At 38.7% G+C, this 220,580-nt stretch overlaps 8 protein-coding genes and 1 long non-coding RNA gene across 20 annotated transcripts; 5 read left to right on the forward strand and 4 right to left on the reverse strand.

The window, feature by feature from the left end:
* The first annotated feature begins 43,641 nt into the window (after window positions 1–43,641).
* Window positions 43,642–139,363, forward strand: Sox102F (transcription factor Sox102F). 4 transcript variants are annotated; one of them, XM_066396309.1, is made up of 8 exons: window positions 43,642–43,887; window positions 49,966–50,067; window positions 108,452–109,069; window positions 110,554–110,704; window positions 135,262–135,522; window positions 135,917–136,484; window positions 136,845–137,148; window positions 137,238–139,363. In XM_066396309.1, exons 3-8 carry the CDS (start codon window positions 108,456–108,458, stop codon window positions 137,581–137,583), a joined length of 2,244 nt encoding a protein of 747 aa, XP_066252406.1. In that variant the 5' UTR covers window positions 43,642–43,887; window positions 49,966–50,067; window positions 108,452–108,455; the 3' UTR covers window positions 137,584–139,363. The 4 variants fall into 4 exon arrangements, with proteins under 4 accessions (XP_066252406.1, XP_066252408.1, XP_066252405.1 ...); XM_066396311.1 differs by lacking the exons at window positions 43,642–43,887; window positions 49,966–50,067 and adding an exon at window positions 60,842–60,988 and having other exon boundaries at window positions 137,238–137,324; window positions 137,376–139,363; XM_066396308.1 differs by lacking the exons at window positions 43,642–43,887; window positions 49,966–50,067 and adding an exon at window positions 60,843–60,988.
* Window positions 139,364–141,637: 2,274 nt separating this feature from the next.
* On the forward strand, window positions 141,638–154,474 carry LOC136412826 (alpha-N-acetylgalactosaminidase). 3 transcript variants are annotated; one of them, XM_066395996.1, is made up of 9 exons: window positions 141,638–141,807; window positions 142,612–142,793; window positions 147,754–147,928; window positions 148,015–148,276; window positions 148,435–148,604; window positions 153,560–153,757; window positions 153,809–153,973; window positions 154,025–154,097; window positions 154,273–154,474. In XM_066395996.1, the coding sequence occupies exons 2-9, from the start codon at window positions 142,630–142,632 to the stop codon at window positions 154,392–154,394; spliced, it is 1,329 nt and encodes a 442-aa protein (XP_066252093.1). In that variant the 5' UTR covers window positions 141,638–141,807; window positions 142,612–142,629; the 3' UTR covers window positions 154,395–154,474. The 3 variants fall into 3 exon arrangements, with proteins under 3 accessions (XP_066252093.1, XP_066252092.1, XP_066252094.1); XM_066395995.1 differs by lacking the exon at window positions 141,638–141,807 and having other exon boundaries at window positions 142,519–142,793; XM_066395997.1 differs by lacking the exons at window positions 141,638–141,807; window positions 142,612–142,793 and adding an exon at window positions 147,482–147,574 and having other exon boundaries at window positions 147,758–147,928.
* Window positions 154,470–156,691, reverse strand: Art3 (arginine methyltransferase 3). Its single transcript, XM_066395994.1, has 8 exons — window positions 156,525–156,691; window positions 156,136–156,474; window positions 155,965–156,083; window positions 155,718–155,906; window positions 155,476–155,663; window positions 155,190–155,416; window positions 154,707–155,066; window positions 154,470–154,643 (listed from the first exon to the last, which is right to left on the reverse strand). Exons 1-8 carry the CDS (start codon window positions 156,532–156,534, stop codon window positions 154,534–154,536), a joined length of 1,542 nt encoding a protein of 513 aa, XP_066252091.1. The 5' UTR covers window positions 156,535–156,691; the 3' UTR covers window positions 154,470–154,533.
* A 469-nt stretch (window positions 156,692–157,160) lies between these two features.
* Window positions 157,161–159,640, forward strand: Surf4 (Surfeit locus protein 4). The gene is made up of 5 exons (XM_066396321.1): window positions 157,161–157,315; window positions 158,152–158,415; window positions 158,472–158,702; window positions 158,760–158,939; window positions 158,993–159,640. The coding sequence occupies exons 1-5, from the start codon at window positions 157,265–157,267 to the stop codon at window positions 159,077–159,079; spliced, it is 813 nt and encodes a 270-aa protein (XP_066252418.1). The 5' UTR covers window positions 157,161–157,264; the 3' UTR covers window positions 159,080–159,640.
* Window positions 159,641–159,671: 31 nt separating this feature from the next.
* Window positions 159,672–161,836, reverse strand: Nubpl (NUBP iron-sulfur cluster assembly factor, mitochondrial). Its single transcript, XM_066396320.1, has 4 exons — window positions 161,532–161,836; window positions 161,314–161,479; window positions 160,093–160,277; window positions 159,672–160,039 (listed from the first exon to the last, which is right to left on the reverse strand). The coding sequence occupies exons 1-4, from the start codon at window positions 161,737–161,739 to the stop codon at window positions 159,672–159,674; spliced, it is 927 nt and encodes a 308-aa protein (XP_066252417.1). The 5' UTR covers window positions 161,740–161,836.
* Window positions 161,837–162,086: 250 nt separating this feature from the next.
* On the forward strand, window positions 162,087–163,114 carry LOC136413008 (E3 ubiquitin-protein ligase RNF181-like). Its single transcript, XM_066396322.1, has 3 exons — window positions 162,087–162,318; window positions 162,389–162,498; window positions 162,588–163,114. The coding sequence occupies exons 1-3, from the start codon at window positions 162,120–162,122 to the stop codon at window positions 162,720–162,722; spliced, it is 444 nt and encodes a 147-aa protein (XP_066252419.1). The 5' UTR covers window positions 162,087–162,119; the 3' UTR covers window positions 162,723–163,114.
* A 12,082-nt stretch (window positions 163,115–175,196) lies between these two features.
* On the forward strand, window positions 175,197–175,770 carry LOC136413009 (uncharacterized). The gene is made up of 2 exons (XR_010752447.1): window positions 175,197–175,369; window positions 175,432–175,770. It is a non-coding gene; the product is annotated as an uncharacterized lncRNA (long non-coding RNA).
* Window positions 175,771–177,994: 2,224 nt separating this feature from the next.
* On the reverse strand, window positions 177,995–184,972 carry LOC136413005 (protein bric-a-brac 1-like). 6 transcript variants are annotated; one of them, XM_066396314.1, is made up of 6 exons: window positions 182,922–183,400; window positions 182,718–182,860; window positions 181,153–181,303; window positions 180,134–180,535; window positions 179,927–180,064; window positions 177,996–179,248 (listed from the first exon to the last, which is right to left on the reverse strand). In XM_066396314.1, exons 3-6 carry the CDS (start codon window positions 181,279–181,281, stop codon window positions 178,541–178,543), a joined length of 1,377 nt encoding a protein of 458 aa, XP_066252411.1. In that variant the 5' UTR covers window positions 181,282–181,303; window positions 182,718–182,860; window positions 182,922–183,400; the 3' UTR covers window positions 177,996–178,540. The 6 variants fall into 6 exon arrangements, with proteins under 6 accessions (XP_066252412.1, XP_066252414.1, XP_066252413.1 ...); XM_066396315.1 differs by lacking the exons at window positions 182,718–182,860; window positions 182,922–183,400 and adding an exon at window positions 184,453–184,972 and having other exon boundaries at window positions 177,995–179,248; XM_066396317.1 differs by lacking the exon at window positions 182,718–182,860 and having other exon boundaries at window positions 177,995–179,248; window positions 182,954–183,400.
* A 6,274-nt stretch (window positions 184,973–191,246) lies between these two features.
* LOC136413149 (uncharacterized) lies at window positions 191,247–209,669 on the reverse strand. Of its 2 annotated transcripts, none has more exons than XM_066396542.1 (10): window positions 209,436–209,669; window positions 196,417–196,609; window positions 195,707–196,015; window positions 195,426–195,653; window positions 195,112–195,263; window positions 194,910–195,055; window positions 194,440–194,856; window positions 194,052–194,297; window positions 193,062–193,276; window positions 191,247–193,010 (listed from the first exon to the last, which is right to left on the reverse strand). In XM_066396542.1, exons 1-10 carry the CDS (start codon window positions 209,479–209,481, stop codon window positions 192,773–192,775), a joined length of 2,190 nt encoding a protein of 729 aa, XP_066252639.1. In that variant the 5' UTR covers window positions 209,482–209,669; the 3' UTR covers window positions 191,247–192,772. The 2 variants fall into 2 exon arrangements, with proteins under 2 accessions (XP_066252639.1, XP_066252640.1); XM_066396543.1 differs by having other exon boundaries at window positions 191,248–193,010; window positions 194,052–194,267; window positions 209,436–209,667.
* Between the last annotated feature and the right edge of the window lie 10,911 nt (window positions 209,670–220,580).

Below are 220,580 nucleotides of genomic sequence, written 5' to 3' on the forward strand. Positions count from 1 at the left end.
CAAATTCCACGTCTTCCTTTTGTTCTTCCAGTCGTACGTAACCCAAGTGTGAGAAACGAATCAACTCGCACGAATATTTACATAAACCCAACTGACTTACGAGCGGAATCGTCCGTTAACAAAATCTCAAACAGCAGGGCTTCCGCCAATTAATTTTTATTTATTGACTACAAATTGTATTCTTTCACTGTCAAGCCCATATTATTATAACCTGATTATAGATAATGAACAGAAGTAGTGAGCTAATCTCGCGGCTAGTTTAATTATTGTTATTATCGCTATGAATTAAGCCACGGGGTACATTAAAAATCGTATAATGAAGTCGGGTTTCTGATTTACAATTGCACCCATATAGTTCCTATCGGCATGGTTAACTGAGTTCGCCACAGCTTTTGGGTTAATTCAAGTTAAATCACGAACTTAACCGATCTCCTCCTGGAAGGGCGCACCAACCTAAGCACCCTCCCTCGGGTCGCGGAGGCAGACAGACGAAAGGCCAGGAGAATAATTATCCGAAAGTAGCAAACTCGAGGGGTAGACAAGGGCCAGTGGACCAAGTGATTGACCCCTGACCTTGACCCATGAATTTCGTGTAAACATAAGCGCCTGAACTACTATCTAATTTAAGCGCTCAGCGAACACTGTAGCTATAAAAGCTACACCCACACAATAGGGAACGCAGGCCCAGATTGTGAGGACTGTGGAGTTGTCGATACCGCAGAACACTGAATTTTCCAATTGCCCGTTATCCGAAGAGCAGCGAAAAAATGGCGTCGACAATTTAACTTCAACAACTGATCAATGGGACATTGAAATGCAAAACAAAGTGGGATCACTGTAGCAATTTTAATTCTGCGATGGTTAAGGAAAAGGAGTCCGAGGAGGTTGCCCCTTGAGGGGGACAATGACCGCTGGCCTGAAAGCAACTGAAAGCCGAATCCCCAGGCCCTTCGACAGTGCCGTTTTATTGCCCAGGGACAGTTCAGGGTTGTTACAGGCTGTAGGGAAAGCAAATCCGAGATTTTTAGTGGGTAGGTGTTCTGGGGAATCCCACATTATCCTGTTGCCAGAACACCAGACCGGGTGTCTTTAGAAGATTTTCCTCGAAAAAGATCACGAAGATCTTAGAAAAGTCTTTGAAGATCTTGAGAAATCTGAATCAGGATAGGAGGCTCAGGGGCAAGCAAATGGAAGTTACAACGTACGGGGTTGGTCCGTATATTTAAACAGTGCCTGTTACTTTTTTTTATAAAAAAAAAGAAAAACTTTAAATACAAAAGTTGTAGGGCTTGCCTTAAATCGCCAGAAAATTTTATATAACACAACAGATGAATATTGCAAAGTTAATAAGCACATTCAGCACTTGTAAATTTTGAATTTTAGTAAATTATTTATTTAAAAAAAAATGTATCTTGGTGCCATGGAATTAAAATGTAATTTGTTTATGCTAGTTTTAAATTAATTAATTATTTCCAAGATGAACATAATAAATTAATAAATGATAATTACTAATAACGCTCGGCCTATTCGTTCATTCATGGCAACTGCGATTTGGAAAAACAATGCAATCCCGATTTTTAAATACAAATATCGCGAAAACGGCTAAACCAATTGACAACATGTTATACATTTTTGAAATTAGCAAATAAAGGCCTATTAAATTTTTATACAATATACAGAGTACTCCCAACCCTACAACTTTTGAATTTAAAGTTTTTCTTTTTTTATGATGTAAAAGTACTAGGCGTTGTCTAAATATACAGACCAACCCTGTGCAGTGGTTCTTTTCACTGTATTGTATGCGTGGCATCCATATGGAGAGAAGTCCTAGTATTGAAGAAATACGTACAACTTCTGAACGCAGAATTGAAGAAACCATCTCTGATAACTTATAGCTTCTATCGCAAAGCTGTATCTAGGTTATCGCCGGAATACCTCCGATGTCCCTGCAAATAAAAAGACATATAAAATTTACAAAGAAGGTCCAGAGAAGAAAAAGGAAAGTGGTGTTCGAGAAATGGCAGAAGATGTGGAATCTATATGAGCAAAAATGTCCATGGAGGATGTGGAGGATGGCACGACAGGGAGAGGGAGAGGTAAACCGTTTGGTCACGTAGACGATGACCGGTCATGGGGATTTCATGACGTACCTACACGAGATTGGAAAGACAAATACCGTGCGTTTAAAAAAAATCGGCTCAAGTAGGCTTTGAAATTATTTGACACCGAACCCGCATGTCTTTGATGACGTAGTCTCGAACAAAAGCAAATAAACCTAACCTCATTTAAATATGACTTCTTTTACCTTCATTATTTGTTGGATTTTATTAAAACTAGTCTTTTTCAAGGTCCCATGGACTTGTGCCTTGTTTAGTTAAAATTTTCTAAATGCTAAAAATGATTTTTACATTCAGACAAAAAGCCGTTATGGTCGAATCGCATTTTCGAAATGGACAGTTTATAAACGGAAAACGGGCCGTTGAAATTCAACCCTTTCTTCAAGCGTGTCGTGAAAAATTTCCCCAAATCGCAGTGCTGGAATCGAAATTTCGCCACACTTTGCATTATGTTGTGAAATTGTTTCGTAAAACGGGCAGTGTTGAAAAGAAATCGGGAGTGCGGGACCCACTGAACGAACACCAGAACTTGCTCGAAATGTGAAGCGGGTAGTAGATGACATTTCCAGCACATCTTTAAGAACACTTTCTTAAAAAGTAGATGTATCGCCTAGCAGTTGCCGCTTAATTCTTAAACAAAGCTGAAAATGGGGTAAATAAATAAATATTAATTAGATTTATTTATATTTCATTTTTCCTGGGCTGCTAGTAAAGGTTAAAATTAAAAGTGAGGTTAGGTTTGTTTATTTATGTTCGAGATCACGTAGAACATTAAAGACCTATGGGTTCGGGGTCAAATGATTCCGAAGTCTACTTGAGCGGATTTTTTTTAACGCGCGGTACTAGCGAGTACTGGTATTGTGGGTCGGAACGCTCCGTATTCCTTTGTGAGAGATTTAAGGGAGTTAGAGACAAGGCAGCTCTAAAATGCACTTCGCGCCAAAAATGTATCATTAACACAGTGATATGAATACTCGAACAAATAATGATGGAAAACATAAAAGTGTGGCGGTTTTTCTTGGGGGCAGGGGGGCGGCGATGAAAAATTTCGCCCAGGGCGCCAGACTTGCTAAGGCCGACCCTGGCCACGCATGAGAGTAAAAAATCCCTGACTAAAGTAAGCTGGACGCTAAGCTGGCCTCACTGTGGTTCCCTAAAATGGCAAACTTTGAACGGTCGTTCGCTCACATTTTGCTCGAACTGGGTGCTGATTACGTTAATTATTAAACTTCCAGGTAGTTGCTCTCTCACTGATTGCCCCATCGGAGCTTCCCGGTCAAAAATCCACATAATCGCAATCGCATCAATATCTCTGGCGCTTCTGATGGAATATTTGAAATAAATCTCAGTGCTAGCACTCTTCCTAGAACGCTTTTTCTCTCCTAATTATTCCTTATAAAATTGTAATGGCATCTAACCGAATAGATTATCTTTTTCAAATAATTAATGCACAGGTACAAACCACATAAATCTCACAATTATCCGAGAAACGGCGTTCTTCTGAATTGACAAAAACTTGTTCCCAAACCAGAAACTTCGTATCCTTAATGTTTTTTTTTTAATAAACAACATCAATAATTATTGTTGTTCTTGGTCGTTTCTTCAACCTGTTCGTCAGAGGAAACTGCCTCACAATGTAGTGGAAAATCTGGTTTCATTGAAAAATGCCCGGCCATTATTGTTGTATGTAGATAGCATAGGCTTCGATAATTACGGCTGTGGAGCGTTTTATTAATAATAAGCTTTTCATAACTGGTTAGAGGAAAAACAACAGCTCTGAAAATTATTTACGGATCGCAGTCTATTAGTAAAGTGACATCGGATAAAAAGCCAAGATTCTAATTGATTTTGTTTCCTGTGCGTCGGACGCCTCGTCCAAGCGTGAGAACGCTTTGTTAGTAGTTAATGGTATTCGAATAACATCCTTCATTCGAAAATTATTTATTTCTCTAATGCAAACGGCCTGTTGGCTCATTTGTGTGTTGATACAAAACGAACTTTTCTGAAATTGCCATTAACATGCTTCAACCTCTTCAGAGTTATTCGGAGCGTGTTGCATAATCCGATACACATAAGCGGTGCATTCCATTCGCCAATGCTACTTACTGTATTATGTAGTGCGTTCTATAATATGCCATTCAATATATGCGCTAAAACTGAATTCTTCTTGCCTGACAAGATAAACTACCTTCCACTTAACTTGGAAAATGCTATATTTTAGCATTTATGTATGTATCCGAAGATACCGGGGACATGGCTTTGAGTCTGAAGTTGCCTCCTCGCCAAACAGAAAAGTCGCAGAAATTTCACCTTGTGATCTGTTCGGAATCATCACGAGGACCCTCACTGATTCGGCTGATGAGACAATATTGAGGGAAAAAGGCGTGGATCCATTTTCGACTGCGAAAGAGCTCAGACTTTTTGTTTGGGCGTCTCTCAAAATGCCAAGCGCAATTGCGTTCTGAAGCTGTGAGCTCTTCGAAAGTTGGAGCGAGGACAAAAACGTTCAAAGATCCAGTTTTATAGAATGGGACTAAACGCTGCGACTCCGGTGTGACTTTAATTAGGTTTCCTCGCTGGCTTGGCCCCATAGCCCCAGGGTTCATTAAAACCCTAGAAGACCCGTCTAAGCATTTGCGAATTTAATCTGCCCATTTTCTACGGCAATCAATTTGTCACACAGAGAGGTCATATAAGATATAGGATCAAGGTTTATAATATTATCACGTTAACACCCCGTATACAGAGTAACCTCTAATGTTTCAAAAGCACACTGAGGAAGAGGAACTTGAAATGAGCTCTGTCCAGGAAATCGAAATCAGACGGCTATTAATATTTAATTAATGATTGAATGGGCGCGCTGGAAACAGACACTGCAGGAGACCTGAAATCAAGGGGATAAATAATTAGGCAAATGCGGAGAATACCACCGACCAGAAGAACAGATGGAAGAATCTCCGTCTTTCCACACCTCGAGACAGTCAGCCTTCTTTGACTCTGTTTGTTTTCGTTTTTGCCTCAGAATGTCTCGTATTGCCTCAACAATGGTGGGCGTTAAGCAGTGTCTACTTTAATGCCGTTTTAGCTTTTTTTGATCGTAACAGGTGAGGTGTTAGTCCGGACCTGAAACAATAATACCCGAGGTGCGGCCAGCAGCGGCTTCATCGAGTCGTTGCATCTTCCGAGGAAAGCATGAAAAATGAAAACACGTTTGTTACTCGAAGAATGCGGGATGTAAATCAAAACTCGACGCAATTTATCTACTGTATATGGAGAATACAACATTAGAGCGAACTGGCGCCTGTAGTCAGTGCAGCCACGGTCGAAGTACCCCGCCACTTACGGGACACTTCTACTTAACATATTCCTCTCTCATTGATATGCTTTGACGAATGTCGTCTCTTTTCCATTATCCATTTTCAGAGGCTGTCTTATCTGGGCGAATTAAGTCATATTGGGAACTCAAGCACATACCACCGAAAAAAGGTTCATTGTAAGTTCGACAATAGGAGTGTTTTCAGAGGCCCTTTTAGCCATCCATTGTGTCGTGAAGTTTATTTTGTTAAACCGCACCCCCGCGAGTACAGTTCGGAATTTTTATGGGGAAAAAATAGCAGAAGCGGTCGATCTGCTAATACGCTTTATAGGATTAGTCCGATTCATTGATTGAAGGAAAGGTTGATCTACAGTGCCGCCGGACAGGGGACGACGTCTTCGTGCTGCGTGTGTGTTTGTGTGCTCCCCACTGGACAGAGAAGTCAATAAACCCGGTGCACCTGTTGGCCTCGGGTCACCTATGTACTCATAGCTGTAGCCTCCAGCATCTTAAAGAGGTACAGGCAATTTGCACGGATAAAACAAAATTCGAAACTCATTGCAAAATTGGGATGAGAGTTCTTCTCGACTGAAGAAGGTCTTTTACCAGGGTACCTTGTCCAAATTTGTGTTGTGGATGATTAAACGTAAAAGGGAATTATTTAAACGCCAGACGCACCCACATAAAATAATTAAAAATAACATTTAACCTCAACAGAAATATAAAGCTAAAATTCATTTTTAAATGTCTAGAGACGCCCCTCGTTTTTAATAGGTCATCGACATTAAGGTGGCTGAAACACATAAGTCAATAGCACAAATGACTTTTTTTACTTTAAATTTTACTCATAAATTCATCCTTCTCTAGAGCCCAAACTCTAAAATGCGCATGCAAAAATTCCTCGATCCCAAACAACAATCGTCCAAGTAAATCTATCATCTCTCGTCAACACCTCCTATGAGAATATTAACATTGGGCCACTTTCATCCAAGCAGCATTGACATTTCTTGCACTGAGTGACAAGACCAAGTTTTTTTTTTTCAATTTTTACTTAACCGTATATGATAAATAAGGATGGCTATGTGATCTTAAGCAGGTGACGTTGCAATCCGCCGTAGGTGACTAGTGCACAGTGATGGTAATTATAAATTTCAAAGGTACAGTGGGGGTAATTACAAATATTGACAGACAAACTCACTTTGAAGTTCCTGGTTGATTTAGTAGCTTTCAAAGAGGATTGTTGTCCATTCTGGCGGTTTATTCAGTTTCATGTAGTTGGTGTGAACCCCAAACAGAGTAACCAAATAACGTGTAAACAGGTTGAGAGGAGTTCGAAATCTCCCGAATGAACCGATTAATATTAATTTTATTTACAGTTTATCAAATTTGTTTAAAACTGGTCCTGTTAATGAGCATGCATAAACAATAGGTTTCTCGCTATGGGAACTGAAATTAAGCCACAGCTCTTGAGATTATCAATAATAATATGATCGCATTATCTGCATCAAGGCGTCGTTAATACAGTTCTAATTGGACAGCATAAGCAGCAAAGTTGATGAATATTCACCACATATTAACCGTCAAACCTTCGAAAACACGTAAAAAGTTGTTTGAAGGGACGAAACCCTCAGAAAACTGGAATTAGGCCGCAAACAAAATCCCCTCAAATGACATCCCTCAAAGGAGGCAATATAAAAATTGAGACATTGTTTCGCTCCTATAATATATAAGTCAGACGATGAGTGTTCTTGACACTCTAATTACTGTCGGGGCGAATTTTTATTTACCCCCCAACGGTGTCACAATACACGCAATTTGGTCCGAAGGAATAATAGACAGAACCGACTTGGCCTTTAACATAACTCGTAATAAGTAGCTGGGAAGTGTGGATCAGTTTGCAAGAATGTAAATTTCAAATATTTTCTTTGCATGAAACCTTCCAGCAGCGGGAAAAAGGGGACCAGGCACTAAAATCAATGAAAAGTAAATCATTGTCGAGGAGCTTAAATGAGAATAAAAATAAGTCCGGCCCTGTCTCATTTGTGCCCCAGCACAAGGGACAGCTTCATTATCTAGACGAACGTTGTCATAAAGGGATACACGCAAGAAAAATTCAAAAGGCAAATTTATTTCCGGGGCAAATAAGAAAGAAATTAGTACTGAAGAGGGAGATAATAGCCTTAGAAGACCTTTAAGGATCTTATAATAATTATTGAAGGCGAAGCGATATTTTGGGGATAGCTATCTTGTGGTATCTACCTGATAAAAGTAACTGTGCCTGGCAAAAACAATGCTTAAAAACTGGCTTGAGTTAAGTATACCTTGCAAGAGCATTTTAATGTTAATACTCCAATTAAGTAACTTCTTAATTAAGTGCTTTAACAGGTTGTCACACCGGAATAAATTCTTGTACAGAGCCGAGAAAAACAACCTTAAAATTTTGATTGCCTTAAAAGGACACATGCACCGTTAAACCATTGTGTAGGTAGTCTTAATCATTATTACTGAAAACTCTCTTCTTGAATTCTTCTCGAAAATTATTATTTCTTAAATGAAGATTCTGTCCATTCTTCTTATCGCTGAAACGGTTCGAGGCTCCATGGCCTTGAAGGAGATAACATCTTTAATTATCTTTTGTTACAATTTATTACGAGACGCTCTGTAATTACTGCCGAAATCAGAAGGATGGTTTGAGCGTAGCTTAGTTTCGCAAAAGTGTTATTTATGTCTTCATTTTTGAATTTCCGAAATTGCCACTCGGCTTGGATGTCACGGGGAAACCACTTCAAAGAGGCTTCAGCCAAATAAATTATCATCAACATTATTACTACAAAAACGCAGACAATTGTATAAATTGTGTCTCAGCAAGGACAATCATGATCTCATTACTGATGTTTTGCTTAAGCCTGCATTAAACATCTTCACGGCTCGAAGTTTCGAAGTTCTCCTGTCCTAATGTTACATATTGTTAGCGAAACTTGTCCCCGTATAGCGCTGGAACTGCCCATAATTGAGACGTATTTCTAGACATTCTATTGATCTGAATTTGGATTTGGTCTGATAAATCAAATGACAGTAACTTAAATTAACATGAATTCCTATAAGTTTTTCTAGAAAATGACCATCATAATTTTTATGTTTCGGCCACACCTGTGTTGGACCTTACCATCGGTGATTACCATTATCCATAGGGCTAAGGCAAAGGACCAAGTGACCTTCCATGCTTTTCGGTGATGAGTGATGCGGCCATGACTGGATCGTGTATCGTATTTATACTTCGGGGATGCGCGAGATTATGCGCGTGCGATTGTGCGCCTTTAACGATTTTCCAGTAATATGATTAAGACCGAATTCGGGTTATTTGGGGGTAGTATGGTTCAACTGAAATTTAGCTAATTTTGCCCACTGCAGGTCCTCTGTGTTGACCGAAATTTTATTATTTTTTTGGAGACTTTGCGTAAAGCTAAATAGATGAAATCATAAGAAACTCTTTCACAAATACACCTTGATGATAATTGAGATTGTGGACAATATGTTGATAGAGTCGACAAAGTTGCTTCATAAAACAGTAAGGAAACGGCTGGCTTTCATGCCATGTTCCGCTGTAAAATGCGCTTTTACTGAGCTCCAGCAGAGCAATTTCATTAAAGGTGGACAAACAAAGAGGTTCCAGCTTTAAGGCGTAATTGCTTTCGTAAAAAGACAGAACGAAATAAAATGTTTAATAAATTCCTCTGGCCTAACAATAACAAGATTGGATCAAATAAAATCGATAAAATACATTGTCCGGTGAAGTTATGGTGCGGGTCCAATAATGGCAATGGCTCGTTTAAGGGAAATACGAGCGACGTGCACGTAACAATGCTCATTGTTGGAACGAGGACTTGGGAAAATGTAAATGGAGTGTCAGTCAACGGAGAGCTTAAAAATCGCAGAAATTGAGTTACGTAACACGGGAAATTTGCCGAAGACGGAGCTGTAATTGCCCAGAAAGAATCGAATCAATAGCTGTACTACAATCGTAAAGACAAAAGAAGTTAAAACCAGTCCATCAGCATGTGTATAAGGCGGTCTTTATTGGAACGCATTGTCCATACGGAGCTATTTACCTATTCTTACCTATTCCAATTAAAGATTGATGAATGGTTATTGTTCGGAAAACAATCCAACTTTCACCCGTCCGTTGTCGGCTAATGGACCATTGACCGGACAATAAAATTTTTATGTCGATCGTAAAGAAATATTTACATATGTCGGCTAGATCCGAGTTTATAACTAAAACAGTTATTATTTTCCGCTTAATGATCGCGCACCACCATTGTGGCTTAATCGACAACGAGATGGGGCAATTTAAGAATGTTTAAGCCGCTCTCTAGAAGCATGAAAATTAAATTTTCTTCCGCGGAAGATTTAATTACAAAGGGGGTGTGTTTTCGCATGCGTGGAGTAGCATTAGAAGTTTTCAAAAAGCCTGACAACGGTTCGCATGGATCATTGACTCCTCTCTCTGCGGGTTAATTATAACCCACGAATATGTAATTACACGAACACAATCAGTGGATGCGCGCGAGACGCTTATCCACGGACATTCCGCATTATTAATACACTCTGCAGCCAGTGGTCAAAGCTGTCATCCCACAATCCCATCACATAATCCATCGTAATATTCCTATGGAAAATTGCCAAATGTTGCTTGAAGGTTTGTGAGCACTGCACCAAAACTGGTGATTTTTCTTCTAGAGAAAATCACACAGATAATGCTTTGAACAGGCTTTGGCCCGAAATATTCAGGTCTGTGTCCCGCTGGGCAGTACCCGTAGCTTAGCTAGCTCCTCGATCTGACCCCGGTATTAATAAACACTCTTATAGCGATTCCATATTCGCGGTCCATTGTTTTACCTGCCGCTTTTGACTCATGCTTTTATGACTTTCAGTGGATTCTCGATTAATTTTTCACACAGACCCGCATGGGAAAATTTCAGGAAATCATTCCTTATTCGGTCTTTCGTTCCACGCTGTTCGCAACAATATTCCCTATGGTGGGTCGAAGGTAAGATCGAACGAGTATTTAATAATTCTATGAGATTGTTTATAATTCTGAGTGTCAAATTTTCGGCAGATATCAAATTTGGGGTTCCGTTTTATCTGAAAACCGCAATCATTTAACCGAAAATATCTGAAAAACGTGCAAGAAATCCCATCTAGGGGTTTCACCTAGAATAAAAATTTGAATCTTATAACAATTTTTTGAGCAACTCTGAAGATGTAGAATTATGTTCAGCTAATATCTCTATCTCCATCTTACCCCTTTTGTATTTAAACCGTTTCTCAATTTGCATCAACAACAGGTTTCGAACTACCTGTTGTTTCTTAAAATTTAGGTCACCCTATATCTTACTAAGATTACTAAGATTACTAAGATACCTCAAACAGTTTTTTAAATCCAGGAACACGAATTTATGACATTCTGTGTAAGATAAAGAATCTTGTTTTTGCAGTTAACATTTTCATTTGTCACCACTGTGGTAATATTGCCGAATCAAATTCAGTGTTTCTACTCCGCATTATATAGTCGTCTTTGTTTATTGTTTGAGCTTGGACGAAGACGAAAGCGATGACATTGATCCTACTACCCTAAGTGGTAAAGTAGGATCTGGATACAATTGACTCATACGTTATCTCCAAGAGGGTATAACATGGTTGTATGCCATGCAGTCGGCAATATTCTGGTTGAGTCATAGGTCGATACGAATAGTGAGTTGTTTTTTAGTCGAGTTGAAATCGACAAAATTGTTCCAATAAAATTAATGTTCGTTCTTCATTCCTGGGGCAATTTAGCTAATGTTTTCACTATGCAATTATTAAAAATTCTATGATTACAACTTCGATTCTGAAATAAATGTTCATATTGGAAAAGAAAATTTTACTGACGACACAGAGACTGCCTTAATCTAATATTTAAATGTGAATAGAAGTTAAGTGCCAAAAAACTTTCGTAGCATACTGAAGAAAATGATTGGGAATTTGGTTCTAATACAGATACAGATAATACGAAGAAAAATGGAATACAGGATTTATCGAGAGTATATTTCAAAATCGCACTTTTCTTCGTCTCAGACCAGAACCATAATCAATTACCTCATACCATCATTATAACCTTCCACCATATTCTCCTTTTTTAGATGAAACTCAACCGAGTTCTTGCCATTATCTTCGTTCGAATCTCAAGAGACTTCCTGCGTCGGCGATTCGAAACAACGGCAACAGGCAGATGGGTTTTTCAGTTTTTCCTATTGTGTTGAAGCTCGTTACATCTTCCGATTAACTGTAGCAGTACCTCAAAAGGGAGCTGAATCCCGGCCGGTTCATTGACTAGTTCCAGTTCTTGCAACAAATACGTGAATAGCAGTAATTTATATAGAAGACGGAATACGAGGGAGCGACACTGAGTGCAATCACTTTTTGTCTGTATCAAAGCATTTTGTGGTGGTGATGAGAACTATTATTGGATTGAGACTGGTATAAGCAGAATGCATCTCTACACAATATCTTGTCACCGCAGCCTACACCAGCGGCCTGCGGTGTCATCGACTTGTCGCCATATTAATATCGCGTGTCGAAGGATATATAGTCTCTTCATTCTTAATGAAAAGCTGTTTTAATGGCTCTACTTATATAGAAGAGGGCTTTAATTAAAAGAAAATAAATAATCGACAATAAAAAGGTCCACCGATATGGACATTCTTCTAATAGAAATTTCAAGAGCGCGATTGATTTTTATAAATAATGGAAATGACGCTTCGTAATAATTATTGGCCTGTTTTGAACGAGCAGATTTTAATATTAAATTCTAACCGGGTCCCTCGTGTAATTTGTGCCATCAATTTGTTCCATTTAAGGGAATTGCACGCATCGGCCAGTTAGGACTGCCATAGATTTTTTCCGTTCCGGTTTTAATGAGGCTGACAGCAGCTGTCAGGTATCTAAATCAAAAATACTGGTTTTATACATTGTCCGCGGAAAATATATTGGGTATACGGTGGCTGTCACTGGTGTAGCTAAACATGTGAATTTAAGTCTGCATTGTTGGATAGTTTGTAAGCATAAGCTGGAAACATGTCATGTTTGTCGGGGATCTACAAAAAATCAGCGATGCTCATTTTCAGCTAATTTTTTTGCCAGAATGAGGGTAATGACGTACCTGCCGTTCAGTTCGAGAAAATGCGAACTTAAACATTTTGAAAAATACGCCCCTCGACATGGTACTCATTTTCAGCTAACTTTTTCCAGAAAAGAGAATGGCGGAGCCATTTTTGACGTATCTGTCACTCAGTTCGAGAAAATTATAACTTAGACGTTTTGAAGAATACGCCCCTCGACATGGTACTCATTTTCAACTAACTTTTTCTAGAAAAGAGATTGGCATAGTCAATGTTGATGTATCGGTCAGTCAGTCCGAGAAAACTGAACTTGGCAGATGGAAATCGATTGATTTAGATTATTATTAATTAGAAGATAATCTCAAGGAATTCGCAACGAAATTGAGCTTCTATTTGTATTTGTATGCAATATGTTTGTGTCATGATTATCGTATATTCCAAGATCGGAATCAATTAACTCGCGATTAGTCAATACATTTTCGAAATAAATGGCGCCAACCTTTTCCAACAAGTGCAATGCAGTGATACGCGTGTCAGCCGCTAATGAATGCGATCGAAAATCTGTGGCGATTATTTCTTGCGTGTCCTGTTGTTTTCCACTCGACTGGAGGTATAATGCAATACCGATATAAAAAATTGCACACCAGAGCGGTACCACTTCTCAAGCGGTGTCCCACATTTTTCCCTGCGTTGGGTATCAATTTGGGCTGTCATCTTTTCGGAGTTTGGAGCGTCTTCACAATGGAAATAATGACGCAATTTATTAAAAGAGTACTCTCGAACGAATAAAAAAGGCATCGAAAACACGCACCGCATCCCACGGACGATCAGATATTCCGTGATAAGTAGAATCCCCAGGACATTTGTTGCAATCGGCATTATTGTTCGGTCGTCAAGGCGGCTTCTAATGGAGCCGAACAAAGCGTGGCTGTCGACCTGTTGCATTGTGAACTAACTAGATGTCTTCTAATTGACAATTGTTTACAGCAGTTATCATTCATGTACTGCAAATTCCTTGTAGAGAACCGCTAGATGCAGATAAACGTTCTGCGCTTTCGAATGGCCTCGTGATGCTTTCGTCTAATGAACGCCATAAAGTGTTCGATCAAATTACCCTCCAATGTCGAATTCGAGCGCTCGTATTCGACGTTGTCGAACAGGCACCCTGGCATTGATCACAGAAAAACTCTAACAACACGATTGATTTTCTCACGACTAATTAAACACCTGAATGAACATAATCCAAGCTCTCGTTATTTAATTCTCGATTGAAGATTCGCATCCGCTTCATTTAAATTCGGTTTAGACACGCCTATGCACCGCAAAAGTAAGCACATAACCATCTCGATTATGACCAATTATACGGGAGTTAAAAACGTCACGCAACGGCGATTCTTCCTTGGAGCAATTTTCAAGATCTAGTCGTGAAGCCACCAATTATTTACCTTCGACTGACGTTTGCTTTCAAAACGACTGCGACGTGTCCTTTACTGCACAGGAAATTGTTTAATTGAGCTATTTTCTTGCTTTAATGGGTATTGTTTCTTCCCTTTTGCAAGTGTACAGCCCACGACAGAGCATCGTTTAAAGCAGGCGTTCAACAAATTAAGCGAACTAACAACACAGACGCATAACTTGGACACGCAAGAGGGAATTCAAAGGGAAAGTTTTGGGAATGTCACTGAACCTCAATACGCTCGCTAGAGCTCCATTCAAGAGTCGGAAGTTCCTCCCGGAGGGGTGAGGCATCTCTGCAATTCTTATGCCCAAAAGGGGCCCGCTAATTACCCACTCCAAGAAAATAGCTCCCGTTGGGTCCCTGACTATTGCACACTTCTTCGGGCCAAATTCTAACTATGATGGTAACTGTAATATCAAGCTGGTTTCCATAGAAGCAAAAAATGGGCCAATACCTAGGGTTTATTTCAACGTTTTTGTGGAGAAAAATGGGAGAAAAAACTAATTTGGTTAGTAATTAGCTTATCACAATAAGAGTTGAAGATTTCAAAATGAGGGTAGAAAGGCCTTTAAAAGTGAGATATCACTTAGTCGTTTTGACAGAGGTTTGAGGAGGACCGGTTTCAGTTCCGATTGACGAATTACCTCTTGCGCCTTTCCCTCTCCCAGCTCCTTTCTTTTCATTATTTGCCACCTGCAGTCACGTTCCACGACTTCTTCCTCTGTTGGCATAATCCGCTATGTTTTCTTTCGTCACCTCTCTTCCACCAAGCTTCTCCTGTGCGTTATGTGTGTATGTTCTGTGTGGGCAAAAAGGGCATGCCTCGGTGAGGCTCAAAGATCACAATACCAGCAGTTACCATTTATTTGCTTCCTGGTGCTTCTCAGGGAGCTGCCGAAAACTTCGTGACATTTTTTTAAAATGTTACTTATTTATTATTTATAAGCTTGCGCAGAAAAATGCGTAAGTATGCCCGAATACTTAGTATCTCTAACGGTTTTCGAGATTCCAATGGTGTGTAGGAAATTTGAACAATTCTATACATTCCAATGGTCAAATTTATAGCGTCAATACCCCACGGCGCGCCAATTTGACCCATCTCACCAGCTGGGAGGGACAAAAATAATAAATCTGAAGAATTGGATATTATTTTTATCTTTTGTTAATGTTGCAAGTGGGTGAAGAAACATACGATATTTCTCAAATGTTTTTGCAAAAGTTAATTAGGTCAGTGCTGAAGTCTAATTGAACATTTGCATGGGGAATTTTTCTAACTTGTCTCGGGCCATCAATCAGGGTTGTAGCTTAAGCATTACAATGCACATTCGGCGTTGATGGGCGATGTAATTCGAAAAGAGGAAACGAAACAGAAAAAGAAAGTGGTTTCGTTAAAAGGGACGGGACACAAAAGCGTTAGTAGCTCATAAAGTAACCGGCCCCGGTAGCTGGCTACTCAAAAGAATCGCTAACAAAGCAGATGGATGCACATTAATGCCTACAATCTGACGTGTCATTAATAACCAGGTAATCGCCATATTCTGTAACACTATATCACCTCGCTTAACAATACTACAAAATATTCTATTGTGAGCGCTCGCGGTTGCATTTATTAAAAATTTAAATCTGTTGGTAATGTGCTGCTGCGAGAGCGGGATGACATGAGGATTTGTATGATTTATTTCTGGGTAACGGCCCATTATGGTAGGATTCTTAAACATCTACCGGTTGATTTTCTATGGCCTAGCAGACTACAGAAAAACCCGAAATGTAGAATAGGATTTGAAGCAAAATGCGAAGGAAAACGGTAAAGTCGAACCTAAAGCGTTTCATGTGAGATGGCATTTCAATCACAAACGGGAGCGTTTAGATGACAAGACACAATTTATAATTGTCAGTCGTCGCGAAGGCTTGGCCGCATATCGGTAACATGGGTGATTCTCGAGGAAAGACCAAGTTACAGCAAAGAGAAACAAGAACAATCTAATAAATCTAGAAATCTAAAAAAAAATAAAAAAAACTGGATAAAAGATTCTGAAATGAAAATTTGTGCTGGGGCGACACCAGAGATCCAGGAGACACAATACTCTAGAAGGCGCATCAATGATAATCTTTGATGGATCATCCATGGCAATTTTAGGAGGATGGGCAAAGCAAAAAGGCGAAAATGCATTCTGGTTGAAGAAGCTATTTTATATGAAGATTTTCTGACATAATTTAATCCTCATTAAAAGACTGATTAATTTGTCCTATTTGCTACTTGTCCACGCTGAATGAGTGCAGAAAAGCGCTGAGAGCTGAAGCCATCCAGCTTGGAGGTCCTGGAAAACTGAAGTCTGAAGGCACCAGTCGAAGTAGGAGGAAAAATGTTTTTCCGGTGAGCCTGAAGTGCACAAAAGAGGGCAATTTTCATCTCTAGATTGGTTCTTCTTAGAGCTTTTATTTGTCCTTATTGTCTGCCTTATTGAATTTTCTTGTCTGAGAAGAAAGCTAATTGGAAGTACGAGGGAGAATCAAATGAAAACCTTAAAAACGATATTAAACTTAACTTATTGAAACAAAGTCAAACACAAATATGTCACTTTTCAGAGTAATCTCCATTACGTTCAATACACCACCTTTATCGTTTTGGAAGTGCTTGAATACCTTGAGAAAAAAAAAACCTTTTGGTAGTGTGCATAAGCATTGATGCACCGCCTGAATCTCTTCATCATTAGTTTGAAATTTCTTCCCACTTAAAGCCTCTTTAAGGCGACCAAATACATAATAATCGCTGAGGGCGAGGTCAGGCGAATGTGGAGGATGTGGTAGGCATGCAAACTTCAAATCTTGGATGACTGCCGCCGTTGTGCGGGCAGTATGTGGTCGCACATTATCGTGTGGCTGAAGGACGCCATTACTCAGAGATCATCACCTTTTGGTTTTGATATTAGGCATGGGACGGTTCTTCAGAACTTCTGAGTATGTAGCACTAGTAACTGTACCTCCATAAGGCATGTAGTCTTCTAAAATTACCACTTTAGCATCCCAAAACAGAGTCAACATAACCTTTCCTGCCGAGAACTGGGTGCGAACTTTCTTCGGCTTTAGTGAAGAAGCAAGACGCCATTCGTTGTTTGTTCGTTAGCTTTAAGGTTGATGATAGTGCACCCAGGACTCATATTCAGTGAAAGTTCTTGCCAGAAAGGCATCTCCTTCTCTTTCATACCGACGCAAGAGCTCCTCACAAGCATCAACACGTCGTTGTTTCAATTCTTGAGTCAATTGACATCTTACTGACACTTTATGGAACTGGAGAATGTCTTGCATAATGCGGTGTATAGAACGATGGCTCAAGTTTAAAATTTCAGCGATTTCGTTAAGAATAATACGACGATTTTCTTTCACTAACACCTCTACTACTGAAATCAACTTAGGTGTGACAGCACGATTTGCTTTACCAGATCGGGGAGAATCAGCTATGGAAGTCACCGCGTTTTCGAATTTGTTGCTCTATTCATACTCTTGCTGGGGCGACATACATGAATTTCCACGCTGTGACTTCATTCTACTGTGAATATCGATGGGTTTCACACCTTCACTTCGCAAAAAATGAATAACAGAACGCTGTCCCTCCCTAGAGCAATGCCTTAGTAAAGTTGCCATTTTGGCAACATACTAAGTCTTCTACGACTCAAAAATAATATTTCTATCAATTTAATGCGTGTAATTTCCCGCGTAATTTTTTGGACGCTTTTGCGTTTTTCATTTGACTCTGCCTCGTACTTTTTGGAGAACGCTCCAATAGGGTTATGAATATTTCCTTCCCAGAGTTGTAATCGGTGAGCTTAATACCCGAAAAAAACAAATAAAAGTTCGCTTGTCAGGGGGTAATTTTATTCCGGGGGTGATAAATTGTTCGATATAATTGAATTCCTGCCGATGATGATTTGACACGGCCGTTTCAGGAACGATTGATTACCGAGGATTTCGAAGAAATGCAAATCCGGGCATTATTCCTCACGGCGACACAAATGTAGTAAGTTAAATGGGAAAATCTCCCCGAACCACAACAAATTCCCGGCGTTTACATTATTTTTCCCTCCGCAAACAAGCAGCCACCGATTCAATCTAAAACAAAGTTCGTCTGTATAAATTATTCTTGGTGATTAAGTATATTGGTTTCGGGCAAGTTTGCGACTTGTTTTCCCAACTCGCAAGAAACAAAATAGAATCAGTGTCCTCCTTCCTACCCATTTAAGTTTCGTACTCAGAAGCGAGTAATAAGACCGACTAAGATTCGCTTTGATGTCCCCTCGCACTAATTAACAAACGACAAAATTGTGTTTAAACAATGGAATAAGAGCTTACTTTGAGACATTAGGTTGATATGAATGCTGGGATATTCTCCTCAAAGCATTAAGTTTACAAGTTACTTCCACTAAGCCAGATTATGCAAACGAACGTGCACTTTAATAGCAAATGAATTATGTAAAGGGCGGTGGTATTGCATTGATGTTTCCGACAACATGGAAAGTCCGATTTCATCATTGAAACCAAGCAATAATTGAGTTATTTTTTATTCATTGCATAACTGGCCAGAGTATGACACACAATTTGTTATAATGATTCTTTGTGTGCATACGCAATTACGAAACACCTAATGACTTCAAGGAGGCAAATTTTTTGATGAGTTAACCTCATTTTAGTCTCAGGGATTAAAAAATTGAGGAACAGTGCAATAAAAGACGATTTGATAAACACAGAAAGCACGAATCTCAATAACGCAAAGAAAAAAATTGATGCCACGACATCTTGGATAAATAATCAAGGAAAATACGAGCATTATTCTTAGAAGACACTGGTAGTGTTTTTTCGTATCCAGAATGCGGGAGGAACCTGGATCTATTTGGAATGTACTCTTGCAAGAATCCTTTAGACTAGTCTTAAATCCATGATTCCATGATTTTTTTACGACCTATAGATAAACGAACGTGTAGAAGCCCTTATTTTAGTTAAAAGAATAGTCATGAATTTTTGATTACTGACTATAAAATTTTGAACCTACAGAGGCACGTTGAGAGGATACCCTGGCCACCACAAGGGAACTTATCGAACCTCGAGTTTCCTTAGGATTCAGAAGGTATTATTTTTGAGAGGATTTTTTTGAAATTTCCAGAACTATGAGAATCCAACACATGTGTAGACACTGAACGATTGATCATACAGCAAAGAATGAGATATTGAGCCGCACATTTCCAGGGACACGGGATGTAATAAATAGCACTTAAGACGGCAGATTGCCCCAGACAATCTCAATACAACTGGGTCACTCTGTACTGACTACGTTCATCTGAAGCTAACTATTTAATTGAGAAATAATTCCCGGGATTAGGTCACAAGATACGACAAGGTTCGAGCTTCGCACAATGGGCCCCATTGTGCCAACTAACCCCTCGCTGGGTATTTGTTGTACCATCCCATTATAATTGTTTATTGTCTGTACCTGTCTTGACAATGGTGGCCGGCTTTTGCGTAGCCCCTGTTATGCTAAAGGTATTGTATTTCTATTGCGATTTCGGCAATAAGGAACACCTGTACCGTGTATACGCAGAGATCTCACCCAGTAAGTAAAACCAGTTGCGGAGGATTGTTCACCGAGCTAGATAGCGAAAAAAAGGTAAGAATAAGAACAACCTAATTAATCATTGAGTGACGTGCGTATTGTCCGTGTTTTCTTATCTTTTTGCGCTCATCAAAACTCGTTGCGAACCAGCTCCTATTGTTGCATCTCCCAGATAGCTCCCCTTTGCGAAATTGCTTGTGATGCAGAATATTTAATGATCCGATCCATTGTCCGAGGCTTGACACTGAATCGTCTCCTTTGCATTTCGCTATTGTTTACTCCAAAGGACGGAGATAAGTATTGTCCGAATGGCAAGACCGCTTTTTAAACGGCTTTTGAGAATAATCCAATTTTAAACGGCTGAATTTGGCTATCTCGACGCATTCGGCCTGAAACTTTGCAGGACTTATTATTTTGTTTTGGCGTCCTCGGGCGAACGCCCGACTACAAAAGACCCAACAATAAGGGTAATGAAAACTCAGGAAATCACCGGGTATTGTGCAGGATCTGGCAGGATAATCGTGTAATTGCAGGGCCGGGTCCGTCCGGGGCAACTGTCGAGTTTACCCGATCAATCTTTGTCGCTGTCGGTAATTAGAGGGACAAAGTATCAGTAAAGAGTCCGGCCATTGTCAAAATGAGGGGGAAAGGCCATTCTTGTGCCTTCCTATGATCGATGTCTCCATTTACTTCGTCACTCGTAAGATTATGTGATGCGATATGGTATGTTTTTTCCCAGCACATAAAGAGTGTTAATTAACTTGTAGACGAACTTTCAGAAGTGGATTTTGAGGAATTTTAAGATAAAAAGTTAATAGTAACACAAGCCAATTCAAACACTTACTTAGTGCGTTTGTGACCTATTTTGTGTCATTTTTTAATTTTTAAAAAATTTTTGCTCTAATTTTCATCGAGAAAAAGCGCTCTTTATATTACGCTAAAAGCAATTGTTCTGGAAAACACCGGTTTGAACTTCTAGGAAAACACATGGGGGGTTTGAAATTGTCAAACTGCCAGTTCCCAAATACAACACATGTCTCAGAGGGGACTGCCACAGACCAAACACTTGAAATTAAAGAACGTCTAACAAATAAAATCAAAAATGATCCTCAAATTAGAAGAAAATTCGCAAATGAACTGAATATTATACGGGTAATTGTGCGGTAAATTTTAAAAGCTCAACAACTTTATCTTTATCATATGCAATGTGTGCATGCTTTATTACTTAGTGACTTTCCTTTCAGAGTAAATCTTTGCCCTTGGTTACGTACTCAATTAGCAGCATCCGCATGGTCTCATCGAAAATCATCATCAAGTACAATCTTCTCTCATCATTTGGACTGGGATTATCGGTGATTATCTTATTGGACCTTGCATTCTTCCACAAAGACTTAATGGCGAATAGCACCGAAGGTTTTTGGAGTACGATCTTTCTGAACATTCAGAAGATGTTGATTTAAGGACCGGACAAAACATGCGATTCGTACACAACAGTGCACCACAACATGTTAGTTTAGTTGCGCGTTAATTTCTGGACAACTCCCTAAGCCTTGTATAGGAAGAGCAGAACCGCATGCGTGGCCTTCCAGATCACCCGATATGGATCCCTTAGACTTTTTCTTGTGAGATCATTTGAAGTCGCTAGTTTATAAAGCGGTAATTTCAAGAAGAAGGAAATTTACTAAATGGGATATTTGAGTCGTGTGCCAGTATTAAAATCCTTCACGCGTTCGCCCCGCAAAGTTTATCTACATAGATCTTTGATTAACGCCTTGTCGCCCAATCTTCAGAGGATTTTTTATTATTTATATTATTTTTTAATTATATTTTGTGTAATTAATTTTATGTTAGTCTCACTTTTAAGGTATTTGCATTCGTATACTGATCTGTATAAAACATCGTGGGTTAAGCATCTTCTGCTCTTGTCAATCAATATCTCGGTAATCAGTTCAGACATTCGCCGTTATAACTAAACGTGAGAAATCTTGGAGCAAATTTTTTCGGACTCCTAATGTATTGTAATATCCGCAAAAGCACGGTTTGAATAAGGTAATCAACAACATCGGCGGCTGTTTAGCCTGTGCAACCATAATTAAATGTTCTATGCTTAAAGCTCGACTAGACGTTCAGATAATGTCCGCGATTGTAGGTACATTAAATCATTTGAGTGCAAATAGAAATAAAATGTCCATAAGATGAGCAACGGTGGGAAAAAGTTGCACGTTGTATTCTCAGTATGGTGCTACTCTCCTATGCAGGTACCGGCGATATTTCTTCCTGCTAAATTGCTTATAGCAATGTTTTCGACAAGGGCTTTAACGCCCTAACAATGCGCCCTACAAACGAGCACCCGTTTATGTGACAGATTTAGGCAAGGGTTGACTTTATTGTTACACTTGCTCGGGCCTAAATTGTGCATTGTTTCGAAAATCGCTTTTTAAATCCCTCCGACACTGCTTTGTTAGACGGCCCATTGTTCGTCCAGAAGTGCGAACTTTCGGGCTCCCACATTGTGCGTATTGGAGCGCAAAAGAGAAAGTTAATGCCGGAGGAGTAGTGTGGTATTTAAGACAAGTGCATTTACTCGTTCTTATAGCTTATTGACATCGAATTCAGACAATAATAAACGGAAATGTATTCAGGCCTCCGGGCTTGCAGTCGGTTGCAAATTACGATCCAGATACAGTAGCACTTGCCTGCCCGACGCGTAGAGGCGGCACCTTAATTACCCATTTTATATACGTCATTCTATTTGTTAATAGATTATGCAGTCGAGAAACCAGTGCAGTACCGGTAGGTGCAGGAATTTGTAAAGTCAGATCAGTTTAACTATTCCAGCATCTCTTGGTGTGTATTTTGATTTTCTACTGCGTGCAACAGAACGATGGGTTAAAGTGCGCTAAATCTGACAAAAGTTTAAGTATAGGAAACAAGTCTTTTTATGATTCTACTACGATGAGAATGAAGATTTTTGAATATACGAAGTTCTCCGAGGAAGAAAATGGTAGTTCGAGGATCACAAAATCACGCACTCGTGGCTACAACGCTGAAAACAATTTTGATTTCCGAACAAATCGAAAATAAACATGTCAAAAGTAAGAGGACTGACTAGCAAGCGATGCGATGCAGAGATGCTGTAGCGTGGTGATGTCACACGGCGCATCCGTTTAATTGCAACCATAGAATGCCCAAAACACGCAAACACGCTCAAAACTCAAATAAAGAATACAAAATTATTTTTGGTTTTTCAGTTGTTTCGACAAATTCGAAATTTGCGAATTTATTTTTCTCAAGTTATGGCGAGATAGAGCCCCAAAGAAAAAACTCTGATGGGGTTATGCCCGGCGAACAGGTTAACCAAGGATGTTAAATTTTGTGCAGCGATATTTTGAGATTTTCAGGAACCCACATCATTACGTTCTTTTCTTTTGCGCTTCTTTTCCTTCGTTACGGAATTTGTTGCGGTTTGTTACCGGTTTTTTAAATGATCCACATTCCTTAAGATTTCTTATGAATGATCCAAAAACTTTACGATTTAACTGGATTCTTTTGGGTAAATACCCTCATTCATACTTTTTGCTTCAACTGTATTTTTTTAAAAGAAACTATAACACTTTACCATATGAAATTTTTATTCAGATGGCAAGTTTAGTACCATACAAGAAGCCGTAAAATAAACAATCGAACATCAAATGATCTCTCAAGATAAAAAAAATCCTCCCATGTTTCTTCTCCTAATTCTAACCCAAATTCTCATTAGTACCATTTTTCTTCACCCTGTATGTACTCCAAACCCAAATATTTGCACTTAGTCAATCAAGAGAGCTCCAGATCTCACTGAAACTGGCCACTGAAGTCTTGTGATAAAACTTCAGTTATGATACAATTCTCCAAATTGTCTGACTACTTAAAAGCTTCAGACAGCCTTTACTGAAGAGTTCCATGATGACACTCCCAGAATATCCAGGTTTCCTCATCTACCATCCCCCGATAACCGGTACTATTTTCTAACAGATCAGCTCAGATACTCCTTCAACATCTAGGCAAGCACGAATCTCTTGCAATTACTATTCTTCAACCTTTCTTGTTTGCTCTTTAATCCAACTCATCATAATAGCATTCTGAACCAGAAACGACAGCCCAGGATCAATCATAGCCGTCCGTCAAGTAACTGGACCTTGTGGAGGGCATTTCCGAGGCGCCACGGGTATGCGTGTGTGTTTGTTATTCTTCGTTCCTCTTCTTCTTCAACTTCGCATGCGGGCTCGCTCAGTGCGAATTAATTTCAGCTGGGATCCGTGTCGGACCTGTGCAGTCATTGTCTTGAGAATTTGCAGGGCCGTACTGCTGCCCTTAAGGCCCATGTAGATCTATACTCAAATATACAAGTGAAAATGGTGCGGAAAAATGTTGGTTGTAGACCCTTTTAGGGAGCGGATGTAAGGATCAGTTGGGTGGGTGATGGGCCGAGCTCGGTTCTGTTAAAATAAATAGCCACGTTTGGGTGTGATTTATTTTAGTTAGAGTGCAGGGGTGGACTGAAAGGAGCGTGTCGAAGGGACGAAGGGGTGATGAGCTAGATTCGGTCCTGTGGGTGGTTATTGTGGATTTTAATATATAGCCCAGTCTAAGGAATTAATAGTCGGGAGATTCCGTAAGCGTTTACTGCCGGGGCGCATCAGATTAGAGACATTAACGGTCCAGGCCCAAACATTAATTTCGCTGTTTATGGAGAACAGAAGAAACTTGTTACCGCTGGCGACAAAGTCTGCGAAATGAAGAAGGGTCGTTTACGGCCTTCGAGGAATGATCGGGATCTGGTGTTTGATATAAAGACTCATCAAAACGTGAGGCCCTAATTCCGAGCAAAAGTTAATAGAGGCCCTTAAGGGCGTTCCATCGATTACCGAGAACATCTCAAACACAACGCCGAAATCTAAATTATTATCCTCAGAGCCTGTTTGCTTTGCAGGTTTGCTTTTTATTTAGAAGGCGAACTAAGGAAAATACGTGCGTTTTTATCAAGATAAATTTTCAGGAAAGCGTAATGGGCTTACCGGAGGAGGAATGTTTGCGAAAGGAAATTTCCAAAGTTATTTTTAAAAGATTAAAAACTTGATGGTATTTCGTTTAAAATCCCTTTTCGTAAGCCCAGGGAAATAATGCCAAATAAAATATACTTCCTCTTTTATTTTCTCCGTATACGAAATAAATTAAAATGTCTGATGGAGGACTGTACGTGGATGGCATAATGAGGTTATTTGAGCCAAGTAGATTATCACCCGAAGACATAGGAAATTAATTGATCTCGGTAAACAACCGCGCTTATTAAAACTTAGTTTCAAAATGCTGGCTGCAGGTTCGAAAACAGTCAGCCTTAAGCTACAACAGAGTATCAATTTACTAGACTTCAAGCTACCAGTTTTGCTATTGCAATGGAGGCTTTGTGTAGGCCAACCAGTGGCGTCCTTGCACTTTCCACCTGTACAAAAAATTCTGGCCCTAGATTAACTTATCAATGGAGCCTATGTGGTACTTTTAGACTAAGAGACTAAGACTAAGAGATCGTTTAACGTTGGTTTGTCACAGTTTCGGTTGTGAAACACTTGCATGTCAATCTATTTCAAAACAATCTCTCAAATGCTGTTTTCGGAGTTATAAGCCAAACTTCGGCTTGAAGGTTAGTTCAGGTTAGGTTCTGGTTTTCCTGAACTAACGCTTTGCGGCGGTTTCCGGGGGGATCTGGGAACGAGAGAGGGAAGGAATTTAGTCACCAACCTGACATTATGTGGGCAATTAAGACTGCTTTCTGTGTCAAGCCCACATGTCTGGAAGTAAATTCTCTATAAAAAAAAAAGGTTAGGTTCAGGTTCCATAGCTGTCTGGTGTGTGTGTGGGGGGGGGTAGTCGTTGGGTGATATCCAGACGAGAACGTCAACCCAATGCCAAAAGGGCATATAAGAGCGCGTTAGATCGAGCCCTCAAAGTTAGTTAAGCACACTCCCCTCACTCTCGAAAAAAAAACAGATTACTCCAGGTTAGTTCAGGTTAGTCTAGTTTCCACACTAGGACCGAAAATATACCGAGCGATACGTTATTTGGGGAATTATCCCAGGCTACATTTCTCGCAATTGCATTTTTATGGGTAGTTTTGTGAGTTTTATGGAGGTGGAACGAGATGAGCAATTGCCATTATGGCAATTTTTGAGGGAATTGAACTTTTTCACGAAAGTCACTGAGTGTTTGTTGTTACCCATATTGTTGATGGAAATTCAAACTTTAATATGTCTCAGCTAAATTCCTGAAACATCGGAAGTGCAGTTTCAGCAATAATGATGAATTCAGTGGAGAGAAAATATAGGTAATAAAGTAAATTTCCTAGATTAAAGTTATTTCACAGTGTAAAAGGATATTATAACCAGGTTAATACAGGCTTGTAACGCTTAATGATACGATTAATTTCGTTTAATATTGAAGGAAATTGCTCTACGGGTTTTCGAGATATCGGCACTTGAAATTCTTGAGGTACTTACTTTGAGCCTCAATAATTTCTTGGGCCCTAAATGCAGTTTCAGGCACTTCCATTTTAGAGCACTTTCAAAACCCCAAAATCACTTCGATTTCAAAGTGATCTCGTATCTCATAAACCAAAAGAGATGTTGAAATTTCTTCTCTGTAGGGTCATGGAGCTCATCAAGACGATTAATGTGAACTATTCTATAAGGCATTTCCTAGATAAACTTAGATATTGATGCTGAGAATTTTAAACATACCACAATCCCCTCCTCTTCTTCCTTGAAAGGTGCTGTTCTCCCATGCTAATCGACTGATGTGGTAGCTATATGGATGTCTGAATACCTCAGCAAAGATCCCGGAATCTAAAATGCAGAGTGAGGCACTTCCTGGAAATAAGTGCTTATATCTCAAGAAGTAAGAGATACTATAATGTGGTTAACAAAGCGCATTGAGGATTCAGGGTATTTTTTTAAGCAATTGCTCCACCAATTCCTGAGATATTAGCACTCAATTTGTGGAAGGTGGCCAAAAATAGTAGAAAACCGACCGATTTAAAATCCTATCGACCGTGTAAAGCTACATATACGCATTATTTGGGCGAATGAACAATTTTATCGAATTGAGACGTGAATCTTCCTGAATTCGTTGGAGAGTTTCTTCAGCGCGATGACGCAGTTTTTCATCAGGGCTGCCCAGCTGAAACTGCTCAATTGACCCTTCAAGGCAGTGATTAATCTCTTTGAGAGAGCATTGCAATCACACCCCAAGACAAGGACATTTTTGCTCAACCTGCGACGCACAGCAGAATAAATATGGCGCCATTAAATTCGAAATTTTGCATCGCCAGTATCATCTTTATAAGCAGAATACGGGTGATATTTGACTCTCTTCGTACTTACGGTTTTTTAGATAAAATAGTAATGAATTTCAATCTTTACGATGCTGACGTACTTTGGATCTGTTCCATCTTCAGCGACAAGAGCGGTAACGGTTTCTATTTTATGTCCATCTTAAATTCTCGCTTATCTGTAGCACGGAATTAATAAGGTTTTTATGTTCTAACAGGAAATTCTAAAACAAGAGATGTTCAGAATGCTGCTTTAACATTAGTCGAACATATGCTCTTCCTGCTTCAATCATGCCGCGCTAATTCAATTTGCAAGACCCCTCTCGAAGTTAAGTTGAACAAAGGGTTATTCGCCGAGCGAAAGGGGAGAAAGGAAGAATCATTCGTTTTTATTAGTTACGGAGTCAGATGGGTTTGTACCATTTTACGTAGGTACGTGGTGTGGATTAAGTAGGCGGATGGAAACAAAAAATCTTGACCTACATTTTTAGCGGTTTAATCTTTCTCGATCGATTGGCGGCGAATAAAAGAAAAGGTGCACAATGATTTATGGAGTTCCTAAGTGAGAATCAGCGTATTGAGCAAGCGAGCAGCCTGTACTTTGCTAAACGCGTTTATAAATTATAACGAGACCTGGTCATTCTCTAATCCGCACGAAGTGGCCACGAGGAAAAAAATCTGGTCTTGGTGAATCCGAGCACAAATCATCATTGATCAGCCATATTTCTTGGTCGCGCATTTTTATTTACATATGCGTGAGCTTTTCCTATGGAAGAGATGCTGGTTTTTAGCTGCAATTGCTCTGAAACACGGTATGAAATTCCAATCAATTTATATTATACACGGCAGACAAGGTAATAATATAATTTATGGCGGCATTATTCCGGCTCGGAGCCGTGCTACATACCTTTTGTTGAACGGCGAGCGGTCATTTTTACCTCCGCTCACCTAAATAATATACTCCTCTTCCATTTTGATTAAACGATGCTTAGGTCAACTGATTTGTGCGCACAGCGTGCTGTCATTAGCGACTTAAAAATCTCAAGGGGAACGGGGAAGAACAACAAACCGCGTGATTTAAAATTAGGCGAGATGATTACTTCCAAAATTCCTGCTGTCTGGGCGGACACTAAACACAAAGCTAGTTCAAACAAATACTCGGATCTATTGTTTGGAAAACACTAAAACATGATTTACAATAGTATTGATGTGAAGAACAAAACGCGCTCTCAATGAAACGCAGATGTTTATTTGAAAGTCAATCCGAAAGGGTCACTCAACACTCCGAAGTTAACATTTCCAACTGTTCACACGATTTTATCAGAAGTTTTGTTTTCTTTTGAACGCGACTCGTGACTCTGGAGATAATTCCACTGCTTTTTAGTCATTCATTTTGGTGCTTCGAGTTCTCCTTCATGAGTGTTCAGTTCCTTTTTATATACCCGAGATTACTCGAGCAGAGGCAACACGTATCTAGAGAACGGTTTGAGGCGAAAAGCCTGAAAATTTCAATGCAATTGATGCTGCTAAAAATTAGCTGCAGCGCCTTAGATCATGCGAACATTAGAATTCATATTTTTTACCACTGAAGCCACATTGCTTTATGCAGCAACTCCGCTCCTGAAAAGCAACATGTTTTAATTTTTCTAGCCTTGAAAGAACAATTTGAGCCACAAATTTCGAAAATTTCATTTCATTTTCATTTGCTAAAGGTAGTGGCAGCGCCCTAAAGTGTGCCAATATTTGGTTTTAAATTTTCCCTCAAGGAGTTCATATTCCTTTTCATCCAGAAAATCAAAATTTTTCATTTTTTTTCAGTTTCCGAAGAACGATTAGGAGCACAAATCCTGAAAATTTGAATGCGGTAGAAACTATGAAAAGATGCAATTATCGTTTCATGTAATTCTGTGATTGTTATCAAATGCTTATGTTGGGGTAACATTAGGAACGTTCTTCATAGTTAACAATTTGATATTTATTAAAAGCAAAAAATAGAAAGACAAATTAACGAATTCACTACTACTCAACCGCTCCTCTGACCTTCAGCCTCCTAACTGCCTGTTTTTTGTTTCTTTGTCTTAACTTTTCCCAGTTCTCGTGAGTCCTAGACCCAACGTAAAGTACCTGCTAGTCCTTGTTTCCCAAGGGCCATTCCCACACATGGCCACTTAAATGCGTCGGCAGTAGTAACCTCGTTTGACAGTGCTTTATCTCAAGATTGCTCTGTCAGCCTACCCCTCATCTTATCAACTCTAATGCTATAATTCTAAACTTAACGACTAATAAGTCTCTGACACATACATACTAAATTGTCAATTTTTAATGTCGCTTAGGTGTTCTTTAATTCCTTTTTTTGAAAGTTTAAAGTTTTCTCCAATATAAAACGTTTCACTTTCGCGAGGATTATAATGATTGATACATAGGATACATGAAGAGATCCAAATTCGCAAATGAAAAATCTCAAAAACTGACCACATTTAAGCACTCGCAACATCTTAGGCCAAGATAATTGCAAGTTTCATAGCTCTCATTCCTTTTATTAACCAATAAGGACTTATTTGGCAATTCGCGAGCATTCGCGCCTGGGTAGCTGCGAGGGCTCCGCCTGAGCTACGAACGTCCCCCCGGCAGTAAAATAGCAAATTTCTCGCCTCGTAGAACAACACAACAGGAACAAAAAGTAACTATTCCAACAGCCTTCATCCCTTCAGAGACTGTTACCCGATATCCAAATGAGACAAATCAAAGCTGGTTCCTCCGCCCCTCTTCTGATGATTTAAAAATTACACGAGGCACAATTGGCAGGGCCCCGAAAGGATTAAATTTACATCAAGATTTTATTAATTGGGCATGTAATCGAGGCATGGCGACATTTGCGGCCGAGGCACATTCATCAAAAAATAAATGCGGCTTCAATATATGGGCAACATGCGGGCGATACATAATTGCAGGAACTATTAGGATTCCCGCTACCAAAGGATTCGTGCTTTTAATTATAACTGGATTAGAATGACGAATTTTTGTCAGCAATCGTGTTATTAAACGCCACTAGTCCTTGTGCTGTAATGAGGCAGTTGGATGTTTCCTGCTGCGGCAGGAGAGTTCGTAAGTCTCCGAGAGCACAGCCAAAGTAGGTTGATTAAAATTTAATGCACATCCATGGTTTACACAAAGCAACTTTTACGATAATGGCCATTTAGTGTACACAATCGAATTTAATGGTAAATGGCGAGGAAAAATAAGCGGCCCATCGCCATAAAGCCGACTGTGTTTATTTGGTTTGCCGACGTTGAATCTTAGCAACTGACGTATAATAGTCCGAAGTTCCAAGTAAATTTCTAATTAATTATATCGGCCCCGAATAACAGAACGAACTTTGTGTATTCTGTTTACTTTGTACTTGCGGCGCAAGTTTCTAAACGAGGGGAGGCGGCAGATATCAAGCGAAAGCTCTTTATATAAGTTTCTGTTTGTTTCTGTAAAGCCAAGCTCCTCTATGCTTCTGATTTTCTATTGCCAGCTTCATTTACCGAAATGTGTACCTACTATCTTTTGATGGTAAGGAGGTTTAGCACTCCCCGCAGCCCGAACCCGGCACCAATAAAAAATACTGCAAAATCGCCTGAGGATACTTACACGACTAATCCTGCCTTAATATTAACAACGACTTATAGAGGAGCTCACAAACTCCTCTGAGATTCATAGAGTTGCTGCTAAGCCTGCCTAACATCGGCTCAATACTGTATAAACCGTCTCATTACTTTCTTGCGATTGGTTCGAAGCATATTATTCTCTTATCTGGATCTTATTTACATACCGGCAACTTTTGATCAAAGGATGCTTTTGAACTTTTTTACTTCTGGCTTCTGCATCTCAAAATCCTTTTTCATTAGCCATCAAGGTTTATTTGTGCTTCCAGAGCGAGATGGAAATTACCTAGCTCTGAACGTAAAAAACAGTCAACTTTGTTGGCCCCTTCATTGTATGGGCAATAATTCAGTTACCCGGGCCTGTAATTAGATCCTTCAGGAATCGGACACCCTCAGTCTGGAAGGGAATACGGCAAACGTCTTTCTGGAACAATGGAGCAATCAATATAATAGGACACTGGATTGAATTATTGGTGCGGTCACCTTCGGAAGCTCTGTAATGGATGTGGCAAGCCCTCCTCGACTCTCGTCTTTACCTTTCGTCCACATTGTGTAAAGTGCTTTAGCAGCACTTAAGCTTGGTCACTAAGACCGGCGAAATTGTTGTCAAATTAGCTAGAGGGCTTAAAAATAGTCATATGTACAGGGTGGCCAAATTCGAGACGTTTCCTTGGGATCTCGGAAACTATAAGAGAACGAAGTCCTTTAAATTGGGGCAAAGTTACACAATTTAGCGCCCAAGAAAATGTCACTTCGAACTCAGAAAAATTCAGAATACTTCCGGAGATGTCAAGAAAAAATCGAAGGTTTGCTATATCATTTTTTTTTTTCAGACTTCATTTGGACAGATATTTCAAAACAAATGTCGCTTCATAATTACCATTTTTTTTGAGACCCCTTAGCAAATTAATTTGCATTTATTTACCAAAAATGGAAACTTTTGAATTATTATCATTTCGTTTTAAGTAATTTAATTAGAACCGTAAATTAAATCATTTTTAGTACCACTTTTAAAGTTTTTTTATTCTTGCAAATAGCGCTCTGAAGATAATTGACCATTTCTATTGCAAGCGTAATAGATTTTTATCAAATGACGCTTTTCAAGCAATGAGAACATTTTATTTTACTTTAATAATAATTAATATCAGCTTTATAATTTACTGAATAGATTTGGTATAACGACAATTTAACTATTCAACAATTTGGCAATTGTTTATTTACTTAAAAAAAAAGTAGAATGAACTCAATCCATAGTCATCTGTTTGTCCAGATATGAATTTTTTTAATACTCATAAATTCTATCTATTTGTTATACTTTATAAAAAAATGATTTATGTTATTTACTTCGTGTATTAAAATTGTTTCAAAACATTTATTACGCGAGCAGAAAAAAACTGCATGATAAAAACGATAGGTAGGAGAGTGTATAGTAGATATATGCACTTTTTAAGAGGGCATTGTTATCACATCTCCTACTTTTTTTGATGATTACTATACGTCATTATTCTTAGAAGAGCAAAAGGCAATAAAAGACAAGATAAAGAAATCCAGGTTCTCATTTACTAAAATAAATTGATGATGGTGGCTCAAAGATGAAACGTCTGATTTGAAATTTCGCAACGTCATCTTGTAGGCGCGAAAAAGTGGTAATAATGAAGTGACATTTATTTTGAAATATCTCTTCAAAAAAAGTCAGGAAAAAATTTAAATGATATAGCAAAATTTCGGTTTTTTCTGGATATCTCCGGAAGTATTCGGAATTTGTCCGAATTCCAAATGGCATTGGGCACTAAATTGTGCAAATTCGCCCTAATTTAAGCAACCTCGTATCTCTTATGATTTCCAAGATTCCAATAAAACACTTCGAATTTGGACCTTCCTGTACATGCAAGGTGTCCGTTTCTGGAGCTCAGCTATGGGGGTTTCGTTAATCATATGAGATACGAGGTCGGTTAAAAAAAATTCTCTTGCCGATGGCAATTGCTGTTATGTATGTTTTCTATGGAGAAGGGACACATTTAACTTGTGTTTTACTGGGGGCATAATTTGCGTTTGTGTTAAGTCAGCGTCACAGGTCATAGCCATATGACCTGATCCCAAGTTCGTTGGTCAAGCTACATTGTTTATCTTATTTGTGAGATTCCTTGTATGAAGTAGCACGCCCGGTGTTGAGTCTGATAGTAAGAGAAAAAATACACGAGGGCAGATTCAAAGGTTAACTAACACACCATTACCAAGGCGTTTCGGCTTCATTAAACCTCAGATAGGTTCGCTAAGTAAATGATAAGTAATTAAGAATTATTCCTGTGTCTGCATTATATGTATTTAAATGAACTTATAGGTAACCCCTCGTATCACTAAAGAAAAGCGCCATCTAGAAATTATCATATGTCACACAGTGGGGGAAATATTGATTCGCAACGTCACTAAGCTATTAAATTGCGGTTCCATCACTCTTGTGAGGAGGTAGTTTCAGAAAGTGATCATTCTGGATTTTATCCCACTGTATTTAAGTCTCAGTTTTCGTATTAGAGGAGTTTTTGCATGTGCTATCAATATTATACGTTGCGCGGCAAAATATGCATTAAAAATCAAGTTCGGGCAGGTGTTGTATCATTCAATTAAATCTTTTCCAGCAGAAATTCTATAGTGTATGTTGCTTATTAAAGTCCGAATGCTCTAAAAATCTGTTTAACTGTACTGTGTCGTTCCTATTAGGGAAGTCCCCAATCATGATTGCGTACTTGCAGAGACATGCCTTGGTCAAGAAAACACAGATTCAGTCGTCTAGTTAAGAGACAGTTAAATGAAGACAGTCATTCAAGGGATTACTCAGGGACGGGGGAAAAAATTACCATTAACAGACCGTGATGATGTGTAACAAGCTAGATAAGCCCCCACTGACAATGGTGGGTCCCTGTTTTATAAAGTGATCCCATTATCAAATGCTTATTTAAACGATTTCGGATTTCGGACGAGTCATCCGATGTTGCAGGAATTCATTGAGGAAAGCGCGAGAAAAAACACCGCCGATAACCAGAAGCGACGTCGAGATTACTCTTCGAATGATGAGCAAGTCATGCCATTTAACATCGGTTTCAGGTCACAAACGAGCCGGATTAGTGCGATAGATACGAGGGACGAATTATCTGATTTTTTTAATTGCATGAAGGTTTTGAGCGTGCAAACGCTTTAGGTACTGAAAAGATAAACGCAAGTGTCCATTTATGCAAATATCCGCAGTATTCCTAGTGGCGGAGCGTATAAATCAAAAGCACAAAATGTGTCTGAGATAATAAATAAGAGAAAAAATATTAACGCACAACAGTGTTTCATAACCACGGACGCCGAGACAGTGACAATAAATTTTAAATAATTTATTAGGATAAGTAGTTGCTAAAGGTAGCGTTCAAAAGTCCCAGATATTTTTCTGTTCGAGCCTTAATTTATTCTTAAAGAATCGTAAACGACACACAATTGTTACCAACTTTTACCACACCATTAGGCATTAGAAAGTCACAAACAGCGTGAAATTTGGTCAAAAGATCGGTAGAAGAAGAAACATTTCATGGGTTCTCTCGTCGCAAAGCATTAGCGGCAGGCTTCTTGAGCATGGAAAATGGGTCATTCGAAAAATTTAGGTTCTGGAAATATTTGGTAAGATTTTAACATTCTCATGTCCGGTATTCAAGGTGTGAGTATGAAGAGAAGATATTTTAGGAGATAATTATATAGCTCATTTCCAACAAAAAATTGTTTTAAAAATCAGGAGTAGATTTTCAAATGGTTTAAGAAGTTTTAATTTTTTTCTTAATTTTTAATCCCACAGTTACTAAATGCACTTGTGCGTGTTTACTCAAATTGCGACTCTTCAATTCCACCTAGTAGAAATTTAACTTTATCGTGCGAAAGAGCTTAAAGTTTACGATCAGGCAGTACTTGAACTGTGCTTTGATAGTGCTTAACAACTAAATTAGAAGTGTTGAAAATCACGAATAGTTAATTCTTGTAGTTTGTTGCTCATATTTCTCTTGGATGTATGTTAATCCGTTTCAAATGAACAACTTAGCAAAATATAAGAAAAATACCTCCAAAGTACAGCCTTTTAGGGTAAAAAAGGTCGCGCAATAACTTCTTTAAAGTGAAGGAAATTACGATTTAATTTTATAGATACATGAAGTACAAAAAAAGTGAATTAATTGTCTTGTTTGTTCAGTAATTTCGAGAAAAAAATCTCATTAGCTTATGTAGTGCTCATTGTATTTTAATGACGTTTAATAGGCATTCTCTGAAAAAAGTGTTTAACAATGTTTACCAACGAAGGGTATGCTGATACGGCCTTTATTTACGGCTTTGCTAACGGTAGTACGTTAAAGGACATGAACGTTGTTTCCCAGAACAGTCCATTCCAAACAACAGAACATTAGCGAGAGTTTTCCTCGCCAAGAAGTTCGTGCTCGATATCTTATCGAAAGTGAAAATATTAAGGAAAACATCATCGAAATTTTCCAAGATCTTGTAAATAGCACGTAGGATATTAAAGAGCATTCTTTACACCATGATACATAGAACACTCCGGCATTCCAGTCCGGTTTCGAAAGGTGGGAACCGGACTTAATACCTCTGGATTTTTACCTTTGGGGTCATTGAAAGGCTAAAGAGTATTCTCTATCTATCACCTCTAAAGAGAAATTGATAATGAAAATACAACAAGCTTGTCAACCCATGCGAGAAATTCCACAAGAGATTGCGCGTGCTGTGAAGTCTCTGTGCCGTCGAAGTGGTTTCTTGAAGACACAAGAAGAAGGGGGACATTTTGAATAGTTTATGTGATACTAATATTGAATAGTGATATTATCTACCAATTTATGCTGGATTTTTTATTGTTGTTTTGAATTATTGTTGTTTGTTTAGCTATACTTTGGAGACGTTTTTACTGAATTATTGGCTTGAAACTTACTAACATACATCTAAGAGAAGCATGAGCAACAAACTATAAAGAAGAGCTATTCATGACTTTAAACACTTCTAATTTAGTTGTCAGGCAATAACAAAGCACAGCGTGAGTACTGCCTGATAGTAAATTTTATGGTCTTTCACACGGCGTATCTAAATTTTTACTATGTGTAATTGGAGAGTCGCAATTTAAGTAAACATATAACAGTGCCATTAAAAATCAACAAAAAAGTAAAAACTAAACAAAATCGAACCGTTATTTATACGGCTTTTTAATTGGAAATGAGCTGTATAATCATTTTCTGAAGCATCTTAATAAACACATTTTCCAAGTCTTAAATCAAAATCTTGTCGCGCTTCGAAAAAGGTTTCGTTAATGTTTCTGATTGCATTTTCACCATTTTGAATAAAATTCCATAGCACCTTTCTCCTGTTAGGTACGAACTTGTACAATAATGATTTCAAAAAACTCCTCAAAAAGAAATCTAATGGGTTTAAGTCGGAATTTTGTGTTGGCCATGTCAATTCACCGATGTGAAAAACGCGTATTTAAGAACTTCCTTATATAGTTAGAGAAATGAGCAGGAGTATCACCTTGCAGAAACCAACAAGATTATCTTAAGGCTAAAGCAACTTTCTTCAAAAATAAGTAAGTCGCTTTTCAAGAAGCTCAAGTATCTCTCCTCATTAAGTTTTGCCCGGAGCTCAACTGATCCCAAAATCTTATCTCCGAAAATGTCACACATTTAATCTAATTGAAAATTCGTGGTGAAAGTGATGTTCTCTGATTAAATGGGGATTTTCTGTATTGTAGGAATGCTTGGTTCTCTAAATAAAAAAAGCGATTGAAATGGTTCGATTTTGACGACTGTCTTTGAATTTTGTTTGAATTTTTAGCAGCCCTTTAGTTGTTCTTTTCATGTCTGTGGGATAGGCCTAATTTTACGTTTTTCCTCAATATCCTAAAAACTAAAAAAAATTTGACAACGCTATACAGGGTGTTAGGGAAATAACTTTCGTAAATTTAACCAATGACTAAGAACATCATTTTAAACAAAAAAGTTCCTCACAACTGGAGTAGAAAATCTAATAACTTTTTCCAAAAAAAAATCAAAATTAATAACTAATAATATCAGGTAAACTTAAGCGGCAACGTCGCAGCCAACGTGGCCGAGAAAAAGGAGTCTATTTTTGTTACGATTATTTTTTGCAATTCCTTAATACCCGATAGCTGATAAAACCTGACCTTTTATTAGTACGTTAATTTATTCTGATTTAGTTACAGTACCTACATAAAAATGTATTTTTTACGCGAATATCGTGACGTGGTTCGAATTTATGGAGAGGCGTTACAAAAGTCCAAACAAGCTAGGCGCAATTACGGTAATCGTTATCCAGAAAGAAAACTTCCAGCTCGACAAACATTTGTGCAAGTTTTCCAAAGGCTTCTGGATACAGGTCGACGGCGAGAAATCAGTCCTGTAGCCGAAGGACACATTTCAAACCTTGTTGAAGAGGATTTAACAAGAAGTACCGGGAGCAGAACCATGCATGCACTCAAATGGTGGATATTTTGAACGTTTAATGTAGCAAATTCAATAACAAATTTGTGTTTTGATTGTGATGTGAGTGGTGTAAAATGCTATGCCAACTGGAGATGACAACAATAATTTAAAGGTAAATGGCTTTTTAAAATAATAAAATAAGAATCACATGTTTAAATTTTATAAATTTAATAAATTTTCTTAATTATGTGCTATAAAACCTATCAGACTCAAAAAAACATGTAAGAATGCGTACCTAGTTTTTACAGCTATATATGTGGGTACTCAAGTATGTATTGAAACAGGACGCGGTGTTGCAAATTCTTAAAAGATGTTTTTTTTTATTTTCTGGGAAAATGGTTATATTGTACAATCCCTGTTGTAAGGAACACTCTTGTTCCAAATGATGTTCTTCATCATTAGTTAAATTTACGAAAGTTATTTCCCTAACAGCCTATATACAGGGTGGTCCCTAAAGGCGTTCCGAAATTTTAGGAGCTGATTCTCTGGATTATTCTAAGAGGAAAATGTTATATAAACGTATGTCCTAAAATGAGTCGTGTCTGAGGTACTAAGTGTTAAATATTAAAAAAAATATATGTGTGTATATACATATATTTTTCTTCGTATTTTTTGAAAATGGCGTAAGATTTTTATTGAAGCTCGGTATACCCATGTAGTAGTTCAAACAGTACATTTCCCTTCTATTTAAAGAAAAATGTTGCAGCCACAGATGTGCGTAAGGGTTAGCATGTTAATTCTTATAGGAGATGCAGGGGGTATACCACTGGTATTTTCCAAATTAGATACATTTTTTTAAATAACCGATTCAAAGTACATCAAAAATATTTGTTGTATTTTTTTGATATGATAAATCGTTTTTGAAAAAAAATATGCCCCGTTAAGAATCTATGGTGAAAATAACAGTAATAGGTATTTTTGAACGTGTTAGAGAGTCCATGTGAAAAAGAATGGACGCATGCATTATGAGAAATGGTTATTTTCAATAACTGCTATAATCTATCCAATTTAGAAAATATCAGAGGTGTACCCCCCATTTCCCTATAAGAATTAACATGGTAATCCCTACGCACGTCTATGGTTCCAGCATTTTTCTTTAAATTAAAGGGAAATGTACTGTTAGAACTACTGCATAAGTATACCGAGTTTCAATAAAATATCTTGCGCCATTTTGAAAATACGAAGAAAAATATTCTATTTTTCTAAATGTTTAACACCCTGTACCTCGGAAACGACTAATTTAAAAAAATACGTTTATACAGAGAGTCCGGAAAGGTCACGTCATAAATTCTAGGGGTTATAGAAAAGGGTAAAATAATGATAGTACTTCATAGAAAAAAAAATCCTAGCGGCCTTCATTGCCAAGTTAATTGATCTCAAAGTAAGAAGTTAGAACAAGTATTTTTGCAGTAAAAAATTATCATGGTAACAATGAAAGTTGAACGAGTTAAATAACTCGTAGTCGTGCATATGTAGACAGATGTTTCATATGTCTTCTTTATACAAGGGAAATAAAAATTTCTCATTTAAACTCATAATTTCTTTATTGAGTCGACGAAATCAGTATCTTTTTCACCGCTTAATTTTTCATAAATATCCTACAAAAAAAGGTATATCTACATGCTATTTTTTATAATAAACTTCTATTTCATTTGATTTTAAATTGTTGGCATGTATAGTGCATGTTTATAATAAAATGCGATTTTCTCAAAAACGGTACAAAATATCGATTAAAATTAAGTGTACCTTTTTTGTAGGAAAATTATAAGAAAAATGTTGATTTCGTCAACTCACTAAAAAAATTTATGAGTTTAAATGAGAAATCTTGACTTCTCCTGTATAAGGAAGACATATGAACCATTTGTTTACAAATGAAAGTAAGCATGACTATGAGTTATTTGAACCGCCTAACTTTCATTGTTACCATGAAAATTGTTTGAAAGTTACAGCAAAAATACTTTTTTTAACTTTCTACTTTGACGGGAATAACTTGGTAACAAAGGTCGCTAGGAATTTTTTTTATATGAAATACTATCATTATTCTAGTTTTCTCTATAACCCCTAGAATGTATAATATATATATTTAAGATCTTTCCGGGCACCCTGTATAACATTTCCGTCTTAGAACAATCCAGAGACTCAGCTCCTTAAACATCGGAATACCCGGCATGGCAAATTAAAGGGCCCCAAAAACGGCAGCTTTTTCATAGTTCCACCCTTGTTTAACTCAACTTCGAATCTCTTACTGTTTTGAAGACACACTCAGGGCATCCGCAGGATCCAAACGACTCAACACAGGACAATAGCTGGCATTGGCAAGTAATTGAATCTCTGCAGTGTCCTCGTATCGCGCAGGTGAACCAATGACGTAGCAGCGTCCTGGTGATATAGAACCTCGTAATCGGACAGGCGGTCGCAGGAACACGACCCGGGTGACAATTGACAAACCTGAGCTGGTACTCCGCGTGTTCTTGCGTCCCGCTGAGCTATGCGTTACGTACTGCGAACAGCATACCTTCCCCTTACATCTTGTTAGATATTTGTCTCTCTCCCATCCGCGGCGTTTTTTCCATGTAAAAGACCATGTCGGAATTCTTTAGATAATGGAAAAGGTGTGTGAAGCAAACAATGCCCGTTCGCCATACGCACGGTCTTCTTTTTGCGCGGGTTCAGCTCTCTCTCTTATATGGAAGAAATCGTAAGGATTCTTCGCGAATAGCATTCCGTCGTATCATATTCTGTAATTTGTGGTTGTGTTTGTTTAATATTCTCTCTTTGGGTTTTTCTTTGATAATGCTGCCACATAAATAATACATACACGTCTTGCCTTTCAGAAATAGTCAGAATAGTTTATCCCTAGTTTATATAAAACGGATATGGGATTCGGATTGTCCCGTTTTTGTATGCGCATTTTCAATCATCCTAACGGTTGAATATTGATACAAATATAGGCGTAATTATGTTACGCTTGTGCTGCCTGCCCTTTTTTGTACCGACGAACGTTAAAGTCTAGTTTCTCTCCGATGTAAAATGCTGAAATAAATCGCTAGTTTCGGAGAATGGAAAACTCCAGAACAGCCTCAATGAATCTCGAGTGTTTACAAAGCTCACCCTAATGGGAATCACAATACATTACCCCCGGTGCCGTGTCTATTGACTCGCTTGACAAATGCCCACTATTCGAGTCCACAAAGCCGATGTTTTTTACGATTTTCATCGACAGAAAAGAATTTCCACGTTTTCGCCCCGCTTTTCCAAAGTGCATTCAATCGTTAATCATGAGAATAAGCCCGTTTCTTGCACGTCTTTAAGGGAGAATAATGGTCTGTGGTTTTTTCCGGCGCAGCTGATTGATTTTGAACTTCCATCCAACTTTGGCAATCAACTAATACGCAGCAGTCGTAACTTTGATTATTCCACATTCAGCAGCGTTCCATCTGCAGCAACTACCCGCAAACAACGTCCTTTATCCAGAAAATCAAATTGTTCGAGCGGAGAAATTCTCGAAATCAAATTACATGCCGGCTTAATACGTATACGTAGTCGAGGATTCGAGGTTGTATTATTCCGACAGGTCGTATGGCAAATTCTGTTGGCATTATTACTCTGGAAATCAAAGTCATTGTTCCTGGCAAGCTGCTCTTGAAGCCTCACTCCCACTCTCCGGCTCTAATTTCTATCGCAGACCTCGTAATTAAGTTTCTTCATATACTCCTATATTCAAGATGGGGTCACACGTCGAACGTATGTGGATGTTGGGAATTTTAAGCAGAACTGGGTCACGTCGTTTCGAGATTGTCGCTCAACGTTTGCCTGGATTTTTCACCCGAACGGCACTTCCAAAGACAATCGTTCCTTCAGGAATTCTTTGCAGGAAATCAAAATTAGGTTGCGACGGTTCTGAACCTCGCGTAAAGTTTACTGGAGTGCACTGTATCGGGTTTCCAGACCAACCCTGGCCATAGAAGATCAACATGGGAAATCGGTTTTTATTTTTTTGCGCCTGCACGAATTATTCAATTGTAAAAATTTTTACGTGGAGGTCATAGTGCTCAAGACCGGCCATCGTTCCGCAATTTTTTCAATTTTCCAATTAGAGCCGTTTTGGCTCAAAACGCCTCCAAATAAAAAAATTTGAATGTCCCGCGCAACCGTTCGAGGCCACGATTGGTCAGAGTCAAGGTCAGAATTTAACAAACACAAGGTTGCCAACAACGTAAGCGTAAAAAGCAGATCATAAGATATCCTTTAGAGATATCCTTAAGGTTAATCTCTGGATTTCCATCGATTTTTCACTGAATTAACCTGTAAACAAGTTAAAAACTGCTTAGAAATTAGCAAAAAGAAAAAATTTATTTGACGTGAAGTTTTTATGCTTGTGTTGTTGGCAACTTTGTGTTTGTTAAATTCTGACCTTGACCCTGATCAATCGTGGCCTCGAACGGTTGCGCCGGATATTTAAATTTTTGAAATTTAGAGGTGTTTTGAGCCAAGGCGGCTCTAATTAGAAGATTAAAAAATTGCGAAATGATGGCCGGTCTTAGACCGTGTAAAAGTTTTTTAATTGGATAATTCGTGCAGGCGCAAAAAAAATAAAAACCGATTTCTCGTGTTAATCTCCTATGTTCAGGGGGCACCCGGTAGAATCCTTTCTTATCCCACTTATGTTAATAAATTTACTAATTTTTAATCTATCAGGGGAAGTGTAGAGAATTAGCGCTCCCTTAATTGCTTTGGCATCCGCGTGACTCACTAAAAGGGCTCCCTTTCATCAGAAGGGAAAGACCACGATATTGTTACCTTCAGACCAATTTCATTGCTGACTTTTCTCCCTAAAACCAATTGAGAGATGACAATGTCTTATTTCCCAGGCATCCTGTTCTCCGCCCTTCTGCTATTCGTGAAGGGATAAAGTCGTTTTTTCCTTCTTACAAGCTCTGCTTAATTGGACTTCACATTGTAATTCTATTTTTGTGATACTGCAAAGGCTTTCGACTATGTCAGCTTGAATGAGGTTAAAATCATGGCCTGTGAGTTGAAATTGAGTAAAGGGATAGGAGGCTGAGAGCTCTCCTACACCCTTTTACAATTGTTATTTATTCCCCACAGGTTGTAATTCAAATTCTTATCGTCTTATCTATTCAGCGCTTCTATTCCTTTTTCGAGGATCTGCGTTATATTTGCTAGCTCTTTTAAGGGTTTTAAACCATTAATTTGCATTCGTGAACTATTTCTCACGTGTCCAGTCTCGCAAGGTAAAACTTTGCGATGACCTTTTCGCATTTTATTAATTACGAACACGATCTGGCCACGCCCGAAAGCCATCTCGCGCCGGTAAATCGGACACATCTAAAACAGTTACCTCCAAAGCATCCCGCTTTTACCACAGTAAATCCTGTATGATGCATTCCACGCCATACGTTGTTACTGATTTATCGTAATGAAACGTAAAACTTGATAAAGACGGCCATAAAGCATGGCGGGTATTCCGCTGCTTTATTCTCTTTATATTGTTTATTGCCTGCTGCCTGAAACGATCGTCCTGAAAAAAACCATTGTGATGATTTAGGGAATTCTCCGGTTTTAAACGTTGCCGGTTGCATGTTTCCAACCTATATAGAGGCCTCTATCGATAATGAAGAAGAATTATTATATTGTATAAAAAGAAAACGGTTCAAGAGTACCACCCCAGATAAGTTGAAGTCTACTTTCAGGCGAGTGACCAGGGTGAGCAATATTTTTCCAGAAACGTATCACTTTATATTTTAGGTAATAATGCACTCGTGCGTTTATATAATTTGAAAACATAATTTTCAAGCCTTAAAAACCTGAGCGTGCAAGTCACACTCTAGACAATCCGAAAAACGAAGTAGATACCCTGCTGACTTTCCCTCTTCTCAATACTAATTCTGTAAAAAACATCACGGTTACTGTCCCTGATGAAGAATCAATTTCTGTAAAAAGAAAACTCTTACGGCGCACCACCCTCGGATATCTTCAACTGCTCTCGCAGGGGTGTTACCAGAGCACATAATATTTTTCCTGTAATCTAATGATGCTGATGAGATTTATCTGAATCATTGTTTTATTCAGAGCAAGAAAAATCAGTCGGCTTCCTTTGTGGCTGTAGAACCCATTCTTCCGTGGCTCGCTCGGAAATCTAAATACGAATAAGGACATTCTTTAGTCCGTAGATAAGTGGCCATGTCAGCCGATTCCTTTGGATGTAAATTTGTTCCGAGACACTTGTGCGTAAAGCAGGAGAAACGCAATTTTTAATAACGGACATGCGGTTACGTCACAGTTGCCTGCCCTGGGTGGGCACGCGGATTCATCCCTTTCTAATAAGCCTCCTTAAGAAAGAATAAATAGATGCCGGACCCGCTTGACCACCTTAACAGATCTCATGTGTCCCCCACCGGTCCATTCTCACCATCATGTGTGTATGATCAGTGCACGGAGCGAAGTCTTCGGCTTAACACGCGAGATACTCTTAAATGCTCATGAATGGACTGTTGTTGGAGTTTACGGATCGATCTATGTGATGCCTCTCGCTATTCTTAGACCGGTGATATTTATGATTTTCCTCGATAGTGTCGATAATCATTTGGTGGCAGATAAACATATTCCTAAGGGAAGAGTTGTGTGGTGAGGGGTCTGATTAATGCCGGGTATCTTGCGAGGATTTTAACCTTTGAGGTGAGTCTGGGAAGTAGACGTAAATACCGCTCGGTTTGTGCATGTGAGACAGGCCCAAGATCCTACATTCCAGAATTCACTAGAACGTTTGACGTTGTAATCTCAAAGTTTGACCAATTGTGTGCCTTTATCCGTAAAAATGACTTTGGAATTTGGGTTCTTCACGTAGTATGATAATCCTGTAGCCGCAAGATGACAACATCGGTGCAGTTGCAGACCCCTAATTTCTTGACAAATTGCCCTTTAAAGCAGGTTCTTAGTAGTCATGGATTACTCCTAATCCCGTTTTTATATGCTCCTCATAATTGGTGACAACCTTCAAACTTGAACAGCCTTGAAATGCCCCTTCATACCCCATCACTTCACCTTTAGGATGAAGCGCACATGTCGACCACATTGGCGGTCATGTCCAGGCATATTATGTTTGGGTAACATTTGTATCCCATGATGGGAATGGTTATGTGTTATGGGTCACTTCTAAAGGAACATAGTATTTTTTCCCGCTTTTCGATTTAAACCAAATTATTTTGTGTAAAAATCTATAGAAAGTCAGATAATCTTTCCTATGGAAAGTATTTGGGTTTCCAATAGAAACCGTTAGTTTGGAATACCCTAATCACTGAATTTGTACTATTAGCACTAAGGAAGTACCAACAGTACAGGTACCATGAATGACCACAAAGTGAGCTAAAAGCTCTTGCATATCAGATCTATACTTCTGCCCACCAAAGACCCGCAAGAGAATACTGATTTGATCCTTTTAAATCTTCCTTTACCATGAACTTTGGCTATTATGAATGAATTTAGTAGATTTATTTTTTACGTGAAATGGTTTGGATTTTTTCGCACTTACGCAGAGGTAGATGCGATGAATACGAAGTAAAAAAATTAAAAAAGGGAAATTTACAAGGAAATCTGCTTTGCGATTATTTCACTCGTTGATCGAATGGAACCATCACCAAATCGAGCATAAATAGCCACAAAATAAAACAAGTAATTGCAGAAATTAAGCAAAAAAAAATTAATTGTGGTTTTGGAATGTGAGTCAAGGTCAACATATGGAATTAATGGACAAAAACGTACCCATTTTTGGACAGGGTAACTGTAAAGCCACTTTCTACAGACGCTCAAGTGCGCCTGTTTCGAAGCAAGCACAGGTTTCAACAGTTTCTTTTCGAGGAATTTCGCCTCAAAAAAAATTGAGACTAATATGCATTCTATATACTGATCGTGGATTGGAGCTCTAGAGTCTCGGAAATTCAGCATCTTTATTTCAGAGAGACTGTCGAAGTCGCGGAAATCTGTTAAATTCATTGCTCTACTGTTTCTCAAAGTGAAATTCAGCATTGAAACTTGATACATCAACCGAGGTCCGGGAGACCTGGAAATGGAGTTTGTAGCATCTCTACTTTTGAAGCACTTCCGTATCAACGTAGTATCTCAGAAACTAGAAGAGATATTACAAGATGGTTTGGGCGACCTCATTAACACGATGTAATCTAGAGCAGCTTACTTTGAGGTAATTTTTTAAGGACAACTGCTCCAAGGGTTTCTTAGATATCGGCGCTTAACATTTGAAAAGTGGCAAAAATTAGACGTCTCAGTACGAATTTCTCAAAGCAAGAACTTTCAATTTGTATATTTTTCATGTTTCTCACACACAAATTCTTCAAATTTGAAGCGATTTTCCCGAGCTAACCTCAAGTCTCTGTTTCTCTCATTTCTCGAATTCACTCTTGTTGCCGTTAACCAGAACTAACCTGACAAGTTCCTCTTCCTGCGTTCTTTCTAAAACGTTCCAAAAGCGAATTGATTTCATTAAATAATTAATTAATCTTAGCTAATCTGAGGTATTCTACCTGATAGTTGGTTTCTCAAACAGACCATCGACAGATCTAAATAAACAGGAACTTCATAAGTTTTTGTCACTTATTTACTTCTCACCATGAGTTGAATTCTTGGGATGTGATTGTCCGGATTGTGTGTGTCTTGTTTTCCGTTTTTTGTCTCCAATGAATGGCAATTTCAAGCGATATGTCGAATGAACCTTTTTTGCTTGTTTCTCAGTCAAAAAATTCTTCATTATCAAGAGGTTTTTCTACATTAATCGTTTCTCAAATAAAATTTGCCCAACCTGAATTAACCTGAGTTATCTAAGCATTCTCCATTTTTCCAAGAGCCGTTTCTTCAACGTTCGGCTAAATCTGAGTGTGAAATAACTTACAGTCAAATATAACCATTGGTCACGGGGACCTTACTTCTGACTTTGGTTAACTTCATCAGCCAGTTAGTTCGGGTCAATTAACAACGAATCTTAATTGATAACTGTCGCTCCCTAACTGCACGCTAAAGAACCAGTTTTAAGGACCGGTTCTTCAGTGTCCTGCTAAACTGCAAGTGAAGTAACTCACAGTCAGGGGTAACCATCAGTTAAAATATCTTTACTCACTGCGGAGATAGTGCAAATAGTTGTTCTTGTTAAGTCTTATCTTTGGTTTGAAGAAGATCATGACTGCCAGTTAGTTGTTAGCTGTGGCTCCCTAACTGGACATTGATGAACCGGTTCAAAGTCCAAGTATGCTCATTGGGAAACCTTTTGATTCTCTGTATTCGAAGCACCACTACTGTTTCTGCTAAGAAAGGATCATGGTTTCTATGCCAATCTTATTAGCTGTTCAGTAAGAACTTCTCAAAGCAAGATTCCATTCCGTTTTTTTCTAGCCTGAACTAACCGACACGCTATTTTGTTCCCTGACGTGACTTTCTGGACTTAAACCAATTTAAGCGGATTGAAATGAAATCGATCCCAGATTTATTTTTCTTTTATTGACTTGTCCTCATTCGCAATTTCCCACAAATCCTTTGAAAAAAATTGATGAAATCCGCCCAATTACAGGCAGAGTTTAAGCCTAAAAGAAAGCCCAATCTTTCTTCGAAGACGTGCCACAATCGAATGTCTTCGAAGCGAAAACACGTCGATAAAACTCCACAAGGGGATCGATCAAGTCGAGCAATTATCGAGCAACACACTCGCAATGCCTCAATAAATGATGACCGCTACAAAATAATCTTTAAAAATCTGTTGTTCAAATGATGGATTATTACCACATACCTGCGTCTTGTGTGTAGCTAAACAATGGATTATTAAAAAACCAAAGGCCCTAACACCGCGGCCCGTTTATCGTGAAAGAAATCCCGCAGTAGAGATGTGGGCCTAGTTTGATTTCGGTTTTCTCCGTTAAAGATACAGATCAAGATCCTCCGGAAAAGGCTGTCAGAGTGACGTCATGCAGGTCAAGTCGGCCGGTGGAATCGATTGTATGAGGTAACGGTCCTTTGCGGTGTACAAGGCACGAGGTAGGGCCATCAATTGCGAGATGAGTTTTGCCAGTCAATTTTTGCTTTTATTGAGGTCAAAAGAGTCTCACAATCCTCTTTGTGAGACGGCGATAACATCTTAAGTGAGAACTGTGAAATCGTTCATTAATATGGAGACGGCAATCAAACGGTAGTAACAGATTTAATGTCGCCCATAAATATATCACGAATATCTCATTTTGCCTTATAAAATATGAAATGTAGGCTCTAAATTAAAATTTGAATTTCGACCATCTGCCGCTGATGAGACTAGATCCATGCAAATTGTCCATCCCACTTCCTGTCCTGTCAAACAGTCCACTTAATTTCGAACGGTAAATGTAAAACTATTGTGAACACTGAGGGAAGACGTGCCAAAGAGAAAATAAATCATTTTGACAGATCAGAACTTTCGTTGCCGAAAATTCAATTACCGTACTTGCCAGCCCAAAGAAACGAGAAACTTTTAACTAATAAGTGGGTTGTAACAAAGTTGATGAATTGCTATTTTAAGTACGTATTTGTTTAAAATAACTTTTACGGGTTAAAGATGATTTAGAGGTTCTGTGAGAAAGGCTTTGACGAGAGCGAGCGGACTCTCGTTAATAGCCTAATGGGCTTTTAAAAGGCGGCTTAAAAGTAGGGCTGGATTAATTGAAACGGACCTAACGGTTATACGAACTTTTCGTTTTTCTGCCGGACAATGTGATTTGTAATGCAAATAATCCAGCGATTGATATCGATGTCGTAATAAAGAGCCTGTAATCATCAAAATGCAAAAAAAGCTAACGAGAGCCTATTAAAATTTTCCCATTTAGGTAAGTGCATCAATTTTCTTATCATATCAACTCCGCCTAACCGTACATTAATTCTGTTTTAATTTACGGCAAGAAAATCGAAAACCAGTTGCTGTAGCTGGCAAAAATGCGCGCATCCGCTTGCAATTCTTTCGATCCCCCTAGTTCAGCAAAATAAAAACAATACTAAATCTTCTTGATATCTTCCTGCTACATGTGTTTTCAGCTTTTTTCAACGTAAAAAACGTCAATTAATCTCGGCGAGAAGATTAACCACTTAATCAGAATAAGACCAAAGGGTCCTACACGCAAGTTAATGAAATCTTAAGTAGCAATTCAATAATCCGACGACTGTTAGCTCAAGGAAGCCATTCCAGCCTATTGCGGCTCGATCTTCGTGCTTAATTATGCGATTATCAAGTTCTCTGTTTAAGAACACCTTTGCCGCTTTGTCGGCCCTCCGAGTCCTACCCGGCGAACTCACGGCAGGAAAGAGAGGAGTACTGTCTCTCAAACGGCACCAGACACGTATTCCAAACGCTGGAAAAGCGCAGAATCCAGTAGGCATCAGAAATGTCCTCGCCCTCACATCGTTCCGAGGTGAGAGTGGCTAGATAGAACGAGTGTTAAGTCAAGGAGGGGGTCTGCCAGGGTGGTCCAGAATAAACGTGCGATGGCACAGGAAGTCAAGCAGAAGAGAAGCTGGTATTATCTGTCATGTTGTTGAAACTTGAAGGGCAGCCGCAGAGGAACCGCGAGATGCCTTCAAGTCGTTCCAGAATGAACATGTGAAGTGAGAGAAGCGGTTCCTCATAATCCTCCCCATTCGGTTTTAGATTGCGCGAAGACTTAAAAGTATGTTAAGAAAGCGTTGACGGCAAATGCGCAAAATTAGAAAGGATCGAGGATGTTGGGAGATCGCGTTTCTACTTATTGGTTTCTCCAGGAATATGCGTGCGTGCGTACGTGTATCAGCTCTGCCCTTTGGCCCAAATTTCTTATCCGAGATTTTGATGGTAACTTTGCTATGGATATTTACTGTACGTGATTAACCAGTCGTGAGAAATTCCCAAAAAGGAAACGGTGCATGGTAGAAAAGTAGCGAGGGCAAAAGTTCGTGCGTTCAAGAAAGAGGGCTCCTCCCTCTCAGTGGTCAAGTGGTCAGGAAAGAGAATTCCTCCCCCTCAGCTTTCGTTCATGACAACAAGATAGGCATATGGGACACATCAGTTCTAGCAAAGGAATAGGTCATCATATGAGGATCGAGACAATCATGGAAGTTTCTTGTCCACAAAATAAACAAGATTTTTTGGCTTCATCTCAGCAGGTTTATTAAGAACGTTTCAAATGAAGAGTCTTTTACCGACCATAATTAGAAATTATAAATAACAAAAACTGAATCAGACATAGGAAATATTGATGCAGATCAAGTACAAGTTGATACCCCCAACCCATTGCAAATACATGAGTGATCAACAACAGCATCAAACTTTCCACGAAATCTAAACACCCCGACTCTGATAAATAAAATATTTCTATCTGCCGCGTTACACGGAAGCGTCTAAGAATCTCAAAAATGGACATAAGACGATCCCGAAACCTCCTGAAAACAGACATACTGATATAAATAAAGAATCCCATGCAAAAGCCATGGAAGAAATACCATTAAAGTTTAAAATTCATAAATAACGATAAAATTAGGAAACTACGTGACTAGGAATTTGTAGGAAGAGAAGGAGCAGCTCTTATGTAAATCTAATGAAAACTACAGCGGTGTTACGGTTAGCGACTTCACATTCTACTAGACTGTCCATGGCTTTCCATTATTCCTTGCTGATTCTTAATACATCCTCTGTGCTCTATTTATTAATTTTTATTGTGAAAGTAAGTTAAATTTGTCAACTGCTTTTATTTTTGCTTGCAGGTTGTGTGCGATTCTGAAATCCGGAGATCCAAACGCGGCTTCAATGATTTTACGCCTTGATGTGGAAACATAAGCTCAGTGGCGGGTTTTCTCCCTTAACAGGTAAGTGGTGCTTCATACGGAAAAATTTCGAAAAATCTGCGAAGAATTTCTTACTACGAACAACACTCTCTTATTAATCAAAATAAACCCTCGCGTATTCGTATGTGCCGCATATGAGCCAGTGGTTTTATCGTGTCCATAATCTTTCTGACGCAAGACGTTTCGCTGCGAAATTTATGTTTGGCTGTCCAACAAAGCGAAATTGCGACCACAAAGAACAAATTAGCGCCTTAAAAGCTTCCAAGAATGCGTTCCGCCGTCCCGTGTCCACGCCGAAGACGACCCGCAGCGTGAGATATGTCCTTTTGTTGGACGATGCTGATGCGGTCCTAAGCAGATAAAATTCCGTGTTGTAAAAAAAAATTACGCTCTTCTAGAATCAAAACCATTCAAGACCTCCTCGACTACCTCGCGTAATTTGTCTGCCTTTTCAGCTGGTCATTACTAATGATGCCCACAAAGTGCTTGACTCGCCACTACCATAACCGTAAAATATGACGAGGTATTGTACTCTAACTCCTCGCGTGTTTCGCGGTGGGCTTTGAGCCAGAGGGGAACCGGGCAAGGGTACATGGTACCACCGCTTGTAAACAAACTCTCAACACGGCTTATAAATAGGCCAGCTAATGCCGACAAATAATGGGTATTGTTAGGAAGGCTTTTGGATTGATGGGCATCATTGAAAATGATTTTCCTTCATGAGAATTGAGCAACAACAGTTTTGCGCTATCCATCAGAGAGAAGATCAATCAAAGCAATTCAAGAAAGAAGGTCCATCTTCCATTATTATTTTGTCAATGGGAGTTCCTGACAGGAGCGGCTAATAATTCAAGTTGCCAACCAATGACCAAGAAGTAGCAAACAATTGCCGGGATTCCATTAAAATTGTCTCGTTTTTTGCAACTGCAATCAGTGTGCGAAAAAGTGTCACTTTCCGCACATGTTCTCAGCTCATAGCTCGTTCATTTTGACAGCTAAATCGGTTGACTGTTTTGACATTGACGCGTGGATGCGCATAAAATGGACATTGACGGCGATGAATATGTAAATAATGACCATTGTTGGGAAGTTTTTTGGGCTGCTGGATCTCGTTAAAGAGGATTTTGTTAGTGCCTCACATTCGATGATTTGAGATTCGATTCGACTCAAACACACATCTTTTGGCATAGATATAAGAACAGTTGATTGATGATTTACAGCTAAAGCCTTGTGGCCCCTTCCCCATCGTCGCTTTAAAGTTGCATTGTTCGTGAAATTAACCGATAGAACAAAACCCCATTATATTTGGAATTTTTGTGAATGCCTCAGCCTCACTGGCATCAATCAACACTATTGTGGCCGGCGAATTTCACCTCTGGCGAATTAAAGATGAAAGTTTCAATCACCATTATGGCATCAACTTGTGTGAATTGTATATACGTCGTCGCCCGGGGGCAAAAATTATCCTTTGATGTAGTGAAGGAGCAAATGCTCCAAAATGTTAACTCGAAAACGCCTTGCCGATGTTTCCCGTGGCTCCAATGGGGAGCAAAAAAGTGGAGGCAGCATCTTCCGCATGCAAGCAACAAAAGCTGAAAGGTATCAAAGTCCTATCTAGCTCAGTATGGACATAACATAGGCCGGAGAACTAAAAACTGTTATAAGAAGAATACGGAATGGCTTCCAAGCCGTAGATTCCGAAAGATAATTGTTTGTTTGTTACGCAATTGAGCAGACAGGTACTTTGTTCGGCCGTTCTCGCATTCACTTCTGATTAATAGATCTTAATGTTAAAGTAATGTGCTTTTTTAGCGTGCGCAGAGTCAAAGAACCCGTAGGTTTTAATTATACCATTGTTCAGCTTTCAATGACTTATGTGGTCAGTAGCTGACGATCGAGGGAGCAGGTTCCGAAGCGATAAAGGCATTTTCGTGCCATCTGCTTCTACAGCCATTGTCCAAGAAGATAATTTCAGATATAAAAAGGTTTTTGTCTACCCCACTTATTTGGCACGTAATAAAGGTCGAGATTGCTCAATTACAGCGCGCCTAAAGTGGTCGACATCTGCTTGAAAAAATTCTGAGGGTCGGTAAAGCGAAGATCCTGGATATATCTTCTTCCAGTGAGGATTCGCGATTGCGTTGTTGTCCCAACGATAGGCAGCTCCGGAAAGTGCGAAAGTTATTTGGAAATTCTTCGATATGCAAGAATGAGGAGGGTGAGTGCTTTCTTCTCATCCACCAAGGTATCAGACATATACAGAGTGAAAAAGTTCGAGGTTCATCAATCTCTCTAATCTGAAGAAAATGACGCAAAACATGACGAAAACCATTTTTTTTCTCTATAAACATCTCAATATCTCGAACAGCCATAGAAATCATGATAAAAGCATGTGCAGGAAGGACTCTTGAATAAAATAATCTAAGATCTCAAAAGTATCTTGGATGCTCCTTTAGAAATACCTCAATTTTAGATTTGTGAACACTGAAAAATTTACATCAGCAAAAAATAATGAGTGTTAAAACCCCATATACCTCTTAATGTCGCGAAAAGCGGTAGAGATGATCCGTGTAGATGGAAATTAATCCTCTTGAATAGAGATACGGGTACAAAATTGGTGTACAGGGTGCTCCCTTAGAAATACTCTCGTTTTACATTTTGGAATAGCAAAAGGTGAAGTTCGCCAAATAAATAGCGGCTGCGCGCTCCTCAACATCTCGAAAAGTGATAGATCGTCGTATGACCTCTGCTGTCGCAGTTCACTAGAGTGCGAAACAGGAGCACTAGTTGTGATTTAATTACCAATAAATTGAATTTTTTTAATCAGGCTAAAAAATACCGGGTGTTCCATTATAGATAAATCGAGTTTTGGAGAGGAGGACGCGAAAATAATTCAAAATGAAATTTTCCATTAAATTTCTCGGAAAGTTTTGAATTGGATATTGGAGCTTTATAAGTAAAATGCTCATCTATTGGAGAGAGCAATTCTGGCAAAATGCCGAGTGATCCATTTGAAAAACTAGAATTCCGAAGAGGAGAGCGCAAGATGCTTCTTAAAATGCAACGATTTCACCATTCAACCTCATAGTAGGTATTTTCAAATACAGTAGTCCAATTCCCGTGAAGAAAATGAGCCTCATTGGCAATAAGACCTCCCATTTAACCTCGGCAAGGGTTGCAGATCACAATATCCGGTCAAGTAATCACATCGGCTTCGTTCGGAAAATTTCCTTCAATTTTATATGATCTCTTGCACGTGGTCTGCATGGCTCAATTTTTGGCCAATAGCCCGAAACCGTCGGTCGATCATTGGGCCTTTCGCTATACAGGAACCTTATAATGCATTTTACTTATTCATTGCACACAATCGCATTAAAAATTAATGAACGAGGGGTCAGACTGGCCTTTTAAAAAGACCCTACTTTATTGACTTCTCCCGGCAAACTGCTTGTTTTTGTTCGATAACTTTGTTTGATGGTTTTTTTACAGCGTAGGAGTGACATAAATTTAAAATTATGTCCTTTGATACGAAAACCCACTTTCCCATATTAATCCCATATTGAATCAATAGCTGAGACAGGGAATATTGACAATTTACATAAGCAGGAGCGATTGGCGATGTGCATAAATTATGACTTCCCTGAATATCTGTATCGTTTTAAATCGGCAGAGACGTTGCAGGGTTTCGTAGTGGGCAGTAATTGTGTTGTAGCCTACAGCAGACCATTTGTCAAACCCATTCCGACGATTTATAAACTGTGTCGACGGTAATGTTGCAGGTTCATGAGAAGTTTCAGCGAAATGGTACCCAGGTGATGCAGCAACTTCCTTTTACTTTCAGCGAAATGGTACCAGGATGATGCAGCAACTTCCTTTTACTTTCTAAATTAACCCCTCAGGATTGACGATCGCGCGACTTCCGAATTGGAAGTTTGTCGAAGTCGGTTGTCTGTGCAAAGCCCTTATCGGCTTCTTCAAATGTCAGTTTTCCCAAAAAGAAGACTCCGCATACTATATTGTGTCCTCAGATTGCTCTAAAGGGGCAAACCCCCATTTCACTATCGCGTATCGTTGTCGGAGGGGTTCCGCGACAACACAGGGTGTTGCAAAATATTGAGAATTCTAGGACAAACGTTCAAAAACACAAAGCAAATTTTCTGTAAACATTTGTCCGGAAAGGCTTTTTGCCCTTCCCCTGTGTTCCCCTTTCGCTGACTCACTGGAATACAGGGTGTTAAATTTGAAAATGTTACCTTTCCCCACAGCTCCATAGAGTGTATGTGATATTTAGGTAACATTTGAGGTGGGCACTACTCCTAAGGACATGTTGGATATGCCTCAGTCGAATAGCTCAGCTCTTGTCGCTCAAGCACACCCTCTCCCTTGCATATACACTGAACTAAAGTTTTTGCGCTTAGTTAATCTGGGAAGGTGGAATGGTCACTTATTGATTGCGTTGTTTCAGGGACACCCTGTGTATAACCAGTATTCCTCAGCAGCTACATAACAATAATAAACCTACGGGTATGTGATTTTCTAGGGTCACAACAATAAGGCAGATAATAATTGCATAAAATGTATGACACAAATTAACTATAAAACTTAACAGCCTCGTGAGCTTCTAACCATACAGTTATATTATTTTCGTTTACGAGCGAATAAAATTAGGATTTTATTGTTCTTCGAGCTTGTGCCATGGAGCGATTACTAACTAGGCATAGCAGGTCTAAAGGATATTGATTTGTTGGGTTATGACGTTGCGCACCCATCGAAGAAACAAAGCGAGTACCATCTTTTATGGCAAATAGTTGCATCACCAATGGCTTAAACCCAGATCGGAACACTTATAAAACACCTGATGCTGATCAGAGTTTTTTGTCAGACAAATTTATTGCACATAATATTTAACGATTACTACATAATATAACAAATAAAGGAAATACTTTCATTTCTTGAGCCGATGTGTAAACTTTTACTAACGCCGGCCTATTAATGGTACGACCAGACGGTCTATGCCTGGAAGGCGATGTCGAAATGCCATTAAAACTTGTAACACAATAAAAGATGAATTTACGAAGGCAAGTCAATTGTGGCCTTAAACCTTAATCAACGAGGTATGAGGAAAAGGCCCATCAAGAGGCTCTTCCGTGATCTGCATGTCTCATTTGTGGCTGTGAGAATTGTGAAACCTAACACGATGATGATGAGCTGAGCGGACCTGCGATCATCAGGCAACGTCATGAATAATTATTGCTGCAGTTTCGTGCAAATAACGGTCAAGATGAGGCAAAAAGGGCCATAGGCCTAGAAAATGGAGTATTCCCATCACGTGGCATCGATTCTATTACACCGCAATCGAATAACCTCACTGTTCCGGTTTGGATTCAATGCGACTCTTCTTTAGCAGACGCACGTTATACTAAATGCATAATGGATGATGGGAGATGGACTTTAGCACAATCGGTAACGTGGCCAATTTCTTCGCGGTTTATCTTGCTTTATGGCCTGCTTCATGTTGAATACGACTCAGAGGAACATACGAAAAAAGTGCGTAGTTTTAGAGGATCGCAATTGGCAAAATTGTGTAAAGTTTTTAAAATTTCTTTGAACTCGAGAAAATTAAATATCTTGTTAGAAGCATACGCTCCAACCACGGTACTAGTACTACTCCTGTGCGCCTCTAGTACTGATTTTGTTCCGTTTTCGAGCGCGTGAGTCCCGCTTCTTTTTGTAAAAATCAACATGAACTTAACATTTTTCAAAACTAATAACATCCTAATCTTAAATTAATCATCCACCAATATACCGTATGATTCTAGATAAAAGGGACAAGCGAATATTTTGAAATCGAAAAGACCTAAAAAAAAATGTTCAAATAAAATCTTTTTTATTTTCGAGGGCTCAACTTTTTATGCTGTGAATTTTTCCTGCAAGGTCGCCTTCACCTGTCTTTTGGGGTCAACTTCGTCTTTTCAAATGGAACATCCAATTTTTTTTTGGAGACTCGAATTCTTTGTTGACAGTAAAACTGTTTTTACTTGAAACATATTTTGCTAAAAGTGATAAAATCCTATGAGGACTGAACTTTTTGGACATGGTCTTCAACCACTAAAGCTTCCACTGCATTCCTGGCTTCATCAACTTGTAAAGTTACCGTTACCTTAATTAATAGTTCAGCTATTGTTATACCCTCGTATGACTATTTCATGTGGTACCCAGTTTAGGCCCAACTTTTGAGCGATTCTATGTTGAATTCAGATTCTAGAGACATTCTGTCCGTTCATTTCGCAAATGACCATCTAAATACCATTGCAAACATTTTGCAAGGGACACTAATGCAGAATTCTGCAGAATTTACCCTCGACTGATACATGTCCTGATCGTTTGCAAATCGAAAAGAACTTTTGTGGTTTCACAATTTATCCGGTAGATGATCAACCTCATTACAATAAAACACAACTTATTGGATTTCAAAGAACTTTCCTTTGAATATGGATGATATCTTTGGCTAGATTGTCTGTTCATTGTCGCATTACGACGACCGAGTCACTCGATGATTGGTTTGTTAAATGGAGTTCCTTCAGGGTATTTGGTATTTATCTATAGCTGGTAATGAACTAAAATTCTTCAGGAGTTTCGTATCGTCCGGCTTTAGCCCTAGTTTGAATACTGATGTCGTTTATTCCATCGATAATACAGCGTTTCGATCGCTAATACCACAAGCTTCAATAAGGCCAATTTGGTGAAAATAATAACTATGCCAATTTTCCTCTCGCCTTTTCTTTCCATTCAGCGTTGTTCTAAGAAGTGATGCAAAATTTTTAACATCAGACAATGTTCTCATAAGTAGGGTCTTCCATTCATTCCAAGAATATTCGTATGTAGTCAAACGGTCAGACCAAATACGGGCAGTGCCTGCCAATCTAGTTTGCATCTAGTGAATCATCTTTCTTTCACTCTAATTATCCATTTCAGCCAGCTGATTGATCTTATGTAACCCTTTACTAGTACCAGCCTTGTTATCTCCTGGATCAAATGTGGAATGCAACCAGCTTTCATGTTAGAAACGGTAGCAGTCGGAAAAGATTGGGTCTCGTGTTTCTCAACATATTTCAACAATAAGTTTTCTAAGTTCGAAATCTTTCTCATAGCAGTTTCTAACGTTAATCCCTCTTTGGAATTCGTGTTATGTGAAATCGGCGACGCCGTTCGTTGCCCGTCACATACAGAATCAGATAATCTAACTTTTTCACCTTCACCAGTTTGCTTCCGCTTACGTAAAGTTGAAGTCAAACGTCGAAGATGATCCAGCCCCACGTTAGTTAACTGTTCCTTTCTTGTGGCACCGCTTTGCTCTTCTTTATGTGAGGGTGACATAAACATTTGTGTTTCACTCCTACCTTTATTTGCTGGATACACCACTTTCACGGAATCTACTAGATCTTCTATCACTTTCACTTTCACTCGAAGAAACATTGCTATTAGCCGTGGTTTCAGTCAAGGACGACCCCCCCCCCCGCTCCTCCCGCGCTGCTATTTAAAGTTTTTAAAATGTCTTTGAATTTGGGAAAATAAAATATCTCGTCACAAGCACACGCTTTACTCTTTAACCACGGTACTACTGCTACTCCTGTGTGTACCTCTCGTACTGATTTCCGTTTTCGAACGAGTGAATCACGTCTCACACACTCCTTTTTGTAAACATCCACGTGAACGTAACATTCTTCAAAACTATTAACACCTTAATCTTAATCAAATCATCCGTCAATATATACAGGGTGATCTTAAGTTGATACTTTTTTTAACTGTGTGCAGAAATCAATTTAAAAAATTCAAAAAACTAAAAAATAAGAGAGTTACATCAATTTACCTACCACAAAATGCATTATTCACTAATTTAAAAATAATCCAACGATGTAAAACAAAATTTTTAAATACGAGTTTTTTACCTTTTTCGTGCTTTTAACTTTTTTGCGTCTTGTTATTGCCAGTTTTTTCGAATGTTTTGTTTGCTTTTAGACTCCTGTGTGGTTTTATGAGAAGTTTAGTTTAGGAGACGCCTGTAAACACACGAGAAGAATTAATTGTTCGCACAGAGCAGGCAACAGCAACAATCAGAGGAAAATCGGTTTCCTCATTACGCGTCATTAAGGAACAGTGGTTGCATCGAGCTGAGTGTTGTGTTGGAGTTAATGGCGACAACTTTGAACACGTTCTTTAAGTTAGATAGAATTGTAAATTCATTTTCTGATAAATTGATGTAACTTTCTTATTTTTAAGTTTTTTGAATTTTTTTTATTGACTTCTGCACACAGTTAAAAAAAGTATCAACTTAGGAATCGCCCTGTATACAAAGCAATCTTCCCCCACAACCGACAACAATTTTCAACAATATTAATAATAATTTCTAACAAGTGCTATTATCTTGTATCGTTGGTGACGCAACAGGGGGGTATCGTCATTAACGTAATAACACACGATGACGTGTATGGGAGAAAGGAAGAGCTAGAGTGACTCACCAAAATTCTAAAAACCCGGTATTTCCATAAGTGGCCACCGCAAACTTTCCGTCCACCTGACCTATAGCTCTCTCTCCATACAGTTTATTAAGACTGATAATTGACAGGCCCATGGTCCATCCTCAACAACCTGTCATCACTTAGATTATCGACGTTGCCAAACTTTCATAAATATACTGATTTTTTGTGCAGAAAGTTGTCAATCAAATGACTCTTTTGCGGAAATTTGTCTTTGGAGTGATATGCCACTGACGATCGGTTCAAAACAAAGCGTACTTTCTCATCACCCTGTGCAAACACTTAGCCTCCTTTCTGAAGCGTCAAACTCAGTTTGTGCCAAAAAAAATTTCGGCGAAAACGATATTTCATGAAAATGCAGGGTTTTCCCACATGCCGTTATCTCAAAAACTGGTAATGAGGTACGTAGCTACTAATCTCTCTCATAAATAAAGTATTCCCGACACTGACAAGATTACGATTTTGTGTCGGCAATTTTTCCAAATCCAGAAAGGTTAAAATTCCTGCTCTTTTCCGCGGAGGCACGCCCCAATTGTCTCTTAAGGCGCTTGTTACTGACCCCTCAGGTGTACTTGGTCAAACGCTTGTAAAACCTCGTCGTAAGCGACAAAAACCTGCACATAACTGTTCGGACGGTTCTTGTTCTGAATTCCAATTTACGTAAAGTTCTTGTGAGAGAAAAGCGGTCTGATCTGACGTAGGTGCAAATGTTAATGGAAAAATTGGGGAAACCTGTATAAAGTGAAACGTTGCAGCGTAACTAATCGGCCACACGAACATGATTAATATTCTTTTAAGTACGGGAACTCATCGGATCCCAATGACGCGGCCTGACCTGGCACCTGCTGGGTCCCCCGTGGGGCCTTTCTCTCTGTTAACTCAGCGAATGCGTATTTGTACTTACGTACGCCCGTCACCCAGACAGTTTACGCTGATCATAGAACATATTTCAGCAGGTTTCGTATTGTGCCGATTACCAGAGGCGTAGTAATTGCGAGAAAAACGCAAATTTTCGAGGAAAAGTCGATTTTTATTAGGAAACCGAGGGCGTTTATGGCGGTTTGGCGGCGTCACTTCATCTCCTGACCAGTAGCCGAGGTGACACGATTAGCTGATCATGTCGCAGTTCATTATGACGGTGAAACAAAGACGGTTGCAAGATTGCCATTTCCACAAGTCAGATATGAGAAAATTGTGGACTAATTCGGTGCATCAAAAAATGAATTTTTCTGTCGCTTTTTGCTCTCTGACCCCGGATCATTTTCCCAGCATATTTTACAAGGGCTCAACACTCAAAACCAAAAATCTTTTTCCGATTTCGAATCTTCAAATATCTCCAGCTAATAATGCGAAATTCCCATTAGGGTCGCTCTACCAACATTTCCAGAGAGAAGACACCAGCTCTCGCATTGTCGACAACGCTCCCCCATGTGAAAACTCATTTCCGCCGGAGAAAAGCCGATTTAATTTTCTGTTATCGACAAACAATATTGTGAAAGGGTGCAAACGCGACTCAATATTCTTTCAATCAACACAAAAACATGTCTCTTCGCCCATTGCAGTCGGAAAAATGAGTGGAAATTGCTAGGAAAAATTCGCAGGGGTGCGGAAATGTGCAGGAAAACAACAATCTAAACTCCACGTCTTTTAGAAAACAGAACAAAAATTCGATTGGGTTTTTTGGAACGTCATCGGTCAGACATGAAGGATGATGAGGGTTTCATCGTTAATTCATTTAAAATGACAATCAGGGGCTGCGTTATCAACTCGGAACTATGCGTGGAGAATATTTTGGATGTTGCCCCACATTTTGAACCATCCATGCAATCAGCCGTTTCCATCAGTCATTTAAAAAAACAATTGAAAGTTGCAATGTTGCCATTTTCAGGTTGCCCGTGAAAACAGTGTTCTTGAGGCAACAGTTTCCCATTTTCTCTTGTATTGCCATGCAGGTGTATTCTTTTCAAAGAATTCTATGACATCACACGCATAATCCCCACCAAATTGCCATTATTCACTTTCAGGGTCGCAACGATTCGAAACATATTTGTAAAGTGTACTTTTCTGGACTAATGCAAACATCCAGGCATAGATAGCGAATATAATGCTCGCATACCAGAGATTAGAGACCCATTGCCTTTGTGCCCCTAGGGAATAACAAACAGAATTTAGGTTTTATCTCTTCTTCGCGAATAAAATACAATATTTGCACTTTGATAATGTACTTTCTGCTTTTTTCGGCGACCGGGCAAGTTGTCAAGTAAGTTTTGTTCGATTTTAGTCATCGATGGTACTATTGGTACTCAATGCAAGTGCCGGCTATTATAGTACACGTGACTATTCTTGGTTCATTTAGTGGTTGTGCATAGAGACAATATGGCAGAAGCTCTGGATTATAGCATGAGGTATGTGTTTGCAATGGTACGAGGTATCATCGATGGGGTGCTTGTGAGGTTATGGGCTGTTGCCGGGTTTCTAAGTTTCAATGCTTGCTGAAGAAGTTTAGCTAACAGGGAGCATCAGAATTAGGTCGAGAATATGAGCTAAGCTACAAACAAATATTGCTTTTGAACGTTTTTTATGCCACGCCGGATTACGTAACCAGGCCTGTTTATCAGTTACACAATTGGCAACAATGACTAATTATTATTGACATTAAGCTGTATTGCTATTTTGAGCGGGAAAATTGACTGTTGCTTGAACCTAGAATTATGTTGGTGCCCGTTGCGGTTCCATATGTAAAATTTCCAAAATCGAAGTATGTACCGCAATGGTTCCAAGTCTCCTACAGGGTACTTCTATAAGAGTTCAGGTTTGGGGTTTGGGTACTGCGCGAGCCCATCAGGCTCGTCGAAGTTTCAATTCTAGCTACGAAATCCAGATTTCTGGACGAGCACAAACTTCGATTCGAAGATGTGCCGATGCGAGTGAGTCAAAGATGTCTAGCAGCTGCTGCAAAAATAGGACTTTATGTCACTAGGAGTGAAATTGGGTCTTTATGGGCCAAACCCAGAGATTGAAGGCCAAAGCGAAGCTGAGGCCATCAAAACAAAACTGGGAATTAATCCCAATTTACAGAAACGAAAAAAATTATTTGACACCCTGTAGGATAAGACGAGCAACTTTTGAATCAGGCAAGTCTAGTCGATTGCTCTATTTATTGGGACACCCTGTTTAGAAGGAAAATGAAGGTTGAAAGGCTGCCGGGATTCGTTTAATATATGGACAGCGAATAACTTAGTATCTCAGAAATCGAAAGAGATACTACCGCCCGGATTATGCCATAATATAGATCTCGAGCTATTCCAGACGGTTAGAATTATTATTTAAGGCGATTGCTCCACAGGTTCCAGAGATATCGCCGCTCAGAGGTTGAGAAGGGGCGGAAAGTAGATAAACGGGGTGGAGGACGCTTTTCCCCTCATTCCTTTGAAGATCTTTCTTCCCCGCCCAATGAATCAAAAAACGCGTGAAACTATTCCTCGCAATAACGTAAATCCTTCCCCTCTGTGTTAAAACTGAATGGCTCTCCACTTTAATTTCGCTAAAATAATGAAGTTGTCGATTTAAATACACAAATTATCAGCCCGGGCAGTTGAGTGGGAATAATCTTAACGAATATCTTAATGAGTACCACCCCAGAAAACCACAATGGGCAAGATCGAGTCTGTGGCGCTCCAGCGGTGACTTTGAGAATTCTCTCGGTACTGGCAATCGGGACCATGTTTCTTAAGTGATGGTATCTCCCTGTATTTATTCGGTAGTTGCACAACCAGCCTGTATCTCTATCAGGGCTGCGAGCTACGCGCTATCTCTATTACTGCCCACCTGATTATTTTACATTTACACGCATTTCTCTCTCGGGCCAGACTTGCTGTTCTTGTTTCCTCGTCGTCGTCGTTTTGCACTGACTCCGATGGAATAATTATGGCCATTACTTCTGAACAAAAGTAGATTAGATCATCGATAATAATTGGCTACCGTAATATATTTTGCCGGATTACCAGGGGTTTCGTTAATGAAACGCACGAGAAAGTGCATTCCATGGCGTCTCTAATAACAGGACAATTCCTTCACAGACTCTGCTACCTATAATTTCTCGAGACGTCTTTTTGCCTGTTATGCATAAACAATCGCTCGTTATTGGTACTTAACGCATTTTTGTTCCTCTTGAGTGGCCTAAGGCCAGACCGTTGACTGCAGTCGCTTATTATTATGCGTTATTACGCTGCATCGATACATTTTCAGAAATGTTGGAAATAGTTCGTTAATCCATAACAAATCACTAAAGACACAAGAAGCGGGCAATACTACTAGAAAGTTCACTTGCCACTCCGATTCTAAATCTGTCGTCCTCGCACCAGAACACGGGCCTATAATGAGGCTCAACTTGTATAGTCCTCTCATTAACCTTTGGAGTGTAAACTCTGGTTTCAGTTAACAATGATTTAACGACTTACTTGTTTCTTGTCGGTATCAGGTTTGTTTTCTATAATTAGGAAGACTTTCCGAGGTAAGAAGGGTGCATAATGGGTTCTGAAATAGGCTCGATGATTGATGCCATTTTTCAGTCCGAGATTTTGTCATACTTGGCACTATAAATAAGGACCTAAAAATACAGGAAAACAAACCGTCAGATCATGAGATGAGCGGTCCATTTGTGATGCTATAGGGCCCCTCCACTCGCAAGAGGTCCAATACGTTTTTCTGGTAAAAGAATTTTTTCCCGTTCGAACCACATATCCGGTTTACGGCTTTTTTCGGAGGTCCGGATGCTGAAGTGTATGACGACCTTTAACTTCGGCAGTTCTTCGATAAATCTTTAAAGAAACCGCATTAATCAAATTGATCAGTCAATGAACGCCATGGCTCGGTTGGTTGCGAGCGTGTTTTAACACTCAGCCATAAAAATCTCAAAAATACATCTCTACATATACAGGGTATCATATCATCACGGAGATATTTTAGGGCGCGATAGTACTTTGCAAAATAATAAAAAATGCTAATAGACCAATAGTCAAAAACGCGTCATTTTCGACATACAGGGCGGCACATTTTCAATAGTTTTTACAATTTTGTTTTCGTTTAAATTTATTTTTATTAGAAATTTGATTAAACTTTACAAAGTGCTTCGGATGGTTGATAACTGAGCCCGATGATTTTTTCCTTAGTTCCTTCAGATTCTTAATTTGCATCGATAGATATTTTTGCAAACCCTACGAAAATACTACAAGAGGCCAAAAAGCTAAAGAGTCGAAGGAGGAATTTAAATTTGATACCAGAATTCATACAGGGTGTTCCAAAAAACTATGCAAACCATAAGATAGTGCATGGCCTAAAAAAACATAACACCCTGTATATGGCTGCCGCCGATTTTGCCATTTTGTGCTAGAGAGTCTGAAAGAAAACAGGTGTATGATATTTCAAAAATGTAACTTGAGGCACCCGTGAGAAAGATGCAAAATATCAGAAAACTTGTGAAACTTTGCTACTCTCTGTGTCGAAAATGGTGCATGTTTTGACTATATATCTATTAACATTTTCTTATTATTTTGCAGAGTACTATCGCCCCCTGAAACGTCTCCATAATGATATGTTACACCCTGTATAATCTGACTAATAGGTGCCTGAAGTTGCAAGTTAAAGAACTTTCTCCACCTTTTGTCAAGAGACTTTCAAAATATTTGAGCAGTATGTATTTCCTAACGATGCCTCTGTTGGCGTCCCTCAATTCCTGACTACCCCTAGATGGTTCGATTGAGGTCTCTCAAATCCTCGAAATACAATGAGAAGCTTCTTCACTTTAGATGCACTTAAAATTACAAAAAAAGTCCTTAAATCGATATCCAGGAGACTGAAGGATAAAATGCCAAATCCGTAGCTCGCCATTGAGCAACCTTTGAGCTCTTTGATGGACGAACGTCCAGCATGAACTGGTTTAAGGCCGGTAGATAATTTAATACCAACCGCGAAAGATGGTCGTTTGAGACGAGAAAAATACGGCGACCAGGCCTCGACATCTTAAATTACCGCACAATTGCATGAGATTTGAGAATACATCTGCATAATTTAACATCCGATCGGCTGACGATATCATTGTCACGTTTCCACTCTTTTTGTTCGGGAATCCGAATCGTGGGTCTGATTTTTTTTGTCTTTAGCCCCGAAGAAGTGGCTCCACATACAGGGTGTCCGTTTCTGGAGCTCGGGCATCTCGCCAGGCGTGAAAGATTCGAGATCGGCCGAATTGAGTTGCACAATTCGGGGGGGTCGGGGTCTTAACGGTTGAGCCCCAGAAAGGGCCACCCTGTAGACTCATCAGGCCTGCTGACGCAGCTAAATGACGCTTACAACAGTTGCACATTATCAAATCATCAGCTACATCATTTATTCGCACAAAGCCCCTACACTGAGGTTTAATTTTAAGTGTTCATGTAACATCATTTCGAGGCTATAAATAATGTTTGATAAATGCGCATCAAACTGGCAATAAAAATATATTGAAGATGTGTGTTTATCTGTCCTGGACGAATTCACGTTTTGGCATCATTAACAATTTGACACGCAAACTCCTCCCCGTGTAAGAGGAAAATACCGCCTCGGAGAGTCCATTATACCGGACGATCCTCTTTGTAATCCATCGAAGCCCCAGAAAGTAATCGTTATCATTCAACATTGAGTTACGGCCTGTCAAAAGCCGGCCGGAATTTCAATTTTCAATAAAAGTGAGTGCTCTTAAAGCTAACTTTACATGTTCCCGATACGAAAGTTATGCCCCGGATTGTTAGAAACAAAACGATGTAAAACAAGAAGGAATTGGCCCCCGGGGGCTCGTCCAGGGGCCCCGTTCGGCGCAGTTCTCCACAAAATACGACTGTTTCGGGAATGCGCGCAACCGAAAGAAATGATGCACTCAGGGACGTCAATTTTTAAATAATTGACTGGCGTCCGGTTGAAAATGAATTACAGTTTCCGACTACGTATAATGTAGGTGATGTTAGGATGCAGGGGATGCCCTGATGGGAGCCCCTCAAATTCCCGCTGCTTTATGCAGCATGCATTATGCACGGCCCATATTGCGGCTTACTTACTGCACACAACCCGCGTTTTACTTAAACCGGGAAAACGGAAATTTAGTGGAAGTTCCGAACTTTTTCTGTGTCTTCTTAATACTCGAAACAAATTGCTTTCGGTCTTGAGCGCGCCCGGCTGTCAGCAGAGATAATAGATGAACTGCGAAAGTTCGACGTCTAATTATAAGAACGCCGATGAGGGATCTAAGAAAACTAATTAATAATTGAAAAAGACAATTATGAGACACACGGTGTCGCTGTTTATTGAACTAATGTCTCACGCCTAATAAATGGTGGTATCTCTACTTTGGATGTGCCTTAAGATCTGTTTAGTTGCTTTGGCGAACTTCATCTCCGCTAGTTCCTTTGTCTACTTGGTTTATTATAGGAAGATATTCTGCTTTCAGTAACACGTTGATAGGCACTTCGGCTTATACAATAATATACCGAACACACAAGATGCTTCGCAACGTAATGGGCACAGAACAGATGCGTGCAGTCGATCTCAAAACAAGTCAATTTTTCATATTATTTTTTTTCTTCTTTATTCAATAACTGAATATCATTTTTTATAATGGTGCATTCGTTATTGATGCGCTTCTATAAATCTTCCTCAATTTCAACAGGCGTCGAGCGTGCAAATCCTTTTAAAGCCCTCAAAGAAAAAGTCACATTTATATAAATCTGGTGGTCGCGGCGGTCATTGTAGGCTCATCACCAATTTATTTTCTTACAAGCGTCAGAATCGTGAGCACAAGTACCTGGGGGTTTATCATCAAAGTTCTGAGGTCAATTGAAACTTCTTTGATAAATGTGTGTTCGGTGGTATCGCTTAACTATAAAGAGATTTTTCCCTCAAGGTCAAAAAATCACGTGTTTTTAACCACATGATTTATAATGAGGGGAGGGGACACCAGTACGCGTAAACTGCTATTACAGTAAGGAGGGCACCACTAGTGTACCTGATATAATGTGGCCTGTTTGGGTGCGTTCTGCGCAGAATACTCCGGTTACTTTTGTCGCATTTTATTTTTTATGTTGCTGGGTATTATTTTTCGAAAAATTTGAGTCCTAAAGACGACGAATCGGTATGGCAACTTCACGATGAAGTCTTGACCCAAAGAGGAGCGAGGGTACGAGGGCTCTGGTGAGACCTGTTTTTCAGTTCAACAGGGTTATATAGCTGCTACATTGACCCTGGATACCCCCGTTGCGGTCCTGGACCCTTGAAAAAGAATTTTCTATAGCCTATAGCACGTTAAAAATCGGTACCGATTCATGCCTGTTCCGCGTTAACGGAAGTTAATTTGGTTTAGAGCCTATTCCAGTGGTACTATCTTGCGCAGTTTGATGAGATTTTGAAATCAGCCATTGAAAACCTACGCAAACCATAAAACCCACATCAAGCTAGGCCGCTTTTGGTGCGTACTCATTGAGGCCACAATCAGTCTGGCTTTTAGCGGTTTTCAGGGTCTTCGCTTCTCAATTCTTTATTCTACGAGTTCCTGAACCGAAGACAACATAGGTAATCTTTGGATTCTCCCACGTAGCTTCGAGAAATAACCCACTTTTAAGTTTCTTAACAAGATCCGCCCTCGCCCCCGTTCGTGTCATCGTCGAGCCAATTTAGATATCAACCTCGCACACAAAACGGGTCCGGCATAACGTTACACTCACTGTCTGCAGATGGGATGAGTCCGGTAAAAAAAAGACAAACTCTCACCATGCACCAGAGTCCGCCCTTTGATCTTGTCCGTCATAAAGAGATATAACCATTAGGTTTTCATCAGTGTATGCGGCCATCGCGGCCGCCCCGGTTTCGTTTGTGCTCTCAGGGATTAAGGAAATATAAGTGGCAAACTAGGAGACTACTCGGTCATTATGAATTAATGGACGACCTTTTACATCAAACGGGCATGTTCATTTCTGCAATGGATTGCGTTTTTAATTCGCCTACTGCAGTCACTATACGGAATTGCTTTGGATTCAATAGAGTTCTTTCCGCGCATTCTTTCAAGGAGGGCCCTCGGCGAGAGATAAAAATTAACCTTGATTTTTTTTCTTTTTTATGAGGCATCGTCTTAAGGCCTCTTATGCCGTCGCATGTCAGATATTAACGTCACAATAAAATAATCCTCCTAAGCGCGACTTCCTTGCATAATTAAGAGCATAAAACGACATCTCCTGTCTGATTTCGTCCGTTTCGGGCCGACAGAAAAGCACTGGAAGAACAACAAGATCCAACGGCTGCTGCTGTGATTATTTTTACCGGGATTTTTATTTTTATTTGAGAAGCTGTCAGCTGTTAAGACACACGCACTAAGTGGATACAGAGGTCATAAATACTAAATATGAGTCGCGGGCGAGTGGGGTAATGAGGTATATGTACGAGGCACGGTCGTTAATGAGGTTTTCGCACCGCGGACAAATCACGGGTTCGCGCCCAGAGAAGTCCATCCTCCAATTTCAATCAAAATTAGGGCTCTTGACCCGATTTTTACATGCACGTCGAGCTTCGGTCAGCTCTGTGTCAGCCCCTCAATTGGCAAACACCTCAATTTTCGAACAAACCACTTAGGAGACTTAAACCGATTGGAATGCTGATAAAAGCGTAGAAGCAAAAAAACATTCGACAATTGTCTTCAAAATGGGCAAAAACTTATCAGGGCCGTATCAAAAAAATTATAATCATTCTATCTTGGACACCCTATGTACAGGATGAGTCATAACGAAACCGACACGGAGCAAGAGCGATTTGTTGAATTTTTTTTCTACGGTTAATAGTTGAGGAGATATTGACCTATGAATTTGTCTTGTAAATTTGTAAAAAAACGATATACTTCAGTAATGCGTCGTTACAACGCAACCAAATTTGGAACATGTTTCATTCTTATCGATATCTTTAACTGGTAGAAATGTGAAATCGATAGGTGCTCAATAAGGGTGAAGGTAACGTAAGGTCTAAAAGAGTTGGGATTTCTTATATGTAAAGTAACTAACAAACGGACGATGCTATTTAATAGCAAATTTAATACAACAAATCGTCATATTTTAAGGTCCCTGACACTCACATGTTCTGTGTCGTTTCCTTTAGGACTTGCCCATAACAATGCATTTTATCTACAAAAATCCCTATGCCCATTGGTTTTTTAAACAATATAAGAACCCATAAGAGCAGGATTCCAATCACTTAAAGGAATCTCTTAAATGATTTATGCACCTATTCCTCCCCATGCTGGACATCTTTCTCGCGGACACTGCGTTTGGCAGCTCAGCAGCAGCCCAATTTTCCCCATACGACCCTGGAATCTTCATTGATCACCTCAAAGGTTGCCTCACTGGACTAACCGACTGTTCCTATGTGGTACCTATGAATTTTTCCCCGTGCAGAATCTTTATGTCGGAACTAGAATAAATCAACACTTGCCGTACTGCTTCGCCCAGATGCGGCTTAGCGCATAGCTGACCGCAAAAATCCTCATATTTATAGCCTGCACCTTTCTGCATGTTTCTTGTGCAGAAAAAGGTGCCTTTCATTCATATTTTCGAGTTGAGCCGGTGCCAGAACACAAGCGAGACTCGGAAAAGAGACTAAATTTGAATGGCGAAAGCAACAAAACTGCTACTCTTAAATCATCGCTCCTGATTTGATATCTGCAAATAGAGCGTCATCTAAATGCTCTAATTTATGGGGCTCAAGTGCAAAGGGGCCTTTTTTAAGTTTAGCTTTTTTGAAGACGGTGAACATCTGCATTCTCTGTTATGTATGAGCCTATAAATACGGGAGGCAGTTAAACCCTTTTCCGGAGCGGGCTCTATTTTTAGGTTTTTGGGCTAATTCAGAGAAAGGAGGATTTTGCTATGTTTCACTTCAAAGCTCATCGCAATAGATCGGTATTTATTCGTTCTATCGTAAATATGTTAAATGTTATTGTAATAAAATCTTCGCCGGCGTGAAACGTTTCTCAACGTTTTACGAGACCCATATCTACAAATCTGTCTTTAGCTGTACGGTGCGTATTCCATAAACATAAAAATTTATTAACGCGATTTGAAGATGTTTCAGCTTCAAAGCGTATTTCGGAATTTTTATTATTCCCCCAGATAATGGCAAAGCATAATCGTATAATTCTACTTAACGAGACGAGTTTTTGAGGAGCTTTCTTCAATTAAAAACGTTGCGATAAAATCGCCCTTCTGCGCTGACAATTCTCACTGCCATAAATCCCCTAACACGTCCAGGAATAAGTCTTTTAATGTACTTATTTATAAATAAAAGCAACTATGACAAATAAGCATTTTAACTCCCTCGGGAATATTAATGTCCATATTAAATTCCAAAGCTCGGCTCGTCGGAGACGAATTTATAAAGATGTCTTCAAAGCAATTGAAAGTCGGCCTAAATCTAATGTATTGCCAAAACACGAAAACACAGAGAGTAACAGTGGTGTGTGTTTATAAGAAAAAAATCGGTATGAGTTATGCGTCCCGCATTGTGTCTTTATGGGGTATTTTTAGTTCTCTGCATTCCATACGAGGAGGGCTCAAATACATCTCAAGCAGCGACAATAACTCAGTCCTCCTCTTCTTCCGGAAAAGCACAACCTCCCGTCGTCAGACCAACGCGCGACCAGATTAGAAGAGCACAGACTCTGCAAGAAGTGTGACGTTGAGCGAGGACCTCCTCGTGAAGAGAATCTTTCGAAGAACTTTCTTTGTCACGAAGAAAATCTTCTTGGTGTTCTGGCGGCCGGGCGGTGTGGGATTTCCCCGAAGTGCCGCTCCTACCTCCTTCGACTCCGGAACTGCGCCCAAGGGATCTGTCAAAGTTGGAGAACTCTGCGAGTTTCTCCCACCTCTGTCGCTGCACTAGGCGACTCTATAGATATTTGCGCAGACGCACTATGGTTACGCACAAGAGAATTTCGACCACGATGAGGAGTTTCGGGAACACCATACAGAGTCACGCGAAAAGCAGGCCTTGGTTGAAAGTAATCAGGGTAGTCCCACTAGAGGGAGTGTCACGCTTATGTCACAATTCCACGCATTCAAATACGCGATATGAGTGTGAACGCTTGTGTAATGGAACTCGCGAAACAAAACTCGGGAACACTTTGGTAGATTTTTATTCCACTCGTTATGACACACACAACCCTTAATCGTTTACAAAACTAAAGATCTCGGGATTAAACTGACATTTCAATAGAGAGAGCCAAGAGTTAATGAGGGAAGTGACAAAATTCCGGGAGCGTCGAGTTATATTATTATAATCGTAATGGTCAAAATAGTTATGGTCCTTTTACAACCTTCGGGGTATCTTAAGTACCAAATCTGGGGGTCAGTACCCATAGGCGTACTCCGGTTTTAGGCAATTAACAAGACAATCCACAGATGGTAACTTTCTAAATCCTTAACCCGTAACGTCAAGATAATGGTAAGAAAAGATTATTTACGGGGGTGTTGTAGCTATAGTGAGATTTTAGCAAAATGTGGATATTTTAGACTTTTGTCTTGACGAGGAAAAGAAGTGAAAGTTTTATGAAGGGTAACCCTTATTGGAAAATAATGGGTTCCCAACATATGGCCATCCTGGACATACCACCAAAGTAATGAAAATTCATAGGCGTAGCCTAAGGGTACATTACACTTGACCCCTGGTATGAATCGGGCTTTGGCCCTTCTGTATCAAAAAGTTTTTGTCACGAGGAAAGTCATGAAAACGATCTCCGGCCTGGTGTTCGGGTGTAATGTGGGATCCTCAGAAGCTCCTCTCCTACCTTTTTCGCCTCCGAAGCAATCTCTGAAGGATACAGTCTCAGGATCGGAAAGCTCAGGTGCGAGTTGCTCCTATCTTAGTCAACTCGTCTTTCGCTAGTTGTTTCGCTGCAGCTGTGCTTGAAAGTTCCCTCTATCTGATTGCTACTATTGCGTTTCTGAGCTGAATCCGGCTGCTTTGCCGCTGAAAACTTGCCTGAGTTTGCGGCCTTTGCCGCTCTTCACACTGCTCAGCATGCACTCTTCACGATGTTCGCTCCTTCAAGTTAAGAATGTAACGCCTCTCTTCCTCTTTCTAGGTAAGAATACAACACCTCTTCCTCTTTCCAGTCAAAGCTGAATGAGTACAATCGGTTTGACCTCTTTGGTTTTGCTCGGAGACTCGGGGAAGGAGGCATCCAGGAGCCACCGCGTGGAGGTGCGGATAGGTTTCTGGCCTCATATTTTAAAAGTGGTTAACGACCAAGTTGATCGGGTCACAGGTTGATGGTTCATCTGGCCTGATCAATGAATTCTGGGGTTCACAACTCTAGTAGATCCTAATGGTAGTAGACCTCCCTTTCTCGCGCCCTCCACGCGTTGCGAAAATTTAAAAAAACATTCATTTGCAAAAAATTAAAATTTCCTTTTAGCCCTGGGACTTCAGATAAATTTTAATAAAGGGCGCCACTGGTATATGCGACAAGGATTACCAAAGTGTATGCTTATCCCTCAGCTATTGATGGCTACACAATTACATCCAGGCGGCGTAATATCGGTAATCCCCGTCTCTGAATGGCACCTTATTCATTATTCTCGGATATTGAGCCGAGTCCTGAAATGTCACCCCTTAATCGCCATTGCAAACTCTTCTTCGACATTCTTGGCAAAGAGTATCAATCACCAGTAAAAAAATAATCGATTGTCGATAACAGCGAAATCTTAAGCTTCAGTGGCCGCAACGACAAATAAGACACCGCCATGAATTATTCAAACAATTACACGATAAGAGACAAATTATACAGTCAGACTTGAAATACTGCGTGTTCGTGAGAGAGCGTGCCTTACCTGTTCTACTATATTGTATAAAGTCTTTTGCGGGCGGCAAGATCGTTATTCAAACACAACGCGAGGTGGACTTGTAGGTAGGCACCCTTGGGAAACGATTTTAAGGCCGGAACATCTCTAGTTGGCCATTTCTTCAGCGGCTTTCCGTGAAAAGTGCTGCCCTCAACCCGATTGAGTCTAAATTCCAAGAGGATCAAAGTGGAGGTTGCAGCAAGTTTGGAAACCCCTGAAATGCGAGAATTGCAGGGAAATTTTCCGGCTGCCTTTGAAAGCAACAAATGTTGCGACTTTTTCACTAACGAATCGCTGACGATGGAGGAGTTTTTGGGCCTGGCGGCGATTGACTTATGGCGAATTCGGGCAGCCGCACGCGTCTTCGTCAGTCTGACTGCTTCATCTCCGTTGATTGTACCAATGATATTTGCCAATATAATTCCCTTTTGTCTTGTTCGCTTTCTTGGCGCACTTCCCACCATTGGTCCTGCCGATAATGGTCTATCAACGCCTTTATATTTCTCTTGAGGTTGTTAAGCGGTCTTTCTACCTTGCCCGGGTGCGCGCAGGCTCTATGCAGTTCCCTTCGGCCTTTGGTCAATCTCAATGTGAATCTGGGCAAGGTATGGTGTTGGTGATAGGCCCTCTTATCTGAGATTAATGGGTTCGCTCGTTAAGCACCCTTTAAAAATCACAAGAATGGGAAGCTGATCTGCAATTGCTCTTCATTCCCTCCCGGATTTGCAGGTGAAAAATCCTGAAAATACAACGAACTCCTGCATACAATGCGTAGGTACATGTCGACTCAACGGCAGCTTAGGGCTTTGGTTCTACTGCACTGTGTTCGAGGGCCTCAAGGGCCTTTTGTATGTAACACTTCCCCGTAAGTACACATTATTACGTTCCCGGTTATTACGTGGGGCTTTGCTCGAGATTAATTTCCCGAAACTATTGTTCCTTTTACCTTATTTTCCTGAAAGCAATAACGCGACACTTTTATGTTTTCCGACCGGATTATTTCCTTTCAGCGGCGGAAAATTATTGGGAAAACGAAACAACGCCGGTTTTTGATTCGGGCCGAGGACGCTCTTTTTAAAGAGTATATTTTTAGATGACGTAAGGAGAATAATTACCAGGGAATCACCGAATTAGAACAACATCAAAGCGATACTCTTTGTAATTGGGGTGATTAATGTGGAATTTGATAGATACATAAAACTGAGCTCTTCTTGAGCGCCAGGGCGGGTTTCTCGTTAGAGGAAATCACCAGGGACCGGTGCATTTTCTCTCCGGGAGCTTAACGAAGAAAGTTTTATATTCTTCCATCATAATTCTTATATCCTTGCAGCGTCGTAAGGCCGTCGGTGTTATCCTTCCATTAAGTTTTATGCCGGCAACTTTCCGACGACGTCCAGCCGGCTTATCACATGTGAACCGATTACGGATGATGGGTAATTTAAACCCGACTTTCTCTCCCACAAAAGCCATCCCGAGTCAAAGTGGGACGTGCGGGTTTATCCTGGAAATAACACACCAGCGAACTTCTGTGGGGAAAATTCACAAAGAGGCAGCAAAAATCGAATCGACGTCTCACACAAAGGTGTCCTTTTATACTATGCATGTCATTATATCCCTCGACGTATCCCTTTTGTAAGTTTCCTTTTGTGCCCCGGTCGAGAAGCTCGGCCTTGCATATCAATGAGATTGTCGGGCCAGCTTCGAGCTCCGATTTTAATGTTTTTATAATCATGACCACGAGACTGCGCCCTATTTACAGGAACGAACTCGGAAAAAAAACCCTCTTTTGGCCATGTAATTTGGCACCCTCGTCGAAGAACTCGGCAGTCGCAAATCAGAAAAATCTACAATGCGGATGGGGTATTTCAAATTTTTGGCCCAAACGGGACGTGGGTGATGTGCCGAATACGACCCTGATTCTCCGTTAACATGACACTCTTGCTGCCTTAAAAGGGTTGCGACTTTTTCCTTTTTTATGTAAATAACGTGCCATTATTAACTCAAAGTTTATCTTTGGGGAGCTTGTTAAAAGCTTCTGGGCTTTTTGTGTTAAGATTAATTATTATTTAATGGGATCAGACCGTTGCGATTTGCATCAGTCGGATATTCGCAGCCAAACACCTTGAGGGCTACACTAGTCTGCGTATGTATACAGTGTGGCCCCAACTGGGCCTACACGAGCTATAAAAAAATAGTTAGGCGAGCAAACTTGAAGGGAGTTCAATAGCCAGCTCGATGGCGTTTGAACAACGATTTTAAATTTTTTTTCAGTTTTTAGTCATCTTCCAAAAAGTTTCGTAAAATTCGTATAATTCGTGAAAACACCACTCAAAGCAAAAGCTCTTCGGAAATCTCCAGTAGGGAAAATATCGAATTCCCAAAAATTTATCCGAATTTCCGTAAAATCAGTTCAAAAGCCCTGACAAACTTGATACTATTGGTAATGGATTTCCTACTCGCGTGCGAAAAAGTGCACTTTACCGCATTGGTTAGATGTGAGAAGGAATATTTGACCATACTTATCTAAAGTAGGAGAAGGTGTTTCTTTACTCTTCTGGTCTCATTTAAAAAAACAAAAAGTACATAAATAATACGTGTCATTTTCTCTACGCCTGACCCTTAACGGGATCCTCTGCTAGAAGCGACTTTCATTTAGTAACAGGTGTGTGGATACCCGATTTGTTCTTCTAAGGCACTAAGTTGTATTTTCCTGATTTGCATAGAAAATGAAAAGAATTGAATCATTCTGAGCAAAAACTGATGGAATAAATTTTTAGAAACAATACATTTTCTATCGACATTAATTAGTAAATTAAACGAGCATGATGGGAATTATCAGCCTGAACAAATATCTCAGAATTCACAAGTCCACGTTTTGACACCTTTAATTACCTTAAAGGCAGTTAAACAGCGCGATTAGGATGATGAGCGTTAATTAATACTAATGATCCAACATCAGGCAATATTTGCTTGATGAAATCTATACGAGCTACTTTGTATATACTGCAATGTGTTATCGCCAATACCGGTTTAGATAGAAATGTTTTTCAAAATTCGTTAATAATGTTAATTCGTGGGTTTTTTCAGGTCTAGGCCCTACAAGAAGCTATAGCATTAATGGTATTATAAGTCAGATGTCAATGAATTCGACAGACGTCAAAATCTTTTTAGAGGTTATTCTTTTTAGATAAAAATGTCACATCTGCAAGAAATTGACAAACGTCAAAGCTTCGACAGGTCCAACTTGAATAGATATTTAGAATGGCTTTGAAGAGCGAAGGCAAATTTTACTAAAGCTTTCACCGAGCCATACTTACAATAAAAATCCGTTAAAAGCGAGTGCTGAAATCAAATTCATTTTTCAACTGCGGTAAAATAGTCCCTCTCACCCCCAAATCAATGAGGTAAAATGCTCTTTTCTGCACCCATGTAACGATTGGGATGTTGCGGGACGAGCGAAAGGGGGAGCGTCTGAGATTTGTTTGGATTGCCAAATTAAAAATATTTTTTAATATCTCATTATGTAGTATTCCTAAAAAGTATTGGAATTTCGATAATCGTAAAACAACGCATGGGGTGCTAAGCGATGTTTGACTATTGATTTGACATGTCTATGTCGAGTCCGTGGTGGCTGAAAGAAAAACTTTTTCCCAATAATTTTTAATTTCCCTAAAGGAGAATCTGTTCGTCCATTAGGACAGGCATTTTCCAGAAATCTCGAGGAGATTTTAGTCGTAGCTGGTGTGTTTTTGTAAGAAAGTTACAACCGAACGCACATAGTTTATTCGAAATATGTAAAGCGCGACTTCATGGATAAATAAATTAATGAAAACTCATACTTCTTGACCACTCTTGGCAGCGTTGCATTAATTTTTGACACCAGCTCGCATTACGTCACTCCTATCGAACAGCTACAGCCCTGATGACAAATGAACTATGCTGCGTTGCCAATTTTCGATTTTGCCTGAATTACTCGAGAGAATGCCGTTTTCTCCTTGTCAGGTTTTTGTTCCGTTTGAGGTCATTGTCCCGTTGGAAATGAACAAATACCATTTTGCTGGGTTTATAAACCCTTAATTACTGTTCTCAATATTAATAAAGCTATTATTATAAACAACACAGAAAATGGTCGTTGCCTTTAAGAGCGAAATGTGAAAGTGCGGAAAGAAGAATTGTGCGCTTAGCTTCGATCTTCGATCGTCTGTCGAACAGGTTTCTCAACAATTACATTTTTCAATATTTATTATTAATGCAAATGAACCGGTTTCCTAATCCAAACAGGAAGCTGCGCAGCCCAATTCAAAGGTTTTGATCGACACTTCTTCTCATTTTAGGTAAGGGGACTCTTCTTCAAAGATGGACGCAGCTTTGGTTTCTCGAGAATGGTAATTATTACTTTTAAAAGACATAAATTTGCTCAAGCATTTATTGTATCCGCATAAACGGTTTCTCTCCTGACATTCGTAAGATATTGTGTATGGTTCACGAGACGTGAAACGCCTCATTCTCGGCGATTTGAAGAAATTAATAAAACAACCTGTTACATATTTTACCATAACTAATGGGAAAAGATTATTTACAAACGACTTATCGGAATTATAATGAATGCAAGAGAGAACCTCGTAATTCAGTGCTCGATTAACACCCGTTTTGTTATGTATTAACAATAATTAATAGTCGGTTTTGAAATATTTTGCCTAATAGCGTTAAACCGGCCGAGAAAAATCTCACGAATTTAAATTGTTTAATAAATTAGTGATTTATAGTGGTGATGCTCGAGAAACCTCCTAAAACCTGAAATTAATCCCCTCCATCTCGAAATTGCTCCCGAAAGGTGCACAATTACGTTCATGAGCTTTATTACGAGCGTCTCTATTATGCTACTTCGGTAATTTTGAAAGCTGGAAGCCGGCATGAATCGGGCGCTAAATCTATCCGTCAGAAAACAGCCCCATTATGTGACCTGCTGTAGTGTATTTCCAGTGCTCCGGGACCTTTATTCCTTTATCTCGCCTTTCAGCGTTTTCAGAAACTTTCGCGTTTGTTCAGGTTATTCATTAACGAACTTGTGTTCTGCCTCGGCCCTTTATCAATCCTGAAAAGTTTAATAAAAGCGGCGGATAGACGGACTTTTGTTCGTGTACCAGAGGCGTAGACTCCGGGTCAAACGTCGCTTTTTATGTACTGCGAATCAAAAAGAGCGCACTAATGGCCGCTTTGAGTCATCTGCGTCATTCTGACACATCACGAACTGTCATAACATCATTAGATCTATAAACAGTTTTGTCCACGGTAATACATACGGCATCATACATTAGTTTCGTTCACGTAATCATTCACTCTAGCCGAAAAACTGCTGTACAACGAGAATAGTACGAAAATATATCTGCGTCATTCTGACACATCATGAACTATCATAACATCATTAGACATGCGAATAATTTTGTCCGCGACTGTATAATGCGGTCGTCAGCTATCATACATCAGTTGCACCCACACTATCATTCACGCTAGATGAAAAAAATACTATGCAACGGGAATAATAATACGGAAATTAATCTCCCTCCAAGATTCACCTAATCAAATTTCCTGCTTCCTATTGTAGAAACGATAATCGAAGCGAAACACGTGACCTGCTCGAGTCGCACAGCTGACTGCGACGTTGCAACATGTACATGAAATATTTCGAATTCAAGGAAATGTGACTAACCTCACTTTTAATTGCACACTTTTCTTTTTGCTATGAGACATGAAAAAGTTGTCTTCACGGCATTTAAAAGCTAAATTCAATTTATGGGGTGCCCTTAACAATCTATCGCAGAAAGGGAAACATTACAGTAGTTGCATAAACGGCCTACGTTCCTGCTACTTATACAGCAGAAGAGATAGAAAAATTAGGATTTTAAATCCAGGGAGATATACAGGATGGCCCAATTGTCATGGTTCACCCTTGCTACCTCTTGAAAAAAATCGCCCATCTGAACTGACCTGAGTTAATCTGATTTAATGTATGAACTCCTAATGAAACCAACGACGAAGTGCCCGAGGCTCTAGTTTAATCTGAACATCTGTAGAACTTAATTTACACTCACCGGAAGTCTTTCTAGGTTTTTATTTTATTTATTTATTTATTTATTCATTTATTTATTTATTTCAAGCCTGCTACATTCTTTAACTGTAAAACAGCAATTTTCGATCCTTGAGTGAATTGAGGCATAATGTTTGTTTTCCTTCTTGCTTTCCAGCTTGACTGTCCGCTTTTTCCGCATTTTAAAGGTTAGAGCCAGCAATGATTTGCTCTCGAATGTACTTCTGACGTTTAACTAAAACTTTTTAAGCACGAAACCTGCAACGCCTCTGGCCATATCTCGTTGGGTCCATACAAATTTGTGGATTGTTGGTCGAACATAAAAGCTCCCGTCACAGAGAAAGATTTATTAATATTGTTTTTTGTTGCCTCATATAAAAGATTGTGTTTCGTCCTAAAAAGCGGCCTGAAAACAATGCTGCTAATGAACTAAAAGCAGGCGAACCTCCCCAAGAAAAGTACTTTGGTCGCAAGACTTTCAAGCTGCAACTACGCCATTAACAGAGTTTTTGCTCGGAAAAGAACTAGCCATTATTCTTTCATTTCTTCTGGGCAATGGTCAATTAGTGTGACACACATTCATCAAGTCTTAATAATAATTTAATTAGTAATTTAGCCACTTGGAACAAAAAAGGGCAACAAACAGGTGGTTCATTGTATCACGGTTATGAATAATGTATTTGAACCGAATTTAAATTCTTCGGGTGCGAGCCGGACAAAAACCAGTTCCTCTACTTTCGTGAAAGAGCGTGTGTAATTTCATAAGTGTACATGGCCAGGGGGGGCCCGCGATCGATTGAGACAAAGTTCTGATTTAATTATGCTTACGCGAGTGAGAGTTCGCTTCTTTATGGGCAAAATATCGACCATAAATCATTTTTCCTTCGACGAACAAAAGATAAACCGGACGATTCTTAGAAGATCGAGGTCGATACAGGCAATTTTTCATAATTTCCTCACGTATGAACAATCAAAACGTGGAGACGAACGCGATGGGGATGCCCCTCAGGCCAGAAAGGAAATTCGTATGACGTAAATAGAATCCCTAGAGGCGGCTCCAGAACACTGCCTGGGGAACAATGTACTGAACTGATAAATTATTCGGTTTGATCAGCTTCCCCTGGGGCCACGAAGGGATTGTCGCCACCGTAATAAAAACGTCGAATCCGATCTAGCAAATCGGCGAAACCGACTTAATGCGATCGTTCCTTTAGCTGTTCATTTAAAATTACAAAGAATTTTAATTAATAAAAAGGAAAATGTTAAAGCGATTTTGGCAACGTTGCGCTGCTCTGCTGTTTTCAAAACAACCTACTCCATTGGTCAGAGCTTGACAGCAGCTCTCAGGTTACAGGTGACGTTGCCAAATTGCAAGTTCATGGGGTCAGTTCGAGACACTATCAATTTTCCCGCCCATCATTAGGCTGGAAAGAATACCGCAGCGGAAAAGTAATAATGAAACTCGCTATAGATTTTGTCACGTAGTTTTCATTTAATATATTTTAGGATTGGCCTTCTTAGTAATAATAACAGTCTAAATGTCCTTTTAACTGAACACGAGCGATTCCATTGATTTCTACAGCGTCGCAACGGTCAAATGGGCATTTTCCACCAATGAAATTGGTGAAAATTGACGTTTGCAGAGCCGTGCTAGATACACAAGAAGAAAATTCAAACAGACTTAATTGTGTTTTTCAACTAATCCGATTAATGCCGCCTTGAGATCTTGATAGTTTAATCACCTTGAAGTTCCCCCATTTACAAATGTTCAAAATTTATACAATCCAGAATTCCTCAGTGGCGGATTAAGAAGTCTAGCGAGCCATCCAGATTTTTCTTTTAACTGAATAATTTCGAAGGGAATGCTACATGGACGGCAAAAATATTTGAAGAGAGGAAAATGACTGAAGGGGTTGATATACCTGGAAACCTCACTTTTGGATGGAAGAATGAAAATAATACACAACACTCTACAGATCCGACTCCACCTCAACTGACGCTGAATAGACACTGGAATTACACAGTCATGTACTGAAAGATCCGAATTTAGATTAAGCCTCATCCCTCTGGCACATTATAAACCGATTTGAAGTTGCCCTTTTGTCGTCGGCAGCAAATGCGTGAACTCTTGAAAGGAAATTCCTATTCTTCGAGCAACACAAAAAACATAGGCAGCTTAACGGCATAATGGTCTTTGTGATTTCAATGGGGATTTGAAACTGGGACCCGTGTACCAGCAACCGGTAACGGTGATTATCTCTTTTAAACAACAAAAATTGTCAATTTTGTTCAAGCGCGAATCTCACGTCGGAGGCAAGAACTAAGGGCTCTGTAAGGAGCAGTTTCAATTACCAGCGCCTTTGGAAAAGAGACTTAACAGGGGCATGTAGCCCAAGGGCATTATGGAATCTGAAATCCTGCGATTGTTCGCAGAGGCGCATTCAATTTCCAGCCGTTGTAACTGTCAATGCGGCGGTATTAATGGCTTTCCCTCTCAATTCAGTCAATTCCAAATTCCATTTGGGATCATCTTGTATATATATATATATATATATATATATATATATATGTATATGTATATGTTTTTTTGATTCTTGGGTAGAAGTTAAATTTAAGAGCGATTCATTTAATTTTAATATTCCCTGATCCCGCATTTTATTTTCGCTTCTCCGCGCTGGGTACCGAAGAGGGCAAGCAACCTGCCGAAACGGTGGCAAGGGACTTCTCCCTTAGGAGAGGGCGAGCGCTGTTCTCAGCTACTTTTAACCGGGAGTAACATGCACTCCTCCTCCTGGGATTACTCCTGAAAATCAAAAAAAGCTCGAGCGGCCCGGCTCGGACTTGTAGGACGCATTTGCGATCACACATGCACCCATGCGCGCGATATTTCTTCCCATGAGGCAAAAGTATTCAGGACAATCGCTTAATTATTCTTCGAGAGAGTAGACGGAGCCCGCAAAGTGATTGGCAGTGATTGTTGTAATAGAGCAATAAATTATCAGTTGAAAAAGTGGAAAAGCGCATTTCAAGCGAGACGTGCGTGCATAGCCTATAAACGTCCGGCCATGATGTTTTATTGTGCCCGGATTGAAAAACAATTAGCAAAATCTTGGTATGGCTGATGGGGCATTATCTAAGAATATACATAATCATCTACCACTAAAGTGTCAGGAGCGGGAACTTATATGGGCATGGGCAGCCATCTATTATTCCACAAACAGTCCGACCGCATAAATGAAAACAATAATTTCTTGACGTTAATAATGAAAAATGGTCTCGGCTAAGGCGTAAGGCGTGGGCTCCTCAGGTAATAAAACACTTACTTAACTTAAAACAGATGCAGGGGTAATTCCAACGCGAGGCGCTCCGGTAATTAAAGCTCAGACGATTGTCTTTCTGCGGCTATGTAGATTTCGATTGTGGGGTCGAAATGCGAGCACAACGGCCCAATATCCGATCGGGAATCGCAGTGACAATGCAACCTGCCAAAGCCTAATGCAAAACGTCATTAATCACCGAAGAAACGGGCTGACACCTCGACGAGGAGGCCCAAGATAGTGCAGAGGTCGGAGCATCTGTCTCTGTATCGATAATCGCTTTCGTTCCTATTTCACAGAGGCGCAGCCCTATTTTTTTCTGCACCCCACGCTTTTACCACCGCCACCATAAAGCTCGAGGAAATTCCTCAAATTCCTCTACAAGCCTGAAATATTTATGACGGCTGGGTCGGCATCAATGCCCCTACATAATTCTTATTGGTATTTAAGAGAATTGAAAATACGGGCCTACGGCTCTGGTTTCGCTATAATCACTTTTCGGTTATCGGGAGCGATTCCCCATCAAAGCGTTGACAAGCCGCCGTAAAAAGACGCAAACCCCATTTCGACTGAGCTAACGACCTCAGCAAAAACGTGTGTGTTTTATCGTAAAACACACTTAATATTTGAAAAACTGAAAGTCATATTTTACTTAATGATTTGGTTCAACTTTGTTTTAGCCCACCAGACTCAACGTCTTCGCATGATCCAGTTGCTTACCTCTGAGGTGCAGATTTCCCCATAGAATTACGTCAAAATCTGCCTCACCAAACAGCTCCTGCATGTACAAGGCTAACGAGCAACGTCATTCTGACGTCATTCGCGGGGGGTATCGTCCTCCCCGAATTGATGAACCTAATCCCTGGATGGACTAATTTTGGGTTGTTTTGTTTTTGTTCGTGGATTACATTTTCATGGCCAGAATAGAAAAAGCGCTTTCCGTGGCCTAAAAAAAGGGTATACAGGGTATATACGGGGGGTGTAGTCAGGGTCCTGGACAGGGATGTATAAACAGTGTAGTCCTCATCTTATGAGACAAACCTCACCCACAGATACTAGGGAGATCGCAAACAGAAAAACATAGTTTCCGTGAGCTTAAAAAAGCATATACAGAGGGTCCACAAGGGTATGCACAGGTAAGTATGTATAGGAGGTACCCCTTAAGTTAACGGTTCACCGTCTCCTGCCAAATTTTTGAGTAAAGTAAAATGAGTAGGAAAGAGGGGGGATTGAAGCCCTTTTCGCTCCTTAGCTCACCCTTCTTCAGGCTACATGGGTCTCCCTTAGCACAACGACTCGTCCCCTTTATGAAGAAGAGTATCGTATCTTGTTCAAAAGTCGAGAGTCGAAGGAGTGGACGGACACATAAGAGGACGATGCGCAGGAAAATAAAAAATTTCCGGTTCCATTCGCGCAACAGCCTAACAGAAAAAAAAACCAGACCAGTACGACCTAACTCTTAACCTTCTATTTAGAATCTTGGCCTTAGTAGATGTTGATCTAGCAGAAAGATCGCTGCAAAATCATCCTCAAAATCTCGGGGCAGGACATAAGCAAAATGGTTCGTCCAGAGTGATCTTTCGCTAGAAGTCATAGTCACTATCAGAACCCCGGGGACGAACGTAAGGAAATTGGGTGATCCAGACTGATTCTTCGCAAAAAGATTTTTTACGGGAAAATTACGTTCAATGACGCGCTACACGGTATTCGTTTAGAATGACTCAGAAGTATCAGAAACACCGGATACTTCAGTAACATCATCGCGCTTAACGAGAAGAACCAAGTCAATTTTACCCATTATAAGTAAGAAATTGTGGTACAGTCTCTATCTAAAATCATCTTTAAACTTGTTGGTTTTAGAGACTCTTTAATCTCTAGACCAGTTGGTGGCTCTAGCAGGGCTCTTTAGCCCAGCCACAGCAACCAACCAATCAAGTTAATTTAATTGCGTTCAACAAGTCACCTGGTCGAAAATATTTGCGAAAATCCTCAGCTTCTTTTCCATCTCCGTGCGGCAACATGATTAACATTAAATTCGTGTTCATTGAGCACTTTGCTACCGCATGCTCATTATCAAACGCTGCCATTTTTCCAACAACAACCCACTTCGGAAGTCAAGATTCGAGTGTTTCGGGCTCGGTGGTTTTTGGGGGCGTTTGCCTTTATACGCGAATAATAAGTTGGGCCCCATTGTGGACAAGGAAGTGTTTACTAGCGCTCCGGAGCCACATTGTCGGAAATAAAAGTAAACAGGGCCCACCGGCAGGCGTCGATACTCCAATTTGCCCGCTTGTTCCCGATTCTACTAATTGGAATAATTGACAATTAACGGCAGACTTTGCAGGCCCGTTGGCTCGATTATCTCGATAATTAGCTAAAGAATGATTATTTAGAAAAGCGTTTTCTTCGTAGTTTCACATGACAAAATCCGCACCTCGTTACAGCCATTAGTCATAATAACGAAGTTTCTATAAAATTTTACGATCAATATAAATTTGTGTAGACGATAACGGTCGATTATAAATTCAAGTAGTCGCTAATTGCGGATTAACCATTTTTGCATATTCATGGGGCAATAAGTTTATTTTGATAATACCGCTTTATACGCCAAGGCTGAAATTGAGTTGTCCGTGTTAATTTAAGTGCAAAATGTTACACACAGCATCTGTATCTCTCTCGAACTGCACATATACGATGGCCGCTCCCGAACATAAATATAAACGCATGAACACCGTCCTTTCAGGTCTAAATATGTCCTCAGGATGTTCATTCATAACAGTCCAAGTCGCTCTTCTTTGCACCCGGAAACATACCTTGCCAAAGTTCATTCACAGATTCTGGATTTACTAAAGTTACATTCGACCGAATTCTTCGGATTACTCCCAGGCATTTCGGTACACCAGCTGTCAGGACCGGACTACAAAAAGCAAATTGCGAACATTTCGTAACTTTGGAAATATAAGACGCATCAACTAACAGTAACATTAGTTGATGCATCTGAAGGCTTGGCAGGGCGTAAATGTGTTTTAGAATGTTGGATTTTCTCACTCAGGAGCTCTTATCTGTTGAAACAAATGGGAAATGTTGCGAACTGTTTTAGTAGTCATTTAGACAGAAGTGAGTTTTTGGGAGTTTTCGAAGTCTTATTGGCTGAAAAACTTGTGCTTCCTTGAGGTTATGAAGAGTGTGGAGAGGGCACAGGTTGTCCTAGGAAAGTCACTGACTATTGCAAGGAGGTGAACAGAGTAGCTCAAGTTGTCCCAGGAACGATGGTACGGATGGGTGTTGGCAGCAGAGGGCGAAACAGAACGATTCAGCTGAACTTGCTTTAGGCGAATGCTGCTAATTTCCATTCTATAGGGTGTCCAAGTAATTTTTTCAATTCTGTAAATTGGGAACGAATCCCGAAAGGTTTTAACAATTTAACAGACTTGAGATTGCTCACAGGGAGGTTAGCAGCAGTTTCGAGACCGTAAACCGCAGGATTTACTCCCGGTTTACAGGAAAAAAATGTTTGGACGCCTTGTACAATGAAAACACGCATGAGGCAAATTAAGGTGGATCGCTCTATTTCCTCGCCCTCTAGCGCCCAGCAATCATTAGCATCATCGTTGCTGGGACGCCCCGTATGTGCGATTGATTTCCCGAAAAACGCCGACGAGATGAAAAGCCGCAATCAATTAATGCGATACTTTCGGGACTTCCCCGGCAATAAACCCACAACTTATTTACAGCGATGCTCGTAACGTTTCCCAAAAATTCACGAAACGCATTGAATCTTCGAAAACCCACTGTCCATCACCACCCGACACTCAGATGGTCCACTTTGTTTACATGCTCCACAAAATCTTATTAAGTGGCTTAAGCCTGACATCTCCAAGCACATCCGGTCTTAAATTTAGCCTGATCCTAAGGAAGCCGTTATTGCATAGATCTGTCCTACTGGATCATTCAACTGCGCTTAGAAATTCCTCGTAAATTTATTTGTTGCGTTTAAAAGTAGCGATAAGTGGTATTATTGTTTTGCTTGATGCAGTGCCGGCAAACTCGACTGGAAATTATCTTGATATAAAATGCTGATCGCAAAAACTGCACCGTTACAAAACGTCTTCGTAAGGTGTTGTTGCCTTTAAAACAATGCGCGGTGAGCTTTGATGTGCAACTTTGATATCGACTTGAAAAATCAGTTCAGGAAGCTGTGCGATAAGCTCGGACCCAATCAAAACACATATTAATTATATTGAAGACAAAGGAAAGCCGCGACAAACGTACTGGATTTAGACGTCAGGACTAAAAGCGCTTATAGTTTGTTGCTCGACTATATCATTCGTCGCTTTGTTAATCCCATTGAGAGACCCAATTGTTTGCTTTTAATCCACACCCGGCTATTTCGGGACATGCACATGGGATTTGCATTGAGTGCTAGGCCCGAGGAAGGAAATGGGAAAAATTATCGATAACGCATCAGGAGCCTGCGAACCTTCGAAACGGCCTGCCGCAATCAAGTGACACATGGCTTTGATTTGATCGCAGGAATAGAGCTAATAAGATCTACAGTTTGGAAACTTGGCAACGCTGAGAAGTCTGACGGCTTCCCCATTCCGTCACTGTCATTTTCGGAAACAGAAGAGCAGAGCCAGGTTGCCAGCAGTTGCAGATGATGCGCAGCCCGGTCGAGGAAAGAACCTGAAATGTTCGAAGAAACCTCGGATCAAATGAAGGAATAACGATGGAGCACAAAGGTCTCCGAAAAACACCTTGCGCTTTCGTTACAGAAGACTCAAGATCACGAAAAAGGTTGCAGACAGAGCGAAATTCCAATTTTTTAAAAATTCCTAAATGATTCAGTGGGTTCTTAAAGGACCTAAAAGTGTCTCTAATAGCAAAAACTACGTTAAAAGATACAAATTCGTCATAGCCGTCCATATTTCAAGTGGATCTTCATTGAACTTATAACAGAGTTGCGGAAATCTGTTTCAGTCCTTCAGAATTTTCTCAGAATGGGCAAGATGCCCCCTGAATTGATTCGTCTTGACTTTGAAACCTAATTAGCCCCTGGATTCTTCGTTATTGTAGAAATATATTTTAAAAAAGCTGACATAAATTTCGACAGAAAATGTCACACGGCCCCAAAACCTCATAGAAATTTCTCTCTCTCTCTTTTACATTTTAAAACCTCAGAATTCATAAAAGTAATACTAACAATAGCAAAGAAGGAAGGGGCGCAGCCCCGCGATTAGGCACTTCACGTCCCTTTTTGCTCCCCACTCAGTCACATTTCACTCTGTGTGTGCCCCCTATCTCTCCGCAAAACGGTCCATCCTCTTTACGAATGAGAATATCCTATACCATTCAAGAATCGGAAGTTTCTCTCGATAGAGAAAAGTGATTCCTAAAATCTTTTTGCTAAAACGTACTCACTATTGCACATTTCCAGGAAGTGATATGAGGAACCTCACACACTGCAGTATTCGCAGAGAGGGTTTTCTCTATTCCCATACCTCCATCAAGGGTAAAGCTCTTCGTGAGTGTGTATCAGTCATTCATAACCAGACCTGATTGTTGTCCGATCATGACTAAGTAAGTTCTATCTTAAATTCCTTTCTTTTTAGAATGTTCGCTCCAAATGAGTGTTGCAGCTTAGTCGATTATTTCGGCTCTCCTCCCCCTCCGGCAATATGATTGGAACGTCCCTTTAAAAGGGCCTAGCAATCCTCGAATTGCCGGTCTAGTGGTTGCCTTCATTGCCTCTCGGCCTCGGCTCTTCTATGGGATGCCATAGCATCCTTCTTGATCAACATTGGAAGCTCCGGCAACTTCACAGCAAAGGACAATCCAAAAACGGCTATAGTGGACTTTAATGTCATCACAAATATTTGGATTTCTGAAAATCAGTTCTAAAAATTGTTTTGACGTAATTGGGCGGAATCAAGGATTTCTGTGGGCGGTCGAGCGCTGCAGCGCTAGCAGGTTCGATTTGCTAACTGCTTTTTGCCTGGCACAAGAGGTTGAGTTCGAATAACAATTAGGATATCTTAATGAAGGCAGTAGCTAAGCTCCTCCTATGTGTTTTCAAAGCAGCAAAAACATGTTAGTCTGGAAAGTATTCAGCGAATCGTCAAAAACACCTAAGTGGTGATTCGGCCGGTGTGGAAGTAGCAGCGTAAGCTGAATAGGTTCATTGTCGGACATCCGATCTGATGACACCGGATTCGATTCCCAGTCAGGGATTTTTCTCTTATGTCTATGTGTGGGTGTGTGTTATGTGCGTTTTCGGTCGTGGGAAGCAAACGTACATAACTCGCTACGAAGTTTCTTGGTACCCTCGAGTGATCGACGCTCTCGCCGGGGGCTCGTGCGCAATATTTTACGCTCATCTGTTAAGAGTAACTTTTTTCCTGTCTTGCAATATATTATCGCCTAACAAATGAGGAGAGCAGTCCTTTGCCGCACGCTCATTGCAGTTGATCGAATTACGCATTGCTGAGATCCGAAAGGAATCGAGTGAAGGAAGAGACTTTCGCACGTGTTTTTATGTAAATCGGAATTTCTATTAATTCGATTTGGCGAGCGGCTGCTAGTTTAACCTTGAGAAAATTCAAAATTCCAGCCTCCCAGCGTAATGCAACCGCTCCAACAGAGTGCTGTAACACAGCGCTTCTGCTACCCGAAGTCGCCCATTAACTCCCGATAGAGTGCCACAAGAGCTTGTTTGGCCACACAATCTCCCGAGATTTTACAGTTTTGGGCAAATTTCGGCAAGCAGCAGAACATGGAAACTCCCGGGGCCAGACTCTTGTCGAACCTGCAACGCCGATCTGACACATTGGCAGGGGGCGTTCCATCACCATTCCACTTCTTCCGTTCGTTAATTAGCGTGAGCGGTTGAACGGGACGTAAATGTCACTTCGATCAATCGCCTCCTAAAGAGAAGAATCGAGCTGCTGAAGGTTTGCTCCTGGAGGGGTGTCACGCTTGATGAAGTCAGCCCTCGGCAGATTTACGGGAGAAGGCTCCTCTCCTTGGTGAGTGTTGTCTTTAATATGGGAAAAGAGCAAATTCCAATTAATACAGGGCACACCCAAACATCATCATCCCTTTGAGCTTCAGCCCCGCGTTTAACTTCCTCATTTCGAGCTTGTTTCAGCTTAAGTTGTATATAGAATTTTTTAACGAGATAAAAGTCCTCTTCCGCCGGCAGTGGCGCATTTAATACACTTTACAAAGCTTTCAGGGCTCGGTTATGTCCTTTTTGCAGTGCTGCAAACACAAAAACTGAAACTCTGAACGACTTTTCGGTTGGCGGCACCCGTTGCCGTTCCGTTTACAAAGATTCCCTCTTAACTTCAGCCCGAGCCCCGTGATAATCCATGCGCGAGTTTATTATAAACGCATTTTTTCAGATGCTCTTTTTATATCTAATTTGTCTGTTTGTATCTCCTAATGAGAACGCGCTTTATTAAGAAATTGCTTTGATTAAATTTCAGTGCGCCGAGGAAGAAAGAACCCGCTCGGTGCTCAGTTTAGGCAAGCCCCACTTTAGTCCTCGGCATTAGAGCAAACTTTTCTGGTGCCCATTAAGTATTAACCCGAAAACAGAGTACATTATATGAGAGCTTTGAAGGGCTGAGGGACTAAACAGGGTTAACCGCATTATCTGGGAATTCGCATGACATCCGCTCGTTGCAATGTATATTTTATGAACATCGGTGAAGTTATAATGATGTTCTGTTTGAAGCTCTTTGGTAGCAAACAAACGCCCAATGTCGCGCAAAGATGTCGGCAAATTAGTGTGTAAGTGGCTCAAAGGACCGGAAAATTTCGTAATCGCGTAATTTTGCGTTGTCGCGCTTCGTTAATGTTTACCGTCATTTCAATTAAGTCGTTTACGATTACCATTCGCACTATGTCGGATACTTAATAGGGTCGTGGTGATAAACGGACCTTCCATCATCAAGCCCCACGTCCGTAACTAGCCTCGCCTTAATTTTCCTACCACTTGTCCACTTTTTCGACGCTTTAAATATTAATGAAGCAATCTGCATATTTGCATCTTACTAGAGGTCGAATTTTCATATTGATTGGAAATTCAAACAAGTTCCCCGCGTTTGGCATCTTTGTGATAATGGCGAATTGCTTTTACTATAGAAGGTATGACGACAATAAATTCGATTTACGCCTATTGGAAATTTTCATACCAGCTTGAGATGCCACTTTTAATATGATAATGCAGGTGTAGGTATCTGGTTGATGCATTTAGTGTTAATGTTTCCTTCTTTCGTGTAACAGTTTAAGCAACCTCTATACGGGCTGTTCAAGGGCAGTGCGTATAGTTTTATACATGATCCAAACACTTATGAGGGTATAAATCACGAGGTAAATCCCAGACGGTGTGGGGATATAAAAGGACCGTGGCTCGACAGTGCACTAAGTTGAATTTGAAGTAAAAAAAATCCTCATTCAGATACGTGATTTCCCTCGATTTTTCCGGCTTTCCGTCCACGCAAGAGCCCACGGAAAACGAAAAAATCTTCAAAGATTCAGAATTCGTTCAAACTTACTGCAGCTTTTTTCTCAGAATTTTCAGAATGGTCTCGCATATAGAGAATCCTTCAGTTCCTTGACGAATCGCCGCGATCTAAAAAAATTCATGCAGCTTCTCCGAAATTTCAGAGTAAGAGCAATAACTTTGGAACGTTATCCGAACTCAAAAAGGTATTTGCCGATCTCCAAAAGTTTCCGATAAACCAGTTTCTTCCTCAAACCTGATTCAACCAAACGTTCGCAATAAAGCGCCTTCAATTCCACAGATGCTCGATTAATAGTTTAATGAACCCCCTTCAATCCCCGATGGGACTAAAAGTGCTGATTTATTATTTTTTTATTTATCAAGAATTTCGATTAAACTCATTAAGTCCCTGTGAGATTGTGTGATGTAACATCTCACAGGATTTTTCTGAATCATAATTTAGAATTTGTAGAATATCGCTTAGTTCGCCTGACTCGAAGTCGTAGTATTGGCTGGGAGTAAGTTCAGTCAATGTTTCCCTTAAAGAAACTCAGAATAAAGCTCCTTCAGTCCCTTCGGGGCACATGTTCGACTGGTTTCTCTGTCTCTCTCACTCTCTTTCCCAGTTGGATTGAGCCTCCTCCATTCTTTTATCTCGAAGCTCCTAGAAAAGCCAGTCCTTTAAACGCCCCAATAACTTCGGGTAATACCATTTAATTCCTTTGAAACTTACGTAGGCTAATTTTTAAAGTTTCGACAATGTTTTCGAGTTTCCGAGCTGTGCGTAAAATCGGAAAAAAGCCAAGTTCAAATGTGCCATCCTAGAACCATAGAACAACGCCAAAGGGCCCAATTTACCCCATTTATCCTTATCTGTCTAATCTTCCTCGCACATGGGGGCGTTAACGTCCATACCTTCTCCCCTTTTTGATCTCGACAAAACCGGTCAAATTCACGGGTGCCCCCATGTTTCATAAAACCACATACTCCTCTAATATATTAAGTTTGGTGTTTTATTGTGAGCCATCTTTTCTTCGGACAGCTGAGCTCCTTTTACGGTTGTCATATTCTTTATATCCGTTTTAGTATCCTCTTTTATACGCGGTCTCCGAGGCCATCTCACCGATCGACAATAAAGAAAAGAGAAGAGAGAACTTTGTCGCGTAAATATAAAATGTATGGAATAATTTATTTTCATTTTGTCGTTCTTGTAGTCCGTCTGTTTAGGACAGAAAAACAATTCGAACCATTAATCTAATTCAGGACGAGTCGCGGAAGCGTTGGCAGAGAAGAACAAGGGGCCAAATACCGTTTGTCGACGACACCGTCGCTGGTTAACAGATTTGTCAAGTTGTTTGTTTTTTGGGTGCATTCCCGATTGATTGATTGATGAGAGACCAGATGCCAAAAACCCAAAGGTTGAGTCAAAAATTAGATGCCGGGAATATCTCCGCATCTGTTGACTGCGTGCGTTTTTTCGTTGATTTGTACTTTTTGGCACCAACAACGGAGGGGATGGTAATTTCCAAAGGCGGGGCGAATAAATGGACCCCAGCGACCCCAACAACGCTTCTTTATTGTTTTTAATGGCAATTAAGCGGTAATCTGACACACAAAGGGAGCGGTGCCGCTGCCGTTGACAAGGATTCGCTTAAATATTTTAAAGGTATAAATGGATTTGTTTTGGTTAAGAGCTTAAGCAGGATTTGTATGACGGGAAAAATGCCCTTTTTGTATAGAAAAAGTCATTTTATCGGACGTCTAAGGTCGACGAAAAGACGCGAGAGTAGCGTCTACAGGGTGTCCGTTTTTGGAACTCAGCCACGGGGATCTCGGTAACCATGAAAGATGCGAGGTCGGTGAAACTAGGACAAAGTTGCGCAATTCGGAGATCGAGAATTTGCGGGTTCAATATTTGAATAATTCCAATTACTTCCGGAGGAGTTGGGAAAAACTAAAATTTTGATTTTTTTCCTCAGCGCATTTGGTGCGGTAACAAGAAATGATCGACTCCTCATCACTGCAATTTTCCTGCTTCTACAACGTGGCGGTGTCATATTTGAAATCCGACGTTTCGGTTTTTGGCGACCATCATCAGCTTTGTTTTTTCACAGGCGCCATTTTGCATTTTCATACTTTTATGTTCATTTTTTTACTGGTTACGACGATAGTAAAATGGCGATAAAAAATTCAGAACATCTCAAATTCTAGACAAAACAACACATGTCATGTTTTCGTGTGAGTAATCGGAAAGTCCAAAAATCCTAAAATTCGAACCAATATTGCAAATTTTGTGGATTAATTCCGAGTTTAAAAATAAAAAAAACACCCAGTCCGTGCTAGAAAAAACAAAACTTTCAAAACTGTCGTTACTGAGAGAGAAAACTGTTTCAATTTCAATAAATCATTCATAGGAGAAGAAAGAAAATGCATTTGCAATGCAGATATGCTGAAAAATAAATAATTATTTAGTAAAAGTGAAATTTTAGCTTACAGTCTTGGATTAAAGTGTTTTGTTGGGGTGGGCCGATGTCGAACGAACTGTTTTCTTAGTTCTACACAGAAGTTTCCTTTATTCTCGCCTGTTGATGTCTCTTAGATTTAAATGAACGAATGATGAATTTAGACAAATCCAGGATGATGGATTGGACGCCAAGGTCCTATAAGATAGCTTTCACGCAATCCAAGGTCCGACCAGAAGATCCTGGCCGCACAGGCCCTTCCAGGGAACCCCGGTCCTCCGGGTCGTAGCGGGGTACCCCGGCTAAATTCTCTCTGCGTACGCTCATATAATATACAATATGTCCTCGAATAGGTTTGCCAAGAGGAGAAATTTTACGAGAAAAATGCGTTCTTCATCAAAGTTTTTGCTTGTTCGAAAACTGTCGAATTAGGGCTCACCGTTTCTATTTTCCTTTTTTGTTCTGAGTCCCAAAAATTAACTCTCGTTTTCATGGCAACCCTAATCAGGACTTTTGCTTGTTAAGTTTTTATTACAATAATTCAACAAAAGAAAAGGAAATTACAAATAGAAATTTGATTCGATCCAATCACCACCTTCTTGAAAGCATAGCTCAAGTCCTCGATGCAGTTCACTATAACTCGTTCGGATCTGTTCGAGCGATAAAGACGCCACAACATCTCTGATCCTCTTGTTCAAATGTTCTGCAATCGGAGGAAGATCATTCGCATAAACTATTTGTTTTGAACGGCCCCAAAGGTAAAAATCTCTATAGTCAAATCAGAGCTCCTCGACGACCTATCGTCGATAGACTATTTTTACTACACTAAAAAACTAATTTACAATGATCAGAATTGCAGCATAACTGCTTACAGAAAGTTAGGAGGAAGAATGATAGTTTCAATGGTTAAGGGCGGTTTTATGTACTCCTTCCTTCTAGGGCCCTAATAGGCGTCACTTGTCCATAGTGCCGTCCTTGCACATAATAATCAAAGTGACAAGACAAAAGGTGAGATAAAAAGTAAATGATTATAAGATAGCGCAAATAAAAAAAAGGAACGAAAGAATTAGTTACGTAACTCATGAAAACGATCATTGATTTTTGAACTCTGGGAACATTTTCAATTAAATGGACCTATTTTTCGATATTTATCTCTAACGAAAAGGGAAATTGAAACGCTGACTAATTCAACCATTTTGGAACAAGCAAAAACTTTTATAAAAATTTTTGTCGTAAAATGAAAAATAAGAAACTTTCTCCTCTTAGCAACACCATCCAAAGACATACTGTGTATAATAGTGATATATTTAATTTATCTTGATTTTCTATTGTTTTCCCCTAAAGCATCTTCCTCTCGCCACAAACCACCCTGTATAGAAGTTTCAATTCTACTCAAATATAGCAGAAGCGTCTTTCCCACTCGCCTGTTGATTTCTTTCAGATATTTTGGTGTGTGTTAAAAGGAGAGGGGAACAATGGCCTCAAAAACCCAAATTTTAGCGAATATGAATTATAGTTTCTGTATATGGAAGTTTGTCTCTTGATGGTAAAAAATCAAACGAAAAAGTACTAGAAATTATCTAGTATTTTAGAGTACAGAGAGGGCTGCGCACGTAGATGAAGTAGAAAAGTCAGGAAAGAGGATTTCTGGGATACTTTTAAAATTGATGGTTTTTAGGATACTCGTATTTACTGTGCGCAACTTACAATTTAACAATGGGAAATAACAATTTAAAGGATGTTTTCACCCGACCTGAAACTAAACAGATTGGCACATTACCCCCTCGCTCCTTGCCATTCTGGGAAACGGGAAATGCGCCCCTCAGTATTTTGCCACATCAAGAAAAAACAATCACAGGTTAGTAAAAACGATTGTAAAAAGATTACGCAAGAAAGCGTACCATCATCAGTGTCTTGTGGGTGTCTCGCGGGACGCCCCGCCCTCACAACAATGCCAGGTTTGCGAACCTCTTTAAGGCTCATCTACACGGCCACGGAAACGTGAACAATTCGCAAAGTGGGCGGTCTGCACACGTGGTCTCCGAGGGAGGGTCGAGGGCGGTCCCCACTGGAAAAGGGGGGAAAGATGCAACGGGGCCGCCGAAGCGAGCGAGCAGAGACATCCTGGCACGCAGTGTACACGCACACGATCCGTCAAGTCCGTTCTACGCGGTATAAATCTGGCCTGTGGTGCGGCCGCCTCGAGGTGTCTGACAATAGCCAGCGGCGAGGACGTTTCAGGTGACAGGTGCACAAATCGTCGGACATTCAGTGTTGGACCAATAGAGCTCGGGGTAAACAATAGATGTGAGGGGTTGCGCAGGGGGGTTGCCAAGGGTGCGCACACCCCATTCTCGGCTCGTCGGGACTCTTCTTTTATGCAGTGCGGACAGTTCGGTTAACGGACACAGTGGCTGCCGCACATCTTCAAGAGGTTCGCTCACCGGCGAATCTACAGCCATGTATTGACTCTTCTCTCCTCAGACGCATCGGGTGAGTTCTATTGCTGTAGCTGCATGACCTTAAACAGACTCACCAGTGTAGGCGTTATCTGGCTCATCAATCTCCACAGGAGAAATTCCTAAAAAAAGAATTTACCTTACATCAAGAGAGATGCTTATCAGTGTGTTCGTTCATTAAAAGAATCTCCGGTTCGGTTTAGAAAGCGGATGTGACTGGTCCAGAGCATTGTTAGAGCCGCACATTTGTTGGCCTAATGGAAAACATGTGTGTTATGTTCCTGCTATACCTTTCTCTTTCGGGAGACAGGAAAAAATTGGACGGAATCATATTTCACTACGTGGTTATACATATTTGCATTTGGGGGGGCCATTTCCTGTATTCGAATTTTCTTGTGCTTCCTACGCTCTTCACGTACAAGAGGGGGTTTGCAGGTTGTCGTGAAAATTTGAAAGAATGCGGATAAGTACCCGGGTAGCAGGCGCAAAAGTTCAATTCTTCGGGGTTTTAAGGCGAAAAGCTATTTTTAGTTATTTGAGTCCTATATTGAACTCTTGACGGTCTCGATGGTACCTGAAGGTTCGTCAGAAATCGGATATTATAAGGATGATTGAGGTAGATGTAACAGTACTTTGGATAGGGCTGGGGACAAGGTCCCTCAAATACTATTTATAGAATTGCTTAGCTAGAACGTGCGTATGTGCTTAGAAGAACCAATGTTAAGCCAAAGGGTCAATATACATTAGAGCTACATGTAGGCTCATTCAGAGACGCGGCGCCCCCTCCCTCATCTTTAGATCGTAAACATATGGAGATAGAGACATAAAAAGGGTTCATATAAAAGTGTTGCGGTTATAAACAAATTATTTTTTGTTGGTACTTTAAAGTATACAGGGAGGCTCGAAATTTAATTGTGCAGGAGGTCGAACTCATTTTTTCTGAAGGCCAAATTATTAATGTGCTGTTGGCTTTAACAGCATGGTAATTTTCCATAGAAAGCATTAGATTCGTTGACGTTAAAGTTAATAGAATATGAATAATTTGGTCCTAAATGGACTGGCCTACTTTTTCTTTCAGTATCATGTTCTGCTTTGAATTCTAAATATTTTTGGTGCACCATAACGTGTGAATAAATTTAGTAGTTTTGCATAACAACCTTTGAATGTAGAAAAAATCAAAAGTATTAACGCTTACAACGTGCCATACAGTATCCAGATCGTTCGCAATTAAACCTGATTGGCCAGGATAGTTCATTCTACACTAAAAAAATTTGGCATGCCACCCTTTTTTGTTACACTCTGTATATTTTAAGCCAGATGCGTTTAAACATTCACATAAAACATTTTTCCGAAGTCGAAAATGAATGCCCCATGAAATCGAATGCATAGAATGCCCCATAGTACGGCGTCAAGCCTGGCTGATCCCTTTAAGTCTTCATATCATAAAGAGGGCCACCTTGTCGGGCTGAAGCGCACTAGCCCCTGAAAAGCTCACACTTAAGAGTTGGTATGATTATTATCGTTTTAATTAAGACATTTCAGTGTTCTGCAATGACCAGTTTGTGATTCTAGCACTTAGCGCAGCGAAGCAATGAAGGAACTTAGTGTTAGATTCAATAGAATCCTTCACTATGATCTTCCATTTGCTAGCCGAATTGGTTCAAAGCTATAAGGGCAGGATTTCTTATTTGTCCAAATTTAGCACAATAGTTTGTCAGTTCGTCCTTGGGAACATAAGAGCTTCATCATTAGTAATTTAATATATTTTCTGGATTTTGTCTAATTTTCCAAAAAAAGATTTTTTTAAGGATTTTAATATCTAAATGACCAGATGAAGCAGGAAATGGTTCATCGCTAATGTGACCGTCTTCTTTGTTTTGCTTCATAGGCATGTGATGTGGACATCATGATCAAGACATAGTTCGTCCGCCTCTAAGTCTTCGTTCTTCCTTTCTTTACGAATTATGAATTTTTGTCAAGATAGACACTCTCTTACTATTCCATAGGAGTTTGTTACAACTCCGCATCGCAAAGGGAGATTTTTGTCTTCGTTTCGGCCCTTATGACTAACGGTTCAAGTCAATAGATTTTGGCAAGGCAAAAGCAAGGCGCACAACTCTCCTCTAAGTGGAACAATCGTTTGGGGCGAGATGTTAAGAATGAAATCTTTGTTCTATAATATAAAACGAACATCTGTTTTTACTCAAGATTAGGCACTCGACTGGCGACTAATGGCAAAACTACAGCACACCAGTCACATGTGGTTGTGTGGGTGAATTCGATCGACCTGGTTTTTCGACTTAGGCATGGGCCTCGAAATCCACCTTCAAGATCAAAGGAACTAGTACATTCGATAATAGAGCAGAGCACATCCCTAGATTCTCTAAACATGTGCGTATAATGCGTTCTCATGTTGCAGAGCTAATATTTAAATCATTGTGTTTCCCTTTCGGATCAGGTTTCACCATACTGACCCAACTCAACATCATCCCATACATCACGTTTCAGAGTGGTTGCAAATGTGGATGCAACCCCTCGAATGGGGGAAAGGGAAATGAGTGCGTTCGATTTTTTTGCTTTTCAGAACAGGATTCAATGACAAATTACCAGGGTTACTTTTGCCTAATTTTTTTTTTCTTTTTGCGTCCCTTGGCAGAACGGCCATTGCTGGCCTCCTATTCTTCGGCAAGTCCCACCCTCAGTATCCCTCTCTGAAAATGTTTCAAATTGAAAACTTTTCTAAATAAATTTACGTCACCATATGCCGACTTTTGCTTAGGGGTGTATCCCTCAAAAATGTTATTTAATTATACTTTCTACGTCTTATCGAACTTGTATAGTCGAAAATAGTTTTTGGATAATTATTTCCGCTACCCTGCAATTTTTATATTTAATGTTTTGCTGTAGCTAATATGAAATGAGATGTGTTACTAAGGCACTTAAGGGTTCATCCTGTATATCACTATTACTCAGCTAAAAAACAAATTTCTAAATTTTTCCGTTTAGAACCGAGTAACCTCTGTAAGCGAACCTGCCATGGTTACGGTGAATAATCGAAGAATTAGCATTAATTTGATAAGTTTTCAAAAAGAATGGCAATGCGCTCGGTTATTATCTCGGAAACTAGTCGAGCAACTTGACTTTTCCCATTCATCAAATCCCTCATTCTTAATTTTTTAGCGAATTATTTGATTTTTTCTTAAAATTGTTTAATTTTTTGTCCTTCCACTTAACAATTTTAACTGAACCCAGTCTCAGCAGTTGAATTTTATAGAAAATTCTTAAAGGTGGTTGCAGATTCAATGAAATTCAACGGGGTGGATTTGTGAGACAGTAACTTTTTACAAGTTCTTTTTCATGCCTTCTTGCAAGTCTAGCATCATGTGGATAATTCATCGAGCTTTCAGATTCTAAAAAACACAGTGGCGCGTTTGGTTTGTTGCAAATACCACTGATTTTTTCCATTTTTAAAAACCCTTTTTCACCTCCCTTATAGAGCCGCCTAGAGATCTTCCAATTCAGTCTCAAATCTTTAATTTTGTAGATACTTTTTCGAGCTTCTACAGAATTCCCCATATTAGATCAAGCATTTTAAAAGGCAAATAAAAAGTTCCTAATCAAAGTAAAGAAATATTTTATTGAATTAATATATAGCTAATTTGACGGGATTTATTATTAATTTAGATAACTATTCAATTTTTTAAAATCATGTCTTCTAAATGTCTTCCATCAACTTCAACGCAATTTTGAATCTAAGTTCAAAATTTTGCATTACCCCGCGGTGCAAAGCTCTATTAATTTTTGTATGTTCAATGAAAATTCATTCTCATATATGATAAAAATTTCCAAAATCTTGAATTAAAAACAGCGATTTTTACCAGAATTTTCACATCCCCAGTTCTATAGCTCATCCATTCAGGTCGTTTGCAAAGTACGTCCGGTCTCTTTGGATAGATCAAGTCAAGGAATTTATTTTTCAAGTACCTGACTTGACGAACCCCTAAAACAAACGAACAATTTATTTCCTAAAATTGACTGTTGCGAACACAAACGTTAAATTGCCAAACAATGCGAACCACAAACGGGTTTGAGTCCTGAGGCATTTGTCTCATAACCTCCCCCTGAAGGCTGTTCAAGTATTCATTTGCTTTTGCCTTTGGGATTTGCTCGTGAAAAGCCTCTTGTTCTGACAAAAACCCCCAGTCATTAATTTTTTATCGCTTTTTCTTAGCATTGTATTTTGCGAATCAAGAATGCACCCCCGATAGAGAGACGACAAAGATCCAGGGACTAATGTGTTCAGCAATTATGGTACATGAGAGTTTGATCTTAAGTTGCTTATAAATGCCCTCTAAGCTTGATTTAGGTTGACCTGCGTGATATTGGACATTTAGCATACTTAAAAAATTGCTTAATTCCGTCTAAGGAACCTGCAGTGAGCGTAAAATGAGCTAATTGAAGTTGGAAATTTTGACTCTGTTGATGGCCCCTGGAAGTCTTTTGAGGCACGTGAGTGCGGGGATAGAAGGGCAGTGCGTCTAAAGGGGAAGACGGTTGAAGAGACGATCATGAGGGCCGGCTTTCGCCAGTCTGGCTCCCTGGGCGAAATTTTCAACCACCGTCTCCCTACCCCCAAGAAACACCGCCCACCAGGAGAGTCCACCGCCCTTCCTGGTCCGTCGCCCAACTTCGCCTTCCCCCCTTAAAGCTGGTAGATCGGTGAGAGTGAAGAAGGGATGCGGGACAAATACACATTAGAAAAAAACACTCGAGGTGAAGCTCAGCCAGAAGTGTGGGTTAGAGATCTAGGTGAATCAGTCCTGCTGGTCGACTGAAGAAACTGGAGAGGGAAGAAAGATTCTCCCTGCATCAATAGAAGATTTCAATAAATTCAGTAGAAATGATAAGCGCCGTAACAGTGCAGATATGCTGAGAACCACTTAAATTTGGTATCTAACACACCGTTGTTATCCATGCACGCTTTGGGTAAACAAACTCTTTAGTATGCATTTAAGCGTCCTACGTACCAACACCATTGGTACACATATTTGGTCTCAATTACAGGTCGAATCTAAGTTATGAAGACACTCATCGAAGAATAAGATTACGAGATACTTCTAACGGTACCCTGTCCGATAATCTCAAATTAGCTGACCTGCTGCTGGAATAATAATTGTTAATTTGTTTTCGTTAACTTGTGCAAATTAGACACGATCTTCTTCAATTATGCCCGACTTCCTGGTAAGAGAGAGAAATTGTTGTTTCGATAAATAATAATTCTAGGGTATGTCCCGAGGCTGCGCCTGCACGTATAATGAATCGACTTCTGTTATATGGAGTGCCACAGGTAGTCGCACTTGTCCTTATTCCGTTACACGCAATGGAAAGATTACACGTCTTCGTCTCGGGTATTTTATTAAGGCCGATTAAGAGCCTTTACAATAAACCGAAAGCCATAATCTGTATGATAATACAGATTACATAATGCAACTAAAAATAAACGTTTGCATATCATTAAAGGAGAAGCTTTGATTATTTCCCAGCGTATCGCTATTTTATAAAGTGAACAACCTTTTCAAAATCCCAAACCGGTTCGGCGATTACCATAACAATTGTCCCCTTGGAAGAAACTCGCATCTCCACAAAACAACCTGTTAATTGTGTAATTATTTCAAAGATCGCCGGATCGGACTGTCTGCACCACCCAAATTTCCTCGCTTTTTCATAAATAAATCGGCGACAAGTTTTCGCGAACGTGCAAAGAAATTGCTTACAGTTCGCGACACATGTCACCACTCATTTATAGCCGAACGAAATAATACAGATGCATTTTGGAGCATTGTCAAAATTTCAAAAAATTCGCCCATGTTTATTGTCCACTCGCGTTCTGCGTCCAAGCTCCATGGCCGGCGGATTTTTACGCGTCTCGCCTGCCTCGACGCGAACCCGAGTGCCGGTGCAGTTTGGCTCGCTCCGAGTGGGGCAAGCTTATAAAAGTCGAAAAGAGTGGAATTTTCGATCTTAAGATAAAAGCTATTATTTTTTCTCTCATCTGTTCCAATTAAAAGGCCTGCCCGAATATCATCTGCAAATTTAGCTCCGAAGACAACGGTTCGCGTAATAAAAATAAAGAGGCCTGATGAGGCCGCTTTATTGGCCCGCTAAGTAGGAATATAACTTTTTTTCTCTTGTGATAAAGAGCACTCAAGAATCCGTTTATTCCTGGGAATGGCTCCAATCAAGGATTGGGAAAGGAATTTAGAAAGGAAAATATTCAGATTAGTTCAGATTTTATTGCTCTGGATGGCCGTTTCGAAGTTCCCGTGGAAATCGAAAGAAATCAGGGGCCGAGGCACAGCACATATTTCGGGGTTTCGCAGAACTAGTTGCAACATTGCAACATAGTTAATGCTGCCCAATTAAGCTCGAAACATTTTTACGTACGTTAGGAACTTCTTAACCTCAGTTAAGCTTCCTGCAAAGACAATGGCGGGAGGAACGATGTTATTGGTGATGAGGAATCCCATAAGAGCATCTATGATGACATAAGGAGCGTGCTAAGAACATTCATCAAAGGGGGCCCCTACAACTGCTTTCAACGTTCCTGAGGTGCAAAAAAAAACAACAAAAAGAAGCTGCAATTGTCGAACTTTTAAAGTTGCATTTGTAGGACCTTTCAGGGGTACTGCTTTTTTGCAACTTCAAATCCAAAGCGTGTGCCGAGAGCCTTTAGCTGGAAAGGATGTGAGGCTTACAGCAGACCTTCTCCGGGGTTCTTGTAAGTAAAACTGAGTAAGGATTTCTGGTGATGAGGCACAATTTTGAGAAATATGAAGTTGAAACTCAGAGAACGGGAAGAAAATACAGAGGAGAAATTCGGTAAAACAGGGCCCCAATGAGAGCTGTCGGCTAAAAAAGTGCTCCTTCAAGTCAATGACGAAGAAAAACGAAAAGTAAAGTTACAGAATGTTATGAAAATGGTGAGGAAGATATGATGGAAAAGTTGACGAATCAAAAATAAAACGGAGCATCAATAAAGGTTCACTAAAACAAATCGAAAGCTGAAGTTGAACAAAAATTTAAGAAAAGAGTGGTGCGAACGGTATAATAAAGCCTCGATCAGAGCCGGCTTTAGCAAGCCTGCCCGACTTCGCCTCCCTCATAAGGCCGGTACTGCTTACAAGCAAGTACTCATACAAGAGTATGCACATAAACTGGCGTAAATTGGGGGTTAAGGGAAAAATGGATGTACTTTATGGCAGTACTTACCAAGGAGCTGAAACTTCACGTGGAAATTGGTTTTTCTAATATTCGTTTATTTTGGATAATAAATGAGTATTTATTTTAATTGCGTAAATTTGGAATTGCCCCTTGAGGGAGACTTTCGGTAGTTGAGAGATTCCCAAGAAGCTTATTTTTGTGAGTTAATGAGCTGCTAAAGTTTTTGTGATATACTCGAGCCAGAAATATCATTTTTGCATGGCTTCCACATTCCACATAAGATTCCTCTAGATTATTACACTCAAGGCCATTACATTGCTGAACCCTAGCAACTTTCCCTTGCTGTAAGCATGTTGACCTTTGCTAACGGGCTGTCGCCCCAGTGTTTCCTCTGTTGAGTGAAAGTAACTAAATTACGCCATTAAATCTCTACCCTCCGACCTCTAAAAGGGGTGTTTTGGACTGATTCAGCTTCTCTAACCTATGGAGTTTAACCCAAATTCTGTGAAACCTGATGAGGTTACCTGTAGGTCAATTTTGAGCAAACTTGGATTTTCCCGGCACTGTGCAGGGACCTGAAAATGGGTCTTTGGAACCTCGGCGCGTCGGATTTGGCCTAAATTGGTTTGAGTCTGTTAACGGCGTTTAGCAGCGCCGTTTCTATGGATTTTTAAAGAGCTGGAGGGGCGATGGATTATTTATTACGGAATTCTGTTTGTGCTTGTTATTAATGCTGAGAAGTGAGAATTGTGATCGCCGCAGCACGATTTCTAACGTTAATATCTGGGCAGAAATTTGCAAATTTGACCCGATATACCCCCGAGCCTTGAGAACAATCCAAGAAACAATAAACCCGGGGTCAAATTGTTATCTTTTTAAACAAAACGTATTAATAAAACAAACGTTTTAAACAAAATGTTCACGCTTGTAACACATGAAATCTTTGAATATCAAATTATTGCGTCTCGGAATTCACTCCGACGTGCGTACTCAGTGTCCCAAAGTTATTGCAAAATTATGTACATTATTATTCCTGGAACAGGCATTAAATTTCCGTAAAAGGCAAAGGAAAAAACTGCCGCCCGAAGGAGTTCCGCCTTATTTCCTTTTATTGCAAAGAAAATATTATTAAGAAGTTGAAAGGATGGAAAATAATAAGTATGAAAGCGGAACTTGAAAGAACGGCGTCCCGAGAACACCCGAATTGAAACAGAAATAATATAATAAGCGATGAAAATATTTATTTGAGAAATTAGATTTGTTACCCCCGTTTTGTCACAAAACAAAAATTGCTGCTGCTGCTGCTGTTGCTGCTGAAGCAGGAACGAGGCCCAATCGATACGGCTCGAGGAGGAGCTCTCTTTCTAAGGAAGTCCATCGTCTGTATCATTAAATTTTTTATTTGTTTCCCGCATAAATTTACGTTTTTCCTCAGTGCGAGCTGCATAATAACAGATGTTTTGTGTGCCCCTGACATGATCTAAACTTAATAAAATCCAGTGGACTATTGCCTAACAATATCGAGCGATAATCCTATATTACTACGTAAACTACAAGGAAATATGAGCTCATAATTTAATAATTACACTTATAGTGCGGATACATAACATTAAAATATAAGCTTTATAATCGAGGAGAACACGTTATTTGCCATAAATTATACAAATCCTATACCGTGAAATTTAAACGACCGTTAATATTTCCTCACCATAATGATTTTTCTTGTAATTTACCGCACATTTAGTGGGCGTTTTAATTAATTGTCCGTATCTATTGTGCTCCGATTTGGGATATCGTCTTCAGAAATATGCTAATTTTCTTGATTAGTCGGGTTATTGCTTTTTTTAAGTAGTTTGTTTACATATGTATACAGGCGCCAAACCCGATAAAAAAACCGCGAATTAATTTGGCACGCCCACCGTCAGATCGCGGATGAGAAGTGACTGAGAAATCGATTTCAATGACCATTTGTTACATGGGAACTATTGATGGCCCTTAAAGGAAAAGTTGCACGCATCGGTTTTGGAACCCGCAGGGCCATTGGGAACCGGGGTCTAGGTTCGTTAAGAAAGGTCCCGTGAATTGTGTCAAAATAATTCAGAAATCTCAACGAGACCAGGAAGTAAATTTGGATCCACACCCTGGGATTTTTTTCTAAAACTGGAAAATGAAGGTGTCCATTGAATTTTCCGGAAAATTCAGACTAGACTCGCCCCAGAACGGACTCCGGATAACAGATTTTTTGAAAGCTCTTTTATCCTTCCACGTTAGAGAATACACAGAGTGCCGAGACAAAAAAGTTGTCGGTTCAAAATTCCATTTTTTGAGCCCTGCTCGGGCGAAGACGCACTTCAGGTCGGTTCGAATTAGTGATTTATCTCTAGAGCAAATCGCCTTTAATTTGTCAAAAATGCGAAAATTTATTTTGGAAAAATCTTCGAATCAGCGTTTAACTCTCTGACAGTAAACTTGAAAATTCTTGACCGACCTTCATCTCTTCCACAATTTATACTCATGCAAAAACTCTGTTGAAACAGCGGGTTATTGAATGAGCTTATAATGAAAGCCATCATCCCCGATGGAGGAGTTTGCCTTATTTTTCCCAAAAACCCTTTTAAGACAAGTAGGTGGGTCTCACTAACTTATCGAAAACTTACTTAAACACTTATTTTCGCGCAAAAAATTTCGAAATGCCGTAAGAAATATGTGCAAGAAAGTCCACAATCATATAATTCTTAAGTTAAACAAAAAACTGAATTCCACAAAAAAGTTTACAAAATGGCCCTGTCGCAGATGAGGCAGCCTGCCGAGTCTAAAAAACAAGAAAATGCAGAAAAACAGGGTGTCCCAATTGAAAAAAAATAAATAACAGCTCACAACGATTCGCTGTGTTGTCTCGCACAAGTGGCCCACATTTCGCGACAGGGTGCGCCCACTTTCTGTCGAGCCCCGGTATTGCGTGCTCCGGCCAGAACTTCTTCAGATTTAGATTTCAGTTTTAAAGAAACAATTCCGTATTGTCCCGTTTGATTTAGCAAGCAGTTCTCGACATACAAAACCTAAACAGGTGTTTAATACCCCCATCAACCAATCTTCTCGACGAAACAAAACCAAAAAAGCGGCCTCCGCAATGAAAAAGGACAACTGAACGTTTCGGAATTCAAAAGGCAGTGTAAGACATTGTTGTCCTAAATGCCGTTTCCACTTCACATTGTGAATGAAAAATATATCTCTCATGTGAATTAATTCGTAAAGCTCGCTATTTATACTCGGTACAAGAATAAGTGTCCTCTTTGTGTTCTTGAAATAGGAGCTTGTTCTGCTTTTATTTTCATTATGTTTTGTCTGGAGAACAATTCGACCATCTTTTGCTGGTGCTGTTCGTCGACTTTATCGATGTATAAACGAGGAAAGTTCAGCTCGTTTTTATTCATATGCGAATGCTCGTCCTTTTGTTGCCTTTTGAATCCTTGAACAGAGGAGACCATAATGACGTGCAGCGAGGAACAATAAATTCCAGATTGGGTCAAGTGTAGCCGCACTATCCGGAGAAAATGACTTCCTCAATGAACAAGAGAAGCTGATGACACCCATTGTGCCCCCGGAGTCATTATGTAAACGCTGAAGTTTTATTATGTGTCTCTCTGTATGAGCCTGGATCAACCCCCGCTTTTTACGTGGTGATATTTAGGAATTCAATGAGTGCACGTACCCAAAACGGGGAAAAGTTTTTGTTCCTTTGCACCGCTTCCCATCGCTAAGCCGAAATCCATTTAAAAGAATATTAATATTTCCCGAACCGCTTTTGAAGTTGGAACACACGGGCAGACAAACACAAAACTTTATCCTCTCTGATGTCATTATAAAAACAAACCGGAAATCGCTCGTGTATTGGAATTGGTAAAACGCAGGAGAGAATGGCATCGGTTTAATGGAGGGATTTTTGGATGAGCCCCATGCAAATCACTCAGCATAATGGCGATTTATGGAGCAATCTCCCCGTCAAAGCGGACTCTATATGCCCCGCTAAAACTGCACAGACAAAGGAGGCACATTTTTATTTTCCGAAAACTCGAAATCTGACGATTATGATAAATGTGACTGCGGGAGTAAACAACGGTCGCGTGTGTGTTATTGAAGGAAGCATACATCCGCCTTTCGGTGAAATATCTCCTTGTCTTTTTCGAACAATCCGAAACAAGTAGACTTTTGTCCTCCGCATCCCGAGTTAGATGATCCGTTGTTAAACGGTTCGGGGGATACGCACAGGGAAATAAATGGGGCCCCTCACAAGAATGAAAGAAGACAAAACTAAACTTCCATTTAGAATAAATGAATATCGAGTTTTTGCTTTGAGTTGTCGACTCTATTGTGGAGAATAAATTCGAGTTGGCATGTCGAGTCAAGAAATAACAAAGAGGGAAAACGACGCTTTGAAAGCTGACCACCCTGTACAACGCAGCTGTGAGGTCAACGCAATAATATCGAAGAAGTGAAGGCGTCTCATCAACCAATTAAGAGTATTATTCAATGAGATCGGGCTCTCCTATACAAAGAACGATTTAGACGTGCCCAAAGGAACCAAGTTACGAACAGTTCATACCTTAATCTTACTCCACGCTGCCTTGAAATTCTCGCTATACTGCATTTCCAACTTCCAAAAATGTCTCCGAAGATGAAAGTTTTCAACTCGTAAATATCACTGGAGACTATTTCCTGGCAGGTTAACAGAAACGGGAGAATTACCTGTTGAGAAAACGCACCAAACTGACGTTTTTTTAATGGGATTTTATCTATAGACCTAGAAAAAGTGATATACAGAGTGTTAATTAAGTATGTAGACAACTTTTAAGGGGTGGGTTTAGCAGACTCGTAATTTGCCTCTAAAGCTGCAATGCACAAGAAGACGATACTGACATGGCCTCCCAAATCACCCGATATGAACTCTTGAGACTGCTTTTGTTGGGGTGGCTTGAAATCTTTAGTTTATGGAACGGTAGTCCAATATGAAAATCTGGGAGTCGTATGACATTATTAAACACACGCCAAGTATGTTCCAAATATATTCGTCACTCAACATTAACGTATGTATTGCGTAAAGCGAAAGTCAGTTTCAACAACTATTTTGCTTGTTATTAATTGATTATTAGGAATAATAGCTAATTTTGTTATTTTCATAATTCAACTTTTTGATAGTTGTTATTTTAATAATAAAATGTGGAATTTCAAACTAGTAATTTTCCAGAGCAGTCGCTTTATGGAACAAATATGGAATTATTCCCTTTCTCCAAGAAGCCATTCAAATGGTCCCCAAATAGCTACCATATCTGTAAGAGCATGAGATAGATGAGGGAAATGAAAAATTTAACACCATTGATGGTCATCCACCAATCACTGAAAAAGAGGGCAAATTGCGGGAATATTCAGACCTTGAGAGCAAAAACATTTATAGATTTTATGATTTAATGTGATTGAACTGATTGATTGATTTACTATTTTCCGAACTTTACCGTTGTCAATCTTGAACGCGCAAGCATAACCTCCATGAAACCTGAAGTCAACGCTTTCCCATCCATGAATAATTAACATAATACTAACATCAATTTAGTAATAAGAGTAAAAATAATTATGCGAGCTACCAGTATGAGCATTTAGATGCGGAATTAAGTGGATATTAGATTCCTAATAGCGTTCAATCAACGACCAAATTAAATAGAAAGTCCGTGTAAGTCGTGCACTCCCACTTCTAATTAAAGGAAGATTGGAAGTGACCACATGCAACCGTGAATAATTTCGTACCTAAGAAACGACTATTCCTCTTCCAATGACTCGATTTGCATTCTAATTTCCGATTCCCCGATACATTGAAATTGGCCCGAAATAGCTCACGACTTCCTTGTTTCAGAAATATGTCTTCAAAGAGGAAGTCTCCCCCGACTAAGCTTCAAGAAGGCGGCTTGTCGGAACCATCGCCAGCAGTACTGCCGCCCCCGATCCAGGCCAATTTAGGAAGTGGGAGCGATGGCGGAGGTTTGACCGACTTGGACGAGACCAGCAGCAATAATTTGAGCGACATCTGCGAGGAAGAACCCAACACCATGGTCAACACCTCCTCAAGTTTCTATAACAAATTGTCCGAGTCTTCTTCGGCGAGTGGTTGTGGTAGTGACATTGATGATGGGCTGGATGAGGATCACATCCCTTCGAAAGCTGCAAAGATGACTGGAAATGAAGGGATGCAAGCCATAATGACGTCGGTATCGCCGTGTATTTCCAACCTTTCCCTACACAACGAGGAAATGGAGAGGCGGAGGAATTCTTCGGAGTGTAGTTCTCCCAATTCGGACATTAAAAGCAACTTTCACTATAACAATAACAACAATAGTTTAATGAATAACAACAGTTCCTTACACCCCTTGAAGCGGACCATGGACGATGTGTTGAAGAAGCTCACTTCGAAGATCGGAGCGGTGCAGGAGGAGAGGAGACCTACGCCATCGTCCACTCCCAACTCGCACAGTTCGTAAGTACTTAGTGGATAACATGATGAGATAGACAATGTAGCCTAGACAAATGGAGTAAATTCAGTACACGAATTCAGGCTAATAATGTCAATTTTAGAGTTCAAAATTACTCAATTATCGAGTCCGGACGGCTCCAGGAGACCTCAAAATTACTTCGCAATCCAATGAGTTCGTAGAATTGGATTGAATGATGATTTCAAGTCAATACGTGACGCTTTTGCAGAAAGATTTCTCAATTCGTGTGTGAAACTTGCCTTAGAATTTATTGCTTTTTGGTACTAGAGAATTTCTCGATTGCCTTGAGAATTGACTGAGTTTCTTAAAATTTACTTAAAGATGATTGCGTGAATCAATTTGTGGCTAATTCGCGCAAACATTTCTCTATTCTTAAGACCCAGAACGTCCGAAAATTACCTTGCTTACGTTTCTATTACTAGAGTTTCTCTATTTTCATCAGAATTGGTGGAGTTTCCTCGTGGAGAAAGCAACGGCGTAATAAATAGCTGCAAATTCCGCAGTCCTCGCTTACAACTTGTGAAAAATTGGCTGATACGTCTCTGACTGCCGGAGCACCAATTTCTTCGTGATAAAATTTACAATAAAAAGTACAATCCCGGGCCAGTGGCGTAACCGTTTGGTCTAAAAACGCTGATGGATTTTCATAAAAATTAATAAGAGAAATTGGTAGATGCCCAAAACTACGATTCGCGCATAGAGCAGGGAGGCATCGCGTCGTTTTGGTTCCCGAAATCGATCCTTGCCTGCGGCTCCAGAGAAATATTTTGGTTGGTACGCCTCTGGCGTTCAAGCGTATCAGTGCGCTTACTAGTACCACGTCTGAACTGGGATCCGAGGCACCATGTATGAGCCCTGCAAGGCATCGCCCCCCGAAATTTGTGCCCTTGTTCATCTACACTTTAGTTACACCATCCCCTCCACGGCACAATCGTCTGTATGGTGGATAATGTCTCCTTGACCTCAAAGTAAATCTACTAACCTCTGACCGCATTTAAGAAGTACAACAAAAGATTACAGTGATGTAACTTTATGTAATTGTGTAGTCTGGATTAATGATAGTAAGCCCATCCTCATTCATTTATAGAATGCGTTATCGATTGTTTACTAAACAAATTCGTTATTTACTCTTGCGCAAGCATTGCAGAGGAGTATTTCTGTACGTTCCCCCTAGATGATAATTGGAATACATAAAATACCATCTATAATATTCTTTTTATGAAAACGTATCTGGCGGGATTAAAGTTTACGATACCGAAAGTAGATGCAACAGAAAGCCAGAGCCGATTCATATTTAAATTACGCTACAATATTTGATTGCTTCGAGGAAACATCCAGGGCAATAAAAATTACACGACTCCTTGAAATGATCCGCTTTTACATAATTCAGGCTTTTATTGGCTAATAACGTCAGAGGTATTAGCTGTTTCGCAATCTATCTGCCCTAAGAAGAAAATTGCTTTTGCAGAGACGTGGAACCTGCTGCTGCCATTCAACAAGCTCTCTCGGGCGATAACCTGATGGAGAAAGACCGGAAGCTATCTGAGCTGATTCTGAAACTCCAAATGGCCCGTGAGCAACTGCTGATCCAGCAGCAGCATCAGGAGCCACCGAACAAGGTAAATGCGCTATTCAGTAGCATGCAAACGCCATTGTTGGGGATCTTTATGATTCTACCTGTCGTCTACAATACCGACTCATCAGTCATTGCGCTGACCAATGGCGAGCGGTCATCGGTAGAGCCGGCCAATGAGGTGCGCCTTGCGCGTGGGTTACGTTACGGTTCATAACAATTACTCGAGAAACAAAGCTCGAGTTTATTTCTAGATTTTATATTTGCCAGGTCCGAACTGAGGTCAAGCAGTGGACAGTTTTCAGTTTAGCCGCATTTTGCCAGGGCGGCGAAGTTTGTCGCGAACGAACGTTGCCATCGGGCAGAGAAATTAAGATTTTGGTATCGGCGAAAAGAAAATTCGAAGCGTCCACTACACGCATCGTCCACTGCGGATCTCTCCTCCGAACTGAGTCGACAACTAATGATTTTTTGAGAGGAGAGCGTGAGATCAACCGAGCAAACCTCACTTATGATTCTACTAAAAGTATCAGTGGGCACTTCCTCCGCATTCACCAAAGGTAAACAGTCATGTAACTGTTGGGCAACTGCGTGAAATTCGCAGCAAAAATGACGCGACCTCAAGTTTAAACGTTTTTTCACTGCGAGGGGTGGCGTGTGATTCAGCAGGAATCCCAAGAGTTGCGCAACTGTTGGCTCTGCTGCAGGCGGCCACTTTCTCCTGTGATATAATATGACTGAGTGTGAGGTGTTTTTGCCCTATTTTGATACGTGTCCATGGCCAAATCTGGAGCGAAAAATTCACGTTAACCTCACGTTGTGTTGATAACTTAGTCGTTAATAAGCCAAATGTTAACACCCAAAAATTTCTTCTAGGGAGAATTGTTCGCGAGTGATATAGCAGCGGTTCAAAGGAGTTTTGGGTTGGGAGGCACGGTCGATACGCGATTCGATTAAACCATTGCTAAATTTAATGTAACAAATAAAACAGTACTAAGTCATGTCGACTTTGGACTAAAATGAACAGAAGAAATTTCAGGGTGTTAACACTATGAGCCCCACTCAAATCCTCCCTTTCTAGATCCCCATTAGGCAGATTAAGCATAATTCCTAAAACCAGATTTTTTAGCTGGCGTTAACAAGTCTGACGACAAGTTAACTGTATAAATTAAGAGCACTGGAAAAACCATAAATCAAAACTGACGTACGTTAACATAAATTAATGTTATCAGCCTTAGAAGATAATCCCCATTAAAAAGTCCTAAACTCGTAAAGTTTCCTCGAGTCAGTTGACATTAAAAAGGAGATTTTGGACTCGAAACAGTTCAAGATCATTATGGTTATTACATATTGGGTCGGTAACATACAAACTGGGATTTGAATTCACGTCGGCTTTAACATAAACTGGCTTTAACAGACTGACTTTGATGGACTTTAACTTTAAGTAAGGTGTTAATTGCCTGAAGCTCGTTGCTGAATAGAGCACATCGCTTTTATGCCTGCTTCAAAGAGAAGATGTTAATTTCCTAATATTCGGTCGCAATAGTTAAGAAAAACAGGATTTTAGTTCAGATTTCTCATTTGCGCACACTGACTTTAACAGAAATTTTGGGGCCAAATGACCTTAAATTAATTTTACGCATGCGCATATGCAATTTAGAATGAACTCCCGTTAACAGCAACTGGCTTTAACGGACTCTACCGACTTTAAGAGAGGTTTTGATCATTTCGCGGTCCTTTAAATTTGATATGACTTGGAAAACGGGCTTTCGCTCGCTTTAAATGAAGTTTTAGCAGGTTTAACGACCATAATCAGTTGCGGGTAATTAAGATCGATCAGTGTGTTAAAAAAAAGAATTTTACATTAACCGACTTCAAGAGAAGCTTAGAGCGTCTTAATATTTGTAGGGTCAATTCCAGTTAGCCGAGGTTAGTAGAGTAATGACTAACATTCGGAGTCATAAAAGACTACTTAGGGTTCGGTCTTAATGCCTTTTTCAGTTGCTTTTATTTGAGAAAACGCCCGCAGATTGTAATTTTATTAATTAAAATTAGCATTTACAAAAAGGCGCTTAAGTTTCGCAATTGCGTGCTAAAAATGAGCCGTAGTTACACGTTAAGCTGAAAAAACGGAAATGTTGCCGCTTTAAAGAGAGTTTGAGAGATTTTTAAACGTTGACCATTCGAATGTATTCGAAGACCAGATACCTACAACCATCGTGGATCTCGCCCCTGCTTGCCTCCTACCGGGCGCCCAGCCATAGAGCGCTGTTTAAGTGTAAATCCTCCATAAAACATTTGATACACTCTTAAAGAAAGCTCTTAAAATCCCCTAAAACTAAGCCTAATTTAAACATTTAGAGTACCTAACGAGTAAATTTCCAAAATAGTGCCGTCCGCACCTCGTAGTTGTTTTGAAACGCTATATGTCACTTAACGCGTTCGCTCGCAATGATTTTTTTAAGCCTTTCCACCCTTTCCCGTAGACATAACATCCTTTTTTAGTGTTTTTTTCATGTAAAACTCATCGACGAAAGCTGGAAATAGTACCAGGGACGGTTGTTTGACGCGCAAAAGTTACCGTTGTGTGATTTCGACATGAAAAATGGGATCCGGATGCGGAGTTATAAGTCGGCAGGGAGAAAGTATCCAGGCCTGGGCCATGAGAAATACGATATTTTATTTGGGTTTTTGTTTACCTGAGTGTTGGAAATGGTTCGAGAGCTCCCATGCCAACATCGTAACAGCATTATTATGCACAATTTAGCTGCGTTCGTGGATTTTGATTCGACTCTCCGGGCAATGTCGCTGCCAAGGGCAAAAACCATGCTCCTATTATTCACTCGAATAGTCACGTTAATTAAACTGAGCCATTTAACAAATTGGGTCCATAGTTTTATTATTTCGTCGCTATCAACGGTAATTAGCAGCAAGAACAAGCGAAATGTTATGTCAGGATCGCACAAACGCTGACAATCAACCGAATTGAATGGAAAAAACGCCCTAATGGTTCCTCCACTGCCGAATCGCATTTCATGCCTAGTGGAACGTATTATGGATGCAAGTGCGCATTATTATTATTATTATTTCCTAAGAGCAGTCGCCTGTTTATTTTAAACAATGGGACCCTTTCATTTAGCCGGCCACTTGACTGCTCGCTTTTATTACGAATCCGAACCGCATTGAGCGCTGCTGCAGACCACCAACTCAAATTTTAATTGGAAAAAATATCGCATCTTAATAATTGCTTCCGTGCAAGGCTTCAAATAAATCAAGTGTCTTTCATTTGTGCCTTAAGTACATTATTAGAGAACGAGCCCAGATAAAGCATAATACCCCCGGTTTTAATTTAAGTTTTCTACTTTTGCCGCGATGACTGATGGGATGGCGAGGAAGCTCGGGATTCAAGGAGAGCTCACGCTTTTGTAAATGGGAAATCTTCATTTGAAATCTGTTGAGTACTAGTACACTCTAGGTCATTATTACCTCGTAAAAAGCTTGATAAGGGAGCAGGGCAAACTTTCCGGATACGCAAATGCTTCCGGGAATCGAGATTTAATTAATGTCGCGGACAGATAAGAAAAAATGCAATTAAATTTTAAATAATTGGATATAGCCATTTGCTCCGGAAAAGTCCTCAAGGTAAATCAGGGTAAGTGGCAACCGCGCGACCTTCTTTTGTCATGGACGCTAAGGCCATGGCATCTGCCAATTGCGAACGCTACGTTGCCAATGGCCTTGCCGTTCCTTCGGGCCTGCGCACTAACTTACTGTTAAGGAAATTCCAGGATGTGTAGTTGATCATTTCTTAAAGCGCTTAAAACGACATAAGGTAAAAGACTCAATGAGATTTTTTTAACCCTAGAATGCTACCCGGGGTACACCTGTACCCCAGAAAGGAAAAAATATTCTATTTTTTGCTAGCTGATAACACCGATTTGTCCTTCACAGTAGTTTTATATCATCGGTATCCCGCCTTGAACCCGCGGGTTTCGTTGGTTTGATTCGTGTTTTCATATTCTAAGTGTGGCTTGCTTGGGGTACACTGGAACTTCAGGGCACTCTTTGTGTACTAGAAAATATGAATAGCATTCTAGGGTTAAATACTATAGCAGTGCGAAATATTAAAGGCCCAGGCGCTCTTTGCAAAGCTTGAGTTTTTGATCGTTCTACCAAACCGGAAGACCGAACCTCAGCATTTGATTCTTTAATAAATCAGAAGTAATGGGAAAAAAGAATGAATTCAAAAAAGTCCAAGATGGCGTCCTCGGGAAAAAGCACCGTTGATGATGGTTGCCGAAGGCCGAAACGTCGGATTTCAAAAGGGATATCGCTACGTTGTAGAAAACAAAAAGTCGCAATGATCAAGCGTCAAGAATTTCGAATTACCCCGCAGAATGAGGTAAGGGAAAAACATGAACGTTTATGCAAAATTTTCGTTTTTTCAAATTTAAAATGGCATATTCTTCAATTTCAAATTGCATAACTTCGCCCCAAATTAACCGACCTGGTGTCTTGTACCGTTACAGGTCTCATGATGGAACTCTAGAAGCGAACATCCTGTATGCAGGGGGTAATATATCGTTAAGGGGATATTTTAGGGGGCAAGAGAGCGGCGCAAAATAATAAAAAAATGTTCATAAACTCATGGTCAAAAACACGTCATTTGCGGTATATAGGATGACATATTTGCGACAGTTTTTATAACTTCGTTTTCGTTTAAATGTATTTTAAGAAATTTGATTAAATGTTACGAATTGCTTCAGGTAGTTGATCACTGAGCCGAATGACTATTTTTTACCTTACTTCCTTTACATTCGCAATTTGTATCGATAGATATTTTTGAAAATTCTACGAAAACGATGAAAAATACAAAAGTACTGCAAGAGACCGAAAACCTAACGAATTGAAAAAAGAATTTAAATGTGGTATCAAAATTCATACAGGGTGTTCCAAAAAAATACAGAGGCATAAAGTAGGAGATGACCCAAAAAATATAACACTGTGCACATGGTTAGCGGCGATTTTGACATTTTTTGTGGAAAGTCTTAAAGAAAACAGGTGTATGCAATTTCATAAATTTACCTCAAGGCAGTGCGAAAAACGCAAAACATGAGAAAAAATATACGACTTTGCCACCCTGTATGTCGAAAATGATTCGCTTTTGACCATTATAAGCATATTTAAGTTTATAAGCATTTTTTAAATCATCTTGCAGAGCGGTGATGTGTTACACCCTGTATAAAGTCAATATACTTGATGGATCGCTGTCAACCCAAAAAGGCTCCGCACCAGAGAGTCCCATCGCTCCTCGAGCGAATTTTGTGATAAGTGACGAAAGCCCCGACCGTCGAAATTGGTGACTTAAAATTCAAACCACCTTTGTAACCGACACCCAGTACGTTTGAAATTAAAAAATTAACGGCCAAAGTTAATTTTTCAAATGAGACACATTACCCTCCGCGATGTGTATCTTCTGATATTTATGTTCATTGAGATCTCCGACGTATTTAAAGAATGCGTAGTGCCTCTTCGCGCGTGTGTTCCATCTCCAAAAAGAGTAAATATTGTTTATATTCAAAGCCATTCCAGAACGTCGAGCGATAAATCTCCTGAAGAATGGTTTTTTGCTCTTGGGGAATAACGAATGTCCCCGGTGGACACATAACTTTGTACACTTAATATTTTTAATGGTTTCTGTTAATGAAGGGACATGTTTACAAACAATAATTACGGCAAGTGAGCAGACGGGACTCGTCTAGCCAGGGCCGCGTCTTATGAGCGTCTCTCTCTCTCTTTGAGCTCGACTATTTAATTTGCACAAGAAATAATTGTACGTAAACGTATTATCATTAGCTTGTTCCCTCTCCGATTTGCGAGACTTCCTGGGCCCGGATTCCATCAAAGGAGCGCGACGCTGATGCCCTCTGTCGATTTATCCCGTTTCTGTGTAATTAAGTAATGGAAATCAAAGTCCTGCTTTCTGATGTGGCGTTATTTGTTTAAGAGTTACAGCCAATCCGACATCCTGCATACCCCCATCCCGCTCCTGCACGGTTTGAATATTAGAATCGACGTTGTTTTATGCCGGCTCTCGGGGGCCTTTGTGCCAAATTTTTTGTGTGTCTAATGAAAGAGCTTTTGATTTCTTCAACAGAGAGCTCAGAGCTTTGATACTTTCGCCCCCTCCTCCTCATCGTCATTAAAGCCCGCCCTCTCAGCTTCCATTTCAATAATCAGCAGCAATTCAAACATACACTACCACGTTTAGGGCGCATCTCTTTGTCTATTCAACCCGAGCTACATAATATACATATTATTATAAAGCAAACTCAGAAATTCTGATTATGAATTTCGCGCAAAGAGAAAGGGATGTTTGTGTTTTGGCATTCGGGATTCAGCGTACACAGACGTAATCAAAGTGGGAATCTAGAAACAAACACGAGCAGACGGGATAACTGCCACAAAGCAGAATGGAATATTACATGTCATTGTAAGAGACATAATCCCCCAAATGTGAACGCCAAGCGAGATGAATTTGAATTTGAATTTCGCGTTATTTTGAGGACGATTTTGTGGTGCAGTGGCGTCTCGTGGGGCACGCGATTTAAGAGCCCACCGTTCCTATTTTACAGCATCCAGTTCAAGAAAGTGTATGTTCACATTCCGATCGGGTTAAGGCTGAAATTAAAATACGGCATTTGCCGGAGTCGTACACGCACTTTACCCAAGTAAAGTCTGCTATTAAAATAATAAATGAGCCGATAAACCTAGGCATTACAGACTGGTATCGAAAGCTCAGCGGGTGCTTCATTCTCATCGTGCATATTAATCGTAGAAATAATTAAGCATTTTTCAACGTTAACGGGGATACGCGTATCGTACTCCGATGTTCACTCGAGATGAATGCTTGATTTAGGCTTCAAGTTGCATTCATTTTAATGCAACAATTTCTCGAGCATTTCCTGTGGCAACTTGAATCTCAGATTGACTCTAGCTACAAAGGCCGGGAATTAATGGGCTGTTTTACATTGTTCTGCAGCCACACAATATGATGGCCAGAGGATTTGCGGCATTCAAACCGACGGTCTTGAACACCGAGCAGACCCCCTGCTTCCCCCGATCTAGCTCCAATTGACTATATTCATCATAAAGTGTCATAAAGTTTCAGCACGCTGTATATTTCCCATGCTACCACCTTTCGGGCGAGGTCTGTTTGCGCCAACGGTCACCATGTGGCGCATAGGATCTCCAGCTTTCGGGTTTCCCATTGTAAATGAACCACTTTGTATCACTCTGTATACATTTCCGAGGTCGGTGAGACGTGCACGAAGAGGCAAATCATATTTTCTAGGTGAATCATGTAGGAAGAATCCCATTTTTTTAATTAAGCTACTTCGAAGAAGAGACCCCAATCCTTACATCAAGGCAGAGTCCAAGATCCTAATTTCGTCTGGGCTTTGGTTTCGAAGACCGATAGACACCAAGCCCGTTCCTGTGCTCAGTAATCTCGGTTGTTGTCACTAAAGATAATAATTTGAAAACAAATTTTATCTTAGATGGATATAGCAAAAAGGGTCCAAAGTTTTCATTTTGCTGCTTATAGCCAGATGAAAACGCATTTTAGGTTATTGTGGCCTATAATTTTAGTCACTATGCTTAGAAAGAGATTAATAAGAGAATAAACAAGTATTCACAATATAGAAAAATGAGACATCATTGCGAAGTGCATTTGATCAAATTGAAAGTAAGGAATTCACCCAAAAGCAATGGACATATGACTAACTCTGGTCCAAGTGGTAATTGTCCCTTGATTTGCATATTTCCCACTCAAATGCAGTAAACTGCGCTTTGCAATTTTGTTTTGGCATGGGAAATAGTTCATTACCGCACTAGGACGATAAAGTAACTTCACAACAAACGGGCCCCACAAATTTGGAACTTCTTCGTTCTCTACCTGCCTGCACGTGTTCGCTCACAATGAAGATAAGATGGAAAAATATTCCTTTCCGCACTTGTTAACGTACCTATAATAAATCATTTTTTCTGTATTTCCAACCAAGCTGCCAATAAGTGATGAGAGCTTTCGTTATCAAATTGGCTAAAATTAAAGGGCATATTATCATGATTAAAACTATGACTAATCTCGGATCGGGTTCATGATCGAGAGTGAAAAATATGTGAGTCTCAGTCTCAATATGCAAGATCGAGACCGAGAATTAATTGCAAATACGAGACCGAGGTGGAGAACACACAAACCTCAGCCTAGTCTCGCGTGGATTAATTTCCATTAAAAGTTCGAAATACTGACAGTACTGAGTTTTGACGAATTTTTCTAAAAGTACGCGGTTGTGCGGTTCTAAGGCAAAGCGCTTTATATGAAACCATTTTAATGGTATTGCTTGAAATTGTGGTTCATGACCTGATAAAGCCACAAAAAAGGCAATTGCTCTAAAGATTTGTTTGTCTTATTTTAATTATTTCAATTTTTTTATTTTTCTGCCATATCTTTGATATTATATACATAGAGCATCAAAAGTCCCGTGTAAATTCGTAAAAAATTGAAAGAAATTTTTTCATGCAAATGCTGGAACACCTGAAATATTGTTTTTAGTTGTGCCTTTTTTGACCTAACAAATATGTGTACATAGATAGATAAGTATACTTAATTTTTTTCATATTGAACCTCATGTATCTTATGACGTTTTTAAATTCCTTGAGAAATTCTGTACATATTTCATGTAACATATCCATGTCTAAATTCAACAATTATAGAAAAAAAAGGTTGCAATAACTATAGAACTATTAATACTTAAAAAGATAACAATATAAACTACTATAATCTAATGTATTATATGTTCGAACTGTGCCCCATTGATTTCCTGACAGTGGGCAAGTCACAATTCAAATTCTTCAAGGACTTTTCTTAAGATTTAAGGAGATATTTGTTGAGCGTTTTGAGTAATTTTATTTTTTAAGTCTTCTATATTGTTAGGCTCGTTTAAAACCACCCTATATTTTAGATAACCCCATAAAAAAAAGTCCATAAGGGTAAGGTTAGGCGATCTAGCAGGCCACTCCAAATATTTCAATAACTATTGAATTTAGACATGGGTACGTTACATGAAATATGCTCAGAGTTTCTCAAAGAATTCGGTAACTTCATAATATTCGTGAGGTTTCATAAGAAAAATATGAAAAATCACATTTAACTACCTCATAGGTAAATCTGTATACATGCCTTTTACGTCAAAAATGCACAACTAAAAACAATATTTGATGTGTTCCAGCATTTGCATGAAAAATATCTCCTTCAATTTTTAACGAATTTATGCGGGACCTTTGGTCGTCTATGTATAGAGTGTTATGTTACACTCTATACATCATGGAGGTATTTCAAGGGGCGATAGCACTCTGCAAAATAATAAAAAATGCTAATAGGCCCATGGTCAAAAACGCACCATTTTCGGTATGCCAATTTTCAACAGTTTCTATAATTTTATTTTCGTTTAGATTTGTTTTTATTTTAAGAAATTTAATTAAGTGTTACGAATTACTTCAGATAGTTGATAATTGAGCCGGATGATTATTTTTTTATCTTTTCTCGTACATTCTTAATTTGCGACGTTAAATATTTTTGCAAATCGTAGGGAAGCGGGGAAAGATGCGAAAATACCGCAAAAGACCAAGAAGCTGCAGAATTGGAGAGGGAGTTGGTATCAGAATTCATACAGGGTGTTACAAAAAAATATAAAGCATACACTATGACCTGAAAAAATGTAACGCCCTGTATGTGGCTCCTGAGGTTTTTGACATTTGGTTGTAGAGGGTCTTAATGAAAATAGATGTACAAAATTGAACTGAGACTGAGCAAAAATGTGAAACTTTGCCACCCGCCGGTATATTGAAGATGGTGCGTTTTTGACCATGGGTTGTTTTGCAGAGTACTGTGGCCCCACGAAATATCTTCATGTCGATATGTTACACCCTATATAGGCCTACGAGCAAAAGTCCTGGTTCAGCGACTAGACCGGACTAGGTACCGAGGAAAAACTGCATTATCAGATCAGCCTACAACCTCACCAGTGCGACCTTACATTGGCAACATTTATGCAAATTCGGAATGCGTATACACGTATGGAGATAAAAACGTAATTTACTCTAGCGGTCGTGTTCAATAACACTGTTTTTTGATAAGACTGTAACTTGAGATTTTCTCAAATCGGCAATAAATATATTAAGGTGTGGCCGGGTTGTCGCCGGTGCAGGTGCTGCTGCTACTTCTTGTTTTATCATTTAGCAGGAATTCAGCACTTAATTAATACCGCGCGCATATACATATCGCGGATGGATTTGAATAATCCTTATCTATTAGCGGTTGTAATAATTTAACGGTTATTATTGCTCTTTTAGATAGCAGACGCGGTGGAGAGAACAGGGATGGGTTTTATTTAGCAAGCCTGGCTAAAATGCTGATCAGGAACCCCAATCTAAAATATGCAGCACTGTAGACGATTGTCGGGAGCGTCGACTTTTTGTTTGCTCTTTCTTTGGCAGCACAGCCGTGATTCCATCGAAATTAAATTTGCATACATCCCTTTTGTCGTCCTCCTTTGGCTACTGCTTGAGCAAATACGACTGGTAATTAGCTAAATTGAATACCTCCTCTTTTCGAGTGCCTCTGAGGGAGCAGCCCGCAAAAAAGATGCTCTCCTAGAGCGGTGCGCCCGACAAATGCATACTCAGTTGTTTATCGCACTATAATTTTTCAACTATACATGATCGCGTTACAAAGCCACCATATATGAATGAAACATCTGTAAATCAAACTATTTAATAGGCATATGACCATAGGAGGCATATTAAAAGTCGTGAAGTGGCTACTGTCTGGTACGATAAATCCTGCCCTCATGCAGTTGCCGGAAATGGCACCTGTATCGGAGATTATCTCGCAACTAATACAGCAATTATGTGGCTATCGGGTAACTGAATCTCTGTGTTTTTAAGACTAATTTTTGTGTCAGGAATTCGTCGCGTCATTGTATCAGATCGGAGCCATGACGCGTCAGCTTTATAGTTGCAATTTAGGAATTTTACGATTTTTGTCGGTACTGCCACAGGCCGGTGCATCGGCCAATCCGAGCATTATTTGTTGTCGTTGTATAACGTATCATACGTTGTAAAACTTCTTGTAAAATGTTCTGCGCTCCATCCCGGCCGGTACTTTTACATTGGTTTTACGACTCGTCTTCGCGAGCGGTACTGTTGCATTTAATACTTGTACGGTTAAAGGCTGCAATAAATTAAATTTCCATTTTACAATGTAAATCTGAACTAAGGCATTTGCCCAGATCGGTTTACCGTCCCCGGGGGAATTTTGACTTGGCCGGATCTTTTTTTCCGTCCGTTGCGTAAACTAGTCATATTCGATGGCTCGTGTATCCAAACAAACAAGCACCGAAACAAGAACTAAAAGGCCGATGGCAATCACGTAAAATGCAACAACAAAGCGAACAGAACAAACAGGCCGTATTGAACGTCAAATCAAAATTGTGCACGCATATTATATTTGCACACAAAAGCGCCTGTATGGTCGGCATTCGGCCATTATGACATGTTTGTGTTGCCGCTGTACAATAACAACTAATTACCATCGTTTCAATTCAACTGCTGCGAGCTTTTTGTGTCTCCCCATTATTATTATGTAACTCGTAATTAATACCATATTTAGGTCTCTTTCCCTTTTCATTACAATTATTACTATTATTGCCAAATGCGCGCCAATATGGCAATTCTGATGGTGCTTGAGGTGATTCAGGAAGATGCGGCGTGCTCGGAACGTTTATCAATCGTTTCCTTGTGAAATCTCGAGGACCGCTCTACGGGGTGTTCCAAATAAAGTGACTACCGTGGGTGCGAACGGTAATAGATGCGAGGTGGTTCAGGTTAGAAAAGAGACGGGCGTTTTCCCGCCCGTTCGGAAAGTGCTCTGAAATTAAAAACATGCTCAGGGCGTCTCAAACTCGACGCCCCTACACCTATTTTATGGAAGTGGAAAGTAATAGGAAAAATTCAAACTGTGGGTCTTCAATGGGGCTGGGTGACCTCCATTTCGACCTGAAGATGTTCATTTCTGTGACGTCATCAATGATATTTTCCCGGGAACGTACCCAAATTCTGACAAATTTAAACTGACACTATCTTTCCACACAACTTTTGTTAAAAAAATGTTGTCTTGTGTGCGATCGTTTAAAAATTACAAGAAAAACGTCTCCCGGGTACGTTCCGAAGGCCCCGTCGTTGCCTGAGCAAGGAGATATCTAGCCTCCTCCCCTTCACGAGGCTTCTATCTCTCTGATGAATTCCTGCCTCCATCAATCATTGCGATTCGACCTTTCCTGCCGTCGTTCCATCAACTCCTCTCGGCTTGCCGCTCTGTCTTTCTGTGTTTTTCCATAGCTCTTTGCATTATTTGAAGATCTACCTTGGACCTTTAGAACCTTTTTTATTGTCGACAATCTTCGTAAGATACCCAGCCTGGTCTTCTGTTGGCTGAGTAGTGTAGGATTGATTCAAAGAAGCCTCCTCCGCCTTAGGTCTTCTAAGCAAGGTACGTCATGGCAAGACTCGTTCAGGATACCTTACCCACGAAAAGCATTTCAGGTTTTCCCTGGAATCTGCTGAAAATCATTTCTTCAAGGGGAGCCTTAGAACCTGAACTAACCCGAATTAATCTGACAATCAGGGAAGCGATTGTCGTTACGTTCACCAAAAGGAGGATTTGGGCCCGCCCTTCTTAGAGGATTCAAACTCCATTTTCAAGTGTTCTCAAATCTCGGACTTACTCTTTGATAAATCACCAACGTGGAACACCCACACGGCCAATACGGTGCGGAAAGCATTACTTTCCCCATGGACATGTATATTACATGTGAGCACCACATAAGACATTGTACATAGGCCTTGGTTTCAAAAATGCGAGCAAAACACCTTGGATCTACCGATTTGGACTCCAAGACGGTCTTAAACTTTACAAGTAAGCTCTTGACCCTCTTGCATAGAATGGGCTTTTCTGAAAGATCGAAGCAATAGGGCAAATTCTGCGCTTGCGCATCTCAACAGAGCAGTAATTGAGCCAGAAGGCTTAATCAGGGCATCATTTGGAGGAGTGGTCAGGTTTTCGAGGAAGTTCATGGTACTGGAAGGGACTACCAGTAAGGCGCTTTAGATTGAGTGGGCCACAATCGAACCCCAATAGCTCAAGTGGCAGTGGAGGGCTGTTACCAGTCCGCCCAAGCCAATTCGATGTGAATCACTGTGAATTCGTTGTTTTCGTGAAGAATCCCGTTTCTCGAGTACATTTCCACGAAAAAAAATCATTGATATTTAAGTTTTTCTGCTTTTCACCCCAAGCCATTTCATGGGCCAATGCGGCTGACTGCGCCATCTCAATTCCTCAGCTCTTTTTCCAATTTTCTTCATTATAATTTCATATAATTGAAGTACCCGATTCGGAGGCATGAAGAGAGGAAACTCAGCTCGATAAATCCCGATGGGCCTGGCATTCACTTAACGTTAATGCGACATAATTAACCATTCTATAGCTGGTCAAGTGCGGATTGCCCATCGTCGTAAAATTTCCCACACTCCCATTTCTGACCGGTTTAAGACGTCCCATGTAAACGACAAGAAATTAAGCTCTGGTAGATGTAAATCCGCGTAGTGTTAATAACGATTTGATCCGCTGTAAAATGGAATTGGACCGGATAGAGAAGTCTGGATGAGGCGTTTTTATCGTCCGAACAGCGAGTGATGGGAACCTTGTGGTTAGCGTCAATCCGAATTTTATGTTTGGCGTTCGATAAATATTCCTACTCACCTATAATAAACTGTTTCAACATTTTATGACTACACCGTTATTAACACAATATCTGAAAGCTTTGTGGTGTTTAAGTACCTGTGGAAACAAAAATAAACCCGCCTAGTGGCAATATGGTTTTCGGCCATAGTCTTTTTGTGTCGGAGATTTTTCTATTTTTACCGTAAATTATTGACTTTCCAGTTTACACTCAATGGGAATCATGGACGTAAAAACGATAATTCGGGTGTTTTGAGACCTTGGACGGGCCCAAACACTACACGCGTCAGTCACCATTAGGCGAGCTTCTCTCACTGTTTACGAGATCCACACGCAGGACATCTTCGCTTGAACGTCCGCAAATGCGCCACTCCTATTTTCTTACCCTTCAAATGTGATATGCATAGGAATATATTTAAAGTATTTTGGTTCTATTTTAGATGCAGGAATTCCGCGTGCCGTGCCAATCAATGACGTTATTCCGTTGTTTATCCGAGACATCTCAATGATTCGTAATTTAAACCTCCTTCGCATATTTCTTCAGGGTGTCCCCTGAAAGGGCTCGGGACGCGGGAGGCCTTTGCACGGTCCCCCATGGGCCTGAAGAGGAAAGGCGGCCGGATAAGTGAGTTGTTCTGTCCGTGAGTGAATAAGTGTCGTATAAAATAATGCAGTTAATACTTAAAGAAGTGAGGCAGGATCGAAACTGGTTTCTCCATTCTCAGCAGTCGTTGCCCGGCCATATTATTTAATTTAAACATTCAGTATTTAAATGATCCGACAAGTGCAGCGTGCGTTTTCTATTTCTATATTATTATTCTCGGTCGTTTTATATTACGTCGGCAAACATGGTCATTTCTTGTCATTCCTCGAGCGTCATTGAAACCGAACGATTTCGCTTTTCTTTATTTATCGCCTATCTCTGCGGTTGCTCTCTAAAAGCCCACGAAACAATTATTTTAATTAGAGAAGGTACCAAAGACCCGAGGAAAAAAGGAGCCTCGTTATTTGTCCATAAAATCGACATTAAAATTGGGTGGTCCCCGTTGAGTCGATAACGTTAAAACGTATAGTTTCGCCGGTACATAATAGTGTAATTTAGTAAAGTTGTCAGTTAACGTAAATAAATTTACATAAATATTTTGATTAGCCCGAAACTCGAGCTAAAGAAAAGTACTTCCCTTTGTTACTGTTTTCGTTTTGAAACAATAAACACCATCGCCATCCGTCAGGCAATTTCAATTGATAAGTTCTTTTATTTAGTCTATACCGCATTGGAAGGTTTGAGGGGAATTCTCTTTTCGCTTTGTTCCAGTTGACCGAGGCCGATTCCTCATAGTAACTCAGAACATCACACATGAACGTGAGCGCACGCGCGCAGTCCCCTCGATTGAACTGTTTCACAACTGTCGCGCGAACTCAGTGACAAGAAAACGTCAAATTTACGTTGAATTTCTGCACACGCTCGAGTGTACTTTCTGAATTCCGTCCTAAGCCCATTTGATCGTCCAGTGTCAGTTGTAGTTTTTTCGGTTTTGACGTGTAATCAATTTTAGGACGATTTTCGGTGCGTGTAATAATATAATTTTCATTGGTAATGACATAAAAATAATAATATAAATTATGCGAAAATTGCTAATTAATCATTAATGAAATTGTACTAATAATTTGTAGTAATAATGAAGCCACTTAAATCTCCGAACGGTTCCAATTATACGCGTTTTTTTATTATTTAGCTGGATGTTTTTAAATTGTGTACATTGTCGAGATCTCAACGCATAAAATGTCGAAAACCAGCTTTATTGGAAGTTTGGAAAAAACCGACGAATTTTCTCTGCTCGTTTCTGAGATGCCTCTAGTTAACTGGACGTTTCAAGAGCCGGTCCAGTATGTTTTTGGCCCATACTCAGGCAATCAATAAGTTATTAAATTTACTTAAAAGAACATTAATCCATTTGGCTTTTTACGTTCTGAGTCTACAAGGGGGGCGACAAAACGAAATAAAGGTAGTCCAAAGACGTACCACTAGATATGTGCGTATCTTCCGAATTTCTTGACAATTTGGCGAAACATTTAATCAATTTTGAGGTTGGGTAACTACAGAAAAACCACAAATCATTTTTCATTTTTTCACCGAAGCATTTTCTGGTCCCTTCGAACGCTTGAAACGCACTATCTCGCCATGGCGGCGAATTCTATAGGGTGTCCAAAAAAAGCACACCGCATATTAGCATCAAAGGCGGGAACGGGTAATTAATTCCGCTTTGTATCGGAATCAATATAAAGCAAACAACGCACAGTGGTTGGTGGCGGAGCGAGGCGTGAAGACGCGGTGAATAGAGCGAGAACGTATTGTGTTCGTCGCCCCCCTGAATATGAAATATGATTTATGAGCCATGAGCCAACCACAGTTCAGGGTAATTAACTTCCCGTTTAAGGGTGCTCGGATTATCCATTATTAACCCCCGCACGAATCTCATTATGGCTGTTTCTTGTGTACAAAGCCGCGCCGGCCGGATGAACAAAAAGCTCGGTGTTAATGATAAGCGCATAATTCAAATTGTTTTTACCGCTTTGCTGTGTTTAAATCAGGTTTTTAGAGGAAATTTAATTATTTTGTTTGACGTGTGATAAAGCGACATTCTGCTTGGAAATGTTCTATGCGGTGCTTGTTCTTGCAAGAACTATTAACACAAATACTGTTAACGTGAACGGATGTAGGCGGAGTTAAATGGCAGTGCCATCTTATGAGCCTCAAGTAGGTTTAATATTAGCTCCCTCTCTTTTTGATAACGAATACTATTCCGGAGTTTATAGGTGATTTGAGAGTTCCTGGTCGTTAATTCGTAGGAGTCTTAAAAATAGCTAAAACAAGTTTAGAAAATTGGGTTGATAGTTTTTTCGAATATTCTGGGAATCTAAGTTGACTTAAGCGTGTTTTTAAGGTTTGGCAATTAGCAGATGTCTCGGAAAAAGGATCAAAGCATAGCAAATTCAAGAAATTTTGTGCAAATTTCCCGTGATGCTCAAGAAACCACAACAAACTTAAATTTGATTAGAATAGAAAATTAGAGAACACTCCAGTTAATTAGAGATCTCGGAAACCACCAAAGCACAAAAAGTTTAGGAATTCAAACTGACTTGAACTAGTTTTCACGATTTCACAGTTCACCAACAGAGTACAGAAAACTAGAAAACTTTTGGATGTACATTACGGACCTCCAAGGCGAGAAACTTGGCAATTCGAGAAACTTCTGGGAGATATTTCAGTAACCCAAAATGACGAACTTTTCTGCAAAGTTTGCTGATTGGTTAGGTATCTCGAGAACACTAGCAGTGTGCAGAAAATTCCGAAAATTTTTGAACTCGTTGACGCATTAGAAGCCGAAAAGGCAGAAAGAACCCAGAAAATCATTTTTCAAAAGTTTTCTCGAAAACGGTTGAGAGTTGCGGGCTTTTTGCAGAGCACTTTTTGATGTTGCAGGGTTCGGAATATTAGAATTGGGAAAAAATACTGGAGGTCATCGGTTCTGATCGCGAAGTTGAATCGGTTTTTTATAACCCCCCTGACGGCAATGTCCAGCCGACAAATTAAACAATTTAAGGCACCTCCCCCCCCTCTCTACCCTCTCTTCCTTCCCCTCTCTCTCTTTCTTCCTTCCTTCCTCCATTCCTCCCTCTCTCTCTCTTCCTTCCTTCCTCCATTCCTCCCTCTCTCTCTCTTCCTTCCTTCCTCCATTCCTCCCTCTCTCTCTTCCTTCCTTCCTCCATTCCTTCCTCTCTCTTTCTCTCTCTTTTTCCCTTCCTCCCTCTCTGTCTCCCCCTGCCTTCCTTCCTCCCTCATCCTCACCCTTAGCGCACTGCACTAATTTGTAGCAGTGTTTCTAGAACACGCTGTATATTAATGAAAACAAACAGTTGGACCGCTTCTTCAACCCCTGGACCCTAGATCTGCCACTTGCGCACACTGAGATAATATACAAAGCTTACGGCCTTAATAATTTACGATCACAACAAACGAAACACATTAGAGCTGCTCAAATAAACCTTTCTTCGATTTATTAACTGGGAAACGAAGATCTGCCGTTATTGCTTCTTCGGACTGATTTAGTGCGGTTTCTTGACTGACGTACGGTCCGCGAGAAACAACAGAGCTCGCGTGTTACATAAATCGGTTGAGTCGTTCTTCTCATCCGTTTGATCTCGGACTGATTCTTTTCTGAAATTCAATAGCCCCGACTCTTTCGGGATGAATCTTTAGTGCCAAAACGCCACACGATTTCGCCGAACGCGGCTGCTTTATGGGTTCGTTGTGTCGTTCGCGTTTTAATCAATCTATCGCTTATCTACTTTCCGAAACGAATGCGCTTTTCTTCCCATTTTCGCACAATGAGCATTGAATTGCGCCTCGGAGCCCCCCCATCATAAATAACGCGTCACATTCGTCGAGATTAAAGGAAATTTGATCAAAGCAATGTAATTTTGAATTATAATCACATTTCCCCACAAAGAATTGCTAATCTTTGTCTCAGGACGACAGACATTCTCCGGGGACTCGAAGATATTTTGTTCGATTTCCTCACGCCGTATAACCCCGCAAAGCAATTGAACATCATAATTGGTAAATCGAAGTCGGCGTGGAGACCGTGACACGTGTCACAGAACACGACCCCCTCCCCTCAGCGAAACAAACGACCGTCGTTACGGTGCAATGATAACGGACAGCGTTCGAGTGGCTTCTAATAAACCGCAGCTTTTGATCTGCGGTTGCGATTGTGATATGAGCGCACACACGCGCACGCATTCGAAAAAGAGGGCCTTAATTACCGAGTGACCCCTTTCAGGTGGCCACTCGCCCCCTCCTCCTCCCCCTCCTCCACCCCCGATGCGCTAACGTCCTTTCGTACCTCCGCCGTCGTCTTTAACAAAAATAATCAGATATTCCGATACACGGCATGCAGAAAGCGACTGAAATAATGCGAATTAAAATCACGGGGGTATTACGCTAAAACCTCTTTGAACCGGTCACGGTTCGGCGGACGGCGAGAAGGGCGCACGGAGGGCGTTAAAACAACTGTCGGGGGCGCCCACCCCCATTGTTTGAGCACACTCAATTAGGAACGCCATAAGTTGCGTGACAAAGCTCACTGATGCGCGCACATCATAAGCCGATTATGTGTCGGATTTGTGGGATGTGTCTCTTTTCCTGAAATGCGCCCCACAGGTGTATGGTGCCTGATGCGAAAGCATTATCGAGATGATTGTCTATAGTTAAGCATTTCCTAAAAGGCAGCATCCCCGCAAACTAATCCTTGATCTGTGGGGGTTATTTCAGGTCACGGCATTATGTTCCCTGGGTATTATTGTGTCGTGATGACGTGACAAATCCCTCAGGAGTCGTCCGGACGCATGAGGCTTATTCTACTTGTCACTGGCTGTTATTTTCAATGCGACTGCTCTGCTGCATTTAGAACTGCATTTATTCGTGCGTTATCCTCTTCTTCTCTGGAATAACCGTGGCGAGTGATTACACGTAGCTGACCGGGTCTTTCTGCAGCTCATGATCCTGCGGGTTTCAGTCGCTCGTCGCAACCACCTTCCGTCCGGAAAGAACTGGGATAGACCCATCGTCGATGGGGAGCTTCGTTTTTAAGTGCGTCCACCGTGCTATCTTCGAAACGGTGAGAGGCGCAAAATCGATTTAAAGGGCAAAAGAGCCGCCGTTTTTGACGGTTTTAATGCGTCGCAAACCGCATTGCCAAATCGTTTGGGATTTCCGCAATTTTACGAATAACATTGATTTCATCGATATTTTCAATGGAAAAAGCTCTCGGTCTGATCGAAAACTAGATCCATCCCAAAGTGACCTTTGACGTTCAAGACAGCGATACCAACTAATTTCTTTTTAATAATCCTCCAAATTGTAAAGTTCGTTGAGTCCTGCATCGGGAGAACTAGGTGGCCAGCAGAGAAAGAAACCAAAAAACAATTTAGAAATGTGCAGGTTTTAAAAAGTGAGTTGGTATTGATGCATTTGCTAAAAGTTTTAGTTTCACTGCTTTTCCTTACGCTCAAAAGGAGCCTTTTCTTGAAACACCCTGGATCGACTCTAACCGTCTGGATCGAGGTTCTGATGGCAGGTATGATCCATCGCGGCCATCCTCTCACTGAAGGTGCCAAGAAAAGCTCTCTATCTATTGCCCAATTCTTCCAGTGGAGGTCTTCTGAGTCCTCAAAAACTTCTGCACGGGCTTCTAAAGGAAATCGCTGGACACCGCGCTTGCACTCAACTCACTCCCATACTTCTCTCTCGGAAACGTTCCAAATCCAGATTCTCCAGCAAACTCATTCTCTGCTGGACATTTATTACAAAAACATTTACATTCCACTTCTGCACTCGACCCAGTAAACAATTTACGAGCTTCGGTGGCATTATTTCCAAATTAGCCTGACTTGTTAATTGCCGGAGAGGTAACGACGGAAAAGCCATTTCTTAGGGCCATTAACTTATTCGCAAAACAATGTAAAATAGTCCGGCATTGTTTCGACAAATCACCACATCTGGAGCTCACATGTGGTGTATTTTGGATCGCTCCTTGAGCACGTTTCCAGTGTGATAAATCTGGAGCTTCCTTTGTAGGTATTGTAATATGCGACCGCGTTATTTATAATATCGTTTTCGGGGCTCACCTGGAAGCTAATCTGGAAAGCTTCGGGTTTAATATTTTCCAGACCGTTTCGCCAATTGTTGCCTTCTTTGTGTGTGTTATTTCCGTGTTGTCTAATAAATTTAGTGATGCCAGGATTTATTCTGATCCAGTTTTATAGTTGACGTTTTTATTATTTCCGCTCCTGTTTCCATTCATGTGTCGGTATTATTGTAATAACGGGTCTTATTTATATTATTCCGATTTTATTGGCGGCCTTTGAGGTATTATTTTTGATATTGTTTATATTTGTTTGAACCAGACGCTCATTGGTCATCGATATTTCCTCCCTTCCAGCAGGAGGAATTTTCAAATATTTACTCGCGGCAATAAAAGCTGATTGCCTATTCGGAAAGAATTACGATTGTTTAACTTCGTTGTAAACGAACGATAATTGTAAAATGCTTTTCTCGTGACGATTCGAGGAAACATCCGAATGATTATCCGCCAGTTATTGTTTCTGCCCCCGAGGAGGAAAATCGCCTAAAATCAACGTTTACTCCCTCTTTGATCTTTCCGCACTCTATTGAGCATTCGCTTTATTTTTGACGTGTTTCCCAATTCATTAAAGAAGTCCGCTGGTGCTCGTCTCTTAACACTCGAAGTCTGCCAGAATTTTATGTGACTCACGTGTGTATACAAAAGCCTCGTTTTTGTTTTCGAAATTGGGATATTTACGATTCTTACTTAAGAAGGAAGCCATTCGAAACTGACTTCTTTGTTCGTTTACGCTTCTCACTCAATTGAAGGCATCTTTGACGTGACAGGTTTATGGATTGAGAAACGAAGTTGAAAAGTACGAGTAATTAAAAGCTCGCTCATTGGCCTAATGAAGCTGAAAGTGGGCTTTTATTTGCCTCTTCCCGATCACCCTCGCTATCGAAACAACTCCGGGGCTTATTCAAACAAATACAAACTGACAAAAGCTCCTTGTAAACATAGATACAATCTTCATTGTGCACACGCCCCAAATTTATTGTCAACCCTGTTCCGAAGGCTCTCGACCCTCTGCCCGGTATTATGTTATTTTAGGCCCTAACCAGGGGAAGCTACTTAACATCAAAGGGATGAACACATCAGCAAATAAAGTAAATATTTGATTGTTGCATATCGCGGTTATGTGCCCGTACATCAAAAGGGGTAATTAAAGACGCTGCGCATTGTATTCTTAAAACTGATAGTGGAGGATTTATGGGAAAATCCTTTTGTGAGCCATGAATGCTCTTGTGCGGATAAAGGCGACCGCACGAAAAAAGGAAAGAGGCCTTTCAGCGTCTATCCCTCGAAAAGCCACATGTTTGACAGCGGACGTTAACACTTTTGATGTGCTTACAGAATTTCAGAAAATGTGTTCTTTCTTCGCCTTTTGAGATTCTGGCATTTGGGAGTGTAGATTTTTGTTTATAAGTGGCTTTTTGTCGAGTGACTCGAGGGGTGTGAATTGAAGCTGCAAGTCAAGGCCTTGTAGTGGTCACCACTTAACAGTTTTGACCCTGAACCGCTCGGCTAATTCGTGCTTGTAATCGGGGTTCGTTTAGGGAAAGCATTCCCAAAAGCTGCCAAAAACCTTGAGAGAGACAGACCCCATCAAAGTGAGAATCGAATTCGAGTTAAAGACCTACCTAATAGAATCTTACTATAGGAAGCTGTCGTGCTAAGTACGTCCTTGGTTGCTATTCCACCGTGAGATGCGTGTTTCAGCACAATAGAAGTGACACGGCATGCAAATTTTTTACCATAAAATTCGCTTTAAAAATTTTGAAATAACTTAGTTTTCAACCAGAATGTGACCCTTTCGACTAGTACACCCAGTACGCCTATGGGGTTTCATAAATCGTTATAATTCCATGTGACACGTAGTAGATCATTAGCGTGTCACACTCTTTTACAATTCTTTTTAACATTTAAAATTTACAGGCGATAATTATAGATGGCAATATGATGCTGTATCGTACGACTTTTGCCTTACGTAATTTGGGAACGTATTTCCTCATTAAAAAGAAAAAAATCTTTGAAGTTAGACGACTAATTTAGTCCAATTTATAGTTGAGAACCTGTCCAGTACTCGTCTGGTTTCTGTCGAATTGCGGAACAGATTTCGTCATTTGAAATGGGATTTTTAACGGTTCCAAAATTTACTCGAAAATGGCTAAGATGTAGAAAATAGCTAGAAATTTACTGTCGTGCATGGCCCATCCTTTCAGTTTACTTAAATCCAACTAAATTTTAGGACCTTTTACTCACAACAAAGATTTGAAAATCCGAGCGAACTTACTAATTTCAATAGGTGCCATGACACAGAGAAATTGGACCAATCAGCAGGCGAGTTTTGCAAAAACGCTTATGTGATGGGTATTCCGCGCTCTCGGTAACATTTCGTGAACCTTTGATTTTAAATTTAAAAATTGTTTTGCTCTACAAACCTCAGAGTTCACGATCAGTGAAATCCATGGCGTTTCTGACTGCATTGCGAAGTCAAAAAGCAGTTACAAATTGGAAGTTTTTCGCTTTTACGTTCGGGCTCGGCCAGGCTTTTTAAAGTACAGTTGAAACTTCACCTATTTCTTAACAGAATTGATATGCTTAATTTATTGCTGCCGTTTGCGATCCTGCTCGGAATTGAGAAATCGAAAGGCATCAACGTTTATCCTCCGCCTATGTGCCTCCGCCTATGCACCTCCTCCTAATTGAACAAACCTTAACCATCTTAACAATTTATAAATAGGAGCGGTGTTTCAGCACGAGAAACGCTTAAGAATTGTTCATCTGTTATAGTCTTCTTCTTCATATTTCTTTTTTTCTGAAATTATTCGCAGGTTGCCAACTCGCCCACGGCTCCTAAATATACGTCGGCACTGGTCCAATTTTATCTTCCATTCACTGCACCTTCAATGCACTTCCAGCATCTTTACAGGAGCTATATATAATTCGGACCTTCCCTGCATCTGGAAGGAGAATAGCGGCTATAATTCATCGGCCATATTGTTGGCTAAAGGTGAATCAGTAGCCATGTTCGTAAACTGGAACGAGTGTTAAATTCCCCGGCACTTAGGAGCGTTTCCGAAAATTACAAAAGCATGCCTGAGTTTTACGTCCGCCATTACTTTTATGGCAAATAAACGTCTTTAGAGCCGTACCCACGACGTTTGCCGCTTGTTAACTCACTATTGACCGCAAATAATGACTTGCAGCCTAAAATAGACTACAACAATTTCATTGTTATTAAGCCGATTCTTATGCAACGTTGACCGGATACTCGAGCCCATCAGCCATCTGGGGCTTGTGTCAAAATGGCTCTTTCAATTCATGAGGTCTGGACGCCACTGGCGGAAAACGTCTCAGTTAATAAAGCGCACTTGTAACTATTCAACTAAGTTTCAAAGAGCGTGCAGCTAGAGAAAAAGTAGTCGCTGTCGAGATGATCGACCTCCTGGTGCAGATTTAACACTGGCCATTCTTGTTCTTCGCGGGGCGAGTAATTAGCTGAGCACAGGAAGCGATATATCATGTAGTAATAATGACCGAGGCCAGAATGTCTCTTCTCTTTGGATTGCTCGTTTTACACAGAACTTGGAGATCTTGCCAAATTGTGTACTGTCTTTCTATTCTATAAATGATATCCGGTTCAGATTCGGTCTTCCCCAGCGCTATTTCGGTGCAGATGTTTGGAGTAGGAAATTCTCAGTTTGCGCAACGGTAATCTATAAAGGGGGTTCCGTTTTTCCTTTACTTTGTATAAATGTTATTGCGCTACTTTTCGAAAAAATAATAGCTGCCAATTACACAAAAACAACCGTGCATGCAGGTACATAAACACAAATATAATTGCACCCAAAGGAAAGATCAAATATAATTGTCACGATATATTTTAAAAGCTCCATAATTTATAGGTAATAACAATCAAAGTTCAAAACAGCAGAGACAACTAATAAATTCGGATCATTACGTCCAATAAATTGCCCGTGATAGTTGTTATTATTGTCACCATAACGGGTTAATTGGATGCATTATTAACCATGGGACAAAATTCGTTTTCAGTCGGCCAGTACACCACCCCCGCCCCTACAAAACGACGTGCACAAGCAACAGCAGCTGGAACTCCAAAGAAGACAGCAGGAACAGCATCTGTTACACCAGCAACAGAAGCTGCAGGATCTGCAGAGTCAGATAACTGCCCAGTACGGGGGAAGCGGGGCTGTTGGACAAGGATTGATGTTCCTGCCTTTTCTGGAACACCTTTCTCGGGGATTACATAGTCCTAGTGCACCAACTGTTGCCAAAAGTCCTCTTTCAAATCATGTAAGTAATCCTTACATTTCTTAAAGTCTGAGGTAGAATAAGTTGCTCGAATTGTTCAAGATTCTTGATGTGATGGTGAATGAAAATTTCCATACTAGGTATTTAGTTTGTTAAACTTTATCATGTTCCGCTTGATGATGTCGTGAGAACTGCAAGACTTTAGGGAAAAATTAAAAAATAAAGCACAAAGTCTCGTAGTTGGGAGAGCGTATGGAAGGTAAAATTTCATAGCAAACTACCGCCGCCTCTAAAATATAGCTGCTGCAAGGGCTGAAACAGGCAACCAGCCATACAAGAAAAATGGCATGATAATTTATTGACATTACGTTAGAAAACTTTTCAAACCTTCATCTCTACTGCGATTTTTACCGTAAAGCTCTTGTTCCTCCTGTAGATGCTACCACCCCAAGTCCCCAACTGGATCTCAGCAGCCACAACCGCCCACCTGGCCCAAATCCACCAGCAGCAGCAGCAACAGCAGCAACAACAACAGCAGCAAATCCACCCCTCCTCGTTGAACCACAGCGAGAGACGCAGCCCCCAACAGCACCTCACCCCTCCGCCGCTTCCTCCTCCCGCAGATCCAGATGCCCCCCTTAACCTTTCCAAACCCAAGTCTCTCAATGCACCAGTGGCGGAGAATTCACAAGCGACCACCCCCACGAGCCAACACCAAAGTATAAATGACCAGCCAGTGGCGGCGACAGTGCCCCGGCTTCTGCCGCCCAACCTAATGATGCCCAACAGGGCGTTTTTGCCGTATGCAGGGCTACCGCCCACGTTTCCGGTGCCTCCTGCTGTAGATAACAGGAACAAGGGTAACGACATCAGGTCGAATGTGGAGAAACAGCCCCATTTCCCGTTGCACATGTATGGAATGCCGTCACCGCCCGTCCTGGGCGGGAGGTCCAAGGAGGCGGATGCGATTAAAGAGGAGACTGATTTCATTACTGCTTGTCAATGTAAGTTTTAAGGACGTATGCCGCTAAGAGTGTTAGATCAATTTATGAATGTCAGTGGCGCATGTACAGGCCCACTGACCTCTAAATTCACCACCGATCACGATTAGTGTCACAGTAAATGAACCTCGGCTAACTACTTTTAACCTTCAGGTTACGGCTGTAATTTCCCCGGTTAAATAATTACCGGCAATAAAACTGAGTGAGGAAGTTTTTACGATGTAGCATTTGGCATTCAGTCAATTCTGCGCTCGATTTATAGAGTATTATTCTTGATAAAGGCAGGATCAAAAACGAATGCTTTGCAAACATGACAATTATTGTTGAAGACAAAAATGTAAAAACGAATTTATTAAATTTCAGTATGGGGCGCTCCAGATCCGAATTTTAACGAGAACTCGGACAAAGCGAAGATCATTCGTCAGCAGGCGTCGAAACGCGAAAACGAGAACAAACCGCACATAAAACGACCGATGAATGCGTTCATGGTGTGGGCCAAAGATGAAAGGAGGAAAATCCTGAAGGCCTGTCCTGATATGCACAACTCCAATATCTCGAAGATTCTCGGAGCTCGATGGAAAGCCATGTCAAATTCCGAAAAACAACCGTATTATGAGGAGCAATCCAGGCTCTCTAAGCTGCATATGGAGAAGCACCCTGATTATAGGTAAGAAGCTCTTTGGAACTTTGCCGTCCTCGACTAATGCTAATCACAAGGGTCTTTTCAACTAAATTGTTGCTTTCCAAACGAATCAGGTATAGACCTCGCCCGAAGCGCACCTGCATTGTGGATGGCAAGAAGATGCGCATCTCCGAATACAAGATGCTGATGAGGCAACGCAGGCAAGAAATGAGGCAACTGTGGTGTCGCGACGGTACTGATATGAATTTTAGCATATCCTCCTCAGAACTGACCTCGCCTGCAGCCTCATCGTCGGGCAGGCCCTCCCTCACGCCGCCCCTGATGATGAACGGCGCAGGACCCAGTTCCCAGGACCGAGGCTTTTTCTACCCCCAAGACAGTCCTTCGCCGGACGCCCTAAACTTTTCCCAGGACCGTAACGCGTACGATTCGGCCAGTCCTAGGCACGAGGACGAATGAGCCTGGCACAATGGGGAAATGCTTTTCCCAAGCTGGTTTTAAAGCCTAAATTCTGTTAGGTCGATTGTTTGAGTTATAAAGGAATGTGACTAAGCCAAAAGACTCGATTGTACATAGCCCCCTTATTGGTGTTGTAGCTGTACTTGTTATGTACATAATACGCCTAGCGAATAGGTCTTATTTCCCCTCGATTATTTATTATTTGTTTTTATTATTGACGAGTACTATGTTATACATAACATTTTTGTAAATTTTTAAAAATTATTTTTATTACTGCTTACTAGGCTTAGGTATTTCGCCCTTTGTTGTTGGTCAATTATATAACTTTGTGTAAAAAGCAGTATTTTATTTAATAGAAATCCCAAGCTCTATTCGTCGAGCAAACTCTGCCCGGATAGCATGGGGTCAGTAGCAAAAGTGCAATGTACATTGTTAGATGTTTTTATTATACGTTTTTAGTACCTAATCATATTTTAAAGCCAGTACACATAAGCGCACATCATTCTTATTTATTTCGAATCTGTATAGTCATACGCGCCACAATCGTAGTCCCAGAATATGTCCACGTTTTAGCCACCTTGTAGATGGAATTAGTTCACAGAAAATCATGGCAATCAGGCATACATCAGTTTCATTGATATTTTATGTCTCTCTTTTAAACATGTACACCAAAAGAGACAGCAATAAACGAGCTTGGAGGTCTGCCGGCAAAATTCCAGTGTCCAGAAAGTTAATTGCTCTCCTTCGAGTTTTTGACGAAATTCTGCTCTCTCAAAAATTTCTGATTCGTTCGATAGTCAAATGTGAACCCATTTTTATGAATTATTTTTTTATAACACCTTTCATGTGACGTTTATTTATTTCTCCCCATCGCTTATTTCTTTCCAGTATTTGCTGCAGCAGCTCCCAAAATATTCCAAATTTATCTTATCAGGTATTTTCGACTTGGGGGCCACATTCTCTATCCGCAAAGCTTCTTAAAAGGCTCTCTTGCCACGTTGAATTTTATGTTTTGTGAAGTGCCAAAATTATTATTACGAACAAACCGAAACGTGTCATAGCTTTAAAATATAAACCATATTATACAATCACTTTATATATTACAAACAAATATTGTAAATACGAATTCCCTTGGTTACAGTTAAGTATTGAGGTCTTAATATTTAGCACAAGAGGCTGAGTATCGTTGCGAACGCTAGATATACCGGATGTCTCAAATATGTAACAAGCAATTTTTTGTATACACCAGTTCTGAGACGACCGGTATTAATTATTATTGTGATATACCTGACATAATATTAGCGAGGTATGCTGTAAAATTTAGTGTTGTATTTATTAATATAGAAAGTTCTCCGAAAGGTTGTTATGAGTTTTGCTAGTGCTGTATGCTATATTTAGACGACATCCAAAATGAAGTATTTCCTGGTTATTAATACTATTATACCCGCATTAGGGCTATAGTGATCGTAAAGGGATTTGCAGGAAAAGGCCCACGGGCAATCTATAAAGTTTTTGCTTTGATCTCTCGAATTTATTAAAACTGCTTTATAGATTGTTCCCCTTTCTCGCCAATAAGTAGTAAAGAGGCAGCCATATTAAAAGGTGTCCCAAAATTATCCAATTATCTGTAGTTTTCTCAGATTAATAAGGATTATTAATTAATTAAGACTAGCAAAAGTATATTATGAAATTCTGAAACTGAACTATAGCAAATAGATCATTGTTCTTTCTTGTGCCAAAATAAATCGAAATAAAGGATAGAAAAAGATGTATTAAGAAATGCTGGTAGTTTGTTTTTCCTATCACCTGCTTATGTAAAAACTATTGCTAGACAGATCATACATATTTAAGTAAAAATAATGGGAAAGGAATGCAGATTTTTTTTACTCATTAAGAGATTCAACCTTGTTCTATCTGATAGTAGTTAATAATTATGCGATGACGTCTAGTAATTAATTAGACTCCAGCCTTCCGGGATAACTTGACCAGCAGGTTCCAAGCAGGTGAAAATTTCGTAAACGACTTCTTTTATAAGCCCCAAAGAAGTCCTCTTAAGTTCCAGTACTTCAGTAATTAAATAAACCAGGTCATCAATCAACCTGATTCCTCCCCCCTTTTTAATGAATACATTCACGCTGAATTTCTAGGATTCTACCTATATTTTTAATGTTAGAGTTGGCTTACCTATTACACAAATTTACTCTAATCCCCACAGTCTGCTCCCGATATTTATAGATCTGGGAGTATCCCTGATCTAGTGTCAAGTGAACATAAATTGAAATGCTTATTGAATCATTTTTTACCGAAATTTAAATGACTGTGTCGTGTGGGCAATCCATTTATTAATGAAACTACTCCATTACATATAGCTTTCGATTTACTAAATGGTGTGTTATCGATGATTTTTTCCGCAAAAATACATTAAAAAGACTAAAAAACTTTAAACATAATCTGAGTACCAATTAGTAAGGAGCGCATTCCAGCAGAGACCGCTGTAAGCGGATTCCCGCTTTCTCTATCGAATAATTCAGGCAACCCTTGATAGATGGCGCCATAAACATTACTTTCGCCGTTAAGAAATATTTGAGTTCTGTTTAATAATCCAGTCTAGTGCTGTATAACAATAATATTATTCGAAGTAACGTTAGAAGGCATTTTATAGCCCCAAAAAAACTTTCAAAAAAGAAGCGAATCGTTAACTTAAAGAGGAAATTTTGATTTTAATTTAACGAGGCAACCAAAGATTTCATGGAGAGTCTCACGGCATTATGAACATGCAGATAACCTCATAAAATGAATTAATTGGGTTAACTTAGCTAACGGTTAATAAACTGGTAAGCGAATCCTAATGTATTGTTAAGAAATTTGTAACAGCCCTTTAATTGACTTTTTCGGATGGCAAAATAACTTATAAACCGAAAAAATCATCCAATCATCATTCTCTCTATAAGTTTAACGATGAAAACATGATTACATTGACTTTAGAACCGCTCAAAGGCTTTGATACATCAGCGGGAGGAATTAGTTACACGCGCATTCCGGGAGATGGCGGGGTCGCGCTCGGCTTTGTCTTAGTTAAGGTTTTCGTTTTCGCTAATAATTCAACCAACAACCACTAGGTGGCTACGACGAAACGGTTTCACCATTGTCAAGAATCAAACACTCCTCGTTCATGAATTGCAGCAGTGGGATTACAGACGCTCGAAATATATTCACTTATAGGGCATTTTAATTAAATTGTCAGTAAAATATCGCCATTATCACTTATAAATCCTTAAACTTAAAGCAATGGAAACTCTCTGAAAAATCGACTCAGTGTCAGGATTTCAATAAAGGATATTCGAAAAGTGGAAAAGGATTAAGTTATTGTTAACTCCTAGGTGCTAATTGGTGATTTGCACTTTATTTCTGAAAGTTGCGATCTTCTAGCAATTCGCGGTTAAATCCTCTTTAAATCAAAATCATTTCGCAGAAAGCTTTTAATCTGGCGCGAAAAGCTGCATACTAAACCTAACACAACATTGAAGCTCCTAGCGATATAAAGGTTGGGCCTATTTCAAATCACAAAGCGGAACCAATGAAGATTACATTTATTGCAAAATAGCCGGAATTTTAATAGTTAATCGAGCAATGAAGACTACCATTATGGCCCTCTCCGGGTATTATCCTTTCCGACTGGACCGATGACCTACGACTTAATACGGAACATCCGCTCATTTCAACAAAAAATTTGGACAATTACTATTGTTTGGATTATTATTATTATTATTACTATTATGTTTGAACAATTGAGCAATGGATTTTTTATGCAGCCAGCACGGATAATGCGTGCCCTTATTACTGCATACCGGCATATCTAATTTAAAAATGCTCGCAAGGGCGTCAACATTATTCAAATAAATTTACAGCACTTAATCATAATTTATACTTAATTAATGCTCATGTTCACAGTGATCCTTGAAATTGGCAAATTGAGTTGTTTCAGCAACTACATCTCCCCAAATCCCAGAAGCTAGATTGTGCCGAAAACAGTACCAGCTTTGAATCTTGGGTCTACACCAGCAGTACCAGAACCGCGTTAACTTCCATCGCGAATGGACGTAAGACGGTACCGTGAACTGGTCCGCGACATTTCACTTTTACCTTCGTTGAAGTAGACAGTACCGTCGAGTGTGACCGTGAACCGACGAAGAAAACGGTGCCGAAAAATATTTCCTAAATAAGGTAAAGTGCTTTGTACTACTTTTTGATGGGGTCAACTTTTCGGAGATCGAATGGTGGCGATAGTGCGCTGCTCGTGATGAGCAAACTTCGGCGAAATTACAATTTGAGCGGCCGCAGAAGGTGCTTTAACTGCTATCTCTGAAAGCATCAAAGTAGATTGAATCGAAGACCAAAAAGTAAATGTGCGAAGTTTCACTAATGAAGTCCTTTTATAGAGAAGATATCTTTTCTTAAATTATGTATGGACTGTTCGCGAAGCGCCTCTGCAGGCTTGAAATAGATATCGGAAAACGAAACTTTTGTTGTCATTCCAGAGAAAGGTCAACATGAAATCAAAGCAATAATTATCGATCTATTATGTGTTTTCGTACAAAACGAAATAGTGCAAGTAAGACATTATTACGAAATTGCTCGCATGTGGGAACCATTATTCGCTCTGCCCTCATAGTTATGCCCGGTTAATTTGCATGTTTCATATTCTTTTCTAATAGCACTTTCACTTATTATCACGTCTAGAGATTTTTAACATGATGTATGTCCTTAACGGAAACGCTATTACAAAACCAGCACCAAAGCAAAGTGTAACGGTACTTTGTTGTCTCAACAATAAGATTTCATTCTTGCAGTCCGCTCACTCATTCAGCAACATCACCAAATAGAAGGTCGTCTAATCGAAAGAGATAGAGCTAGATTTTGGCACAGGACATGCACGACCACGTTCTTTGAATGGTCGTACTCAGTCAGAAATTGTTGACCCCCGCGCAGGTACCTCCTGGGCATGCCAAAAATCGCTCGTTGTTTCAGGTTAAATTGAAAAGTGAGATGTTGCAAAAATGGACGGGCGTCGGTGCGGTCATAGCTGTCCTCATTAGCGGGAGCGTCGCTTTGGAAAATGGGCTGGCGAGGACGCCGCCTATGGGCTGGTTGGCGTGGGAGCGATTCAGGTGCAACACTGATTGCAAGAACGATCCTGACAACTGCATAAGGTGAGTCATCTGAGGGCACGTTAGGCACGCACGTGAAGTCTGTTACGACAAGTCAATCATTCCCTCTGCCTCAAAGTGAGGCATTAGGGGAAGGTCGGTTAAATTGGACAACTTTTGTTAAATCTGTTTTTTTTTTGGAATAATTTTGAACCGGCAGAGCAAAAAAAACGTTTTTCTTAAAAAATGTCTTGGAACAACAGTAGTAGATAGTTAACTGTTAGCAGTAGTAAATGTAAGTCATGAAATCAAAAAAGCAATTATCGCATATGTTGGGATTGCTGGTGCAAGTTTCATGATTATAATCATGGCAATGTGCACCCCTCAATCAATCCACTTAAGGACCTTTTTGTCTATATAATTAAGTTTACATTTGGCACATTCGTTCTCGTCATACAGCTCTCCGAATCATCTAGAACTAAGATTTTTTCTTCATAGTCTGATTTTTCAGTCGTGCTTTCCTTAATCATTTTCCTACGTTTCTTTACGCGTATCTTTTCCATATTCTGCTTCCCTCTATTTTCTGTTCTCCAAGTCGATGTATTTACTCTATTTTTCTGAGGTTTATGTTTCCTGGGGTTCTGGGGCTGATTTTATCTTTATGTCGCGTCATGAAAGCGTCTACCAAGCTTTACTCACCATTTCTTTTAGGTGACTAAAATTGTTCGGAATAAAATTCTTCTCTGCAATTTGGTAAACTGATCTCCGAACATCTGTAATTGTTAAGCCGAACATATGTTGTTCCAGCTTCAATATGTGGTCAACCACAATATTATCGAATTCTTCTTTGAAAACTGTTGGCCTTCCTTGATTCATTTTCGTATTTTCTTTTGTATCGCCCTTCTCCAAAAGCCTTTTCAAGGCGGTTTTAGGAACTTGCAACCTTGTACACTCATTCTGACTAATACCTTCATTTTTATAATCATGTATTGCATTTCGCAAGTCTTCAAGCTTCCGCTTATAATAGTTATTTTCCGTTATGTGTACAAAAACCATTTGTATCAGTTAAATTGGACCGGTCCACTTTACTCAACTACCTGCGGTCCAATTTATTAAACTGCACAATATTAAAATTGAAAAAAAATTACAACAACATAACCTATAAAAGCCCAAAAAAGATATTTATGTCACTGCAATAAATTGTAGAAAGATAATGAATGTTGCTTATAAATACAAGCGCTAAAAGCTTACCGTTAACTTAACAACCAGAACAAAACACTAAAAATTACATCAGAATGTTCGAAATTAGTATTTTGCAAACGACACACGATCGCGTCAGTTTAAGTGAAACAATAAAATGGTCGACCAACATGAAGTTGCTCCTAATCGTGTGGTGCTGCCAACTCATAAAAATAAAAACTACAATGCTCCCAACTTTCCCCCGCATTTGTGCAAAAATCGAGAATTATTGACATTGCTTAAGAAAAGGCAATTTTGACTACTTATTTTTCATTTACAAATCCAATTATAAAGAAAAACGAAAATCTTCTAAGTGATCAACAGAAACAACAGTCAACCTAACTCGGGAAAAGTTGGCAGGAATTTACTGGCCGACATTGGAACACCCTCCCTGTAGTCCAGATTTATCCGCCTGTGATTATCACATCTTCGGTCGGTTGAAAGAAGTTCTGTCCGAAGGATTTAGCAATAGTTTGAATATTAGAATCAGATCTCAACCACCAAACAGCTCAGATTTGAATGTTTTAGATCTCATTTTTTTTTTAAATGAATTAATTCGCTTCATTATGAGTCATCTCCGAAAAGCATTGAAGAGTTGATTGAGTGCGTGCAATTGGCATTCGATCGATTCAAAAATAATCAACTAACATTATCTTACAACATTATCTTACAACAAAACATTATCTTAACTTTACAAAGTCGTATGGAGCAAGGTCTACCTTTAGCTTGGATGCAAGAATCTAATTTTCTCCTCATTGACTGCCAAACTCTTTCAAAAACACCAGAGTTGTTTCTTATTGAGTTATACCCAGTACTGATCTGATTTTTCAAATCTCCCACATTTTCCACAGGAGTATTAGAAACTAATGACTTTAAATGCTCCCTTAGGAAATAATTTAGGGGGTTTAAGTCCGGGGATGGAACAGGCCATAAATGAGATCCACCTCGACCACGATTCTTTTTACCGATGAAGCGAATTTCTCAAGAAACGGATTGGTCGAGGTGGACCTCACAATCACTGCTTTACTCGAGGTAGTAATTTTCAACAGTTCTTGTAGATTAAGAAGCTTTACACGTAATATTTAGTAATAGAATGTTGTTCTTGTCGAAAAATTTTCCCGCCCTTTATCTTCGGAACAAAGAAGTTTTTCAAAAATCATCAAAGGATTTTGAAAATTTTCCTAGAATAGTCCAGGGAATAACCCCCTGAATTTTTGTCATATGTTTAATGGACACCTTTATTTTGGGACAGAGGGACTACCACGTTCAAGCGTTATTTGAATACGCATCCTGGAATGCTTATTGCCTTAAAGCCTACTCGTAAATAATTCCTAATGCGTATTCTTTAAATGCGAAATTTTGCAAATGTGCTTAAAGAACTACATTTCTCTACAAAACTGATTCCTTCTTACAGACCGGAAAATGCTCAGGGTCAGGGTGACTCAGTTTGGCAATTAATTTAACGCATTTTTGAAGCTAATTTCACACCGGTCAGTACAAATTTTATTTATGGATTTTCCTAATGTGATCTTCATGTTCTCACCTGACTAATTGTAGGAAAAATTCCTTCATCTTAAAAAGCTTGCTTTGGTGGGATCTAGAAGGAAATTGAGTGCTGATTTTCGTTGCTTTTCATATCTTTATTGCGTACAAAAATGGCGCGAGTTTTTCAAATGTAAATAAAACAGAAAAAAAGTTCGGTTCTAAGAAAAGATAAATTAGAAATTATTATTTTTAAAACGACAGAATTGGGAATTTATGCCCATCTGCGCTTATGGAAAGTTTTTTCCCATAAGCATGTAATGACGATTAACTCAGTAAATACGCACAAAAAGTGAAATTTCACATGTGTTTTTCCCAGTAATCCAAATTCTTAAACATTAAAAACCTGTATTTTGAAAGGCCATAAAAACTGAAGAATGTGTATAGATTATTGTAAAACAGGCAACTTTTTAGCCACAATCGGGGTTTATGGCTGTCTTTTTTTATAAGAAAAGTGCAGTTTTCCACCTAAGGACCAAATTATTAATATGCAATTTTCTTAAAAATTTCGAAATTTTTGGGAACATTTTGGAATTTTTAAAGCACTGATTTTGGCTTGAACCGACTGATGTGGCTCCTATATCGACACTCAGTTGAGAACCAGAATTGATTGAAAATGCAGCTTAATTTATTTGCATTTAAAGGCCGCTTGAAAACCGCGGAAGTTGGCGGCAAAGCGATCTGGCATCTTAGGAACTGAGAGAGATATTACCACTCGCCTTGTACGCACTTGTCGAGGTTATCGTGAGGCTAAATTTAACGATTGATTGTTGTGAAACATAAAATTGCTCCACGTATTTATTTCCTCAATATCGACGCTCAAAGTTTCGAAAAAGGGCTGTATCACCCACTCCCTGGAAAATTTCCATGTGGACGGTTGAAATTCAGAAGTGCTATTTTTGGCTTGAATGATGCGATCGTTTTTTTTTCACCTGAAGGCTTGAAAGCTCTACTTGACCATCCAACCGATTGTTTCATGTATACAAGACATTGCCCCCATTTAAACTTCCTCGTATCTCCACTGGTTTCCAAGATTCCAATGGTGAAGGTCGAATTTGAAATGCTCCATATGTACCTGTATTTAGAGCTAGTTTTGAAATCTCAAAAACGGGTAAAAACCGGCTCGGAATGTCGGAAACTAAAAGAGACATCGCAATCCGGTTTATTAAGCATGCCGGAATAATATTGGGAACATTCTCCATAATCAATAAGTGTTGATTTATTAGTTGAATATAGAAAGACAAACGAATTTACTGCTACTCGACTGCCCATTTCTCCTCTCCCCTTTCCTTGTCTATTCTGGGGAGGTACCCCAGTCGAAAAGGGGATTCCCCGACTCTTGGCTTTTAGTAGCAGCGGTAGTAGGAACCTCATTCGACAGTATTTCTTCCCGAGTTGGATCTGTCAGTTTACTTACCATTATCTTATTATTAACTCTAATACCATAATACTGAAAACTTATGAATCCCTAATAAGCTGTTTGCACAGCTTATGAGGACTAAATTTTATATGTCTTTTACGGCATAGTCATTCACCAAAATGTCTACAATTCCCGTTCGAAGGGGGAAAAATAGAGGTGCTTCTAAAAGATAATGATAAAAACCAATTTAACTGAATAATTGTGAAGCAACTTAGCGCAATTATACAGGGAAATGTCAGAACCAATCTTTTGTTATCAAGGCTTTGACTTGAATTACATATCGTTTAATGAATTGGTCATGCATCACTTCAGGTTAAGTGGGCGAAAAAGAACAATTTTTCCTCACATGGAAAGGTCAGTTATCGATGTTTAAGAATTCACTCTTTGGCCAAAGACGCTGTTTTAGCCAGAAACTAAAACAGATTTTCTCGCCATTAAAGCCGCAAATGGAGGGGAAGAACTCTGAGACCTGCACGTGGGCCTCCGCAAATAATTTCTTAGACCCTGCTTGCTACCTAAGAAATGTTGTTTACTGCAGTAAAACGCGCCAAAGTTGTTTTCATTACCGACGCTAAACGCCACACAACGACGGTAATTATTCATAAAAAGCGGCAAGAACATGTGCGACTTACACGTCACATAAGTGCCCAAAGTGAGAAACCGCAAACGGCGAATTAAGGTGTTAAAAATCCTGATTGGTGACATTTTTTCTAATTTATTTAAATTAAATCGCGAAGGACACGCATGAATAATCAATTAAAAACTACGAATTTCTTAAAATAAACTGGGATCAATCTGCTGAACCAAACCGATGAATTTCAGCGAGAATCTCTTCAGGACAATGGCAGATCTCTTAGTGAACGAAGGTTATGCCAATGTGGGTTACGAATACATAAACGTCGACGACTGCTGGTTGGAAAAAGAAAGAAACCAATACGGCGAATTAGTACCTGATAGAACCAGATTCCCCAGAGGAATGAAAGCTTTAGCCGATTATGTAAGTTGGTTAGTTATTTTGATTTTATCTTGCCGCTACCAGCTACACCTAACTGTAACATTTACATACCAATCCCTATCCATCAGGTGCACTCAAAAGGCTTAAAATTCGGCATCTATGAAGATTTCGGGAATTACACTTGCGCAGGGTACCCAGGAGTGATCGGGAACCTACAACAAGACGCCGAGACCTTCGCCTCCTGGGACGTGGACTACGTAAAACTGGACGGCTGTTACGCCCATCCCAGCGAAATGGACAGGGGGTACCCGGAGTTCGGATTCTACTTGAATCGGACGGGAAGATCCATGATCTACAGCTGCAGCTGGCCGGTGTACCAGATTTACGCAGGTACCAACATTTTTGGACATTAATCCGGGCCAATGACACAACACTTTTGCTTGCGTGCACACAGGTCGGCCTTGTTTCATATTTTAATATGCACAGTTCTAGTTTTAATACACCTGCAATTAATTTATTGTCGAACAGGTTTTACGTGTGACTTTCAGGGATGGCCCCGAATTTCACTTCGATTATTCAGAGCTGCAACATGTGGAGGAACTTCGACGACATCCAGGACTCTTGGGCCAGCGTCGAAAGTATCATCGACTATTACGGGAATAATCAGGATGTCATTGTGCCAAATGCTGGACCGGGACACTGGAACGATCCAGATATGGTGAGGCGGTAGATTTAGACGCAAAAAGGCCCCAAATTTTAGCTAAATAACTCACGAATGACTTGCGAGCCGGGGCTGTAAAGAACCGCTCGAGGACAGTCGTCAAAGGTTTAACACCCTGCATTTCAGAAGCGAAAAGTTCAATTGAAAACATCCTGTGTGTGCTCAGGCTACTTTACGTCTTCGAAGATTTCGAGTCACAAAATTCAAATATCAGCTGCACTTTTTAGCCCAACTTCGCAGTCTTAGAATTTTTTAACTCTTACCGTTTACTGGATAATTTTTTAATTTTAAAACTAGGTTAAAGTCAGTGGCGATGTAACAATTTTGAGAGCTTTTGACCAATATTTAAAACCCCACATGGCGCTTGATTTAAATTCATATTTAAATTCTTGCAAAATTGGTCTACTACGACTCTGTCTTTTAGCGAAAACTTCAAAATATCGTGTTTTTACAAACTGATTTAAGCTTTAAAAAATCGATTGCACCCACTGGCGTTTGCAACAGACTCTGAAGGTTTTAACGATTTTTAGGATACACGATTTAAATTTCTTTTAACCCTTTTCAAATCCGTCTGGTACGGCTCTGGCTTATGTGTTAAAAAAGTTAGTTTTTAGATGCTCAGTCTTGAATTTTAACCCACTTGAAGTCATGGTCAGTACTGCCCGGATATCCTAAAGCTCGTTTGAAAATTCTAGATTTTTAAAATTCTCTGAGAGCAGTGACGTGGGGATTTTCGAGCAAATGCATCGAATCTATTTAAAATCTTTCTGATTTTTCTGCATTTTTAGCTGTTTTCAACCCTCTTTGTTACAACCATAGATTGTTCGAAGCTCCAAATTCAACCTTTGTCTAACCTGGCTTAGCCCGTCTCTGATCTTTGGGAAGAAAACTTGAAAACTCGAGCTTATTCAATTTTTTTTTACGCGGCTCTGACTTCTACTCAAATTCGTAGCTCAAGGGCTGAGTTTAGCTCAACGGCGTAGCGCAAATCCGAGACATTTTGGTAACTTTTAAGGGTGCGACGTTCCAAATTAGCTCAATTCGATCCATTTTGAAGTATCTCTGGTACGACCCCGAGTGCTCAAATTTAAAAATATACTGAAAGTTCCTGAAAAATGTTTTAAACGTGGATTTTTTAATGACGCATTTTCACTCAATTGTGCCCTTCCCGGACGCGTTGCGGTGCGACCCAGTTTTTCGCAAAACCGCCGGTCCATGCCAAAAGAGAAAATATCCTAGATGTTTTGTAATATGCTTGATGAGGTTTTCTGATGCTGCAACTTTCGGAGGTAAATAATTATCCGGCAGCACCAGCTTTACGAGGAGTACCAAATTGGGCGACAGAAAACACACAAGCGCACCAACGTTGACGGGGAGCGTTGATTAAAAATTTCACCCAGGGCGCCGGACTCGCTGAGGCCGGCCCTGTTATCAGGCAATGTGATGCCGATCAGGATGTTTGCTTCGATAATGAATTTCCCCTAAATTGCATATAATTTCGATTCCAACACGCACTCGCATTTCATCGAATTGCCATTAAAACCGAGCTGATTTCTTGAAGTACTTTTAGTTATGTAAAATGTTGCAGCAAATATGTCAACAGGACATTGCATAATGGATTTTATTAGTCGACAACTAGTGGCAATCGTCAATGGCAATTTAACTACAGGAAGTCAGTTATTTAAGACGTCGAAACTTAGACATCAGAGAAAGTAATTAAAGCGGCCTGTGCAAGAGATATTGAACTATTATTTCCCCCCTCGCATTCAAATCGAAGGCCTTTCCATTAGAGCAAAAAAGCGGATGATAAGCCCATCGGAGTGTCGCGCGACGAAATGAAATTGCCCGTAGGTAAATTTCACGGTAAAAGTGTGAATAAGGCATATCGGGGAAAATGCAGCTGTCGATAACAAACCACTTTCTAATCAATATTTCGATTAAAATCGGAATACTCATCGTGGGTTCGGCCCCAACAGCGGTCTTGGCGGCTTCAGGGACGCGCGAGCACCGCGAAAACGACAGCGGGCGCAACATAACTTTGCGCTTTTCAGTATTTAAAAATGAAAAAACGTTCGGACCCGTCGATTCGAGGGGGACAAGTTTTTATCGTACTTTCAACCCTCCAACTTCAACCCCTACGCAGGGGTAACACCCCCAATATTTTTAACAGCAATCGGCGTCAAGTGAAAGCTCACTTTAAAGGGAATTATACTCTGATTATCACTTCCAAGGTGGAGGCCGCTGCCATCATCCCCGCAGATCTGACAACTTGTCAAAGTCTGTGGGGAAAAGCTTCTAGTTGAAAAGTGATTTGTCGGAATAAGAGATGCAGATTTCAGGACTCAATTCAAAGTGAGAGTTAAAACGTGAAACATCGTTTAGTCGTTTCGAAGGAGGTGAGTTTCGACCCAAAAATTTAAAAGGCACGTTGCTTTATTTGTAACTTTTCTCTTAGAAAAGATGGGGAAATGGTGAAAAAAAGGAAAAAAATGAAACATCACTTTTCTGATCAATTTATTAATCGATGAAAACGACCGTTTACCTCCATGCAATAAAATCAGTTTTGTTCAAAGCGTTGGCTTGCGTTACGTAACATCTCGGGTGTAATATGGTGGCATTTATGAATTATACGATTAGAGGTAAGACTCGCGATTCGATGATATCTCACGTTTAAAGGTCTTCCCGCCCTCATTTTGAAGTCTGCAGCTCTTATTCCTACAAATTAGTTATCCACTCGAAGCTTTTTTTCCCTACAGACTTTGACAAGCTATCAGATCAACGGGGATGATAGCGGTGACCTCGAACTCGGAGGTGATAATCAGAGTGCAATTCCCTTTAAAATGAGGTATCGCTCGACGCCCCTTGTCATTGAAAGTAGCGGGGGGAACCGTCGCCCTTGTTCAGGGATTGAAAGCCTAATAGAAATCGTCCCCCTCGAACCAAAAATCGTGGGGTCTGGGAGTTTTTACCCATTCCCATTTTGATTGCTGGAAGTCCAGGTGCAAGTCCTCGTCGGGCCGTCCTGTACGATAACTGCAGTTTAAACGTTTCAATGGCACGGCTGTACAGGTTTGGCCGCTGCAAGAGGTCCCCTACAGCACTACAGCCATTCATAACTTTCTATTATTGGCAATAAAGGAATAAAATTTTCGATCTTTGGCAAATCTGCCCGACCGTTTTCAAATCGCTTCACTTAGTGAGCGAACTGTACGATATGTTACAAGGTGATCCAGTTTCGTTGCTCCGCTATTTAGTTCCTGATTGTTAAAGCACGTTATTTATGTAATGAAGCTGAAATATGTGAAACCCTGAAGCAGCTGAACTACCGTTAAAATCGCCTCAATAGGCGCTTGTATTTATTTACGCGTGGAAAGTAAATATGGCATGAGATGCGAGGATGGCTCTCTGAGGCCTAGCGGTGTTTTCCTCATAAAACAATTTTTACAGTCGCTACTTAAGGAGAATTATGTACATATTTGACATAGCGGATATATGGGTTATGCATGTGCTTACATGGGACGGTGGCAACAGCCATGAAGCACCTTTCAGCGCTATCAGATTGAAGCAAGACCCCCTGAGACTGTGATGGTTGTCGCAATAGGCGATAAGTTGCAAAATTATATTAATAAGCGGGCGAAATTTGCCCCATCGTATCATAGGTCGCATTGCGTGTGTAACGGATGATTGTAAGCTGAAAATCCGAATTAATATAATCATTTGTAAAGCTTAGCGTCACGAAGCAGTTTGAACGCGACCGCCGAACCTCCGCTTACAACACTTAGACCGTGGCCAAATTATATAACCGTTATTGCTTATTAAAACAAATATTTAATGATAATAAGTGTATGAAACGCGATCGACAGATTGCGGAGGAAACAATCGACAATGGCGTTAATAATTGCGACTAATTAATAATAATGTCTTTGCCATAAGAGAGATTAACAGTGGGTGAAATTGCATGCAAGTGCTTATGCAAGTTGCGCGGTGGGAGGGGAACGAAGATTATACAGGGTGTTGCACACGTTTGGTTTCCGCCCAGCGGCGGGGAGCGATCTCCAAATGATTCAGCACTTTATTCGTTGCTCGAAGTTTCTCTTCAAATTTCTCGAGTACGGCCCTGAGCGGAAAAAATCAAATTCAAAAAACTCAATTTTGGACACCTTCCTGGGCGTTGGAGCAACTTTAGGAGCTTTTGATTAGCTTCCCAACGATCAATATCGAAAGAAACGCGAATTTCTCTGAATTTTTATAAATTTTCCGTTTTTTCAAATTTGCAAAAAAATTGTCTTTGCACCACTCTTTTAAATCCGACCTCTTGAACTGCTTTTTTTTGGTTTTGAAGCGGACGAAGCGGATGCGTTAATCGCTATCCCTTTGATGTTGGTGTTGCTCGTCCTATAAGTGTGGGATTCACCCTGAGGAAACCCGGGGAATACCCACTAAACCCCCCGTTTCTATTTTGAGACCCCCATCAAAGATTACTTCAGATTCGAGGTGGTATTTTTTCTGGTTCTCAAGGTCTCTGCTGCTGCTCGCGAGTCCACCCTTCTCCCATGCTCATCTTCATCACTGCCTCCAGGTACCCTTCGACGGCATCCCAATGTCCCTCTAATTTGAGCAGGAGTTTAGCGCTAAATTCCTCCATGCAAGCAGTACTGTCCTTAACTACTGACTACTGCAAAACAGACCCATACCACATTGCTCACAAGGCCGTGCCTGCAGCTTCCAACTTAATTTACTTCTTATCGTAACTGGTCTCCTACTTTTCAAGCCAAATCCGAATAATTCACCTGAAGCCAATAACCCAGATCATGCATTAGAATTTTCTCCCAACCCACCTTAATCAAAACGTAAATCTATGCTAATCTATGCCCAAAAATTACCACGCGTAGCTTAACGTTATTAAAATTCCTACGTTTCAGTGATAAATTAAACCTGTAATTTTGTTTCAGTTAATTATTGGAAATTTCGGTCTGAGCTACGAACAGAGTAAGACCCAAATGGCCCTTTGGGCTATATTAGCCGCGCCCTTACTCATGTCCGTTGATCTCCGAACTATCAGACCTGAATACAAAGCCATATTGCAGAACAAGAAGATCATATCCGTGGATCAAGACCCGTTGGGGATCCAGGGGAGGAGGATCTATAAGGTTCGTTAGGACTTATTTGACTAAAGCATTTTTGATAATTAACACTTCCAGCACAAAGGCATAGAGATATGGTCAAGGCCCATCACACCATTGTACCAAAACTACTTTTCCTATGCAATAGCTTTTGTGAATAGGAGAACCGATGGAACGCCCTCAGACGTTGCTGTGACGTTGAAAGAGCTAGGACTGACCTCCCCCACTGGGTACTCTGTAGAGGTACGAATTCATTCACTTCCATGAGCAGATTTTTATCTCGATATATTAAAGGATCTGTACGAAGACGTGGATTATGGAGTGCTTTCGCCACAAACCAAAATCAAGGTGAAGGTTAATCCCTCAGGTAAGTGCCAGTTTCTATAAAGATTATGAAACTTAATGACTTCTTATGGTGATTTAAACTTGGACCTGAATAGGGTAATTATAATAACCCAATTCCCACACAAAATCGCTCAATTCAAATGAAATGAATCGCGCAATGATCTTAACATTAGAGACTGTCATTAAGAATTTTTTAGGTGTGGTGATATTGCGTGCAGATGTGCAGTCCGATTACGACCGAAGGGTGTACTATACGACGCAGAGGACGCCCTACAACCCCCTCAACCAAGTATTTAGGATAAGAAATAACGATTTTTAATTTATGGGTTTTTTTAAATAAATTATTTCGTAGTTTAAGAGCGTTTGTAAATTTTTTTAAGTAAAAGTTAGTAAAATCTTTTTGAGTTCTTTATTGGGTATTAAAAACATTTATCAATTCCATCAATATTGTGAAAGAACTAATCAATTACAAAATCGTATTTGGTCCCATCCAGGATCAAAACCACTGATAGCCCTCGAAGATTCTTCCGGAGTCTTGAACACTCAATTGAACACTTAATAGACTCGCCTACAAAATTAAAAAAAACAAACAATTATAACGCATTCGCTCCACAGCAGATTCGATTCATACCTTCTTTCAGTGATCTTACGTCTTTTAAATAAAAGACAGTTTGCTGCCAATGGGTTTTAGTTGCTTGCGGTCCCGTTGAGAATTTCACCTTAGAGGGCAAATCAAAGAACGTGTCAAAATAGCCAGCGATGGCAGTTAAATCTCCGCCTTTCAAGGCGGTTAAAGTGAAGGTTTTCTTAAAGTTACAGACATAGCTGTCGCAAGTGGAAATGTCGATTTCTGATACCACTACAGAGTTGGTAAGAATTTTGTCTTCTGGGACAGTTTCCACATGGGCATCCAGGAGGATTTCAGGCTTCATACATTTCATTGAAAAGCCATAAACTTGGTCCCAGAAGTTAACAACACTGTCATATCTTTCTGGAAAGAAGGTAAATGATTTGAATTGATTTGAATAAACCTGGTACTTATTTAAGATTACATGGTATGTACAAAATAAAAATTATCTAAAGGAGTCTATAAGTCTTAGCTTACTATACTTACCTCTGTCACAAACTCCCACCAAACTTATTTTGCACCTGTTGGGCAAAAGCAACCCCCCAGCATTCAGATACTTGTTCCTTGCAAATATCACACTATCCAACATACCCTCAAAAAGTAAAAAATATCCCATCCACTCTGACACTATTATATCAACTTTCTCAAAGGGTAAACTAGTTTTCTCCAATTGTCCTTTAACTAACTGAATTTTGTCTTGCAAAGAATTTTCTCTGAGAAATATTTTCAGATGTATTCATATTGCAGTAAATTAATTTGAAAATAAATTTACCTAACTATATCCATGGCTTTATAAACTACATCAGATTGATCAACCCCTATCACAGTACTTGCACCTGCTTTGGCACAAAACATTGAAAGAATCCCAGTTCCACAACCCACGTCAAGAACTATTTTTCCATCAAAAGCTTGGGAATTATTCAAAATTGCATCCCTGTAACTTTCAGTTCTAACTTTATCCTGAAATTATTTTCATCCTCACCTCTCAATTAAAACATAAAAGTTCCTACTTACATTTAACATTTGATGGTGAATATCAAAGTGTGAATATGAATTAAAATAATCAGCACTTTCAGTTATTGTTGAATCAAAAACAGTGGTTTTTCCTCCAGGTTCCCCACTATCAACCAAACATCTAGTTACTTGCCTCATTTTCTCCATATCTTTTTTATAACTTTCTATTAACATTTCCTTTTGTTTAAACTGCAATATTACACACAATAAACTTCACACACACCCTTTTGATTTAAAAACCTATAACCTGCAAATTAAGATCATGGATGTGCCTTTGTAAGTCTGCAAAGCTGAGATTACTAATTGGAGTTTTACCATCTACTGCATAATGTGGGGTTGAGGGGGCGCTGCCCAAATCATCGAAATCTATAAAACCATCATGAATTCCCAAGAAGCAAAAGCACTCATCAACACTAACCATACATGAGCCAAGGCTCCATATCTCCCGGCTTTAAATAACAATCATCATCCCAAAGGGCCACATTGGTCTCTAGCATTATCTCAGGTTCAGGTTTTTGCAACCTGATATAGTTTATCATTTTTATGTATGAATAGCAGTCCATGTTGTACTTGTTTTTTAGGACTAAAAGATCGAAATTGTGGGCTGTGCGGCAGTGGTCTAAGGCGACTGCTATAGTGTGAAATTGCAAAGGGCAAAAGAGGCAGGTGGTCTGCTCGCCTCCAACCTCCATTTCGTCCCACCCGTCCGAGTCCTCTTCATCGGACTTGGGACATGTTGGAGATGAATCTGGAAAGGCTGAAATTACGGTGATTTTAAATGGATGAGGTAGATTTATGTGGACGTACCTTCTGCCATGTTTGATAATTAGTGGAAACTAATAAAATCTTTGTTGGCCCTCACTGAGAAAGAATGAAAAATCGATTCAAATCCAATAAAAATAAATGAGGAAATTAAGGTTAGGGCACGGCAATACAGAATGAGGTTAGAATAAACTTTCAAATCTAATAGCGTTTTCGAGTTACCATTTTTGGGCAAACCGAGATCATATAATGAATTATTAGTGTATTTGACTTAACCAATAAAGAGCGAGGCAACAGTGGATTTCCATTAGTCGTTCTAAGATTGCTACGTTTGTGGGCTTAATCGGTTTTGTTGCGAATAAACAATAATTTAATTCACTTGCGTTGTGGTTATTTACACAATATACGATTTAACGTATTTATAAAGTTTCATAACTTTAACTTGAGTAGGACAGAGCCTAACATGGAGTTAAAACTTTAGCTGTCTAATATTGAAACGGCGATACCTAAAATGAAGTTTACGCGATTTAAATAATAATTATAGAGAACCACTTCTCTGAAATATATATTGTAAATGAACACGGGGTCAAGTGGCTCTAGTGAACAGTGTTGCCACGTCTCTGCTTCATAACTTGAAAAACATAATTCTACTTCACTTGGTGGGGATGAAAAATAGTTGACATTGACAACTTCCAGTTATGTGGTGTTTTTAATTTTTTTGGAGGTGTCCTTTCAAAAATTATTTATTACCTTTTGCCCAGAGTTTTTTTGACCACAATTTTAACATGAGTTCCCAAAACGAATATATTTCAAAAGCCGAGGATATAGCCGATCAGGTAATATTTCCAGTTAAAATTTAAGCCTTTACAGTCAAGCTAGCCGTTTGTCTGCATTTGGTTGATAAAGTTGATGAATTTAGCACTATGATCAAGAGAAGAGGTCACGTCACAGAAAAATTGATAATTATTCTAGTTCAACAGGTTTAAGGACCAAAATTTCGATAAAGCTTGACCTCTATTCCTAAATTACCATAAGTTTCTGTTACAATTTCAAATTATTTGCATTTGATGTTAGCTTTGAGCTTTTCCATATGCTGGGAGGGATGTGATATTGCACCTGTATTGGAGAAACTCATACATTGTATTGTAATAAATTGTGTAAAGTGGCGACACTTCTCCATTGAAACTTGAGATCTGTTGTTACTCACTCAACATAAGGCACCATTGTTCCTTACTGATCACCTTCTAGTAGGCTCTTTACATATTTCACTGCCTCTTGAAGTAATGATCTGTTTAGATTTTTTGCATTGATAACTGCTCTCTCAAACAGATCAAACTTTTACCAGGCAATTGCTCAAGATTTACACAAAACATGGTCCACAGTCTCTTCTTTCTAAAAATACAGTCTGCATTCCAATTCCTCAAAAATTTCCATTCTGTACAAGTAGTCTATGTCCTGTTGTGGCAATTCTCACTAGTTGGCTGCTTAACAGTTCTGGAGCTTCAAGTTCAGGTCCCACAAAAGGAGATTGTGTTGTCCGCCTGACAAGGGTGTTGGTGACCTCATTATCTTCAAATCCTTCCATATTTATTTCTATGGTGAAAATAACCTAATAAACCATATGTGTTGATAAAGGATAAGCTCAAATCTGTATGATATTTTTCTGTTTCAGGTTCAAAGAAAACTAAAACACATTTTGCCAACATTGGCCCGTCTTTGTCTAATATCTACATTTTTTGAGGATGGAATCCGCATGTACGTTCAATGGAATGAACAGAGAGAATACATGAACATGTCGTGGGGCTGTGGCTACTTTTTAGCAACTCTTTTTGTACTGATTAATTTAGTTTTCCAATTAGGGGGATGCATAATGGTTCTAATACGGTTCAGAGTTCCCATAGCCTGTGGGATTTTATTTTTCATAGTATTTTTGCAGGTAAGCTCTTAACTGACAATCAAAAATGTTTTTAGGGATTCAATGCTTTTTTCTAGACGTTGGCATACAGCATTCTTTGGGACTTGCAGTTCCTGTTTAGAAATTTAGCCTTGGGTGGAGGGCTGTTACTAGTTCTAGCAGAAGGCAAGGGTGAAGCCAAAAGTCTTTTTGCAGGGGTTCCGTCTCTTGGTGACAACAAACCAAAACAGTATTTGAAGCTCACTGGGAGAGTACTTTTAGCTTTCATGTTCATCACATTAATTAGGTTCGAACTCAGCTTTCTCCAGGTGATTTATTGCCACATTATTATTGCTTTTTAACACTAACTAGAGTTGTGTTTCAAGATTGTCCTGGATCTTGTGGGATCAGCTCTGATGGTTTTAGTTACCATTGGATATAAAACCAAACTTTCAGCCTTACTCCTGGTACTGCTTTTGACAACTTTAAATTTCTACCACAACGCGTGGTGGAATATTCCAGAATATAAGCCTTTAAGGGATTTTTTAAAATACGATTTTTTCCAGGTAAGTAGAGGTGCTTGAAGTGTTTTAAAGTTTTAAAATTCTTTTTGTTTAAGACTTTGTCAGTGATAGGAGGTTTGCTGATGATTGTTTACTTGGGGCCTGGTGGTGTGTCTATGGATGAACACAAAAAGAAGTGGTAATTGTTATGGACTTAAGGGTCAATTGAAACTTGGGGTGGGGGTTGCAGTTTTAGTGGTAATGCGATAGGAAAGAGATTTTTATATTTGAATTTACCAGAGCAGGATTTAAAATTTTACAATGCAAAGTTAATTTGTTCCAAACTAGTGATGTAAGATTTATATAAATCAAAAGTTGTCCTATTGTTTGGAGAAGTCTTTAAAATGCTGATATTAAAGAGTAAAATGGCCAATTTTCAATCATCTCACAACTATAGCATTATCCATGCTCTCATGAAATAAAATGGAATTTAGATATATAGATCATATGACTTAATTTGTTTAACTATTATTTATGCTTCTTATTTTTGTATATATTTTATTTAAGTTTATTGACAAGAGTTATTATGAAGCCTAAAAGGCGCGGACTAAATTAAATCTGTTGTTCATAGGACATTCTTCTTCGCTCAAACGTTATATATCTTCCAATTTTGTTTGTATGTACATTACCTACTTGATTGAGATTTGTATGAATTTGGGTTGTTTTAGAGTTTAGTGAAATAAAATCGCATATTTTTTACAGAAGATTTTTTAGTTTTATTCAAAGAAACATTAATTATTTTTCCAGTTCTATATTCTCAATTTCACTTACACTAAGAAAATTCACAATCTTTTTGGCTAAATTTTTAAAAGGAACTGCCTGGTCATTATTTAAATCTAACACAACAGGGACTCCTTTATTCCCTGCTGCTGATATGCTTGGCTCCAAAGGAAGTTTCTCTAAAAGTTCAATGTTTAATTCGTCCGCCAATACCTGAGCCCCCTCCCCAAAAACTGAAATATCCTTTAAGCAAGAAGGGCACTTTACTATACTCATATTTTCAACTAATCCTATTATGGGAATATTTAATTTCTTATACATAACAGCTCCCCTTTTTGTGACTTCAAGTGCTGCAGATTGAGGGATAGTTACCAAAACTACTCCTATGATATACGATTATTTTAATTAATAGTAAATCTTTAGGTACTTAGTTTACCATTTATTGGTAGATTCTGTATTAAACTCAAATGCGTATCTCCAGTCCCTGGAGGTGTGTCAACTATTAGGTAATCGACTTCACCCCAAGCGACTTGTCTCATTAGTTTTTCCAAAGCCTGCATGACCATTAGACCCCTCCAAATCACTGGAGAACCTTCTTCAATGAGGAACCCAAATGACATGCTAAAAACCGTATATATTTTGTTGTTGTTGTATTCGAATTTAGTTAAAAAATTGCTAACAAAAAAAAGTGATAAGACGTGATTTTCGATCATTTTCATCTGTGCTGTGTGTGGGAGACAACTTAGCGTAGATTCATAATCTAAAATGGATTTGTAAGACCGTTTTCTCTAAAATTGGGTACATAGGTTAATCTTTAATTAAACCAATTTTTTTAATGCTATGAGGGGCAAAAAATACACCGCAAAAACGTTAACTTTTTATTCACTGTATTTGGCATCCACCGTAAATCTCCTCATTGTTATTTTTTAACAACCAAGGTCATAGCTCGGGTTATCTCCAAAATTTTTCTATTTTTTTGTCAGAGCATAAAGTTAGGAGGTATTTTTAAAAAGTTTGCAACTTTTCATTCGCTGCTTAGAGAGTCTGTTATTCGATTTTAATTCGATAAACTGATTCTAAGAGCTTCTTGAATACAAAATCAGTTGCAAAGTGTTGCAATTCATAAAACTGTACTTTGATATACAATATATATATTAACATTACAGAAGCCACATCAATAAAAACTTTGTTTAGTCATGTTATTCATTCCTAGTTCAGTTGCTGTTACTCCATAATTTTGAATAAAATATTAATTTTTGCAAATTTTCATTTTTTGACCTATACAAAAGGATATGAAGGATTTCCAAAAAGTTTTCACTTTTTGTTTGCTGCATTGTATAGTGTTTGTGGGTAAAATGCCGATGCTCAGTCTACAAATAAAGAGGAAAGTGTTAAATGTTTTGTTAACTTAATCAGAGCTCTGCTCTCACGATTATGTTTGATTGTAAAACTTATTGACACTAACATATCAGTGCTCTTGACCTCAATGACAAGTGCCTGACATGTCTAACTCCAGAAGAAACAGTCTTTTGGAGCCTTATTAAATTATGAATCGAGGCTAAGCCCTCTCTCTTTTATCAGCAGATTAAGATGTGGATTCAGATTATTACATTCCTCAAACAAGGAATATGTCAATCTGAGGAAAAAAATTAATTGCCATTTAATGCCATAGTTAACCAGTGGTTCCATAAGGTTCTTCTCAGTCAGGAAAGGCTTGTCATGCAAATTCATCATTGAAGGTATGCTAGGACCGAAAATGTCTGCATCTAGCAAGCCTACATGTTTCTCTGGATGAATTAATTTAATTCCAGCAGCAATATTGCCTAGAATCATTGCGTTAAGTAAGAGTTACACTGTTAATTAGCTTATAACTACTTGCAATAGTCGATTTGCCCACACCTCCTTTACCAGAAGACACTAAAATAATAGTTTTAACACCATCAATGGGCTTTTGCTTCGGTAAACCGCGTTTCATAAGTGTTTCTCGATGAGAATTCACTTCACTCGAAAGGAGTTTAAAAATGATGGGCAGGGTTTTTCTTAATTTTGTTTCGAGTGTGAAGTTTAGTTTATTTACCAACATTTTTTTGTTGTCTTTATGAGTAAATTTGTTATTATCTGCGTTATTTAAAATATTACAATATAAATTTTAGAATGTAAAAAAATTGGTAAATAAACAAAACATAACCCAACTTTTTACCATATGATGAGGATTAGTAGTTTAGCAAACTATCATCTGTTTTCTTTGTCTATTTTTTTAAGTCCGTAAAGGACAACATGGGTTCGTGCTTCTTCGCTTTGTCATTCATGCTATTTATTTACATATTTTTCAATTTATTTATTTTCACTGTAAAAATTCCCAGTCATTCTGCATTAAATTAACTAGAATTTGCATCATCAGTGTCCCAATTAATAGAACTTTAACCATTCCACACATTTAATTTTCAACATTCCACCATTATAATGGCAGACTATTTTTCGGAAATGGGGTGGCAGGAATTGGGTGAAAACCAACAGCCCAATCATCTGCGTCACTTATTGCTTTTATTCAGGGACTATCGCATGTTCGATGAATTAAGAGCCTTAAATGGGCACAAGCTGCCTCCTGCAGCGTCCAAGGCAGCTGTTGAAGCCTTGGAAAACCATACCGTAAGAGAAACTGGTAAGGCTGCTAAGAGATTTAAATGTGTTTTTACCAAGCTTTGGTGTCATCTTCATCTTCTTCAATGCAGGTGTTCAGTGTCCAGTTTGCCTGAAGGAGTATGAAAAAAGTGAGGTAGCAAAGAAACTGCCTTGCAAACATTCTTTCCATCCAGAATGTATTTTGCCATGGCTCGAGAAGGTAACACCTACATGTTTAAGTTTTACGCGAAATTAAACATTTTTTTGAGTAATATATTAAGGGAATTTAACTTTGTTTTTCTTCTCAAGACCAATTCGTGTCCTCTATGCAGACATGAGCTCCCTACAGATGATGAGGACTATGAAGAAGAGAGGAAAGAAAAAGAGAGGGCAAAGGAAAGGGAAGCTGATATTGAAAATTTACATAATAGCATGTTTTCATAGAAGCAATTTATGCTTTTGTACAGGAATTAATTTATTAAAGTAAAGAATTGCTAGGTAGTTAAGTTTGACCGACAGAAAGTATCTATGTCAAGGGGAAATAAAGCAAATAAGTTAAATTCACAAGTATCTCTAATTCAGTATTTTTTACAAATAATTAGATTTGTTGTAGTTCCATCAATAATGAATTACCCTCACATTGGCTCAATTTAAAGAACCAAAATTAAGTGCAGTATAACAATTGTAATCCGTGCAATAATAATAATGACTGTAATGTAATAACATACATCAATCACATGAATAACCATTGGACATTGTACATATTTTACGTTACTCTAATTATAACCATTAAATACTTATTATTTCTTGATTAAATTACATACACAACGAGTATATTTAATAAGTTTTTTTCCACCGAAAACTTTAGATAACTTCAATTAACTACAAATACCCTGTGGACGAAAAGTGGACCTAAAGAAAATATCACAGATATATTTTTTGGTACATACGCAATTCAAGGTACGATTCAAGAAAGTTTAGGTACTCAAAATGTAATGTTCTAATACTTTGAATATACCGCAATAAATTCTTATAATAACCAAATTAGTTAAGAATTATTAATTTAAGTATCCATTACATGGTATTTGCATGCCATATCTTCTATAATAGAAGGCTTTCTCGTATTGCTAAATCGCATGCTTGCTGAAATGCATCGTATGCTTACTGAAATGCATCGTATGCTTGCTGAAATGCATTGTGTGCTTGGCCCTCACGTGGCTTCTCAGAGTGTCGATTCTGCTGTACGTAGCTGGGCAATAGGGGCAGAAAGATCGTTGAGGGGTGTGGGAATGAAAGTGATGCCATCTAATCAAAATATGTTTTTGTAGCAATCTATGTTAGAATAAATTTATTACTTACCTGTTTGATACCTCTTTACTACAAGCCTTACATCGCCATAGAAGTACGTTGGATGGAGAGGCTTCAAACATTTCCACGTAGGATAATACGCCATTATTACTTCCATTTGAATGGTAGTCTATTGGAGTGCGTTTTGCTAAAACATTACAAAAAAAAACGGTAAATCTTTAACAATTTAAGGCAAAGTGAAATTGAAATGCTGGTGCTTACCATAGACGCCTGGGCTAATGGGATATTGATTATCACGTAAAGGCAACCAGGATTGCGCGTTTGTGTATAATTGGTTGCCTATCCCGAGAACAACGCGAGAAGGACATTTCAAATTCTAGACTTATTGAGGTTTAGATAAAAGAATAAAAGGATTTTAATAATAAACTAAAGCATAATTATCCTTTTAATTGAACGTTTATTTGAACACAAATACAGGAAAAATAATGACTATTACATATCATAATAATTTTTGGAATAGGTACCCTGAATTTTCAAAAATAGTATTACAGGTTCTGTTCATCGCCATACCAAAATACAATCATTAGCTTAAAATAAAATGTTACAATGAAGTAATCTTACCATATAATTATTATTAGATATTTTACCATCTACCAATAAACATTATTCCCATTAGGAAGTTTTTCACGGAGTGATTTAAATAAATAGGATATTTACAACGATGATAATTAAATATAGTACAAATATTACTATTTTTTGGCACGTTTTTGGTTATTACCTACAGTTTTGTTGCAAAACTGATGTAGCAGTCTATAGATTTTGTTTATCTGTGCCTAATAATGAGCAACTAGCATAGTTTCAAATATTATCCCGTCTAGAAACCCTCGAAAAAAGGAAGAAATTACGGCTGTTTCCAAATATTTGTTGATTTATGAGTATTTTTCTGACGCTTTGGTGAATGCAATAATAAATGCGATCATGCAAATAGCATGCGCTGAGCGCGGCAACACGACTGCCAAATGGTGTCTGCCGAAGATATTACCACAAGTTATAATAAAACATAACAACAGTCAAGAAATGTTACCGTTCTGGCTGCGGGTCCTGCTACGCCTTTAAAAGGGTCAGGGACAACACCCTAGAAGAACTGCACGTAGCAAACGATTGTGGGCATTTCACTAAAAGTGAAGCAATTTCTTGAGGCCGCCATTATGTCGTTAGAAATGCGTTATGCGCCAAAAATCTACGACTCGTCCGAAACGTAAGAGGTCATCGTAACGTCACTTTCTGCGATTCCGCTGCCATGGATTAGTGTCTCATTTGGGGCCTCAAAAATTGTATGTTATGTCCAGTTCTTCTAGATCGTTGGACAGGGATAATATTTCAGCCTTAATTATAGGTCTGTAGAAGGACGACTTCCTCACAAACACTTCTCTGCAAAATTTGGCAATATTTTGGTCAACATGTTACAAAGACTAGTTAAAAAATACCTACAATAAATTGTTGATATTCACACGCTTCTTTGGCAAAAAATCAGGTATCTGTTACAATTGCGTTAGTGGTAATGGAAAAATCATAGTAAATTATATAGGAACAATTGGGAATTAGATGGCACGATGTTAATGGCAAATATGTTTAGTAATAGAATAGTATCAAACTTGGGCGAAACCCGCAAATACTTCAATAAAATTGACATAGAGAAGGCTTCTCAGTCAAAGCATAATTGGAAATATTTCCCTCACATTTCGTCCATAACTGCGGCGGACGTTGCCAAGATCCATGATGAAGTAGTAGTCGAAAAAGTTCCGATTCTCAGAAAATATTTTCAGTTATTGTTTTTTAATGTTGAAGCAAAGTTGGTATTTCGGTACAATTAAAAATAAATTACCAAAACATCATTCTCTTTCCATCAAGTAGGTAAATTCGGCTTGTAAACATCATTGCCCCATATTTAATTGATCTTCTAAAAATACTATTTACACTAGAAAGTATAATGGAAATTTGAACCAACAAAGACGTCCAATATGACCTAAACGTACATCTAATAGAAATTGACAGAGAATCGTTATTAAAAATCTATAATTTGGTATTTTTGACGCTCCTGCCCTACCTCAATTACCATAATTCTCTGCAATAAATCAATTGCGGTTTTTAAATAAAATTTGACGAGTATTTTCTAAAACAGAAATCCCGAGCAGCCCCATTTGATAGACTTTCTGACACGAGTAGAGATCAGGAAAATTTCCCCTATAAGAATGAGGCAACTGGGAAGTAAAAACTTATGTATGTTCTTTGGATGAATACCATGACTAGGAATTAATAATATGATTGCACTTCGTTGAACGTAATTATATGGTAACTTTAAAATCCACACGTCTGCACCCATTAGCACGCTTCTGATTTAGGCATCAACCATGTGATTGACCGGTGTCGATCTATAGATCCTCGAGGCCAGCGTAAAAACTTTGAAATAGTGCAAACACGTGGGCTTACCCCCCCCCCCCCCCTCAAAGACTCAGATGAATTACTACAACGTTAGGTCAAATTGAGACCCACCACCATCCAGGATTTTTTACGCAAAGCAAGAGCGGCGCTTCAATCATAATCTCTAATAAGGAAATTGTATCTTTAACTAAATCCTAAAGCCGCCCATGCTTCCTAATCCGCCTTACCCTAGAAACACAGTAGCTAAGCTACCGTAGGATGTTTCGTCCTCATGTGCAGCAGAAGAGTGTCGCTTCTCGTGTATACGGCAGGACAGTGTGTACAGGTATACTGTCCGGGGAAGTGGACGTAGTAATGGTTTCGTGTGTTACTCACGATTTTGCCGCACAAAACGCACCTCCGCCTCTCGTCCAGTTGGCCCACCCTCTCGAAGAGTTGGGACACTTTGTAGCACTTCACGTCTGGAACAAAATGACGGGCTATTATCATTATCCTCTAGACTGGACCGGTCCATTTGAAATTAATCTTCACGTAATGTTAGTTGGGGAGATCAGGCTTAATTCAGGAGTGAGCGAATAATACATACCTGTGGGGTTGACTTAGAATAAGGAGTTTTTAGAGACTTACACTTAACTTTCAAGCCTTTTATGTAAATCACTGCAGGCATGTTTAACATCGGGGGATGGGGCTGAAATAACTTCGGAAAATAGGAAGCTAATAACGGAGGGAAATGACGATCTCGCTTGATCTAGGATTAATGTTTAAGCGACCTGAGAAGTAGTAACAGTGGCGGAGACGTGTTATGGCAGTTTTCCACGTTTCGAGCCATGGACGTGCAAATTCCTGGTTGCCTAGCTTCAAAGGAAAAAAACGAATACCTTGAAACACACCATTTTTAATAAAAAATAATAAAATACATAAATGCTTCAAAAGAATTCAATAGTTCGTTATCTTATATTATAATGATTCAGTATTATAAAATCAAACACTAATTATAAACTTAACTCAGTTTAAGTAACAAGGAGTAATTATATTTCTTAAGGTTAAATTTAAAAAATTAGAGTTTTGTGTTAGAAGCATTCAAAATGAGAGTATGACGAGGTTAGTTTGCCTAGCAAAAGGGCTACGACACACGTCTGAATATATTTGAGTTCTACCCGTATTTAGTTCGCTAAAAAAGTCACGGCATTACATTCGTGTACCTATTTTCTTTCATTTGAGATTTCACAACGATCTCGAGAGGCAGTAGTTTTGCTAAGCAAATTGACGTACAAATAACTTCTTAGAAACCTCCAAGAAGCATGAGCATTATTCGTAAAATATTAATTCATAAATAGAATAGTTGGCACAAACGTAAGATAATGATTACTGTCGCATGTGTGCCATATGAGAATCAAAGGCATGCGAAGATGACAATACATTTTGTTTCAGGGCAAGACTTTGTTCTGCAGTTTCGGCATTGCAACCTCCTTTAATTACCTACTCCAAAGGACTGTTTGTGAAAAGATAAAATTTTGCAAAAAAGTAGACCTTAACACCCAAAGTCGCAGTAGGTAGTTAATATAAACTTTAGAATAAACAGCTGTATAAAATGTACTATAAATTCTTGCAATATCAAAAAAATTATTATGTATAATATGCAACCCTTTTTACTTCACATAACATGCAAACTCATTACAAGAGCGTCTATATAGTGAAACTAAGGAGGTCGTGAGCAAAACTGCCTACTACCTCCTTGAGCCTGTCCAGTTCACCCTCTACAAAAGCTCCTCTTTGGTGACCGCCTGAACAGGCGTTCAAACACAAGAAAAACTACCCATAAGGCAAATGAAACCGTCTTAAATATTGCACAAAATAGGTTGCTTATAGCACCAACGCTTCCTAAAATATCACATTCCTTTTCAAGGGGTCTATTTGCCGTATCCGAAAATCGCCAATACTTTCGTATAGCCTACATTTAGTTAAAAGTTAACTTATAAAATTGCATTAAAATATATATTCGTCGATAAAAATACGTAATATAATAATTAATTGTTACCCTAAATTGACTTGTTTTTATACATTAAAACCCCTCTGGCCGTTTATCGACGTCTCAGATACTAGTTACCAGGACGCTGAAAACTCACTTTTCATAAATCGTTGGATAATAATTCACTATACCATATTAACAAATCCCACGTATATAAAATCCTTCTTCAGTAAAATTATGTACAATAATTATGTATGATTAGACAACAGCGCTGTATAGTATTTATAATATACAATAAGGACAACAAAAATTAAACATCAAGGCTGAAAGCGGATCTAAATAAATAAAAATCTGGGCTCAATAATGATTTTATATACAAAATAAGTAGTTATTAGGGCTGAAGATATTGCACGATATGCATGAGGGGCGTAGAAAAGTGAGAGGGTCTCTGAAGAGGGAAGAAAAGGTTGAGACATGTTTTTTAGAAAATATTCAGGATGATCCGACTCAAATTATTACCAAAAGTGAAATAAACAGCTTTTCGAGTCAGAGCTAAACTGCAGTTTTTGAACTGCACATTGCAAATTCAATCCAAAATTTAGTAAAATGATGAGGGAAGTGCTCACAAGCGAAAATGGAACACTGTATGCACAGGAAACAAGTGATGAAACCTACATTAAGCAGTAAAACCGAAAATCTCTTACAGGTCTAAATTTGTAGATATTTATTGCATTATAACAAGAGGTTGACCCTAAAAGGCCGCTTGACTAAATTATAAACAGAAACTAACTTGTTCTGCTGGGAGGGAAAACACACAGCGTGTTGGCAAATTATAGGAATTGGTGAGTTTTAAAATCCGTTCCCGCCGAACTGACGATCCAGCTGCCTGAAACATCGTCGCGAAACATAAGGGCGCTATGAGATAAGGACACGGCTTCAAGACCCGGAAAACGTTTCAGAACATTATCATTTTAATATTGAAAGTCGGACTTCAATTGGGCCAAATTTTCTCATTCGCCTTCAAGACCCTCTCCCCACATCCCCTTTTTAAAGCCTGCATAACTGAAACTTCCCGAAAATCACTTTTTACATTTAGAACTTAAAGCAGAATGTGCCACGGCTGAAACTGAGGTATTAGGGCAAATATTATATATGTACAGCTAGAATTGCACTGAAACAAAACTCGAAGCAATTATTTGGCTATACACACTGATTCAACATGAATTAAATTTAATATTTTTAAGCCCTCGAAAATCACTCATTAAAAAATTCGTTCCTATCTATGATTGATTTCAAAATCCCTCTACAATACGTTAACAATTCAGTCAAATTAAGGCACGTAACTGAAACAGTTCCATTTTTTATCGAGAAAAACAGGGCTAAGAGTGCCGTTTGATGCAAAACTGAAATATTGCCATACACGGACGGGTATAGGATTAAAAACGATTTTTAGGCAACTGTACATATTCCACAAGAGCAATTGGCAAATAAATCCGAACAATCATAATCATCACAGATTCAACTTGTAGGTAGTATGTAAAACTCTTAAAACACGCCTTAGAGAATACTCAGTAAACTGCACGAGTATCAACTACTTATTGCTTTTTAAGGTAAAAATACCTATACTTTTCATACGTTACTCAGCGATTTCCCACCTATATTGGAAAACCATTACTAAACAAATATTTTTTTGTTTTTAACCACTTCAAGAGAACGTTTATACAAGATCGCAGCTATGTAAATTATATTATAACGTAATGAAACAAACAAGAGTAACAGTAACATAATGATTGCATAGACTAGAATAGAGTAAGGTTCTTATTGCGTTAATAATGTATATCGGAGATTTTTTTATAATATTCATATCTAGCTTTATGTTATGTATAATGTATAAATCTTTTTTATAGACAATATTCTTCAGGCAATTATTTAATATTATTTATGTGCAATAATTGGGCAAGGGCGTGAATTCGGAGCATGGAGATTGTTCGTTATTGTTATCGTAGATATATCCCCCAGATAAAATAGCCAGTACTTTGATCATGACCCTTAGGGTGAGTACATCAAAGTACCAGTAGCTTTATCCAGAAGACAATTTGAACACAGCTTAAATAATTTAAAGCTCAAAATACTAGCGAATCACTTACAGCACTACGAACATAGTGGTTAAAACCACATAACTGCAAATATGAAGAGCAGTAACTACTAGCGCAAGCGTAAGCATATACAAGGGCTGTTTCAGAAGTTAAAATTTTGTTGCATTTCCTTGATTTTATCGTCTTAATTATTGGAAACTATTTAATTAAAAAATAGCTTCCACGAATTTTTTTGCAGATTTAAAATGAATTTTGAAGTTATTTTTTTGAAATTCGCTTTTAAAATGCTTGATTTCTATACTTTCGAAACATCCCTCGTAAAAACTGGGAGATGGTGTGTTGAATTACGTCTGTGGAGTAGTAGATAGTCTCCAAAAATTAATAAATATAGAGTGGTTGAGTAAAAGGTAGAAAGACTCTGAAGAGGTAAGTGCACCCGTGGGGAATAGAACAAAAAACTTATCGGGCCGTAATGTTCATCTCTAATGGAAAAGTTATACTTGGTGCTTTTTTTTGAAAGTTTTGGGGATGGAGAAACGCCACTGAATTTTGGGAAGTGTGAATTCTCCAAGATTCTTATAGAAAGTTGAAGATTTGTCATATTATTTTTCTTGAAAATTAAACCTAAAAATAGAAGAAAGACTCGTATCCCCAAAATCTTCATTTTCCGCAATTTCTGAATATTTGACTGAAGAGTCACCATTGATTTCAGGGAAGTTGGAAGATGCAAAGATTTTGTAATAAAATTGGAGATTAATGAGTTGATTTTCCTTGAAAATTAGGATAAAAAAAAGACAAGAAAAACTAGGATCTTAGTCATCTCGATTCTTGAAAATTTTTAAAAACATTTCGCAATAAAGAACCGCTAATTTCCCTTCCTTTTTTCACCTATTGCTTCTGTGGTTGTTGAAATATCAACCGCAAATTTACATCTTGTCGATGAGCTTATTGCAGGAGTTTTAAAAATGTTCAGGGTACCCCCCATGCCCCCAGAGTCAATGTCGTTCCTCAAAAATATTTTTGGGAAACAACATCGACCATTGGTTGTTTCCTTTGATTGATTAATACTTTTCAATTTCAAAATCCTTTTTTTTCGTACTGCTCAATTCTGTGCCGAACGAACAATCTCGATACTTTGGAATGCACTTACCCTAAGAAATCAAACGAGGAAAGGCATCAATCAACCAATAAAATACTCAGACGTAGGTACAACAATCAACTAGGGCTAGAGGGCTTCTATTTTGTTGCAATTTAAAGTCATATGATTCACCAGGAAGCTGAAATTTCGTAGTACTTAAATCACTACCCCAAAAATTCTATCAAGTTAGTCGAAGTTAGAATTTTATTTGAGGCCAGCATATGTAAGTAACAAATACTTACAAACGATGTCAATTTGACGTAGGAAGCTGGATCTATAAACCGTCATGTTTGCAAACCCATCTATGGTGTCAGCATTCACACGCAATTTAGACGTCATTCCTGGCGGAAAGGCTTATTCTTCAAAAACAAAAATCCGGCTTCATGAGTCAAACTCTTGAATCTGGGAATCAGAAGGTTTCCCGGGAATAACTTCAAAATGGTTCAATCGACACAGTTCAACCATTAGAAATGGCACTTTGACGTCATTTCTTAAGAACCTTCGACTTCCCAAATTCAAGAAACCAACCTCAGGGCCCCGATCCGGTACGAACACGTGAGACTAAGAATGAAATTTTCTTTAGACAAAATTTTCATTCTCACTCCCATATTCCCATAAAGTGAAACTCTTAAAGGCAAATTAGTGGAGCTGGGGAACTGAACGTTCCCCAACTGCAAGAATATGGCTTAGATTGAGGGTGTTATTCGGAAGCTCTAAAATTTGAGTTCGCGGTTGTAAAGAAATCTCATTTTCCTGATGAGGATTTCCGTGAGGCTCTATGTCCTCATGTAGCTGCACCTCACGGAACAATTTAAACTGCAATCGTGTTGAGCCGCCCAGCCCGTCCACTACCGCTAGGGATCGCACATAGCCCGATAATAAAAGTAATAGTACAGCCAAAATCAGTCGGCCGAGGCATCGTTGGCCAATTGGCCGCCCGTCGGGGCGGCCGGGGCGACTGCCTGATCAAACTTGACGCCCGTGTCAAACTTCCTGGTATCCGGATTATACCGGGGATGTTTAAATTTGCAGTGAGTGCGCAGGTTGTCGCTCCTAGTGTAGGTGGCTCTGCATAGGGGACACTCGAATCTGCCAGGGAAGTGCACGTGATAGTGGTTTCTGATGTGCGTCACTATTTTTCCACAAAGTTTGCAGCGGTGCAGGTTACAACCGCCTGGCAACTTGTCAAAGGTTAGCCGCATGTGCCAGGTTTTTGAACCTGCAAGCAAAAAACGACTGGTCAGTTCCCGTCTCGTTTTTTCTCGAACTTGGACAATCGACACTGATCTGAGAGGCGAAACGTTAATCTACTGGGAAGGCAGGATTGGTTAGTCACTAGTATAGTATGAAAAATATTTATATACAAAAGATCCTTGCAAACTTAGGCCTGAGTACTGTGAAATTTAAGACACACGTCGTCTCAGGTTACCACTTAAAAACAAGGAAAAGAATCAAGACCAAATCCTGTCAGGTGTTCTCTTTTAAAAATTATTGCCCAAATACTATGCACCTATGAGAGCTGCCAACTAGACCAAATCACCAGATTCTGACACGAATCCCCATATTATAATAAATACTGTAATCAAAATAGGCAAATCTACTTGTGAAGGAGATTAGACGGAGAAAGAGCGAATTAGTATGAGAAAGCCCCCCAAAAAAGACAACAACGTCTCATAAAACCCTCACTCTCATAGGTGTCGTCAAGCGTATTGATTGTCCAAGTTTCAACATCCAGTGTCATCATCTTCAAGTGACTTCAAGCAACCTCAAGTCAGATGAACAGGAGACACCATTTTTTGCCTATAAACCGGCTGCAGAGTCACCTTCCCTTTGCAAGCGAAGAGAAAGTAACACTTTATGGTCACGAGTCAGGAAGTGCCCCATTTTAGCTCTGGCCTAAAATGCAGCATCGTTCCCGGCTCGAAAACAATATGGTTATGAATGTTAATGATTAGATAAATTATTTAAAAAGTGACAGTATAGCAAAATAGTGACAGAGTGCACCCCACAGCAGAAGAGAAAAATGTGTGAATGTAAATAAGAACGAAAAACCTGCTCACTCGTATTAGTCTGGTAAGGAAAGGGCAAGATCTGAGGCTTGTACGTGGACTTGCCCTCAGATGATCCCCTGATCGTGTTAATCAAATAATAAATCGGTTGTAGATACGAATTTGGCCATATATTACTCTGCAGGTCCTCGACAAGGGCTTCTTGTCAATAATCGGATCCGTGAGACTTTTTTGGGGGTCAGAAATGTATTACGAAACTAAATACAAAGCGATGAAAAGCTGTTACGATGTTATTGGCTCAACATTCTATGTGTTACGGGGCATGCAAAGCGGTCAGATTGATGGGGTTGAAGATTCTTTCATTTATGCACAATATATAGTATTGTAGCCCGAGTGAAAATTTGAAGCGAAATACTTCCCTATTTTATCAAAGTTTAAATCTATGAACAAGTCATGGCCATCCAGCCCAGTTTGATCCACAGTTTGCAAACGGACCTAACAGTAATATTTACCGAAATTTAATTACTTTATATCAACAAATTTAGTTTATTAACTCATAGTAATTAATGCGTACTTCATGTCTGTTCGCAAAATTGGTACTTTTTACTAATTTTATTTTATCCGATCAGTGATAGGGGTAACTGCATTTCATTCAGCTCTAGGTAGCAAGAGATACACTTCAATTTCAGAAGTTGTTATAAATCGTAATTTTTCGTAATTCATTTTCAGTTTCTCACTCGACAGTTACTCTAAAAAGCGTTGTTCCTCTATAGAATCTAGTTCTACTATAGAATGTCGGTTAGGTCTGGTGATGAAATTAGCTGATCAAATTATTCGACATTAAGACTACATGCTTCTTAGGTGCTATAGGATCGTAATATTATAGACTGAAAATCAGTTTATTCGCCACTAAAAACAGCAGAGCTAATTTTTTTATTTCCCCATTAACCTAAATAGACCTTAGATTCTTTTGTGCTTCGAACTAATTCGGGGAAGATAGATGAAATCCGGCAACATGGCCCTATTTTTGGCAGCTTACGTTAAGCCTACCTGGCCGTGTCAGACTCTAAACAAAACAACAACGCCTGGTTGCCATTTAATGCAATACAATCAGAACCAGCTCTATGTAAATTGAGGTTATGTGGCCTTCTTAATTTTTTCAGTCTATAGCTATTTGTCATTTTCTTGCATTTGAAGTCGTTCGCAAATGCACGTTGAGGCGCGTCGGCGCAGAATACAGTTGAGACTTCCCTATGTTCCATCATAACATGGATTTTTATGGATGCAAATACTATATACGGGAATATTTTTTTAATTAAATTTTCCCAATTGAAAAGGTTCTTTGGAATATATAAACCCAGGAACTAACTTCGTTTCACTTAAAATAACATCGATTTGTTTCCTTGATTTAATTTTTCATATCAGAAACTATTGGAATAACCCCTACATGGACCTCAATACAACATCAATCTTTTTCCAATTTAATTTCGTTTTTCAATTCCAAAAACTGTTCGGCTAATTGCGGACTTGAATTTTTTTTACCACGAAAACTTTTGATTCGATTTAACATTATTCATCAGCATGAAAATTTGCATTATTTAATCTGAACCTCCTACAGCCTGATATAACATTGAATTTTTCGATTAACAGTTTAAATTTTTCCTTAATTGTCCAGCTCACCATCCACACAAAATCACCCTAAACTAACCGGATATCTTTGCCAATTTGAGTTCATTTTCAGTTCGCAACACTCTATACCGCCAGAGTTGCTCTCAATTAAGCTCATACGACAATCGAACCTTTTCCTAAATTTGATTTCATTGTTCAACTACAAATAATGCGTATATTAACCTCAATTAACCGACTAGAACTGTCCCTAATGGGGCCAATTTCTTTCATAACTTCCCAACAGACAATTTTTCGGTAACTTAATTTCTCTCGTGATTAACCCACGTCTGGATTTTGTGTCGCTTCTTAGTTTGAGTGGTATTCAATTTTTCATCTACACGATTAAATTTGCTAAGTTCATTAAAACACTGATCAACAACGCTATAACAACCGTTGTTACATCCCACATCTGCTATAGGCAAAGTTGGCAATTTCCGACCTGACAGAACCGCATTGCAGCGGTAAGATTAGTTCATTTGGATACCGGTACTGTTAGAACCTAAAATGGATTCAATTGTTATAGGTAATCCGATATATCTATGCCACAGCATCAAGTTTAACTTTAATTAATCGCATTTTCCCCGTTTGCGATCTACATAATAACTCGTTGGATTCTGCTGCAAACAGTTATGAATTGCTTTAAAAAGGAAAGCCAACCGTGTATAGACAAACAACATATGGGCAATATAAACTGACGCTACTTCAATTTGCATACTTACCATTCTTTTTTTTAAATGGGCATTTCATTTATGTAAGTAGTTTTTAAGTACGGACCTTCAGTACAGCGGATTTCTTGTCAACATTAACGCTTTGCCATTTAATTGTAAGCTTTCGCATTATTTCAATAAATAGGCTGATATGAGCAATGTCTTTTATTTTCCTTAACGGCCTATAGCATTCCAAACAGATGTAAAATGTGCATTCCTCAGACGACAATTCAATTTTACTGTATGAAAGTCGGTTCCTATGCAACATTTCCTTATTTAGATTTAAGTAGTTAATTAGGGGCAAAATAATGAAGTGTCTGTGTAAACTTAAAGATCAACCGCATTTTCTAGGGGTGATACAAGTCTCCAGGATTTGGCTCAAATACAAGACGCATGTCAAGTCCGATATTGTTATTCGTAATAGGTGTTACTGTATGAAAGGTGTGTATAAAATAAAAGGATTTGTATTAGAACAGCGAAGCAAAAGCGTTAGTAAGCAGTATAAAAACAGCAGGCAGTGCAAAAGGAAAAAAGGAAAAAGAACATAAAAAGCAGTTGGAAGCAAAACCAGTTTAATGAAAACATATTTACAATCTGTACAAGTTGCATACATACTCTTCACATTAGCAGCAGGCAAAAAAATCAACTGAAACATAAACTTTAAGGCTCTGTCATCACGACTAAGCACAAAAAAACATGCTAATAAAGTATGTATAAGTATCACAGATCGAGCACAACACACTTCCAGTACAAGACCAGATCAACTCAAATTTTTAGCCCAAGATTTGGTTTATAAAGCGAAAACGGCACAAATGAGATGATGGTCCTATACTGGGTGGCACAGTTTTATGTCGGAACGGTTGAACTTACCATCTATCGGGTCGGTCATGTCGGGGGGAGCCAAATTGGACAGGTCGTTGTTTTCCGGAAGGTCCGGTTGACTACCCAGCGACACTCTCCCCTCCTCTTGGAGCACACTGAGGCTGCCACCCTAGTTAAATTTCCACTAGCTTTATTTCAGCACTTTGCATCTCAATATTTTTACAAATTGAAACATGGGCAAAATACCAAAGTTTTATTTAGAGATAACGTGGAATTATAAACTTAGTTGAAAAACGGTAAAAACACCACTATAGTAACATTGTTAGAATAATATAGTAAAACTATGAAAATATAACTGCATGCATATTACAAATATGGCTCTGTTTCGCACAGTAGTATAATATTATATGGTAAATATACTTTATCTATGCTGGATTAGGTGGATACTCTTCCTAGAAATTAGGCCTTAATTATTATTGACATTAGCCAATCTAGGCCATATTGCCCTCCAAGAATAAATTCACAACCAAAAATATGGAAAATGCTTTCGTTTAAAGTCTAACAACTTGGTACATGGTGGACCAACTAAAACCGAGTTTGTCATTAATGTAAACTCAATGACACGATAATGCAGATGCTCAAGAATGCAAGTTGTTGTGGTAATAATTCTAATGAAATACTGTACTACTTTTTTGTCAAGAACATAAAATACTGAATGGATAAAATCAAATTGAAGTGATTTGAAAAAATGTATCTAAACGATAAAAAACTATACTTTTGTGTCGACTTTAGCATACCTTTATGCAATGGTAAAAAATATACAGGGTGTCAGTAATTCAAAATTAAATTTTTAATTGTTGTTTAATTACTCGTAGATTTGTTTTAATGTTTTAATGTAAAAAACAATATGTTGTGGGACCCACTGTATGTTAGGACATATAGGGTATCCCAAATAAAAATGAACAGCATGGAGATTTTAGGAACGGTACTATACAGTTAATAAATTTGCTTATTTTAGAGCCAAAAAAATGACATGTAAAATTTTAAACTACATTCGAAGAAAACATCGAAATTTTGGTAGTTTGCATTTTTCCCGATTTTATTTAAAAAGGTATTTACTTAACATTTATTTATAAGTCAAATGCATTTGTAGTAGGTCCCTACTTAAAAATACTTTTTTTTTTTGTAAATTTATTTCTTATTAAAAAAGAAGTTCCATTAATTGATATGGAGTTGGCTCATTTAATATTTTCTAAATAAAAAAAGCATTTTTTTAGGCTGTAAAATACACAACTTTTCTCTAACTTAATCACTCTCACCCTTTCCAATATTATGTGTGTGTGTGCAAATTCTGTAATTCATAGCAGATGAAAACAAGTTAACGTTGGGGGGTCCACCGTATTCATACCCAATAAAGGAATATTGTAAAGATGGATTTTAAATTTGTCTGCGTTTTCTGGCCCAATAATTACATATTTCCTTATGGAATCAATGTTTTTTCAATATCCGCGTATACAAAAATATGAGAAAACAATAATCACCGATCCAATGTAAATTAAATAGGTGAGATTATAGGTTTGTTTCAAACCGCCAGGAAAATATCTCGGAATAGTTCAAGAATTCTTATGGGCAAACGCATTGCTCATGTGAAGTTTCAATCTGCAATGTGAGTTGCTTAAAAGAATCCTCAAACTGTGTTGGGATGGTTTTCTGCCTGGTTGAAACAAACGTTATTTTTCTATTATTCCGCATTCCACCTTAATACCACGCTAAAATATTCTCTTGTTGGGGTAGCCTATACCTACCTTACATATAAAGCATTATATAGTATGAATAAATTTGTCACTTTTTCATTAGAATTAATAGCAAAATTTAAGCATCACATTCGTTTCTCTATTTTTAAAAAGTAATTTATGGCTTCAGTTTTAAAACTTTTAATACATGAATATATGGATGGATTAGACGAGGTGTCTGAACGCTGCCCTCTAAGGCTGAGTTTATCTCAATTTTTTGGTTTAAAAATCCGGTCAAAAAGTAATACTGTCCCTTAATCCTACTATCACATTCCGTTGATTTTAGTGAAACCAAAAATGCAACTTCGCCCTATGTGTTTCCGCTTTCATCCCGCTTGCTAAGACCCAATACTTCTTCAGGGCAATCTCTCTCATATCTGCCAGATCTTTCTAGAGAGGGTAAATTATACAAGGAAGCTAGGTTTTGAGCGGACACACTGCCAGTCCTTTCAGAATGATACTCCCTGGCAACGCACAATCTGTGGGCCTTGCACTTATCGTGATGATTAACAATTTCTAGCCGAAAATTGGAGCTGCCTTCCGCAAAAGACGTCCTTATGTCCGGCATATCTCCGCTCCATTTTCGGCAAAATTTGCAGTACATTATGTTTTGATTCTCGTCGTACTGCAGCCAAATATACGACTCCAGCCACGAGGGCCTGAATTTGGACCCTTTTCGCCCTGATTGTTTAGGTAACGTTGCACTTTTCGGCCCGCTAGCAGATTTGATCACTGAGCATTCCTGAGCTGAGGATTTTCCCAGCTCTGGAGGCACCGGCAAAGGTGCTCTAGGATATAAACTGGGCAGTGACTGTAAATTGGACACTTCAGGAGTTGCAATGGGTCGGCTCAAATCGGAACTATCATCATAAGGCGAGTCTAGATACTGACGTAACTTCGAATGGCGGTGAGGTGGTGCAGTCATCAGAGGCGTTAACGAAAGGCACTCAGTTTCTTGATAGGAGGATGGTGCTGGGTGTCTCCCCCAAGAGATAGAAGAAGGTGTTAGGAAGGAGCTCTGTGGACAGAGAAAGGGAAGGATATGTGTCAATAGCCTTGTCACTGAATTCTTCTTGCGGACACGTTCTAAGAGCACGCTCAAAAAAAAAACCTAATAAATTTTCATTATTCTAAGAGGCGCTCTTTTTAGTGTCCGCAATCGTATCTATAACTCTAACAAAACGGCTCTCTCATTCCTTCCTCCTTCTACCTCTACCTTTTGGGGGAGACACAAACAACGAATGTGCACCGGGCAATTGCACACATATCCTTGCAGTTAAACCAAAATGATTCATGGGTATGATGGTGATGGGGTGATGAGTGATATGAAATGCGAATGCTAAAAATGTAATAACTTTCATTTCAATTAATTTTTTCGCTAAAACTGGCCCTAAAAGTACACTTTAAGCTCGAACTTAACAGTTAAAAAGCATATGAGAATGTATAGGGCGGTCTTTTTCAGACGCGCCGGGAAATTGCGCGAAATCTGAGTTACGACGAATTTTTCATAAACCTATTAAGAGATTTAAAAAATGAACGAATGCGAATGTGAAAAATTGGCAGCAATTGAAAACGTCTCTGTAACTCTTTTAGATTGCAAGCAATTCTCTGGTGCGTTTTTTAAGTTCCACCCTGTAGGTTTATTAAGGAACCTTAAACCTAAACAAATAATGAAATCAAATACAGATCTACTTACAGTTTGCAACGCTTCAGACATTGAGTGAAAAGAGTCTACGGGATTTCCGTCCTGAGGCTCTGATTTTATAGATGGCGTTCCCCCTGAGTCTCGCTCAGGGCGACCGCGATCTCGATCTGGTGAATCTGACACAAAAACCTATAAAAAAGCCAATAATTGCGCAACTCCTTAATTTCCTGAACATCATTTGGGCAAGCCAATGCTAACCTGTGACTCTGACGGATTCCTATCAACAGAATTCGATGTATTATCACAGTTGTTATTCGATGCCGTTCGTTTCCTCTTCAAAGCCGGACTATCTCTACCCTGTCTCTGCGCCTCTCGTTCCCTCCTTGCGGGAGGCCTGTTCTCCATCTCTCTTTCCTCAGTTTGACTATTAAGACTATTGCTGTCTGATAAGCCTCTGATCTGTAGACTTTCAGCTGTCTTTAGGAAGGCCGGTAATAAATTCTGCGATACGTTCACTTCGCCCTTGTACATGAAGTCCAACAGGGCCTTCACTTCGTTTGGACTAACGTCTTTTAAAAAGACTATCGGATGTTTGTTTGGCGTTTGAATAAAAAGCGTTTCAAAATAAGGAGAACATGCCGAGAGGACTATTTGGTGGGCCTAAAAGTTAAGGGGTCTCATGTTTCCCAGGCCCAAATGTGCTACTGCCAGGAAATTTAGTGCATACTAATTTATTAACTTTAAGTGGAAATAAGCACATATATTGTCAATGCACTAATTTTCCCAATAGAGAATGTTACAACTTATTTGTCAATGTAGGTAATAACTTTAAACACACTCCTTATACAGTTGATTTCAGTAAACTGGGTAAAAATAATTTTACAATGAATTTTTTAATTTAGGTATCGATAGGATTAAAAATCTTAATGAAATGCATATAAAGGAAACATTTTTAAAAATATTGGTTTGACAACCTCATGATTACAGTGACTTTTTACACTCTACCATGGTTGCTGATTGGCCAGCAATATATGACAGTTTCTGCCAACTGAAATTAATCTTAACTGTCTTGAATTTTGACTTTTACCTCTTATGCTGTCATCTCCCCTAACAGTAGTTTTTCTCAGCTAATTAGCCTGTTGCTTTGATCTGCTGTATTTTTTAAAACTTAAACTTATTTAGACTCTGCTAACAATTGCATTCATTTTGTATACTTTACATAAATAAAGCTGAAATAAAAGCCTACATGACCAATAAGTTGTCAAACAGGTCTGTACCTGGAAAACTTGTCCGTTACTTGCTAATGTTACATCACATAGTACTTGTTCCCTTAAAAAGTCAGTGAGCACGTCTGTCAAATTTTTCAAGTGGTTGTTCCACCTAAGGCAGTACTGTTGAGAGTCCATTCCGGCTTACTAATTTTGATACCTGTTGAAAGTGAGTAAAATCAAAGCTCGAAGAAATGTGATGGTTCTGAGGTTAATTTACTATGGATGAATGAAATGCATTTTTGTACGGAAAAACAGTTTGCAATAATAACTTTTAGAATCAGGCTATGGGATGTAAAATGCAGTGTTTTTAATACAATGACGGGAAGGTAAATTTCATAGGGGATAAGGCACCTCATATTCTATCCTTATATGAACTTGCAGGGTAGTAAAAATCAGGGCTGACCATTCATTTAGGTGCACCAAGGACTCTAAGAAATATACCTAGTATAATTTTCACCAGAAATACATCAAAATGTGTATATTTGGTAAAGCGAAATTTTTTTTCACAATATACACGGTGTCCCAACAAAACACTTAAAATTATTCTTCATAATAAATTGGAAACTTTTTCTGATTACAAATATGCCTCTTTACCCTTTTAATAATTTCCAACCAGATAGAGACAAATGCAGGAGCATCCAATGTAAAATGCTCCCTGTTGATGAAGTAGGTGGGAAAAATATAAATGAAACAAAACATAGATTATAAAAGATAATTTGAGTGAGGATCAATATATCCAAGTCCTGATAATGTTGCCAACAAGACAATTTCCATAGAAACAATAAAATTCATAAAGAGCAGTAACTAACTATCTTTGCTGTCAGTGAAAAAAATCTTCTCAGTATAATTATTAATACTTTGATATATTAGGCAGTCTTAATGCTGGTAACTCCATCCAATTTCTATGGGAACGAAACAAGGCTAGGTCAATATTTCCATTAAAATCAACTGGCTGGTAAGGTGTCAGAACCTTAATAGTCCACCCTTAAGTCTTGTTATGGGCAGTATAATGGCAGAAAGAAGCAAAAAATGTGTAATCTTTGAATATGAATCTAAATCTAGATTCTCGACTAATAGTATCTGCTAAGGCAGATCGAACTGCAATGCTCTAAGTTGAAGATTCCTAACTGCGAAAAAATAATGGATACTTCGAATTATTCTTGATTAATTTTTACAATTACATTAAGGGCCTTATTAAATTCTAAATTATCAAAATTCCAATAGTTTAGCAAGGACATCTTAATATGCATTGAGTGGAAACTGTTGTCCCAATAAAGTTATCAGCACTTCAATAATATGGCCTTTAAAGGTACTGATTAAGGAATTCCCAACAGGAACCCAAGAAGCCTTATTAACATAAAAAAGAAGGAGGTCAATGTTCTGCAGAAATTTTTTTTATACCTCTCTTAACAAGTACCACACACACTGCAAAGGCATAAAAATGAATTTAACTGTATCTAAACCACTTGAAAAGCTAATATTGGGCTCTGACCTCAGCACGTAAGGTACACAGTTAACCACAAAAAGTACCATCACTATGCAGAGTGGCACAGCCTATTTTTAGTACTCACAGTAAAGAGGAGGCGTCCTCCTCACACTTCTCACTGACAGCTCACTAAAAAACAATTGCACTCGGCACACACGCGGGCACTGGATGGTGGCTATTAGTGAAAAATCGAGATTTGCAAACTGTTCTTAAAATGAGTTATTTGACCTAAAACTGTAACCATGTAGAAAACAACAGTTAAGTTAACTTGAAGCACCAATTCAATTACATAGAAGAATGCATTTCATGAAGGAATCTAACCTCGGTAAAACGTCACGGCTCGAGAAAAAACTGTAGAAGGGCAACGAAGTACTCCGGTGCGTTGGCACCAAAGTTCTATGCCCTTAAAAGTACATTCATGTAGGTTTATGCTATTTATAGATGTTTTATAGCCATGAGGCGACATTTTTCGTGCATATGGGGGACCGAAAGGCAATAAAACACGGTAAAATCGACGGATATAATGCGAGTTTTACTGAACCGACCACGAGGGCCCATTTTTTTAAGGCGCACACATCTTAACAGTCTGATGGCCCGCCATTGTGATTTTGTTGGTAATGATTTCTTTAGATCTAATTTGGATTAGCCTAGTAGGTGACCCTTGGCCCTTTTTATTGGAATCTGCACTGTTTTTTGCGAGAAACTCACTTGAGTGACTTGTTAGAAGCGCTAGAGATTCGTTTCAAAGGGGGATGGGCCTTAAATGCGAAAAATATCAAAACTTACCTCCTACAACTTTAGACCAAATGAGTAACGATCACAGACAACTAGATGAATTTTCTGTACTGTTATGTTTTTTTGACCATGGGCTGATGGGCGAAAAAACCATAATAACTATCTACATCCGGACGATTTGATTTGTGTAATTTAATCGCGTACTGGGGGCGAGTTTTTTTGTACAAAAGCTTACATTTAGAAAACGGGAATCAAAGAAAAAAACCAAATTACGAAATGGGTTTAGGGTGACACATTGTTGTCGGGTTTCGCATGGGCTCCATGGGAGGATGGAACGCCGAACTGTTCCGGATAATATTCGCCGTTTAATTCCGATTTCGAGCCAAACAGGACGCCGAGGATGTGAAAAGTCGACTTCATCGGGAAGAAAAGCTATTAGTGACGAGATAAGGTTGCACGCGACAATAAACAATTAGTAAACTGAAATAATTAAATAAAAATATATGGGAGTGGCAACAGCGCAGCCACGTAATAAAAGTGTGGCCGGTGAATGTCGGGTTGCCTATTGTTGCGGGCTTATTCATGATGGGATTCTGGAGAATCAAGCGTAGTCTGGGCACCGATGGTTGGAAGGTATTTAACGCCGCGTTATTGTGTTATTTTATCTCCTCGTGCAATAGTGCTGTTAAGCAAATGATAAAATCACAATTTAACCAAAATTAGCCCTAATTTTCATGTCATTAAGGAATAATCAATTTTAGAAAATCGCCACAAATTACACATCCAATTCTTCAATAATTTTGTCCAATATGTCGGTATAAACCACTTCTACATCAATTATATCAATAAGAAAATAGAGTTTGAAGCAAATAGAGTCTAAAAATATATGTAGTATAAAATTGATCTATAAGGAAAATGAAGAAAATCATTGCGCAGTTAACCAATGCAAATAGCGGTCACCATACAGTCCAGAATAATAGAGTTAATTGTTTTAGGGTTGATTAATCTGTCGTGGTTAACTAATTTACAAGTAGTTCTATGGAATCTCAAAATCAATTTAATCTGTTTAAGGAACAAAATCTTACCTTCATTGTAATGCAACTGTCTCCTTGATAATGTTTGTAGCAGGACTTGACTAGTAATTATACCCTAATAAGTGAATTATTTAACATTAATAGGCAAATTGCATTAAATATAAATATATATGAATCTATTTAACGATTTCATATTCTCGTTTTCTTTTCTTCGTCCTCCAACTCTTCTGATCGACGTCAAGTTTCCTGGATGAAGCAATCGTTGCAACTTCTTCCTGCTTCTCATTTCCATAATATAGAAGGATATTTTCTACTTCTTGGGGTGCCATAGTAATTAAAATTTTAACCATTTTCCCGTTATCGTAACAATGATGAAAACTTGTTATGCGATTATCTATATCGTTAATACAACTTTAAATTAGTAAATGTTTACACGTATGTATACCGAACTCGTAGTTTTGTCAACTGGAACGGAGAAATGTGCATAACATGTGAGATATTTAATTATATTTGAGGAGGAACGTTCTGGTAACGTGAGTCAGCACCTATATACCTCTATAGCAATGTACAGAGCTCAATTATTGAAATTATGATAATTTTAACAGCATCATTAGTCACGAACCAATGACTATTCTGTAGTTACACTAAAGTGTCCTGGCTTAACCACGACCGATGGTATTATAATAATTTGACCCTAAGAGGGAAATTATTCATTTGGGGTGAATTTTAATTTCAAAGATTGGCTCTATAGAAGCCTTAAATATGATCACATCCCCACCTCCCCTGTTTTTTTCATTACTCTATTAAAATTAGCTTACGGCAGCTAAAATATCTGAAAGATAATTTCCAAAATATTCGGCATTAAGAGCCACATTACTGACTGTCGCCATGTGAGGAAGTTCAGCTTAATTCAACTTCTGGTGAAGATATTCAATTCCAACAATTGAACCCTAAATGCTGGCAAACTTACCGTGGATATGAAGCAAACAGAGATGGTATACCGAGTGTTTTTGCAAAGTGGTTCCCCCCTAAATCCTTGCACAATATTTGAAATAAAAATTTTAATTTTTAATCATGTAAAATGTTTACGATTTCCCATTTTCTGGTACACAGCGGACGTACTTAAAACTGGAAGATCTCAATTGAATTTGTGTTTATCGCCCGATGTTGACTAACTTTTTTTTGCTTGCAGAGCAAGAAAAACTTGTTTTGTTGCAAAAAGCAAGACTTATTGCGCAGTTTTTAAGCATTGAAAAAACATATTAGAATTATTTTTTACAAAAAATCTGAGCACACAGCTGAATTAAGTTTCCCCTGAAATTGAACCAAATTGCATTAAAAATCGTGCATATTATTAATTCTGTGGCAAAATTGAAAACTACATTCTTAATATGAATTTATTTCGTCTGAAGAAGCAACCTGTAGTATAGAAAGTCAAAAATAACAGACAAAAAGGGGCTTTAAAGATTAATATTATTAGACTTCTCTCCACCAGATTTGAATTTATTCGACTTTTTTGGTGGGCCTTCATAAATCAAAACCACTGTTGAAAAAAGAATTATGCGCTAGAATAATTAAAACATGTGCCAAAAATCAAAATATACTAAAATAAAATTTAAAAAGCTTGATAACCATGAAATAAACCGCGGATTGGTGACAGCAACAAGAATTTAATTGAATTTCTCTTTTTTAGCTTCAATAATAATTTTGTTGAATATTGCTATGAGTGAAAATTAGTTATTGATGTTTTATTCCCTGATCAAAACAAGAATGCGATGTTTAATTGAGCTTCAAAATTATGAATAAGCAATATTTTTTAATGAAATTCGTTACATTTTCATTACAAAATGCGCCGAATTTAGTGGCGTATTCAAATTTTTTGTAAAAAAAGTGCTAATATTTTCTAATACTAATGCTAATGGTTTCTTTAATATTTCTCTTCAAAAAAATTCGCAGTAAACCGCTTGGACTGTGCAATAAAAATGCGACAATTTTTCCTAAAGTTATTTTCGTTCTATAAGCTGAAAATAATAATTTACTTATCATTTTAGTGCACGGCACATTGCCTGTAGCAGTTATTTATAACTTCCGGTTTAACCGGAAGTCGTAAATCATAGTCATAGATATATATATTAAAAAATAGCAAATTTTGTGCCCATTATATAATGAAAAATTCATGTATACTGAAGAGGCTGTACAATAATTGGGGCGTTACTTGAACATAACTAAACCTATCTTCAACCAAAAAAGGACATTATCACAAAGTGCTGGCTATGTTATCAAGAAGATAATTTCCACGGAAGCAAAAGTTTAGCACGTTAATACCCTGTTTCTTCTTCTTTTGTATGAAAACTACTTGCTTGGCAAAAGATTATTGACATCTAGGTCCAATTACACATCTTCACTTTAAAGTTCTGCAGTACACCTCAATGCAAATGTAAAGTTAGTGATGTAAAGGGATCTAAGAACCAATAGATCAAATTACTGGAAACTTTCTTAGACAATTTCCATGGAATACGAGAACCTGACCAATGCTCTGCTTTTATGATATAAAAGCAAACTATTGATGTTTCCACGGAGTTTATCTTCTTGACAAAGCTTCCATGACTTATTTCAATTTATTAAAACTCAAAGAACCTAGATTGTTATTAATATGGTAATGAAACAACTCGATATTTGATCGTAGCGTTATTATCCTGGAAACTGCAATTGGCAAAGTACCAATTTACTTCGCCAATTGAGTCCTAAATAGAGTTCAAAACGATTATAGAATTGGTGGATGGGGGAAGGTGGTTAACTCTTATTAATTTTAAATAAACCAGGCATGGTTTGAAATAGAAACAAAAATAGATGTAATGCCTAATAAAATACCAAAGGATTATTCTAAAATTAATGTCTGTAGCCATACACGTGTCCCACTTCTCTAAGAGTAAACCTCATTAATAACTGATTCTTTCTCTCCGTTAGCCATCGCACTTCTAATCCACTTGCTAGCTTGGCTAATTTATATACTAAAGTGCAGAAACTATTCATGGAGCTTACAAAAAGAGATTTTAGTTAAATTAAAGCAGTTTTATATTCAAAGTTAAGCCCGTTCTGAGTCTTAAAATCCAGAACATTCTGATGTTTTTCTGTTGGATGTGTGTGGGAATGGATTCTTAGCTCTAAGGGCTAATATATCAATGCTCTGATAACTTTGCCAAGAAGATAATTTCCATAGAAAAAGTGAACTTGGTTAATTTTCGGCTCCGATTTTATTATTTTTATAAAAATTATTTCGTAAGTAACGTTATCAGGAAATTGATATATTTATACTTAGTGATCCTCAAGCAGAAATTGGGTCAGAAAAGCAATTTGTGACATTTCTTCCTACTTCTAAACTCTATTACGAATTGTATGCTTCCGACTAATTTTTTATTCATGATAATTTGATATTCAAATAGATCTAGGGCACGAATTTTCAAATACGCTATCTTTGGCGACATTAAGGTTTACACAAAGCAAATTACCTTCTACAGTACAGACAAATACGCATTTTAAAATTTTTTATCCCCAATTTTTTCTGCAACTATATTGTCCCTTGGAATATAACACTTTGTTGTTCAATTGGATGTGAGATGGAAATTTTTCAATTTTTTAATGAAACACCCAGTAATTCTCAACATTACTGGATACAACAAATTTAAAATATTAAAGGCTTCTATGGGAATTTGGCAATAAATTGAGAGTTTTATCACGGAAAAATACAGCCAAACAAAGAAGATCAATTTTGCCTTAACGTGCTGAGCAAAAACGTGTGTATCGTACTTTTTCACGTTATGAACGTTTTCAGAAATTCCCTCCCCTTTATCGTTGTAGTTAAATCTAAGCTCTAAAAAACACTAAATTCTACGACTTTAGCACTATTATGCTGTAATCACACTAACAATTTAATTTCCCATTGGTTGAAACAAAACGTGACTCATACATCTCAAAGTTATGCACATTTCCGGCAGTCTCCTGCCAATTTACAAATCGATCTGAAAGCATGCAATCTGCTCGGCCAATAAATTCCCCCTTTAATTGGGTGTGTAAATCCCCACCGCCCGCCCCTGTGAAAGGCCATGAAACCTTAACCTCTAAATTTCTACGAAAATCGATGTGAAACGTCACCTTGAACTTGACTTCAACTCAGCAACTCCACCACCTGTTGCTGACTGCGTTCAGCACGTGTCTAGCTCAGTTGCACTGTCCAGCTGCCCCCACACTGGTTCTCAACGTTAATAAAGTACGTGATAAATAATTATTCTGACACAGTTTCACCACCTGAAAACAGGCGGAATGTCCACATTTCCGCGATAAAATTGTCTAGGATGGAGAATATGAGGTTTTACAGTGTCTCACGCGAATATTTGATAGGGCGCTAGGGCATTGCAAGTTTGCATATGGCTATGCACGTGTGTACATCTCTGGGCTACATAGAAGGGTTATAGGGTGACTGAGGCTCTCAGTTAGAGGTTCTACCGCTCTAGCCGAAAGTTAGACCCGAACTAAACTAAAATAATAATTTTGCAAGTGAAGCATTCTTGTAGCTATGTCATCGGCGTCAGCAACGCATGTGCAATAAGGCTGCATTGTTGCAATTGCAATCGCTTTCACGCGTCCTTTTCTAGATTTGTATTAATCCAATGTTATTTGTGACATGGGGTGGGGAGAGGGTTGATTCGGTGCCCACCTCTCTGCGAAGGGTGGAGCCTCTCCCTTAATTTTGGGTGTAGTTTACCTGTCGGCTTCTATATTGGATTCCACGGATGTGTGCGGAAATTATATGAGACATTCGAATTAGATTGGCGGTGAGTGCACGCCAATATGAATTTTATTTAAAGATGCAGAAACACTTTTTATTGCACCACCTGAAAAACCCTACTGGATACCGGTTCAGACCAATTGCCGTTGGGGATTTTCTTAATTACTATTGTTTCCAGAGAGAGTATCTTCCAGTGCAAAATGACTGCAGTTGCTCTTGAGCGTTTTGCCTCCATGGTGCAAGCGATGCACTGAGAAGACCACGCTCTCATTTTGAGGAGTAATATTTCAATCTGGTTAGTAAAACTTCCTCATAGCAAAACAATATAAGTTTGTGCATCTCAGAATCCGCCGTCAGGATGGAGTTGTTACACTCGCATCTCTCTTCCATATTACAGGTTTCCTCTACGTGACAGGAAAATTAAGAAACTTGAGAAAAGATAAAAGCAGCGAGAATTTTAAGCAGTTTATTTTGATGCACTCTGATGTGAGGTACGTGTACACGTGGCCCAGAATTTATGTAGAGTAGATGATATAAATTGTTGCGAACATCCGGTCGACGGGAGTCAAGACTGTACGTCTTGTTAAATAATTACGCAGTTTTATACCAATTTTTAAACTTTTGATAGTTGGGTCTACTTAGAAAGTTCATCGGTATTATTAAGAATGTCACATGTGTGTCCGAAGGATCGAACTTTTCCAAGATATTTGAACACAGTTTTCATCCTAAGGAGGGAGTTCTTGACAGTTTAAGGGAATTTTAACCATATTTCAGAAAATCAAAATCTCGCTCTATGTAATAAGAAACTGAATTGCTCTAAGCATAAACTTCGGCTGAATTGATGAAGAAGCCATCTGGAAAATATTGATTTATATAGATCTAAAGGGTGATTCCCATGGACACAGTTTTGGAGCGAGTAGAAAGCTTCAGAACAAGATCATTTTTCAATCGAAAGTTCGCTCTCATTTCGAAAATATAGACCCCAGAACATGTCTGAAAAAAATTCCAAAAAGCTCTGTATTTGAACAACGCCCTAACACAAAACAACTAAATTTGAAAACCTATTTATTTTATTGGCATCTTTAGTTGGTAGACTTTTGAAGTGACTGACAGCTCAGTAAGGGGTGGCAAAGGGGCGGAGCCCCTTTGCTTTAGACGGAAGGGGATTACAAATCAATCAGAAGTCATGAATATTCGGATCAAAATCCACAAGTTGCAATAAATGTGTGGGCAGGTATTGTTGGGCGATGTTTGTTGATCCAGTTATTTTATCAAACAGCTTAATCGATGCAACTTACTTGTTTTTCTTACAAAATACTCTTTCCGAACTACTATTTTTAAAATATGCCGCAAAATATGGCACGCCTCCGCATTTTAGGATGGATACTTGGAAATTTTTAAACCAACAGTTTCCCAATCGATGGACAGGCCGTGGAAATTATGGCCTTTAAAAGTGGCCATCGCGCTCACCAGATTTAAATAAATGTGACTTTTTGCTCTGGGGAACTATAAAAGAGTTTGTATATTCAACACCGTTTGAAGCTGAGGAAGATTTATGAAACTTCATCAATAACAAATGCACCATTATAAAAAATTGAGATCAATTATTAAATAGAGTGGCCAATTTCCAACGAAGGGTGAATTTATGTGTAAGAAAAATGGGAACCATTTTGAACAGCATCTTTAGGGAAAATATCAAAGAATGATAGAGAAGAAAAACAATGCCAAATTTAGACTTGAAAATCAATTTATAAATTTAGAGAATAACGGTTTCCTTGAGAATGACGTCAAAATGAAATATAAACGTATTTTCAAGAAACATATGCCATTTAGATATAATTTCCGCAGACCATTTTTCTCTTCTTTGGAGAGCATGATCCTATCGAATGAACTGAATATCAGTGAGATGGTGCATTTCCCTATCATTAATTCCTTCCATGAAATAAATTAAAAATCTACATGTACATTTAACGAATTTACGATCAAAATGTCGAGTATTAAGAATTTACTATAACCAATTAAAACTTAAACTTTTAATAACAAAATAAGGGATGTTAATACTAATTTAGCTTATTTATCATTAATTATGAGCGCTCATTAATCTTTGAGCGTTGTGGCAAGTCAGGTGAAGAACGACAGTTGTTAATGAGTTTTCAACAGTCCCATTCCTATTGATTTTATCTTTCTAAAGATGGATTATCCCGAGTCTTAAGTGATTTGCGAGGAAGGCTTTGTATAGAGTCTTATGAATTTTACATGTAAACATAATGATTTTTTATTAAACGATAGTTACATCGACGACAACAATGGACAAAGTATTCAGTTGTATATTCGAAAGCAAACTTGTAAAGAAAAATTGCTACTTTTACTATTAAAACTGTTATTTGCCACCACTATGCCTACTCACTATCAAATCATACTCAACGCCACCTACTTTCCTCATATAGCTGCTATTCATTACATAGAATCAGACGAAGGCTAAAGATGTGGCATTGATCCTACTTCCCTAAGTAGTCAAATAGACTCTAGATGCAGTTGGCACGTACGTTTTAACTTCTGTTTTCATTTAAGAGCATTTAGCAGAAAAGGGTGGAATTATCATATCATATCAGCCATAGATCGATGCGAACAATGTTGGTAAATTAGAGATTAAACAGACAAAATTTTTTTAAAAATGAGAATTTTATATCGAATTAATCAAAAATGATATCGAAATATTTCTTAAAGGTTATGTTTGTTTTTTATTTTTAGGCCAATTAATTCAGATTGCTTCTGCTGATACTGTTTCTATTTACCAGTACTCTTATGAGTAAGATGTCAATTCTGATCGAAATTAAGGCGTAAAAAGGAAAAATTTCGGACAAGAAATAATTAGAAATTATTTAAATAGATAACGAAATGGCGAATGATTTCTATCCTATTCAAACTCAGAATCGTAAAAATCATTCCATTACCGAAAGTAGTACCTTACACTAAAGTAGGTACTTTAGTGTAAGGTATTTGATTCTTAAAAAAGGTCCATTATCACTAAATGATGCATTTACTATCTAAGAGATTTATACAATTCCTAATATATTTGCTAAATAAATAATAAACTAAATGCATAATTTAGTAGTTATATTAACAAGTATCTACACTAATTTACGTTCCTTTAATGACGTAAATATACATTTCCACCGATGCAAAATCTACCTGCAACTTTGCAATAAATACCTGCACCTCGTTGGAAATTACCTTTGTCCGGTGGATTCCCTTTGGGGATTACTTTGCTTGACCATAAAGCAATTTATTTGCAGGATGTCACATTTAGTTAAACATCTGTAACTCTACCAAACTCGTCCGACTATCAGGGAACATTTAGGACATAGTTTGCCAATTCATTATATGCATCAGCTGAACGCAAATAACTTTTAATGGCTTCGGATTTTAAATGAGTTTTAGCTCATTACGAAATATTTAATTAAATCGGACACCGCTACGAGGCTTTGTTTTTAAGAATTAATTAAACAGGAGGCCACAGAAGGGTTGTAGGATGCAGGTGTCGGGTATTTATCAGATTTAAATTAGAGTTTTGAGGAAAATAAATCACGACTTGCTGATACTAGTTTCTGTGGTGGTTTCAGATTCTGCATCTGAGTTCCTATTATTGGCAATTTTCTCAGTCTCAGACAGAAGACGAGACTCTTCATTTGAAGAGGCCCCTTCCTCTTCTTCTTCAACTTCCTCATTTGCTTCAGTGGTTTCGCCAGAATCAGAGTTGCCTTTGCCCTTCTTTTGCTTCCGCAACTTTTCCTCCATCTCTTGGAACTTCATCGCTAAATATCTGAAGAAAACTTACTGAATTTACATATATTTTTCTTCGGAAGTATCGTACTTGTCCACTAACGGCCCGCTGTAATCTTCCGGGAATTTGGGAGATAGGGGGATGATGTATTTATAGAGCCGCTCGTTTAGCACGTAGAGCTGAGCCGTTGAGGCGCACTTGACGTTGTACCACCAATCGCAAGTGAGAGCTACTTGACTGAATATTGTCCCGTTGGGGCACAGGAAAGAGGCCTGACCTCCGTTAAGATCGCAATAGTGCCAGACCTGAAATAGAAAAACTGAATGATTGAAAATTAAGTGATCGCTCTCCGAACACACGGGCGGCAAATTTTTTTAAATTCTAATCTGGGCGTGTAGTAATGAAAATTCTGCATGAAACCCTACGGCTTTGGTGTCCTAATTTATGTGAACAAATACAAATTTCGCTGTTGTCGGGACGAATTAGTTGCCTATCAGCTATATTAATGGCGATCCTCATATTTCATTATGTTTTATGTCATTGAATTAATACGTATTCCATCAACAGTTCGGCCACTAATTCTCGGTCAAATCAGGGGGTATTGAAAATTATTAACACGCGTTTTAAACCGAATTAGTAATATTAAAATACACTCATAAGACAATCTGAATGTGGGTAAATCACAGAAATATATCACGAAAGTTCCCCATGGAACTGAATTTCATTGACGCAGCATTTTATCACGTCTGACAGAAAAGTATAAAGCGCACAATTCATTCTCTGGAACAAAAGCCTCTCGACTCTTAACCTCTATTTTGCCGCCGTGTGAACACCAATTTTGACCAACACTTTTCCAAGAGGAAATAAATATAAAACGGACGAATATATCTATAAATCACATTTTCTTGCGCAATTTAAACGGCTTGAACTTTATCAACTGAAGCAGTTAAACTCACTCCAGTTTCCGCTTTGGGGTCGCTCCAAAAAACGTGTGTTTAAGTTGACAACGCATTTGTTGCCCCTTGCCACTTACTCATCCTCCATTATGCCCCACTTAATTAACCGTTCTGGGAGATTTACCTGACAATTCGTGTCCGGATCCCCGAAAAAACCCTTATAGCGTTGCGTCTTACAACTGAAAGTGGTCTTGGGAATGTTGGACAAGGCAGGGTAGTCCACGCCCGGTTTCCCTGGGGTGCCCCCGTCGGGTGTGTCTGCAACTTCACCGCCTAAATCCACCCCTGCCTCGTTGTCGTACTCATACTCATCTTGCGCCATCACAGGTTGGTGCACCTTCTGCTCATACAAGTTTTGTGAGTTTTTAAACTATTTAACAACGTCGGAATCTAATGTTTAATTAAACGTCATTTTTGACGTCTTGGGTGGAAAAACAAAGGACAAGCGCGATGTTGCCACATCTATGGATTCTTTCTCTTCCTCTCTCCCTCACCCTTAAAGCAATACTCACCTGTCTGTCCTTCAAGTCGTTCAAAATCCTCACCAAAGTTTTAATACTGTTGTCGATATTATCAGGGGTCAAAGTCTGAGGTAATGCATTCGATTCCTGCAAATGTTTCAGCAACTCAGCCAATGAGGTCGTCTTCTCCTGCTTTCCCTCATCAGGAGGGTTGGACGCAACTGAATAATCTGTCTCATACTGAACCTTCTCGGTACTTGCAAGTGATGCTGGAGGCGCTGCGGTTGATATTGCTGCTGGGGTCCCTGTGTGATATTGGTAATAATCCTGGTATTGCTGTGGTACCTCTTCTGGAGCTGGAGTGGCCTGATGTTGGATTTCGTAGCTGCCTTGGTAGGAAATAGGCGTTTGGTAGGCTGGTCTTTGAGTTTGGTAGTGCTGCACTTTGGTAAACACCAGTGGTATGAACTAATTCCAAAAGATTTTTCAGCAAAAGTAGTTTTAATAATTCATGATAATACCTTCTCAGCTACATAATTCTCTTCGACAATGGTGGCAGGTTTACTGGGTTTCCTGCTGACTACCAACCCTTGCTGTTTGGGGCGGTTTTGCTGGATTACAATATAGGCTTTAGGGCGTTGTTTAGGGGTATTTGAAGGCTTCCTTCCTGGATGATTCATAGGGCAAAATGTTGGACATTTCAGAAATTTTGGTGATACTTACCAACGTCGGGAGTAAAGGGGATAGAGAAGCTTGATTGGGGTACATCGATGGCAATTTGGTGCTGCACAAAAGGTTTCACCCTTTCTCTGTAGGGTGTATGTATAGGTGTGGGGGTTTGCTCTATTATAGGAGTGGGGATTTGATGGAGGTACCTGAGAAAAAAATTTAGAAGAATCGAAAACACAATCTAGAGACAAATTTCGCAATGTGGCAACTTACCCAATCCAACTTAGTTGTCATTTTTTAGAGTTTGTTATACTCACCCATAACTTGAATTTACCAGATAAAATTTTAAAAAACCATAAAAATTTTACCTTGGCGGTTCCACTTGTTCATATTTCCCTGCCTCCTCCTCCCTAACAGGAATATCGATATTGGTTGCAGTAAAGGTTTCAATTGTGGTTTTGGTGGGCTGAACTTTGTACCTTGGCGCCTCGTAGTCAAACTCTTGTGGCGGTAATTTTTGAGGTCGCTCCCTAAACCTGTATTGAGGCACTAGCCTGTATCCATAAGGCGGGTTCTTCTGGTGCATTGCTTGTTGCCTAAATCCACACTTAAATAAATTTTTAACTATGCAGTTTTTTCGAATTTTTACCTTAATTTTAGTTGAGCTAGCTTCTCGTATATGGCACGCAAATCCTGCTGTGGAGGCTGTTCCCTGGCATTCGCATTATTTTCTTGTTCTGGAGGAGCACTTTCTGCCAAAACATAGTGAAGGTTTGGGTTGATCATTGGCCTAAATGGTCCGGGTATGGCGTTGGTTTCCAGGAATGGAGTGAACTTTTGACTGGGTTGATACAGGATATCTGGGGACCTAAAGTGCCCCTCCTGCTGCTTCTTGGGAGATTTGCGGGCATCTTCGAAGTCTTTGAACTGCTGAGCAGACACCCCGGCTTTATGAGGTCTATAATGTCCATTTTTTTCACTTCATATTAAGTAATATATCGCCAATATTTCATAAATACTTGAAGGAAATATTTAGAAAAGTCGATGTATTTGTGGTTGATTTATGTCGCCATTAGATGGGAAGAAGGAAATGGCACTATTTTTCGTCAAGTCGGAAACATCAAAGGGAGGTTCTTAGTATGGTTTTCACATACTCAGGTAAATTTACGAATTTAGCACACAACATGTCTAAAGTATGTCCAAGTTCAAATAAGTTTGAGAGTTAGAAGAGGGAGAGAAATACAATATTTCTCTATTAAACTGTAGCTGCACATATATGCAATACATTTTCGAAATTACCCCATTTCAACAGTTGAAAGAATTAATTAATAGTTCTAATTTCTCTACTAAAATGCTTACCTATTAAATGGTTGATTGAAGTAAAAGTTCTGATAAGGTAAAAGCCTCTTTTTGCGCTCTGATGAGGATAAAGTGACGTTAATACTTCTTAAGGCTTCGTCTGTGCTACTTTCTGTTATTTTGATAGTAGAAATTGTGACCGAATTGGGCTTATCGTGATGTATCGTTGATATGGCTGCTGTGAATGTATTACCTAGAAAGTTGAAATCAAATTGTAATATATATATGCCTGTCTTGTTTCAATTCAAAATTCATTGCAATTTAATTGATTTTCCATGTCGAGAAAGTGCAGTTTTAAGCTCCAACTAAAGCTTAATCCGGGCTCTTTTTCCATTGTATTTACGTTTTGGATTGAGGGCAAAAACGCCATAAATGATTAGGTATTTTGGTTAAATTTTTTCCTTTTTAACTGTGTTGATTTTTTTAAACTGAATATAAAGTCAAATTTAAGTAAACGTTTTGGGCAATCGCAGTCTCACAAAGAATGAAATTATTCGAAACCTAATAAAGATGACAAAAGGATTTCTATGGGTAAATTATTCTTAAAAAGTAGCAAATTCATGGAAAAGTGGAGTTTTAGCATCACAAACAAAACAAAAAGAGTTTTTGCAAAAATTTATTCGTGGGTCGTTTATTGAGCAAATTCATGGACAACTAAAATATCCACTGTCCAATACTGAAACAATTGTGGTATTGTTGAATAATAAACAAAAAACTGAACGAATTTGAGTCTTAAGAAACTGGACAAACAGGACCAACATTAACATTAAAAAGCATTACGTAGATTGCCGAACAAAAAAACATGTGAGAAATAATAAATCTGTATATTCTTAACAATATTCCATTTTTCCTCTATGACTTTCATTTCACTGCACAGCTTAGTTCCTCAGTCACGACTAGACAAGACTTACTTAATCTGCGTATACTTTCCTTCCTGGTACATTTTCAGATAAAGTTATGACCCGAACCATAAACTAGTCTGTGTTTGGTGTAGCATTAATGAATATTACATTAGAATTACATTAGATTAATTATTGTATGTCGGTTATATATCTCAGCAATTCTTTCCGGTTAGTGATCGTAGCTTGAGGGAACAGGAAGCTGGTCTTATTGCAAATAAACTTAATTTACTAGGTAAAGAAATGCCAACAATAGGACCTATATGGCCCTAGAGTTTTCCTATAGCTTGCTACTAGAGACTGGAATTCCTAACTAAGCAGTTACAGGATCAATTTTGTTTATGGACTTACCATCAAAAGTTAACTACGCCGCAAAAACTTCCCTTCAGTAAACCTTATTAAAATTCTATTGGCAACTCTTGCATTGCTTTCAGCGAAAAGTTCTAAATTGATAAAGTAAAACTTCCTGTAAAAAATATTTTAGCTGGAAAGTTTCTATTTACACGTTGTTTAATTCCTTAAAGAGTTGTTTTACTGAAACCCACCTGCCTCTATTCCAATCCAGACAATTGATAAACATCTCATGAAAACAGAGCAGTGGCTTCAAATCCTCTGACTTCATAACTGTTACACTGTAACTTGTAGTTGTTAAACTGAACTTGGTTCAGCAGAACGTAAGACTTCATTGCTATCAAGAACAGTGCCTAAGGGGTTTGTTGCCTATTTTACGCCGGAATGGTTAGATATTAAGATCACAGAGATATTAAGAGGAAATCTGAAATCGAAGCTAAATCAATGTCCAACAGGAGTTAAGCGATTAATTCTTTGATTTGGGGGGGAATTAGAGCTGCAGATTTCATTGCTGTATTTGCCCCCAATGGAAGAAAAATTAACCAGAAAGTGAGTTTAGGAGAGAGGGTGCTTTTACTTATTTTTCCGTTTGTTTTACCCATTACTCGACCAATGATATGAGGAGCAATTTCTTACGTAAAATTACTGATATTTCGATATGTTCCCCCCATTCCTTCAGGATTATTCAGTATCTTTGATGTGCCCAAACTGAAGAATTTGGATCTTGCCTTCAATGCTATGACTGAAGAGATGAAAATTAAAACGGTGTTACGGAACGTGGATATTTTTAGGATTATAAAATATTGGAAAATAAATTATTTATCTTTCTTTGCTCTCTATCAATGTAACAAAACCGTACGCTAATCTTGTTCAGAAGTTTCTAATGCCAAACGTTCATTATTATTAATTCAATAATATTAAATTTTGATTAATTGCAGGCAAATGATTTACTAATTTGTTTTATGAGGAAGTTTAGGCTTTACTGTCTTAGGACCTGGTAACATTAAACAATTTTCAACTTTTCTTTATATTCCTTAGGTGATAAAATTATTCAAACATGGTACCGGCTGTAATAAGCGTAATATTTATTTCAACCTCATCTGCTTCCCTGGAGCAAAAACTGAAGTAGAAAGCATTTGAAATTAGATAGTTAAGTCCATTAAACTTCCTAGAAGATCAATTAAGCACTTAGTCCAGTTTCAGTTCCGTGCGTTGAAGAAATTGAGCAATTTCTCTATATAGACCCACAAAGAAATCACCAATGAACTTCGAATTCGTCGGCAATGTGCGGAAGTAAAATCAATAAATCATCACATATTTGATCTGCGTACCTAAGTCAAGAGTTAAAACTCCCCAAATGAAAGTTCGGGGGAATGTTAACGTACAAACTCCTTTATTAGTTTTAGTGGGGAAATTGCCTTTGCCCTCCTTTATAAAGCCAAGCGGAAAAGATAACAGCGCAACATGAAAGTAATGGATTGATCATTGGGGATCACGCCTCAGGTGATTGAGAAAATATTTTCAGAAATTTATGTACATACATGTGGTATATTTCTGGGTGGAGGAAGAAAAATGGGAACGATATTGCATTTGAGGAAATACACAGTTTTAAACATTCAGCAGGTTTTTTTTCTTGCCCGCAATTCCACTAATGCCATTAATTCAACCCCGCAAAACACAAAGTAGAGAATTGAGTTTATTTCTAAATTTACAACTCGCCGGACCGTATAGTATACAATATATGGACAGCACATCTAAACAATCGAGTTAGCTCCAAAGCTGTTTCATATGCAGCTTGGTTCGAAACTGATGGTCCGCTAATTAAGGGAATATTGTCGGTACCGGCTTTCGGATAGACTTTTTGAATTATTAATTAAAGCAATTGGCAATCGCACGTGTCACAAATACCACTAATTTCGATAGACGCTACTGTGCAGAGTCTCTTCTTTGAATAACCGAAAATGTCGGCCTAATGAGGTTTCAACTAGGGCTGTCCGCTTTTCGGGCAAAGCTTATCGGGAACGTACTTTTTGGCAAGTTGTAAGTATGAGGGGAAATTAGCATTTAGCAGAAATATGATAACGCAAAAAGCACGTCCCCCACAATAATCAAATTACTATGTAAATCTATGCAACCTTCACTTAACAACCCCAAGTTTATTTTAATACTGCGAACGATTACAATTGAATTTAGGTATATAACATTGTATAGCAAACATTAGGAAATTCCTAATAACAAACAAAAAAGGGATATTTAGTGTATATCTGGTTGCCTAGGCAAGAGGCATATATGACTTGCGCCTGCGAAATATACGAAAGCAATTTCTGAAGTTTAAAGCATCTTTGGGACTCTTTGAAGGTCCTGTAGACCTTTCAAGTGTGCGACATACCTTTAAAAACTTTGTATTGAAACCTCAACATTTTTAAGTAATTTTGTTTATCAGTTTTCGATAACTTTAATGCTTAAAAATGCTCCGCGTCGTTATTTATTTAAGAAACCTGGTAGCACTCAGAGAGCCGCCATGTTACATGGGGGGGTTAATATCACACAGTGGGAGAAAATGCTTATTATGTAGGCCCATAGTAGAATGTTGTTTAAATGATTGCCTGCATATTAAAGACTATCAAGGTTTCTAATTATTTTCCTTAATAGATGTCCATAGGTATGAGTTTGCGATACCATGCAATGATAAAACTTTCAATATGCTCAATTTCTTATCGATATTAATCCTTTAGATTCTTGGCATTTTTGGCCATTGTAATTTCCATCAATATACTCTACCAAAATCGAGGTTATTGAATGCTGCTAGATGAACGTTTATGGCGTTTTCTAGTTCACTTCGTATAATAGTTTTCTTTCTTAACGTTAATAATTACTTTGCACCAATTTGTAATGCTAATGGTCAGTATTTTACGAAAATTTAGTCTAAATTAATCGTGTTCTTGAGTAATGTCGCCATGAACTTTGTTTTCCGTTTAATGAAACTAATTCGGTTATTTGCCATGTTACACCACATTCTCTATTTGCAAAACGACCCGTAATATTTCAGCCATTTGTGCTATGAAATTGGCTTTTTAATAGTCTATTAAACTATTTCATTCTAATGCTCCTGCTTCAATATGATTTGAAAAAAAATTCAAAGGAGAAATGGATTATATGGAATGAAACATATAGAACGTGAATTTCTCCGGTTCCTCGCCTGTTAAAACATTGAAAATATATAAAATAAAAGCGGGTAAAGCACATAGAACTCACTGATGTAATATTTTAGAGATTTGATAACTTCAAAGCAGGCAGAAAATTTTAATTTCCATTCCACGTGGAAAATTTCTTTAATTTTTTCCAGCTTCTGAACTTAATTAAAATCTGACTATGATTGGCACTTTCCATCTAGATAATGTGTTTCCGAATTTTGCGCTATATGTTTTAAACAAAAAGCTTACAGATGAATTTCCTTCTAAAATGAATTTAACAATTTCCTTGGCAAAGGAAAAATGACACCTTTCTCTTTCGTGAAGTTAAAGTCACAGGCATTGGTCACGAACATTAGTCATGTGGGCGTGTATGAGAATGTAACCATTTTTAGAGAATTGAAAGGAAATTCCGTCTCAAGAAGTAAATAAATCGAAGGCAACTGAATTGGATTTAAAGTGGCTGCTAGGAACTATCACAATTAAGATTTAACAAGAGCTTATAATCTCCTTAAATCTAATACCATTCGTCGAAAGTTTGAAATGCTGCGTTGAAAAACTGAAATTTAGATCAGTCTATTGTGTCGACAAGACTTATCTCTTTATTGTGAAGTTATTAGTTATGTAAAAATATTTTGCCCAGATTAAATTCTATAAGATTCAAAATAAATCATCCGAGAGAGAAAGGCGAAATAAGTGCTTTTAATTCACCGAAATGACTTCCATTTTTCGTTTTAATGGCGTTCTGTTGCAACATATTACTCCGTTTTAATTAAATCATTTAAATTGTAAATTTTTGATTGGTAGAAGTTCGATTATGCACAACAAACGTGGTTAGTTAGTTTCCATTTTACTTTTTTAATATTAAACGCCATGGGAGATCGTTTCTTCAATGCAGCGACGTGAGTTGCTTCACAGTACTCGAATTATAATTTTATTGTTTTAGATTTTACATGTAAAGATGCTATCTGACAGATGGAAAAAGTAGTGTTACAGGAAGACATCATATGAATGCGGAAATCTTTAACTGTATGAGGAGTGAATAACTTTAGAGGTAAACCTAGCCACTTGTGCGCGCGATAACTAATTTAGTTGAACACCCTGTATTTAATTTAGAAAAATATTACAAGCCGGAAGCATTGCTTGAGTTGAGGGTTTTTAGTCAAATCGTTTGAGGTGTCCGAGAACTTTACGAAACCACCCTGTATTGCAGAATATATAATATAGTATAGATGGGTTTCAGGCCCTCATATAGTCATAAACTTATATAATCCTGAATGATAAATTTAGTGGCTTCGCGCAAAATAATGTAAAAATTTGAATTTATTTGAACAATTAAAATAATTAAAATTCTGTTTTGAAAACCGGTAGCGATGCTTCGTACGTCTCTGATTTTGTACAGACTTGGAATAATTACTTTTTAGCTGAAAACACCCTTAATAGGCATTTCGTAGGGTGCTGATTTATGGAGAGTCGTAGTTATAACTTCTTCACTTAAAAATTACATTTAATAAAAATGTTAGTTATTTAGGAACCTGAGTGACGTAGCAGAAATTTTGTTAGGTCTTAAATTTATTTAAAGAAAATAATTTTTGAAAATTCTGTTTTTTTTTAAACGAGGCTTCGTACGGCACTGGTATTTACATAAACGGGTTTATTACTTTTCAGTTGAAAAAACACAGAATCAAAATTTCATGATGTAAAAATTGAGTGTCGTAACACAAATTTAATCAATATTTCTAGTAGAAATAGATTTTTTATGACCTTGTTAGTATTTGCCATTATTGGATTCTCGTTTCCACCCACAAATTTAACACTTTCCCATTAGATTTCTAATTTATCAACACATCCATGATGACCAGTTAAACTTACACACACATTCCAACCAAATCTTGTAATCTGTACTTTACACAATACATAATCGAAAATTAAAAACGAGTATCTTGTAGTTCCAATGAAAGCCACTTTTTCTCCTTTTATTTTGATGTTGTGGACAGAATTCCACTTACATGTGCGTAACTCTAATCATCAGTTTATACCTCTTAAAGAAACCATTAAGCACCAATCTCAACACTGTTCCATCGATCATGGCCATTAACAGATGATTAATTAGCACTTCATTAAACCAGCAAGTTATGTATGTATATGTAAGGAAACTAGTTACGTTAATCTACATCAATATCAATCATTACCGTTTCTTCAGCCTGCAGTTTGAAAATTGCGTATAATCGGCTTTTTTAAGAGATTAAAGATACCTTGACAAGCGCATGGATTGAACAAGGAACTGTAATGCATTGAAAAAGCCCATTAAAAGTAATCTAAGACGGTTTTTGCTTCGGTTAAAGGAAAGGCACATATACGTTCACTTGAGATTTACATGTAATAAAATCAGTCCTATATGATTACCCATTCGTATCCATTGTGTAACTTAAAATTGCCGTCAATCGCATAGGAGATGTCTCCTTAATGGAGATCTTTGCTAAATTTACATATATTTACAACCCTGATGAGTGATTAATATGATTTCAAGAGAAGTCATCATTGCGTGCCATATGGCAGACGTAAAGAATGAATTATTTAATAAGAATGTCGGAAAAAACATTGACCTTGTGTACTTTCATAAATAAAGAAATTTTTTGAAGCTGGTAGTATTGGGGCTATTTCTTTGCCCTGTAATTTGCACGTGTATGTAATGTTTTCTTCACAAAAATATTAAATGTATCACTCACAAGAAGAAGTCGCTTTCTACGTCAATTTGACGAGGCACTGAGCCTTGGCGGTAGTACCGCACAAATGAGCTTTGTGGTTAATAACTTGGTTAAGTAGTAGGTGCTTTATAATAGATGTTAATAATAGGAATGCTCTTCTCTTGAACGGGTTTAATTTTCGCTTAACAATAGGTTTGTTTCCCTGTAAATTGCCTTAAATAACGCTTTCCATGTGCTATGACAGCACAATTCACTTTCTTATGTGCAGAAAAAACGTAATTTAAGAATTCATTTGCACGAGTTAAAAACATACAAAATTCAAGGTTCTTCAGAGGGTGGAAATGTATTTAAGCGATGACATTAAGTTCACCATTTTGACCAGAAAAAATTTAACATAGTGGTAGTTTTCATGTTTTAAATTAAAAATAAGAAAAAATGAACACACATGTACATTCCGATAACCGTATTGCATCTCCATATGTATGGGGCAGCAAATTATTCTAATCCCGGCGGCATGCAAACGGCACGCACCTTTCTGGTGATCTATTTACCGAATTCATCCCCCCGAAGGCGAATCGGGCACATACGAACAACTGGACGCCTATTTACAAATCGTTAAATAATTATATGAATATTTATTTATGAAAACAGATGGGTAAACGAAGGCAAGTCACGCATAAAATCGATGAATCTGAATTCGTCGATGTTGTGCTTCCATTCCAGATTCCCAGACATCATTTCGACATTAATTCATTTTCAGATGGGTCGTCAGGTGTGCTCGGGTCCGTCATTTGATTCGACTTTTGCATCATTTATTAGTGTGATTGTTTGAATTTTGAGTCATCCAAAATCGTAAATGTGAAAAAAACGAAGCCGTGACCCGGATGCGAAAAATAACACTGTCAGCGTGTGAAGTAACGTTAAGCATTTCACGTAAACGGTAAACCACTAAACCAGTTCGCTTGTGCGTTTCCGTACTGCGACAGGTGGAAAACGACGAAGTAAAAAATCCGGAATGAAATTGCAGCGATGTTCGCTACACATGTGACACTTTTCCATGGCCTATAAAACTTACACAATTCGATGCGATGGTTCTTAATATCTTCTCAGTTTTAACACTCAAAAAATTATTTACGACTTGAAAGTAATAGTATGAAAAGAGATACAAACTAAGAAATATTATACTTGCACTTCTATATGGAGAAAATTTTTTAATTGAATGAAGACACGTAAATATGACTCATAACAATAGGATTAAGAAAAAAATTCAATAACTTTCTACCCAAAAATGCTTTTTGGAAATAATGTCAATCATTGCATAAATGATTTGCAAAACACGTCACCATCTAAAATTTTTTAAAACTTGATCCACGTCCAATTCTACATCCCTAATCAATCTCGACATATCTGATTTTTTCCTGAAAAATTTACTAGCTCTTCCATAAATGGCAACGTCGTGCTGCACTAATGTCACAATACCAAGGTGACTATTGCAGGAGCGCAGCCTCACGTGACTGCCAGTCAAATTTACATGGCTGCCACTATTAAGAAATTTTACTTTAATTTCAAATTAATGGTTAACAATACATTTTCGTCGATCAAATGTGCCAAATTTGATACTTTCGCCCTTGCATTTATATTAGAGAAAATCAAATATAAATTAATTCAATAAAATTCCTACGGTCCAAAGCGGTCACTGCACGTGTCTGCTATAAGGATAGAATGCATTTTTCATAATCTATTTATCTAGAAAAAATGACGAACACTAGACCAAACCACGCCGTAACAAATGGAAATTCATGACTCTGAAATATTAACAAAGCCTTTGGTAAACAGGAATTTGCATTTTTGTTTGCCCTTCTCGATGCTTATTTATACCTACATTTGAATTTTTAATGGAAAATCGCTAAAAGTGCAAAGTTAATCCTTTTTAAGGTTTCGTTTGAATAATTGGTTTTATGTTTTAGAGCCGAGCTTCAAAATGGGTAGTTTGTCAAAGCGAAGTATAACACATGTGCATTAAAAAGCAATATAATGTGGTATTCAGAGGATAAAGAATCATCTGAATAATTGTCACCAAATGCTGATAATATCATGAGAATGGTAGATTATGAAAAATCAAGCCTTGAATAATGTAAGAAAGAGGATGAAATACAAATAGGTTTGGGTAATAACTTTCAAGCAATATAAGTTCAATAATACCAAAATATTAAATTACCACATCATCTATGTAAATAAATCCGAATTTCTTAATAAAATTAGATTCTAATCAGATCTACATCCATTTAATTGAAACATGCCTTGTAAACTTGTAAACTAACGAGAAATGCAATTAAAAACTTGAAGTAAAGAAACATGAAATAGCAATAAATCAGCACTGTAATTGACGCCTACACCTCGACAATGTCGCAATTTAGTCGGTACCAATAAGTACCCCTTACTTGAATTTAGTACTTTTCCTTTCCCTTCTGTATCCTCTGGGTTTGTTAAACATAAGAGTTGGGAAATCGTTACCTCAGCGAACTTATAGAGATAATTGGGATCGAAATTTCAGGCTTATTTGAAAGTTAGGCAGATTCTAGAATAACAAATATTGCATTCACCATTTTGTTGAAATTTTTAAAATTTGTTTTAAAATTGTTGAAATTCTTAAAATATATCTGAAACGAGAAATAGGAGTCTATAACTACATAATAGCAAAATTTAAAGTCACTGCATTTAATTAAATCTATAACACCTTGAAATGGTTAGAAATGCAATTAAATCGTACGCATTTCAATGTATTCAAGGAAATAGCAAAAGGGCAATAAATTCGCACTGTGGTTAACACCTACGCCTATCGGCAATGACGTAATTTGGTCAGTACCAATAATGGCAATTTATAGTTAAGTACTTTTCCCTTCTATCCTCAGGTATTGTTAAACATTTCAAATAAATGATAGATAATAGTATAAAATCATGAACATTGGGAAACGCTCGTTTCGTCGCAAAGAAGTATAGAATTGCGGAGTTTCTTCTCTTTGTAGCTCTTTCCATAAGGATAACATCGCAGTCACCATTCTGTAGAGGCAACTCCCATTTAATGTATTGGTACTTTTGCTCAGAATTCTATAATTATTGGAAAAGTAATTAACCCTCAAAGGACTTAATAATTAAAAAATAAATGACAATAAATCTGCTGCTAATTAACACTTATATTCAACGTCCATTAATGTACAATTCACGGCACCTCTTAGCCTCTTTAGTGTTACATACATATATGTATACATATATATGCAGTGTGGAAGTTTTGGATGGAACAGTCCATATAACTAAGATACCGAATATGTGAATATGTGACCAAAATCCGCGGACACGTCAATTTTTATTTTTTCTGGCGGTTTTTTGAAGGTAAGTAAATTCATGTATACAGAATAGTCCAAAAATTAGGTATGACACTAATTTTGTTTTTTCAAATGAAAACATTAATTTTTTATTTCATTTTTGAATTTTACGCAAAATTCTGTTTCATATACCATGTCCTATACCTAAACGCAACAGGTCTCGAGAAATTTACGATTGAACATATCAAAAACTGAAACTTTTGATTTCTTTGGTCCTGAAAAGGACCGATTTAATACAAAATAAAACAACAAACAACAATTAAATTAAATGTTCAACTTGGATTCCACTTACTTCTTGACAATAAGCAAGATGATGAATGAACTCCTGTTTGATGTTTTGAAGCATTGCTGAGGTAATTGTTCTTATTTCTTGTAATACTTTCTTTTGAAGGTTCGATAGGTGCTGGTTAAATAAAGTATACCTTACTCTTAAGATAACCCCATAGAAAGTAATTTAAAGGCGTAAAGTCAGATAATCGTGAGGGTCATTCAATTACATCCAGCGTTCAGGAAAAATGTCATTTAAATAAGCACTAACATCACCGTGGTAATGAGGAGGAGCTTCATCATGTTGAAATCATAAAGTATCACAGGGAACATCAGGATGATTCTCATTTGGATATAGCTCAACAAGAGCAGCAACAAAATCTATGAGCAATTCTAAATACTTTTCACCCGTTAATATCCCGTCAATGAAATAGGGTCTTAAAATTCTGTTGCCAACTATTCCGGCCCAAGCATTTACCTTTTTTGGAAATTGAGTGTGGGTCTCCATCATCCAATGAGGATTCTGGAATGCCCAATAGCGACAGTTTTGTCTATTAGCTGTACCGTTAAATACAGTAAGTTACCTTCATCAGAAAAGATAATACGGTTGACAAAAGTAGCATCAGCATTGCACCTCTCCATCATGTTAGCACAGAATTCAACTCTACAATCAGGATTATTTGCATTTAACTCGTGGACCAACTATAATTTGTATGGATGCCATTTATAAGTTTTCGAATATTTCAGAAGTGTGGCTGATGTCATTATTAACAGCCACTGCTCGCGGGGTATTATGCGGATTTTCTTGTAGCTACATTAAAATGTTTAATTGCACTTCTTCGGATATTTTAGACCGGTGCTGTAAATGTCTCTAACATGTCCCAGTTTAGAAAACTTATTTAAAATTTTAAAAACTGTGGAGTGCACTAAAGGGCCATCATCTGGATATTTATCGTCAAATAAAACACATACTTCTTGATGTGTAAGTTGTCTATCTCCACATCCTTTCATAATCAGAATTTTGATTCTCTGTTTTTCTATGAAATGCAATGATCAAAATGGTGCAAATTTTGCAATGAATCAAAAGCGACGAAAATAACTACTTGGCATAAACAGAAACTGAACAAAAATAAACAAAAAAAAAAGACATGCGGGTTCGCGCTCACAATTCCATGGCCTACTTGATCAAACATTTTTTAGGACACACGGTAAACGAACCATTTCAACAATGTTCAATCCGAAATTTCTCGAGACCTGTTGCGTTTAGATACATGAAACGCAGTTAGAATTTTGCGTAAAATTCAAAAATGAAATAAAAAATAGGCACTTCCATTTGAAAAACAAAGTTGGTGGTCGCACCTGATTTTTGGACTACCTTGTATACATGAATTTACCATCAAAAAAACCGCAAGGAAAAATTAAAATCGACGTGCCCGAGGGTTTTGGCCGCATATGTTCGGCATCTTAGTTATATGGACCGTTCCATCCAAAACTTCCACACTGTATTTATATACATATATAAAGTTTTAAATGTTTGGCATGTTTACATAGACAAAACGTGTATGTTTGTGTAAAACGTGCAGAAAATTACATACGGTCGAGTACTCTTCACAAGCCCTCGGTCAGTGTTAAAATGCCACTCGAGCGTAGAAATTTGTGCCGCATTTTAAAAACTATTAGAATAATTTTGCCTCACGTTATCCCCGTGTTTGGATTACATTTCAAATATTAAATTCCAACTTTCAGAAACTACAAGTAGAATAGCATATGTCTAATTTATAATGTGGCGACATAGTGTGCATTTGCATTCCGGAGATTATTATGTGTACGCTCCAGAATAAGTTTTAATTTTTCCAATAAATCATTTTTGGATACCTATATCATTTATTCGAATCCGCACACTTTAATGACTCTTTTGTGAAATATTTATGATTTAATTATTAAATTATTTATTTTGCTCGCGATCAGTTCAATGAATACATAAATTTTAAAATAATTTCGTATTTTGTTGTTAAAATTACTTCCGCTGGAGCTTTTTGAAAATTATCCTTTGTTTTTTATCTGTATTATGGCGATGCAAATTTCACTGTTGCAGCTAATTTTGTGTTTGCAAAATTGATTGTCTATAATATACGCTCATAATGATCGAATTAAAATGCATTTATAACTTGTAAAGGAAATTTTAACTCAATAATTTTGGTATAATGAATATTAACTTACAAATACATATCAAGAGCACCGCATAAATCGCCGCCGTCGCCATCATCACCACTAAAATTGAAAGTTAAATTCCATAGTTCCATTCACACCCCTAATCATCACCACCCGGTACACGCGAAACTTGACCGATAGCGGAAAATCACCATACGCAAGTGGTACTGCTATGCGGACTGCGCCCAAGAGAACCGCAATGAAACAAAGTGGTACCGACGGGCGAAGAAGTGGTGCAATGTCAAGAGAAGAGAAAAGGAACCTGCCTCGTGCAGCCTTGGAAGGACGTAGTCGTAATTGTTTGATTAAGGGGTTTGTGATCACTGAATAGCTTGATTGATGTATTGTTTGCGAAGACAAATACTAATCGAGATTCTCATTAAAATTCCTCAAATCTGTCAAATAGTGTCAAAATATGAGAATATTATAGTGCTTTGGCAGTCGACGTCACGCGATCCGGCGCCGTGGCTAATTTGAAACAAAAGAACGGGGCGTTGTTGCCATTTTTGGCAGTCATTTTGAAGTGTTATTGCGAAATAACGCATTGCGGCTTAGTGGTGCGGATTAGTACTGCAGCTGTGATAGCGCGTAAATAGTTATACAACGGAAACATATGCAAGATATTCCAAAAAGTTTGTGCCAAACTTAAAGAAAGTTACAAGGGACATTGTGGTGAACAACTTTTGTGTAGCAACTACTAGTCAAAAATAAGCCGTTTTGCCTTCAAAATCATTTTTGTTCAAAAGACTTCGATATTCAACTTCAGTAAATAAAATAACGACATAAACACTTTAGAGTCTAGGACGTCGAACCGACAAGCGGGCCAGATGGACTTCCGAGTTGCGCTTCAACCAACCTAAGTCAGATCTATGGTGCATGAACCAATTTTGTCATCGTACCACTTCCTGGGAGTTCACGCGTCATGGAGTATGACAGTGGTTTCCTGAAATTTATGGCCAGAAACAGTGGAAATCCTCTTTTCCTAAGGCTGCAAATACTCAATGAATTCTGATGTAATTCGGAGCGTTTCTATCGTTTGAAAGAAAGTACTTTCTGAAAGGCAGAAACTGAGAATAACACATTTTTAGAATTCCAGAAATTCAATGAATTTTGCAGTAATTTTTAGATCCGATGAAACTTTAAGAAATTAATAAACCCTTATGAAAATTAATCATAATTTAATAGAAATTCTCGTTTAATAGAACTGTAGAGAATAAACAAAAATATTGTACTTGGAATTCTGAGCACATTTGTACACACAAAACAGTGATAATCCACTTTTCATAAAACAACACATCACGCAGAGAGTTGGCCGAGAGATTCCCTTTGAGGGATCTCACCTCGTCCTTTTTCGGTAGTTTCACCTGTCACTTAGTAGCGCGTTTTCAGGATTTTATTGAAAAAAATCAATTTCATTGTTTTGAAGAGTAACACTTATTTTTTGCATTGTTATATAACCTTTAAAAAACGGCACCACTTTTTTTTTAATACAGTGTGTAATAAAAGCTATCATCCCTGATGGAAAAGTTTGCGTCACGAGTGAAACGGCGTAGTTTTCCTCAGGGGATAATGTTCATTATCTGCAAGTACAATGCTACCTTGACCCCGGCTGAACATGCGTATTTCCTGAAAACTAGCTAAAAATCCTATATTAATAATTTACTTCTAAGAAGCCATTGTTGTTGGCCTATAAATGTCAAATCCCAGTGCCGTAATAAAAATCTAAGGTTTTATTGATGCATATAACTCATTCTGAGTCCAAATTCTAACCAATTCGGCTTTAAATCAATACATGATTAACACCGAAATTTATATTTTGCTCTCACGATTGCCGCCATATCGCTACCTCGAAATTTCAAATTTAAGACCTGCTGAAACTTGAAATTTAAGGCCTACTCAGTACTTTAGCGGTCGTCATGCATATAGAAATTTTATTAGGTCTATCCCGGAAGGGGACGTATTGACGCGGGCCTGAGGCATTTCGTGTTTATTACTAATTAAGTGTATTGTAAGAAACAAATGCTATCGAGCGTGGATAATTAACTCATCATCCACGCTCGATATTATTTGATGCACCATTGGAATTAATAGGCGCTATTATGTGTTTGCAAACCGATGTAAAATCACTATATTGTTGTAGGGCTGTAAACAAAAAGGAGTTTATAAGTTAGGAGAGCAAAAAACGAGGTAGTCATTCTGAGTTCCACCCTTAATGTTACTGAATCTATATAACTTACGCTACCGGTGATTTTCGGTATTTCACGAGACGCTGCAGCTTATTTAACAAAATCAATTTTTATGATTTTCCGCTTTTTGTGACACCCTGTTCCATATGCTTCTCACTATTTTTAGACCATGTAATATCTACGCACAGTTCGTTAATGATAATTCGATTTCTACATTCATGTAAATTTTTTCAATATAACTTCTTGTTTAGTGCTTAATTATGTCTTACTTCCTATATAGAATGTTCCATTATGATGGATAATTTTCATAGCTACAAGCATTATTGAATATTGATATATCATTTACATCTTGTTCCATTATCGAAATGAACTTTATGGGTAACTAAGTAATATTGGTTACAAAATCTTGAAAGTGTTGGCAAATAAATGAGGCGAAGTGAGTGGGGCCCATAAAAAGCTCATGGATGTTTCATACTGTACCTCCTGAAGTTGCGTTGCGAAAAACTTGAAAAAATTCCCATATATAATAAACATATACCCAATTAGACTTGCAAAAAATTGATTGGCTCGGATAAAATTTCGAAATGCAGGGAATATTTCAAATTTAGGTTAAATATTCAGTTATGAGGTAATTTTGTGATTTTTTCCTATTATAGCTGCCAGAAATCGATCCATCAGAAGGTATCGAGAATTCTCTAAGATGCGCCGCTTCTGCGTTTCTGTGAAATATCAAGAAATTCGCTTGAAATAATTAAATTCGCAAAGGTTCATCTTCCCGCAATTTTCCCAAAATCGTCCCAAAATTGACTTATGTTAGTTTGCCATAAAGCGACTTCAAAGAATTAGTTACATCGTTCACGCAGGCGCAAAATTCTTTTGTTCTGGCAGCCATTACTGTCATCGATCAGTTTTAGATATAGATTTTAGTAATAATTCAACTTTCTTCGGTAGTTTTTTACTAAGCTTCTAGTTACAAAACTGGCAAAACAACTTGGATGGATAAAAATGTGGAAACTTTAAACATTACAAATGATCTATACTGAAATCTCAATACGTCTGAGTTGTGTTCTGGCAAGAAACCGTATCATTGAAAATCGAAGCTTGGAGTATCATGCGCTGTGCTCATTTCAAGAACTTTGACGGAAAGTATGCTCCGGAAAAGGATAAGAACGGATGGATCACGAGTATTAACCAGAATTACGAGGCAAATTTCTGTAAAGCTGAGTTTATAAAGCAAGTTAAAATAAAAAACAAATAGTTCTTTTTATATGACATTTGTACCGTAGGAGCGGTTCAATTATGATTTGCGTAGATAAACGGGAAGAATGTAATAACAATTCACTGGTAAAAATGAAGCCTGGAAGAGTCGAAGATGGATCTCTGCAAACGTTCTAAGCAAAGTAACTGCGCATGATTAATCGACGTCAGCAAATCAGCCATTTTTGGAATAGCACGCAGTGCGCAGTAGAAAGGTGCCGCCATATTTTGCGAGAATTTTTCAGCCTTTTTTACAGGTGAGATGCTTCACTTTCGACCTATTTTGACAAACCGACATTATCCTGATGTTTTTTTAAGAAGTATCTGGACCTGCGCACTTCCATTTTCAGACAAAATTAAATAAAAAGTCAAACCTTGGCCAAACATTACCTTATTTCTTCTTCTTGACGTTATCTGAAGTTGTTTCGCTGCAGAAGAAAGGTGAGATCATCTCTGACTTTATCTTATTTCCGGTATAAATCCACCGACACAGCTACTTCAACAAAATTCCGAGAATGTCAAGAAGTTCTTTAGTTAACTACCTTCGTTCTTCCGGAAATGTTGAATGTCACTTCCTATTAATCCTCCCTGAGGTGAAAAGTAGGGGTTTTCGAATGTTTTGCGATCTCCGTGAGACTCCCAACGGAGTATTAAGTGTCATTCACCCACATAGAAGGGCATGCAGCCTGTTGGGAAAAAAGCGACTTAAATTCAATTTTTATTGCCCTTGGTAATATGGGTATTTATCTGGGGAATTCAGCTTTCTGACCAATTTTATTTTCGGTTTTTTCCATCTTTTCCCATTTTTAAGGATTTAAATATTAGAATGCATTTCTGATGGAAAAATAATGCCAAAGCCGGTCAACGTGCGACATGTTCATTTTGGCTTTTGCCGTGTGGAAAATGGCGTTGCCAAAGCTTCTGCATTAAACATACATTAATGAACGCAAGGATAGATTGAAAAGTAGATACGTAAATTTTTCATTAAAGTTCATTTAAATTGCCCGTTGCAGTGGAAATTGGGTCTGACGTCACGTTTCCAATAATTATGAGGCTGACCCCATTACCATCGACAGTCGAATTTGGATTTTTGATATTTTCCACAAGACTCCTTTGGTAAAAGATAAAGTTGGGTAGCCCTATAAATTCCCTATCGTGCACCCGGGAACTTCGTCGATTAACTCTTCGAAGTTTCGCGTGCTTGCACAGCTTCGGCCTCCTTTGCGACCCACATACAACGAATGGGGGGAATTTTAAAAATCAGCAAGTTCGTTTATAGCCCTCCCCCTCCCCTTCACACACACGGCCTTAGCGCCCTTTATAATGACCCACTGAGTGCTAATTTTCGACCCCTTTTCAGAGCCCCCCTTTAGAGTGCAACGCCACGAAGACAGCGCTTAGCTCAGTTGTTAATTAATATTTAAAAGCAGCTACAACCGTTTCTGATGAGTCTTTGTCATGTAAATTCTTCACTATATAATAGAAAATAGATTGTTGTTAACGGATGCAGCTCGGTTATTGTCTCGCTCTTGCTTACTCTGAGGTAATGCTTCTCAACAGAAGCCTCTAGTGAATTAAAGTAAATCAAACAGATTTTTCAAGGGAAATGTATTCCATTTTCAAAGAAAATTACTATGTAGTCTGAGCTATACGCAAATCCGCGCTAAATTGATGAGATCGTTTATTTGAACGGGGGTGTATGTTACAAATCCTTAGGGATGGATTTTGATTAATTCAGTCTTCTAGGGATCATTTTGTAAGGGGTTTTTAAAAGAGTGAAAGAGGGGACTATGTTGACTTTTCCAAGTTGTCCAAGCAGCGCAGTTTAATAGAAACTTACAGCTGCGTCCAAGGAGAATCGTGATGAGTTTCCCCCCAGGCGCAGACAGAGATTCCTAAGTGCGAACAGCGATTCTTTACTCATTTGAACGTTTTCTTAAGGGGTCCGCATTTGTGTGTTTTCATGTTTTAACAATCATTTGCCCCGTAGCGGTCACAACTCCATTGGGGAAATACGCAGATTAACATTGATTTTTTTTAAATCAAAACCCATGCATTTCCATTTCGCTGAACTCGTTAATGGAGAGCAATTATTTTTACGCATACTATAAACCAACCAATATGAGGACCATTCCAAATGCAACACCACAAATTTAAAATGCAGATTTCAACCATGACGGCGATATTTGCATGGTTGCGCTCTTAGACAGCGATAGGGAAAATTGCCCTCTACGGGTATCTATCACGAAGCTTATTAAATAATTGTTGAATAATGTAAAATTGTAAAAATATTGCGGGTTTGGGGTGCAAGGAAGCCATTGGTGAAGTTCCTCTCCATCTTTTTCATCCCTAAAGTGAAGATCTACAGAATTGATACTTTGGAATTTCCCACGTTCACGTGCAAGCTGATACTTCGAGTACCACGCACAAAGACATTAAGAAAGACTTGTTTGTCTCGGGTCCCATAACAAACAATGTTAACGAAACGAAGTCGGTTGCATGAATGTGCCTTTGCATAATCCGCAAATTGGAATTAATTACTGATATTTGAAAAAGTTGTGCTGAAAAGGCCTTGCCCCTGATAGAACAATGGGGAAAAATTTAAGCCAAGTTGAGAGTATGGTGCATACGTTGCAAACAGTTTTGTCACACCAAACATAGCTGAATAATTTTCTGATAATGTTCTGCCCACTGTAAAGGACGAAAAAATGCGGTATTTTTCAGTTAAAAATTTAAAATGATATGTAGTGTCGATGAAAATGGCGGTGTACTGAGACTCAATGAGGTTTTCTTAGTTCGGTTTGAGCCCTGGAAGGCTCAAAATCAAAGAAAGTTTGGTGTAAGAACATATAGGTTTAGTACCCAAGTTTTCCTACATACTTGTGTATATGAGGCATATCAAATTCGACCTTCACCATTGGGATCTCGGAAACTAGAGGAGATACAAAGAAGTTTAAATGGGGGCAAAATTGCATGGGCGCTTGACCAAATGCCGTTTTCAAAATTTGAATTTTCCGAGTACTTAGAGGATATCCAAAAAAAAACAAATATTTGAAATTTCGTTTTTATTTTTTTAACGTTAGCTGACAAGGAACCTCAAAACCACAAGCACATTTTCATTGCCACCTTTTTCTCAGCTACACGATGACATTTTCAGATGTACCATCCGACGTTTCGTCGTTCGGCTACCATCATCAACTTTATTTTTTCTTATGGGCACCATATTAGATTTTTCGACAGAAGAATAGTCGTAAATATTTAGTATTAATTACCGAAATGAATGTTTCATTCATGGAATAGCAACCAATAAAAAAAAATAATAAAGAAGACAAAAAATCAACATAAGCTGATAATCCCAGTATTTTGCATTTCTATGGCGTAAACTGCTCAAAATGTCGCCCTTCTTCCCATGTATTCGAAAATCTACTTCGACGACATAGAGACTTTACAGCACATACGATCCCTAGGGGATTTTCTCGCGTGGATTTACCAATTTGTTGCATATTCATTATCAATTTCTCTTCGAAGCTGATAGGTTGAGATACACTTTTGCCCTTAAGTAACCCCAACCGTAAAAATCCAGAGACGGTTTAGAAATCTTTAAAGCCCCGTTCTTCGGTTTCATAGAGCAACACGGATCCTATATTGATTCTGGATGCCTCAAATGAGACCCCGAAGCCATGGAAGAGCATTTTTAGGAAGCTTAATTTTACAGCACTTTCAGAATGGCACGAATGAGCACTAACGTGACTTAGTATCTTAGAAATCAAAAGAGGTGTTAGAAATTCCTCTCTGCAGCCTCATGGAGCGTATCAAGGCAATTAATTTGAGCTCGTTTTTTAAGGCAATTGTGCCAAGAGTTCTCGAGATATCGACGTTTAAAGCTTGAAGACTAGCAAGAGGTAGATGCCAAATTTTGTGAAATTCGCAGGAAAATTTTGGAATTTTTTAGGTGCCTTCTTTGGTTTAAGGCAGTCGTGCGAATGCTATGGCGACTTCGGTTACATCAGTACTGGAGCTTTGGGGTTCCCTAGTCGGATCTTGACCCGCGGCCGGGGTCCACCGATTGGATGTTATAATATGAGGAATGTCAAGTCTCCTTGCCACATTGCGCGTACTGTAAATGCTATACTTGTGTGCACTAGATCTGTTGTGCATATAGGAATATCGAATACCAAAATGTTCCCACGGAGATGTAATTACATCGCAAGGAATACAATACAGGGTCTCATTTACTGAGATCGACACGAGGGTTTCGGGAGCAGACTTTTTAGTACGACTGAAACCAAAACAAAAGCGGAATTCAAAAGAGTTATAGGGGGTGTTTTAAAAAATTGAATCAGCGATAAGAATTTGCGCCTGATATCGCCGAGGTCCTCAGAATAGGCGCGCGCACTCTTGGATCCGGTTTTAACGGCTATATTCGTCGGTCTTTATTCGAAGACGATGCAGTGATGATGGATGATGTTTTGTGAAATTTTTCGCCGGTCGTTTACATGTCGAAAGGATTGCTTCCTTTTTCGTCCAACAGCACACCTTCCTAATTCAGTGAAAGGCCTTCAAAAGAAATCCCATCTTCACATCACATTCTCCGAAAACATACACATCCCATACCAAACATAATGCTACATTTTTCCTTAAATTAGTATTCTCCGTGGGGCCTTTTGTTTCGAGAAGTCACTTTCATTATTCAGCCACGTGATACGTTCTCAAGAGTAAAGTATTAACGCTAATATGGGAAATTAACATATCACCATACATATGCGTCTTATATCGTACATAAGGTGTGGGAAACTTTTCTCTTTGTCTTTTGTTGTTTGTTCCAACAGTTACAGCGGCCGTTAAATTGATCTTAATAAGTTTAATTAAGGGAAATTTGTAATAGTAATGATATTGGCCTGTAATGTGCAATTTCCGGAACTATGATTGAAACGAAATGAAAGTGCGTAGGCACGTGATAATCAACATTCTTTATAGGAGCCATGTACATTAATGGAATTGGAACTCACGACTTCATGAGTGCCACCAACGGACAATCGATTATAGATATTTTGTTGCACATTGTTCGCTTCGACTGGGTAAATCAAATATTGATTGTGCAAACTATAAATGGCTGTTCACCATGTATACAGCAATGAAGTAGATCACGAAGTGACCCAAATCGATAATAGGAAGAATGGACAATGGATCATCGCCCTATAAATATGGCTAAACATATTTGCATGTCAGAAACTCGCAATTCAAGGCAATTATTCTCAATTAGCTGATTAGCAATGGACGGCGATACTCATAACGCACTTTGTAAGTAGCATTTTACATAAAACCCGAATTATACAAGGCGTCTCAGGAGCACGTTCCGCAAATACAGGGGCAAACAGGGTTTGAACGAATATCAAGAAGATCGTGATCAACATGGGTTGATCAACAAAGGCGCATGTTCTCACTTGATTGTGGTCAGGCAACATTTTTCCTCCAGAATTCAGCAGGGGTTTGGATATACCTGTCGGATGAAAGTGTATTTGTCCCTGCTTTTATGATACTTATTTCTGGGACTCCGTATATAAGCAGCCATTGAGGCGCGAAAAACACCGCCATGGTCTGTTTCTCCCTATTGCTAAAAACCATTTTTTTTGTTTTGTTTTCCTCTTAATTAGCATTTGTTTCAAGTTGTTTATTATAAATCACCGATTAATATCTATATGATTTACCCCAAATAATTATTATGCTCGGCCCCTCAGCAATAAATAACTTTATGAGGAATGCATCGTTTCGACATTGATGAACTCATAGTAAGTAACAATAACAAACATAATAATTTCCTGATTCTGCAAGTGGTGTTATTGCTAATATTAAATAGAAACCTTCATTTTAAGCAGCGTATCGTCAAGAGGTTTGTTTTAACTGTTTTGTGCGGCCTAGAATATGATTATGCCACAAGATAGTAACTATTTTGATGTAGTATGTCTCAATACAAAGAGAGTTAAGTATATGGGCAATTTGTTTATTGGTTTTTCTCTTGTCGAATAGTTATTTCCTCCCACTGTGTTAGTAGCGCTCCTTGCCAATATCGGTGTCATTAAGTTACCAAGGGTATCCGATAAGTAAGCATAAATGAATTTCAGTGGAAAAACAGAAAAGTTAGTTTAGGATTTTATGAGATTACGAAAGGTCTTGGATTTGAGATTACTAAGTTCTCGTGTTGAGTAAATACTCATATAGTTCATTTAGGGTAAGAAAAGTATAAAATAAATAGGCATATTAATTGAAATAAATAGGCACATTTAATTGATTTTTTTTCAAATAAATTCTATTGCTTTCGTCCCATATTTTTAACTTAAGTGCATCTTAATGTTAAATAATGAAAGTACATTCATTGCTATCTGTATATAGTCAGTTATAATTTTCAGAACTTATCCAAGGAAATTTATGCGGTGTGCGTTTTCAGAATTTGTAAGATGTTTGTTCATTTTCTCCAGTTTATCCAGAAAGACAAATTTCAAACACTTCGTTTAGAGAAATTTCTCCAAATGCGACACCTGAATTATAAGTGTTTTCCAGGTTTGAAAATGTCTCCCAGGACCCCTTCTCTGTTTAAATTTTCAATTGTGAAATTTTCCTAAATCTACTAAAAATTTTTTTTTACCCATTCGTGGCACGTTTACCTTAGAACGCCCCTTAAATCCTTTATCGAGACTTTAAGCCTTTTATCCTAAATATTTTAAAAAGCTGTTCTCAGAGCAAGAAATAATTATACGTTTCCTGTTTCAATCTCAATTAATCTGATCTTTCTTGCCTAGAAACTAAAATCCGCCAGATACAACTAGAAAAGGAACTCTTTGTAGTACCGTTTATGAGGTCATGATTCATATATAGTGCAGTTAGAGAAAGCTGATTCCGGACATACTTTTAATAATTTCCTCTTATGTAGTCCTTGCAGCGGTCGACTGCAACAACACCGCATCATGATCTAATTTGTTGTAAAATGGAAGGTCGTACCAGGTCCGCAGTCGTAATCGCGCACCACTCAATGCCTACCAGTGTAAATATGTAGGAATTAGGACAAACATGCGAAATACTTTCAAATTCCCCCCTCATTAGGGTACCTCTTTGTTTATTGTTCAATAAATTATTATGGGTTATGGTCCGCAAGAGTATGTAATTACCCATGTTTGCAAAACGAGCATTTTTGAATATTTTGCATCACTTTTAACATAAATCGCAGTTTATTAAAAGCTGAAAAGATTGAAAGCAGAAGCAGTTAGTTAAGGGAGAAGTTGTCGTCAAGTTCGCACAGTGCTAACTTAAATGATTAAATTGTTGTAAACTTCATAACGAGGAGTGTACTCAAGATATCTGCTCTTAACAAATAATTGGCATGGCTAATGACGAACGCACGGCTGGTGTTAAAGTTGTTATATCGAAACTTCCCAACTAAACTAGCATAGATATTCTAGAAACATAAACTAGTTACTGACACAAGTGTACCGTGTACGGAAACTTCTCTTAACCCCTTCTTCAGACATCCACCCTAACTTCTCAACAACATAACGAACGCATTTAGGTAACGACGATTTTATATAATTATTTCAGTCTAGTTTAAAGCTCTCGCTGAAAAGTAGTTTCCATTAGTTGAACTTGGATTTGCCATGGGAAATTATTAAGGCTTGAAGCCTCTAGAGACACACATGCTCATGCTTAATTGGTCATTTGA

Source organism: Euwallacea similis, chromosome 13 (genome assembly GCF_039881205.1).
Source record: "Euwallacea similis isolate ESF13 chromosome 13, ESF131.1, whole genome shotgun sequence".
NCBI classification, from domain to species: Eukaryota; Metazoa; Arthropoda; class Insecta; order Coleoptera; family Curculionidae; genus Euwallacea; species Euwallacea similis.

What these genes read in the sequence shown, in the direction of transcription:
- Nubpl (XM_066396320.1), bottom strand. Translation starts at nt 161,739, where the DNA reads ATGTTGGTAAATAAACTAAACTTCACACTCGAAACAAAATTAAGAAAA. An exon ending in GTTAACTATGGCATTAAATG is followed by an intron (nt 160,278 to 161,313) that starts GCAATTAATTTT and finishes TACGGTTTTTAG; the next exon opens with CATGTCATTTGGGTTCCTCA. An exon ending in ACAGAATCTACCAATAAATG is followed by an intron (nt 160,040 to 160,092) that starts GTAAACTAAGTA and finishes CGTATATCATAG; the next exon opens with GAGTAGTTTTGGTAACTATC.
- Sox102F (XM_066396308.1), top strand. Translation starts at nt 60,960, where the DNA reads ATGGCAGAAGCTCTGGATTATAGCATGAG. An exon ending in ATCAGGAGCCACCGAACAAG is followed by an intron (nt 110,705 to 135,261) that starts GTAAATGCGCTA and finishes ATTCGTTTTCAG; the next exon opens with TCGGCCAGTACACCACCCCC. An exon ending in TTTCATTACTGCTTGTCAAT is followed by an intron (nt 136,485 to 136,844) that starts GTAAGTTTTAAG and finishes ATTAAATTTCAG; the next exon opens with TATGGGGCGCTCCAGATCCG.
- LOC136413005 (XM_066396315.1), bottom strand. Translation starts at nt 181,281, where the DNA reads ATGGACTCTCAACAGTACTGCCTTAGGTGGAACAACCACTTGAAAAAT. An exon ending in GTAACGGACAAGTTTTCCAG is followed by an intron (nt 180,536 to 181,152) that starts GTACAGACCTGT and finishes CTTAACTTTTAG; the next exon opens with GCCCACCAAATAGTCCTCTC. An exon ending in TGTCTGAAGCGTTGCAAACT is followed by an intron (nt 179,249 to 179,926) that starts GTAAGTAGATCT and finishes CTCTGTCCACAG; the next exon opens with AGCTCCTTCCTAACACCTTC.
- Art3 (XM_066395994.1), bottom strand. An exon ending in TCCATGATCTTAATTTGCAG is followed by an intron (nt 155,907 to 155,964) that starts GTTATAGGTTTT and finishes GTAATATTGCAG; the next exon opens with TTTAAACAAAAGGAAATGTT. An exon ending in CGTAAGATCACTGAAAGAAG is followed by an intron (nt 154,644 to 154,706) that starts GTATGAATCGAA and finishes TTAATTTTGTAG; the next exon opens with GCGAGTCTATTAAGTGTTCA.
- LOC136413149 (XM_066396542.1), bottom strand. Translation starts at nt 209,481, where the DNA reads ATGATGGCGACGGCGGCGATTTATGCGGTGCTCTTGATATGTATTT. An exon ending in ACGACTTGAAGGACAGACAG is followed by an intron (nt 194,298 to 194,439) that starts GTGAGTATTGCT and finishes GTTGTTAAATAG; the next exon opens with TTTAAAAACTCACAAAACTT. An exon ending in AGCGGGCCGTTAGTGGACAA is followed by an intron (nt 193,011 to 193,061) that starts GTACGATACTTC and finishes AGTTTTCTTCAG; the next exon opens with ATATTTAGCGATGAAGTTCC.
- LOC136413008 (XM_066396322.1), top strand. Translation starts at nt 162,120, where the DNA reads ATGGCAGACTATTTTTCGGAAATGGGGTGGCAGGAATTGGGTGAAAAC. An exon ending in CCATACCGTAAGAGAAACTG is followed by an intron (nt 162,319 to 162,388) that starts GTAAGGCTGCTA and finishes TCTTCAATGCAG; the next exon opens with GTGTTCAGTGTCCAGTTTGC. An exon ending in TTTTGCCATGGCTCGAGAAG is followed by an intron (nt 162,499 to 162,587) that starts GTAACACCTACA and finishes TTTCTTCTCAAG; the next exon opens with ACCAATTCGTGTCCTCTATG.
- LOC136412826 (XM_066395995.1), top strand. Translation starts at nt 142,534, where the DNA reads ATGGTCGTACTCAGTCAGAAATTGTTGACCCCCGCGCAGGTACCTCCT. An exon ending in GATCCTGACAACTGCATAAG is followed by an intron (nt 142,794 to 147,753) that starts GTGAGTCATCTG and finishes GATGAATTTCAG; the next exon opens with CGAGAATCTCTTCAGGACAA. An exon ending in TGAAAGCTTTAGCCGATTAT is followed by an intron (nt 147,929 to 148,014) that starts GTAAGTTGGTTA and finishes CCTATCCATCAG; the next exon opens with GTGCACTCAAAAGGCTTAAA.
- Surf4 (XM_066396321.1), top strand. Translation starts at nt 157,265, where the DNA reads ATGAGTTCCCAAAACGAATATATTTCAAAAGCCGAGGATATAGCCGAT. An exon ending in TCGAACTCAGCTTTCTCCAG is followed by an intron (nt 158,703 to 158,759) that starts GTGATTTATTGC and finishes TTGTGTTTCAAG; the next exon opens with ATTGTCCTGGATCTTGTGGG. An exon ending in TAAAATACGATTTTTTCCAG is followed by an intron (nt 158,940 to 158,992) that starts GTAAGTAGAGGT and finishes TTTTTGTTTAAG; the next exon opens with ACTTTGTCAGTGATAGGAGG.